Consider the following 242,444-nt stretch of genomic DNA (forward strand, 5'->3'; position numbering starts at 1 on the left):
TATGCATTGCAGTTCATCATGCGTCTGATGAAGTGGACTGTAGCCCATAAAAGCTTATGCCATCATACATAAATAAGTCTTCAAGGTGCCTAAACTCACAGGACTGTTCTGAGGATAAATGGAGGTGGAGGGAAGAACTATGTATGTTTCCTTGAGCTCCTTATAAATGTAGTCAATAAATGAAAATATTTTTATGGCCACTTCATTCCATTTCGATTGCCAGTACAAAAGTACTCAGCAAGGATTTATGTCAAGGATTTACTACAAATACCACCGGTATACTTGCGGTGACTCATATGGAAGAGGGTTACCGCTAGCAGTACGGATAGAAAAAACGACGCGGATTGAGGCTGGTCCTGGCAATTCAGAACCAGAATTCTATGAACTTTCAAGTAAATCATCTCCGCCAATCCACTTGGATTTTAAGGTCCCTCGCCGCCAATCACATACCGCTATTTTCTGCATCGACCGTCTACTGCCCACCCTTCCCCTCAAAACATTCCACTTTGGCCCATCGTTCTATCCAATCAGAAAAGAAGATCCCGCCTCTCTCAGGGCACCTTTAACCAATGAATGCTCAAGCAAGTGGCGATTGGCCCTAGTTGTTACTCCCGCTAGCCGCCGGGTTGGAGCTAAGCCCTGGTCTCTATCGCAGTTTTCACGGGTGAGTCCTTTGTGTCTTTCCTAACGCTCGTGGCGCCAGGCTCGGTGTGCCCTGGTTTCTTCAGGCTACAGAAAATTCTTCCAAAGCGGAAGGACTCAGAGGCCGTAGCGGCATCTGCTCGCTGGGACCTTCACGGGTGGCTCCAAAGGACATCGAGCTGTGCATGCATTAGGCCGGCTGAGGTAGTGACGGCGCAAGCGCCTGGCAGAGCTTGAGGCCGATTAGGAGTAGGCAAGTGGGCGTGCGCATGCGAATTAATTGTGGTCCTGTCCCAGAAACGAAAGCCGAGTTAGTTCCACCCAAGAGGCGGGAGACCAGAAGGCAGGACTCCGCCCCCTGAGTTCAACTCTGCGCACGACTGGCTCTTCATCTCACGTTGTGCTTTTGATTGCCTGAGTGAGTGTAAGCAATGCCCGAATTAAGCAATCTTATTCGCCTCTTCCAGTTGCCTGCTGCAACGTGTGTGGGTTGTGCTAGGCCTCAGGTGGGCACTGGTGGTGGCAGCACGATGGAATGCGTGGGGACTCTCTGTAAAGAACAAGTGGGGGGTGCGCCTAGATCCCGGACTGTCCTAGGAGGATTATGTGGCGGCCCTGGCTGTGAATTGCCTGTGGCCACTTCTATCTCGTTTGTTAGCTCTTGGACCGGGATCGCCTAGTTACAGTTGTCTGTGCTCTGATAACCTCCTGATTGGATTACTGCAATGTGCTCTAGGTGAAGTTTCCCTTGGAAACAGTCAAAAGTTGCAAGCGGTGCAGAATGCTACTGCCCATTTGTTGTCTGGGGTACTGACATGAAATCATATTACATCAATTCTGAAAGCACTGCACTGGCTGCCAGTGTGCTACTGGGTCACATTCAAGGTGTTGGTACTAGCGGACAAAGCCCTTAAATGCTATAGGATTTAAGTACTTGAAGGACTGGGTTCCCCAGTAACAGTAAGCCTGAATTTTCCCATCTGCAGGGGAGGCCCTGCTTATGGTGCTCTTTGGGAAAATTAGGGACACCACAAGAGTCAGTGGTGACGCTCTGGCTTTTGAACTTCCTCCTGGTAGAAATCCAATTGTCCCCTGCATTATGTTCATTTAGGCGTAGCTTAAGGCCTACTTCTTCTGGCAGGCCTTTGGAGGAGAGCAAAACAGATGACGCTATTTGTATAATGTAATGGTTTGATGTATTTTGCACTGTAGTCCTAATTTTGTTTTTAATGCTGTATTTTTATTAGCTGCCCTGGGCTCATGAGAGGAAGGGCAGGATATAAGAAATGAAATAATATTTGAACACCCGCTGACCTTTGTATTTTCAAAGGGTGAATAGCTGTTGTTTCTTTAGCTCAAAAGAAATCTGAAATTTGCTTTTGTCTATTGGCACTGTTTAATCCAGTAACAGTGCAATCATATACATACTTACTCAGAAATAAGTTTCACTGTGCAGTAGGGTAAGTGAATATATAGGATTGTAGCTATGTACTGCAATCCTGCATATATCTACTTACAAGCAACTGCATTCAATATGGTTTATTCCCAGGTAAGCCCTATATCAGCATCAGCTGCCTGCACTCTATTTTAAGATTATTACAAATTGCACATGAAGGCTTCTTCATCATGCCCAGAAATATATTTTTGCTCTCCACACACCATCCTTTAAAAAAAAAACTTTACCTAATATCCAGTTTGTCTAGTCCTGGTGAACTCAGCTTGCTTGCTATTTTGTGATGAAAACTTTTTAGTTGATCTTGTGAAAAGCACCTGTTACTCTTGGGTTAACAAAGTTATGTAATATATCTAACCAGCATGGTTACCTGTACCCTTATATATTTTTTTATTATACATGTTTTTCTGTTTTCTTTTTTCTTGTCCTCTCTGCAGAGGAGTCCTGATCTCAAGTTGAAAATGCTCTGGATGATACGCCAAGTTTCCCGAACAGGTAGGTTGTAGCAAAGAACGATTCTTTGGTTCATTGTTGGCATTTTATCTGTTCTAGGTTCAAAACAGAATTCAAGGACTTGCTTCAAGAGTGGTGGCAAGTCATAATCTGTCAGTTTCATTTCCCATTTGTAAAATGGAAGTACTTCTAAAGGGTTGTCAGGAGGCTTTTAAGTGGAGTTCACACTGAAGGTACTATGCAGAAAGTAATTGTGATACTGTGGACAGAGTATTGAGTTGAAATGTAGGAGAATCAGACTGAAAACTCTCACAAGCCATAAAAAATTGTAGCAACTGACTAATCTCTGTGATGTGTGAATAAATAAGTATTATAAAGCATATTGAATGCCTTTCTGCAGCCTCCCAAAGCCACAGAAATGAGCCTGTGCATGCTTATTTAGAAGGAAGACCCCTTGAATCAAGGAGGACTTACTTCAGAGTATACATGCATAAGATTAGGCTTCATATGGAAGCCACTACAGCACCTCGTTCTGAGCAGGTGGTTTGGTATCTAGCATGGCGGTGATAACATAAAATTATTATTATTTATTTGATTTCTTACCCCACCTCCCTTCACCATAACGTCTCAAGGAGAGTTATAGGAATTTAAAATTCAATATTAAAAACAGTTTAAAATTCCTTACAGTCACAGGAATAGGGTGGGTCCTGAAAATATATATCTGAAATTAGGTGAACTCTATACCAGTGGTTCTGCAGTTGTGAGGCAAGCCTTACTAGCGGTGTCTATGCAGTTAGCAAGGAGGCTTGGATTTCCCAGGGAGCCTACACACAGAGGGCAACTGGTGTACCTTTTTTAATCGGGCCAGAATGTCAAGTGCTAACTCATTGGCATCTGCATCAATACAGTACAAGAAACTGTCACCGCAGTTTATATTGGTTGTATGTGCTGAATATTAGCAATGCAGTTCTGTTTGCAAGCTTTGTGACTCCCATATGTCAGGAAGGGGAAACCTGTGGTCCTCCAGATTATGTTAGACTCCAACTCTCATCAGCTCTAGCCAACATCATCAATGGTAAGAGATTATAGGGGTTGTCATTCAGCAACATCTGGAGGGCCACAGGTTCCCCATCCTTGCCTTATGTGATAAGCAGTCAGGATCCAAGAAGGAATATTGGTTTATGCAGACAGCAAGTCTGTATATATAAAGTTACAGCAGCTGATGCTGTCTAACATCTTCAGAGAAAAAACAAGGGGAAGCCTACCAATGGATGATAAAGGTAGACTACTTGTTGGATTTTGAACAACTTCTTTGAAACCTCTTATGATAGTAGGTTTATATGTTTGAAGTAATATTTTACAGAAGTCCTCTAGTATTCTTGCTGTCTCCTAGTTGGATTCTGTTATAGAAGAGCCTGAGGGGAACAATGATTTCTTTGGGGATGTATCTGCATGCATTGTGGAAACCATTGTTCTTATGCAAATTTGTAAGAATGCGTAGTTGGAGCTTAGTTGTTTCTAATACTTTCCCAGCACCACTCTTATGGTCCTCATCCAAGTGCATTGGCCAATTTTCTGGTCTTGACCTGTTTAAAGGCAGAACATAGATTTGGAAGTGCTTGTAGTAGAATTCTTTGAAAAGATTAATTGCATAGCTTCATTCTAAAACGTACATGTGAATCCCAAGGCTATGGACCTACACCATATTTGGAGTAGAATATGAATGAAACTAGATAATGGTGCCGAGGTTCTGTGCTGTTTTGGACATCAGGGACTAGTGTCTCTACTTCTATCTAGCATGTTTACCAACTTTTCTATTATTTCCCAGGGACTGCAGTGTGCCTAAGTCTTACCCGACATCTCAGCAACACAGCCCCAAGAGCCTCCTACAGTAAGTCAATGACAGAGTCCTATCTGTCTTCTAGAACTATTTGCAAGGATAGTTTGGATCATATGGCCCTCTTTTCCTTCACAGATACAAGAACTGCTCCTAGAGGCTCTTCTTGGGGGCATAGAATTCATTCTGCGAACCATCTGTGTCTCCTAGAAAGTGACACCACACTTCTATAACAAACCAGGGCATAATTCCTATGAAAACTTTTGTAGGAAATATGCCCTTGTGAGTTATAGATGTTATAGAATATTCTGAGGATTATTGCAAAAAAGGGAATTGCCCACCAATATTCTTGGGCATGAACATTTTTCTTTGAAAGAAATCTTTATTTCCAGGAGTATTAATATGTAGTGTTCTTGTCTGTACAGTTCCTGCAGTCATTTTTTTTTAAGTGGCAGGTTCTTCTCTGGAATGGTCCCATATTGTATGATGAAATTTTTATTTATTTTATTTATTTTATTCGATTTATATACCGCCCACAACCCAAGGGCTCTCAGGGCGGTGCACAACATGGATAAAATACAATAAAATCACAAGAGCAGCAAAGTATATATTATTAAACAAGTAAACAACCTGATATAAATTAAAAACGCAAATAGATTAAAATGCCTGGGAGAATAAAAAGGTTTTAACCTGGCGCCGAAAAGATAAAAGTGTAGGCGCCAGGCGCACCTCATCAGGAAGGCTGTTCCATAATTCGGGGGCAACCACCAAAAAGGCCCTAGATCTTGTTACTACCCTCCAAGCTTCTCTGTGAGTCGGAGCTCGGAGGAGGGCCTTAGATGTTGAACGTAGTGAACGGGTAGGTTCATATCGGGAGAGGCGTTCCGCTAGGTATTGTGGTCCCGCGCCGTGTAAGGCTTTATAAGTCAAAACTAGCACTTTGAATTTGGCCCGGAAACAAATAGGTAGCCAGTGCAAACGAGCCAGAACAGGTGTTATATGTGCGGACCGCCTAGTCCTCGTCAGCAGTCTAGCAGCTGCATTTTGCACTAGCTGTAGTTTCCGAACTGTCTTCAAAGGCAGCCCCACATAGAGCGCATTGCAGTAATCCAGTCTAGAGGTTACCAGAGCATGCACAACTGAAGCAAGGTCGTCACTTTCCAGATAGGGACGTAGCTGGGCTACCAACCGAAGGTGGTAGAACGCATTCCGTGCCACCGAGGCCACCTGCACCTCGAGAGACAGGAATGGATCGAAAAGAACCCTCAAGCTACGAACCTGTTCCTTCAGGGGGAGTGTAACCCCATCTAGAACAGGTTGAACATCGACCATCTGGTCAGAGAAGGCGCTCACCAACAGCGTCTCGGTCTTGTCAGGATTGAGCTTCAGTTTATTAGCTCTCATCCAGTCCATTATCGCGGCCAGGCAACGATTCAGCACATTAACAGCCTCACCTGAAGAAGATGAAAAGGAGAAATAGAGTTGCGTGTCATCAGCATACTAATGACAACGCACTCCAAAGCTCCTGATGACCGCACCCAGCGGCTTCATGTAGATGTTAAAAAGCATAGGGGACAGGACCGATCCCTGCGGGACTCCACAATGGAGAGTCCAGGGTGTCGAACAATGTTCCCCAAGCCCTACCCTCTGGAGACGATCCACCAAGTAGGAGCGGAACCACTGCCAAGCAGTACCTCCAACTCCCAACTCCATGAGTCTCCCCAGAAGGATACCATGGTCGATGGTATCAAAAGCAGCTGAGAGATCAAGGACAATCAACAGAGTAACACTCCCTCTGTCCCTCTCCCGACATAGGTCATCATACAGGGCGACCAAGGCTGTTTCAGTGCCAAAACCGGGCCTAAAACCGGATTGAAACGGATCTAGATAATCGGTTTCATCCAAGAGCACCTGGAGCTGGCTGGCGACCACCCGTTCTAAGACCTTGCCCAGGAATGGAACATTCACTACCAATCTATAGTTGTTTAAATTATCTGGGTTCAGGGAAGGTTTCTTCAGGAGTGGTCTCACTACTGCCTCTTTTAAGCAACTAGGGACCACTCCATCTCTCAAGGAGGCATTAATCACTTCCCTGGCCCAGCCGGCTGTTCCAGCCCTGCCAGCTTTCACTAGCCAAGAGGGGCAAGGATCCAGTACAGAGGTGGTTGCACGCACCAGTCCAAGCACCTTGTCAACGTCCTCAAGCTGTACCAACTGAAACTCATCCAATAAATAAGGACAAGACCGTGCTCCGGATACCTCATTGGGTTCAACTGCCATAATACTGGAGTCTAAGTCCCGGCGGATGCATGAGATTTTATCTTGGAAGTGCCCAGCGAACTCGTTACAGCGGATGTCTGAAGGTTCTATAATTTCCTGAGGGCTAGGATGTAAAAGCCCTCGGACAATTTTAAAGAGCTCCGCTGGGCGGTTGAGAGATGATTTAATAGTGGCAGCGAAATATCGCTTTTTCACTGCCCTCACCGCTTCTGTATACAGTTTAGTGGAGGCACTTACCAAGGCGTAATTGCATCCGTCAGGAGTACGGCTCCATCTGCACTCAAGCCTTCTCCTCTCTTGCTTCATCGCTCTCAGCTCCGGGGTATACCACGGGGCTGCATGAGCTCTGCATGGGATAGGGCGCGCAGGAGCGACTGTGTCCACGGCCTGGGTCATTTCCGTATTCCACAGTTCGACCAGGGCTTCGACAGGAGCGCCTGTCTTATCAGCCGGAAAATCCCCCAGAGCCCTTTGGAAACCCAAAGGATCCATTAGTCTCCGAGGTCGGACCCACTTAATAGGTCCTCCACCCTTGCAGAGGGAAAGGGCGGCTGTAAGCCTAAACTTCAGCAAGCGGTGATCTGTCCATGACAATGGGGTCGAAACAAAACTCCCCACCTCCAGATCACCATGTCCAGTGGCAAAGATCAAATCAAGAGTGTGCCCCGACACTTGCGTTGGGCCAGTGGCAAATTGAGACAGCCCCATGAGGTTTTTGGATACCAGCAGCTGATACCTTTTTTTTTTTGTCTGTAGAATATGTAAATCTAAAGGAGGAACCGACAGACTTTAAATCTATTACTGACAAGGCTGCACAGACCGTCCTGTGGACAGAACTTATCCGAGGTGAGGACCAGAATGATGGTTGGAATGGCTGAGTTGAGAGAGAGAAAATAGCTGTGTAGCATTGGGTAGATCGGCTGAGTGGGCATGAAGGGGAAGAGTCTAATATGTGGCCATAGAATGTATTATCCAGAGACAGCTAGCAACCTCCTGTCCATGGTCTCCACAGCAGCTCTGTCTTGAACCATGACATCAGATAGGAATAAGACTCTGTCATTGCTATGGCTGACTGTACGTACTAACTTACCAGAAGCACTGCAAGACTGGGATTAAGGTGATAGAGCAGCCGTGTAAATAATGACACATGTAGCCTACTGCAGGATCCATTGTCTGTGCTGCTTCCCCTCCCTACTGCTGCCAGGAGGGGATGTGCTATAGCTCAATGGCAAAGCACCTGCTTTGCATGGAAAAGGCCCCAGGTTTAATCCCCAACATTCCAGGTAGGGCTGAGAATGTCCCCATTCTGAAACCCTGGAGAGCTGCCGCTAGTCAGTGTAAACCAGATATAGGGAACCTGTGGCCCTCCAGATCAATAACATAATGCCCATCATCTCTGACCATTAACCATGAAAGCTGGGGCTGATGGGACTTGGGAGTCACCTGGAGGGCCACAGGATCCCCATCTCTGGTGTAGACAATACAGTGCCAGTGATGCACTGCTGTTACTCTTCTGAAGAAGATGGAACCTGTGGCCCTCCAGATGTTCTTGGACTATAACACCATCATTTCTAACAATTGGCCATGCTAGCTGGGTCAGCTGTTTCATCACTGCATCAGTATTCTAGGAGCCCAACCCAGCCTTTTAAAACAGACAGGATAATGTTTTAGTGGTCTCTGGAGCAGAGGAAATGCAGCCTAATGTTATAGTGACTGTGTTCATGCCTCTTTCTTTGGCTTCTGCCTAAGATATCCTAAATTGGCAGCTGTCATATAGTAAAAAACTTGTGAGATAGACAGATTTGTAAAGGTAACTGCCATAGTTCAGTATTGTGTGTTCTTCTGGCTTTTGCCAACATCATTGGTGGGTGGGAAGGTGGGTACATGTAGGGTGTTGTTTGCCATTGAGCTAGGCACCTGGTGGTAACTGCAACTTATCCCAGTTGGCATTTTAAGCAGGTGTGTTGTAGCACTGCAGTAAACAGCTGGAATGTTAAATCTAGTTCAGATGTTTTATTTGGATGTTAGCTAGTTGTCTTAAAATTTGCTTTAAGTCTATTGTTGACATGCTCTGAAGTTTGGTATCAAGTGAACTATGCATTTAAATAAATTACACTTTTTTTGTGTTTTGCCCTAATGCCACTCAGGCTTGGCTATGACCCTGAGCTACCTATTTAGGGAACCTGCCACCATCAACTATCCCTTTGAGAAGGGCCCCCTGAGTCCCCGCTTCCGTGGAGAGCATGCTCTGCGCAGATACCCATCTGGAGAGGAGAGGTGCATCGCTTGCAAGCTTTGTGAGGCCGTGTGCCCTGCTCAGGTAAGGCCTTTAATGTCAGCACTTTGCTTCCTTTATGGTATTGTAGACTAAAGCTAAAAGCACATGGAAGCCGGCAAATCCCCTGGGATACATACTGTCACACAGGTCATGTAGATCAGGTAATGGGGCCTAGATATAGTTCTTTTCAGATTCTACTTGTAAGTAGTTCCCATGAGCCCATGAGACTTACCATCTTCATCTGAGCTATGCGAGTGTCTTTTCTCTTCCATTTCCAGGCAGCTAATAGTGAGACGTGAATTGTTTTGTATGCTTGGTTCTAAACTGCTGGGCTAATAGTGACATTGTATAGTATATCACTTGATTGTATCTCTCTCCCACTCCTCCCCCTGTGCTGAGCTGGTGCTTGAAATTAGGTTTTTCCCTTTGGGACAAGGTGGTAGGTGCTTGTTGAACTATTTGCCTTTACTGCCCGAGTTCTGTTGATTGTGACATCTTCATTCAGCTTGAGGCCTTTTTCTGGCATATAGGTTCTTCTCTGCAGTTGTGTTGAATTCACCTACAAATGATTCCACAGGTTGCCTCCATTCCAGCATGGATAAACTCGCTATTGCTCCTTCTCTATTTCAGTATGGATTGTCTAGGCTTCTGGAGTTGTGGTTTGCAGAAGGCTGCATGCTAATGGATCACACTTCTTTTTCCTTGCAGGCAATTACCATTGAGGCAGAAACCCGGGCTGATGGCAGCCGCAGGACTACCCGCTATGACATTGACATGACCAAGTGCATCTATTGTGGATTCTGCCAAGAAGCATGTCCAGTTGATGCTATTGTGGAGGTAAATGAGCTAGGTTGGAATGGGTGTTTTGGGATGGGTGTTTTCAGGGTAAGTTGAAAAGTGCTATTTCATTTGTCTACTCTGGATTTATATTGGGAAGATTGCACTACTTGGGGGGGGGAAACATGTGCGTCTGCATGTAATTTTGATCTGACTACATCCCTCTGTTCTGTGTTCTGCAGGGTCCCAACTTTGAGTTCTCCACTGAGACACATGAAGAGCTTCTTTACAACAAGGAGAAGCTGCTCAACAATGGTGACAAGTGGGAAGCTGAGATTGCTGCTAACATACAAGCTGACTACCTGTACCGGTGATGGAGCACTTACCACAACCCTCACTCATCCTAACCAGCCAGTTCAACCGAAGACAAGCCTGCAATAAAGGGCATGCAACCATTGTTTGTTTACCACTGTCTTAAGTATGAGGAAGATGTTATGGGCAAGCCTTCTGGAGATAATGTAGAATCAGAGTCCTATTTGTAGCAGGGAAGCTACCATCTTGTCTTTTCTTTCAGTGCAGAGTTCTTAGTACTGTACATCGGGGAAGCTAAGTCTTAATGTAAGGATATTGGTCTGGGAACAGGTGACGGAGAGGGTGAGAAAAAAGTAGGAGAACTCAGTTCAGCTTTGTGTCCTCAGCTAAAGAGCCTTTCTTACTGGAAAACTCTTGTGGAACTACTGTGCTTTTGCTATCTTCTATTTCAGGCAGGGGTACTAAGCTTTTTGGACAGGGGGACGCATTTAGAATCTTGAGTGTGTCATGGGGGACATCACAAGATGGCTGCTGAGGGGGTGAGATGTCCATTCACAAAGTGACTATTATGGCGTGTGTGGCCAGTCACAAAACACCGTTTGCACAGAAGGCAGACTGGTGAGGCAAAAATACGTGTAACTTCCCCAAGAAACTACATAAAAGGTAGAAGTGAGGGATGAGCTCCAAAACACACAGCCACTGTGTGGAACCTGTATTAAAAGGAAGATTACAGCAAAATTTTCCCCAAGCACACACTTCCCAGACTTCATGTGTGCTTTGCACACACAATTCCCATCCACACAGACCCCTGCCTCTCTTTTTCTCCCACCCTGTTAGGTTACCCCAGCAGTCTCTGCAACGCTCCTGTCAGCTTCCCCATCTCTCTCTCGCTTCCCCCGCACTCCAAGCTTATCAGACAACAGTGCCACTTTTTAAAACAAGGCAATCAAGAGTGTGCTGTAAAGTGCTGGCCTCCAGCTTCCTGGCATCTTAACTTCCAGAGAATGCATTTGGGCACATGTAGGGGCACAGAGGCATTCTGGAAAGATGAAGATGCCAACTGGAGACCAGCATTTCACTTTGTAGTGTGCCCAGGGGCCTGCTGCATTCAGGACCTCAGGGAATCAATTCAGAGATTCAGGAAACCCTGATAAGGATGCTTCCAGGACTAGTACCATTCAGAAGGTTCCTTCAGGCTAGAATCATAACACAGATGGAAAGCTAGGTTCTAGTTTAGCTCATCTTGGAGAAAGCTTTCTTCCTGACAGAATAATATTCCTCGTAAAGCATGTTTTTCGCATGAGAGATATTTTTTAAGAGGTAACTTCCCTCCCTCCACCCACTTGCATTCAGTTTGGTACAGCTGTAAGACTCCTATACTATATGGTTTTCCCCCCAGAATGTTTGAATGGGTTTTGAATAGAATTGAAAAGGATGTTTTAGTGGTAAGATAAGAATATTATCTTATCAGTTGTTATTCTGCAGTGAAAGCTTTGTAGTTATTCTGCGGTGAAAGCTTTGTCAGGAGCATTTGCATGCATAAGATGGCCCTGAGTGGATCAAAGAGGGACTTGCACTCAGTTTGTGCAAAAATCTTGCTTTGAGAAATGGGCATCGCCCCACCTTCAGCTGTTTATTGTCCATCAGAGGGAGAACTCTTATCTGCCTCTTCAATATTGCACTTTGTTCAGTCCTAGAAACCCTGTTCTTGAGTCAAAAAGTGTGGTTTCCTTTTGTTCATATTAAAGTGCAGTGCTACTGAGCTGAACTGCACTTATGGAGGCTCCAGTAGACCTATGGAGAGATGGGTTGCATTATCTCTGAATTCTGATAATTAAAGCAACCTTAAAAGGACATGTTCTTTTTCTTCCCAACTCATCCCTCTAATTTCTTCTGCTGTTGGAAGATGATCCGAGTGGCTATGTTGAAACCAGTGTGAGCTAGCCTCACCATTCTGATATGTGTCAAGTAGCTTTTCTTTCTGTTGCGGCAGAGCACCCACCCCACATTCTGGAGGCTTGGGATGGTGTTAGGATTCACGGGCACCGTGGAGCAGTAGCCCTTATAACTTTCTCCTTCAGCAGCATCTTTAAAACTATCTGCACTTCGAAAACAAAGAAAAGTGGGCAAGGGGAAGGTCAGAATCAGGCAAAGTAGAAAGAAGACACAAATTATATGCAGATCTTAGTGTACTTTGACTGTAAACCATTATCAATAGCAAGTTGTTATCAGCAGGCTTACAGTGTTTATAGTAGGCATTTCTTTCCACAATACTGGCTCCTGCTGATGGATTTATCACAGCTAGGAGGGACCATGGTCTCCTATCAACATAAATGTTTGCTGGAGTTTTCAGGCAATTCTGCCTTCTAAGGTCTGCATAACCTTATGATTTGTAGTAACCTGCAAATCTCAAGATTCATCCTCTAGACACTTGCTCTTATTAGTATGCACACCCTATCATGTACAGAACAGAAAGCTGGAAATACTCTGGGTATTTGAAGGGTGCTACTATGAGGGTGGGGAGGGAAAAGACAAATGGTGGGGTGAAAAGTTAGTTGCCACCATGTTCCAGGCAGCTAGAAGTAGACAGCAGTTTAAAAGATGATGGTTGAGGATCTCCAGAACTATGAGATGTCTGATCAGCAGCTGATATTACCCATATATTTCCTTCTCCACTGATGTATTTTTAGTGAGGATGAATCAGTATCTATAATCAAACCTACTGAAAAAGGGTTTGAGACACGTTGGGGTTGGGAAAGGGAAGTAAAAGGGAGTCAGATGTTTTTCCATTGGAGACAATGAAACTTTTAAACCATGCAGTTGGTGATGAGTAAGTTCCCTAAGCAAGCTGGTGTTTCCACATGTGTAGCTGTTCAAATCAAAATTGCTATATTGTATATCATTTCTGATATAGTGTGAATTGTATTTAGAGTGAAATTCAAATGAACTATCTTGGGTTTTAATATGTTCCTGTATAAAAGGAGGATAAAAGATTGTAATGATGCAAGAAGACAAGTGTTATTTAAATTTAATTATAGTAATAAATGGAAGGAGGGCTAATTACCACAAAAGCTGCTGCTCAGCTATGGTAGTAATATCCCTACTCAGTGGAACATATTGTTAAGGTGTGCACGCTTCTTAACAGACAGCATGAGGCATGTGATTCTTGTAAAACACTATGGTGGAAAGAGCATTTGTGTATAACTCTTGAATTTTAATTTAATGTGAGCTGTTCACCATGACTCCAGTATTTCCTTTCTGGTTGGTTACTGTTGGTTCAGCTCCCATTAGTGAGCACCAGTGTGCATCCTTTTATGAAGTGCATTTGCCATGTTATTGTCCATTTATCTAGTTTAGATCCTTTTGGAGTTCTTCCCAGTCTTTTTATTTTTCTCCACCCTGAATAATTTGATGTCATCAACAAACTCGTCGTCCTCACCGCTCACTATCATTTAGGAATATTAAGAAGCATCAGTTCCCATATTGATTTTTGAAGAATTCCACTTCTTACCTCCCTCCATTTTTAAAACAGTTCATTTATTCCTGCTCCGCTTCATGTTCTTTAACAAGTTCCCAGTCCATAAGAGGATGTCATTTGTTTATAAGCAGGCCAGAGGTTACTTACCCCTGCTTTACGGTGTTCAAAGCGCTTCACATACATTATCTCAGAAATGCAACAGTTCTGCAAAATGGGTTAATATTATTTTCCCCATCTTAAAGATCATTGCCTAAGGTAACCTAATCTATTCATAGCCGAGGCTACCCTTGAAGTAGGGGAAATGGAAATGGACTGCCTTCAAGTCAATTCTGACCTATGGCAACCCTCTGAATAGGGTTTTTGTGGTAAGCAGTATTCAGAGGGGCTTTACCATTGCCTTCCTCTGAGGCTGAGAGGCAGTGACTGGCCCAAGGTCACCCAGTGAGCTTCATGGCTGTGTGGGGATTAGAACCCTGGTCTCCCAGGTCATAGTCCAACACTCTAACCATTACGCCACACTGGCTGAAGGGGTAGGGTATCTCCAGGTGCAAGGCTGTTTCTCCCAAACCACGCTCACTTGCCCCATGCCTAATGGAACATTGGCTGAATCCTGTGGCTGGAAAGCAGGATTGAACTGGCACATCAGCTGTCCTGCTTAGTTTGGATGTGTCACCTTGTTCCCTGCAGGGAAGTCACTGGCAAAACAGAACCCTTCAGAAAGCAGGACTGAACTGCACATTACCTGATTTACCAGATTACTAGTAAAGGGTTCTAAATAGTTCCTAGAGTTTTAATTAAGTTATGCCATCAGTTTTAATTAAGTTATGTCAGTATGTAGCCCACTGCACTATATGCAGCATTAGATACCAGGCTAGACAGTATCTGTTGATTTTGAGCTGTTCAAATTTACTGACCACTAACAAAAATACAGAATTGCAATGAAGAGGGACAATATCGCTTGAAGCTGGAAAACTACAGGATACCACATTTCAGTGGTCAGTGCACATTCTTAAGTTGTCAGGTCAATGCCTGCTATTTCCACTTAAAAGGATAGTTTTTATATTGTTTAGTTGTGTTCTGATACTGCATTTGTTTTGGTACAATTTTAGCTGCTTTCGGCTTTCTTTTCAAAGGAAAAGGGGATTACAAATAAACAGATTCAGGGTATGAGTTAGTGGCACTCCAGCAGTAACGCAGCTTCCCTCTCTGTACTTTTTGGTTGGTTTTCCTTCTGTCTATAGAGCCTGCTTTAGAGGCGCAGTGCAGCGGGAGAGTTCAGGCCGGCAAGAGCGTAGGCCTCACTCCATGCCACAGGCAGTCCCGTAGGCGCTCCTGCTCTTATCTAGGCTTGTCATACATTCGGCTTTTGCCATTGTTTGGCTCCGGTGCACTGCAAGCTGACCCGTGCACGATAACCAAACCGGTGGTGAGAGATGGTCACTAGAGGATGCGGCAATCCGCGCCATAGCGCCGGTGACCTTGTATTTTCTCAGGCACTGTAACGGCATCCTTTTGCCATTGCTTGTCTAGCCACGGAAATCTCCCGAGCTTCTGAAATGCCACGGACATTTACTTGGGAGGAAATCCCACTGAATAAAGAGGGCCTCACTTCCGAACAAACATACAGAGGCTCGGGGCTGCACGTGGGATTTAATCGAAGGAGGAGACAAGATCAGCCTCCATTCTGTTGAAGCTGAGCAAATGCCTTTTCCTCCTTTCGCAGGAGGCGAAAGAGAACCATGCCCTCAATTCCTTCCTTTCTCTCCCCCATCCCCCGGGGGACTCGATGGAAGAGCAGGAAGTGGCTCCGACCTGCGTGCGGGGAATTCTCGGGGCGGGACAGATCAGCCCTCCTCTCAGCTCAGTTCTTCCTGGCAAAGAGGAAGCAACTACCCGGCACTCATAGCCTGTTCCGAGACACCCCAGTTGCTTCTTCTTTTGCCGCATCGCAAGGTCGGTACGCCTGTGCCCTACTTTCTCCATCGAGCTAAGCCTTTCAGTGGCCTCTTCTCTGGCGCTCAGTAGTTCCTCTACAGCTTTGTCTCTCACTCTCTTTTTGCCGGAGAGCTCGGCAGTCTCTCTACTCCGCTTCGGGGCTCAGCTCTTTCAGTCTTTCTCCTAATTGCAGGCAAGGCGCCCTTCTTCCTTCGTCCCTATACTGCTGCTGCAGTTGCTGCAACGCGCCTTCCAACTAGCCTCAGATCTCCTCTTGTGCTCTTCCAGTGGCACCTCCTTTCCCGGGGATTAATCCCTCCTTCCCTTTGTTGCGGCGAGGGAGGGACGGAGGGAGGCAACAGCTCGGTTTCAGTGGACTCTACGTGGATGAGCTTCAGATCTGGAGGCCGACGATGCAGTCCGCTTCCTAGCTCTGTTTGCGGGTGGGGAGGGTAGGTTACGGGTAGGGGTGAGCGAGGATTGGTTGTTCTTGTGGGGAGAGGGGAGGGTTGCCCGAGAGTGAGGTTATGGAACGGTGCGGTTATTGTGTTCATCGAGGCGGCTGGAGGAGATCTTTTGGCCTCCTCCTGCGTTGCTTTGAACCGGTGCAAAGGATATCATCCCCACTGTTTTCCTTTTGTGCAGCTTTCAGGAGCTTGGTAGTGCCTCCTGTAGGAAGGCGCGTTTCAGACCTGGGCTTTCTCAGCCACCCCACGTGCCTTTACAAGTCTGGAAGGAGGCTTTTTTCCTTCCAAGAATGCCATCTTGCTTTCACAAATGGCTGCACTTGAGCGCTGGTGTTAATGGGGTAGCGGTGGTGGGTGCAGCTCATGTGAAAGGTGAGCGATCTCTTCTCCCGCATCCTTGAAAAATAAAGGGACTGCAGGCAGGCTTTATTTTGTGAGGGGCTCGCAAAGGTAGAGCCGGATTTTGAATCTGGGGAGTAATCTACAGTGACATGCTAATAGATCACCTTGGTCTACCCTAGAAGCACAGCCTGGTGGGGCCAAAGAGCATTTTTTTTCAAATGACTACTATATTCCCCTCACTCCCCCCCCCTTAAAAAAATCCTAGAGAGAACAAGTAGGTGAAATTGTATCTTTTTATTAGGCTATGTGCTCTTGGTGTTAAGAGTGTGTTAACATTCCTTTTGGGAAGTGGTGGTGACCTCACAGGACCTTGCTTAACTTTTTACAAGCCCCTCACTCTGGAGAAAAATACTATGATTAGAAATGGTTGTTGCTCCAGCTTCCCACTCTTCCACACAGCCTTTGGTCCTGCTGGAGCTTTTGATTGAGTTCTGTGCTGCACCGTGGCAGGGGAGACTTGTACTCTTTCATGTTCGTCTAATAAAAATATCATTTAGCTTGTATCTTTTGTTTTCTGGGACTAACACAATGCTAAGCAAAGATGTGGCAAGAAATGTTTGGCTGTGTAATCGTATCTGCTTCAGTAATGTAGTCCACTTTGTCTCCCTCAGACGTGATGACACATGCTATTAAATTGTGGAAAGTGGTCCACGATCAGGGATTTAATGTTAGGATTGTGGCAATCTCATTTGGCTTTCATGGCCCCAAATTCCTAAATATTTTAAATTCTCGTACGTGGCACAATTTTGTGCTTCTCTGACAACTCTGAGGACTCTGTACAAGACCTCCCACAAGGCCTGACCCAGAGCAGGGAGTGCTCAGTTCCTCTGCTGCTAAATTAATAGATTCCCTCTGGGACAGGATTTCTTCCTTTTCAGAGCTCTGAAGCAAGGCAGTGTTCATTGTGTGTGCATATTCTGTCTTGTCACTGCAGAATTGTGATTGGAGAAATTTGCACTTATGGCACTTCTTGGTCAGACCCTTAAAGGGACAGAAGACCTTCATGAAATACAGCAGCCCCTAATAAAGAGGTGGGGAACCTGCAGCCCTCCAAATATTGTTGGGACTCCAACTCCCAACAGCCCAAGCCAGCATGGCTAGTTTGGTGAGTTGTAGTTCAGTAACATCAGGCATGCCACAGGTTTCCCATGCCTGCCTTATTATAAAATGTATTCCCCTTGAGCAGCAAGGATAATTCTGGAGCTGGGGTGATCCTCAAAGTAGCAGCCAGGCACTTGTGGTGGAACTAGGCCTACATATGTTGAAGGTGATGTTTTGATGGGGTGGCAGGGTACATGGGCGTCCACAGGAATTTTTACAGGCAGGGAGTAAAACATTGAAGGTGTAGAGCAGGCAAGTTTCTCGGGGAGGGGAATAATGGCTGTACATTTTGCCTCATCTCGGGTTCTACAAATTATAGAAAATTGATTTTTTAAAAAAGGAAACTGGATTATGGTTCATGTGGGGGGGACAACCCCCCTCCCCATGGATACCCATGGCAAAATGTCCTGCCACTTGTGTGTAGCTTCTACAACAGGAAATGGCTATGCTGACCTGTAAGTCTAGATGTTCTGTTTAAGGGTCACCTTGCAGCAATGTCCGTCTGAACTAGATACATATCTGTGTATGTGTTGTCTCTGGTTCTTGTGACCGTTGATAAGTCTTTCCCCAGACCAGCACAAAGTTGTGGGAGGCTGCTGTCCAGCTACTGCAATTTGGGGAGGAGATTTACTTGCTGCCAGCACAAGTGATCTGCCACTGGGTTGTAATGAAGGTAGCTCTAACATTGTGAGAAAAGTAACTGAAAATGGAAGATTTGAGAAAATTCTGTTCTTTAAAGTGATCATTAGACCTTTGCCTCTATCTCTCCACAAGGGTAACACATCTTGCTTCCTCTTCTTCCCATGCCCAGCTCATGGCTGCAAGGATCTCTTCACTGTTTTGTCCAACCCGAGTACCAGGTCTGCCATCTCAGGACACTTTGATCCCACAGTGAGCACCTCGGGAGCCCTGAGTCAGGCGCATGTTGTGCAAGGGGTAGTCACAGCTCGTTCTAGAAACTGTGTCACAATCCCAGAGCTAAGAAAACCCCATGTGAGTCTGCGGAGTCTGGGTGCCGGTTGCAAGCAGCAAGCCCTTGGAGCTGCAAAGACACGCTTTGGAAGGGTGCTTTTGGGGCAGCACCTGCAGGATAAGCCTCATTTTCCTGCGTCTTTGCTCGTCGTGAAGCACCCAGAGGTAAGTGAGCCCTTTTTTTCTCAAGTAGACTAGCGGGCCTTTGTAGCAACCGAATCTCAGCTGGATGTAGCTTTAATACCAGGCGATGCATAGCATTCCAGTTGTTGGGATGTCCTCTTTCTGATTGCCCTGGGGGCCTTTTTAATGATGATCTCCTGCCGGTTTGCAGGGCCGTCCTTCCAGAGCCCTTTCTGTTGTTTCACTTCCCCCCAATAGGCCAGCCTGTTTCCTGTCCCTGAAGCCTTCTTCTTTTCTTTGCACAATCTTGTTCCCATCTCCACTCTCCTGTCATCAATTCATCGTAGTAGGACAGTTGTCAGAAAAAAGTCCTGAATCCCTCCCCCCATCCCGGTGCAAATGAGTATTGGCCCATTAAGTGAAGTGGTGCATTTTAGCTCTCTTTGGGCCTTGTCAACTCTTTTTCTCTCTTCCAGCAACATGGGCGCCATGTTCCGCAGCGAAGAGATTTGCCTGGCCCAACTCTTCTTGCAGTCAGCTTCAGCATACTCTTGCGTCAGTGAATTGGGCGAGCGGGGACTTGTGGAGTTCCGCGATGTACGTCCAGGGGGGCTGAGGGAACGTCTTGGTGGGGAGAGCAAACATACACGTTTGGGTATTGCAGCTTTCATAGAGCAAAGGCTTCAGGCTTCCCCTGACCTTTAATATTTATTTACTTACTGAAAGAATTTATATACTGCTTCACATTTTTGAAAACAAAATATCCCTAGGCGGTTTACAGAAATTATAAAATGAAAATACAATAAATAAAGCACAAATAAAGATCAGAATGCAATAAATATATTTAAAATCCATCCTTAATTATGATTCCTGGTGCCTTTGGTCATTGTGATCACTTTATACTGCTGCCCTGGGCTCCTTTTGGGAGAAAAGGTGGGATATAAATTTAATAAATGATAATAATAGACAGATATTGATTTTTATTGGATATTGCTATGTTTTTATTATAGCATGAGCCACTTTAGGTTTTTTTTTTGCAAATGAAAAGCAGTATAGAAATCTATTAAATAAATAAAATAATGAATTTGAGCATGGATACACAGAATACACAGTTTTGTCTGTGGTGGTGATTGGTAGGTGGGAAGCTGTACATTCATGGCTGTAGCTACTCTGTTCCTCTTAAGAGTGACATTCTTTTAAAAATTAAGTTATATCTTTTCACAGTGGCCAGGAGGGCTAGCAACTTAGAAGGAGCAAAACAAAGTCACCCTAGCGTATATCGCATAAGGATGGCTAAGGGTCTCATAAGTCTGAGTGCAAATAACATTTCTGGCTGCATACAGATTTTTCCCAAATTTGGGGGTGTGAGGAGGTGGTGAAGCAATTTGCGTGTGGCATAGTGTCTCATTTCTATTAGGGCCACAGTGAAATAGACCGAGAAGCTTGGAGGAGATGACAAAATTGGGGCAGGGCAGAAAAAGTGTTTCATTCCCCAGGGGCGGGTCTTGATGTTTGCAGTCCTTAAGGGAAAAGAGAATGGGTGAGAAAGCAATTGAGATTTGGGCCGCCTGGTGTTCAGTGTTGTTTGCTCCATGCTTGGGAGGCTTATCAGTAGTGATGTGCTTCTTTTCCTTCCAGCTGAACCCCCATGTCAATGCCTTCCAGCGACGCTTTGTCGGGGAGGTGCGGCGGTGTGAAGACATGGAGAAAACCTTCAGTGAGTGGCATTCATTGGGGAAGTGGGAGGGCTGTCCGTCAACCATGCATCCTGGGCAGGGTGACTTGATGATGGGATTCCTGTCAGGGTTGGTGATGAAACCTTCTGAAGACTTCTTGACAGCAGGGTGGCCGCAAACTGCCCTACACACCCAGAGCAGTCAGAGGACCAGGCAAAGCTCCTAGGCTTTGGCTCTTTGAAATTTTGGCTCATGTCGTCCATTATAACAAAATTTGATTAAGAAATCATGAGGTTTCTGTTTTGACGAACAAAGCAACGTTTTAGAGTCTTGATGTAATTTCTGGCCTCTGGCTAAGGGTGGTTGCACTTCCTCTCACGGCCTGTTTTTACTGCCTTTGTTCAAACTGAAGCATCTCCAAAATTGGGGAAGGGATTAAGCAATTGGTGCACTGGCCATCTAAGCTGCTAGCTATGTAAGTGCTATAATTTGCAGTTTCTGTCCTCCACCTGCCTGTTGTAGCTTCTTGTTTTCCTTTCCTTTACCATCAAACTGTAGCATTTGAGGGTACAATCAGTAACGTGCATTTTCCAGATTCCACATTACACATTCCCTCAGAGATAATGGGGGACTCTGTGCTAGAGATGGATGTGGCTAGAACCAAAAGTGGGTGCGGCCATCCCACACTAGCTCATGCACACACCACTTCATCCATTCATTCCCACAAGCACAATCTGTCCATCCTCATTCTCTCTCTCTCTCTCTCTCTCTCTCTCTCTCTCTCTCTCTCTCTGTCTAATACTCATAGGCTGAGAGTGCAGTTTGCATTGGGGAAAACCTCCTGTTTGCACTAAAGGGAACTTTTCCCCTCAATGCAAATAGCGGATACTGGGGCCCAGTCTGGATCAGGACTCTGGCATTTTTTTTTTAATTCTTTGCTCCCCTGTTGTAGTCTTAATCCAGAATGGGAGGCCTGTGCTTGCAGCCTGCTTTGCCTAAGAAGGATCTGTTCATTTGAACAACTCTGTTTTGGCAATGCAGATTGCATGTGTGGGGGTCCCCAATCTGGATCACCACTGCAGCAAGGGGTAAAGGGTTAAAGCCTCTCTGTTCCCTACAGCAAGGCCTGTAGCACCAAGTTGCTGCTTTTCTGTCCTGGCTGGAGAGGAAGAGAAGTCAGCATAGAAGTCAATGAGGAAGGGGCTGGTTGAGACCAAATAGGGAGGTCCCTGGGGGCTGGGTGATGATGGATGATTTAAACTTCTATCCTGCCCTTCCTTCCAAAGTTGCCCAGGGTACCAACATCAAAATATTAACATGATACAATCTAAAATGAAATGAAAAACATATTTAAAAACAATTAAAAACCATATAAAAACATTTAAAAGCAATCATGTATCCTCACAATTGCTAATTTCAAGGTTGCCATGGCCACTGTCTTTCAGCTATCAAATGCCTGGGTAAATAGGAATGTTTAAATTTCTCTGGAAAGTCAATAATAAGAGAGATGGATGCATCTCCCCAGAGGGGGCATTCTTCAAACATGAAATTGTTACCAAGAAGGCCCTGTCATGGGTCAGTGCCAATCGGGCAGCAGCTAGAGGCGGTACCACCAACAGGCCATCCCCTGTTGATCATAGGGCCTGAAATGGTTGATACTGGGGGAGTCACTTAGGTACTTGGGTCCCAAGCCATTTAGGGCTTTGTATGCTAGTACTAACACCTTGAATCTGGCTGGGTACAGTATTAACTCACTGCGCTGTTAATGAGTAGATGTTCTGGCCCCCTGCTATAGTTCCTGGATTCATTTGCAGCAGACAGACATTTATAGTGATTATTTCTGATGTGCCCTGCTCAGTTTGGAAGAGCCAGAAACCCAGTTCTTTCTTGTAAAGGGAAGCTCTCCAATTTCACAATGATGTAATTCTCACAACTGCAGCAGCTAGTGTGTTTAAGAAATTCCAGACTTTCACGAGCCTTGCAAATGCCTGAGAATTACTTAAGAACATCAGAAAACTAGATGGACCAATGGCCCATCTAGTCCAGCATCCTGTTCTCACAATAGCCAACCAGATGCCCAGGGAAGCCCACAAGCAGGACCTGAGTGCAACAGAAATCACCCCACCCCACTTGTGCGTATTCAGTCATACTGTCTCTGATCCTGCAGGTAATACCCAGGCATCATGACTAGTAGCCATTGATAGCCTTGTCTTCTATTAATTTGTCTAATCCGGTGATTCCCAAGCTTTTTTCCCCATGGACCACTTGAAAATTGCCGAGGGTCTTGGTGGACCACTTAATTACTTTTTTTCTGCCTGTTTTAGCAATTGTAATGTGTTGTGCTAGACGCTGTATGATTTTTTAATTGTATTTTAATTGCTTCTTTTTATTTCTTGTATTTTATTCCATGGAATTCAAATTGTAATACAAGATAAGACATAAAAGAAGCAATAAAAATACAATTAAAAATCAATATGAATATTTAATGTGGATAAGCCATGGACCACCTGAAGGATGCTTGCGGACCACCTGGTGGTTTACAGACCACAGTTTGGGAACTCCAGGTCTGTTCCCCTTTTAAAGCCATCCAAGTTGGTGGCCATCACTACTTCATACAGCAGTCAGTTCCATAGTTTACCTATGTGCTGTGTGTCTTGTGTAGGTGTGCCTTTGGCAGGTTTGCACAATTTCTGACCCACCAAGCCAAATGCAGCTATGCCAGGGGTTGCCAAACTTTTTGGGCCAGTGGGCACATTTGGAATTTTGAGAAAGTGCTGTGGTCACCAGTCCCAAAATGGGTTCCGGGGGTGCAGCATAACACAAAATGGCTGCCACATCTAAAAGAGCAAAAAAAAGACAAGATCACAAAATGGTGTGGGCATGCCCCTCTTATCAGCCCCCATCAATGGGAAAAAGATACCTGCATCAGCCACTGTTGCACTCACTCAAGCACAGAGAGAAGCTCTTTGCACCTCTCTGTTCAGAATGGATGGCGGGTGACTGTCCCATTCTGACATCCAGTGAAATGCGGGCATGTCTTAACGGGAAGTGTTCAGTGTAGGAGAGGCCAGGTCAATGCAAACAGAAACTCTACAGGAAAAGCAATAGTCTGTCATGCACTGTGGATTTTAGAAGGAATACTTAACAGAGACCTATCACAGGCACTATAGAAGGTACTGGTAGACACACTGGTGCCCATTGGCAGCCGCTAAGCTACACAGTGTGAGCTGCTAAGTGCTTGACAGCACCCTCCCTCCCCTTTTTGTGCTGTTTGAGGCAACCAGCAGTAAGAGGAGATTTGCAAAACTGTCTTGAACTTGGTGGATTGCAAGTTGTGTAAGGTTGATGTTTTGTGACCTTGGAAGGAGGGGACAATCACAGGTGCTCCTGCTCCTCATGTCTTGCGTCTCCCTCTCCAGCTTTTTTGGCACAGGAAGTATGGAAGGCCGGACTGACATTGTCTCCCCCTGAGGACAATCTGTCGGCTCCACTGTCTCGAGATGCCCTGCAGATCCAGGAGCAGTCAGCAACGCTGGCACAGGAGCTGAGGGAGGTGAGCCACAACCGTGAGAAGCTGGTTGGTCAGCTCCAGGGGCTGCAGGAGCACATTCAGGTGTTGCAGGAGGGACAGCACTTCACTGGTCAACTGGTAAGTGATCCCTCAGTCTCCTCCACTTCCTGTTGTATGCCTGCCTCTCCAGTTGTCAGATGTCATTGTAGCATTTGGAGGACAAAGGGACACAACTGCAGCTTAGGGGAAGGTTACGTTGGGCTTCTTGACTTTACGTATTGCATCCTACAGCAAAAGTCTTGAAGTGGTTTACAAAAGGAATAAAATTCAATAACAGAAATACGTAAGCCTATTACAAACATAGAGTACAAAATCCCATCTTTGCTGCCCTAATGCCTGGGAAAGCAAAAAAGTATTTATCTGGCACCACAATGATAATACGGTGACGCAGAAACATTTTTCTAAGGGTGATACTGACAGCTTGGAGGGTAGGATGCATTCTGTTGCTGGGTGTAGAGAGGAAGAGGTTTTCTGTATGTAATGAAAGAGAGTGTCACAGGGACCGGCAAAGAGGAATGAAAGTGCCAGGGAGAAGCATATTTAGGATTACCAACTATATAGACAAAGTGTGTAGTGCTATCCAGAAGGAGGCCTGCATAATGTCCAGATTTTTAAAAACTTTTCATTTATAATTTTATAACAAGAAAAACAATTAACCAGAGAAACATACAGATAAGTAAGCTGCGTGTGAGGCACAATATGGCTGTCAGGTTGCATATCCTCCCTGTTCACAATCATGGATTACCCAGCAGATAGGTATGCATTATTCAGATATCCCCTCCACAGAGAGGCATGTGCCAGAGGGGGGTGCGGAGTCCCTTTATTCCCATTCACATAACTTAAGAAAGGAAACTATACAGTGTCAAATCAGTCATGTTTAGTTTCATGTCTCAATACCCTATGATGTTGCATAAGGCGTTCAGATAAAGCTAAGTCCCATACCATAGACCACCAATCCTCCTTGGAAGGGCTAGTAAGAGTTTTCCATCTTGTAACGACTGCCATCCTAGCTGCCATCAGCAGAAAAGAAATCCGTTCTTTATGTACCAGAGAGGGTTCAGGCCTCCATCCAACATGAGAAGAGCTGTCCCTGGGTCCAAATTTAAAGGCTGGCCAGTAATAATAGAAATTTCAGCAAAAGCCCATTTCCAAAAGTCTCTTATCTTAGGGCAGCCCTACTATAAATGCAATAGTTTTCCACGTTCCCCCCCCATCCATGCCAGCACTGGGGAGATAGGGACTTATTAATTCAAGAAAGCCAAACCAGGGTCGAGTGCCAACGATGAAGAGTTTTAAGAGTGCACTGTTGTACCCGAGCATAAATTGTTTTTAGGGGAGGCTTGGTCCAAACCCCATCCCACTAAGCCTTGTTAATTAGAGTGCCCAGATTGGTCTCCCATTCAGATTTTTTTAAAAAAAAGATGTTACTCATTGCCCACTGGAACTTACTGCCATTGGTCTTAGCTTAGCTGTAGCAAGAACCTGCTTTACTGACATCTATCTTGGTCTCTCTGGAAATAAATATCCTTGGATGGTTAGTTGGCTTCTAGTGTATTAAGATTAGTTTAAGAGCCAAGCTAAACAGGGCAGGGACAAAGGCATTTTCTTCAAATATCTTCCTAGGTAATTTATAAAGTGAGGTGGATGGAAGTCTCATTCTTGCAACAAAAACAGCTAAGGGGAGCGGTACACTATTTTAAGGTTGGCACACTGATCAGTAGACAGGTCCACATGTTATCAGCTAACCAACTGTTGTTTGACGGCCATCAAATCCTGTTGAATATCACTGTGTGGTATGGTAGATTACCTTTTTCATGTAATTATGGTGTCATTTGCTAGGAAAGGTAGGAGTGGGGTCTGCTTGCCTCCTAGACCTTCAGCATTCCTTGGAGCATAGCAAATCTTCTCCCCTGCCTACCTGTAAAACTGAAGTCACCTCTAAACAGGAACACAAGCCGTAGTCTTTAAATTAGGATGACAGACCTAGATTCAAATGTTCACTCAGCCTTGAAGTTCATTGACAATGGACCAGTCACATACTCGTGGTTTAATGTACCTCAGGGCTATTCTAGAGTACAATTGGAGGGGAGAAATGGGTCATGTATGTCATCCTGAGTTCCTTGGAGCAGTATGCAATAAATATACTAAAAATAAATAACATTTTTTGAAAACGTTGGTGTCATTGTTTTACAATGACAGCTATCTAATTTTTTTAAATAATTGGCATAGGTATCAAGTCCGTTGAGTTACCTTCTTTGCTGTTCACCTAATGCTTAAAAAAATACTTGAGACAATTATTTGAGTAGTCAGTTGACCAAATTTTTTTTTGTCTGTCAAGTACCCAGCCCAGCACTTTCTTCTCCCTCCCTCCACGTGCTCTGTGACTGCCCTGTCACATTTAATTTAGCCCTAGGAAAGAATTTTCCCCTGATTTTTAATTATTGCAAACTATCAACCTTAAGCATGTTATGATATTGAAGGGAGATGGTGGACATGGAATGTATGGGAGGGAACTCATGACTCCTGTGATGATTCCTAGCCCTTCTCTCACAGGGTGTTTTCCTACCAGCAGGTGCCATTAGCATCACCAGCCCACCCACAAACCTTCTCTGACAGAGAACCTCTGCTTGACCCATCCGTGGCACAGCGGCTTGACCTCAAAATAAAGTGAGTTGTGAAAGGATGGCCATTGGAGTTGGCAGGGTAACACTTTGGTGTGAGGGATGAAGCTTGTAAGGCAAACCAAAGCCATTGTCCCTGGAGTGAGAAGTGATGTAGCCTAGTGGTTAAGAACCTGAGGTAGGACATTTCCAGTTCATTTTTTTTTAAACATAATTTAAATCTCTCCTCAATCACAAATCTTCTGGGTAGCCTTGGAAAAGCCACTGTTTAATCATGATAATGATAATAATATTTGAATGATATTAAATAATTACCACATAATTAATAATAAGGAATAATATTAAATAATTACTACAGGATTAATAAAAGCAGTAAACAGAAACACAGTGTCATGAAAAGTATACATTGCATCTAAAATTCAGTGAATTCAAAAATTCACAGATTAAAGGTTCTGGAGAAATATAAAAGGTCTTCTCTGGCACAAAAAAAATCACAAAGAAGGTACTAGGAGGTTCTCCCTAAGGAGTGCATGTTATAACTGGAGTGCCACCGCTGAGAAGGCTCTTTTCCTCAGTAGCTGTCTGTTGCACCTCAGTTGGTGGGGGCACCTGAAGAAGGGCCTCTGAGGGATAATACTTGAGGATAATGCTTGCCTGTCTTTCAGGGTTGTTGTAGGGATTGCTGTGATTATGTTTATGAAGCACTTTGTATACTTGAAATGTGCTATATAGATGCTAAATACGTGTTATGTTGCCATAGGATACTGTATGCCCAGCCTCACATGTGCAGTCTCAATGTGCATTTTGTATTTTCCCCACTTCGCTCTCAAGCTTTGTTGCAGGCGTGATCCACCCATGGCGGGTGAATTCCTTTGAACGGCTGCTGTGGCGCGCGTGCCGTGGCTACCTTGTTGCCAACTTCATTGAGATGCCTGAGCCCATGGAAAACCCAGCCACGGTGAGATGAAAAGAAGAAAGTTAGGTGGTGGTGAGGTTGTAAGATAGCTGCCTGTGAGGAGTGGCAGGCAACACAGAAGGGCCTGGATGTGGGTGAGATCCAGGAGATCCAGCAAGGGCTGTTGCAACTCAGGAGGCTGCAAAGATCTTCTTGGCGTGACTTAGGCCGAAGGCCCTGCTGTGGCTGCTGCTAATCTCAGTGCAGACACTTCTGGGCAACCTATACTCTCTTGTGTAGGGTGAGAGCGTCACTTGGGTCATCTTCCTCATCTCCTTCTGGGGTGAACAGATCGGGCAGAAGATCCGCAAGATCGCCGACTGGTGAGTGCTGTGGGTTCTGCGTGTTCCCTCCAATGTCCACTGATGCCGAATGACCCCTTCATCCCCTACCATGGTCTCATCCTGCCCCACTGTTTATCTTTCTCTGCACAGTGCTTCTCCCACTCTGGTGCTGTTCATCCCAAAGACATATCCGCATCCACCAAACCACAGGCCCTTTCCCCTTGTTTGACACAGGATGCCCTTTCCTCCCTGCTCAAAAGGCCTGCCAGCCCTCATTCTGAATTAATTCCTGTGTGATGTTCCTTGTTCTGCCGGTATCTTGACGGGCTTTGAGGCTAAGGAGGAAGTCAAACACTGACAATATTCCATGTGCCCTAAAGCAGCGCTGTTCATCGTTGCCCAACCAGCCAGACTACCCACCACTCTTCAACAAAATGCCTTCTCTGGCTCCCCTGCCCCCACATCACAGCCACTGTGTGCACACCTGTCTGTGTCTGTGTGTGCTCACTCTGTGTCGTGTCCCTCCCCAGCTTTCACTGCCACCTGTATACCTACGCCGATGATGAGGCCGAGCGCCTGGAGACACTGTGTAGGCTGCGTACCCAGATTGAAGATCTGACCACAGTAAGGGGATAGGGGCTCCTTGGGGTGGTACATGGTGCAGACTTGGAGTAAAGGAAACTGGCAGAGGGCTATTGAGGGGATCCATCCTGGGGAAGGAGATTGCATGGGTGCCGTGGTGGTGTATTACGTCAACCTGTTATTTTCATAAGATGTCTAATTGCTTTTTCACATTTAAAATAGAAAAAAACCCAGTGTTTGCATGTTGATTTGTAATTGTTGTTGTATTTCCTAGTTGTTTACACAAAAAGAAATGTATCAAAGCAACACAAAATAAAATGCAAACAGATAAAATCAATTAAAATTTAAAATGGCGTACAATACAAAATTCCCAAAATGCTTATCCAGTATTACAAGAAAAAGGACACATCCTACCCCACCCCACTAGAAGATGAGCATCATAACAGAGACGCAGTTAGCTTACTTCCCTCCTACCCCTGATCCTAATTTCCCCAAAGTCTGGGCTGGAGAGGCCAGTATCCTACCCCCACAACGCCTTCCTGTTTGAAGCCCTCTCTCCCTGCCCCATAGTATTCAGTGGAGTACATTTCTACCATTGACTTGTAGAGAATATAGTCAACCTTTCTAGGGAGAACAGTTGCTTCACCCAATACTTTGTGCTTTTGACTTTGTGGATGAAGAGGAGGAAGTGTCCGTGAGGGATCTTGGGACCCACACAATCTTGGTGCAAGTGCTGCTCCCAACAATGGTTTTCTCCACTGAGTTCATGCAGAACATCACATTTCAAAGCTGCAACCACACCATGCACGCTCTGTGGCCACCTGTGCAGCCTGACCTCCAGACTAGTTGCTCTAAGCAGCTCATGCCACTGTTAAACTGACTTTTTAAAACAAAAGATGTATTTCCTTTCCTTACAACTCTAAATCCCTTTTTTGCTTGAAGTCCACAGTCTCACTCAGTTCTGCCTCAAACTCTTTCTGCAAACAGGTTTTGGGCCAGACGGAGCAATATCTGGACCAGGTGCTGCAAAAGGTGCTCTTGGAACTGCCTGCTTGGCAAATGCGGATACAAAAGATGAAGGCCATCTACTTCATCCTCAACCAGTGCAGCTACAACATCACTGACAAGTGCCTCATTGGGGAAGTCTGGTGCCCTGTCCGTGATCTTCCTGCGGTGCAGCAGGCCCTGCGGGAGGGATCGGTATGTGCCACAGAATATCGGGCCCCTCCTGCTTGTCTTTAGATGAACCGTTCAGTTTGTGTCCCCACTTTTTGTGTGTGTGCTGTGATTCTGTGGGCATGCAGGAAACCCACAGAAATGTAGCGCTGAACATAAAATTCACCATCCTGGGAATCTCAGCTTTTTATTTTTGTTTTTAAAAAGCATGTGTCTAGCCCTCATGAATATGCTTGAGAGTGTGTGGGCAATGTTTGCTGAAATCTCAGATGCCAGAGGGAGGGCTGAATGGTATTTTTAGTTGAAAATTGGGTGCCCTTCACAGCCCTTTACATTATTTGTTCTGGTTTTTTTAGCTAGTCATCCAAAGGCAGAGAGAGAGAAAAACTATGCATATTTGCATAGTTTTTACAGGTTGCAGAACCCAGCTGTTCTTGGTGTTGAATTTGAATAGTAAGCACAGCCCTGGATAATTAAGAGGCAGCAAATAGTAATAACAAAAGATGCATAAAAAGCTGTGTGAGGCACTGTAACTCCACCTCGACAACTGAAAGCTCTTTGGTTTCTGAGACTTCAGGAAGTGCATCCCACCTATTGCTCTTCCTAATCATGAAGACTAGAAATTTTGCTTTTCAACAAAGGCTGGGCCTAGAGGCTTCTGCAAAAGCTATACTCCCATTCTGATCTGACACTGTACCCTTCCCTTTCCCCAGGCTTGTAATATGTTCCTCATTCACATGCCTGGTTGCCCATAGTCAAGCACCTGAATGGCAAACTACACTGCACTCTGGACACTGAGGTGCTTACGTAGCTTGCCATGCGCTGTCAGAGAGAGAGAGAGAGATGACTAGGGCCACGTTCGTCTGCCTGCATGCCTCTCTCTCCTTTTTAAGAGCTCCTGGACTTATCGGTGTACTTGATCCTCCTAAACTGCCCAGTTTGATCCGCTCTTTCCCATGCAGCACCGCAGTGGTTCTGGGGTGGAGTGCTTTGTCCATCGGATCCCCTGCACTGAGAGCCCCCCCACCCTCATTCGTACCAACAAGTTCACTGCTGGCTTCCAGAATATTGTTGATGCCTACGGGGTCGCCAGCTATCAGGAGGTGAACCCAGGTAAGCAGTTCTGCAACATCCCACTCAGCTGACCCCTCAAGAGGCATGCACGATTGCTCAGTGGCACAGCCTCGTAATAACAAGAGGAGAGCATCAGAGTATTGGCCCCTGGTACTGGAGACATTGCCCCCAAGAAGGGAAGGTAGTGTTTTCCAGGTAGGCTGGCTGTCTTATAAAGAGAGAAGAGAAGCTAGAATGGGTAACACGAGTGGAATTGTATTCACTGTATGTCAGGATAGGGAGCCTGTTTTCCTCCAGATGCCATTGGACTTCAACTCCTAACACCCCTGATCATTGGGCATGCTGGCTGGGGCTGATGGGAGTGGGAGTCCAACAGCATGTGGAGAGCCACAGGTTCCTCACTTCTGCTGTAAGCCAAGCAGAGAGGAGCAGTGGTTGATAATATATATCTATTTTACCCTACCTGGATCATTGTCATTTGAGATGCTTTGCAGGGGATTCCCTGGACTTCCTGTCTGATGCTGAGTCTGCTTTGCAGCTCCCTACACCGTCATCACCTTTCCTTTCCTATTTGCTGTCATGTTTGGGGATGTTGGTCATGGGCTGCTGATGTTCCTCTTTGCCCTTTGGATGGTGCTAGCTGAGAACCACCCCGGCATGAAGAAGGTGCAGAATGAGGTGAGCGCTGCCGCCCCTGCCCCCCAATTGTGGCAGAAGCAGCAGGGGAATGCACGGTGTGTGCGTGGGTGGGTGAGGAAGGATCGCATACAGACTGCAGCCTACCTTGGGATCTGTTTTTATTTTATTTAGTACATTTATCTCCCACCTTTCCTCAAAGGAGCTTAGAGCAACATTTATGGTTCTCCCTCAACCCTTGTGAGTAACCTTGTAAGGTAGATTAGGCTTAGTGACTGGCCCAAGGTCATCTAGTGAGCTTCATGGCTGAGTAAGGATTTTAACCTGGGTGTCCCAGGTCCTAATTGGATATACTACCCACTACACCACACTGCCTTTCTTCCTACTCCCCACCCCCACTTCTCTTCGCTCCTTCCCCCCTTCCTCAGATGTGGCAGACGTTCTTTGAGGGCCGCTATCTCATCCTCCTGATGGGTGCTTTCTCTATCTACACTGGCTTCATCTACAATGAATGCTTCAGCAAGGCCATCACCATCTTCCCATCTGCCTGGAGCATCGCAGCCATGGCAAACCACTCGGAATGGAGGTACTAACCAGCCCATTTCCCAAAGCAGTGCTGGCCTGTGCTTCCTTCAGCCCTTTTCCCATGCCAGGTCTTTCTCATATGCTGAAGCTTGCCTTTTCCTTACAGCAAGGAGTATTTAGATGAACATCCTGTTCTTATTCTGGTCCCCAATGTCACAGGAGTTTTCAGTGGCCCCTACCCTTTCGGGATAGATCCGGTAAGTATTGCAGGAATATATTGGTGATAAACATTTTCTCAGCATTACCCAACATGGTGCCCTCCAGATGTTTGGACTGCAGCACCCATCAGCCCCAGTCAGCATGGCCAATGGTTAGGGATGGGTGTGATCGTCCCAACAACATGTTGAGGGCATCAGGTTGGAGAAGGCTGCTGTAACAGTCAGGGAACCCTGGTAATTACTGATTGATGGATGAGTGTCAGATAAGTGTGAGATTGGGGATGCTGCAGCAGCTTGAATCATTCTGAGCAAAATCACAATTCTTTGGATTTCTTGGAGGAAGCCATCACCTTTCAACTAGCGTAAAAGAACAAATTAAAGTTATTGGGTTTCCCTCTCATTCCCATTTTTATTCTCCCCCTCCTGACCCCCCCTTCCAAAAGTATTGACTACAGCCTTCTCCAGCCTGGTGCCCTCTGGATGTTTTGGACTACAACTCCCATCAGCCCCAGTCAGGGATAATGGGAGCTGTAGTCCAAAATATATGGAGGACACCTCGTTGGGGAAGGCTGGTTTATCATATATGTCTTCTTGATTCTTCCCCTTTCCTCTTTTGAGTCAGATCTGGAGCCTGGCTATCAACCATCTCAGCTTCTTGAATTCCTTCAAGATGAAGATGTCTGTGATCTTGGGCGTTGTGCACATGAGCTTTGGGGTCTGTCTTGGCATCTTCAACCACATGTAAGTGCTTGGCTTGTTCCCCACCTGCTGTTGCTGCTAAGGATCCCTCGGATACCACTTCACCCCAGTTATTCCTGCTGCTGCAATCCTATCTTGCTTTCAGTCAGCAGAGAGGGGTTCAGCAGGGATTAGACAAGATTCTACTATTTTGTAAGTCTCTTTGAATCACTTTTTGTGAAGAAAGTGACTAATAAGTGCAATAATTCATGGAGGATTGGGCTATCATTGGCTACTAGTCATGACGGCTATATGATACATCCAGTATTGCAGGTGGTATGCCTCTGTAGGCCAGTTGCTGGGTGACACAAGTGTGCAAAGTACTGTTACCCGCAGGTCCTGCTTGTGGTCTTTGCATAGGGATCTCTTGGCCACTCTGAGATCAGGATGCTGGTCTAGATAGGCCGCTGGTTTGATCCAGCAAGGCTCTTTGTATGTTCCTGATATTTTTATCTTTATACTCCCCATTGCTTATTCTTTCTGGCTTGCAGCCACTTCAAGCAGACATACAAGATTTTCCTGGTTTTCCTTCCGGAAATCATCTTCCTGCTGGCACTGTTTGGCTACCTTGTAATCCTGATCTTTTACAAATGGGTGATGTATGATGCCGCTAGTTCCCGGTGGGCACCCAGCATCCTCATCCACTTCATTGGCATGTTCCTGTTTGCAGACAATCGTGATAACCGTCTGCTCTTTAAACACCAGGTAACTTCTTGTGGCACTGTACCCTACCTGTTTGACTTCCGACAGGTGTTGACATCGAACTCCTCCAGGTGTTCCTTCCCCTGTTCCCCCTGCCAGATCCGGTTTGGAGAAAAATATATGTTCAGAATTTGTAGGTTGGGTGGGACAGGGTCGATTGGATGATCCGGGGGTGGGGAACCTTTTTCATCCAGAGGGCCACATTCTCTTCTCGGCAACCTTCCAAGGGCCACATGTGGGTAAAGCCAGAGGCAAATGTGGGTGTAGCAATTAATGTAAATGTTACCTTTGTACAGTAGGCTAGTTTCTACACACACTCAAACATCTCTCGCTATCCATCCTCCATCCAGACAAGCAAGAGCCACTGTCAGAGCTTAAGGGCACATTCCAGCCAGGCAAAAACATTTGGGGTGTGAAGAAGAGCAAATGAGGGGTGTGGCTTGGAGAAGCTTCCAAGGGCCTGAAAAAGGGTATCTACGATACACTGTGGCCCAAATAGCATTGGAGTGGAAAATCCTGGTGGGCTCATAAGCGGTGCTAACAGGAAAAATCAATTGAGGTGGCTTAGTTCACTCTGGTTCACTCAGGCATGTCAATCATTTGATTACCTGTCATTTGATGAAATGCTGCTGAATTTGAGAACTGCCTTGAAAAGTGTTATGTTTTAATGTGCAAGTTTTGTCTGTGGTGCCTGTTCTGTGATGGGTGTTTCACAAGTGCAAGTTGTTGTTTGATGTTGTAGCCATTGAATGATTAACATATATGTGTTAATCAGCCCTTGGCCTCTACAAGAAGGCACAAACCTAGACGATCACCAGCCAGTTGGGCCTTGGGATGGTGAATTCCTTTCTGGCCTTGAATTCAGTGATCGGTTGAAATCTTTGTGGCACTGTACCCTATCTGACTTCTGACAGGTGTTGACATTGAACTCCTCCAGGTGTTTCTTTCCCTGTTCCCCCTGCCAGATCCAGTTTGGAGAAGAGAATATGTTCAGAATTTGTAGGTTGCGTGGGACAGGGTAGATTGGGTAATCCTGGGGTGGGGAACTTTTTTCAGCCAGAGGGCCATATTGAAAGTAAAAACCATCCGCTGAGAGCTCTCTGAAAATATCCTTTTCCTAGCTCTGAAAATTTCAAACCTATCCAAAATCCAAAGTCCACTTAAACCATCTGATGGTTTTCTATTATACTTCCCCCCCCATTTGCTCTGCTTTGAATCTGTTGTTTGTCTGCGCAAGTAATTTAAAACTGGACAGTTTTACCCATTGAACACATTCCTGACCTTTCCTGGGTAATGACTCCTTTAAACACAGCCTCAAATTGCCATACGTCTGGTCACATCATCTTGGGACAAACTACCAGGTTTGCCTCCTTTCGTTTCCAGCTGACAAGGCATTGGGACATCCCGTTTTGGTTTGCTCAGTTTTGTTGGCAAGGCTGCATCATAACAACATCCTGATAGGGATGCAGGAAGGATGCTCACCAGCAGAGCCCCAAAGGATAGGAGCTGAGGCCGAGCATGAGAAGGAGGTGGTGGGAGGAAAGGACGCTGTGTTCATGGGTTGTGTTCGAACATTCCGTCAGCGCAAAGGTTTTTCCTTCCGCAACAGAATCTTCTCTCCCTCTCCTCCCCCCACGCACCCCGTAAATCTGCCCTGGGGGTTCCCAGAGGGCGTATGTGGGATGAGTAGGGGGGAAATCCACTTGCACTTGTTGAAGCTAGCACAAGGATTTAGTTGAATACTGCCCCATATCTCTTTCCAGGTGGCCTGTGCCCCAGTTCTCTAAGACTGAGCCTGCAGTCCAGAATATTGTTTTCCTTTCTGGCTTGTGAGATCATGCATGGTCTGTGACATTTTGTGCATTGTGTTGTAGTTGATGATGACGTCTTCGATGTTTGTGTGTAATTATTTAATGATTTGTTGCAAGTGACGGGTGCTTTTCTTGTCACTTCCTGATATGTTGATACTACCTCATTATATGCAGAATGGATTCTTGAATTTTGTTGGGAGTTTTTAGTTGTATTTTGAACTGTGATCTTGTTGTATATTTGTTTTGTCATTTCTAAGGGTTGTAAAATGCTTTGAATGCACGAATATAGAAACTTGGCATACAAATTTAAAAATGAAATGAACATGAAGTTGGTTGGCATTTATCTCCCCTTTCTGCTGCCTGTTCTGAGTCAGAACTCCAGAGATTTGCAAGACCTTTCCCTTTCCTTCCAGGAAGCGGTGCAGACGGCGTTAGTGGTGGTGGCCCTTGCTTGCGTGCCTGTCCTGCTGCTGGGAACTCCCTTGTACCTCTGGTGCCAGCATTCACGGCGGGCCTCTCGGTCCAGGGTAAGACCCCTCTTGTGACTGGGCTTTGGGGCTGCTGTCCAAACCTGCCTTTCTATCCCAGCCACTTTGCCCGGTCAGGGTCAGTGCAGCTCTCTGGATTCCCCGGCATTGAGCTCTCAGCCCCATCAGGAAGGGGGCTCTAAGACTCACGGATTGAGTCTGGGGATTGTCACCAGTGGCCATTTAGGCTCAACAAGTAAAGCTGCATATCATGGAAGAATAGCAGGGCTGTGATTCTTTTCATGACAGCATAGCTGTAATCTGTAGATTCAGCATTTTGACGCTCAAGACAAAGCAATGAGGCGGGTCTGTGTGTGGGATGTCCCTCCTCCCTGCTGACTAATGTGTTCTGGGATTCTTGCAGTGCAATTACTCCAGTGCAGAAGAGCACCAGCCTCTGCTAGACTCGCAGGAGCCGAACAGATCTGTGAACATTGTTGAAGATGATGTAGATCATGCAAACTCCAAACAGGAGCTGGAGGTAACATCCTGGTTGGGAGGTCAGAATTCTGGGACTAACCTCCCATTTTGCCAATAAAGTAAATTATGCAAAGGTGCTACCGAGTTTGAATGTTTCAAGTGAATCATTTGTTAAAAACAGGTATGGGAATCGAAGGAAACATTTGAAATGTATGCAATAAGGGAGACAATGTCTAAGCAAGAGAGATGCAGGGCCTAGAAGCTACACCTTCTCACCTAAAAGCCCTGGTCCCTATTTAAGACCCCTGCTATTGAGAGAGGCCACATAGTGCCTAAGGCCAGATTATTAAGTCCTGGACTGTGAACTGGGACAGCTGGGGGGTGGAGAATAGTCATCTAAGCAAGGTGAGCAGTAGGCCATGTTGTATGGACTCTGCTTAGAAGTGTAGGACCTTTGCTTGGTCTTTTAGGGTGCTGAACAGCTAAACATGACTGAAAAGTTTTTCTGCTTTTTATGACATCTCAGATTCCCATCAAGTGGAAATGACTTGAGTCTAACAGTGTATCTCTTGAGTTGGGAGGCTTCATTGGAATAAAAGGGCAGAATCTCCCATACCGGGATTGTTTAGAGGCTCTTTGAGTGTGTGGAAAAGCCATAGGTTGCTGTTTTAAAATCTAATTTGTTTGTTTTTTCACTGTTTTCTTTAGGAATATGGGCTGAAGACTTTTCCTTTGCAGAAAGTTGTTGAGACAGTCCCCATATGCTCCTCTCCCAACCCTTACCCTTAGACCAGGGATAACAAACCCTGTGGCCCTCCAGATGTTGCTGGACTACGGCTCCCATCGTCCCTGATCATTGACCATGCTGACTCAAAGCTGATGGGAGCTGGAGTCTAACGACACCTGGAGGGCCACAGATTCTCCACCCTTTCTTTTTAGACTCGGGAGGCAGCTTTGGGAGGCTTTCATTTGGGTCCACTCCTATAAGATAGTGGTTCAGAGTGTCAGACTAATCCAGGCCAGCCCCCTCATTCTTGCATTTCTCTCCTTCAGTTTGACTTCTCTGAAGTGTTTATGCATCAGGCAATCCACACCATTGAGTACTGCCTGGGCTGTATCTCAAACACGGCCTCCTACCTACGTCTCTGGGCTCTCAGCTTGGCCCACGCACGTGAGTTTCAGGAGGCGGGCAGTGAGTGGGCAGAGAGTCATGAGGCATGGCAAAAACTCTGGCCATGTAAACATGTGGGAGAATGGTGGGCAAGGCGTTATGTGGAAGGCCTCACTGCATGAGGCCCCATCGCTGTGTTTGAGGCAGCTAGCAAAAAAAGTGGCTGTTGAAAGAGGCTTTTGGCTGACTGTCTCCCCACCCCACCCCCTTTTTTCCTGGTATATTTCTGATGTGGTTTTGAAACTAGCATTGTGGTTTAGATTTTTTCTTTCTCATTTTTTTGGGCTTGCAATGTGGATTGTGATTTTTGTGTGTGTCTTTTTGGATTTGGTAGCCACCGAGTGTCTTTTGAAAATTAGGCACCATATATGTTTTAAAAATACATACATTTTGACTGGTGAATGTCTTTGAGGCCTTTGAGAAAGGGGAGTGGGAGCTATGTGTGTGCACGTGAGAGAGAGAGTGTGTGTGAGGGGGTGGGGCTTTGCATCAGTGCTAGGTCTGCAACTCCCATGGGGTGGGGGAGGGTGGGAAGGCTCTTTGGTTGCTCCACTGATCCCTGACGATCCCTACATCCATCCTTTCCCACAGAGCTCTCAGAGGTCCTATGGACCATGGTGATGAGGAACGGCTTCCACACGATGGGCTACAAAGGTGGGGCATTCCTTGTACCAGTTTTTGCCTTCTTTGCGGTATTGACTGTGGCAATTCTGCTGGTGATGGAGGGGCTGTCAGCTTTCCTGCACGCCCTGCGTCTGCACTGGTGAGATACACGCGCATACATATTTCCCTTGGCTTACATTGCCAGGTGCTTCCATTCTGAGCACTGAGACCAAGGTGGGGTTGGGGACACTAGAGAGCTCCTCCTTTTGAAGTCAGGATAGCTATTCCAAGAGAGAGAGAGGGACCTGGAATGGTAGAGTGCACTCCCTCTCCCCCCCACCCCGTCAGGCTGGGACCTTCTTGTTTCAGGGTTTGTGTAATATTGGGACTAGTGCTGGGCATTGGCCCTGCAAGACCTGGACTTGACCACTTTTGTGTTGTTATTTTTCAGGGTGGAATTCCAGAACAAATTCTATACGGGTGCTGGGTACCGGTTCACCCCGTTTACCTTCACCACTGACATCTGGGACTAAGAGAAAGAGGACTCCTTTCTTCCTAGAAAACAGATGCACTGTGTGCCCTCATGAGCCAATGAGAAAGTTAATTGGCTTATGCTGCATGTTCTTACATGAGCGACTGTCTCTTGCTTCCCTCTTTCCACCAGTTGTGCCTCCTGCCAAACTAGAAGGTGTGGCAGAGCTTCTTTACGCACACACACTTTTCTTTGGGAAGGAACTACCTACTCTGTCTCCATCTGTCTGTTACAATTAAACAGAGATCCTCCAGTGCCTCGCCAGTGGAATATCAGTATTGAGAATATCAGTATTATCAAGCTGTGTTCCTTCCAGCTCCTGATCCTTATGACTTGCACCTGACCCAGCCTGCCTTGTGCACATCTCTGTAGCCATTAAAAGATGCTTCTAGGCAGGAATGGCAAGTGTCCTTCAGGAACACCAGAATATGGATAGCACTCGCTATCTATGTGTTTTTACAGGGCTCCCAAATAGCGCTGTCTGTCTATCGCTTAGTCCCTGTTTGCTGGAGGGACTAAGTAAGAGACGAGTGACCTTGCTTACTCATGTCAGCAGAGACCCAGGCCAGGCACGTGGGCGTTTTGCATTTTGTAAATATACACTAGATTGCAGTGGGTGTTGTCATCCAGGTTTGAGACTCTTAGAGATCTTGTTTTCCTGGTTGGGAGCCTGAACTTGACACTGCATCAGCCAGTGCATGATGTGGAACTGCCCTCAGCACAAGCCTGTTTTGAAGGGTCTGTCTACCTGTGCTAGCAAAGTGACTGATGTGCAGGCAGCTGATATAGGCAAAGGAGTTGATGCAGCAATGCCTGTCCTCCTTTCATGCTCTGTTTTGCTATCTAGCAAAAGTCACCAAGGTTCCAGGATTTGGGGGCGGCATGATAACCACAACAATCCTATGCTGGTCAAACATGCAGGCTTATGTTGCCAAGGGCAAAAGAAGAGCTCCTGCCTTGAATTGCAGAACAGACTTCCTTCATACTGAAGGCAAGGAGAGTCATCGCAGTACTCTGGACTCATCCTGCCAAGTCCTCCATTTAAGAAAAGGACAATGCTTATAAGCAGGCTGCTGAGAACTCTGTGCTTTAAAAACCTTTAAACTCTTTGTTGCCATAGCCGCTAAATTCCGCAATAAAGATAAAACTCTCTTAAAATTAACTTTCTCTGCTTTTTTCCCCTCTCAAGTTTATTTTGGCTCAAAGCTTGTTTAGGATTTCTGCTTTGTAGAATTGGTGTGCGTGCGCCATTTTTCAATGCAATGGATTTGGGAACAGGGAGGAATTAATTTACAATGGAAGTGTTTCAAAGAGACAAGCAGCAGAATTGGTGCCAGCACTTCAGCAAAGTATGTTTCCTGCTTCAGCTTGGGCTCTCGACTACTGTGAAAGGAGAATGGTTCTGCACCCAGGCCCTGTTACAGTGTTTAATAATCCATATACCGGGGACCAATAAGTGAGAAGTTCACAGTTTGCCTTGAGCAGGGAAGAGGACAAACGCCAGGTTGGCTTGAAGGTACTGTCCACAAAGTGCCTTCAGTGGAATGGGCAGACTTCCTTAGCAGGCTGTGCAATTATCAGTAAGAAGGTGGGCCTCAGGTGACTCCTTTGGATAGGTTCAAACTTGGGAAAGGAGAGAATTGCCTGATCTGTCCAGCACATCTCTGTTCTTTCATTGTTCATAGCCACCAGCCGTGTAGATGTTGAGAGCGTGAAAGCTGGTGGCCCGGCTGCTGGGGAGTGCATAGGGCGTTGCCCGTGAGCGGGCTCCCACATAGATGCTGTGATAGGAGAGATGCTTGTAGGGCAGGACCCCTGCTGCTTCACTCAAGGGTCGTCGAGCAAGGCACACATCTGGGAGGGTGGAAGGCGTGACCAGAGGTGGATGCTGCAGCTGGGAGGCTTCTCTGAGAGGGGAAGGAGGAAGATGGTGATTGCTGGCAAACCCTAGAAAGAGAGAAGTAGCTTAAGAGAGCGGAAGATCTTTCCCAATTAGCCCAGATCAATCCCTGAGAATTCTCTATTGAATATACTTAAGTCCCCTGCTCTTACTTTTTTATCCTTCCAGTTCTCTCCTGGAGCACAGTTCTGTTGGTCAAAATGGAGAAGGCTAAGCCACCAGCGCTTGAGAAATCTCCCAACTTTGCACCCTGAGGTTTACATATATCTCATCTCACTAAGATCCAGCTTCTTAGCAGGCTATACCTTGGCTTATACTTTACTACAGTGGCTGCAGAAAATCCTCTTTTGAGCGATTGTGACTCCACAGATGTAGCAGTACTGTACACACGCACTAATTGCTTGGTTTGGCCAGATCGTATGGTTGTTTCTCGTGCCAGTGGCTTCAGGAGAGAAGCAGCAGCATTTGGAATGCTGCGTACAGTTCTGGTCGCCTCACCTCAAAAAGAACATTGTAGAGTTGGAAAAGAATCAGAAAAGGGCAACCAGAATGATCAAGGGGATGGAGCAACTCCTATGATGCAAGGCTGCAGCATTGGCGGCTTTTTAGTTTAGAAAAAAGGAGAGTCAGAACTGACATGATAGAACTGTATAAAATTATGCATGGCACAGAGAAAGCAGATAAGAAAAATTTTTCTTCCTCATAACACTAGAACTCACGGACATTCAATGAAGCTGAATGGTGGAAGATTCAGGACAGACAAAATACATCTTCACACAGTGCATAGTTAAATGATGGAATTCGCTCCCACAAAAGGCAGCGATGGCCACCAACTTGGATGGCTTTAAAAGAGGATGAGACAAAGGCATGGAGGATAAGGCTAACGGTGGCTACTAGCCATAATGGCTGTGCTCTGCCACCATAGTCAGAGGCAGCATGCTTCTGAAAACAAGTTGTTGGAAGCCGCAGGAGGGGAGAGTGTTCTTGCACTCGGGTCCTGCCTGTGGGCTTCCCCCAGGCACCTGGTTGGCCACTGTGAGAACAGGATGTTGGCCTAGATGGGCCACTGGCTTGATCCAGCAGGCTCTTCTTACGTTCTTAAGCGCAAGTGTAGAAGGTAACAGTGCCATCTGACTGAACAACATGATTACTACTTGTATGCTCTACTGTGATGCCGCAGAGCCCTGCATGGACCTCATGGCTTCAACAAGTACTATATTGGCGAGGTAATTTAGCCACACCTTCAGCAGCATCACATGAATAGGGTTGTTGATACACTGCAGTTTGAAAACAAAATCAAATGGCATATCAAGAAAAGCCAATATCATGCCAGTCTACATAAATTGCACTGCTTCTAATCACAGAGTGAGCGAAAGAGATGTAGAGCACAGAGAAAATGCTTCCTAGCCCTTACTCAGTGGCATCCTTTCTCTGGCTTCTGACAATTTACTACCTGTGTATGTACTAACTAATTTTTACACGCATGAGGGGGAGGGAGAAAATAGATTTCAGCTGAATTCTGCATCCAGTGTTTAATTCTCTGCTTGACAAAAGTCTAGAATACAGGTCTGATTATGACCAACCTCAAGCAGACCCTGCAGCCTCTGTGGAGTTCTCTGCCTGCAAGGCTTGCTTGGGTTTTTTTCTGCCTTACCCTTTTCTGGGGTCTCCTGCAGCTGGGCTAAAGGAGCCACACCTCCATTTCGAGATAAGCAGCCTAATAGTTGCCCTGGTGACCCTGGCCTACACACAAACAAAAAAGACAATTAAGACATGCACTTTATAGGTGATAGGCTCTGTGGAGAAAAACCAGGAATTTCTCATTGAAGTAGGACCTGCAGAGCTATAGAGGAAATTGCTAGGAGCATTCCCAGACCTGGCTGCTTGATGTTCTTCTTACCATTGTTTTTCCTGACTACTTTTGCTCTACTTGGTGCTGGTCAGGTGGCCAAGGGGAAAAGAGGACAGGGTTCCTGCACTCTTATTTAATAGTTACGCAGAAGGAGGAGTTACAGCTTGTGCAATTTACTGCACATGCCACACTTCCCTCTTCTGCGCAGGTATTAAAGGTGCAGGAGCCCTGACCTCTTGCATCTGGCTACTGGTGCTTGGGAGTTCCAGCTTTGGGCAGAGCAGCATGTGAGGTGCCCATGCTATCAGGATAAAGCAAAAGAACTCAGGCTTATTGAGATGTGGCTTTACAAGTGCCTTATATAAGGGTTAGGGTGGCCAGATGCAAAAGAGAATAGGGCTCCTATTTCTATGTTGGGTAGAAAAAACCAGCAGGTGTTGCTTTTCATGCAAACTACATGCTGAAATTCCTTGTTCTGTGCAACTATTAAAACTGAAGGAGCCTGTCTCTATCTGCCTCCCCATCATAAATGTTATTAATACTTTTCTATCTCTAGATATAAAGAGGGTGTGTAACTTAAACACACCTGGGAGTGCCAATGAATTCAATGGTGCTTGCCTGTGAGTAGACATGCATAGCAGTCTTCTATTAACCAAACTGCTTGGTAGCCACAGGCAACCAGGAATTCCATGCAGATAAGTGGGCTGATGGAGGAGGGATGGATCTCTCACTTCCACTGCTTGGATTCCATGCTGGCTGTGGAGAAAGGGAAGTCTGTCCCTTAGCTCCACTAGCCTGTTTGGTAGAAGACCACATTTTTACTAGCCTGCTAAGAGGCTAGTTGTATCCTGCATTTCCATCCTGGCTGTGGAGGGGGGGGCTTCCCCTCCTTTGCAGCCAGCTTGGAAACACAGACTGCTAGCCTCTTAGCTGGCTAGAAGCTAGTAATTTTTGTAGGCTTATTTACAAGACTGATGTCTAGGACTGCAGCGTGAGAACGGCAGTTGAGAGGCTTATCCCTCCCCCTGCATTTGAGTGGAGACTTACCAGTCATCTGGCTCGCACTCCCGGAACCCTTTTGCAAAGGGATTGCTAGCAATTTTCAGCTGTGTGATCTGCCAAGAGAGTGAGGGACTTGTCAAGTACACAACATCTTCCCTGCCACTCCCTCCCGCGCTTTCCTGGAGCTGCTGGCTTTCGCTACTCCCTGAGTAATTTGAAAGAAAGACAGGATATACAGTCAATATTTATTTAGCATTCAGTCCCAGTGCATGGTCTGAAGGCACAAGAGAGGGATGAACCTACAACCTGGATGGAAGACCTTCTGGGAACGACACGCATGCTACCTTGGATTCCATGATGAATATAAGTGGGACGTAAATGTAAGAAAACAAAATAAATATATATTCATTTACATACGTACTGTGTTTTCATTGGACAATGTGTGTTCTCCAAGGAGCTTCGGCTAGCACACCTGGATGTGTGATTCCATTTTATCCTTGCAACAATTCTGGGAGGTAGGTTAGGTTGGGGGAGAGTGGCTTAAGGATACCCAATGAACTTCATGGCTGCGGGTTGAGTTGAGGGTTGGACATCCTTGGTCCATAGATATCTTTATCCATTACGCCACATTACAAAATAAATAATAAACCTTGTAGTCATTATTTGACTGCAGCACCATGAAAAATGCATTAGAGCGGGTTCCCAAACTGTGGTCGATGGACCACCAATGGTCTGCAAGCTTGATTCAGGTGGTCTGTGGCATGTCTGTGAATTCTACAATTTGAATTCTATAGAATTCAAATAAGATACAGTATAAGAAATTCTTTAGAATAACACAAAATGTAAGAAATAAAAGCAGCAATAAAAATACAACTAAAATATCACACAGCATCTAGCATAGTGCATTACACTTGCTACAATAGGCAGGAAAAAATCATTAAGTTGTCTGCCAAGACCCTCAGCAATTTTCAAGCGGACTCGGGGGGGGGGGAGGTAAGTTTGGGCACCACTGCAATAGAATCCTGCACAGATTTGATTGCATAGCAGAGGGCAACAGCCTGTGAAACAATCTGCCAGTCTCTACTAGTCACACTTTGTAGTGCACCAACCCTCGCGCTCTCTTACTGATCAGCCCTCCTGTGCAATACTGACCCGTGTTGTTGGAGTGTTTGTGTGTGTGCGTGTGTGCGCGCTCTCTCACCCGGTGGTTCTGATAGGCTGTCACTGCCATGAACTGAGTCTCAGTAAAGATGAAGGACTTGAAATTCTCCTGGGCATAACGCTCACTGTCTGGACGGGGATCCACCACCACCACATGGAAACGTGGCTGGTACCTATGCATAGAGTTCAGGATGATCTATTTGAACAAAAGCAAGAGGAGAGAAATTTCAGATGGATGTTAAATACATAGGCCCACATTTAACAATCACCATATACTTGTCCAGAAGCATTGAATCATCCCCACGCCTTCGCAGTCTCACACGTAGATGTATCCCCTGGTGAGGATTAACAAACCCTGAGTGGTGTACAATCAGTAGGAACTCCCATAAATATACTCACTATTACAAGTTGTTTTCATTTTAAGTACTAGGAACATAGAAAACTGCCTTATGCAGGCGTGTCTCCCAGCCCTACCTGGAGATGCTAGGGACTGAATTTGTATAAATACCGCCAGGCTACATGCATTGCATTACATTACATATGTAAAATGCATGTTTTTATGCTGACTCTATTTCTCTGAGATGTGAGAAATTCCAGGGACACAGTGCTTACCCTCATTTGGTTTCCCTTTGCAAGAGGTCCGTTCTGCTTCCGTTCAAATACAACTAAGTATATTGCCACCTAGTGACTAAACAATATAATGATACTGTTATGAGCATGGGGGGGGGCTGGAATGGATGATTTCTGTGGGTCACCTTTCCAGCCTCTGATTTGGAATCCTATGCCTGGGAGGCTGGCTCTGCTAGCCAGATGAATCTCCTTTGTTAATCAAATAGAGTGGCTAGGTAGTTAATGGTCCTATTTAGTTGCCCCGGCAACTGGTGAAAGGGGCTAGGAAGATCCTTTTTGTCATTTTAAACTCTACTGGAGGAGAGTCTCCCCCCCACTCCTGGGCGGGAAGAAGTGTGTTTGGGGTTGGTAGTGTGTGTTCTGGAGAACTAGGGCTGCAGGCATGCGGAGAGGCTGGCTCCCTGCATCGTGACGATAGGATGCCCCTGCACCTAGATGGAAAAGCTGGATATTAGACTGCTGATGCCTTGAACCCCTCCATCCTAAGCTCAGGTTGGAATGTGTGTACATAAATAAACCATATTTCATAAAGACACCGCAGTCTCCGCTGGCCTTCTTCCCAAAGGAAACTAAACCCTGGATGGGCGCAGGGACCCCCTGAAATCTCACTGCTCGGAGATTGGGGGAGGCGCGCAACAATACCAACCACAAAGAGGGTCCCATGATAACTTACATGGCCATTGTCATCCATCAGGTTGTTGGTGAGCTTGAGCTTGTCAAAGGAGACGATTTGCCTCATCCACTGGCCTCCCTTGGCAGGGGAGTCAGGGTGGAAGTGAACCCGGCCAGGTGTAGCAGGATCTGCCTTGCCAGCTACTAGCCAAGCAGAGCTATGGAATGCATATCTGTAGGGGAAAGGTACTGCGTTAAGGCCCTACCTGATAGAGGACTTGTGAGAACATAGATATGGGGTGGATCCACTACACATGCCTTGGTGTATTGTCTCACATAGTGTGTATATATATATATAGGCCTAAAGCATGCACACACAAAATTGCTACTTTGTATGCCATCAACGGCAAAATAAACTAGGAGGCATGAGCTGCATGACAAACACATTAAAGGGCTTCAAGACTGAAAATTCGTAAAAAAAATGCTGAACTCAAGCATGTTAGAATGGTGAAAAAAGAAAATAAATAGAGGACAGAAGGGAAAGAGGGCATTTCATATGAAATATATAATCGATTGAATTTCATCTTTCAAGTACATCATAAGATCACAGCTTGTCTTGGGTGCCACTAATTCCCTTCCAATTCCCTGTGTTCCCTTAGTGGACAACTGAAGGCCACTTCAGCAAGTAAGGTGGAGGGCAAAGACATATTTCCCTCACCAAAACAACCTGCTGCCAAGTCCCATTGTTTTCACTCTGGGGTTGGCAACTGAGAGCCAGACTTGGCCCAGGGGTTGTCGTATGTTGATCCCCTAATGTATATAGTGATATAATGAACACTGTTTTTAGGAAGACACTTTCTCTGTGCCCTTTATTTCTGATTCCCTTCTATCGTCCTAAGCAGTGCAGAAAAATGCTGTGCTGTTTTTGCGTGTGGTATGTATGTGTGTTGTTAATGGTTTGTTGGGGTTTTGTTTCTGGGTTTTGTTTAAAACAAAATCTTACAATCGACAACAGTTCCCCCTTCTGCTCTCCCTCCCGCTTTTACCCTACCCTCCAATTTCATACATCCTAGCCCATCAACCCGTAAGTTTGCTTCATACCTTCAAACTCCAAACAATACAAGAATAAGAAATAAAAAGAATGTTACCCCCCCCAAAGAATTTAATTGTTTTAACTTATTTGAATCTTTTTCTATTATTGTAGCCCATCCTGGGATTTTATAGTAAAAAGCAGGTAAGAAATCCAAGAAATTAGTGTGTGCGTAATGTTAAATTCCTGCTCCATATCCTGCCTTTAATAATGGCCCCAGATACTATTCAGCAAATAAATCCACTCCAAATCTCTTGGCAGCTCACTTCTTTTTTCTTTTACCAAGCAAGATCTGCTCATGTGCTGCATCAGAACACAAGGGTGGAGTAGATTGTATCCCATTATTTGGCTCCTCTACCCCTTGAAAAGGACCTAATTACCACTTGCTTCCCTTTAGGGATAGTGGTTAATTTGTAAAATTAGAGGTGCTGGAACTTAAAGCCCACCTGGAAGCTATTTCCCATAACTCTGATCCCAGGGCTGTGTGGTTACTCAGTGACAAGAGATGTGCCTTTTAATTTTTTTGTTCGTTTATTACTACATTCCATCTTCCAACACTAAGAACTGAAACTCCACTCTGGCACAGAATCTCAGCTCAGTTTGTCAGTTCAAACAACCCACTGGGCAAAGGACCACAGGTTTTTTTATTTTATTCCATTCGTTTTATTAACCTAAAAACATAAACATATCTGGAATACAACAAAATGATTGGCAGCTCCCTATATTAATTGCAGTAAAAAAACCCAAGTAAAATAAAATCAAAATATGTCTCTTGCAAATATAAAAATCAGGGTGACTTGGTTCAGAATTCCCTGCTATGATCCATGAATGTACAGAAATCTTCCATTGAGCCTAGCTCCTTCTTTGCTGTATGATGCCATGCCATGCTAGCTTGCTCTCATTGGCTGGCTAGCTACCTAACGAAGGGGAGCAGAAACAGCCCCACACTCACTGGCCCAGACCATACCGGTATCTCTTGTCATCCAAAGGCACGAAGTCCATGAGCAGCACATAATCAGCCAAGGGATCCATGCCAGATATCTTCACCTGGAAGGTGGGGAACATCCTCCTGCCACCGGGAGAAAGGAGTTTGCAAGATGATTCTGCTTTCCCACAGCCTCTTAGCCTCCATCATACCCTGGGCAAAGCAGGATAGCCAATGTGTGTCCTCCACATGCTGTTGGACTCCAACTCCCATCAGCCATGGTCAGCATGGCCAGTGGTCAGGGATGATGGGAGTTGGAGTCCAGCAACACATGGCAGAAACCACATTGATTACTTCTGGGGTAGGTGCCTGGGGCCTTTCCCAACAGGCAACAAGCCTGAGGTGATGTGCTGCAGCCTATAGAGCAATGGCTCATGGTCTCTTGCCCATTGCGGTGAGAAGCCCACTGCAGGTCTTGTCATGGGGGCCACAATAAATACCAATGGATTGTAATTTCCCGAAGGTACGCATAGATTTGTGGTACAGTTCATTCCTTAGGAGTTATAATGCAAGGCATAGCTTGGTCCATTTAAACAGCTTTGCTTTCCCCCTCCTATGCAATGCCAACAGAGTTAACAAAGACACGAGTTGTGTCAAGCAGGCACCCATGGACATTTTTTCAGGCGATACTGCCCTCTCCTGGTAGTTGCCTTCCTACCGCAGGTGTGGGAAACCTCAGGCTTACTGCAGGCGTAATATAGCCCTCCAAATCTCTCTATCTGGCCCATGGGACTCTCTCCAGGCCACACCCCTTTCCATGCCACACTCCTCTCTCACCCTGTTCCACCCCTCCCCGGCTTTTGCCTGGCTGGAATGTGTCCTTGAACTGTGATAATGTCTCTTGCTGGCTTGGGTGGAGAGATGTGTGTGTAGAAACCACAGGATTTTGCATCACTTGAATGTAGCCTACTGTACAAAGGCAAGAGTGACTTTTGTTATTCCACCCATTTTTTGACTCTGGCCATGCCCGCCACTGGCATGTGGCCCCCAGAAGGTTGCTACTATGAAGGAATGTGGTCCTCAACCTGAAAAAGGTTCCCCACCCCTGACCTAATGAATGCTTGAATTTTCAGGTATTCCATTATTTATGTAGGGCACATTATGAAGAGCATTGTAATTTGGTGTTAATCCTTAAAGTTTAACAGGGGCCTGTTAGACTAGTAAAGGCTAAGGATTACTGGAGTTCCTGTTTAGTCACTTTATAGATCAAAGCTGTGTTTTTTAATCCTCATTCCCTGATGTCTGTATTATGGACCTAAGAACATGCTACCTACCGCCCAGCCTTGGTGACGATCATCTCGGTGCCAAGGCTATTGAACTCCTCCCAAAGACTCCTCATCTCCAGTTGCACAGTGACATCAGACACACACTGGTTTTTTCTCGCCACCTGGGAGCTACCCCCTTGCTTCACTACTCCCTCAGCTCCATACTGCTCATATTCTGGTGTTGTCCCCAGCAGACACGGTGTTCCCACAGGGCTTGGTGAGAAAGGGCAGTTGTCGGATGTCAGTACGCTCAGGCTCGCCGCAATGAATGCTGAGGGAGGAGAGAAGGAGAACCGGCATCAGTCCAGCCACTCCAGGGACTAGCATTCCTTGGGCAGCATATTTGGAGCTGGGGAGACTGAGTTGCCTTGTCCTAGGCCCCATGGCAGCCTTCTTCAACCATAGGTCTCCAGAGGTTGTTGGACTACAACTCCCAGCATCCCTAACATTGGTTAAGCTGGCTGGGCATGATGGGAGTTGGAGTCCAACAACGTCTGGGGACCCAGGGTTGAGGATCTCTGTCATAGGGGAAGATATCAAAGTCACCATCTGAACATGTTGCCACAACATTGTCTATGCCAGCCACCTCCTTAATTTTGGCTTTTGTTGAACCAGCTACCTGTTCTAGAGTTCCCTGCTCTTTCTAAATAAATAGGAGGTGAGAAAGAGGAATTACAAGAGTGGGAAACCTGTGGCCTTGCAGATGCAAAAGAAGAGCAATAACTGGGTAATACTAAAAACCCCAGGTCTGGAAGTGCCCTGAAGGTCTGGTACAAAATATATGAAGTGATGAGTCTGCATCCCGCTGGCTCAGCTGGGAAAATAACATCTACCCTGTTATAGGCTTCAGTGTTGAATTTTCAAGACAGGCGGAATCTGCTTTAACTCTCATGGTTTTCGTTTTTTGTTTTTGGCAGTAGGCAAGGGGGAGAAATTTGTGAACTGAAACACAGCTATCCTTCAAAATCTGCACTTCTCCAAATTATGTGATGCTGTTCCAAAACAAAAAAATGTGTGCTAAAAAGCATTTGTTAGGAGGAAGTGTGCCAAAAAAACCCAAGTGAAAACATAGAAACATGCATGATATTATGGGAAATGTCTTGCAAAAATGGGAGTATTAAGAGAAATACACACAGAAATGTGTAAGAATTTTCATATGGAATTTTTAACAAAATAATAATAATAATAAAATAAAAATAAAAAGTTCATAAACTGATGCAGATATGGGGTGAACTGAACAATTCAGTTCACCCGTTTCATAAAAAAATAATACACATTTTTGTGTACATTTCTCCTAATACATGCATTTTTGTGCACACCTCCGCCTAATATATCCTCTTTTTTGTACAGATATTCTCTCTACCATCATGCCTGTATGCACTGGAGGATATAACATGAAGCACACACTGGTGGACACAAGCAGAGGTGATAGATTAAGGCCCCAATTCAAAGAAAATAAATTATATTTAAGTCCCATTAGTATAAATGGGCTTCAAGGTTGCATGTGGGGCAATGGGGAGACTCGATCCCTCCTTAGGAGCAGAAGGAGAACCCTGCTGCATCAGACCAAAGGTCCATCTAGTTTTGTTTCCTACAATGGCCAACCAGATGCCAACAGAAACCCTGAAGTAGGACCTGAGCACAAGAGCACTCTCCTGCTGCTGATGTTCAGATGTATCCTGCCACTGATACTGGACATGACATGTAGCCATGATAGGCTAGAAGCCACCGATAGACTTACTCTCTTTAAATAATACGTGAGATGCATTCTTTTCTCCCAGTACCACCACCACCTGCATGATCTCTGTCAGTGAGGGCTGAGCTACCTAGTGCTGAGGAAAGGGAGGATAGAATGCATCACATATTATCTGTGGAGTGGCTTGGTCATCGTGGCTATATATGAACATGGGAAACTGCCTTATACTGACTCAGGCCATTGGTCCACATAGTTCAAAATGGTCAACGCTAACTGGCAGTGGCTCTTCAGGATTTCAGACGGGACATTCCCAGTCCTTGCTGGCAATGCTGGTGATTGAACGTGGGATATTTTGCATGCATAACTGATGCTCTACCACTGAACTCGGTATATTCTTTCAGCTCTGATGCAGTCATTGCTCAGGGATCGTCTACGAAAGGAGAATGAGTCCATTCCCTCCCTCCATCCTGTGTTTGCTTCAGGGATAAAATTAGGGCTCAGGCCCTTGAAACAATGGTTGGGGGAGGGATTGGGTCTCAGAGGGCTGGCACACAAGGGACCAAATGTATGGACTGTCTCTGACCCAGCTCTTTCCTTCTTCCTAGTCTCCACGGTCATACAGAAAGCGGGATTGGACCAAGATGAAGGAGGTGTAAACATTAGAGGGAGAAATATAAATAATTTAAGATATGCAGACGATACCATACTACTAGCAGAAACCAGTAATGATTTGAAATGAATGCTGATGAAAGTTAAAGAGGAAAGCACAAAAGCAGGACTACAGCTGAACGTCAAGAAGACTAAAGTAATGACAACAGAAGATTCATGTAACTTTAAAGTTGACAACAAGGACACTGAACTTGTCAAGGATTATCAATACCTTGGCACAGTCTTTAACCAAAATGGAGACAACAGTCAAGAAATTAGAAGAAGGCTAGGACTGAGGAGGGCAGTTATGAGAGAACTAGAAAAGGTCCTCAAATGCAAAGATGTATCACTGAACACTAAAGTCAGGATCATTCAGACCATGGTATTCCCGATCTCTATGTATGGATGTAAAAGTTGGACAGTGAAAAAAGTGGATAAGAGAAAAATCAACTCATTTGAAATGTGGTGTTGGAGGAGAGCTTTGTGCATACCATGGACTGCGAAAAAGACAAATAATTGGGTGTTAGAACAAATTAAACCAGAACTATCATTAGAAGCTAAAATGATGCAACTGAGGTTATTATACTTTGGACACATAATGAGAAGACACAATTCACAGAAAAGACAATAATGCTGAGGAAAACAGAAGGGAGTAGAAAGAGAGCAAGGCCAAACAAGAGATGGATTGACTCCATAAAAGAAGCCACAGACCGGAACTTACAAGATCTGAACAGGGTGGTTCATGACAGATGCTCTTGGAGGTCACTGATTCATAGGGTTGCCATAAGTCGTAATCAACTTGAAGGCACATAACAACAACAAAGTCTCCATGGCAAGTGGGCTGGTGGGAGATGTGCAACTGGCCTCCATTGAGTAATTCTGCCTGGCTCCCCATTCTCCCACACACTCCCTCTCAGGGCTAGTACCTCCTGCTGAGGATACTTTCCAGTGGCATGAGAGCACATACCATGCATGCTCCAGGCAGTTTAGAGGGAACACCAGAGTACTCTACCATCAGCTGCACCATATTGACCCCACCCCAAACATCTGGTTTGGCCCTGTAAGTCATTGCCAAGGCTGGTCCTCACATACAATCGGGGAGGAACCATTTGGACTCCACCTCAGGCAGCAAAATGTCTTGGGTCAGCACCATTCATGGCTTTATAATTTTGTTACTCAGAGTCCAATTTTTACCCAGGTAAGTGCTTACCTGGGATGGAATGAGGTCACAGGAGGCTTATGGTATTTTGTAATATTTGTATTTGTTTACAAATATACAGCTCACAGTTGAAACTCACAGTTAACACTCCAGCAGACAACCAAAGTCCACTGCTTCCACATCAGGTCTTCAAGAGAACAGCCTGCACACTAAGATGCTCCAGAGCTCAACCTATCTCTGTCCTCAGGTTGCTTCTGAAACTCCCAACTACAGGCTGTCCTTTTCACACAGGCACTTGGATTACCAAGCTCCTTCACTGATTAGGGGTGGATGGGGATAGGTGGGAGGAAGAGGAGGCATCACCTTTTCAGATATTTCCTTAGCCATTCTTAGGTATTGAGAGCCATCAACCCAATCTATATAACAAAGGGAATCTTCCAGACTAAATCTATCCAACCAGCTGCAATCTTCCTTATACAATTACAGAAAAGGAGTTGGAAGGTATCCAGGAGGGTCATCTAGCCCAACCCTCAAATCCCATAATAATATGGAAATAGTTGGACTGGATCTGCTCCATAGTCCATGTGGCTCAGTGTTACAGCCGTGCCATCAGATGCTTCAGAGAAGTGAGCAATATTCCCATACAGTGCAATAAATTCCCTATGAAGCTCTAGAGGAACTTCTGAAAGTTTCCTCAATAATTCCCAGTCATCAGACCCATTATCTCCCTCAAACCTGGTAGTACTCTTATAGCTCTAGATAAGGTGTCTTTCAGTCCAATTCCATGGAAAATACTCCCGGTTATGAGATTTCAGCCCACAAGTCACGCCCACACTAGTCTCTGCAGCATACACCTCCATTTGCCCACTCAGGAGGCCAAAGAGCCACCAGCTTCATCCTCCATGTACTCTGTTGGTGAGCAGCACATGGAAAATTAGCTTGGGAAAGGGGCACCTCAATGGAATTCAACAATGCTTCTTCTCTGAATGGCAAGGCAAATGCAGGAAGTCATGAATGCAAATATCCTAAACCACATTAAGGAATAGTAACCTATAGAGACGAAGTAAAATGCCCAAAGAGAAAAGCAACAGGGTCCAGAGTGCTGAAGGGTGCATGCATACCTGGCTCCTGCAGCGCCCAGCAGGCTTTACCTGACATTGTACGCGGCAACACTGGGATGACTCTGGGTTGTTACGTTTGTCTCCCCTCTCGGTCTTGCTACTTCCTCCTCTGCAGTGTTCTGAATTTAATCTCTGGGATGGTGTGAGTGGTTTTATTTTCCTTCATAGCAGGGGTTGGGGGACAGGAGGTGGGTCCATATCAGCTGAGACTTCCACTCCCTCCAATGGGAAGCAAGACAGGGAATGAGTGAATTAGGGAGAGGCTTGGGTGATATGGTGAGACCAACAGCGCACGCTGCAGGCATTTGGGTATGCACATACATGCAGCAAATAAAATGCACAGCGATTAATGAGTAGGATGAGCAGGTGGCCAGGGGCAGCAGCCCTGGGACCACATCCTGGGCTGAGACAATATTACTAAAGCCAGAGGGCTAAAGCTCCCTTCAAGGGATAGTGGGCACAACAGTGTTAATTTTTTTTTAGTATTTGTCGGTGATCCTCATAAAGACAAGGTGGAGGTCTTGATGGAAGAGTCAAAGTCTGCAGCATATAGACAAGGGAGGACAGGGCTCTAGGTCAAGATCTGAGTACCTTTACATGTTGTACAGAGAAGGGGATTTCGGCAATATAGCTTTTCTCACTGTTGTCGTTTTGATGACACAGTGAGATGCCCTTGCAAAATCCCCCATCTGTGTGAGTAACTATTGAAGGCACAGGACCCCATCACTATCTTTCTCTAGGTACATAGGAAGCTGCCATGTCAGACCATTGGTCCATCTAGCTCAGCACTGTAAACACTGACTAGCAGCACCTCTCCAGGGTTTCAGCCAAGGGTCTCTGTCAGCCCTATCTGGAGATGCTGGGGGGGGGGGGATCCCGGCAGCAGGGTGTTTAAGGCCACTATTTTCTCTAAGTTCATTATCAGAGGAATCTGTGGTGTAGCATCCAGTTTTGTTGCCTGTAACAGCTATGATCCATGTGGTTCCTGGGAATTGACGTGATTCCATAGGAATGTATTGCGCACAGCGTAATTTGAGCAGTGAGAGACTTCCAGCTGTTCCAGCACTTACCCAAGGTTGAGTTTCCTTAGAATGAATGTCACTGAAGACTGTGGTGTTTTGGGATATATGGTTTTATTTACACATATATATAACCTGAGCATAAGGTGGAAGGGCTCACAGCATTAAAACTCCAAGAGATCCTGCTTCCAGCCAGGGAGGCTTCCCAAATCCATAGCTTTGGATTCAGCATAAAGAGCAAGTCAAGCCTCTGTGTCTTCCCAGTTCCAATCTCCAGACCAGACTAGCAAAGGTGAGGGGGAAGACTACCCTCCTGAAAGAGCATCACCAGCCAGTTGTTCCTATGGTAACACATCTGTTCTTGACCAACTCTTTAGACATGTAAATAGGGTGCTTAACAGGCTGGGACTAGGGCCATTAACTTAACAAAGAAGCTGGTTTGACCTCTTCAGCAGTCCTCTATTACAGAGTCCCATCATACCAAACCACAGGCTTGGAGAGGACCCACAGGCAGCATCCGGACCAACCCCCCAATCCTATAACAGTATGGCTCTTTCATTATTCCTAGATAACAAGAACATAAGGCAGCCGATCTGGCATGCATAACCGAGACCTGGGTGGGCGAACAGGGAGGAGTTAGTCTCTCCCAGCTCTGCCCACCGGGGTATCTGGTCCAGCATCATGGTAGATCTGAGGGTCGGGGAGGCGGGGTTGCTGTGGTCTATAAGAGTTCCATCTCACTCACCAAGCACCATGTCCATGCAGTTACTGGTCTGGAGTGTTTGCACCTTGTGTTGGGCCAGAGGGACAGACTGGGAATCCTTTTGGTGTACCGACCACCTTGCTGCCCAATGGCTTCCCTAACTGAGCTGACAGAAGTGGTCTCGGAGGTATTGTTGGGATCCCTCAGACTATTAGTACTGGGGGATGTCAACATCCATGCCGAGGCTACTTTGTCTGGGGCGGCTCAGGACTTCATGGCCACCATGACAACCATGGGGCTGTCTCAATATGTTAGTGGCCCAACACATACATCGGGGCATACTCTTGACCTTATTTTTGCTACTGGACATGGGGATAGTAATCTGGATGTGGGGAGTTTTACATCTCTCCCGTTGTCATGGACAGATCACTGCTTGCTGAAGTTTAGACTTTCAGTGGCCTTTCCCCTCTGCAAGGGTGGGGGACCTATTAAATTGGTCCGCCCCCGGAGACTAATGAATCCTGAAGGTTTTCAAAGGGCTCTGGGGTTTTTTCCGGCTGATAGGACTGGCGCTCCTGTCGAAGCCCAGGCTAATCTGTGGAACGCAGAGATGACCCGGGCCGTTGACACGATTGGTCCTGCGCGCCCTCTCCTCTGTAGAGCTCATACAGCTCCTTGGTATACTCCAGAGCTGAGAGCAATGAAACAAGATAGGAGGCGGCTTGAGCGGAGATGGAGACGAACTCCTGACGAATGCAATTATGAGCTGGTTCGTGCTTCTACCAAGCTGTATGTAGGAGCGGTGAGGGCAGCGAAAAAACAACATTTCGCTGCCACTATTCAGTCATCCCTCTCCCGCCCAGTGGAGCTTTTTAGAGTGGTTCGTGGTCTACTCCATCCAGGCCTACAGGACATGGCAGATACATCTGTGGCCCGCTGTAATGAGTTTGCTGAGCACTTCCAGCATAAGATCTTTTGCATTCGCCGGGACCTAGACTCCCACTTAATAGCAGTTGATCCTAATGAGGTGTCCAGAGCACAGTCTTGTCATGTTTTGTTGGATGAGTTTCAGTTGGTTCAGCTCGAGGACGTGGACAAGGTGCTTGGACAGGTACGTGCAACCACTTTGGTACTGGATCCTTGCCCCTCTTGGCTAATAAAAACTAGCAGGGAGGGAACAGCTGACTGGGCCATGGAAGTGATTAATGCCTCTTTGCGAGAGGGAGTGGTCCCTGGCTGTCTGAAAGAGGCGGCAGTGAGACCACTTCTGAAAAAACCTTCCTTGGACCCTGAGGACCTTAACAGCTACAGACCAGTGGCCAATGTTCCATTCCTGGGCAAGATCTTGGAACGAGTGGTTGCTGACCAGCTCCAGGCGCTATTGGATGAAACCGATTATCTAGATCCATTTCAATCGGGTTTCAGGCCCGGTTTTGGCACTGAGATGGCCTTGGTTGCCCTGTTTGATGACCTATGTCGGGAGAGAGACAGAGGGAGTGTAACTCTGTTGATTCTCCTTGACCTCTCAGCGGCTTTCAATACCATCGACCATGGTATCCTTCTGGAGAGGCTTGCGGAGTTGGGAGTTGGAGGTACTGCTTGGCAGTGGTTCCGCTCCTACTTGGCGGGCCGTCTCCAGAAGATAGTGCTTGGGAACACTGCTCGACACCGTGGGCTCTCCAATGTGGGGTCCCGCAGGGTTCAGTTTTGTCTCCCATGCTTTTTAACATCTATATGAAGCCGTTGGGCGCGGTCATCAGGAGCTTTGGAGTGCGTTGTCATCAGTATGCTGATGACACGCAGCTCTACTTCTCCTTTTCTTCTTCTTCAGGCGAGGCGGTCGATGTGCTGAACCGTTGCCTGGCCGCGACAATGGACTGGATGAGAACTAACAAACTGAGACTCAATCCTGATAAGACTGAGATGCTGTTGGTAGATGGTTTCTCTGATCGGATGGTGGATACATACCCTGTCCTGGATGGGGTTACACTCCCCCTAAAGGAGCAGGTTCATAGTCTGGGAGTCATTCTAGACTCTTCCCTTTCACTTGAGGCTCATGTAGCCTCAGTGGCTCGGAATGCGTTCTACCAACTTCGGTTGGTAGCCCAGCTACGTCCCTATCTGAATAAGGGGGACCTTACATCAGTGGTACATGCTCTGGTAACCTCGCGTCTGGACTACTGCAATGCGCTTTACGTAGGGCTACCTTTGAAGACGGTTCGGAAGCTACAGCTAGTGCAAAATGCGGCAGCCAGACTGCTAACAAGAACTAAGCGGTCGGAACATATAACACCTGTTTTGGCTCGCCTGCACTGGCTTCCAATATGCTTCCGGGCCAGATTCAAAGTGTTGGTATTAACCTATAAAGCCTTATACGGCGCAGGACCACGATACCTGTCGGAACGCCTCTCCCGATATGAACCGGCCCGTACACTACGGTCTACTATGAAGGCCCTTTTCCGGGTCCCGATCCATAGGGAGGCCTGGAGAGTGGTGACAAGATCTAGGGCCTTCTCAGTGGTGGCCCCCGAACTATGGAATAGTCTCCCCGAGGAGGTGCGCTTGGCGCCGACATTATCATCTTTTCGGCACCAAGTTAAAACCTTCCTCTTCTCCGAGGCATTTTAATTTAAATTAATTTAATTTTAAATTGTCGTATCTGATTTTAGATTGTACAGTTTCTATATACTTTGTTCTATTTGATTGTGTAATTTTATTGATTGTGTAATTTTATTGTATTTTTTGATGTTCACCGCCCAGAGAGCTATTGCTAGTCGGGCGGTATATAAGTTCAATTAATAAAATAATAATAATTAATAATAAATAAAAATAAAGGACTGAGCGGAAGAAAGGTGGAGCAGCATGGTTGCCACATAAAGTGAACTGACCATGGGCTGCTTCCATTGCAGGCTCACAGACCTGCAAGCTTTTCTTAAGACCAGGGAGAGCTACAGTTACGCTCACCCTTGGTCTGAAGGTCTGCAAATATATTTCATCACCATCTTCATGCCATTCTGTGTATTACTGAATTAGTACACTGACTTTCCATTATGTTATTAGAATCTCATATTATGATACAAAGTAGATCAGATAAATGAGCTATTTTCATAGTGTCTGATGATATATATCCCACCAAAGTACTGACATTTTCCTGAAATGAAATATATCTTTTATATGCCCATACATGTTTGTTTTGTTCTTGTCCCAAACCATCTCCCCAAATATGAAAATTTCCTTACAAAATTAAGGCTATACAAGGAATATTGTGAAGCTCATTTACCTAGTCCAGAAGTAGCTGCCTTCAGGCTTGCAATATCTACCCTATTTTTTACTAGACTCTCAAGGTCCACCAACAGGAGTAAAATATTCTGTGGAGGGTGGGGTGAGAAAGGACAGAGCCAGATTCAAAATGGTGACACAGGAGGCAGAGCTAGTTGCCTAATGCACCTCATGATGAGCCATACTCTGTGATGGCCTACATGTGCAAGGGTACATACACAACTGCCTTATTACAGAGCAGGAATTCAAACAGCCTGGTTGAGGGGGGGGAGTCTTTTTGCTCTTGCCATTGTTAAACAATTGGGAATCAGAAATCACTGCTGATTGACTGCGTATCATTCATCTATCAGTAAATCCCAATGATGTACCTTCTGCCCATACCTGGCTCATTCCACTCTGTCCTTATTTCCAGCTGAAACAAAGTCTAGAATCATAGAATCACAGAATCATAGAATCGTAGAGTTGGAAGGGGCCTATAAGGCCATCAAGTCCAACCCCCTGCTCAATGCAGGAATCCAACTTAAAATATACCTGACAGATGGCTGTCCAACAGCTTCTTGAATGCCTCCAGTGCTGGAGAGCCCACCACCTCCCTAGGTCATTGGTTCCATTGTTGTACCGCTCTAGCAGTTAGGACATTTTACCTGATGCTCAGTTGAAATCTGGCTTCCTGCAACTTGAGCCCACTATTCCATGTCCTGCATTTTGGGATGACTGAGAAGAGATCCTGGCCCTCCTCTGTGTGGCAACCTTTCAAGTTCTTGAAGAGTGCTATCATATCTCCCTTCAGTCTTCTCTTTTCAAGGCTAAACATGCTCAGTTCTTTCAGTCTCTCCTCATAGGGCTTTGTTTCTAGTCCCCTGATCATTCTTGTTGCCCTCCTCTGAACCTGTTCCAATTTGTCTGCATCCTTCTTAAAGTGTAGTGTCCAAAACTGGACCCAGTACTCAAGATGAGGCCTAACCAGTGCCAAATAGAGGGGAACCAATACTTCACACAATTTGGAAACTATACTTCAGTTAATGCAGCCTAAAAAAGCATTTGCCTTTTTTGCAGCCACATCACACTGTTGGCTCATGTTCAGCTTGTGATCAAGAACAATCCCAAGATCCTTCTCGCATGTAGTACTGCTGAGCCAAGTATCTCCCATCTTATAACTGTGCATTTGGCTTCTTTTGGTTTCCTAGGTATAGGTATGTCTAAATGTACTTCATCATAAGCATTCCTTGTTACCAATTACAGTCCCTAGCATATGACTCACAGGGACAAATGTGGTGGCCCTAGCAGGGTCCACTGCTCCCACCACCACAGCTGAAGTGGCTCAGTTGGGTGACTGTTGGGAATGGCCAGGCTGTGGAGCATGCCTTTCCTTGCTGGTGCTGACACCTGAATTTATTTGCTTACTTGTCTTGAATCCCGCCTTTCCACTAAATGGTGCTGAAGATGGCATACTTCCAAGGCAGGGGCAACATCAGTCAGATGGTAGTGCAAGCAAGTACAGGCATGTGGACCAGGAACTTTGCTTAGCACTTTTGCCACCTCTGGGCTAATCCCATCACCACCATGTCAGGTAGATAGACACTTGTATTGCCAAAAAGAGGACAAAAGAGGGCACTGATTTGCATAACGTGTATACGGTAACTTTTGTGTATAGATGCAAATTTAGAAGTAATTTAAATTACTATAATTTAAACAGGAAAAAACAGTACTTCTTAACACAGGTGGGAAAGACTGTGAGCAGGTAAGCTGTGTGCGAGCTCTGTCTGTTGTCCAGGTGCTAACTGTTGATGGACACCTTCAAGGCCCCTGCACTTCCTTCTTAGAGTTCTTTATCTTTGGACCAGACAGCTCTTCAAACAGAGGACTGTCTTCTGTGTGTCCCCTCTGTAAAGTAGGACACATGACCACCTTGCCAGCAGGGCTGCTTCAACAGGACCGCCACAGCATGGGCTGAGGTTTTAGCCTGGCATCCTCAAGCAGAGCTCCTGTCCCTTTTAACTGCCTTGTATTTGCTGACACCACCAGCAGAATGAGGCCAGCCCCACCTGATGTATGCAAAGGGGGTAGGGTTAATGTCATTAAGATAGTGGGGCAAATGAGTAGAAGGCAAGCACATGTGCTGGAAACTTTGCTCAGCAGCGCTGAATGGGCCACCACTGGCAGGTAAGTAGACAGGTGTACTGTCCATCAACTACTAAGAAGGCCGGGGAGCAGTGCCACTGGAGGACACATCAAGGCCAGTTTGCCCAGGGGCCCCACAAGCTGAAGCCAGGCCTGATTGTTCTATTCCCTCATCCTTTGTCTGCTGCTTGGCCAAAATATAGATGGTAATGTCCTCAGGGCAGAGAACTACCATTTGTTTCTTATGCTGTTATGTCAAGAGCCACATACATGAATGATGCAAAAACACAGTCGTGCCAGCATAATAAGTATAGTAAGATAAAGCATTAAGAGATATTTGGCGTACACACTAGAAGTCATAATAGGAAAATATGCTGTTACTTGACATGTGGAGGTAGATAGCATGTTATCTTTCTCCAGCAAGCTTTGCATCACACCCGCTAACATTTTACAGTTACAGAGGAAAATGTATAAACTTGTATTACATTAAATGAACAAGGGATTAATTGTATGATAGTGAGCAAATCAAATGAGGGAACTATTTCCAGGACATTATGATGGCATCCTTTGTAAAGAATTTTTGAAATAATGGGTGCTTTCAATATTAATGTTGTAAATGCATTGTACGGGAGACCCAGTGTGGTGTAGTAGTTAAGGTGTTGGACAGGGTTCAAATCCCCACATAGCTATGAAGCTCAGGTCACTGCATCTCAGCCTCATGAAAACCCTATTCATAGGATCACCATAAGTCGGAATCGACTTGAAGGCAGTACATTTACATTTTAAATGCATTGTACAGATATTGCAAATGGGACATTGGCAACAGTATTTTAAACAACTTTTTGTATTTTCCCCAGAAAGGGTAAATCTTGATTAAATTGGGGAGGGGAGGAATAAGGGCTGTAATTTTTATGCCAATGATGCTGTGTGGATGCTGTGAAAAAATTGCATACATAAGGAACACCCATCCCTCAGTAAACACTCACCAAGAACCCAGTAACTTCAGTAATGCTTTCCTTTAAAACTCAGAATGCAAACGTCACATTTAGATGTTTTAAATGTATTATACATGCTTCTTTTTGTGACCCTCTAAAAAGTATGTTCAGAATTTCAAAACTTAATACATAATGCCCTCCTTCCTCACCTTTGTGGCCTGTTCATCTGCCCTCTCCCAGCATGCAAATAATGATGCAGGAGCAGACCCCTCCCCTTGTATTGCCTTTTCCTACAGGGCTGTAGCATGGATTGGGCCCAAAGGGAGAGAGCAAGTAGCAAAGAGGTGGGCCTAGGGATGGGGGAGAAATTCAATTCAGTTCACATTTAAAGGTGAACATACCTAATTCACACATTTAAAACAATATGCGTACTGCAGCACATCCAAACTTCAAAATTTGTGCTTCTTCAAATTTTTCAATCCAATTTTCCAGCTAAGTAATGTGCACAAAAAATCATATACTGTGATAGAGTGTACTTAAAAATGCATATATTCGTGAAAATAACAAAAATGTCTTATTTTAGGGGAAATTGTTTTACAAAAATGTGTATAGTTTGAATTGCATTCTAGAGGTTGTATCCACTGTAGCACTAAGAAAGCATCCTGTCAGTGCAAGGATTTCCACTTGTGCAATGGGATCTTCCCTCTCCTCCCTCAATGTGCCCCCTAAATCTGTTCTAGGGGTTCCCCAACACTCTGGAGTAGATTTGGGGAGGGTGCAGGGTACGCATGGGGGTGGGGGATGCATTAGTTGAATATGGCCCAAACATTATATATTAGGAGAAATTTGCACTAAACTACTGATGAATTTTCATGACTTTTTTAAAAAATCACAAACTGATGTGGAAGTGTAGAGAACTGAACAAAATTAGAAGAAAATAGAAACTGAGAGAAACCAAAATGGACAGATTCGTGGGTCACTAGGTGGGCAACTCAAGGATGGGGAGCCCACTGAGGCCCTCCTCTGCCCCAAAATGTGGATCTGACACTGAGCAAGGCCACACATGCATGCATCAGCAAGTGGCAACTTTCATATGTGAAACAGCCATTGCAAATCAAGCACAGCAAGAAGCCCAATGCAAGAGGGTCAGTAGGCTAGTGTGGAAGCCATCTTGCCCCCTTCACTCCTACACACACAGCCCTCAGGCTCAGGGCCACGGTCTTCTCTTTACCCCCATCCATCTTCCTCCTGCCAAGCTGGCGACAGCTGCTCCTTGTGCCTTCTCACACCTCCTCATCTTGCCGCTCAATACCTGCCGAGGAGTTATTAGAGCTGCCACTGTTGGTGACAGAAGGAGATAAATGGGCAGCAGCAGCAGAGAAGGATGCCCCCCCCCGGCAATGAGAATGTGGGGGAGGCCAGATCTGGGATGGGTGTGAGGGGCTGGTGGTGCTGTCAGCAGGAAGAAAAAAGTATGAGCAATGGAGAGCAAGAGGGGAGAGAGGTCTTTGCTGAGGTATTGTGCAGTGAGAGAAAAGAAATGGATTCCATTCATCACAGGCCCAAAAGAGCCAGTGAAAGGAAGGTGGATTGATATATCCTGCAGAAAAATAGGGCATAAGCGCCAATTCTACCTCTTTGTACCACTGTCTGCTATTGTTAGAGTTGATTTACAGCTTTTGAATCTCACCTGCCACCTCTGTTCAGCTTAGGCTGCAATCCTATACACTTACCTGGGCAGGACCAGCCCTACCATTAGGCAGAGTGAGGCAGAAGCCTCAGACAGCAGATGCTGGGAGACAGGGACTGGCAGTGAAGTGATGGAGGACATAGTTGGGTTTGTATGACACATAGCTTGCTCTGCTCCCACTCAGGCACTGTGGAGGATGCTGGCCCATTGCCAGGGTTGAAGAAAAATTTAGCTGCCAGTCTGGTTAGCTCCTATATGTGGAAATGAGGGAAGGCACTATTTTGTCTCTTGTCACCGTGTCCCTGTACCTGGCAGTAAGCCCCATTGAATTCTATGGGGCTCACTCAAAGTAGAGGTCTGCATTGTTAAACTGCTGTTATTTGAACCATCATGTCTACAACTGGGCAATACCTAGTTTCGGAAGGACCGCTCTAGTTTGGAGGAGATGACCCAAAGCTGAGCAGAAAGACTGTTGTATAGTTTGTGCATCTGAGTGCAAGAGAAGGAACAGCCATCATGAGGGAGAGAGAGAGAGAGAGATGAGCTGGCTGAAGGCACTTTGGGGTGCAGGGCTTCCCTCTCTGATGAGCTGATGTGTGTAATTTGCAGCCATGTAGAGGTGTTCGCACTTTGCCTCTGCTTATGCGCTCTGCTTGAATATGTGTAAATAAAGCAAATATTACAAGGGCCCCATTTGACTCCAGTGCCATTTTCTCCAAAGGAAACCAGATCCTGGCAGAGCTGCCCCTGCAACTTCTCATAGACCAGGGAAGAGAGGGAGCATGCACACAGTGTTTAGAAATATCTGTTCATTAATAAGCAGGTAGAGCAGTTAGTAAGCAGTGGAAACTCCAAAGCCACATCCAGCCCCAGAACATCAACCACACCATGGAGCCCCTACACTATAGATGAGAGATATAGCAGCATCGCTTATAACTATGTCTTGTCCTTTATATAGGGGGGATGTACAACTCAGGGTGCTTCCAGACAACCTATTTTATTGAGCATCCATCCTGATTTGTGGACAGGGAAGTTGGACAATGCTGGCTATTGTTGTGCAAGATCTCCCAACTGACTGTAATTGTACAATCTGAATTTGCTGGTATGTGATTGAATCCTGCCTGAAAATAGTAAGTTTGGAAGTGCCCTCAGCTTGAAATGAGAACCCAATCACTGGAGCCAGAAAAACCACAAATGTGCACATAGACTGAGTCTTCTATTACATTAACATCGTGAGTAGCCCGTTGACTTTATGATAGGGTCTATCCATGTCCTCTCCTTAATCCTAGTCATATTAAAGCTCTGTTGGATCCCTGATAAAGCATTATTAATGTTATGGGATTGAGGGATGAGATAGATTATTTCTTTGTGTCCCCTTCAAGCCTGTGATCTTGTATCCGAAGTTGGGATATGCAAGCAAGAAACCTGTCAGACTAGTTTCCTTTGTTAAGCTAGCCTGTGTGTTAAATAGATGTATTAAATGGTCAATCTGTATCTTCAAAGGAAGCTACTGGAACTCTTTTCAGGGGAGAGGCCCTCCTCCCATCCTGGAGCCAAGAAGAGGCTTTTGTTTTTTTAGTCTAGTCGGAGGAAAGGTTGGGAACTGGAAACAGACAGAAAGGCTTGCTTGCTCTCTGTACCCCCAAAGCTATGGGCAATGGGGAGCAAGACCTGATGGACTGATGAACCCCTCCATAAGCTCAGGATGGAACATGTGTAAATAAAAACCATATATCCTATAAGACACCATAGTCTCCGCTGACCTTCTTTCCAAGGAAGCCAAACCCCGGGTAACCACAGGAACCCCTGGAAATCTCGCACTGCTGGGAGATTGGGGCATTGCGCAACATTATTATTATCATCAACATAATTTATAACCCTCCCTTACCCCAAAGCTCCCTAAAGGGCTACAAGTATTTTAAAATATGAAATTAAGGACAATTCAAAAACAACCTGGTAGTATTGCTAATCTGGCATGGCAGTATTTTGGTGCAGGCATAGCATGGTCCATAGGTCACTGGGAACCGTAACAAGAAAATAATTCACTAGGCTCCAAACAGCAAGAGGTAAAGGTTAAAGTTTCACTTTCCAGACTTTTTGCGTCTCTAACCAGCTTGAGTGCCCTGAGTTGACAAGATCCATCCTGAGCTAAGAATGTTCTGGGCACCTTAGAAGGTAGCTGGAGGTTCTCTGACTGGTAAGTCTTCCCAGTTTCTGTTACTTTGCCATTGGACACCATGAGGGCTAAGAGCTTCTTCTGTGTAGCAGAATCGAAAATGTTTCCTTCTCCTCTCATAACCACTTCCTCATATTTTTTGGATTTCCTCCAACTTGCCCTTCCTCCAGCTGCAGATCCCTGGAGTCTTCACAAGATACTTGCAGGACTGTGGGGTCTCCAGGAATCAGAGCTTGGAAAAGTTACTTTTTTAAACTACAAGCCAGCATGGCCACTGGATTGGGCTGATGGGAGTTGTAGTTAAAAAAAAAACTTTTCCAAGCTTTGCCCCAGGTACATAGAGGATTTGTACAGACTAGGAACTGGCAGCCAAGTCATTGGCTGGTCAAGTCAAATGAATATGAACCTTTCAGTGATATATAGCTCTTCTTGCTTGCTTAGAGTTAACCTGATTGCAATGCTGAAGTGACAGTAGAAGTCAACTGGAAGAGTTGCCCTTTTATGCCATAAATTGTAGCAGCACTGTCTCATCTAGACCTGATCCCTAGCACTTCCAGGCCCCTTTGGCTCCTAGGCCTGCAGCTCCAGTCTACAAGCTGTGCTTGCTTTCCCACTTCCTCTCTATCAGTAGTGAACAGCCCCTCCTATTTGTAGGTCTTACAACTCTGCTGCTTTCCCCTTGGCTTCTCCTTTCTCCAACTTCTCCACCTATTGTTTTTCTCAGTCTTTTGTGTTTCAGGTCGCTTCCTACTTCAGGGATGTGGAACTTGTGGCCCTCCAGATGCTTTTGGACTCCAGCTCCTTTCAGCCCCAGTTACCATGGCCAAGGATCAGCTGAGTCGAATTACAGGGCTGCACAGGGCATGTGCTGTTAGGGAGGTGATCTATCAGCCGTTAGCTTCAAAAACATTCTGTTGATCTAACAGGTATCGAGTTGAGTTTGTTCTTTGTCTGCTATCTGCCGTTTTTACCGATTCAATTTTTTTCTCTTCAGAAATATTTTCTGAACAGAATTATCGATAAAATTAGCATTCTTAATGTCAGTATTTTAGAGGTGGATTTTTTTTAAAATCCAGTTTTGAAAATAGTTGTGGGAAATCGTTACATAAAAATCCAATTTGCAACAATAGAGAAAAAGCAAATTAATGGAAAATTCAGTACCAAATCTGAATTAGGCAGAATTCTTGCACATCCCTATGTACAACACACAGTACACTGCCTGAGCTGGGTCACAGTTGCCACTTGCTGTCTTCCCTGTGCTCCTTGCTGCCACCGCCATCTTTCCCTTCCTCCTCCTGCCTGCCACCACCTTGCTGCTGCCTCTGCTGCTTTCAATCCAGTGACATCCTTGCAGCTCAGTGTCATGCTCTGAGGAAAAGGCCCTTCCTCAGAGCAAGGCGTTTTGGTTGAGGTAGCTGTGGAGAATGCCTGCGCCACTGCCACTTTGCTGCAACAGTGGCAAATGAGGTTTAAAGTTTAACAGTCTCTGTTAAACTTTACAGCAGCTTTTTCCAACCTTTGGGTCCCCAGATGTTGCTGGACTACAATTTCCATCATTCCTGACCATTAGCCGTGGTGGCTGGGTTTGATGTGAGCTGGAGTCCAACAACATCTGGGAACCCAAAGGTTGGGAAAGGCTGCAAAAAGTTTAACAGAGACCGTTAAACTTTAAATGGTATTTGCTGCTGTTGTGGCAAAGTGGCAGTAGCGCAGATACTCTCTGCACCCATCTCAACCACAGATCCCTTCCTCAAAGTTGTGAATGGTGGGCCCAGAGAACCCTTTTAAGTATCATGCTTGCAGCTGCAACAGTTATTTATATTATTACATTCATATCCCACCTTTCCTCTAAGGAGCTCAACATGGCATACAAACATGGCATCAAAACCCTGTGAGGTAGAATAGGCTGAGAGACATTGACTGGCCCAAGGTCACCCAGTGAGCTTCATGGCTGAGGGGGATTTGACCCCTAATCTCCTAGGTCCCAGTCTATCCACTATACCACACTAGCATGGTGCGTGGGCAGGGAGTCTATGGTGGAGGAAGCAGCAGCCACAGTGGGTTGGTGATGGACTGACTGCTGTGGTGTCCACTAATGGGCAGCAAAGGGGGGGAACCTACTGCCCCTCGTAATCTGCCACCCGAGTCACATATCTTACCATGGCTCATTATTGGGCTAGCCCCAGTTTCCCCATCTCTGGCCTACATTGTCCCAATTTCTTTAGTCACACTGTCACTTGACCAGGCTCCCTAGTACTACTTTCTTTCCCCAGTTATACTATGCAATCTCTACTGATCCCAAGCACTGTGAAATATCCTCAAAGCCCCAAGTCTGATTAGCCCATTCTTACATTTGTTTCTCATCTCCTCTGTCCTTTTCTTCAAACCACATTCATTTCATAATACTTCAGGTTTTTCTTGCTCAGTTCATTGCCTACTCTGCAGCCTTCCCTCAGGTTCCTTGCCTCTGGGGAGTGCCTTTCCCTTGGTTTCCCTATGCCTTAATCCCAGCCAAATGGAATTACCCTTCCCTCACAGAAGCTGGACAGCAAACAGCTTTGTTCCCTCAACAAGTAGCCATTCCAAGTCATCATATCAGCTCAGCCAATCACTTTCAGAGATTTCACCACCACAAGCACAAAGCAGTATAAATATTTCATTTGTTTGAGGAATCATAGTGCATTTACAAGAGTCTAGTTGGAGGGGATACACACATCTTCCCTCTAGGCCATGTTGCCAGCACTGGGAAACCACAATGGATGCCATAATTGAAGGCTGTTGGTGAAAAGCAATTTCCCCTTTTTTCTACAGCCACCATTGCTATTAAGCTCATGTTATAGCGTGGTTGTGTGACTATAATGGGCATGGGCACCTACTGGACAGTGCCTAAATAATATTACTGCTGGCCAACCTGCCAACACAATAATGTTGGCCTTTTAAAAAAAGCCTTAATTCTCATTTAAATGTTGTTGTGCTTTCCCAGATAAGTACTTATTTCCTCTATGAGCATACATGTACAGTAGCTCTTTAAAAGAAGAGGGAAAGCAGGAGAACATCAGCAAGGCTTGACCTACTCTTCTGAAGAAACCAAGAGCCTGCCATTTTAGAACATCAACTCCTGTCCAACATCTGCACCACCTCATCAGTGGTGATCCTTTTTTGCATTGTGCTGTACTGGCTGTTTACTACACTTCTGTGCCTTAAAAGCAGGAATTCTCACCACCATCTACTCCTCCTTCTCCGACATCCCTGCCCTGTTTCTTTTGGCTCAACTCTGTTAGCTAAAGTGTGCCAAAACAGCCTGCCTGGCTCCCTATAGCTACTACAGGTGAGGTGATATTCTTGGACTTGGAGGAAATTGCTTCATGCTTTCCTTTTTATCTCTATAATAAATTTGCACTGCTGAAACTATGCTTTGCATGATGGGGTGTTGGGTTCAAGGCAGTTTCTTCTGGAAAAGGGCTGTACCTCAGTGACAGAGCACATACTTTAAATGAAAAAGGTCCCAGGTTCAGTCACTGGCATCTCCAGGTACAGCTGGGAAAAGCTTGTCTGAAACTTGTAGAGTTGTCCGCCGCTCTGAGCTTTCCAGGAAGATAGAACGGCATAGAAATGTTTTAAATAAATAAACTCTGGAGAGCCACTTGCACTCAGTATGGACAATACTGAGTAGGTGGAGCAGTGGTCTGTATAATGCAGGTTCCCTCTGAATTGTATTGGGGGTGTTGGTTCCCTCTGTATGGGTAGCAATAAGCCTGTGTTAAGAGAAAGGCTTATGCCAGAAGAAGTAGGACTTTAAGAAAACAGCTGAATGGTTTGGCCTAACTAAATGGTTTGACCTAACAGTGGAGTAAGGGAGGACTACAAACAAATTGGGATCTGAACATGCAGTGACACCCAATAGTTTATATTTTATTGTGTGTCAGTTGGATGTTCATATCCCAATTTGTGATACACAATAAAATATAAACTGGTTTTATGAAACAACTTTATAGTACAGATACAAACAAATTAAAACTAACATGACCTTAAAATACTAATTTGAAGAGGAATATCTAACCTAAATAAAACTAAGCCAAACATGGTGCAACCAATGGTCTCCAGTGGTCTCTAAAGTAAGTATATATACGGTGTCTAACATATGCAAAATATATATCTGTTCAAGATGCTCTGTACAGTTAAAACAAACGGGAAATATCTGAATAACACGTGTAAAAAATGCAGTGTTTAAGTGTTATAAAATAGCTAGAAAATACTGAAACGAAACCATGCTTCTGTGTGTAAAAAAAAAACCCCTCACCTTTGAGATTTGATTCTCCCCTTTTCTCATCTGCATCAATGGCCTTGGACATCAGATTTAGGCTGTGTACATATCATACATTTTAAACACATGGCTTCCCCAAAGAATCCTGGGAATGGTAGTTTACCCATCACAGAGCTACAATTCCCAGCATCCTTAACAAACTACAGTTGCCAGAATTCTTTGGGGGGAAGTTGTGTGCTTTAAATGTATCATGTATTCGCTGCCCACATCACAGTCTTTCTTGCTATGGCAAGATGTATTTCTGTTTAAATTTGGGGAAGGGCCATAGCTCAGTAGTAGAGCGTCTGCTTTGCAAGCAGAAGGTCCCAGGTTCAGTCCTCAGCATTTCCAGGTAGGGCTGGGAGAGAACCCTGCCTGAAACCCTGGAGAGATGCTGCCAGTCAGAGTAGGCAGTACTGAGCTAGATAGACCAATGGACTGACTCATTAAACGGCAACTTCCTATACGCCTATTCCTAAATTGTAGACATTGTTTCAAACTTGCATCTGTACATATAAATTAATGTGTGCAAATTGTATGCAAATAAGTGTCCTCTTTTGTCTTTGTGTGTGTGCGTGTGATGCATTTTCTCCTTTTAGCACTGTGTAAGTGACCACCCTAACTGAAACTTACCTCTTTTCCCCCCTCTTGAACTTGGTGGGAGGGAGGAGAAAGGGGTCTACATTACAGGCCCCTTTGACTTGTCCACTTCTGTGCAACAGCCTGTTAGAAAAGTCTCCGTCTTATCTTGGGTGGGTTCAGGAGAAGCACACATCAGCTGCCAAGCTCCCTCCCATGAAGTCTGCCCTCATGGTTGGAATCAGGCAGGGGCTCGTAACAGACAGACAGGTTAATTACAACAAAACTCATCAGTGCTTTCTCTGTCTGCTCCAGCAGCAGAGACAACAAGCAGCCCATGACATTTTGCTGCCTGAGGCAGAAAATCCGTTGTGTCTACAGCAGTGAGCACAAGCATCAGTGTCATGTTTGAAACGGTAGAGGATGACTTTTCTGAGGCGGTGGGAACGATTGTGAGAATAGCCTTTGTGGCAGACAGCAAATCTATCTCCGCATCAGGTTCCCAAAGAGAACCCCTGCACCTCAAGATACTTTACAACCAGCCAATGCATAGCTCCAGATGCTCCATTTGGGTCTCTTTGAACCAGGAAACTGGTAACAAACAGTTTCTTTGCCTCTCCCCTTAGATATGAGAATGCTACTAATGGGTGTTGCATTCCAAAGGCTGGATGGTTTACAGTAGCTATCAGGAAAATATCTCCATTCATCATAAACGATAACATTTTTTTGTTCAATGTCCCTGGCAATACACCAGTTCGCCATTTCCCATGACCAAGATCGCCAAATTCATATAAAAGATTAAACTGCAAAAATCAGTAGATCTTTAGAACATGTTGTAACCCACTTCTCTCTTTTTTTAATAATAATTTCACCATGCTATCAACACTGGTCGCAATATCAACACCAACACCACTGTGTGTACTTTTTGCGTATATACCAATAACATGAAACCATTTGCTTGTTTATAGCAATAGTTGCTTTAAATGCAAACTTCCTCTGCTGTCTCTAAATGGCACCTGTACTTACAAGTCATGCAGAAAGGGTAGGGATAAGGAAGATTGCCAAGGCCTGATCAGGAAAAATGGAAGCAGCAGAGGGCCAGCTATCGGCCGGCACTGCAGGATATATGAGGTTCTGTTAGTCCATTAAAGTCTTTGCAGAAATGGCTATTGAAGATTTGGAGGGGAGGGTAATGGTTTGGCTAGATACAAATGGGGATACTCTTCTCTCTGGTGTTTTCAAGAGGGCAACAGTCCCAGGTGGCCTTCTTTCTTCTAACAGGAGCCACAACCCTCACCATCATGGCACAACCTCAGCGCCTTCCCTCCTTAAGACGAGTGGCAGTATGTGGCGGCACTCATGGAAATGAGATGACAGGAGTTTATTTGGCCAAACATTGGCTAAGGGATGCCTCCGAGTTGCAACGTGGCACCTTCCATGCCACACCCTTCCTGGGCAACCCACGGGCAACAGAGCAATGTGTGCGCTACATTGGGAGGGATCTTAATCGGACGTTCACTGATGAACTTCTCAAGTGAGTACACGGTCCTATGTGCTGCTCAGCAGAGATTCCACAGGCAGGCAAGAGTTATGCCTCTGCAGCAGCTGCTGGAGAGGGAACACCAGCTTCAGCTTGTATTCCTCTATGCTAGGCTTGAGAATGCTTCATTGTGCTAAACCATCACTCATGGCTTGCTGTTGTTGCACTAAGGCTATAGACCCTTTGTAGACTCGGAGTTGCCCTCGTGGGACAATGCAACCTCATTGTCCCTTGTCCTGGTTGAAATCCCTCTTTTGGCACAGGAATCTGCTCGCTGTGGGACCCTCTGCATCACCTTTGTTTTTGCATGTCTATTTCGTAGTTCCACGGACTTGGCTACGAAGCCCTATGAGGTTCAATGCGCTCAGGAGATCAACAAGGCCTTTGGGCCCAGGGGTTCATCTCAAGCCTATGACTTCATGTTTGACCTGCACAACACCACAGCCAACATGGGCTCCTGCCTTTTTGTGGCCTCTGAGCACTGCCTGTTGCCCATGCACATGTGTGATTACATTCAGGTGAGACCGTGCTCCAGGAATTTCCTGAAAAGCTTTTTCAGAAAAAGCTGGGATTCCCCCTTACAGGCCATTTCCTTTCTTTTTCCCTCCACAGAAGCATTACACACTGGGACGTTGTCCCGTCTTCCTTTATCAACAGCCAGGAGATGAGACTCTTTACCTCACTTCAGTGGCCAAGGCATCACTAGGTAGGGAGTAGTTATCAGCCTGGACATTCCTGATGGCAGAGAACTATCTGGCTGGAGCTCTGCAGGGATCACTGCAAGTGGATTAGCCCAGCTACATAAAGGCATACAAGCTTAGGAAGGTACTGTCTGTAGGAAGCTGCCATATACTGAGCCAGACCAATGATCCATCTAGCTCAGTACTGTCTGCACTGAAACTCCAAGGTTTCAGACATGTAGCGTCTCCCAGCCCTACCTGGAGATGCTGGGATTGGATTTGGGATCTTCTGCAAGCAAAGCAACTGCGATACTGCTGAGCTAGGGCTCTTCTTTTGCTTGAAATGGATGGTGCTGTTACCAGCAATGCCAACAAAACACTGTACAGGCTGACCAGAAGAGGTGCAGCTCAATTTCCTTAACAATCATGTACAGGGGGGGAAAGGAACCTTTTTCAGCCTGAGGGCCGCATTCCTTTCTGGGCAACCTTCCAAGGCCCGCAATGTCTGGCCCAAAGTCACCCAGTAAGCTTTGTGGGTGAGGGGGAACTTGAACACAGGTCTCATCAAATCCAGCTACTACACTGTACCACACTGGCTCTCATATTGGATGGTGGTGTGTGGGATGGAAATGTGGTTCACATAGATTGATTAGCAGCAGGTGGTCAACCCAAATATCTGGGGAAAGCCATGGCAAGACACACTGTACAACAAGAATTCCCCAGGCGAGGGAGTGAAATCAAATGACCAGGTCATTACTGTGCCAGTTGTTCTTTGCAAAAGGCTCGCTGGAAGCTAACGACATTTGAAATATAATTCCAGTAGCGATGTAATCACCATAACCATTTCTTTCTGATCCCCTACTACAGCATTAGAACTGGGCCCACAGCCCCAGGGAGTGGCATGAGCTGACTTGCTTGCTCAGATGAGAGCCATCTTAGCCTGTGCTCTGGACTTCATCGAGCTTTTTAACAAAGGTGACCTATCCCATCACGCCTCATTCTGTACTGATTCTTGGGACTTGGAGTTGGGCTACATCAGAGGCAAGAATCCTGTTTGCTCTGACGGCTGCATTCCCTCATAGGGAGCCCTCCCAGGGGCTACACACCAGTGGTGTGTGAGTAGGGTTGCCAGGTTCAGGGCCTGAGACTGATCCTGTATCTTTAGGAGAAGAGAAGGTCAGCCAAGTGAAGGTGTCCTTGCAACACTGTAATGAGAAAAACCACGAGGTGGAATTCTCCCTTCCCCCTGCACAACTTTTAAAGATACAGAAGACCTCTTGGTTGCCAGGCCCAGCCTCCAAGAGGTCTTCTGTATCTTTAAAAGTTGTGCAGGGGGAAGGGAGAATTCCACCTTATGGTTTTTCCCATTACAGAGTTGCAAGAACACCTGCACTTGGCTCACTTTCTCTTCTCCTAAAGATACAGGATCAGTCTCAGGCCCTGAACCTGGCAACCCTGTGTGTGAGCCCAGAGGCAAGTGGATGGAACAATGGATATTACTTTTAGCTTTGTACAGGAGGCTACATTCCAGCCATGCAAAAGTTGGGGGGGGTTCTACATTCACGCCCCTCTCTCCATCCCACAACCAACAAACAGGAGGCATTATCATAGTGCAAGGACAAATTCCAGCCAGGCAAAAGCACTTGAGGAAGTTGCAGAGCAAGGCCCATGAGGGGGGTAGCCTTGGGAGAGCCTGAGAACCTGATAGAGAGGCCTAGAGGGCCTCCAGCCCCTGAGGTTCCCCACCCTTGAACTAAATGAGTGTGATCTAGATAGATTAGCAGAAGAAACATAGGGGATTGTTGGCATTGCCTTGATAGCTTTAGTGGTGAATGTTGCCAGTCTCCCTGCCCCTTTATTTTTATATTCACAGCAGAGAGAGACAGACAGATGGAGAGTGTGTCTGACCTACCAATCAAACAACCCATCATATATTAGAAAGTATTTTGGGGATATAATCAAGTCTTATCATATATGCTTATGTAATGGGGAGGCAATGGTAAACCCCCTCTGAATACCGCTTACCATGAAAACCCTATTCATAGGGTCGCCATTAGTCGGAATCAACTTGAAGGCAGTCCATTTCCATTTTTTCAATGGTCCATGGCGTGATTTATTATATTCCACCAATTAGCTCTGGGTTTTGTATAAACTTTGGTAGGAAGCCTTCACCAATACTCAGATGAGCTACTTGGCATGCATAGCCCCATTGTGATTGCTGAATGTGAGAGGGTAGATTGCATTTTCTTCTGCCCTAATGGACCTTTGGCCATTAAGCCTGAGAATAAACTGAGAAGCTATCCTTTTTTTGGTCTGGTTGTCCATCCATCCATCCACCTCCCTTTGTCAGGCACGTTGTTCCCAGCCTTCGAGATTGAAGCATACAAGGTGGTTGAGCGTGTGGACTTTCCCCGCTACTCCGATGGCAAGATCTCTGCTGTGGTACATCCAAATCTGCAGGTGAGCATGGAGACAAAGAAGGGAGGGGCAGACTATGTGTGTGTAAAAACTATAATCTGGTATGCATCTTTGTAGCTGCTGTTGCACCATGCAATAGGCAACTGGTTTCCTGTACCTTTAAGAAGCGTGTAGAAATGATAATTATGGTTGGTGCATCTTGTAGTGTTGTAAGGGAGAGAAAAGCTGAACCTGTCAAAATTCAGACCAGAACATAATTATTCAAGGTACATCAGCTGTCAGACTCTGCTACATTTAATCACCCAACACCCTGCTGACTGCTGTGTTAGAAAACTCTTGTTACATCAGTTCCCACTTTTGTGAGGGTTGCTCTCACCACTCAGGTCTAATCAGAGGATGTTGCAGATAAAGTATCAGAATGCTTGCTCTGGGTGGGGCTTCTGGCTATTCTGTATTTAGTTTATAATAAAATAATCTCTCTTAGGATAAAGATTTCCAGCCTCTGAAGCCTGGGGACCCCATTTTCCAGACACTCAATGGGGAGGATGTTCTGTATGAGGGTCCCGACATCAGCTACCCAGCTTTCATCAATGAAGCAGCCTACTACGAGAAGAAAGTGGCCTTTATTAAGATGGAGAAACACACATTCTTCCAACCTGCACTGCAGAAGTTTTAAACAAGTCATGTTTAATCATGGGAACAAACCATACATTACAAGAAGACATTTAAAATCCATACATTTTATATGATCTGAGAAGCTATTGTAGCGTACCTTGTCTAGGCATCCTACATTTGCACAAAAAATAAAGACTCTTCTTCGCATCAGTCCATGGTCTATTACTGGAGATCGCTTTATCTCATGTGTATATGATAAGATACACCATTCTCTAAAACAGTGATCCATGGCCTTTTCATCCAAAGAATTTGCACTGGGCTGGTCCTCAGCAAGTTTTCTCTGTTTGCCTTCTAATACCTGTTCTTTTTGATGAGCCACTGTGTTCTGATAGCATGAATGCTAGGTGTGGACTTAGATTTAAATCCTGCAATCCAGTCATGGGCTGCCTGAACCCATTTTAGCTCAGCCTTAGTCCCCACCACCACCACCAAAAACAATTTATCTCACTAGGATGGCAACTTATACATCACAAAAAAAGTAAAAAAGATACATTTATGTAAAATTTACATATGCTAATTTATATGTATACATGCCAGTTTTAAACATGTCTATAATTTAAATAAAAATGCAATGTATCTCATCCTGGTAGGAAAGACTGGCTGCATACACACCATATTCTTAAAGTGCATTTAAAGCATACTATCCCCCCCCAAAAAATTGGGAACTGTAGTTTACCCCTTACAGAGCTACAATTCCCAACACTCTTATTGCACTATAGTTCCCATTATTCTTTGGGGAAAATAATGTGTTTCAAATGTATGGTGCTGTGTATGCAGCTCAGGTGACTTGTATGCTAGCTCAGCCAGCAATCCGGTGCTGTTGATGGGCAACTTCAAGGCTCCTTGGACTTAGATGAAGTAAAATGGACTTGAGCTGGACTGCCTTTCAAATAGACCCAAGGTGACAGATGGCCACCCTGTCCCTCTCAGGGGCAGGGCTGTTGGAAATGACCAATTATATAATGACCATGTTATCTGGTGTGTGCGAGAGAGAAAGGGAAGGGAGGATTCACTCTCAGTTCTAAAACATAAATATTATTCTGTCCGAGTGGAAGGTTCCGGCCCAGACCTCACTGTCTTATGATTCTGGGCACTCCCTCACTTATGTCACAGCTTTAGAATAAGCCGTCTTGAGGCCATGTGAACTTTATTTGCTAATTAATCTCTTCCTGTTTGTTGAGTGAACAGGAAGAATAAACACACCAGCCCTATAATTAGACAAAGTGAGGCAGCTACCTCAAGTAGTGGACTGCAAGGAGTGGAGAGAACTGTGTTTGCTCTGAGGCAGGATAATTCCCCTTGGACATAGCTGACTATGTGAAGGTGGACTTCAGCTTGTCATTAGGTAAGTGCTAGTTTTCAGTGAAGCCTGTGAAGGATTGGAAGAGAGACTCCAGTCATCTGTGCATGATGCCCCACTATTTCCAGGAGGTGAAGAGTCCTCAAAGGGCAGCCAGCTCCCTCTGGCTACCTGGGGTGGGGGTAGTAATGCAAAGTCCCCTTCCTCTTTGGCTCTTGTTACCTGGTTGACAGCATCATCACAAATTCTGAAAGAGGTGGGAAGAGGAGAATCAGCCCCAAGCTGGATGCTTTTATTCATCTCACTGTATACTATTTAATGTAACTTACATAAGTTACATCATAACTTACATAGCTGTTTACACAACTTACATTCATTTCAATGAAAAGGAAATGTCAAAACAATTTTTAAAAAGCCATTATTTACATAGCGTTTGCAGACTGAAAAACAACAATGACATGAATTAATACTGATCGCATTCGCTCGACTGATTTCAATTACTGACCACAGAGGAACAGGTGGACTGCAGCAATTTCTGCATCCTTTCCCATTTTCATTGGAATTGTCCAGCATCCCTAGTCCTGACCCTGATTCTTCAAGCAGGCATATGCAGGCAGACACAGGGAGATACTGTACACAGGAAGTTGCTTCACACCGAATCAGATCATCGGTCCATCTAGCTCAATATTGTCTGTGCTGGCTTCTGTGGTTCTCCAGGGTTTCAGACGGGGGACATTCCCAGTCTCATTCCCTGGGCAGATGCTGGGGATTGAACCTGGGACCTTCTGCATGCAAAGAAGATGTTCTACCACTGAGCTACAGCCCTTCCCTATCTACCTGTTGACACAAGTAACAGCATAGTCCTCTGCGAGGACCAGGGAGCAAACTTTTAGGCTGTGTATGGGGATTGCACAATGGGGACAGTGTTCTGAACAGTCATCAGACACAGACTGAAGTGGAGGGTGATGGAAAGGAAGAAATATCATTTTTTTTCCTGACAGAGGCATACTGCATGAGGAACTAATCCCTCATTCTTGTATTGCTTGCAGCAGGACCCTCTAAACTGGAGTAGACACAGGGTTTAGGGAAGAGGGTTATCAAGGAACATGCTGAGTTCTCTCACCATCCAAGTCGACTCTTCCATCTCCATTGAGGTCCACATCCTGCAAGATCTCATCCACCTCCTGGGCCTTGAGCTGCTCGCCTAGTAGGGCAGTCACAGCCTGGCACAGCTCTGCCCCGCTGATCGCTCCATCCCCATCTGTGTCAAACTTCAGAAAGGACATGTTTGAGAGCCCAACTATACAGCTTTACCTCCAGCTTAAAGGCCTTAATTTCCCTTCCCTTCCTTCTTCTCATGCACAATCCTGCTCACCCCACTCCACCTCTGCTTCTCTGTTTTAAGCTGGCAAGCATTTGACACTAACTTTGGTCCCCATTACACCTCCATCTGCAACCAGCAAGGGAGCCATTTCCCTGTAGTGTAATACCATGCCCTGCAGGAGCATGTTTGTGGTGTTTGTGTTTGCGAAGGAAAAAGTACCCACGTGGCCAGGGACAATCACAGGGGTAATTCTCACTCATTTGCTATTCTTCCTCCTAGGGTGGTGCCAATTACTTTGGAAAGACCCAGGCAGTTGGCTCCACTCACATTGCTGCTTCATGCACACAAAGGGAAGGAGTTCCATCACTCTACTGTGGGTATGTGGTTGTGAAGGGAGCCCGTATCTCACTTTCATGTGCCAGGCCTGTCACAGCTGCTTGGAGTCCTACCAAGGTAAAGTTCTTTTCCCTTATTTTAAAAGTTGCTCCTCATTCCATAACATCAACATTCTATGAAACATAGCAGACACCTCTTATTTTAGAACATCATATCCGCACACAGAAGATCAAAGAAGGGATATCACAGACGCCAGCACTAAGACAGAAGGTATGCTTTTGAACATGTGTTTGCTACCTCTGAGCAGAGCTTGGAAAAGTTCCTTTTTTTGAACTACAACTCCCATCAGCCCCAGCTAGCATAGCCACTGGATTGGGCTGATAGGAGTTGTAGTTCAAAAAAGTAACTTTTCCAAGCTCTGCCTCTGAGCCATCTGACTGAATGTAAACAGTCACCTAGGAGCCTACATAAAGGATGATCAGGGGACTGGAAACAAAGCCCTATGAGGAGAAACGGAAAGGACTGGCTATGTTTACCTTTGAGAAGAGAAGACTGAGGGGAAATATGACAGCACTGTTCAAGAACTTGAAAGGCTGCCACCACACAGAGGAGGGCCAGGATCTCTTATTGAACATCTCAGAGTGCAGGACACAGAATAATGGGCTCAAGTTACAGGAAGCCAGATTTTAGCTGAACATCAGGAAAAACCTTCTGTTAGAGCAGTCTGACAATGGAACCAATGACCTAGGGAGGTGGTGGGCTCTCCAGCGCTGGAGGCATTCAAGGAGCAGCTGGACAGCCACCTGTCAGATATGCTTTAAGATGGATTCCTGCATTGAGCAGGGGGCTGGACTCCATGGCCTTATAGGCCCCTTCCAACTCTACTATTCTATATTCTGTGATTATACAGAAACACTTTTTTCCCAGAGCTTGGAAGTAATTAGTTAGGAAAAACAAATTTCTTGTAATTTATTACTTTTTTGGGGAATGAGTGGGTAATTTCTTTACATTTTGATTGTAATAGTAGTAATTTCATTACTTTTGAGCTGTCATTGTAATGTTTCCAGTGTTACTTTTGGGCATTACTTGGGGGGGGAGCAGGGGAAACACTCTGCCCCTTTGCTTCATGGATAAAAATAATGTTTCGTGCAGCGTCACTCTTCCCTCGTGCTCTATGGGTGTTAGGAGGTGATGAGGAAGGAGGTGGAGAGCGAGATGGGGGTGGAGTGGAGAAAAAATGGTTTAAAAATGGATGGTGGTGGAGAAGAATGGAGTGGAAGGAGAAAGGAGCTGGAGGGCAATGAGGCAGCAGCAGAATAGACATGAAGAACTGTGGAGGTGAGAGACGACAACGACGTGTGTGTGTGTGTTTGCACTTGGTGCCAGAGAGAAGCCCTCCCTGGCTGCTTTGCTGCATTTGCAGTTTTACCTTTTTTGCATCCCAGGGAAAATGTTTGCTTTGTGTCAGGGCAGGGCCCGGGAAGCGGTTGAGTGAGGGAGACTATGCTTGCTGTCTGAGAGAGAGAGAGAGAGAGAGTGTGTGTGTGTGTGGGGGGGGGTTGCACATGGTTTGGTGCGCAAAGCTCTAAGCAGTGGCCTCTGCCTCCCTCCCCACCTCCCCTCTCTTACCAGGGGAGAGACAAGAGCCGAGCCAAAAGCCTCCTCACAGCTGCAGCTTCGGAGTGAGCGTAAACATTTAAAATGTGAAAATGCTCATGCTCAGAGTATTTTTGTTGCTGTTTGTCAAGGCTTTGTGTGTGTGTTTTTATGTCTACTGTCTCATAACTTCTTTGTGCCTGAGAATGTTGTGTTTCATACAGTTACAGATGTTCTTTTTTAAAAAAAAATTGCCCAAATTCTAGTGGTGTTTTTTTGTTGTCGTTTTTAACTTGAGTTCTTTGCATGGTTTAGGGTTGGCATTGCAGGAGATCAGGCTCTTGTACATTTAATAGCTGTGGGGCAGGTAAAAATTAAATGGTGTAAGCCTTTTCTACTATGGATATACAATTATGGGGAAAGCTTCACCTCTTAACATTCTGTTTGTCAGACATCTTATTACTTGTGTGTGCCCCCCTCCTCAGATTTACTTTTGATTTGTGAATGCCATGACCATGGCCATTCCCTCCCCCTGTTTTTCTTTGCAGCAACCTTGTGAGGTAGCTTAGGCTGAGACAATATATGTACATAAGGAGCAGTTGGTAGTTGTAGTTGGTACAGCATTAACAAAGTATAGCCCCTGAAATGCTGAAATGTATTCTGGTGGAGTCCAGTCTTATATACGTCTACTCTGAATTAAGCCTCATTGAGTTAAATGGATTAGCATATAGGATTGCAGATTAATTTTTACCTCTGAAAGTAACACCCTGTCAGACATAGAATTTAAGAGACATACTTTTCTGGACATGTTTGAAACAGGTGGGTAGGTGAGAAGGGAATTGTGTTAATTTAATTGGGTCTTCAACATAGTACCCTCCAGATATTGTTGGACTACAATTCCCATCAATCTCAGACAACATAACCAATTATCAGGGATGATGGAAATTGTAGTTCTACAACATTTGGAGGGCACCAAGTTGGCTATCCCAGGTCTGTAAGGCCCCACAAGTAATTTTTGTTGTTTATTGCAATACATACAAGAACATCAGAAGAGCCCTGCTGGATCCAACCAGTGGCCCATCTAGTCCAGCATCCTGTTCTCACAGCGGCCAATCAGATGCCCTAAAGGGAAGCCCACAAGCAGGCCCGGAGTGCACAAGCAGCACTCTCCTATTCCCAGCAACTGATATTCAGAAGCATACTGTCTCTGACAGTGGAAGTAGAACATAGCCATCATTGCTAGGTGCCGCTGATAGCTTTATGCTCCATGAATTTGTCTAATCCTCTTTTAAAGCCATCCAAGTTGGTGCCCATCATGGCTTCTTGTGGTAGCAAATTCCATAGTTTCACTATATGCTGTGCAAGACTACATTTTTAATTGCAGGAGAAGGGATAATGTTTATTTTGGTGGATTACTTTTGATGTGTGCATTTTCTGTTTACCTACGTTATGTCTTTTAAATTCTGCCTCTGACAGTTCAGTCGTGCATACGTGTTTACCCAATGAATTCAGTGGGACTTACTCCCAGGTAAGTATGTACAGGATTAAGTTACTTCTAAGTTATACTGTTGAGAAAAATAATTACAAAGGCAACTAGTAAAGTACTAAACTTTGCATTTTTCTTTGATGATAGGGGATTGCCATATTGATAAAAATGTGTTTTAGATGAAAAGAGTGCTGCGGTGTTTTTTGCAGCCTGTTCCCTACTGATGGCAATGTGACGACTGTAAAAAGGCATTCCTTGTCTGACGTGCTTGTTGAGCAAAGATGAGACGTAACAGAAATGTATTGTAAAAGCAGCATTTCAAGTGTAAAATCTGATTTCGAGTGAAAAAGTATATGTGTGTTGGGGTATCACCAATCCTGGGGTGGGGGGTGGATGTGAGATTCTGTTAATCTTATGGATGAAAAAAATTCTACTGCCCTCTGTGTGTATGTGTTTACTTTTAATGTTGTTTTAAGCTACTTAAATGTGCAGCAGCCAAGGCCTGCACCTTGTAGGCACTCCATTTTTTTTTAAAGTAACAAGTGTAATTGTAGTGATTACTTTTGTGTAACAGTAATCAGTTACTTTCAGAGCAATTGTAATGGTAATTTATTACTTTTGGGGGCCATGAAACAGGAATTTAATTTATTACTTTTTAAAAGTAATCTCCCAAGCTCTGCTTTATCCAACCTCCCCTGAGCCAGGCCAAAATATGCCTCCTGAACCAGCCAAGCTGCCAAGAGGGATTGCAATTCACAATGGAAGCTGCCAGAGAGTAATGTATTAAAACTTCATCTAATTGAAAATGAAATGGACTGCCTTCCACTCGATTCCAGCTTATGGCAACCCTATGAATAGGGTTTTCATGGTAAGCGGCATTCAGAGGTGGTTTACCATTGCCTTCTTCTGAGGATGAGAGGCAGTGACTGGCCCAAGGTCACCCAGTGAGCTTCATGGCTGTGTGGGGATTTGAACCCTCGTCTCCCAGGTTGTAGTCCAACACTCTAACCATTATGCCACACTGGCTCTAATTAGTTCATTTTATTTAGCCATAGCAAGCTCCATCTCTGGCAGCAAACCATTTTGTCAACTGTAATCTCTAATTCTGTGGAGTCAGTAGAGCTACAAGCATTGTGGCCAAAATTGGGCAAGATAACGCTTGATAAGGTTTGCATTCTAATATGGCAAACACAGAGCAAGGTCCAAGAAAGTGAAGTGACTGGGAAAAAATTCAAATTTATTTTTGAAATGTATATGTCACTCTGCTAGCCGTGCAGGATCTTGAAACAACTTGCAGTTTAAAAACAATGGAAAATATATTATTTTGTGTTAGTAAGTTACCCTGTTTTGAGAATGACTGAGAATCAGTTACGTTTTTGACCCATAATATGCAACATACCTCTATTCTGGCAGCAAAAAAACGGCAACCATGTCTTAGACCACGTGTGGGGAACCTTTGGCCCTCTAGATGTTGCTGAACTACAACTCCCATCTGTCCCAGCCAGCATGGCCAATGGCTAGGGATGATGGGAGTTGTAGTTTAGCAATGTATGGTGGGCCAAAGGTTCCCCTCACCTGTCTTAGATCTATTCCACTGGGATGCCTGATTAGTTGCCACCCATATTTGTAGCCCAAGCCTCCATCTCTGTGTCTTAGCATCAGGGATTATGGAAATATACTGTGCCGATATATTTAAAGCATTGCATAAAGTATTGTTTGAGGAATATCACCATTCCCTGCTTCCCTCCCACTCATTGTCTCCCCAGCATACCTCATGGAAGGCAATCTTCAGCTCCCTCACGCCCACCATGTGAGCAGTCTCCTCACGCAGCTTTGGACCCATCATCTCTACAAAGTCCTCAAAGTCTACACGCCCACCCACTATGAGGAAAGAGAAGAAGGAAAAGTCAGCTTCCCAAGAAATAGGCAGAGAAGCTAGTTAAACTTACAGCACAATCCTATATATCTAATCAAATGTAAGCCCAAATGAGTTCATAAGAACATAAGAAGAGCCTGCTGGATCAGGCCAATGGCCCATCTAGTCCAGCACCCTGTTCTCATAGTGGCCAACCAGATGCCCAGGGGAAGCCCACAAGCAGGACCTGAGCGCAAGAGAACTCTCCTCTCCTGCGGCTTCCAGCAACTGGTTTTCAGAAGCATGCTGCCTCTGACTATGGAGGCAGAGCACAGCCTTATGGCTAGTAGCCACTGATAGCCCTATCTTCCATGCATTTGTCTAATCCCCTTTTAAAGCCAAGTTGGTGGCCATCACTGCGTCTTGCAAGACCAAATGCCATGGTTTAACTATGCAGTTCAAAGTTGCAGGAAGCCAGATTGCGGCTGAACATTAGGAAAAATTTCCTAATGGTTAGAGTGGTACAACAGTGGAACCAATTACCTAGGGAGGCTGTGAGCTCTTCAACACTGGAGGCATTGAAGAGGCAGTTGGACAGCGACCTGTCAGGTATGCTTTAATTTGGATTCCTGCATTGAGCAGGGGGTTGCACTTGATGGCCTTATAGAGTCCAACTCTACTGTTCTATGTGCTGCATGAAGAAGTATTTCCTTTGGTCTGTCCTGAATCTTCCAACATTCAACTTCATTTTTTAAAAAAATATATATTTTTTTACCTTTTTTTAAAGATGTCTTCAAAGCTTTAAAAATGTAAAGTTGTTTTGTTTCAATGTATTTTAAAGTCTGCTTTTATGATGTTTTAAAGTGTTTTTAGTGCTTTTGCTTGCCGCCCTGGGCTCATGCTGGGAGGAAGGGCGGGATATAAATCAAATAATAAATAAATAAATAATAGAATGTCCATGAGTTCTACTGTTATGAGGGGAGAGAGGAGAAAACATTTTCTCTATCATTTTTTTCCATGCCATGAATAATTTTAAACACTTCTATCATATCGCCTCTGGCTCTCCTTTTCTCTAAACTAAAAAGTCCCAAATACTGCAGTCTTTCCTCATAGGGGAGTCCTCATGGTTGCCCTTTTCTGAACCTTTCCCAAATCTACAATAACCTCTTTGAGGTGAGGCGACCAGAACTTACACAGTATTCCAAATGTGGCCGCACTACAGATTTATACAATGGCATTATGATATCAGCAGTTCAATGGGGCTTGCTTCCAAGCAATTGGGCTGCAGCCTATTGGGTTGGATCCAGATTAAGTTAGTCATGCTTTAGTCCAGCCTTGACCAACCTGGTGCCCTCCATATGTTTTTGGACTATATCCACACTGTACATTTAAGCATGTCTATACCACTTTAACAGTCATGGCTTCCCCCAAAGAATCCTGGGAAGTAATTTACCCCTCCCAGCGCTACAATTCCCAGCCTCCCTTAACGAACAACAAACTAGGGAGAACACCCCTGTCTCACATCAAATGTTACTGCCTGCTGTACACTGTATTAATATACTGTGAAATAGCTTGTCCTTCTGAAACGCGGGTAGTAAAGTGACCATCATATTTTCCTTTGAACAAAGATTTAAGGTAAGTTAACAGAACTTTTACAGTAGGTTTGGTTGCACTTTTTATAGAACAACTGTACCTCAAAACACAGTCAATAACAAATGAGGCCTGCAACAAAATGTTGCAGCATGGAGAGTTCCTGCTCACTGTTCCAGTCAGTCTGCCACACCCTTTCCCCCCACAATACTCCATCCCATTCCCATCTGGTTTTCTGTACCTCTACCTAACAGTTAGTCATCATTCTATGGCCACTGAGCATGCTCAGTCCTCATCGTGTTGTTTTGGGATTTAGGAATTTTTTGTACTTCTTCAGACTTTGGGATTCTACCAGGTCTGCTAATACCTCCCTCTTGTAGGTGGATACTGCTATTGGCTACATAAGCAACAGCACTCACAAATGAACATTGGAAATAGAGGGAACTGTTTTCTGTCTGGGGAATAAGAGATTATTGTGGTAATGAACAAGAAGCAGAGGTCTGGCATTTTGCATTTAGACAACCAACAGCCCGAGTCTGGTCATACTATTCAAAAGTAAGGAGGTTCCTTGTGCTTTTGGTTAAATATATATTACAGAACCATAATTGTTCTATAAAATGTTAGCTGCTCAGCTGCAGTTTGTGAAATGTTAAACAGTTCACTACATGTCAATTTAGTGTTCACCAATGGACATTTATACCATGCGCGATGGAGAAGATGCATCCATTCTCCATCCCACAATCAGAACATCTAGAGACTCTGGGGTGGGGGCTGAAACATGTAAAATGGGTACATTAAAACAAAAAAGCTGTCCCTAAGGACAAAATAAATATCAGAAAATAAGGACTATCCCTGGTAAATAGAGACTGTGGAACCTGTGCCATTCTCGTATGAGGAAGCAGCATTAAGTCAGTGGTCTTCAGGCTATAAGGGACTGGGTAGCCCTTCCTGAGACTGGTTTTGGACATGAGTTTAGGAGGGAAAGGAGAACATAAACCCCCACCCAACTCACTGCGCATTTTGATGTGTTGTGAGATCTCAATCAGTTCCATCTCAGTGGGCATATAGCCCATGGTTCGCATGCACTCTCCCAAGTCCTTGTACCTGATGTAGCCATCCTGGTCAGTGTCAAACTCCTTGAAGGCATCTAGCAGTTCTGCCGGGAAAGGTCCAAAGACATTTCATAGAAGGGAGACCAAGATTCCTGCCTTAACATCCTCCCTCCTCACATTGCAGACACAGGAAGGCCATGCACTACTGCAAGGGACAAAGGACAAACATGCCCCTGGGGGCTGATCTAGTAGTTCCTCTTCAAAGGGTTGCCAGACATCCAGCATGCTAATAAAGACTTTGTGAAGAGATTTAATGTGTACCTTATGTGTTTGTCACTGAAAAATAAAATTGCAGTGGAGGATAACAAGGTACTATAATAGCCATGTAGGCACTGTTGTCCTCTTTTCCAACACTTTGTTATTTTAATTATGAAATGTGACTAGATACCAGTGATTATGCTGTGGTCTTCGTAAGCCCCTTGATGATATTACTTAGTTTGTCCAACTGATAGACAAGGCCATAATTGTTGGAAGTGGGGCAAGAGCAACTCCTGTTTTGTTCTTTTGTTTAAGCTCCAGAAGGAAGATAGGCTAGGGTCCTCCAGATGGATAGGCTTTGTTTACCTTTTACCTGTGATGCTCTGACTGACTTCCTTCTGTCGCTAGACTGACACGCCTTTAGGGAAGGTTACTTGCCCCTCCTCCTTCTGCCCTTTCCATTCCTTTGTCCTCCGGCTGACCAGGAGAGAGGAGACATCCCTTTGTCTCTGCTCTCTCCAAGCATGGGGCTAACTCCTTCACCTAGGTGTTATGCCTCCAACTTAGCTAGTTAGAACTAGGTATGCCTTTTCTATCTACTATGTATTTCTATAAATAAAGTAGCTTTTCTTATTTTACTAAGTCTCAGTGATGCTGATGCAGGGTAAAAGCCTGCTTTCTTACGCAAACGCATGCACACGCTGGCACACTTGCATTTCAACATCTGCTGTTACTCTCTGCTGCTGTGGTGCTGCTTTTAAATGAAATTAAGCAACACAACTACACAGAGCGCAACAATAATTAGCCAGGATAAAGGGCAAACCTAAATTAAATTGCCACGTTGGTTTGCCCACATCTTTTTCTGCCAACCTAGAGTTGTTGTATCTTGCATTAGCCACTGGTACCAGAAGCAGGTCAGCTAGGATAGGGGTGCTACCAGCCACGTGTGGTAGTAGAAAAACTGTGATTTCTTTGGCCACCCCACCTGAGATAATCATTAAGGTACAAAGGCATGAGGCAAGACTGAGCAGCTGGAAACCAAACCAAACTTTAGAGAAACAAGCCGTGGTTTGTTTGATTGTCCGTACGACAACTTGGGAACTCATGTTTTGTAGTATTATTTGCAAACGAGAAGAGAAATGAAGGAATAGGAAGGAAATAATTGTGTGAGATGCCTCTTGCTCCTAAGTGTTATCCTTTTCCCCATAACAAGCAGAAAGCCAGTAATAAATCAGTGATAATACAAATGATTCATAACAGATTTAATTTCATAGGTTTATGTTGTGCATGTGGTGTTTTTCCTCCCCACCAAACAAACAATAATTTGACTGAATCACAAAGGTAGAAAATTGCTATTTGTTTTGTTCTGATAAAAAAAATCATCTGGAGCTTCTTCCAAAATGGATGCTGCAATGCCATCCTAGGGATATTGGGGGGGGGGAGGTAAGGGAGATGTGCAAAGCCCTTTTACTGCATCTTCCTCTCCCATGCCTCATGAGACCAGGACCCAAATTCCCCACCACCTTCCCCCAGCAGTGCCAACTCACCATCCAGCTCCACTGGGGAAAGCTCCCTCTCCTGGTAACAAGGAGACAAAAATAACAAGAGCAGGGAGTTAGAGCCCAGGGCTCCTGCATATGGCCTGTTTACTAGAACTACCTCATGAGCAAAATTAAGAAGACGATGAAGCCTCAGAGGAGAGGCATTCTTTTCCATCTCTAAGCTATCTTATATCTATAGCTATGGAGATGCGTTAGGAGAATGTACCTCTTATAGCCTATAGGAAACGATTTGTTGCCCAGATATGCTAGACACTGCTCTAGCTCAGACACTGGTATCTGCAATTTACAATGAAATCCTAACCGTGCTACTCAGGCATAAGAGCTATTGAATTCAAAGGGGCTTACTCCCAGGTAAGTGGGGGTTAGGACTGCATTTGCAACCTAACTTTTGTGTTGACTCCATCAGCCTGTTCCAAACCCAACTCTCTCTTCCTCATTGTACCATCAGTGGCATGATCCAGGCCATGTTTCCAGCTGACTTTTATTTTCATTTCCTATTTTTTTCAACATTTGTAAAAACTGCATGAATTTGCCCTTGCAGTTTCCCTTTTGAGAATTCCAAGAAATACTCAAGGGTTTCTAAACATCCCCAAAATACACTTTTATGGCTTAACCATCTAATACATCTGGTTATTAATATGCACAATGTCCCATTTTTAATGACCCAATGTGTTGTTCTGGAATCTGTTTGCTTTTTGTATTTCAGAAAGTAAGTTCCAGACTGAAACTGTGCAGCCCAGTCTTCCACATGTTTTCTTAGAACTGAAGTAAGACTTACTAAGTTCAGTGGGTCTTACTTCCAGGTAAGCGCACATAGGATGTCCAAGCAAAATTACCTCTGTCTCAAAGAGAATAATGTACAACAATAATTAGTTGTATATTCCCAGTTTCTTTCTTGCACTTTATCTTCATGTGTTTACAGTTCCATCAGATATGTAGGGAATGGGGGTAATTCACAATACAACAGCAACATGTCTTTAGGCAGATACACATTTTATGTAGTCTAACAAAGGTTTTAAAAACCTTTCAGATTAACACAGACAGGTGTTTTGCTGTATTTTACAAATATGCAACCATCTTCTTTGCTAAGTATCTTTTTGAAATCTCTACCTCCTTCCAATTTTTTATTTTCACTTTCTTCCATCTCAAGATTTTATAAATGTTTAGCTATTAACTCTTTCTGTCTTACTGGCCCATTTAAGATTTGTTCAGATAAAATTCCCTTCTTAAAGCTCACTATTATTATTACACATTTTATCACATACAAAGGATTTAATTTGTAGCTACTGAAATGTAGGCCTTTTTCTTGCTGCCTCAACAATTTATTAGAAAAAAATCATACAGCCGTGTGAAATTAAGGCTCCAATCCTAGTATATGTAGTCGCCTGGGAATAACAAAAACAAGAAAAAAGATGACAATACTGTTTAAAATAAAGAAGCTCTGTACTATATCTAAATCGATGGGTTAAAAGCAGGGCTGCTGCTGGTTCCTGTTGAGCCAACCAGTCTCTGCCAGTCAGTATCTATTCTTAGCGTCTTTATCCCTGAAATAGCAAACTCAGGTGGTGAGCACCATCAGGAATGGAGCCAAACAGAGCTAGAGGTTTGATTTGGGGAGCCCCAAGATTTGCAGAATAAAAAAATAAAAATATAAAAAGGCAAAGAATCTTAAAAACAGCACAATGAGAACTGATCATGTTCAGTACAGAATACTTGGGAAATCAAACTAGAAAAAAACGGGAGAATGGAATAAGAGTATTCTGGAGAAGGACCTGGCTGAAATCTTGAACAGGAACGCTCTAAGAGAAGGTGAAGATACCCTGCAACATTTTGTTGCAAGTCCTACTTACTTGTCTTTATTAGTAAAGACATATTTCCTTGGCAATGCCTTCTGAGAAGTCTCATCTCTCTCTGAAGGAAGCTGATTAACATAGAGGGAAGCTTGCATAATGAACTGAGTACTCAGAATAACAATCCTCCCCACTTCCACCCTACTGAGAAATCACTTCCCAAATTAACCTGCTGAAGGTTAGAATAAACAGATTGGAAGTCAAGCACAGCTGGGCAGACCCTTTCTCTCCCATCCCTGCATGAACAGGAGCAGGCTACCCCCAGAGTGTTTAACTAAAAGCTGAAGGTGCTGCAGCTCCTGTTGGTAGGGACTCCTGGAGAACCCCTTCTGAGCCAGAAGAGAGCTTTGGGAAACCCCCAAGGGCTAGGTTACAGTTCCTTCGCTCCTTCTTCCCAACTATTGCTCTGGCTAATGGGATTTCCTGGCCTCCTAGCAGGGCATTATCAGACCTGGGCTATTTATATAAGTTAATCAAGCCGGGGTAAGGATGTTGTAGAGGACTGATGATAATCTTCATGGGCACTGTGCCATCCCTCTGCTGATTAAAGTCCAAGTAGATCCATCTCGTTCTGGTTCCTGAAGCCCATTCAGCCTCTGCGCTATAGATTGTGACAAGCTGTTGCCTCTGCACGGAAACCTTTGTCACAGGCATGCTGGAGCTACATAGAGATGTACAAATCAGGGGAGAGTAATGTTAAGGAATAAAACAGTCTTCACCAAACGGGTACCTTCCAGATGTTTGGGACTGCAACTCCCACCAGCCTCAGCCAGCATGGCTGTGCTCCAATCGGCCCCAGCATCGTATGGCCTTGCTGGTTGGGGCTGATAGTCGTTGTAGTCCAAAACATCTGGAGGGCACCAATTTGGCAACGGTTGGAATAAGGCATAAGGTCTTGTCAAAGATGGAGGGAAGGGAACTGCCAGGTGTAGCACAGATGAAAGAGGGAAGAGCTACAGAGTTGTCATCCAATACACAGTGCTACCTTACATCAGATTAGGCAATATTTCTCCAGCTAACCTATTGTCTGCTGTGAATGGCAGGGTCCATTTCCCAATCCTTGTAACTAGAGATGCCAAGGATTTGATTGAGAGCCGTCTGCAGGTGAAACAGGTGCTCTGCCATTGAGCTGCAGTCCCTTCCTGAAGGACCATATGCTCCCCAAACATCACTGCATAGTGATGTTTTCTCAATATATGAATGGAAGGGGAAAAACCCACCCCAATTGCCCAGTAGCAATACACTTCTTTGAAAAATGCAATGTACTGCAATCCCTGCAAGCTACAATCCCTGTTCTCTGGGCATTCCATCCATATCTTATTGCCAGGAATGCAGCCCTTCCTCAGCAAAGATAATCCTACCACCCAACAAAATTCCATTAATACTATGCTGGTTCTCTGTGGCTGTGTACAGCAGATGTAATGTTACTTGACTGGAAGCACGTCACATTATGATATTCCACTCCAGCAAACAATATTCTCTCATGGGTCACAGCTGAGAGAAAACTGGCTCTGCAACTTTGCAGCAAAAGCCAGCTGTGCACAGCAACTATTGGCTGGTGCTTGCGATGTCACAAAGCCAGCTTGCCCACTATTCCTAGAGCAGTTTTTCAATTCTCTTTAAAACGTTTTTTTAAAAGTTGACAATACAGTTACATGAATGAACATATGGTGCTCTAAAACAAAAACAAAACAGGACAACACATCTGAAACATAACGGGGGAGGCAGCAAAACTGACCATTGTACCAGAGTTCAGATCACTAGCATGTACGCCTGTCATTGACGCTATGAAGATGAGAAGAAGCCATGCCTCCCCTCCACTCCACAAGACAAATCTGTTGCAACTCATGGTCTAATGTTATGTGCAAACACAGCCTCAAAGTAGAAATGACAGTGAATGACCTGATACCCCCACCCTTAGGATTCTATATAATATATTGCTTGTACTCCACAGCCATTTATTTGTGATCACTTTCATTACTGTCCCTCCTGAGCCCACTGAGTCACTCACTTCCCCACTCTCCTGATTTCCTTTCCTGCATTCCACAAGTGGGACCTGCAACAAAATACTGCATCATAGTGTGCTCCTGTTCATTGGGTCCAGGCAGCCAGCCATACTCTCTTTCATCACCCCCACCCCATTTTTCCATTTCAAAAATCAGTATTCTGTGCCCACTGAATATGCTCAGTAATCCTTGGACTGTTACAGGGTTTCCCCTACCTTTATAATTTTCCCTATATAATTATTTTTTAACTTCTGCAAATGTTGGGTTTTCCCTGCTGATGCCACCTGCTTGTGCATGGCTGGTACCATTTAGCTTAGTTTGCTGTTGATATACAGAAATCCCACTGCTCCCTCCCTCCTTCTCTTGACATGGACTTACCTTGCCAAAAACAGTATTGAGGAAAGGTGAGTAGGCCTTAATGGCAGCTGCATGGGGGTCAGCATGATGCTTCCTGCTGTGCTTGCGCCCCTGGCCACACTGGGAACGTTGCCATGATTCAGAGCCAGGGCTTTTACTGCCCTTGTGCCCGCCTTCTTCCTTGGGGAGCTGCTCTCCTTCCCCTGCTTTGCCCTTGGCTGGGCCCTCTGCCTCCCTGGAATGCTTGCGTGGCATGGGATAGGTGTGTGCCTCAGAGAAGGGCACCCTTTGAAGACTCAGAATGTGGGGGCTTAAGAAGAAGGCAGGCAATCCTCTTATGCCCCACTCCCAGGGAGGAGCAGGAGGGTGGGAAGCCAATTAGTGGGGATTATTGTGGAGATCCTAGTGCTGGCTTTCAGGCCCTTAGAATGACTGTAGTGGGTGGCTCCTCCTACCACAGAAAAGCCACCTCAGAGCTCTCCCATCTTTAGTTGTCATGCAAGAGGAGCTGGAGCCAATGGGCAGAGCATGTGTTTTTTCCAGGCACATTGCCTCAGGCATGAGCCAGCCATCCCTAGTTGAGCTCTCTCAAGCAGCAGAACTGAGGATACCTGTGACCAAGATGGGAGGAAGGATTAGGTTCAAGAGATGCTACCTGGCAGGTGTAGCAATGGCAAGACAGACACACCATAGGGCAGCCAGTGTAACATGGCTACTTAATCAGGCCTACAGCACTTCTTTCCTTTCCCATGCTCTGTTTCTTTAATATGTTATCAATCAATTTATTATTGACAAAATCTGTTAACTGCTTTTTTAAACCTTCCATTTATTAATATTTATTTGTTAGCTTTTTATTTATTTTCAGTGAGCTATGCACAGGGAAGTCACTGATATCCAGTGCAGGTAACTAATCCAATGAGCATTCAGAGGTAAATGATGCAACAATGATAATCCAACATCTATAAACAAAAAATAACAATAGTAACAACATTTAACACAAACATACACCGCTGTCCTAGAATTCACCTGGATAGATAGGGAAAACATTCACCATTAAAATTATTAAACCCTGCTTCTCATTATAAAATAATCCCAAAGCACAATTAAATTGCACAATCAGTCAGTCACAACAATAAAGTTAAAAATGGTTGAGAACACATGTACAATTAAGCTATTGTGATGCCAGACTCGGCCAAAAGCCTGGATGAATAAGACGGTCTTCAGCTGGTGCCAAAAATGTCTTGGGGCCAATCTAAAGGGGGAGAGAATTCTACAATCAGGGTGCCTGTATCGAACATGCCTCTCTCATCCCACAGGTGATGAGGGTTCTCTTCCTTCCCACACAACCCATTTTTATTTTTAAAACCCTTTATGAACCTCCCTATACAGTACTTTTTTTCTAACTAATTTTAAAATGTTTAAATTAGATTTAGTTTTAGTGTAAGGCTGAGCTGTAAGTGCACCTTAAACATGAAAGGCTGACAGTAGCTTGTGAATTTTGGAACATGTACAAGCCAGCGGTGAGCACAAGAGCAAACATTTTATGTGCAGTATACTCACACGTCAATATTATCGGTTTTATGTATACATGATATCTTTATTATGTCAACTTGTTTTTAAAGTCTGCTGATTTTATCAGAATTTTTTAATGAACATTTTATATTATTGTATGTAAGCTGTTTTCATTAAGCAGTATATAAATCTTGTTCAATAAATATATGACTCTTTGAAGCTGGTCCTAGATCTTCTGCTCTCCCTCAATGTCCTGCAGGTCTGATGTTTCCTAAAGCCATCACGAACCACCTTGGCCATTGCAGCTGTTGTCAGTTCCTGCACTGCCCTTATAAGCCATTTACTACAAGCACACCTGGTCTGGCAATAGTGGGCCAGAAACAAAATGGCTCAGGTTATGTTCAGGTACAAATCAACCAGAAGTGAGGAGGTGTGGTGTTGGAACACAACTCTCTCCTGCCAAATATGGGAAAGTCGGACTAAGGAATACCGAACCCTGCAGACTTTGTGCTATTGCTCTATTCCCCCACTTCAAAGTCAGGTTTTCCACAGTAGGGACCCTGCAGCAGAAATGCTAAGAAACATGAGCTGATTAATTACACAAAGATGGCAACATCTGGACACTCCCCCATGAAAGTGAATGAATTATCACAAATGAGTGATAAACAGTCTGTCTGGAAGTACCCATCATACCATATTAGGCTAATCACTATCCTAAAATTCCTAACATAGTTGGCTAGATATTTTTTAGGGGAGGTTCATAACACAATGGTAGGCTAATAACTATCTTAAAATTGCTAACATAGTTGGGCAGATTTTTTTTTTTAAGGAGGTTGCTGTCTGGATTTTCAGGTCATTCTCATTTGAAACATTATCTCAGGCAGGAGGCTCCATGTATCATCGTTAGATGTACAGGAAACTGAGCTGTATATACCTTGCAGAAATGCCTAAAGAATACTGCCCATGAGGTAGTAGCCCATGCCCGACATCAGTCCTTCTCCATGTTTCTGTGCCTCTAGCGCCACACAGTGGCTGATTTCCCAACCCTGTATATAGAACATAGGGTCCTATACATGTTGACTTAGTGGTAAGTCCCACTGAATTCAGCATAACTCATTCCCTAGTAAGGGTATATAGAAAAACAGCCAAAATCTGTGAGGGATGGAAGTCAAGATAGTCTCATAAGGAAAACAAAAGTATAATGTATCTAAAAGGAGATGCCTCCTCATGCTGCATTGCAATTGCAAGTGGCTCTCAGCCATTGAAGTGACAGCTCATACCCCTTTACAATAGCTGGACTCAACAGGAGACTCTGGCTATATGAAAACAAAATTGGGAATACCTTCTATCTAGTTGGATTATATTATCTAGTTGATATAGCAGTATGCAGGCTTTCAATTTACACACAATTAAGTCTCAGATATATTGCTTTATTGTTAAATGAACAAGGTCATCTGAAAACTCACAAAGGACAGAAGATAAAACAGGCAAAATCAAAAGAAGCACTTTCAGTAGGGTCAAGATAATGATAGTGCATATGAATGCCTGTATGCTCAACAAAGCAAATGTCCTACATTTCTGAGCAGTCACTGAGAAATTTGCAGCTCTCTCAGCGTAACTTTTTTCTCTTGGTTAGATAGACAGATTTTTTTAAAATAGGTCATTTGTATTTGGTACCCTCATTGTCTCATTAAAGTTTTATTGGAAAAGCATATTTAGCACAGTATGAAACATGATGACATACATTTTAATTGACCATGCTCCACAAATATGAAATAGCTGATCTATTGGAATTTTATGGTATTAGCTCTGAAGAAATTGGGAAAGCTTCATATTGCTAGGATGGCTTTATGTAAAAAAATGTGAAATGTTTAATAAAATAAATATAGTTGCAATCCTATGCATGCTTCCTTGGAAGTAAGCCCAGCTAAAGACAGTGGGACTTAATTCTAAGTAAACATGCGAACAATTGTGCTGCATCACTCTTGCATGTGTGTTACCCCACTTCTTGAATTTGAGCTTCATATTGGAGTGTCTAGCTGTTGCAATTTTTGAAAACCTACTAGAAATAATATTGTCATAAAAATACATAGCTCAATGGACATGAATCCTACTAGTGTTCTAATTCATGCTACAGAGGTTCCAGTGGGTTCTTTAAAACTCTTTTGTGGTATTTATTTATAACTGACCCATCTCAGATAACATATGGGACTTTGATTTGGAGGTTGAGGAAGCATTTTCCAAGCATACATCCCAATGCCTGGGGAGATAAAGTCCTCTCCCCCATCTTTAATTCTTGAAAGATCCAGACTATTTGCAAAGACACTGAAGCTTTCATCTCAGTTGCAGATTGGATAGTTGCATGTCCCTCTTTCAGAGAAGCCCCTAGGTGAGTTCATCTGTGGCACTGGAGTGGACTCCAAAGACTTGTTTTGGTACAGTTGGAATTTACTTAACTGTTCTGTACATCATAACTTATTAGGCAATGTACCATTTTGCCCATCACAACAGCTAGAGACTGTTCTTAGGGTTTAGCCCTGGTGACATCTGACACTATCTTCTACCGCATCAAATCATTGTCAGCCCATCACCGCGAATGCAATGCTATACCCACTTACCTGGGAGTAAGTCCAACTGTACTCAGTGGGGCTTACTTTTGAGTAGAGAGATATATGACTGCAGCCTTAAGCAGGTTTCTTAAAGATTCAGATTTTAGCCCACCCCATAAAGCATATCAAAAGTGTGACTGTTGCCCTCTTTTGATACTAATTTGACACATTTATAAAAATCCCATATTAAGCCATGCTACTTATTGCAGATTAATTAATAACCAAGAGTATTATAAGCCACTGCTGCCTTCATTGTGCAGGGGCATTACTAGATCATGACATAGGCACGTAACAGAAAGGTATATAGAATGTGCATGTGCTGATTTATATGTATAGATGCAAATTTAGGCTGTTTTTCAGAGGGAAAGCTGCCCTAGAACCAAAGTTGTTTTAAAAACATTAAGTTTAAAGGAATGGGGGAAAGGGCAGGAAATATGGGCCCTAGTGCAAAAGCCCCAGGGCCTGGGGCCCCTAAACCACTACTGAACAACAGGCAGTATGCAGTAGTAACTTTTCCTTTGTGCCCCTCACTCATGTTGAGTGCTGTGCAAAATTCATCTCTTCAGTTTCCTTCTCTTCCACTTTATAGCACAGTCCTGTCTACTCAGAAGTAAGTTCCACTAAGTTTAGTGGGACTTACTCCCAGGCAATTGTGCATCAGAATACAGCTTCAATCTCTCTTTCCTGCCTCCCTCAATCCCTTTCAAATTGGAATCTAAGCTCTTTAAGTCATGGAACTTTTTCTTGTTTCTTTGTATTGTATTTCTTGAATGCTTTATATACATTGATAGGGCTACATAAAGAACTGTAATATATTCCCATCAAACCCATCCTCGCTGAAGCAGCTTGTTTCAGGACAGTTCAGGGCAGCCCACACCAGTGTGCTCAGAAGAGATGTACCGGGCAATGAGAAATTAGTCCCACATAGACCAAAGGAAAAGGCACTCTTTGGCACCAAAGCGAGCGGTCAGAAGTATTATTTATTTATTATATAAATTTTATTTTAATTATTATCCACATTACAATCAAAATAACATAGACAGCAAGTATATCTTACAAATCAAAATAATTTACACCAATATTACATTAAATTCATTATGAAAACCAAATGATTCTGGCAGCAACTGATAGTTGTCCATGTAAATCATTTTCATTTATGTACATCATGAATTTCCACCAAATGGCATCAAAAGCTTTTGCTTTTACCCTAGCAGGTACCAAAGATCATGTGTAATTTTATTTAACACTTCTATACTCCATATATTTCTATACCACACATCTGAGTCTAATCCTTCCAGCATTTTCCACCTCTGTACTGTTTGGCATACTGCTATTAAGTCTGAAATTAAAGGTTTTGCTTTTAAAGCAACATTTTCACCCATAAATAAAGATAATAAAAACAGTTCTGGAGTCTGGTCAATTTTTTCCCTTTAATTAAATTAGACATTTCTCTATGTACCATATTCCAGAACCCTGCTATCTTTACACAAGTCCACAATAAATGAAAATAATTGCCTTTAACTGGACATCCTCACCAGCATAATGGACGTATCATATATAAGATATTTGACATACAAATTGGCATCATATGCCATCTGTGGAGTATTTTTAATTCTATTTCTCTATTATTTGCAGACACAGTCTCAGAATGTTTAAATGTATGTAAACTAATCTATTCTGGCCTTTTGATTTCTATCTGCGAGTCTTCTTCCCTTTGTTGTTCTAATCCCATTCGTTGACCTATCATTTTATCTGTGAAACTTGTATACAACGCCGAGACTATCCCTTTACCTTCCTTTCCCCTATCCAGCATTGCCCTCCCAAAACTAGTACAGTGTGCGGCCTATTGGCATGTGCTTTAACCTGAGGACTCAGTGCCAAATAAAATCTGGAATATCTATCCTAAATTGGGCTAGCAGGACAGGAGAACCATTACAATAGAAATCCCTTAACTGAAAATAACCGTATCTTTCCCATTTAACCATAGATTGCTTAAGTGCATTATTCATCAATCCCGTATATTTTTGTATTGGAGTTAAAGGTGAACATACTGGAGATAGTTTCGATTTTTATATTTATTAAGCGCGGACCATGCTGACTGGTTTTTCTACAATGAAGGAGAGGATCCATCTCTGCCCTGACAGCTTCAGTCTCACTTGAATTCCATTCACAAGCCTACTCGTCTAGGGTAACCTCTTGGTTTCTCATGCCACGCTAACGGCCAGGGCTTTTTATGGATACGAAGTCCTGACACCCACGATTTCTCCACATGAGACCGTCTCTCTCCTCCCGAAAATCCATGCCTCTCCCTTAACAGACTGGTTAATTATTATCACGCAGCGGAGAGGAGCACGAGCTCTCTTCCTTGATGATGACCGCCCACTGCTCATGTCCAGGGATGTCACGCCATTGAAAACCAGACTTCGGGCTAGCTGAACTCTGATCAGGGTCTCTCGCCCCCACCATTGTGGCCAATATGGAGTAATTTATACGGCAACCCAAACGACCTCCTCCTCCCTAGGGAGGCAATTCCTTGCCCCGGCTAGCCCAGCTTCATTCCGCCTTCTTATTGGACTTGCCCAGGCAGGCGGCCCGTAGCGTGCCTGGGTCACCATGGCCCGCTCCTGAGCTAAAATCGGCGCAGGAAGGGAGGCAAGGAACTTCCTCCTTCTCCGCCTGCCTCTGTCACTTCCGGGAGTCGCCGGGAGCCCAGCCCGGGTCCGCCTTCTCTCCTCCCTCCCGCCGCCTAGGCAGCGCGCAAGGGAGAGGCTGCCGCCGCCACTGCTGCATTCCCCTCCTTCCTCCCAAGCCGGTGAGTGGAGGTGGGCGACTGAGTCCCGGTGGGGATGGGATGGAGCAGCCCTACCCTGCCCCGCTTTGCGGGCGGGAAGGCTGCAGGATCGATTTCCCTAGACCCAGTTCCGTCTCTCTTACTCTGCTCTCTCTACCGGACAAGAGGTCCCGCCCTGCCGATGTCTCCTGCCCCGCCGTGCCTTTTCCTCTCCGGTGCCGGGAACCGGCAGGGAGCGGCAAACTTGTTTTTTAGGCTTCGAGTCGGTACTTTCTGAACCGAGAGGGTGCTTCTGAGTCCTCATCTTCGCACCAAATGCACGCATAAGGGCGTGTGCGGTTCCTCTATGGCAAGGGAAGGGAAAGCACTTAGGACGTGCCCAGAGGCTCCTTTTTGCTGTCTCTGTGTCAACGGGGTCGATGCCTAGCATTCAAGAGCTGCTGGGGTTGAGCTCCAGCAGCATGTTTCTTCCCCGTTAAAAAACACCACACACGCCCCACACACAAGGCTTGTACAACTCCTTGTCCCCCTAAAATAGGAAAGGTTTGTAGTTTGGAGAAAGGTGGAAGAAACTCCAGGACCTCTGTTCTGGCGGGCCAGGCCTGCCTTGCCCCAAGTTCTCCCGGCACCGTTTGGTCGAACGGGAGCTGCTTGGTTTTGATTGCAAAATGTTCCGTCTTACATCCGGTAGAGGCTCCAGTAGAGTAACTGTGCTGTGATTTATCCGTTTCCCTAAGGGGCTGTGTCTTGCAGGAAAACACTTCCTTTCCAAAAGAAACGAGCGGGAGGAGGAGTGACAACACCTCACCCCCCACCCCAGTTTTGCATAGGTTCTTCTTATATTTAGTTTTCCATCTACTTTTGCTCCCGGACTCCAAAACAGGGAGGGTTCTGGGTTTGAAGGCCTGGTTCGCTGACATGGTGTAGCACTGGGCCAGTTCTTCTATATCTTCCTGCCCCCCTCCCAAGTTTTCTTGGTTGTGCAGAAGGATAAATAAGGCTTGCCCATTCTTGAGCCCTTCTCTGTCATCTGCTGGGCGTTCCAACAGGAACTACCCAAAGGCAACTTTCTCCTCTGGCTTCAAGTCACACCTGGTTGCAGCTCTGAGGAGGGGCGGGGCTGCCACTGGAACCAAGCAAGAGGCTGAAGGGGGAAGCAGCCCGGCGCTGTTGCTGATTCCTACCCCGTCTCCCCACAAGGCTAGTGATGATGTGCTGAAACAGAATTTGTATTGAAATTGATTGATTGCCATTGTACAAGAGCAGTGTGTGCTGTGATGTAGAGCTTTTCAAATGCTTCTTTCTAGCCTGAAATGTTTCCATTTGGGTTTTTGCTTGACCTCACTCTGAACAGATGACTCTTGTGGGTTGGGTACAGTCTCCCTGTTGAAGCAACCGGCTGCATTTTGCTTTGCGTGGGCATTTGCTTCAATGAAAAACTAGTCTATGTAAGGCTAGGGGCAGTTCAGTGTGTTTTTCTTCAGTGCTGAAGCTCCTCTGTCAATCAGTCATAGACCTTGATGAACCCCTACACCTGATTAATGACACACATGGTTTTTACTTCAGTTATTTTGGCATGCTGTTTTTTAGGGGTGACATGGGGGGCTTGGTCTGTGGTCTTGTGAGTTTCAGTTCTGGCATTACACATGTTCTCTAAAGAAATGGATAATTGAATCGGTGTACCAGATTGTGTTGAACACCGTGTCTTTTGATTGATTTGATCTGATTGATTGTGTGTATCTGTTGATAGGGTGAGTGTTTGGAATGAAGCTGGGATTGTGCTGTAGGACTTGCAAAGGAGAAGGGTGCTTGTTCCCTCTTCTGCTGTGTTGCTCCCCCTACCCCTACAGAGCAAAATTGAGTTAGAAAGACCCCCATAATAAAGGAGGTCACATATTGGTTGATAGGCTGGCAGCAGCAGAGATGGGACAGCTCTTGAAGTGGCAAAACATCTAACGACAGAAGCAAAACACAGAGAAGGTGTGCAAAATTGTGCATACAGGCCAAAAACGTAGAGCCGCTCAGAGCTGTACTGCAGAGAGGCATTTGACTACAGTAGGGCCCCACTCATATGGCAGGTTAGGTTCCAGACCCCCACCAGAAAGTGAAAACTGCCAAAAAGCGGATCAGCTATAGCATGGGGGTCTGGAACCTAACCCGCTGATCGAGCCGCAGGAGGAGAAGATCAGCTGTAGAGCGCTACAGCTGATCTTCGCCTCCTCTGGTGCGATCAGCTGGAGTGGGAGTCTGATTGCCCCAAGGAGGAGAAGATCAGCTGTAGCGTGCTACAGCTGATCTTCCCCTCCTGCGGTGATCAGTTCGAGCACGGGAGTCTGGTTGTGCCAGAAGAGGAGGAGATCAGCTGTAGCGCTCTACAGCTGATCTTCCCCTCCGCCGGCGAGATCAGCTGGAGAGTGGGGAGCTCCAGCCCCCCTCCAGCTGATCACCCCGCTGGTGCCATATTAGCGGAACGCTGAAAAGCAGGGGGCCGAGAAGCGGGGCCCTACTGTTTATACGGAGGAGATCTGTCTGGCAGTTCTAGGGAATTACTTTGATTCCTGTTCCACACTTCTGAACAACTTTTATTACAATCATGCTATAAATTATATTGCAACATTGCCAGTGGGGAAGCACATCATATATAAGCCAGCCTGCAAATGATAAAGGTGCGTTACTTTGATGTTCTTCTGTGTCTCCTCAGTCATGTCATTCCGGAAGGTTGTGCGCCAGAGCAAATTCCGCCATGTCTTTGGGCAGCCCGTCAAGAATGACCAGTGCTACGATGACATCCGGGTGTCACGGGTCACTTGGGACAGCACCTTTTGTGCTGTCAACCCCAAGTTTGTGGCTGTGATCGTAGAGGCCAGTGGAGGAGGGGCTTTCATGGTGCTCCCACTACCCAAGGTGAGGGAACAGTCCGGCCTAGGCAGCGGTGGACTCTCGAAGCCAGTGGCCATCAGAGATGCTGTAGCAGTGGGTTTCCTGCATGGGAGGGAGGTTAGACTAGATGACCTGTGCGATGCTTTCCAACTCTAATCATTCTAAGTACTGGAGGTGCAACTAGAGATGGGAGTAGGAATAAGGAAGACAGTTAACTGACCCTGAGAATTTCTAATCTCCTGTCAAACTATATTATGTCTTCTTTCTCTTCCTCTTCTAGTGTCTTATGTTATGTGTTGCCATACATATCATCTTTTATGGATACTTGGGGATGGGACAGGAGGGTTGCATTGGGAGTGATAATAGTCTTATGGGGCAAATGGGAAAGGCTAGGATGGGGCTTTGTCTTGGGAGGGGTTTTAACTGTCTGTTGACTCTTATTCCCTTTTGTTATTTTTCCAGACAGGGCGCATTGATAAGTCCTACCCTACAGTGTGTGGACACACAGGACCTGTTTTGGACATTGACTGGTGCCCGCACAACGATCACATCGTTGCTAGTGGCTCTGAGGATTGCACTGTTATGGTGAGGGACGGGTGGAAAAAGGGATCTGTCTGTGCGTATATGAGATGGGCTTATCGGTAGTTATGCTCTCAGCTAGATATATACAGAAGAATGGAGCTGTCCATCTTAATGGATCAAGCAATCAAGATTGAGTGCCAAATTCAGCATGCTGAGATTTTCAAATTTTTATTTTTAAAGCAAGTTTCTAGTCCTTGAGGTTGTGAAGGTTTGAAAGCATGAAATCTATGAAGTTTGGTGGGTGTGTATTGGAAGGAGAGATGAGCAGGATTGTCAGTAGTGTGTGTGGATTCACTGTGCCAGATACTGATGGGTTTCTTCTCCTGATTAATTAGCAGAGGCAGAATAAATTATGCAAAGTAAGCAGGCATATGCAAACATTTACTTTTATATAATGCATAGGGCATAGAATTTAGCTTTTGGAGTGCATTATTTTGATTAATCCCACCATCCCTAGTTCCATTGTGTACAAAACCCTGTGTAAGATTAATTGAAGGCAATGGATAATAGTGGTGATGTTGCCGTATTAAAAAGTGGTGGAACTGTTAGCTGGGATGCTCTGCTATGATGAAGATATGGAAGGTAGGATGCTATCTATACAATGCAGGAATGGTGGACTAAGTTCAGGAGAAAGACCCCTCAGTATGGTGCAGGCTAAAGTCAGAGTGTAACCCCATTGATGGCTGAATGTTGTTTGGTGTTTGGGGCAGGATGATGAGAGAGTGGGGGTTTGTGGTAGGATGTGCCGCTTGAGGAAGGATAAGAGGAGATGAAGGCGGTTGGCACCTCTATAATTTTGCTCCCATCTTTCTCTTCAGGTATGGCAGATCCCAGAGAATGGATTGACGCTGCCTCTGACTGAGCCAGTCGTTGTCCTAGAAGGGCATTCCAAGCGTGTGGGTATCATCACTTGGCATCCAACTGCCCGCAACGTCCTCCTCAGTGCAGGTACCATCTCTGGCAGTGGTGGTGGAGGAGGAAGAATAAGAGTTGAGAAGCTTTGGCTGCAAGTTTGTGTGTTGGGATGGTGATGTGGAGACGTAGAGTTAGGAACAGACAGATCTATTCTAGTGCAAACTTTCTCTTTCCAGGCTGTGATAATGTGATTATTGTGTGGAATGTGGGCACAACTGAAGAGCTTTACCGTCTTGACGACCTGCATCCTGACCTCATTTATAATGTCTGTTGGAACCGTGACGGCAGCCTCTTCTGCTCAGCCTGCAAGGATAAGAGCGTGCGCATCATTGACCCCCGCCGTGGGCAGGTTGTCGCGGTATGTTTCCCCTCCCTGAGCCTTTTTGGTACGTGTCCGTCTGTCTGCCATTGTAGATCTGGTGGGTGTACACATAAGCGTTCCCTCTCTGTTACAATTATTACTTCTTGGCATTTCGTCAAGGCCATTCTGCCCTCTGCAAGTCAAAGGGACTCTTCTTTGTGTTTTAGGATGTTGCAATGTGATGTGTTTGGGCCTCAGTCGGTCCTTCCTATCCTGTTATCCGAGCAGTGGTATCTCTCTATGCTTTGTGCCTCCCTGTTCCCCGTTTTTAGCTTGGTGAGTAGGGTACTGATCATGCCTGAGATCTAACTTGCATTGCTTTAACTTTTCAGTAACTTGGTGATTGCAACCTCATGCCTTGCCTTCTGGGTGAACTAGCTCTCAGTAGTACTGGTCTTTATATAGTTGACATGTTGGTGGTTATCTATAAGATTGGCTTTGATCCATGGCAGTGCTTGCTTGGCTTGTCGTACAGTGCTTAGTGAAGCCTATTTTTAATTGAAATTGGAAGAATGCATGTGGAATGTGCTATAGGCAGAGGTGCAGGCTTATGATGAATCTAAATTTCACAACCAGCAAAATCAGATGCTGCACATTCATTTGAGCACAAAAAGTTATGGATGTGTTCAAATCAATTAAATGGATTTACGTGTGTGTGTGTGTGTGTGTGTGTGTGTGTGTGTGTGCATCAGCAATATGCGTGTATCAGCACAAGGCAGTGCCATCTATGATATACTGAGTACTTAATGGCAAAACTTATAGGAGGGTATAAAATTTATGATAATGTTAAATAGTGGAGTAGAGATGGGGATCTATGCAGAGTGATATAGAGCTGTGATGTATCTCCTCCTAGAACAAGGATTGGGTACCTGTGGCCCTCCAGATATTGTTGGATTCCAACTCCCATCAGCCCCAGCCAGCTTGGCCAATTGTCAGGGATGATGGAAGCTGTAATCCAGCAACATTTGGAGGGCCACCGGTTCCCCACCCCTGTTCTAGAAGCCTCACCAGATTCCTCTGAGCCTTTAGTAATACTGCCTCTGCCCACTTCTCTCTCTCTCCCTCCCCCAAGGTCTTTTTGAGAATTAATAAGGGCTTTTAATTAGGTATCTCGGGAATCTGACTATGCTGTTAATGGTAATGCTGAAGCATTTTCCAGGTGGGTTTGTGTAATATTATTGGGAAATTGGTTCTTGGATGTTTCCAGCTAAGCCACCCGTTTTCATATGTGATTATAAATTATGTTGCACCATTTTATAGGATTGGAGAATGGTTTCAATTAAATTGATGCTATCTATGTCAGTAAGGTTGATTGGCCTTCCCCAGATCTACTCTTGAGCTCTGTGTCTTGAGACCTAGGCTGGTATATCTCAGTGTGTTTTGATCTCTGAGGCCAAACCTCTTCCTTCTCACCTCCATTTTGCTGAATATGTTGACTGGGAACCTGAAGAAAGAGGGATGAGAATGGGTTGATTTTGAGTGTGATTTTTGGGGTGGTGATAATTATCAGTGGTAATGGGACAAGCATTGGCTTTTCAGTTTATAACCCTTTTGGGGTGAGATTCCTGTGTCAGGAATAAGCATTACATAAGCACTAAGTTTAATAAATTTTATTTATTTAACAAAATTTATATACTGCTTGAGTGTAGTAAAATCTCAAAGCAGATTTATTATTAGTAGTAGTAATAGTATCAATAAAAGACAGTAAAACAGTTATTTAAAAACATCCAAAGCCTAATTAAAAACAGCAATAAACTAAAAACATTAAAACAAGCACAACTTCTACATGTCTAGGTGGCAGGCTTGTCTAAACATGGAGATGGAAGAGAAGCATGTGCACCTCCTTGAGCTCCTTGGAGGAAAGGTGGGATATAAATATAGTAATAAAGCAGGCACCAGAAAGCATACACTGAAAGCACCTGCCTGATGTCAGTAGGCAGGGAGCTGCCAAGTGTAGGTGTTGCCACACGAAAAGATTGATTTCTTACAAGTGTGGAACAAATGTGATGTGGCACCTGTAACAGTGTCCATTTCACAGATTGTAGCAGTTGAGTGGGCGCATATGTGGTAAGGTGATCCCGCAAGTAAACTGGTCCCAAGCTGTTAAGGGCTTTATATACTAATAGTAACACCTTGAATTTCACCCAGTAGCAAATCAGCAGCCAGTGCAGATCTCTGAGCCAGAGGTGTAATATGCTGACAGAGTTTCACACCTGTCAGCAGCTGTGCTGCAGCATTCTGCATTGACTGCAGCTTCCAGATTAACCACAAGGGAAACTCCATATAGAGGGCATTGCAGTAATACAATCTGGAAGTCACCATTGCCTGAACTGCTGGTGTCAAGCTCTCCAGGTCCAGGAACAGCAGTAGCTGTTGTATCAGTCACAGCTGTAAAAGGCACTTCTAGTCACTGAGGCTACCTGAACCTCCAGTGATAAAACTGAATCCAGAAGCACCGCTGGACTAAGTACCTTCACCTTCAGGGGGAGTGCAACCCATCCAGGGCACCCACCCACTGCCTCCATTTTGCCAGGATTCAAACTCAGCTTATCGTCCTTCATCTGTCTCACCATTGTGTCCAGAAACTGGTTCAGGCCCCACATGGCCTCTCCTGATTTAAATGGGGAAATGGAGCTGAGTATCATCAGCGTACTAATGGCACCTTGCCCCAAAACTCTTAATGATTGCTCCCAGCAGCTTCATATAGATATTAAATAGCATTGGGGATAAAACAGTGTTCTGTGGCACCCCATAATGTAGAATCATAGAATAGCAGAGTTGGAAGGGGCCTATAAGGCCATCATGTCCAACCCCCTGCTCAATGCAGGAATCCAAATCAAAGCATTCCCGACAGATGGCTGTCCAGCTGCCTCTTGAATGCCTCCAGTGTTGGAGAGCCCACTACCTCTCTAGGTAATTGATTCCATTGTCGTATGGCTCTAACAGTTAGGAAGTTTTTCCTGATGTCCAGTCGAAATCTGGCTTCCTGCAACTTGAGCCCATTATTCCGTGTCCTGCACTCTGGGATGATCGAGAAGAGATCTTGGTCCTCCTCTGTGTGACAACCTTTCATGTACTTGAAGAGTGCTGGTATATCTCCCCTCAAGTGCCAGGGGGCCAAAAAGGCACTCTCCCAATGCTACTCTCTGGACTCAGTAGGTAGGACCAGAACCACTGTGACGCATTGCCCCTAATTCCCATTCTACGGAGCCAGTCCAGGGGGATACCAAAGAGATCAAGAAGCAGGAACAAGGTCGCACACTCCTTGTACCACCCTCTGTAAAAGTCATCTGTCAGGGCAACCAAGGCTGTCTCAGTCCTGTGGCCAGGCCTGAACCCAGATTGGAATGGATCTAAATAATGTAGATTCTTCCATTGTAGCGCCACAATGAATGGAAGATGTTGCACCTACCAGACTTCTCAGTTCGCGACACCTGTTGAAAGGTACACGGACCCCCTTCAGACTGGGTATATGAAAAGTGGCTCTGGGTGTTTGTGGCCATGTTCTCAAATTGTCCTATAGGCCTGGCCTGCACCCCTTTCCTTCTGCCTCCTGACAGTCACCAGTGTCCCGTCTGCAGCTCCCATGTTGCTTGCAATATGAGAACCATGGTGTCCTGGAGAGAGACTCCAAGAGCAGCGCAATAACCGGTGGAGGCCAAGTGGAAAAGGCAGGGGCTCAGCAGGCTCTGATGTGGTTCAGGATCTGCTTTCTGAGAACCAAAGATCTAAGTATTAAAGACTGCTGCTTATTCCAACAGTGATCCCACTCTTGCTGCTGCTACAGTAGGGCCCCGCTCATACGGCGGGTTCCATTCCAGACCGCTGCTGTAAAGCGAAGTTCGCTGTAAAGCAGAACGCATTGATTAACATTGACAAAAATGGTGCCAGATGCCCGAAAAGCGCCGTAAAACCAGCAGGGCCTTTCTGCAATTGACAACCGCTGTATCGGTGGAACGCTGTAAAGTGGGCGCCGCAAAGCGGGGCCCTACTGTATTGCTAAAGGAAAATGCAGCTATATTAAATGTGTTTACACATCTAACATGTCTGTTTTGGCCTTGTGTCAACGCCATTTGTCAGTCTAGCCCCATATTGTCTATGCTGACTGTAGCAATGGCTCTCAGATGAGTCTGTCAGCCGTGCAACTGGAGACTTTTGAATGGAGAAGCCTGTGATTGAATCTTACACCCTTCTATGTATAAACTGCCTCCCCTTACTTAGCACTAGGGTATTGCTTCTTTTTAAGAGTGTTCTGGGTTGGAAAGAGGGCCAGGCGCAATCTGTCAGTCTGGTCATGGGCAAAGACATCTGGGATTTTAGGGATATGGAAAAATCAGATGAGTAAGACTTCTACTCCAGTTTGGATCCAGCATGACAGATATCTGAGCAAAGCTGGAGAATCTGTGCTGGCTTAAAAAGTTCTGTGGAGCCTGCCTGCCTCCCTGCCACGTCACCTGTTGTCTCCTCCTTGCCCTTGTCCTCCACAGGAGAAAGAGAAAGCCCATGAGGGTGCACGTCCCATGCGGGCCATCTTCTTGGCTGATGGGAAGTTCTTTACAACAGGCTTCAGCCGTATGAGTGAACGGCAGCTGGCGCTCTGGGACCCGGTGAGTGGGAAGGTGGCTCTGGGAGCAAAAGCTGCTTTATTCTGCCAGGGAGGGGGAGTATAGGAGAGGCGTGTTTCCTCTCTACTCGAAGTCTCTTGTCCTGAGCAAAGTACTCCTTCTGACAAGGAAGTGGTATGGCTTACCTCTTCTTTTGCTCCTCTGAGTGGGGAATGGTTCAAGTACTTGAACAAAACAGGCTTGGATTAAAGCAGGGTAGCCAATATGGCACCCTCCAGATGTTGGACTACAACTCCCGTCGGCCCCAGCTAGCATAACCAGTGATCAGGTTTGATGGGAACGGTAGTCTTAACAACATCTGGAGGGTACTACGTTGGCTTCCCTTGGCTTAAAGAGCAATTCCATGTGATTCATCATCACTTAGAGGAAGAGAGCAGATCCGTACCCACTTACCCTATCCCCATATTACTGCCCTTCCTCCTCTGTATGTGGCGGGTGACCCTGCTTTTGCATGTAGGGGGTGTGCCCCCCCCAATTTAGAATCCTCACCATGCAGGGTTTTAAATAACAGGGAGATACTGTTTGTGTAGAGCAGGCTTCCCTCTTCAGACATATTTCCTCTCCCCATATGTAGATGATGTTGGCAAGGATGGTTGGTGTGGCCCTGCTGTCTTCATTCACATGATTACGATTTCTTGAAGGGTAATGTTTGAAGGAGGAGGGCTATAATTTGTGTATATCTGCTTTACATATTCTTTGCTGTGTGTTTTATATATGTTTCAGGAGAATCTGGAGGAGCCCATGGCATTGCAGGAGCTGGACTCAAGCAATGGGGCCCTTCTGCCCTTTTATGACCCTGACACCAACGTTGTCTATGTCTGTGGCAAGGTATGATTTCCTCTTGGGGATGGGTGGTGATTAGAGATGGTGCCCCCATATCTCTATCCCATCTGATGGTGATTCCTACTCACTTCCACTGGCATCTTTCCTAAGCAGAAATTGGTGACATTGAGATAATGGTTCATTAGTATATTGGAGGCTACATTCTGTAGCTTGTGGTGTAATGGCCAACATCTAAGGGAACTAGCGCTCCATTCTGTGTCTTGTGCAACCGTACCCTTTCGACAGCTGCTATGAAGCCCACCTTCTCAAACCATCCAAACAACCCACCTTCCCACTTCTTTTCTGTTGTCTTACTATTGCTACAGTACCTCTTGGTACTATTGCTACAGTACCTCTTGGCTTCTTGTTTCATTAACAGATGCGATGATTCTTAAAACACCATTACAATAGTCTTGCCAAAACTGACACAGTTTCACAGTTCAGTTTACATGGGATCTGTCTTTGCAGTGTTGGGTACCTCTTAAGGCCCCTTTCTATAGTAGCCTGCATGGTAACTCAGTGCTCGTATTGGACAGGAAAGTGGAGCTTCCAATTCTTGTCAAACAAAACTGGGCTCCTGTACTTGTGTTGTTCTGTGACATCTTGGAGTTTTCTGCCTAACTTCCATTAGCTGAATTACATCCTTATGTCTAAATGTAGGGTCAGAAATGAAAAACATGTTGGTGTTCTTGATACGGTCTGGGGCCAGATTTGTCTACAAATAACCATTGCAATTCCACACACCCCTTGGCCTTAAGGACAGGTTTGCAGTTGCCCCGTGCCTTAAGTGCTTCACATTTACATGTCCATCACTCACTGACTTCAGCACCAAGTAGTGGCTTGCATGCGTGACTGAGCTATTGCTGATTAAACTCCACAGACAAAAACATTCATATTGCCTCAAACACAATGCTGTTCTGTGGTGTGAATTCACACACACAGCTTCAAGTTATTAAGTATATTGAATGATGCATCGGGAAGGGCTTAGTGGCAGAGCGCATGTTTTACATGCAAAAGGTCCAGTTTTCAATCCCTGGCATGTCCATGTAGGGCAAGGAAAGATTCCTGCTTGAAAACAGTGGAGAACCTCTGTCAGTCATTGTAGACCAGACTTCCCCAGCCTGGTGCTCTTCAGATGTTTTGGACTACAATTCCCATAGTCCTTGATCATACCCCATTTTTGCTGGGGCTGATGGGGCGTTGAAGTCTAACATCTGAAGGACACCAGATTGGAGAAAAGGCTCCATCTCCTCTTCCCCAATCAGTCTGTCCCATTGTGCTCAGCAGGACAATGGAAACCTACAGGGGTTGATAAGAAGGGGCATCCATCGCAATGTCCTTGATAGGCACAACATTGTGTGTCCTTTTGTTCTGACCCTGCCATCTCCCATTCCATTCCAGGGAGACTCGAGCATCCGGTACTTTGAGATCACAGCAGAAGCTCCCTACATCCACTTTCTGAACACATTTACTAGCAAAGAACCACAGCGTGGCATGGGGTGGATGACCAAGCGGGGGCTGGATGTCAACAAGTGTGAAATTGCCAGGTATTCTGAATAATACTGGGGTGCGGCAAAAGGGCTGGCAATCTTGATAGCTCATGGGACCAAGCATGAGTTGATCCACAAGCTCCTATCCACTAAAGTGGCTGCCTGTGCCTCAGCCATTCTCTCCCTCTCTTTGTGTGCTTCTGCAGGTTTTATAAACTCCACGAGCGCAAATGTGAGCCCATTATCATGACCGTGCCAAGGAAGGTGAGCACTTGATAAGAAGGGTTAGCCTACTTTCCTAAGGAACTCCTGTTTCAGCTTTATTTTTATTTTTGTCCCTTGTTGCTGTGTTGGGGCCATGGGCATCTGTACATACAAGTGGCTGCAGAGGAGCTCTGGCCTATTTTTGGCTGGCCTGCTGGTTCTGTGTTAGAATCTGGAGACACTAATCCATTGAGCCATTGTCCTAGCTGTGTTCATCCAACACCTTGGCAGGATGAATGGTGGAGATACCACAATACATGAGGTATGTGTGTACCTCCATCATTCATCCTGCCAAGGTGCTGGATGAACACAGCTGGAGCAATGGCTCCATGGATTAGCATCCCCAAATTCTTGTGTTTAGGTTGGCAGAGGGGGCCCTCTTACTTGTCCTGCCACTTTCAGAGGTTCAAGGGGTGGTGGCTCAGGAAAGGGAATTTTCTGTGATGGCTCCTAAGTTGTGGAATTCCCTCCCCACAGAGGTGTGTCTGGCACCTTCATTATTGTATATAGTTTCTGCTGTTTGCTTGCTTGCTTGCTTACCTACTTACTAAATTTCTATCTCACCCCTCCTCCCAGAAGGAGCCCAGGGCAGCAAACAAGAGACAAAACACTAAAAACATCTTTAAAATAAACATCTTAAAAACATAGTTTTTAAATATATATTTTAAAAAACATCTTGAAAAACAATTCCAAAACAAATGCAGACTGGAATAAATTCTTTACGTAAAAGGCTTGTTGAAAGAGGAAGGTCTTCAGTAGGGGCTGAAAAAATAACAGAGATGGTGCCTGTCTTAATATTTAAAGGGAGGGAATTCCAAAGGGTAGGTGCCACAACACTAAAGGTCTGCTTCAAGGTATGCTGAAGACACACCTCTTTACCTTGGCCTTTGACACCTGAGATATGTGTTTTCAGGACCCTCCCTATTCCAGTGACTGTAATTTAACCGTTTTTAATACTGAATTTTAAATTGTAATAACCTGCCTTGGGACCTGCTGGTGAAGGGCAGGTATGAAATCAATTTAATAATATTAATACATAACATACCATGAAAGACTGTGAACATTCAGCTCCTAGCTATCAGGACAGGTTGTTGTGCCTCTCTTAGGTTGTAGCTTGGTGCTTCCATCCAGTGTCTTTCCTTTGGTTTCCAAATGGCCAGCAGGACCCTCTTAATTTACATGCAAGAAGCCTTGACACCCTGCCCCTTCTATGATTAGAAGCATTTTTTTTATTTGAGGTGTGTGTGTGTGCTTTTGGCTTTTAAATAAAACAGAGCTTTATATAAACAAAATTCCTCCCTTTTAGTGTTCAGCTACAAGCTTTATACATAATGTTTGTCACACAAAAATCAGAAACTCTCCATGGTTTTTAACTATATGGATTCAGTAATAATATGTGGCAGTTAAATGTGCTGTTAGTCTGTTTAATGTATGTTATCTCTGTTCTTTAAAACTGCTCTGTAAGATAGGCCAATATATTTATCCCTATATTTCAGAAGGGATACTAGGCCTTGGAAGTCCACAGTTCAGATCTTAAACATGGCAAATTTGTTCGTGGTTTACTTTTTTCTGTTTCATGGGGAAAAGAATAGCATTGGCTTGAGTGGCACCAGAATCTAATGCTGTCATCTCTCTGCAGTCAGATTTGTTCCAAGATGACTTGTACCCAGACACGGCTGGGCCGGAAGCTGCCATGGAGGCAGAGGATTGGGTGGCAGGAAAGACGGCAGCACCCATCCTGATCTCGCTGCGTGAAGCCTATGTGCCCACCAAGCAGCGTGACTTCAAAGTCAGCCGGAGGAGTTTGTTGCAAGAGAGCCGCCCTGCTGTTGCCCCCAGCAGCGGGCTGAGTGCCACACACCCCAGTGCCATGTCTCAGTCTGCTGCCACCCCTGCCATTAGCATCAGTGCTGCCACTGGGGTAGGTCCAATGCTGGTGGCTGCACCAGAATGGGGGATCCCAAGAGTTGGGTAGTGCTTCTCTGTCTTCTCTCCCAGGGCTGCAGAGTGGTTGAGTGGGGGGGGGGGAGATGTGGGTTAGAACCAAGTGCAAGGAGTCGAATAGGATTCTGAAGTAATGTTGTGGATCCTGTATGTCTGATGTTTGCTGCCTCTTGAGACTCTCCAGCCCACTTTCCTTTTAGGAAAAGCAAAGCCTTCATGGCTTTGGAGAAGTGATCCAATTCCAGTTGTCAGAGAAAGGCTGGGCAGGGCTTCATTGGTTAGAGTTTGGGCCTTTGGTGCCTTACCACAAAGAGTAAGATAATTTTGAAAGCTTTAATCCAGCCTTGCAAATAAGACTACTGAGATTAACAACTTGGATGGGTTTAAAAGAGGATTTGAGAACCTCATGGCTATGTTCTGCCTCCCCTGTTGGAGACAGTATGCCTCTGATGGTTAGTTGCTGGGAATCACAGTTGGGGAGAGTGCTGTTCTGGGCTTCCCCATGGCATCTGGTTGGCCACTGTGAAAACAGGATGCTCGACAAGATGAGTCGTTAGCCTGATCCAGCAGGGCTCCAATTCTGTTCTTACTAGCTTCTAAGTAGCTAGTCGTCCGCATTTCTATGCTGACTGCAGAGGAAAGGAAGCCCCCTTGCCAATGGCTACCAGGCAGATTGTTAAATACGAGGCTGCTTTAGTTCTTTGACACAAATTTCTAAATGCTCTTTATAGCAGATCCTATGAAGTAGGCCAGTCTGCTGAGGATTTATTTCTTTGAAAGTATTATAATAGCCTGCATCTTTCTAATGGTTTCCATAAAATTGTGGTAGAATACTCTTGTGTGTGGGTGTGTTGATGCAGCTTGGAAGAACTTGCTAGCATTGCTTTATCCAGTTCCTTCCCTCCTCCCCAACATGTTTGTGCATGCAGATGTGCATATACACAACACACCCAGGGGAAGGGGGAAGAGGCGCAAGTAATACTGTCAATATAAAAATTTGGCCTGCTTGATTCCGGAAGCACACGTCATCAGGTTGTTCTGAGCTGAAGAGCTGGGATCATGGGTGTGTTGGGGAAGAGCAGTGTGACACCATTTTCCTTTTTGCAGGAAGGTGGACAGATTATTGAAGAAGTGCTGCGTGAGGTGGCGTCACTGCGAGCACTTGTGGCTGCTCAAGGTGAGCGCATTGTGCGGCTAGAGGAGCAGCTGAGCCGCCTTGAGAACGGCGATGTCTAGCAGGGGGGGCTTACCCCATTGAGGAGACCTCACCAACATGGATCTTCTTAAATGCTTCACCCTTTTTACACTGCCTCATCCTGCCCTGTGGCGTGAGACAGGGACTTGCCCCCTCTTGCTGCTACTGGGAATATTTCTTGGGTTTTGTCTTGGACCAAATCTCCTCTTCCTCCCACACCCCATATAATCCTAGGGGCGATGTGCTGGTCTCCCCACATCTGTCCCTTTGCTTTATTCTGGTCTGTGTCCCTCTGACGCTATCTGCATTCCCATGGCTGGGGTTGGCCTGTATGTCCCCCTGTGGGGATCAGGACTGGCTAACTGCTCAGTCTGACATACCCATGCGTTCCACTGGAGAGAAGGCTGGGATTCCCCTTCCCAATCTCTTGTGGCAGGTAGATTTGTGGTTTATTAGAAGCCAGTGCCTCCTATGGCCCACGCCTCTTCTCTCCATTTTCCCTGCTAGCGCCACTGAGATCCTGTTGAGGATTCTTCTGCTTCCTTGCCTGGATTTTTTTTCTTTTTGCAAAGAGACCATGCAGGAGACCAGTGGGGCCTGACTATGAAAGAATCTGCCATCCAGTCACAGTCCCCAAGTCTGTTGTCTCTGGGAGCGCTCCTCTCTCTCTCTCTCTCTAGCCCACATAAGCAAAGCAGGTTCTGATTACTTATGTGAGGGGGGAGGGGAAAGAAATTATTCAGGGTCAATAATCTATATTTTCATTCCAAATAAAAGTCTTTATAAAGCCACAGCTGTGTGCGCAAGTCTGTTGTTGCCCCCTCTTCCCACAGACATGGAGATGAACTCAAGGTAAGTGCAGGCTCTTTCCGGGAACATTTGCTTCCTTCCGGAACATTTCTGGTGGTCCCACCTGCATTATGATAGGAAAACCCAACACACCAGGCAATAACTCTTGAGTTTCAACTTAGTTGCAGCTGCCACTGACTAAAGAATCTAGGAAGGACACCGGTGTGTTGGATGTCTGCAGGAAAAACTCCTCTTGAAATTCTAATCTTTAGTCTTTTTCAATAAATATTAGGAAATGATTGGAGTGTGCATATGCACAAATCTTTTGGGTTGGGGAACCAAACTGTAAATGGACAGGGGAGAGAGAGAGAGAGTCTAATATATAACATGGCTTTCTCACCAGAACTTTTAACAATTCTTAATTGGAAGATTGCTTGGCTAGTTTTATGTGTATACTGGATTTCAAAGTGGCTTGCATTTCCTGAAAACTTACAACTATTCAGACTTTTCCCAATGGTTGCTCCATTTTTATTTTGAACGGTAAAAAGGTCATTTTCTGTTACTTTTAATCTGTATTTTTAAACAAGCTACAATGCATGCTTGCTTGCTACTTTTGAAAGAAATGAGAGCAAGCGTACTACTTTGTTTTAAAAGGGAACAAGGTTGGAGGTTTATGTACTAGAGACAATGGATGAAATAAAGCTGTCCTTTTCTGGAAGAAAGTGAAATGTTAGGAAAAAGTCTGCCCTCTTGGACAAAGCATAAACAGCAAGCTCTTGTCTACTAAATACCAGCTTAGATATTAAACCGGTGAAATCCCTGCTTAAAGGAGGAACAGGTGGTTCTCCAGATGGGAAACAGGCTTGCTTAATAGTTGCCCTTTGACTGTTCATGTCAGGCTTCTCCATGTTTCCTCCACTTTCCATTATGCTGGTTGCTGGAACAAATACAATCTGGGTTTTAGTTTGCCAGTATCCGGATAGTCTATAGAGATTTATATATCCTTGTATTCCAGATTCTTTCTATACCTCACTGAAAATGGAAATGGACTGCCTTCAAGTCAATTTTGACTTATGGCGACCCTGTGAATAGGGTTTTCAGGGTAAGCTTTATTCAGAGGTGGTTTTACCATTGCCTTCCCTAGAGGCTGAGAGGCAGTGAATGGCCCAAGGTCACCCAGTGAGCTTCATGGCTGTGTAGGGATTCGAACCCTGGTCTCCCAGGTCGTAGTCCAACACTCTAACCACTACACCACACTGGCTCCTGTACCTCACTACTCAGAATCTAAAACAACTAGGTCCCTAAAGAAAGGTATGCTGTCACTGTCCATTAGGGGGCTCTTCTGCCTATTGGACCTTGGCTTTCAAGCTTCATGTTGTCTCTTGACACATTGCCTCTCAATTTCTCACCAAGACCTTTTTTTATTTGGTATTTGCCTTATCCGGTCCAGTGCTTGCATTTGTTTTAGGAAACCCTCGTTGGAGGTGAAAGAATTGTGCTTTCTTCACTTTCAGTACTGCATCCCTCGTTAAGTTCTCCTGAACGTGGACCATCCAGGCGTGGGCATGTGCAAGTGAAGAGTGTGCTCTGCAGCTGTCTCACACGGGCATGTGCCTAACATGGATAAATAGGAACATGTACTTCTGAATGCAGCCTACATGTTAAGTTTTGTACTGGTTTGGTATGGAACTGTGAGCGATTCAATGGCAGGGGTGATGACGTGACAGCAGGGGTGGGGAACCTTTTTCAGCCCAAGGCTGCTTTCTCGGCAACCTTCCAAGGGGCATATGCTTGTGATGGAAGGGGCAGGAGCAAAATTGGCTGGAGTATATAAGATTAATTTACTCACACATCCTCTCCTTCATCAAAGCAAGCAAGGTCAGACACCGTACATTTGAAGCATGCTTATACCACTTTAACAGTCTTGCCTCTCCCCGCAAAATCCTGGGAACTGAAGTTTGCTAAAGGTGCTGGGAATTGTGGCTCTGTGAGGGGACCCTCTCAGCACTCTTAACAAACTGGTTCCCAGGATCCTTTTGGGGGGGGTAGCAGGGGACACATGGTGGTTAAAAGTAGTAGAGTAGAAGAGGGCTTTAAATATATGACCTAATGAAATGTTACCAGAGTTCAAAGACGCATTTAGTGAGGCAAAAACCGTTGATGCAAAGCAGGGCTGGTGAGTATGGGCTGAAGAGGTGTGCCCTGGAGAAATTTGGCCCTTGGGCTGTAGCCTGCTCCATGGTGGTGGTGGTGGTGAACTCGTACAGCTTTGCTACCAGTGCATCTTCCAGCAGAAGTTTTCTGAGTGGTAAGGAAACTTGTTACCATCTTCGTCCTTGTGAAGGAGGTGATGAACTTTCAGAAGCCTGATGTGTCCAGTGTGCAAAATACTTGGCCGATAACATGGCTTGGATCTGTTCCAGCTTGACTCCAAGTTGATTGTGAAGTCTGGGAACATGCCAGAGGTTCCAGCTTGTCCTGTTTTTTGTTTTTAAATGAATACCCTCTGTGTTAGATGCCCCAAGGATGCGGAAAATATTCTTAAAACAGCTGGAGGTCGCATGGCGCAAATGATTGGAAGAAATGTAGAAATACTTAATAGGAAGTTGTCTTGCCCTACTAGGTCAGTCAGTCTGTTTATCTAGTGCAAGAGACTCTGACAGGCAATGACTCTCCAGAGCAGCCTTTCCCAACCAGTCTGCCTCCAGATGTTGTTGGACCACAACTCCCATCAGCCTCAGCCAGCATTGCCAATGGCTGAGGCAGATGGGAGTTGTGGTCCAACAACATCTGGCGGCACACCGGTTGGGAAAGGCTGCCCCAGAGCCTTTCCTGTCATCAGGGCAATATTCCAGTGGCTCTAAAGGGAGCTGTAGCGAGATCATAAGTTAAGTCCCCTCTGCACTCCTCCATTCCAGCCAGTTTAATACCCCTTTCTGAGGTTTTTTCCATGTCTGATGGTGGACCATGTCCAGGTGTTCTTGGAATTAAACTGATTTATCTTGGTCTGCTTAAGTCCAGCCTCCTGCCTGTATGGGACTGCCTTGGTCATCTTGGTGAATGCCCTACAGTGGGAATGAGATGAGGGAGTGCATCCCTGTTTGGTTCCGCTGGACCTTTCAGTGGCTTTCTGTGTAACATTGGGCATGGTATTCTAGACTGGCTGGCTAGTTTGGTCATAGGCAGGGGCATTGCTTTGTGCTAGCTCTAGATCTACTTCAAGAAGATCCTGGGGAGTGGATGGGGGGGAAACTACTCTTCTCCTTGCCCTTTGAGAAGTTTGAGTATTCCATCTTGTCCTCTGCCCGGTTTAGCTTCTGGAGGGTGACTGGCCCTCTAGATCAGCCTTTCCCAACCAGTGTGCCTCCAGATATTGTTGGACCACAACTCCCATCAGCCTCAGCCAGCATTGCCAATGGTCAGGAAAGATGGGAATTGTGGTCCAACAACATCTGGAGGCACACTGGTTGGGAAAGGCTGCTCTAATGTTGTTGGGCTGTGACTCCCATTCACCCCAGCCAGTGAAGGGTCAGGGATGATGGGAGTTGTAGTCTTAACATCTGAAGGGTCCCTGGTTCCCCATCCATGATATGCAGGAAACTATTGGGAGAGGTCATCTGGAAATGTATCACCAGTATGTGGACAATGCTCAGTTCTTTCTCTTTCATCAGATTGGAGGGAGGCTGGAAGTATCTGGATTCTTTGGCTGGCTAGATGTGGTCTAACAGACACTTAACCCAGACAAGGCACAAATGTTTTTGGTTTGTAGGTAAGCAGAACAGGGTTTAGTGACAACAGCTGCTTTTAGATTGGGTAGCATGAGCTCTGCAGAAAGAGGTTTGTATCTTAAGAGTACTCCTGGACCTCTTATATGGCCAGATGGCAGTTTTTGCAAGGGGTGCCCTTCTTACAGCTCATGTTGATGTGCCAGCTGCAGCCTTCCCCAGAGAAGGCAGGTCTAGCCACTGTTGCACATGCCTTGGTCACATCTTGCTTTGGACTATTGCAATGTGTCTGAGTGACACTCCCTTTAATGAGCATTTGGAATTTGTGGCTAATGGCAGGATGATCACCCCAGGCCATTGGCCATGCTTGTTGGGGCTGATAGGAGTCATAATTCAGCAACACCTGGAGGGCCAAAGATTCCTCCTGCTGTAGGGAGACAAGTATAGAGCATACGTAGAGAATGCTAAGAAAACTTTGCAAACTTCTGACATTATCTTCCTGCCATTAGCTGCAAGTTCCAAACTCTCATTAAGGAGGGTGGTATATCTCTAGCTTCCTCCAACATTTTGAAATTTGCTGAAAGACCATATTGTTATGGGTTTGGGGGTTGAGATAGATGATTTCTATGAGTCCCCTTCAGCCTCTGATTTGGAACCCTGCACCTGGAGATGAGAAATCTGCTCTGCTGGCCAGATCGTTAATGGGCCTATTAGCTGGCGAATGAGTCAGGGAGATCCTATTGTTATTGAAACATTTCAGGAGAGCCCCCCCCCCTTCCTGAGGGCAAGGAGAGGTTTGTGGTTTTTTGGAGTGAGTCTGAGGAAGGGCTGATGACTGGAGGCAGGCAGAGAGACTGGCTCTCTGCACCATGGCTTTGGGGTGCCTCCTGTAAGCCTGATGGAAAATACAAGATCTGCTGGACTGCTGATGCCTTGAACCCCTCCATCCTAAGCTCAGGTTGGAATGTGTGTAAATAAATAAACCATATTTCTTAAAGACATTACAGACTCTGCTGACCTTCTTTCCAAGGAAACCAAACCCTGGGCAAGCACAGGGACCCCTGGAAATCTCTCACAGCTTAGAGATTGGGGTGGCATGCAACAATATCATTTGCTATATATTAATTACACTGCTTTGTTGTTTCCACCATTTAAAAATACAACAATGAATTGTATGCTCTCAGCTTTTGCTGAAAAGAAGCCTATGTTTTAAAAGTACAATAATTTGGAAAGCTTCCAACTACCCTCCATGCACTCAATGGCTAACAGGCAGAGAAGGTGCTAGTCATGTGAGTTACCCAGCTCCCAACATCTTTTGTACCTTCTGGAAAAGCTAGTTTGATTTCTACCAAAATGTATGTATGCTGCAGGCACCAGCTGTGCTTTAACTTTCCCCAGAAGAGTGTAGGTGTGCAGGTGTGCTGCTCTTCCTGTCCTGGACCAAGCAGCATGAGATCTTCTGGGGCTGGCAGGAAGCTTGCGGTTGGTACTGTTGAACGGAGGCATCTCTGTTGCCTGAGCCTGCAGGAAATAGCACTGTAGGGAGAATGCAAACAATGTACGCAAAGTGTCACTGCTGCACTAAAGCCTCAGGTTCCTGGGACCGATACCAGTTTGTGATCTATGCTCACTGTGGAGACGTGAAAGGCTGATGGGATATAGAAATGGCCAACCACTATCTGTTTATCCTCTGGTGTGTGGGTAAGGGCCATGGAGCGGGGAAAGTGAAGAGATTACTTCCTGCCCAGGTCCTAAAACTATGGTGATAAGGTGGGTGGGGCAGGTATTGACTGCTGTCCAAAGTACTTGATTTGGTACATTTCATATCTCCCTCCTTTTTCTATTTAAGCAGAATGAATACCTCTTACCATGAAAACCCTATTAACATATCCAAAAGATTCATAAGGTCACCATCAGTAGTAATTGACTTGAAAGCATATAACAACATGGAAGACAAATTTGCTTAATAGATTTTGACCCAATTCTGGTTTTCTTCTCCCCATGTTGCCTTTTGTACTAAGCCCATAGCCTTTGTCATTTGGTAAAACAAAATGAGAAATGTTTATAAATGACAATGGGGAAATTCCACTTAAGCCCTATAGTAGTTGAACTTCTCAAAATAGGTAGAGGGTTGACTTTTTTGCATCTGTCACTGAGCAAAGCTTTGCAGTGACTTCTTGGCACAGGATGATAGACAGAGACAGGAAACACTTCCCTCCCCCAGTCCACACACAGGGCCACTGCTTGCAAAGATTCATTTTTTCTCAAGGCTCCATGCAGCACAGCAGAGCAAAGAGTACGCCACTCCCGATGATGGTAAGAAAGGAAGCAGATCCAGCAGGGCTGGAGATCGATTTTGAAAGGGTGGGGGTAGCGATGGTGATGCCAAAGTTGCTTGCCCCTACTGGACAGGACAACAGTGGCTGCCGCTTTTAGAAACCAGAATGAGTCCTTCTCAAGAGTAGCTATGAGCCAGAATTGGCAGCTGGCTAAGGCTTGAACTTGTCCTCTCTTCTTCTGCAACCTGGCCTGCTTAATTTGTGAGTCTTCAGCTTCAGCAAGGAGGCACCGGGCTCTCCAAGAAAGGTTAGGAAGTGCTATGATGGTGGAAAAGAAAGGATAAGGGAGCTGCTATTTGCACAGGCTGCTTTAATGCTCCTAACAAGGTGCAGGTATGCCCATCCTTGGTCGGCCAGGGAGCTTATTTTATCTTGCTCTCTCTTCTGACGCTAGGGGAAAAATGCAGTGGACTTCGTCCTGTTGCTCCAGAACAGGGGCTCCCAAACTGTGGAGCTTCATTCTGGTGGTCCATGACATGTCTGGATTGTTTGTGTTTTATTGCTGCCTTTTATTTCTTATCCTGTATTTTATTTATTGCAATTTGGATTGTAGAGAATATATAGAATAAAGGAAGCAGTAAGAATACAAGCAGAAAAATAATTAAATGGCCCATGGCAGGGAGGGCAAGAAGTTTGGCAACTGCTGCTTGTTTCGTGCAAGTGGGGAGAAAGGGCTGCCTCTGGCACATTCTTAAGTGAAACGGCTGCATAGAAAGTTTTAAAATAATTCTAGAACAGCCTTCAAGTGCCACATTCTCTTCATGCCAGCATTTGAGACTACTCAGAAGCAGCAAAAGCTCTTAAAGGTAGCTCCTGCTGCTGTGGGAAAACCAAGCATTGCAGCATTAGAAGGGTTTCCCCCCCTCCCACACTGCTTATAGGCCTTTATGCTGCGTTCTCTCCTTATTCTACTGACCAATTTTTATGACACATGGCTGTCTGGCTGTCCTTGTTGCCAGTCCTGTTTCCTTTGATTGTGTTTTGCCTGCTCTAAGTGCCATGGCTCCATCCGGTGCCATTTCTGTTTCTAGGCTAGAGAACCTCCTGCTGCAACCTGATACCAATGAAACTCTTCTCATGCTGACCTCTTTTGGGCCCTTTGTTAGTAATGGCAGGGTTAGTGAACCTTTGGCCTTCAGAAGCTGTTGGGCTACAAGTCCCAGCAGCCCCAGCCAGCATAGAAAGCCAAAGGTTTGCTAGCCAGGAGCTATGGTGCGTAGCAAGACCACCTGTCCTTATGGCTAGATACCATTTGTTAAGGAATATGAGAACTAGATGTTTTCTCACCTTCAGTTCTTAGTTGGTAAAGCTGTTCCCTTGAATAGGGGGTGGAATAAGAGCTCGTTACTTACTTTCCCTCGTTTTTCTCTAGAAATGTCTCTTCTACTGCAGTCTCCTGCTTTACACCAATGATAGGGAATGCAGAACCAGCCAGCCGTCCCTGGATTTTAACTGTCATGAGCTCTAGCCAGCAGTACTGGTCAGGGATTACACAAGCTATAGTTTACCAACTGCTGGAGGCCCGCAGGTTCCCAGTCTTTGCTTTGTAGTGTTACTCAGAAATAGCCATTACAGTGGAAGGGAGTAGTATCTGCTGTATAGATTCTACAGCAAAATGGCAGAAATAACTGTGTCCCCTAATAATGCTCAGTAATAAAGAACAGTAGCCCACCAAAGCTGGTACTCCTTGAAAATGCTTAAAAGGTGTGATGAAAGGCTAACATTAAGGCCCACCCATAATACATATGGACATAGCTCTCTAACATATTGATATCTTGCTTTGGGTGGGGGGGGGGAGAAGCCCCTAGCAGTACAATGCCGTAAATTTACCAGAGATTGCACATGTGCAACAAATGACTATTAACAATGACTTTTCTATATTTTTGTAGTTGTCACCATTCTATTCAGCAAGGTGTCTTCACAGAGCTTCTAGTCCATAGACAGGATTTTTGGGAGGCAGGGTGAGGAGGGAGAGAATAGTTTATTTCCTAGCCTAAATTCAGGTAATCATTGGTACTTAACATAGCTAACAGCAGGTTCCTCATATTTTGAAGCTATTGTTGAGCGAATTTGCTTGCTGAATTCAAATCTGTATTTAAGTCAAGGATTGCCAATGAGCACATTTGAAATTTTAAGGAAGTGCGGTGGGCATCACTCACAAAATGGTTGCTCTGGGGCATGACATAACAAAATGGTTGCTACGCCTAAAAAACCCACAAAACAAGTCAGGACCACAAAACAGTGCAGGTGTGGCTGCCACCACCATACTACATCAGAGAGAGAAGCCCTTTGCACCTCTCCTCTGTTCAGAACAGAAGAAAGGGTGGGTGTTTAGTCCCAGCATCCAATAAAATGTGGGCATGTTTAGTGTAGGAGAGACTAAGCCAATACAAACAGGCAATGAGCAGGAAGAGCAAACAGTCTCTTGTGCGTTGTGGATGTTTACTGAGATCTTTTGAGGGCACAATGGCATTGACGACCCCTGACCTAGGCAGTACACTTCAGTTTTCACCCCAAAATTAAAGTGACAGCCAACTTGCCCTTGCAGCCTCGTGTTAATGTTGATAACAAACTGATATTGGGCCTAACTTACTTCAAGGTTTTTAGAAGCCAAAGCTAATGGCCAGTTGAAATATATTTTGGGCAACAATGCAAAATCAGCGTAAAATATATAGTTTCATATCGTATGTAATATCTGAGTATTAAAATTTGTTGGCATTTGAAAATTTGTTAAGCATTTAAATTGGCTGCTAAAATACATCCTAGTATGCAACATGTCGTGGTAAGAACAATGAAAGGTTTATAGCTATGGAAACAGTAATATAGTAGAGGCAAAACAAGACTCCATGTCCATTTTACAGAGTCTTAACAGCTGCTTATTTCCCTGAAGTTTGACGGAATCTAAATGGGCAAAAGCAGAGGTATATTATGAGTGCACACAAATGGATACTGTACAATAAAATGTCTTCAAAACTGGTTGTGGGTGTATGGGCAGATTATACTTGTAAGGCGTTAGTGTCAGTCACCTTGGTTGCTATCTTTGGTTTTAGGGTCAAAGCTAAACTCTATTGTTCAGGTACAGACCAATTTGAATTTGAACACAAAACAGTCAAAATGAAGAAATTCCCCTCAAATAGCCTCACCTTGGGAAATCTCAGTGAACAAAAGGGGAATAATCAGTTTGTTAATGCAGGGCATCTTGCTCAAACAGTCACATTTTGTCTCAATGGATTTCATCCATGAAAAATCCTACACATTGGCGACCATTTTATCTCCTCGAGTACAAAAAGCAACTCTTCAAGGGGAAGTAAGATTTCCTCCGAAGAATTGCTCAGAACACCCTTTGCCGCATCAAGGAAGGGCATGTGTGTGCATATAAGTGGGGAGGGGGGGAAGGAGTCAATTGGATATAGTTCTCCAAGGCTGAGGTTAGTTAAAGCTTGCATTAGAAGCTATGCAGGCTGCTTCCCAAGATAGATTTGGAGTGTCTCTCTAACCCTAATACTCTCCCCTATCTTATTCTTCAATTGATAGTATTAAACCTTTCCTTCACTGCTGTAATTACATTCAGTGGCTTTACTTAGGGGAAAGAGATAGAAAAGGAACAGAGGCTAAATTCAAAGGAGACCTGTCCCTCAGCCTGTATTCCATTGGTGCCAGTGTACCAACACAGCTTAAACTCCAAAGACAGAGGCGTGACTATGTAGCAGCTGACCAAACCAAGACAGTCTACACTCCTTGCAGTCTGCTTCAGCAAACCACTTCCTTCCACGCTTCTAACAGGACATTTACCATTGCAAAAAAATTTCCCATGGCATAACCTGGACCTTCCCAAGTCCAACCAAATGGACCCGGTATTTCATGTTAACTACAAAATGTGATATCTGGCACTGTTTTCCTTCCTACCTCACAAGATAGAATGGGGAAGGTCACAAGGAAGAGAAGATACCCTCTTCCCCTACCCAACATACTGACCATCTGGACAGGATAGTACATTCCTTTTCAGGCATTGTCCTTGCTATAGTCTGGTAGATACCAGCAAAGGCTGAAACACTGAACCAACAGAGCTCCTGCCTCCTGAAGCAAAGGTTGGGGCTAAATGCCATGACAGAAGATTGAGTGTGGCTTTGGAGGGAACTCCACTTTTAAAATATATGCCTTAGCATATATCTTCATACTCATAAGGATGAGAAAACATGGAGGTAGCACCTGCTAAACTCTCAAAGCCACAGTAGTTGCTGAAGACAACTTCCAGTTGCCAGAGACCATACATCGTTCCTTGTCCCTCCCTAATACATTAAATAAGTTATGCAAAAACAGGAAGAACAGCAAGGAAAATATGCAAAAAACCCAAGTGTACATTTTCTTAAAGGAGCCCAATTTATAGCCACAGAATTAAGCTTTTCTTGGCTATAAATTCTTTTCTATGGTGGGATATATGACTATATGGATGGAGTTACTGGGCTGTAGTCAACTAACTCATAGTGCTAGCAGAAGCCAGTGTAACAATTCCCACTAAGGCAATGGGACCTCCCCTGCTCTCCCCAAATCTCTGGAGGGCCAGAAAAAAACCTGGAACAGTGTGGCGGTGGGGAGGAGGGGAAATTGTTCCGTCAGGCACGAACAAAACAATCTCCTTAATGCTACCTTGAATACAACGCTAAATCAGGAAACGATCGTAGCTTTTTTCTCTCGTTACTATTAAATTATAGCAAGTAAACAAAATAGTGGCTGGTGAGTCTTCGCTGATGCTGCAAATCAATTGGATCATTCAATAAAATCCCAAAGTTCACAAAGGCCAGGAGCCCCTTTTGTTTTTCTTTAATTACAAGCCCTCCTAGCCACAACAGGTAGCGGCAGTTGCTGGTGAACATCTTAAAAACTACACAGCTTTCGAAGAATCGCATTGCCCTGCTATCTCACCTTTATCCATGTGCCCTCCTTGACATCTACATCAGAGTACAATTAACACTGTGCAACTGGGAGCTTTTAGGGCAGAATTCCACAGTCCACACAGCTCAGGGAACAGCATCACCACTGAAGAGAGCACACCAACAGTCAGGATTGTCATTCTAGAATTAGAGACTCATCCTGGCTCTTTTTTTTCCTGCAGAGGCCCAGGTTCACCCATGCACTCTCTATCATGCTCCTACTGTTTCCGGTGAAAACCCTGCAAGCGACTTCAGAAAGAGGCGGCAGCGGTGGCAAGAGCAGTGATGATGTTACTGTGAGTTTGTTAGTCTGTCTGCTGCTGCTCCTTCTCGTCTTGCTGTTCCTTGCGTGGCGTCGGCTGAGCCAGAAGTCAGAAGGGAGGTACCATCCCCAGCGCCTGCTGCAGGGCATGATCCTCCAATGGCGAGAGCTTAGGGGGGAGGCACTCCCTGAGGAGCTGTCCCATGGATACCAGGATGAGAAGCACAGAGACGAAGAGCTTGGAGAGAAGCAGCAAGTTGATATGGGCGAAGAGGGGATGCAGCTGCTCCTCCAGCAGGAAGACAATGAGAATGAGGAGGAGGAGGAGGAAGCATTCCAGGAGATGGATGCTCCTGAGCCAGCAGAAGAGGCAGGGCTGCAGGAGGCCTCGGAGAAAGACGGGGCAACAAGGGCAGCAGAGGGCAGTGCAGAAGCCCTGCTTAGTGATCTGCATTCTTTTTCTGGAACAGCAGCCTGGGAGGACTCCAGCAAACATTTGCACGTCACCGCTCTCTAGAAGCAGGACAGAAGGCACCGTCGGGCTCACCGCAAAGACAACTATGGCCTGAAGGCAGTGCTCAGCCGCAGCCTCCCAGGTGACAGGCCCCCCACAGATCCAAGGCCCCCCTCTTCCCCCACAGACATGGCCAAGGCTTCTCCTCGCCCATGATGCCTATTTTCCCGTTCTTGCTTGTACCACTGCATTTGCTTGCTCGTAGCCTGTGTTTTTTGGTTTTTTAAAAGTACCTTACTTATGATCTTATTACCTGGCTCTCCCACTCTAATTGTATCACGTGCATCATAGCAATAGTCCTTACAGATAACTATGTCAATCCTTGCAATTGCCAGCCCATTTTCTGGCCAATCATGATTCTGTTGGCAACATCTGGGATTCACTCGCATCCAAGGGTGTCAAAAGAGGAGACGCTTGATAGGGAGAAGACCTTGCCACAGCCATTTGGGGAGATGTTGGGAGGAGGGAGCTGCAGTTTTTAGCACTTGGTGTGCACTGGGAAAGGCAGACAGGGGAGGAAATTTCCCTGGAGAAGGTACAACTCCATCCAGGAGGATTAGCTTGATCCTTTCCACCCTGCCAAAGTTGCTCCCTTGGACTGCATGTCCTAAGCCATAAACTGTGACAGATCTGGCAGCAGCGAAGAAAGCCAGACTGTATGTTTTTACTGTGCCCACTACAGCAATGCCTATTCTGCCTCAGTTCACACTCATGCAAAACACACTGCTAGTAAGATGACAACATATCCAGCTCAAGGCAGGCACCTTCTGACCGATCCTTTAGACATCCCAACCTCCCTCCTCTTCAATCATGATTCATTATATATTCAACTGAAAGCACCTCGCGTAGGGATTATCCCCTACAGTAGAAAAGCACCAACACCAGGCAGCCCCTGGCAGCTGGGAGGGACGGTGGCCCCTTGCAGCAGGAGAGAAAATATGCTCCCCAATCAGGGCTTGATGTTCCTGTGGCACAGCTCTATCCATTTCCGAACCCCCACACCCCCTACGGCAGCCAGAGAGCTCCACTCTGCCACAGCAGACAGTCCAATGATCTTGTTGTCTTGACTACCGTGCCCGCCCTCTGCGTTTTTTCTTCTTGGTGCCTGATGGTGTTTTGATGGGCAGCGGGGCAGTGACTTCTGGCACAGGCGTGAGTGGGGGTGGCGACAACTCCATCAGTTCTGTGGTTGCGCTTGGCTTGAAGGCCTCAAAGGGTGAGAACTTTAATGGGCTGCAAAACATGAGCTGGAGTTAAACCAATTACTTACTTAATCACTTGCTTGTCTCCCTGTCTTTTCTATATCTCTCCCCCGCCCCCTTCCAAATATGATACTGAGGGCTCCAAGCCCCAGACAGAACAGCAAGTAGCACAGGAGGTTCTCTGGAGATGGGATACCAAAGACAGCATTTCTTTTGATAAGCAAAGAGCCCAGCCCATTCTGCTCTCACTCTCCCAGGAGCTAATCCCATGAGGAATGCGCCCTAGAGTCTAGGCCCCCTCTTGGCTCTCCCTCACTCCAGCATTACCTGATAGGTGTGCGGGGGCTGCTGTTGAGACGCCGAGGAGATCGCAGCTTGGGCTGGAAGGAAAAGCCTTCCCTGATGCTCTCCAACACTGATGGGGCTACGTAGGTGAATCCCTGCAGGGGAAACAGCTCGTCAACACTGCTATGATCCTAGCCAAACTCAGGACTTGACTCAAATTTCCCCCTGCAACCCTTTCTTTGGGGTGAGGAGGACTCTGCCACCAACACCTGCCCATTGTGGTATCTCCTGCTGGGCGTCCCTTACCAGGAAGGCCTGGTTGGCGCTCTCACTGAGGGAGACATCGTCAGGGCTATCCACAGGCGTCTGGCGGGTGAAGCGGGTGTCAAACTGGCTGACATCATCTTCCGATTGCTATGGGTGGGAAGAGGAGAAAGGGGATTGGTATGCAGAAAGAGGCCCTGCAGGAGTTCCAGGGAGAGGGGTCGACACCATACCTTCCTCCTCTCTGATTATTAGCAAGGATAAGTTGGTAAGTGGATACATGAGGAATCCAGAGGTACTATATCCACTCTTGGCGACAACTCAGGGGATCATCTTGAGTAAAATATTCAAGATCACAGTGTGGATTAATTACCCCATACTACCCTTTAACCATCATTTTTTCCTCACAGTCCACATCCTAGACTTTCCCCACCATTTCAATGTATGGTTAGGAGGAAACTGAGAATTCTAGTCCATCCTTTCCCAATCTTTGGCTCCTCAGATGTTGCTGGGCTACAGTTCCCATCAACCCAGGCAGTAGGGCCAATGGTCAGGTGTTATGGGAGCTGTAGGCCAGTAACATCTCAAGACCTAACGGTTTGGAAAAGCTGTCCTAGTCCATTTTAGCAACGATCTACACAACCAAAGGTGTTCTTTTGGTCAGGTAACACAAAACATGTCGTGGTGGTTCTAGTATAGCCTTCCCCAGCCTGGTGCCCTTCAGACATTTTGGACTACAACTCCCATCGTCACTGAACACTGACCATACTGACTGTGGCTGATGGAAGGTTGCAGCATTTGGGGCTTGTTAACATAGAGAAAAGGTGAGTAAGAGGTGACATGATAGAAGTGTGTAAAATTATGCATGGCATGGAAAAAATGGATAGAGAAGTTTTTCTCTCTCACACACAACACTAGAACTCATGACCATCCAATGAAGCCGATTGTTGGAAGATCCAGGGCAGACAAAAGGAAGTTTTCACACAGTGCATAGTTCAACTATGGAATTCGCTCCCACAGGAGGCAGTGATGGCCACCAACTTGGATGGCTTTGAAGAGGCTTAGACAAATACACAGAGAATAAGGTGATCAATGGCTATGAGCCATGATGGCTATGCTCTGCCTCCATGGTTGGAGTCAGTATGCTTCTGAAAACCAGTTGCTGGAAACTGCAGAAGGGGAGAGTGCTCTTGCACTCAGGTCCTGCTTATGGGCTTCCCATTGGCTCCTGGTTGGTCACTTGGAGAATGGAACACTGGACTAGATGGGCCATTGATTGGACTGATCTAGCAGAGTGTTCTTATGAATTACAGTCCAAAACACATGGAGGTTACCAGGTTGAGGCAGGGCTGTTCTAGTACATATAGTAACAGGAGCCACATAGTTCATTTAGCAACTGCATTTGAATTACCTAAGGGGGTTAAACAAAGATGGCCAGAGTAAAATTATCTGGTAATTTATCTACACAGCACCTAACAATGTCCATGTGCAGTGGAGGAGAAGCTATAAAGCACATGACTTAAAATGTATCTGCATAATGGCTTAAAGATAACCAAAGGAATACAAGTATGTGTACGGTGCCAAATGCAATTACTGTTTCAGCTTCAGAAACCAGCACTATCAGAGCTACAATGCAGGATTAAAGTGCTGAGGATTAAGAAGAGCAAATGTTGTTAGGAGCAGGGCTGAAACGTGGGCTAGTGGATAGAAAGGAGGGAGGGAAAATGAGAATGGTGGCCATACCAGGGGTGGCCGGAAGGGTGGGTCGACTCTCCTGGCTAGCAAGTCATCCCAGTTAATGTGCCGGAAGAACAGGTGTCTCTGAAAGATAAGACAGAGAAGTTACTGCTACCCAGAACGTACTAAGGTTCCTAAAACGTATAATCCTCAGGCTCCTAAAGTTTGAGTCTGTCCTCTAATGCCTCAAAAGATTGTGGATCCAGGTGGAAAACTGCACTCCAGAGATTTATAGTAGTGGTGCCAGGAGGAGAGCACAGTAGCCAGACAAACATGAAGGCTGCAGTGCTCACAGACACCACCAGGCTTACACACCAGACATCGGAACACTGAGCAGAAAGTGGGCTTGCTCCAGAATAACTCCATTTCCGGTCATTTCAACTTGGCAACAAGTGGAAACCTTTTCAAAGACAAATTCAGGGCCAATCTGCACATTTCAGAAAATGAATGTGAGCGCCAACCTTCTGCAGACAGTGCTACTTCTGAATGTGGGTGGTGGATCAGCTATCTGAGTGTTTTCTCCAAGTACAAAACCTACCGACCTACAGAAGCTAGCATATGTCAGGGAGAAGATTCCTAGTGCCTCAGTCCACAGAGAGCTGTATTGTGTGCTCTTCCCTCCTGAATGTATAGCTCAACCCTGACTGACCTCAGATTAAAATGCAAGACCTGAACAGCAGAATACCATATACCGGTATAAGAGATCAGCTGTCGTGAAATTCTCAACAACTGGCACTGAAAAGGCTAAGTACACCTCCCAAAAATCACACTAAATATATCAGATTTTCTTTTTCTGAAAGTGTACTGCTTACACAGACAGTTGGGAATGTAAAGTTGGTGGGCGACAAGGCTCCTCCAACAAGCTTTTCAATTGCTACAACTGGCATACACGCGAGTCACCAGATAGCAGCAGTGCAAGATTTTATGAGCTGGGGAGAAAAAGCCCTGGGAAGAGGAAAGGTGGTGGGAGACGGCAGGAGCCATTTGTCTTGCCTGTACATGGTCTATCCTATCTGGAGAGCTCAGGACAGATGCACTGAAGAAATGAAAATGCTGCACCAATGTAACTTAAATCCTAGGCCATGAAAAATTGAATTCTGCAATCTATGTTATTTAATTTAAGCACATTTGCAGAAATTTCTTTTGCTTTTAATCATTATTGGGAAAGACAAAAAACTATGTAAGGCACTAAACTACTCCTACCCTTTGGAAAGCCTGTCCAGAGGACAGTCACATCTCCCAGCACCTGAAGTTTCACCAGGCAGCGCCCATGCATTTTAAAAGGATAGAAAATTGCTTTTAATATAGATACATATTAAAAAACTTTCTCAGGATTCTGAATTCATTGGTCCATTTCTGCACCAGCAGAACACATGCAGGCCTGTGTCCTATTTCATTAGCACAAGATCTATCAGGAGCACAGCTTGCCACTGTCCCATTGTCTAGCTTACCTGTACATCTGCAGCATCTCCTGAACCGCCCCCAATTCTCTGGGTGGGATGCCTTTTGAGGAACTGGGGAAGGGAGAGGACACATTGAGGAAATGTTTGCCTTACATCAGTCCAAAGTCCAGAATCAAATTTTTCAAGCAGATTCAAGTCACAGTCAGAAAACTTCTCAAACACGACAACTTTCATAAGCACCTCCATTTAATCCTACTCAGGGCTGCTGAATGCAGGATGAGCTTGCATTCCACTATTACTGTAACCCTTTTCATATAAACAGGAGTCTACGAATCTACTCACCGCACAAACTATGGCAGCCTTCCTCAAGCTGGTGCCTCCAAAATGTTACAATTCCCATAATCCCCAATGACTGGCTGGGGCTGCACTATGGCAAGCCCCTCCCCGGACTGGCAAAAGAGACAAGTCACTGCCAATAGCCACTGAGTCGCCAGCTTCCACCTCCTTCCCTCCCCAACACTATCCAGTGCCGAGCACATGAGCTGCCTCCTCCTCCCTGCCCACTTCTCAGTGCAAAGGAGTGCTCAGTGTGACTCCTGCTGTGGGGCCTCCTCCACAGCATCCCAGTGGATTTTGGCCCGAGTCAATTGGAGCAGGGGCAGGCAGGCATGCTATGGCCATGGCTAGTACTTCCTAAAGCTGAGAAAAGCTGGAAAGGCAGCTTGCCTCTCACTGTAACTAGCAAGCTGGAAACAGCAGCCAGAGACAAATGGATGGAGGGGAAAGGAATGGCAAGCCGTCCCCCCCGTCCCATTTCCAAGCTAAGAAACAAGATGGAGACCATCTGCATGGTAGTATGTGAACGATGCACACTCCAGTCCAAGCAGAGAGGAAGAAAATGGCAGGTTGTGCACTGAAAAGTACTGGAAGGAAGATGAGGCAGTTCAGGCTGATGTTTGCTCTGGAGAACCCTTCTGAGCTTGGAACTGGGAGGGGAGCAATCACTGATCTGGTGTTGAACTTCAGAGGCTCTTGGCTTCGGATACAGACCCCCCCCCGAATTGGAATCGCAACAGCCACACTTTTTGGGTTGGCTACAAAAATGTGTTGGCCCTGCACAGCTACACAAATATTGTTCATTTGTAAAACGCCAGGGCAGTGGCGGGTGCAGGTGGTGAGACAGAAATATAACAAACAAGGCAGTCAAAAGCCAATCTGCAGGGCCCTGTCAAATGACAGGCGGCTTGTACCTTCTTGATCAGGTCTCGGGCATCGGGTGTCAAGTAGGGTGGGAGCACCAACTTCCCCTTCAGGATTTTGTCCATTGTCTTCTTGCGGTTTTCGGCTGTAAATGGAGGCTGCAAGGCATGGGCATAGAGAGCTCAGCATAGGAGAAGGAAGAATCTGCTTGGAAGCGCCAGCAGTTGCAGGCGGCTGGGGGTGGGGGTCAGGGGAGAAGGAAAACAGTGAAGGAAAGGGCGCAGCAAGGAAACTGGTAGCAAGCCATCACCATAAACCCCTTGAGAGTAGAACCAATGAGCTGTGCTGCACCCAGGGACAGGCACATTAAGACACACAATCAAGGAAGCAACAGCCCAAGGAGCAGAGAGCCACTTCTACAGTACCTCCTCCTCCTCTGTCCTACAAGTGTCTGTCCTCACAGCACTAGCAGCAAGATGCTGCCCTTTCCTGCCGCCCCCCCCCGAGCTTGTACACTTTGTTGTTTAGGATGCTAAGAGCGCATTATTCCTGCTACCCTGGTAGTTGCCAGCTGACCCAGCCACCAGGCTCTCTGCAACACCTAACCCATCATCCAATGAGAATTGCTGATCTACAATCCCTCCCTCTCCTACTTCCATTCCTGTGTGGCTTCACTTCTCTGACACCCTGTGCTCTGTTGCTTCCACCTCTGCCTTCAAACACAGCACGAGCAAGACTTGCCGATCCAGTGAGCATGTCGTACATCAGAGCACCGAGGCTCCACCAATCCACAGCCCGATTGTGGCCACTGCGCAGCAATATCTCTGGGGCCCTAGAATGTAAGGGAGGTGTGGGGAAAGAGACAGAGTGTGAATATATTGTGGTGGTAATGGGGAATAACTATTAATCTACAGATATTTGCCACCCAACTCGAACCAGGACAAAGCCTGTTTGGATGTGCTGGAGTCCATGTCACCTACATGTATTCTATGGTGCCACAAAAAGTGTGGGTGACAGTGCCTTCATGGATCGACTCCTTACAGAGCCCAAAGTCAGTCAGCTTAATGTGCCCTGCAGTAGAGGAGAACAGGAAGATGAGATCCTGTGACTGCCCTGGCTAGGAACTTATAGTAGAAAGGAGCACATTTAATGCAAGGTACCCGCCCCCATACACTCCTTTTACAAACTTGGATACGGCTCCATACCCTGGTTGTTTAACATTATGTTCTCAGGCTTGAGATCTCGGTAGATGATGCCACTAGAGTGCAGGTGGCCAAGGGCCAGAGTGATCTCACTCAGGTAGAAACTAGAAAAAGAGGAGGGGAAAACTCTGTCAACAACATGAGCACAAGCTACCCAACTGGTTCAGAATGTGCTTGACATGCCAATATTGGAGGAACCACCACTCAAAGATCCCAACAACAGATAATGCAAACAGATGGTGGAAAGCCTGGTGTTCATATCAAAAGGGGATGGCAATCTGCAAGTTTAATCCATTTATGGGAATGAGGGACCCAACTGCCAAGAGAGGAGCTGGACAGATGGGACGTTGCATCTTCAGGTACAGCTGGGAATGCCTATTTGGTGCAGGTAAGTCAAGGTTACTTTCTGCTCAGGGACAAGGAAAGGATGTGATGATTTCCGGAATTTTAATCAGCAGGGGCAAGGCAACCAATATTTACTCTTAATAAGAGACCTACAGTTTCTAAGAATTCCTTCTGAATGTTATCCAGTTGATTGCTCCAACGTGCCTCAAGAACATGGTTTCGCAATCCAATATTTTAAGCTAGCGTTTATTGCATTACCTCATGCCCTCCCACTTCCAGCACCAGTTAAAACTCTGGGTGAGCTGCAGAAGAATAATCAGGATTGAGAACAGTTACATGCATTGGTGGGGTTTGGCATTCCTTCCTGTCAGGCAGGAGTGGCAACACGCCACTACAGGCCAATACAATGACGCTCTTTCATTGGTCAACAATGGGGAGTGCTGCCTTATTTGAGAACACTGGCTCTGTTCCTCCTCCCTATCTGGTAATTGCTTTTGAATTTCTGTTGCATATATAAGCTGCATTTATCTCACCATGTGCATTATAGATTTTTAAAACAGCAGCTTGTTAAATGTCACAGTGCAGCAGAGAGGTATGTAAATGCCACAGCTTCAGGAGGAACCATTTCAAATGAAATTACCTCTGAAAATGTTATAGGTGTACCATGCAAACCTCTGTGGGTTTATCTTATGGTGCAGCGGTATGTTCAAAGGCCCACAACAATGTGGGCAGGAATAATCAGATGGATTGTTAGCTCAAAATCATTGCCCTGGACGGGTGACAATTTTGTGTTAAGGACTGATGTGCCTGGCCCTTCCCACAGTGCTGCAGGTCCTTGAATGTTATGGCTGCTTTGGGATGAAACCACAAAGAAACAGTTCCCACACTGCAGCTCTGATTTTTAATAGGTATCTGAGGGAGATTATTTGTGCCTTAAAATTCTATGTAGCAAGCAAAGTCTCTGTGGATGTATTGAGAGTGCTCCTTGAAAGGGCCAATATAATCTATTTTAGACTGTATTCTTACAGGACAACACAAGAAAAACTCCCAAGAGGGAGTAGTATATTGATTAAAGAGGCAAACCTAAACACACAACAGCGACGCCCACTGAACAGAGTGGAATTTTTTTCAAAATAAACACACAGAGGGTTGTGCTGCACATAGGCAACGGGAAAAAAGCAAGGCCTACGAGGTTTGCCTTCAGCAGACAAACTGCAGAATAATTTTTTCCACAGATCAAGTAAAACCAAGACTGCTCTTATAGTAGGTTAGATCAGCGATGCCACCCAAATAGTTCAAACGAGTCACATCAGAAGAAAAGATCAAAAAATCACAGCAGGGTCACTTGCCTATCTGATCTGGAATTGGGGTGGGGTGAGGAGATAAGCCAGATGACCAGAGTTCCATGCTTTTGTTCAATGAGCACAGAGCTACTGAATTGCCTTCATTAAGGATTTTGGCCAACTTACCATTCCATAGTCAAACAATAGATTGTCAGAATTTTCAAACAGTGTTACCTTTGGCTTTTTTAAAAAAAGCATATCCATTAAACCAGTTTGTTCAAACTCTGCCTACTCAACTGCTGCAAGTGATACAGGTGGGCCACCTATCTCCACATGTTGCTGGACAACAACTCCCACCACCCCTGATCACTGGCCATCCTGGTTGGGGGGTGATGGGAGTAAGAGCCCAACGACATTTGAAGGCCACAGATTCCCCATCCCTGACATAAAAGATCTGACTGCAAGGAAAATGCCTCAGTTACTGTCCTCTATCAAATGGAGCACTCTTAACAGTTCCCAGCTCCTTCTATTACAACCTCTCCCAGCTATGGGCCATGTAAGAAACAAGAGAGAAAGCCTGCAGGTAACTCCAGTCCTCCTGACTACCCCAATTCAGACTATGGCAGTGCTTGCACTGACCAAGCTGTGTCCTCCAGGAAGATGCCTTCTCGCTCCAGCTGCATGAAGAGCTCCCCTCCTAGAAAGCACAGGAGAAAGAGAAACCATCAGCCCACACGCATAAATCTACACAGAATTAAAAGGGTCGGCTTCCAGTCTCCTTCCCGGTGGATGAGGTCGATCTTGATTTCCATACCACTGAGGCATTCCAGGATGAGGTAGAGCTTGCCACCAGTCTGGAAGGCGTAGATGAGATCCACAATGAATGGGTGCTTGATGGCCTCCAGGATACTTCTCTCAGCCTTCGTGTGGGCTGTGTCTTTGGCATTACAGGCAATCTTGGCCTGCAGGAAATACCAAGAGAGAATTAAGGTCTCGCTAAAGTATGAAACGGGGCACACAAACTGCAAAGAGACACGGAGCTTACCTTCTTTAGGACTTTCATGGCAAAGATTTTCCCAGCGTTTGTGCCCTGAACCTTCCGTACCTGGAACACCTATAATGGAAACATAGGTAGTAAGCAAACTGAGCACTCCATGGCAGATTTAGGGGAAAGGCCACACGAGGTTCCACCCACAGAGATCCATTTTCTAGCAACTTCAGAATCAACAGCATGATACAGCAGCATCCACTTCATTATCATTTTCACAGGAGGGTGTGAAAAAATCTAACAATCAAAGCACAAATATCACTGCTGATTTTTAGGCAGACATCATTGACGAAGATCACAAGCACAGTCTCAGTGTTACATCCAGGTTGAAATCTAGATTGGCCTCTGGGTCTCTGCCAGATTGTATCCCAGGCTCACCAGAACTGCAGGGCAACTACTTTCTCTAAAAGAGAAGCCTGGAAACAGGCCAATAACTTGATGCAGAAACTCACATCCATGCTTGTTTTCCTGAAGTAGGGATTGAATGATTGCAACTCTGAGCCACCTGCCACTTCACCCTTCCTTAGTTATGCATACATAATACCATTCCGTTAAAAGCTCAGCTTTTTCTGACTGGCTTGCACAAGTTCTAAGCTGCAAGTGGTTCCTAAGCACACTTTGAACACTGAAACTGAGCTAAATAAAACCAGACACCTCTGAGCCCTTTTAATACCTCAAATTTGGACTTGAAGCTTAAATTGGGACACACCCACACCCCTCTGGATAAACCAAAATCATGTGATTTTATATGCTGCACAGGTGAAAAAATCATCTTAGTGGGCATAGGATGACTTCCCAGTTCATTTGCTTTACCAGATTTAATGAAAACAGAAGAAAGTCTTCATCAGTGTGGCATGATCTTATAAATAACCTGCCTCAGCTTTGGCGCAAGTCAAATGCTCCCAGCCCCCTACATATCGCTTTTCCAGTTTCACCCATCCCACTTTCTCCATAAACCAGGAAAACCTGTGCCAGCAAACCAGAAGGGAATGCCATGGAGCCACTGTGCTGATAGTCCTGGTCAACCTGCTATGTTAATGAAGTGGTAAATGTTCCAGGGCTGGACCTCTTCAGAGTGCAGGTTGGAGGTCACACCAGTGAATGTTACTTATTTATAAAAGTTTAATTCCAGTTAATAAAAATTTCCAAGCAGCTCACAATTAAAAACAATTTTAAAAAATTCAATAAAGTTTCCTAAAAAACAGATTAAAAAACAAAACAAAACTGCATCACCACACATTAAGCAGTACACACAATAAAAACAAAAACATTCCGGATCCAGGAAAGCATATAAATTGTTAAGAGGCAGTGAAAGGTCATAGTTACTGTATCTGCCTCACATATTACCCAAGGGAGGACAATCCAGAGGGTGACTCACTTTGGTGTTGTCACCAAGTGACCATTTGCTGGTCGTGGAGTGACAAGCAGGGTCTTTTTGGAAGATTTTAAAGATTGGCTTGGACAGTAAGGAGGAAGCAGCCTGCAAGGTATCCTGGTCCCAAGTTGAATAGGGTTTAAGCATAAGCACCAAAACCTTGAACTTGGCTCGGTTAAAAGGGTGCTAGTGCAGATATTTCAACTCTGGTGTGTTAAAGCTGGGTGTCCCACTAAGCACCCTAGCAGCTGCATTTTGCAATAATTGCAGCTTCCAAACTAGCCACAATGGTAGCCCACATACAACACATTACAGTCAACTAATCATTGGATTGCCAACATTTTAATCATAAAGACAAAGCTACCTCTGTCCAAAACTGGTCATATTTGGCACACCAACTTAAGTTGCTGATGGCTGCTTCGACCCACAGAGGCCACCTGGACCTCCAGTGACAATGACTGATATAAGAAAACTCTGAAATTGCACATGTGCTCCTTCAGAGGGAGTGCAGCCCCATCCAGATCTGGCTGGTACACAACCAAGTTCCTGGACCTTGGAACTACCCATCCATAGACTCTCCATCTTGGTCAGAATTTAGATTGTTAGCTTTCAGCCAGCCCATGACTGCATCCAGATACCGGTTTAGGATGTGCATGGCTTCTCCCGATTCAGATGTTACAGAGAACTAGAGCATACTGATGACACTTTGCCCCAAATCTCCTAAAGATTGCCCCCAGCAGCTTTATATAGATATTATTATATAGCACAGGGGACAAAATCATGCCATGAAGAACCCTGCAGATCAGCTACCAGAGGGCTGAGGCACAGTCGCGTAATACTACTCTCTAGAAATACATCCATGCATACTCATAACATTCCCTTTACATAAAAAATTAGAGATCAGAGTGAAGGGTTCTCGAGTCCTCTTCTACTTGACATGCTAGTTTTCTATGCAGAGTAACCCTTTCTTCATTTAGGCGCATTCTATCACATGACCCCCACCCCCCAGCTGCATTCTGAGGCAATATTGCCAAGGCACAGGTTTACTACCTCAGCAAGAACTAGGACTCTGTAAGGAAAGCCTCCAGAGATTCTGGAATCTGAATTAGTCTCCAACTAATCCATTACCCTAGCAAGGCTTTAAGGGAGCAGGGATATGTACATCCACAAGGATAACCATCTCTCCAGCACTATGGACATCTTCAGTGGGATAGATGTTAACAATCTTGCCCCCCCCCACTGCCCCAAACACAAGCATTGCTCCCAAGGCATCGCTCACCTTGCCATAGCCACCCTTGCCCAAAACACGCAGCAGTTCAAAGCAGTGGGGCCCAATACGCTCTGGGCCATTGTTGACAATGCTCTCGGAGATTTCAATTTCTTCATAATATCCTGGCACCAGTCTAAGGGAGGAAAAGGAGGACAAGAAAATAAAGGAGCAGGGCACAAGTTAAAGCACAGAAGCTTCCCAGAAGGAAAGATTGTCAGTTTAAAAAAAAACAGAAAGAGAAGCACTGAAACCAGAGTTGTGATAAGTGTTCTATAAAGGCATAGGTTTGGACTCTGAAATAAATTAACTTAAGGAGGTTCATGGAAAGGAAATTTCCTGACCCTCTCATCCCCCTGTGGCCCTCCCCCAAATCCTTTCTAGATAATCAGGAAAAAATAATAATCAGAGAGCTATCCTGAAGAACACGGGTTGGGGTGTGGGAGGTACTGTGGAGAAGCAGGAACAAGAAAATTTCCTTCTATGATCTTCCTTAAGTTATCTTAGAATGCAAGCCATAGTGTTTAGAAATGAAGGAAACCCTCTATTCCTATGGCAATCTAATGGTCTAGAGCTGGGGATGGAGAACTGGATCTGACTGGCAGACTGGATCCTTACCTACCTTGTCCTCTGCAGACCACTCTGACAGATAATCAGCTAAGAAAGTGTGCCTTCAAGGATCTTGCTATAACCACAAATTGGTGGTTACAACAAATCCATTTGCAGACACAGTTTGGATTCAAACTGCACTTAAGAGGTTTTTTTCTCTGCAGACTGGCAGAGGGAAAGTGTCTATTTGCTGGCACAGTTTGAATCCAAATCATGCGTGCAAACATAAAACTTTAACGGGGCTTGCTCTCAGTACCAAACTTAAAAGGGGCTCAATCTTATCACTAATCAGATGATAGGAAATTCTCTAGTGCAGCTGATCCTTTGCAGAAAGCCCTGTTTGCCAAGGAATATACTTTTAGCTCTTGATTTGGTCCTGTGCAGCTGTATCGTTGTGCCCCACGCCTGACATCACATATAACATCAGGTGTGGAGTGGGTGGCTGGGGAAAATGCCCAGGAGTCTACATTGAATGTGACCCTCCTGATGGGGGTGGGGGTAGGAGGGAAACAGCACTTTCATGTTGGGTATGAAAAGCAGAAAAGCCATGTTCTCACTAATTTATACAGCAACTACTGTTTGTTCATCTGAACAGAACTAAAGATAAAAAAGTAAGGCAAATGAGGTAGATAAGGCTTAACTGGTAGCAGACACTGCCTAAGAGTGTGGCTACACTGGTCTAGACATTCATGAAGTCTTGTTACAGTAGCTACAGACACAAGATTAAGTTCACATATTCAAGATCTTGTAACATTCCTAGAGACTCTGGTACACCAAAAGGCTGATTTGTCAGTCCTGAACCTGCTGCCAAAGGAAGTAAGTTCATCACAGAACATGCAATGAATATGCTGATCACTACAACATGTAGTGTGGTCTACTGACTTAGCTGACTTTTTAAAAGGGCATGGCTATACACTATGTTGGCTAAATGGGACCTCCTTATTCTATTAAATACCAAATGCTGATGCCACCACTTTCATGCCCTACTTTGTGAATCTCCAGAGGCATCTGATCTAGCTGGCTGTTTTTGGAAATATTATGCTGAACCGCATAGGCCTTAGTCTCTGATTCAGCAAGGCAATCATGTTAACTCTGATGCATTCCCTACAAGGTGGCAAAGGAACAGGGGAATCTTATAAATACTAGCATTGCTGTTGGACATCTAGCAGCAGCAGTTTGGAAGAAATTAAATGCAGAAGGCATTTAACATCCCTGGTTAGCTTTTCCTCTCCCATTCCATCCCTTTGTTGCCACTCCTCCATCAAACTGCTGACAGTAAGCTCCTTAGGACAGGGACTGGTAATTTTGCTTATGAAGTATTTTGAAGTGCCATCATTTGAAGTGCACTGTACAACAAAACAACATGTATTTGCAGTAAGAAGAATGGAGGGGGAGCCTCTGAGTACAGTACTAGATGCCAAGGCCGTCTGACTAGTTGGGACTACAGATGGCCTGACTCACGAAGGCAATTCTTGCCAATCTGCATTTTTCTCGGGGAGGGGGGAGGGCTTTGCATCATACTCACTCCGGTCCACTGCTGCGAAGCTCTGGGTCCACCTCCTGAAAAGGAGGGGGGAGGGGGGAGAGAAATAAAGCGGAGGTCAGCCAGTACGAGGAAAAAAAGGGATCGTTCGCACTCAAGGGAGGGATGGAACGACCCAGCCAGCGTGCGAGCGAGAAGCATTAGGCACTAAGGCTGGAAATAAGCCCCACTGAACGAAGAGGAGGTTACTTCTCAGTAGACATGTATAAGAATACACTCTTAGGCTACAATCCTATACCAACATCCCTGGAAATAAGCCCCACTGAATTCAGCGGGGTTCACTTCCGAGTAAAGACGTATAGGATTGCTCTCTTGCTTAACTTGCTCCTTCCCTCCCCTCCCCTTTCCCTCCCTCCCTCGTGGGCCCACCCCCTTTTCCTTCTATCATTCTCTACCCCGCCTCACCAAGGCCCCCAGTTCTGGCTCCTCCCCGTCGCTCCCCTCCTCCGTTTCCAGGTCGATGTCGAAGACGCCGGCCATAACAGGGACTCCCCGATCATCCCCGGAGCATTCCGAACTCCGCCTCTTTCCGTTTCGTCGTGCCTCCAGCGACGCGGGTGTTATTGTCGTCATGGGACCGATACTTCCGCCATTTCTACACAGCGCATCATAAAAAGGGAAAGAAGAGTAGCTAGATTCACGGCGCGACTCCTAGTTTCCTGTTTAATGGGGCGGGGACGTTATCGTCTCCATTTTAAGAGAGTGAGGACGGTGAGAAGCTCAGCGCGTCTGCGTGAAAGTGTCTGCACCTGTAGCTGGGTTGAGGAGGTGGCAGTTTTAACTAGAATTAACCTTTGCTGTAACCTCAGGTCTGTTTTATATGGGATATTCCTTCTCTCCCCGAAATCCGAAACAGCCGCCGACAGAAAGTGATCAGGTTGGGGAGGTATAAAAAGGAGTGTGGCGCTATTAAGGTCTATTTAATAAAAGAGTGGTTACAGTGTATTATGTATAATAACACGACTACACTACAGGATTGTTGTAAACCACGCTTTCTCAACGTCCTCCCCTGCCCTGCAATATGTGGGAAATAACACGGCTATATTGCAGGGTAGTTATGAGATACGCTCGTAGCTCCTTTCGTAGATATATTAACAGTGGACTACACTGCAGGACTGCTGTAACCAGTGTCTCCCAAACTACTTTGTTACCTTTCACAATATAAAGATAATAATAATAATGGGCTGTATTTGCATTGACAGGCTAGTTTTTAAAAATGTTTTAAAACTAAGAATGCCCATGTTTCACATGACATAAGAAACAGCAACAATTCAAACATGAATTGGTGCTGTTTCTACTTCTCTTTTTTGCAAGGCAGAGTACTCATACGGCAGGCTGACCACTCACAACTGTCCTGGGGTCTTGAATTTTTTCATTGTTACCCTATGGGCAGCTTTCACATTTATCCCATAGGAAGAAAAAAGAGGAATCAAAACCAAATCTGTAGACTAAGCATCCAGTCCTTTTGAGAACTGCCAATCTAAAATTGTATTGGTTTTCTCTATCATCCAGTGTGCCTGTAAATACCTGAAGGCTGCAATTCTGTACAGAGTTTGAATTCTACTAGGACTACAGTGTTTGAAGAGAGGGACACCCATTGAATATTACATGCAATACCTATCCCTTTTGTTATAGATTATGGCAGTGTGATACAGTGGTTAGACAAGAGGTTGCCAATTTTTTTGGCCTGTGGGACATTTGAAAACCTAAGAAACTGTTAGACTACATACACACACGTACACATACACACATGTGCTGCAAGAGGGTGCTTAATTGTTTTTGTATCGCTTCCTCCCAACTGCAATACCATACTATTGCTGTGTCTATTTTACCCCCATTTATATTGGGTTCCAAAGCAACTTGTTGGCAAGGCTCCTCTGTAGACACATTTCACATTCACACATTCTAGGAATCTTGTAAATTATGATCTTTAGACATTGGCAACGGTGTGTCTTGGTAGATCTACCCAGTAACTTATACTCACACGTCTAAAGTAGGGGAATATTTATTGAGCATACACACACAATCAAAATATACACATTCAACACTAAAATGGAAAACAGCTCAGCAACAATACATATCGATCCATGGGGATAGCTCAGTAACAATATGAATTTATTTGGTGTGAAAAAATTAGCTAAATCTTAACCATCACTAAACACACACAGGAGCAATCACATCAGGCATAAGAGGAGATAGAAGGGAGGCACTAAGTTCATCACAACTGCAGAAAGCACAGTTGTAGGGAAAGGACCTCCGGAAGACAGGATAGAGAAAGATATACCTTTCCCGGTCCTGGTGGACACTCCTGAAGAAGCAGAAACGGAGCATCCTGAAACTTTTGGGTCAGGCAGGGAAACAGCAAATGCAGCAGGCAGGCCCTGCTTTGGCTAGCAAAGGTCCAGGAGAAAGCAGGCAAAGTAGTGGAGCCCTGAAAAGAGCTTTTGAAGCAGCTGGAGCAAGGCGGGACCTCTATTTCTGCAGGCAGGGGGCCACAGATAGTGAAGAAAAAGCAGGGGAATCAGACCCTTGGGTTCTGATTCAGTAAATGGCTTCAGGCACAGTGATATTCAACTGATTGGATCAATCCAGCATTGATTGGATCAAGGAGGTGTCATTCCCCAATTTCTCTGCCTGGTATGAGTGGTCAGGATGATAGGATTTTCTTTTGTGGAGACCTGTAGTGACCCTTCAGCTAGTTTGATTAGATCTAGATTTCAACAATGGGCTCCTCTCCTGAGGGCCAAACTAGTACAATTATTTCTGGATCCCATTGATTGGATTGCCAAAAGTCATGTCCTGTGCATATGTCTGGCAAGTGGCAACATCATCTCAGTTAAGATGAAACACTTAACTCGTTCATCTACTTTTCCCATCAGTCTCATACAGCCTTTTTGCCATTTTAAAGTAATATGGGCAATATTGGGATGTCTCCCAGGTTTGTAAGTTAGTAGGCAGCCTGCCAACAAATCCCAGATGTCTTGCAGCATTGGTCATGTTATAGTTCCAAATCCAGAATAAGAAACTTGAACTCTTTATGTTGTTCAGTCTTAATGACAGTGCTATACAAGAACCTCCTCTGTGATGAAGGGTGCTAAAAGGGGCCCCCTCCCTTTATTTAATCTCCCAGTTGCTGGAGTAAGCAACAAACAGGCATGAGGCAACTCATGCGATGGTTTTTCTAGCACAAGGGCAAGGAACTTCAGACCTGGGGGCCAAATACAGCCCTCCAGGTCTCTCTGGCTCTTGGGACTCTTCCTAGGCCATGTGCCCTCCTCTGGCCCCAAATCCTCTCCCTAGACTGCCCCCTGCCCCCCCCCCCGGCGCTGCTCAGTGTTCTTATGCCTTTGGCTGGCTGGAATGTGTCCTTGAACTGCAGATAATTTCTTTCCTTTGGATGGATGGAGTGGTGTGTTCTGTGTGGCTGGAATGTAAGACTTGCGCATCTATTGTTAAACCAGAAGATTTTTTGATCACTGAATTGCACTGTAAACCCATGGCGCCCACAAGAGAATCATGGCTGGTGACAATCTTCTATTTTTACTAGACGTTTATGCTGTATGTGTGTTTTTTTTCTGGCTCTGCACAGAAATTTCTAATTTCTTTTTAGTATTCCACCTTCTCTTCTGTGGAGTGAGGTGGTTCAACAGTGGCCTCTTGTGATAGTTGTAAGTACTGCCATTGTAAGTAAATAAGTATTCCCCTCTATATGGCTTGGAAATTGGTCTTGCTAAACCAGCAGCAAGACTATTTTTTCCCCAGAATCCATCTTTACCCAAACCCACGCATGCACTTGGGGATCAATTTCTTAATTTTTTACTGTATATTTGTATGGTGGTAATGTAGATGCTGCTATTCGCCTTCGATCAGGCTGCAACCCAGTAGCAGTTCTGTGCCACCAGTTGAAGACCAGTGTCCTAATACACCACAACTATGGCCTGCTTTTGACAGTTTAGCAAATCTTGCAGTGCAATCATATTTAGGAAATGAGAGACGCTTTACATATCTGCTTGCAGTAGTCTATTTGAATAAACATGTGGCAAATCTTGGGAGTGAGGAGCTGCAGTACCAAGAATACAAAAGACATTCCATCTTTCCATTCCATCTGCCTATTTTCCATTTTATGTGTGGCACTCCTGCCTAACATATCTGTTTGGCTTGCAAAATACCTTTCCTGCCCATATTGAATACCACCTCAGCATTTTGTGAATGTGTCTTGAGTTTTTAACATCCAAGTTATAGCCAAGAAAAAACTAACTGATTTTTCTGATTGTGTACTATAAACCATCCCCAAGATGAATGAATTTAACTAGATCTGAAAGTCTTTCGTTGTTAGTTTGGCACCACAATTGTTTCTAGTAGCCATTGCAGGAGATACAAACAAGCAGGAACTAGGGTTGCTAACTAAGGAGGAGGGAGAAACAGTCTGGCTTGGCCTGCTTCTGGTCCTTAAGACACAGGTTTGATCGGCAGCAATGAGCAGGCAAAGCTTTTTGAGGCATGGAGACATGATCACCTGCTCATTGATGCAGATCAAGCTGCTATTGAAACTTTGCCCACTGGTTGCAGATCGGGATCCCCACCACTGCATTAAAGGAACTTCTACAGGGGCTAGATGAAAAGTTGCCTAATCTAGCAGGGACACATGGTAAAAATCAGGGATATTACAAGGGTGATGAAGGATACTTTACAAATTATGTTCAAATCAGTGGTATTTACAGTCAAGTGTGCTTGGGAGATGAAAGCAGGAAAGTGGTAGAAACATAACCATATAGTTATGATATTGTGTAGATGGTGAATAAGACATGCATGAAATACCAGCTATTATTCTAGTATAAACTGCCACCTGAAAGAACCTGTACTGAACTTGACAACTTGGAAATTGGGAACAGCATATTTCATATAAGAGGAGTGACAATGAACTGTTGTAACCAGTAATAAAGCTGGTACACAAAATCACAGGAAAGAGGCAGTACTCTAGAAAAGTGGGAGATCATCTGTTAGAAGAGAATCCTGGAATCATTTCCTCCAGTAGAAGTGCAACATTCAGTTTCAAATTAAAGAGACTTTATTTGAATTAAGAGTAACAATAGTTCCCAAAATTAAAAAGGAAGATGACCAACTCATGGGTTACTTGTCTGAGTCTGGAGGCATAGCATAGTTAGGAGCCCTCCACAGATGGAAATGAACTGGTTTTCTAAATATGAAAGAGATTAGATAGACACACAACATGCTTAACAGCTGTCACAGAACTACTTTGCGTGTAACACTAAGCCAAACCTTGGCTTAGCACGAACATGTGGGCTCCCAGAAAGGAAATTTTAGTTGTTTTACTCCTTCTCTGGTCTTGGTGCTAATGCATTGTTATGAGCTAAGCCATGGTTTGGGTTAGCATGTTGTCCAAACGTAGGCTTGTGGTTTGTCTTGCTCCAAACCATAAGCTATAACTGACGTTTGTTTTGGGGTTTACAGCTCACAATTTGTTTGGGGGAGAGAAACGACATGTGAAGCCAGATAGCTTAGGACACAGCAGGACCAGGGGAAGGAGTACAATGGCTGCAATCTCTCTGGGAACCCTTGCACTAAGCCATGGTTCTCTCTAGAAATATTACCTGGCTTTGCTACCTGTCTTGAGTTCTCTCTAGAAATGAGTTCTCTCTAGAAATATTACCTGGCTTTGCCACTTGTCTTATGGGTGTACACATATGCAAGTCAGATGCTGGCTCAGTCTTGGCTGTTCCCTAATGCTTCACATTTTATTAATTAATTAATTTATTATTTGATTTATATCCCACCCTTCCTCCCAGCAGGAGCCCAGGGTGGCAAACAGAAGTGCTGAAAACACATCAAAACATCATAAAAACAGACCTTAAAATACACCAAAACAAAACTTTAAAAACATCTTTTAACAAGGGTTAAAAAAACATACTGTTTTTTTTAAAAGCAGTTCCAACAGAGACACAGACTGGGATAAGTCTCAACTTAAAAGGCTTGTTGAAAGAGGAAAGTCTTCAAAAGGCACCAAAAAGATAACAGAGATGGCGCCTCCCTAATATTTAAGGGGAGGGAATTCCACAGGGTAGGTGCCACTACACTAAAGCTCCATTTCAACAGGCAGAGCAACCTTATACTCGCAGTAGACCAGGACCAGAGATGTGACACTTATCACATCTGCAGAACAACTGCAGGATCCAATTTGTGCTGAGCCCAGGGAGGTGGGAGGGAAGGGTTTGCTCACCTAATCCTGTCATGCATTACATCATGCTGTTAGCTCCCTTCTCCTTTTATTCAGTGGCTATTAATCTGCCATTCCTGCTGCCATGTTTGAGCTGCTGGCACTGCAAATAAACAGCATGCATGTAGTGCTCATGATATTGCAGTGAGCCTAGCTCTCAAGGCTTAACTTTGCTGGATAGTTGGTTTGGATGCTCAGATTTCATGGCAGAAACTGGGTCGTAGTGGCTGAGGCAGGCAGCTGGTGAGGGGGGCTGAGGGGGAAGTTGCAGCAACATAAGCAGTTATGTGGAAAGCTTTATAAAGAGGTGTCCATAAATATATGTTACTAATTTTTATAGCAGTGTCTTTGTCCCCTTAATTCTTCACCATATTCATGGAACACTATTCTTACAGTGCTGGCATTTCAAATAACATTCTGTAAGGTTCCTGTTGGGAGGAAGGGCAGGATATAAATCAAATAATAAATAAATAAGGGGGAATTTAGTAGCAGATTATAACAGTAGGAAGTAGTGGTGAGAAGGGGTTGCTTTGAGGACAGATTTGGTTAACTTGGTCTGAGATCTGAATTTACCTGAATAAAAGTCATTGTCTTAACTGAATGGAGATTAAAGGTTCTTGAAAGTAACCATAGCTACCTAGGCTCATCCATAGAAATAGAAAAAGCAGAACTGTTATACACAGCCTGGATGTCTGGTATAAAAATTCCCATTGGGCATTCTCCATGGATACAGAGTGGCATTGCTTATTTCTTGGCATCTTCATGGTGGGACCTATATGCTTTGCGCTGGAAAACCAGTTCATTTTTATACCAGAAGGACAGGACAGTGACTGTACTTTTAACTGTTAGAAAGTAGTAAATCTCACCCCAGCAAGTGAAACTATCACATGCAGTTTTCAGCCAAGGGACGGCAGTTGTCCTGGCATCACTAGTAACACCTGTTGGATGGTGCCTAGCATGACATCATTGCCAAGTACATCACTAGTCTTCTGTCTACCTGCACCATTTTGAAATTTCTACCAAGCTGAACTTTTTCCTTCCCCACTTTATGCTTACTGTCACGGTCACTTGAGTGCATCACTCCCTTTTAAAAGGCTAGTTCTTCTGAGCAAGTACCCTTGTCTAGTATGCAGGGACTAGGAACATCATGTGATGAGGCTTGTGCTAGTACAGCACTAAGACAGAGCACAAATGCACACACTTGAGCATATGGAAAGGCTCTGAAAGTTGGTAGACTTGAGGTGTTCTGGAGAAGGGTACTTTGCTCCAATTCCCCCCCCCCCCAATGTCTAAAAGACAAGCTTTATTGTTTTGGGGATTGGGATGTAATTGTCCACCACATATTTATCAACCACCATAGAGGAAGAATGAAGGGAAGTAAAAATAGCTTGGAATGTGGATGGCACACCTGGAAGGTCTTCACTCAGATTATGAGGTCTTTACTTCATCCTGCACTGGGGCCAGAGAGAGAGATATAAATTCTTTGGACAAAAAGAAACAACAAAGGGACAAAATTTACATTTTCAAGTGTAACTAAGTACAGAGAAAGGAAAGAAAGATCCAGTGGGTTAAGAACTTGTTTTGTGGGACTTCCGGGAAGGATTGCTTAGCTTGTGGCTGTCTCTGAGGCGAGCTCTCGTCTCAGAGGAAGCTTTTTCAGTTTTAAAACCAGCCAAAAGGTTTTTTTTTGACTGGTAAAACTTTCTCCCAGGCAAGGGAGAAACAGATTATCCACAAGCTTCGTTGTGCTTGTTGGGGGACTTGAATTCATTAGGAACGAAGGACCTGCCAGCAACATCGGACGGAGCCAGGGAACTTCAAGCAAGCTCAAACTGATTAAGCAAGACTTTTTTTTTCTTTAAAGAAAAACGTATTTAACAGGCAAGCATCCTTCTATCTACTCTTATCATTTTGTTATCGTTACAGTAAAAGAGATTTGTTATAGGATCAGCAACAAAGAATCCCTGGGTGAGTTATAACTTTCTCTCATATACACGGAATTAAGGAGGAAGAAAATCGAAATAGCCTATCTTTGTTTTTTATTGCAAAAAGCTGGCATGGAATTGAGCATTTTAAAGATATAAACGGATGAGGGGCAACTAATCTAAAGAGGAAATCTGATTTTATGACATTTGAGACTATTTTTTCTGGTTTACTTTTTTTTTTTTGACGAATCTGCTTACATTTTTATGCCACTAATTTTTTGGATGCTGTGAACCAAATTTATTTTGCACTTTTGGACACATAAGAGATAAGGCGGTTTGTGCTGTCTAGAGGGTGATGTCTGCAGGCTTGGAGGATTAACTCCTTTGTGACTGGAAAAAGAAATAAACTGTTCTTTGCTTGGGAATAGTTAAGAATGACAATCAAGAAGGTGGCTGAGACCCTGGATGTACAGGAATGGGTTCTCTATCTAGATATGTTTCAGAAAATAATGAATGAGATTAAGCTGGTGAGACAGGAGCTGAGACAGAGTAAACAAGAGATGAAAAGTGAATTTGGCAAAATGAGACAGGAGCTGAAGGAAATTCAGGATTCTGTGAGAGGGGAGGTGGATGAGACCAAAGATATGGCTGGACAAATAAAAGAAGATGAAAGAAAAATTAAAGGAAAGGTTCAAGCCCTGGAGATTGCAATAGATATATCAACTATGGACTTGGAAAAAGATTTGATTTTTATGGCTGTGATGGATCCTGGAGATAAATATTACTGTTTGGAATTCAGCGCTGTCCTTGAAGGAATTGGTGAAGAGATTAGAGATAAAGATATCAACGGTTCAAAAAAATTCCTGGACTGGAAGGATTTGATGGAACTTGAAATGGAGAAAGTTTACAGAATTAATTCCAGATGTGTGACAATGGAAAAACTCTCGGGAGATGTGATGGTGCATTCTGTGGAAAGGAGGAGCAGAGATGCAGCTTTACAACAACATTTCAGTGGTACATTCGGAATTGATGGCAAGGAAATATTTATGATGAAAGAAATTCCTATCAGACTTTTATTATATGACTATGACTATGACAGCAAGATTATTATGGGTGCAAAGATGGAGATGGAAGATGGAATTAACACTGAGAATGGCTATTGAAACTACTGGACCTAGCAGACTTGATGAGATGGATTAATTGACATGTTTATTTGGAGAAAAATCGATGGATATATTTCTCAAGGAGTGGAAGCCTCTCTTTGACTTTTTGTGGAAAGAATAAAGTAATGTTAATGAGATTTGATGATTAATTAAGATAACTACTGGAGGAAAGTGATTTTGTAATATATTAAGAGACAGGTTTGTTATATATTATAGATCTATAACTGATCTGCGACAAATCAGAAGTCAACATTTTATTTTATTGTACTAGTTATTAATTTGTTTTTTTTGTTGTTGTTTTGTTTTGTTCTGTTTTGTTTTTTGAAACTTTGAATAAAAATTATTGATACAAAAAAAGAACTTGTTTTGTGAAAAACTGATTTTTGAAAACTAATTGTTCTAATCTCAGCATGTCTGACACGTGGCTGATTTTGGGGTTGGTTTGTTTTTAAATTCCCAGGCTCTATTAATTGTATAACCTGATCCCATGCATGTTTACCCGGATGTAAGTGTGCTTATATTTATTTATTTATTTATTTGTTGAATTTCTATACCGCCCGACTAGCATAGCTCTCTGGGCGGTGTACAACAGAGGAATATAAATATACACAATAAAATCCAATAATTCGGTGCAAGGAACACGTATGTAGGCATCCACAAATCTAAAATCAGTTAAACATATTTAAAAGACTAAAATAGACTAAAATGCCTGAGAAAAGAGGAAGGGATTCCTCTGGAGTCGCTATGTATTGTGCAACGTCTTTACAGGTCATCTACATGACATCATCCAAACATTGTGTTTTCCCCATGCTGCTTCCGTCTTCGACTGTAAAAAACCCCAACCTTTTTGAAAAGAACGTAACGGGATAGTCTCTATATGCATAGATTGCCTCAGTGCTACTTTTCCATCTTGTTCAAAAAAGGTGTGGTTTTGAAGCGTGCTGTTATGTATTGTGAGCCTATCACCACACATCTGGTTGGGCACATCTTCACTACTACCTTTTCCAGTGGCACCATTTTCTTAGCATGTTTTAATTTTTACACCATATTTTAATTTGTGCTAAAGCACCTTGTCACCGACACACACACAAGCTTACATTTGAAATATTTATGCAATTGCACTGAAATGAAAAAGCATTTTAGCACATTTTAAAAACAAATTAAAAACAGGGATGCCCCTGCGAGCACCATTTTAGTGCCGTGCCTCTCTCACACCTCATCTTCTAATTAGACCTAAAACACTTCAAAACATTTTATAAATAATTGAAGTAATTGTGCAATACCACGTATAATTTTTTTTAAATTACATGCTCAGGAGGGAGTATTATCCATTCCTTGATACACAAGAATATACACAAGAAAAAAGCATATAGAATAGGGCCCCACTTTACAGCGCTTCGCTAATACAGCGGTCTCAATTAGACGCAATTAGACTAAAGCCCCACTCATACAGTACTTGTGCCGCTTTTATGGCGGTTTTCAGGCAACGCGCGCCATTCTATTCAATGAGTTCCGCTTTACAGTGGGGGTCCGGAACATAACCTGCCATATGAGTGGGGCCCTGCTGTACTTCTGAAATGTGAAAACTGTGGTTGCAATGCCACTTGTAGCTTACACTGGAAGGGCAGTGTTTGTGTAGTGCTAGGAACTGCCAGTCTTAGATGTGCCAAGTCCCTCTGAGTTCAATGAAAACAATTGTCAAGTAAGTGCATTTAAGATTATAGCCTAGTAAGAGTATGCTTAAGATTAGCAAATTGTTGGATTTGTTTGTTTGTAGTAAAGTAAATCTTCTAGGGTAGAAATTTAGAGTGATTTATGTTTGTTTTCAGAAACACTGGTGTTGCTTTGGTCTTCTAAATTAGGCCAGTGTGGAACGGGAATAATTGCTTGTTCAGGTTATGTTGATGTTTGAGTTGGCTACATGACTAGGTCTAAATTTTTTTTGGAAATGCGTGTTACATTTGTACCTCTCCTTTCTTCCATCCGAGCTCAAGGCATAACGTACTTGGGGTTCTTGGCCAGTCTCCCACCCAATTACTGACTAGACCCAGATTGGCCGAGTTTCAGCAAGGTTCCATACCATGTTCCCTTCAGAGCATGTCCAGGAAGCATACTGCCTTCAGATTCTCAACCTTACTATTTGTCTTATAGAGATCTTCCACTTACTACTGGCCTCCTTTCTGTAGTCTGCATTGGTTTTGTGGGGATTCACATCACCACTTTGGATTCTGGATTTAATCTACCATGGTTACGATCCCCCAAAAACCAGTAGTGTGTACACTATACACAGACTGGGTTATTATTACTGCAGTGACTCACAATACTGAATCATAAACTCCTCCCAAGTATACAAAACAATTTGGGCTGGGAGCTGCTATTGCAAAAACAGTGGATAAACTTGGTGTTTGCATTAAAATGGTGCCTGTGGATTTGGAGATTGCAACAAGGTGTGGTGACATTTATTTGGAGTATGTGTAATCAATGGGAATGGGAGAGTAATTCACAGAATTCAGATTCTAAAGCAGACTTCCCTGATCTGGGAACCCGTACCCAGATTGAATCACAAGCCCACTTTAGCATCATCAGCCTGGTGGTTTCCTTTATGAGGTGGTCTGAGAGCTGCAGTGCTTCCTCTGCCGTCCCCCCCTTTAATCCTTTTCAAAAGCTCCAGAGAAGCATTCCAGCCACATATAGCTTGGAGAGTCTAGCATGCAGGGACTTATTGCCACCGCATGCTTTGAACAGAGTAAAAGAGCAAGTGCCCCTGGGAGTAATGAAAATTGTGTGGCAAAACCATGGCTACCCCCATGCAAACTCTTTAAAATCCATACCAAAACGGGACTGGATGGACTTGCTCCTGTCCTCATGTAGAACTGAGACAGACTGGGCTTTGATCAGCCCATCTATCCCTCATGATCAAGTAAGTTTAGAAGGTATTTGAATTTGGTATTTTGAGCCATGTTGCAGTGGAGGAAAGTTCATTATGCTAGAGAAGTGGAATTAAGAACTAACTGCTTTCTGGTAGCCCATATATGCAGCCAAAAGCCTTCAGTTTTGATGGACTAGAGCCAGTGATATTTGTAATGTTAACATGAATGATGTAAGATGATGATGTAACCAACATAACATGATGAGATACTGATTTGTCACCTGCTTTCACAGATGGTAATAGACATTATGAGGAGTTATAACATTGCTTGAATTCCACACGGGAGCCACTTTTTCTGATGCAATCTCACATGGCTAGGACTGCATGCAAATGATGCAACTATGTGGGTGAGGCAGATTGCTTGGGTTCAGTGTGCTGATTGCAGGGGGGAAACCCACATAATCTGCCCTGACTACATAGTTGCACAATTCATATACAGGCCTTAGCCATGTGGGATTGTATAACAGAAAAGTGGGTTCCATGTGGCTGCATGTGAAAAGCACATCTAGTAGGAATTCCATCAGTTGTGTCAACCAGGGCCGGTTCTAAAGGGTCGCCAGGTGGGGCACTGGCCCGAGGCCCCCTGGAGCTACAGGGTAACAGAGGCCCTCAGCGGCCCCTCTGCTCCCCTTCCGCGATCCACGCCCCCCCTTACTTACCTGTCTCCTGCCTTTTAGTATTGCCCTTAATGAAGATGACGGCCAAGGTTTCCCTAAAGTACTGAAGCCCCTGCCGCCATCTTAGTTGATGGCAGAGATGTGCGCGCGTAGCACGCACGCGTGCCATCAACAAAGATGGCGGCAGAGGCTTCATCCCCTTAGGGAAACCACGGCCGCCATCTTGGTTAATGGCAATAGTAAAAGACAGGAGACAGGTAGGTGGGGGGCCGCACGTGCGCAAGCACACACCCCGGAGCCCAGGGCAAGCTGATGCCCAAGGGCCCCAGCATGCATGGAGCCGGCCCTGTGTGGCAGCAGTTTACTTTGACTGTCTGTTGGGGTGTTTAAGCAGTATCCACCTATGCCTGTTTATTCAAGGTAACTTTCTCTGAAATGCTACCTGTTCCACATGCAGGACCAGATGGAAAGGCAGAGCTGAGGAATCTCAATGTATGGTTGAGACAATGGAGGGCACCACATTGGGGAAGGCTGGCTTAGGATAAGGTGGTTCAACCTTTCATTTTTGCTCCCCAACCTTACAATTGCAGTCTAAAAGTGGTAATCAGAGTAGAACGTTGGGGATACCTCATGTGACATTTCCCAAAGTCATACCTTAATTATGGCTGCCTTTGTTGTTATGTGCCTTCAAGTCGATTACGACTTATGGCGACCCTATAAATCAGCGACCTCCAACAGCATCTGTCATGAACCACCCTGTTCAGATCTTGTAAATTCAGGTCTGTGGGTTCCTTTATGGAATCAATACATCTCTTGTTTGGCCTTCCTCTTTTTCTACTCCCTTCTGTTTTTCCCAGCATCAGGGCTGGCTCCAGATAGGCGGGGCCCTGGCTGAGGGCCCCGCAGCCCACAGGGGTCTCTGAAGGGCCCCTCATTGTAGTGGGGGAACAGCACTTTACTTCCACGGCAGGCTTCCTGCCGTGGATTGCAAGAAGGGAACTGCCCATCCGCTCGCCAGCCCACCCATGCCTGCTCTCCCCCAGCCCGGCACTCCACCCCCTGCTCTCCTCCTCCCTCGCTCGCCCTCTGCCCCTGCTGGCTCCCTCCCTTGCTCGCTCACCTGCCCACCATCCAACGACCCCTCGTTGTTGTGGGGGAGTAGCGCTCCCCTTCCACGGCAGGCTCCCTGCCACGGGAGCTGCTCCCCCCACCCTCTCACCCTCCCAAGGGCCCCTCGTGATGGTGAGGGAGTAGCACTCCCCTTCGCAGCAGGCTCTCTGCTGTGGATCGCAGGGAGGGAGCTGCCCACCCACTCGCAGGCCCACCTGCGCCCGCTCTCCCCATGCCCCCACCTCCGCCAGCTCACTTGCCCGACCTCCCGCTCATCCGCCTGCCTGGTAGGTAGATAGGTAGGTGGGGCATGCGTGCATGTGCCAGGGCCCAGGGCAGGCTGGTGCCTCCTGGCATGCCTGGGGCCAGCCCTGGTGTTAACTGTGGCTCTTTGTGAGAGATGGCAACAATCTCTACCTAATCAGCAAGGGGGGAAAGTATGTAAACTTTACATGATCAGCAAGGGAAAAAATGCTATTCTCCAGCAGTCAATACACATCAGAAAAACTGTCCTATGTACTTCATGAGTTATTGCCATTGCACTGATTACAGCTGCTCTAGTATAGATGAGACATTAAGACTCTCCAAGAACCCAAGAAAAGCCCTGCTGGATCAGGCGAAAGGCCTGTCTCAGCTAGCATCCTGCTGTCACAGTGGGTGGCTATGAGAAGCCCAGAAACAGGACCTGAGAGGGCAACAGCAACTTGTATCCAGTGGCACACTAGAGACAGTGCATAGCCATGATGGGTGGTAGCCATTGCCCACTGATAGACTGATTTGGGGGAAGAGCTGTAGATCAGTGGTAGAGCATCTGCCTTGCATGCAGAAGGTCCCAGGTTCAGTCCCTGGCATCACCCAGCCTAAACCCCTGGAGAGCTGCTGCCAATCAGTGTAGACTAGACTGAGCTAGATGGACCAACAGTCTGACTTACTATAAGGCAGCTTCCTATGTCCTATGTTGATAGATATCCTCCATTAATTTGCCCACTCTTTTTAAAACCATGCAAGTAAGTCTATCAATAGGCAATGCCATCCTGCAATAGCAAATTCAGTAGTTTTAAGTATGTGCAGTGTGAAGAAGTACTTTCTCTTGTCTGTCCTGCATCTTCCAGCATTCAGCTTCATTGGATGGGCCCAAGTTCTTAGTATTAAGAGGGAGAAAAATGTCTCCCTTTCCATTTTCTCAATGGAAATAACAAGGGTATTTTAAATTTCTGTAACCTGCCCTAGAACCTAATAGTGAAGGGGGGTTGGTTAAAAATAACAGTAATGATGATGATGTTGCCCCCCCTTACTCACATTTTCTCTAAATTAAAAAGTCCCAGATGCAACCTTTCCTCACAGAGGAGTTGCTCTAATTCCTTGATCATTTTGGTTAACATAAGGACATATGAACCTGCTGTATCCAAAGGTCTGTCTAGTCCAGATTTTGTTCTCAGAGTGGCCAGCCAAATGTCCAGGGTAAGCCCATAAGCAGAACGTGAGCACAGCATTCTCCCCACCAGTGATTCCCAGCCATTGGTATATAGAGGCATATTGTCTCTGACATTGGATGATCATAGCCATCGTGGCTAGCAGATGTTGATAGCCTTCTCCTCCATGAGTTTGTCTATACATTTAATAAATAACCACTCTTTTTTTAAAAAAGCCATCCCAACTTGTGATCATCACTACCCCTTGGGGGTTGCCCCTTTCTGAATTTTTCATAACTCTACTATACCCTTTTTGAGGTGCGATGAGCAGAAGTGTACGCAATATTCCAAATGAAGTTGCACCATAGATTTGTATAACGGCATTGATACTGGCAGCTATATTTTCAAGCCTTTTCCTCAAAACCCCTACAATAGAATTTGCCTTTTCATAGCTGCTGTTGACTGGGTCAACATTTTCATCTAGTTTTTTTTTCACTGAGCTACAAGTGCAAGGCCAGATAGCATGTTAAGCATGACCTTCAATGCAGGCTGCTAGAAAGGGGGTTGGGTGGGTGTCGATAAAGCAAACACTGCCAGAACAAGCAGCTAAATGCACTGCAGATACACAGTTTGTGGTGAATGCCTGGATACCCCACTATTACCCCAATTGTTATTTTTATTTTAAAAGGGGCCTAGTGGTCCCATGGCAACTACCTCAGTAAGTGTGCTTAGAGTTGCCATTTAAAGCTCAGATTTGGATTGGTCTGCATCCACGTACATACTGAAAAAGTGCACATATTAAAAATAACCACAGGAGAAACTGGAGACACATCATAAACACCATTCACTAGATTCAAATCGTACTCGATAGATGCACTTCATGTCTCTTCTTAAATACCTCCAGAGATGGAGCTCTACAGCTTTCCTGGGCAACTTGTTCTCCTTCTTACAATTAGGAGTATTTGTCAATTGCCATCTAAATCTGCCTTGTGATGCAAACCCACTGCTTCTCGTACTACCTTCAAGGCTCTGATATCCAACCTTCTTTAAGGAAGCTTTTACACTATATGAGAGCGACATCCAGTTGTGTTTTTTTGGCCCAGTCGGGAAGAGTGGTAGCTTTAGCAACCATTGTGGGTTACTTTACCTGGGGATCAACAGAATACCACCCCATTGATCTTGTTGGAGCTCTCAGTGGCTTTTGATACTGTGGATCACATCATTCTTTTGAAACAATGTGAATGGCTGTTCTTTTCAATAGATTTGCTTTTTGTTTGCCCACACTCAAAGAGTGATCACTGGGGCTGCTAGTTGGCATGTGGAGCTCCAGAGGACTTTGTGTTCTTGATGCTGTTAAACATCTGCCTCATCTATGAAGCCAATAGGGACAGTTTTGTAGTTTGGTACCATCACAAGCTAAACAGACAGGAGTGACAGGCTGCCTTAAACCAGTGACTAGAAGCTATGGCTCAGTGGACTAGAGGGAGCAAGTTAAAGCTGAATCCAGACAAGATGCTGCTGGTGGAGGAACCCCCAGCCTTGTTATTAATGTGCCTGTGATATATGTGGTGGAGGTATCCACATCTGAATAAATTTGGGATCTAGGTGTACCCCTGGGTCCAAAACTACTGCTGGATAAGGAAGTAGTGGTGGTGGCAGTGAGGGGAACATTTTACCAGCTGCAACTGTTGCACAGACTTAGCAACTTTTTGGAGAGGAAGGACCTCCCAACACTTATCCATACTTTTATAGCCTCTGAGGGTTGACTTCTACAATGCACTCTGTGGTGCTTCCCTTGAAGATGACTCAGAAGCTGGAGCAAAATGCTGCTGCTCAACCCTGAGGTATGAGCATATTCAAGGCAAGGTGGTGTGGCCACTGCACTGCCCTCGTTTTAGCTTCCAGGCTCAGTTGAAGGGACTTACCTTTAAAGCCTTTCAGGGCCTGAGACTCGCATGCCTTTGGAGCCACCTCCCCAAGTTATCAGTCTGTGTCTTTCTTCAGCAAATCAGGCCCTGATCCGTGTGCCAAACATCAACTGTTAAGAGAAGGGCCTTTACTGTATTTGCCCCAAGGCTACAGTATGCAGAGTATTTTTTTGTGCTTTTCCTTGACCTATATTCTCATGTTTCCTTTGTTTTTGCTACTCTTGCACTTAAAAAAAGATGTCAGAAAGTATTCCTTTCTTTTTGCAAGAGCTGTGAGACCTGTTTGTTTTAGCTAGCATTTTGTGATTAACTAGCTGCTTATTTATTAGCAGGCTGTAATTTATTTAACTAGTGTCTGTTGTTTTGAATTGTCTAATTATTTTTTAGCAGCAGGAGGGCAATTTACACCCACAAACCTCAGCTGTTCCTGGGAGGTCGGGTGGGCTATATTTCTGTAAAGATAGGTTCTCACCACTGTTGGTAGAGAACCTCTTCTACCTTGCAAAACCCCTCTACTTGTGACCTTCAAAATGGACACTGAGATTTACTAATATGGGGGTTGTGTGCCTGTTACCTTATTCTATTAATAAACTTAATTTTTGGTTTGGTACTCCAGATATTTTGTCCAGTTCTAAACATTTTGGTGGTTTATAACATACTGTTAGTCCATCTGGTCTTACGTTGTTGTTGTTAATGTGCCTTCAAGTCGGTTACAACTTATGGTGACCCTATGAATCAGCAACCTCCAATAGCATCTGTCATGAACCACCCTGTTCAGATCTTGTAAGTTCAGGTCTGTAGCTTCCATTATGGAATCAATCCATCTTTTGTTTGGCCTTCCTCTTTTTCTACTCCCTTCTGTTTCTTACGTTACCAGGTGACTTTATAGGAAAAGTTAGCAACTATAGGCTCCTGGGCCAAATCTTGCCTCTTGAGAGGTGGCACCCACTCCCTTCAATTACCAACTGAGATCTCAGTGCATGCATCTGTAATTAATAGAAGTTGCTTTAGAGGTGGGGCACTGGCCACCATTAAAGTAGCCCTTCAAGAAAATAACTACATTGTGACCTGAGAGACATAAGAACATAAGAAGAGCCTGCTGGATCAGGCCAGTGGCCCATCTAGTCCAGCATCCTGTTCTCAGTGTCCAACCAGGTGCCTGGGGGAAGCCCGCAAGCAGGACCCAAGTGCAAGAACACTCTCCCCTCCTGAGGCTTCCGGCAACTGGTTTTCAGAAGCATGCTGCCTCTGACTAGGGTGGCAGAGCACAGCCATCATGGCTAGTAGCCATTGATAGCCCTGTCCTCCATGAATTTGTCTAAACTTCTTTTAAAGCCATCCAAGCTGGTGGCCATTACTGCATCTTGTGGGAGCATATTCCATAGTTTAACTACGCACTGAGTAAAGAAGTACTTCCTTTTGTCTGTCCTGAATCTTCCAACATTCAGCTTCTTTGAATGTCCACGAGTTCTAGTATTATGAGAGGGAGAAGAACGTTTCTCTATCCACTTTCTCAGTGCCATGCATAATTTTATACACTTCTATCATGTCTCCTCTGACCTGCCTTTTCTCTAAACTAAAAAGCCCCAAATGCTGCAACCTTTCCTCGGGAGTCACTCCATCCCCTTGATCATTCTGGTTGCCCTCTTCTGAACCTTTTCTAACTCTATAATATCCTTTTTGAGATGAGGCGACCAGAACTGTACACAGTATTCCAAATGCAGCCGCACCATAGATTTATACAACGGCATTATATCGGCTGTTTTATTTTCAATACCTTTCCTAATTATCCCTCGCATGGAATTTGCCTTTTTCACAGCTGCCACACACTGGGTCGACATTTTCATCGTGCTGTCCACTGCAACCCCGAGGTCTCTCTCCTGGTCAGTCACCGCCAGTTCAGACCCCATGAGCGTATATGTGAAATTCAGATTTTTTGCTCCAATATGCATAATTTTACACTTGTTTATATTGAATTGCATTTGCCATTTTTCTGCCCATTCACTCAGTTTGGAGAGGTCTTTTTGGAGCTCTTCGCAATCCCTTTTCGTTTTAACAACCCTGAACAATTTAGTGTTGTCAGCAAACTTGGCCACTTCACTGCTCACTCCTAATTCTAGGTCATTAATGAACAAGTTGAAAAGTATAGGTCCCAATACTGATCCTTGAGGGACTCCACTTTCTACAGCCCTCCATTGGGAGAACTGTCCGTTTATTCCTACTCTCTGCTTCTTAACCAATTTCTTATCCACAACAGGACCTCTTCTCTTATTCCACGAATGCTAAGCTTCCTCAGAAGTCTTTGGTGAGGTACCTTGTCAAACACTTTTTGAAAGTCTAAGTACACTATGTCCACTGGATCACCTCTATCTATATGCTTGTTGACACTCTCAAAGAATTCTAATAGGTTACTGAGACAGGACTTTCCCTTGCAGAAGCCATGCTGGCTCTGCTTCAGCAAGGCTTGTTCTTCTATGTGCTTAGTTAATCTACCTTTAATAATACTTTCTACCAGTTTTCCAGGGACAGAAGTTAAGCTAACTGGCCTGTAATTTCCGGGATTCCCCCCTTGATCCCTTTTTGAAGATTGGTGTTACATTTGCCACTTTCCAGTCCTCAGGGACGGAGGAGGACCCAAGGGACAAGTTACATATTTTAGTTAGCAGATCAGCAATTTCACATTTGAGTTCTTTGAGAACTCTCGGGTGGATGCCATCCGGGCCTGGTGATTTGTCAGTTTTTATATTGTCCATTAAGCCTAGAACTTCCTCTCTCGTTACCACTATTTGTCTCAATTCCTCAGAATCCCTTCCTGCAAATGTTAGTTCAGGTTCAGGGATTTGCCCTGTATCTTCCACTGTGAAGACAGATGCAAAGAATTCATTTAGCTTCTCTGCAATCTCCTTTTCGTTCTTTAGTACACCTTTGACTCCCTTATCATCCAAGGGTCCAGTCGCCTCCCTAGATGGTCTCCTGCTTTGAATGTATTTATAGGATTTTTTGTTGTTGGTTTTTATGTTCTTAGCAATGTGCTCCTCAAATTCTTTTTTAGCATCCCTTATTGTCTTCTTGCATTTCTTTTGCAGCCTCCGAGCTCAGGGGCCCATTGAAGCTTAAGATTTTTCTAACCAGGGTAATTATCTCATTGGAATACATTAAAACTTTACCTAACTCCCTGTAAACAAATAAAAAGGGCAAGGTCTTGGAACGGGTGGTTGCTGGCCAGCTCCAGGCGCTATTGGATGAAACTGATTATCTAGATCCATTTCAATCGGGTTTTAGGCCCGGTTTTGGCACTGAGACAGCCTTGGTCGCCCTGTACGATGACCTATGTCGGGAAAGAGACAGAGGGAGTGTAACTCTGTTGATTCTCCTTGATCTCTCAGCGGCTTTTGATACCATCGACCATGGTATCCTTCTGGAGAGGCTCGCGGAGTTGGGAGTTGGAGGTACTGCTTGGCAGTGGTTCCGCTCCTACTTGGCGGGTCGTCTCCAGAAGGTAGTGCTTGGGGAACATTGCTTGACACCGTGGGCTCTCCAATATGGGGTCCCGCAGGGGTCAGTTTTGTCCCCCCTGCTTTTTAATATCTACATGAAGCCGTTGGGAGAGGTCATCAGGAGTTTTGGAGTGCGTTGTCATCAGTATGCTGATGACACGCAGCTCTACTTCTCCTTTTCATCTTCTTCAGGTGAGGCTGTCGATTTGCTGAACCGTTGCCTGGCCTCGACAATGGACTGGATGAGAGTTAACAAACTGAAGCTCAATCCAGACAAGACTGAGATGCTGTTGGTGGACGGGTTCTCTGATCGGATGGTGGATATATACCCTGTCCTGGACGGGGTTACACTCCCCCTAAAGGACCGGGTTTGTAGTCTGGGAGTCTTTTTAGACTCTTCCCTCTCACTTGAGGCTCAAGTAGCCCGGTGGTTAGGAATGCGTTTTACCAACTTCGGTTGGTAGCCCAGCTACGTCCCTATTTGAGTAAAGAGGACCTTACATCAGTGGTACATGCTCTGGTAACCTCACGTTTGGATTACTGTAATGCGCTTTACGTAGGGCTACCTTTGAAGACAGTTCGGAAGCTACAACTAGTGCAAAATGCGGCGGCCAGATTGCTGACAAGGACCAAGCGGTCCGAGCATATAACACCTGTTCTGGCCAGCTTGCACTGGTTGCCAATATGTTTCCGGGCTAGATTCAAAGTGTTGGTATTAACCTATAAAGCCTTATACGGTGCGGGACCACGATACCTTGCGGAACGCCTCTTCCGATATGAACCGGCCCGTGCACTACGTTCTGCTACGAAGGCCCTCCTCCGGGTTCCAACTCACAGGGAGGCCCAGAGGGTGATGACAAGATCTAGGGCCTTCTCAGTGGTGGCCCCCGAACTATGGAACAGTCTCCCTGAGGAAGTACGCCTGGCGCCGACTCTGCTTTCCTTCCGGCGCCAGGTCAAAACCTTCCTATTCTCTGAAGCATTTTAAGTTACATTGATCTAATTTTAAAAATGTTTATTGTATTGTTGATTGTATTTTAATATTATTTTGTTATTCATTGTATTTTTATACTATTTTATGTTCACCGCCCAGAGAGCTATCGCTAGTCGGGCGGTATATAAATTTAATAAATAAACAAATAAATAAATAAAAAGCAAAGCTCCCACAAAAGAGAGATCACTTTAAGTTTCCTCTTATTCCTCTCATATGCAGGTTAACATGCAACTTGATCAGCCCTCCATATTTTGCAGTTGAAGCCCTGTATGGTGTAGAGTTACACATGTTAAAGGACACCCAGATTATGAACAATGTTCCTACCCACATGGTCAGCAAATGACCTTCAGGCTGGCACTCCCGTTGAGAAACTAAAGGAGGTGAAGGCTCCAATATAGGAGAGAAAGGTGTGCATGTGTGTGTTTTGAAGATTCACAAAAACATGTAAGATTTTAGTGGCCCAACACATTTTGAAGTGCATTTTTTCCAGAGCCATTAAAATGCTCCCCACTGTGTTCTCTAATGTGTTCTGTAACCAAAAGAACAGTGGCACACTTTTTCAGTACCCCTGAAGAAGTGCACTTTGAAGTGCATTGGGCCAATAAAATATTTCTTGCACCTTTGAGATTCTTCCTCTTCCCCCAGCTTTTCCCCCTTGGCCATTGTTTGAAGCACAGGACTTACATGGATTGGATCTCAGAGGCCAGGGCTCCCTGAGTTCTGAGATATCTCAGTACTCCTGGTGGAAATGGTTATATTATGGCTACAGAACGTCAAATGCCTGGGACTCGTGCATCCTCCACGGATGAACAGAAGTAGCTTGGCAGTTACTTCCTCTCCCTTTCTCCACTGGCCATTCCCTCTGCCAACAGCACCCCCAACCCCACTTTTAACTCTCCAGCAGTTTCCTGCTGAAGTACTCTTCTCACGCTACATCACTGCCAAAGAATTGCAAATTCCATGACATTATGGAACTGCTTCATGAACAGAAGTTAATGCAAATTAAGAGTTTGCCTGATTTTCTCTCTCCAGGATGCATACTGCATTCTGGTCACGTAATTAGGTTTCTTCATGGTACCTTTTATATCTTTAGAATTCACAAGAATTCTGGTCTTAGTACAAAGATCATTTTGTGAAGCGAAGACAGGAAATGTGTGGTTCTGATGGCAAGGCCTGAAAACTGTCAGGCTCCATTCCAAAGAAGCTGAGAAGACTCATTCTTCCCAGGAGGCCATTCATTACTATGTAGGCAGGGGGTTGGTTAAAGCAGAACCAAGGTAAGCCCCAGAAAATGACAGCTGCTCCTACCTTACCCTCAATCTTGGAGAAAGTTGAACCCCCAGTCATTTGGGTTAAAGATAGTAGCTGAAGTGAGTAGATCTGCCTGAGCCTGCAAAGTGCTAAAGACAAAGGGAGCTGCTCTTTCCCTTCAGGAATTGGAGGAAGTTTAAATTCCAGTCCAACTGCTCTGAACACCTTAGGCTGGAGGGAAAAGTATCCTAGGAAGGCTGATGCCCAGAGCAGTACAGTGCGGAAAAGAACTTCTGATACAGGGCCTGGATGGAAGCCAGTCTTTGTTCTTCAAGTAAGATGATGGACAGCCAAACTCTGGAACACTACTTACACACCTATCCCTCTTTCAGGAACAATGCTACTTGTGGAAGCACCTGGAAGCCTCGCCTCCCTGAAGTGAAGAGATCCTCAGCAGACTGGGAAGCATCTTCTCCATTCAGTGAAGTCCTCCAAAATCCATTTGCTTCTCAGTGAGTCTTCATTCTCCATCAGGTTTTCTTTCGCCCAGCAGTAAGCACTGGGGTGCTGAGCTGTGGAGCAGGTGTAAATAACACCTCTGCAGTCTGGATGTTTTTACATGGCATTTTATTGTGGGGAGGAACTACTATGCCTGCCTGGTTACAGACGTGGTGGAAGGATAGGCAGGCAGGGTCACCAACCCATGTTAGGAGGGCACACTTAACTAATGGTCCTGCTGTTAGTCACCCAATCATGGGCGTCCTAAAGCTCCCAATTCCTGCTTCCCCTCTCCCCCATTGGGATCAAGATGCCTGCCATTTTAAGCCTCACATGCTCTGGAATGTCATCCCAGACCCTTCAGGTGCTCCATCCTGCAACTTTCCTTTTTTTCCACAGAAGCAGTAGGACGCCTGTGAGCTATTAAACAAGTCAGGCAGACCTGTGGCCCTTCAGATGTTGTTGGACTACAACTCCCATCTTCCCTGACCACTGGCCATGTTGGCTGGGGCTGATGGAAGTTGTAATCCAACAACATCCAAAGGGTCACAATTCCCCACCAGTGTATTAAACAGACAGATGCTTTTGCACCATGCCAGTTGAAACTGTTTTTGCTTTTTCTTTATGCTGGTTTTAGACTTCAGGGATGCTGGTAGGATTTTGGTATTACTTATTTGGGGATACTAACTATGCACAAAGCAATATTACTTCATCATAATTCAGAGTGGTGGAAGGTTGTGGCTTGCAATTGCAGAAACACTCAGGAATGCTGGCACTATGGTTTCTTAGTAGTATAGGGTCTTCAGGGGCACTGGAAGGGGTTCCACTGGCAGGCTGATTATTTTAAGGTAAGTCAAAACTGCTGGTGCTGTGATCTTTCACTGGAGAGACTCAAATGCTGATGGATTACTGTTGAGTTCCTGGAAGTGCTATCACAGTAATATCCTACTATATGGTTTCTTGGTACACTGTAGGGATAGGGAGATTGTTACAGCAGGTTCTCTTGAAAGCACTGAGAACTTGGTTGGTGGCTTCTCTCGGCTTTAGGCAGACATGTCAGAGATTGCCACCAAGCTGCTCTATTTGCCGCCTTCTTATTTTTTTATGGTCATTTTATGAGCACAGAGTTGTGCATGCTCATTAGTTCCCAAAAAGATCACGCGGCGCTAGGATGTTATGGCAGGGGTTTGCAGGGGCTGAGCCAGCAAAACTAGCTTGTTAATCTCTTACATTCTACTGCTCTGTAAACATGTTACTGTAGGCTTGCACATGGTCCTTTTGTTACAGTAGGCTTGGCAGAGGTGTTTGGGGGACTTTCCTGTAACTGGATGAAGTCTGCATACAGGGGTTTCAGTAGGAAAAAACTGGTGCTCACGGTAAGATTACTGGTGAAGTATCGGCTGATGGAGACTGCAAAAATCTGACCCAATCCCTTTTCTTCCCGACTCTGGAAGCATGAGATAGGTTCTCTCCAAGGGACGCCCCGGCCAGGAACCTACAGCTTTTTCCCCAGTGGAAAGAAGGGAAGATGAAGAGGCCTCTGTTTATGATGGTGGGGAGGAACAATGCAGGAACCAAGGTGTGGGTGGGAGAATTAATCAGAACTGCTAATCAAGGGAAAGAGAGATGACTTCACATAAAGGGGCAAAGAAGGGCAGGACTCTGCTGTTAATAGGATCCCCCCCACCAAAGGAGGCCGTGAGCCCATTCAAGAGTGTGGGTGGTGTGGGCGTGGCACTTACCAGAGATGGCACCAGATGGTGCCACACTCCTTCCTGAGGGAGACGGCAGCCACTTGAAAAAGACTGTAGGAAACAGGGTGTCAATGTGTCATAATGCAAACCCCAGTGGTGAGTTGGGAGCAAGGGAAGGATAATTTAGGAGGGGGGGCTGCAAGGTTCCCTCTCTGGAGTGGGCCCAAGCTCAGCTCCAGATGGAGGGAGCCATATCTCCGAGGCTATTTGAAGTGCGAGAGGAAGTGGGCAACGGGGTAGTGCTGCGAGTCGATGCCCAGCACCTGGCAGATGCCTAGCAGCTTGAGGCAGGCCTCGCGGCGGCTACAGCTAGCACAAGCCACGTTGCAGTAGGGCTCCTCATACTCGCTGGACACGAGCTCGTCATCAAGCAGGTTGAGGCGGATGACGCCACGCTCGTGCAGGGCCTGGAGCGTCTCCAGGCTGGCCGTAGACTTGAGGGCCTGCAAGTGCTGCGACACCAAGCACATCACTCCCACCAGGTGCGTGCGAGGACGAGAGCGAGCAGGCAACAGCGGGGCCACCCCACAGGCAACCATGACAGAGGCCAGCATGATGTCTACCCCATAGATCTCCTGGATCCAGTCGCGGAGGTAGAACCCACCCATGCGGGGGTTGATCTCAATGAGCTTGGGGCCAGCCGCTGTCAGCTTGAGCTCCACGTTGAAGACACCGTCGGTGAGGCCACAGCCTAAGCAGCACTGGTAAGCAGCGCGGATGAGTTGTGCCTCACGGTCAGGGGGCAGACATGTGGGCATGCAGGCTGCCGTCTCGGTGAAGTTGGGCACCCGGGTGGGCCCGTTATCAGACACAAATGCCCCCAGCATCCGCCCTTCGTACATCACCAGATCCACGTCATGTTCTGTGCCAGAGACGTACTCCATCAACAGCATGGTGTTGCCCCAGCCCAGCCCGATGCCTGGATGGTCCGAGTCATCCTGCAGGTCCCTGGAGATCTTGTCAAAGTGCAGGTGGCACTGCTGGGCATCCTCCACCAGCTTTACCCCCACAGCCCCTGCCCCATACTCTAGCTTCATGACCCCTGGAAAGCTGATGTGGCTCGCGGCTCGCTCCACATCCGCATGGCTCTCCAGGTGGCAGCAGGGCACGGCATAGAGGGCTGCTGAGGGCCAGCGAGCCCCCTCCTTGCGCCGCCGCAGCAAGTGCAGGTGAGTGCGGCTCTTCTGCTTGGCCACCCGCATGGCCGTTGGGGAGCTGCAGCGCAAGCCCAGCCCTTCGCACACCAGTGCCGTCAGGACCATGCAGTCATCCCAGTAGGACAGACAGCCATCCAGGTGCAGGCCCCGCTCCTGCACAAGCCCCAGCAGGCGCTGGGCATGCTCTTCATCCTTCTTGTGGTCTGTGGTGTCATAGTGGATGAAGGTCTGCACCAGCTGGGAGGCAAAGTGGTTGGGGTCGGATTCCACCAGGTGGATCTGGGGATGGGAAAGATCGGGAGGGGGAGGGGAGAAAGAAGAAAAGAAAGAAAGAAAGAGGGAGGAGAGGGAGGGATGGTAGGAACGGAAGCAGGGATGGGTAGGGGGGAAGGGCAGACACAGAAGGGCAGAGATGCAGAGGAGATGGGAGAAAAATCAGAGATGCATCACTACTGACAGTACCAGAGAGAGGCCAGCTCCTTGGGACCAGGCACGGCACAGTGGCCCCCTGGGAAAGAGGCACAGTCCATGGCCAGTTGCTCCCCACTTTACAGGCATCCCATTTGTGCTCTTAGTGGGACAAATGGCTGGTCCATCAGCACCCACAGATTTGGGTGGGGGAGGAGGGAGACAGGATCTGAGTTTTCTCTAGATGCCTGTTTTTGCAGCCAAAAAATTCAGAATGAGGAAACACTGTCCTCCAGGTTTGAGAGGAGGAGAGTGAGGTGTCAGGCCAAGACCCAGCCTGGCAAGGGGAGGGGGAACAGAAACAAAAAGATGAGCCAGGTGGTTGCGTGGAGGGCGTAAAGGGGAGTCACTCTTTTGCTTTGCCTCTCTTCTGTGCCTCCATAAACTGGATTCAGATTACATCAGGGAGGTGCCTCCATTTAACTCACTGGGCTTTGGGAGCCATAAGCGTATTCGTTGTGTGTTTTTCATTCTTATGTACATCACTTAGAGACATCAAGTAATTAAGTGGTATATAAACAGCTTAAACAAATAAATAAGCAGAGAGTGGATGGGTGGGGCAGCCTTGACAGATTAATTGCTGATGGTCTTTAGCAGGGACATCCAGCAACTCCAGAGCCAGGGAGACTATCAAGTAGACTCTCCACCACCCCTTTTTAACGTGCCCTTTCCTTTAAGCCATTTTCCAAGAGGGTAAAGCATACAGACTGTCCCAGTGTGAAGTCTGCAGCTGTTGACGCAGAGACTCTGGCATGTGTAGCCAATGTGCTCAGTTCAGGGTCTGCGCTGGAGAATGGAGGTAAGAATCCAGCAGGGGCAAATTCAACCCTCAGTCTTGGAGGAACAAGCTGACTTCAAGGCCCTTGGGTCCTTTAAAGACAATGGGATGTGCTGCTGCTGGCTGAAACCACCAGCTGCCGCCTCCTCCTCCCGATGTAGTATTCATTTCATTCCAACAGCACCCCTGCTGCCCTTCCCCCCCATGCTTTCCCCCCATCTGTTCTCCATGCCTACTGAGAGGGGGGCCCTTTCAGGTTCTAAGGGAGAGGAGCCGGATGGATGTGTGGGTCCCAGAAATGGCAGACCCAAGACAGCTACTTCTTGAAACTGCAGAAAATAATCAGCACAGAAGTGCCCTGGCACTGAGAAGGAAACAGGGTTCCTCTCCTATGTTTGGAGAAGCCAGAGAACGTATTGAACAAGCTGTCTGCATATATATCTCTGCTGCCTTGCCGGCTCCTGTGCCTTTAAACAGCTGCACGGCATGCTGGAGATACAGTAACAGAATAAGGTTCGGCCTCTGCCACTCCTGCTGGTATTGAAGGCCAGGAACCATCTCAGAACAAGGAAGCAACGTTACTCGGCAGTGGGCGTGTTGCATCCCACAATGGCCGGTTCTTGAGCAGGATGGGGATCCAGAACCTACACAGTCAGCTCATCAGTTGTGCCGCGTGTTTGCTTCCTAGCGCTAGCAAATGGAAGCAAGATGTGGTTAAGACAGAAGCAGACCTGGCTACACCTGAAATCCGCAAGAGCTGGCCAGAACTCATTTCCATCCCCTGTGACTCTTCCAACTTAAAACTTGCTTCCAGACTGGGCAGTCCAATGCCCTGCTCGAAGTAATCCTGATCAGATGGCCAGCCTTAAGAGCAGCTGCAATACATGACTGGGGAGGAGCCAAAGCCAGCAATGGAGCAAGCAGGACGGCTCTGATCAGTGCATGCTGCAATGGTGAGCCCTTTTGATTGGTGGGGATAAAAGGGAGGTCTGTGGTTTTCTCCCCTCTCTGTACTTAGATGGCACTCATAAAGTTTATGTAATATGGATGGGGGCTTTGGGGGGGGTGCTGCTCTAGCTAGTCCATCCTGCAGCCTGTGGGGGCTGCATGGCTCCGGTTTCCGCATCTTACTTTTAGCCCGTAGTCCCTGGCTGCCTCCCAGACGAACTTTTTGCTGACTCCGCCGGCCCCAATGACCAACACGTGTTTGCCCTCCATCAGGTGGCACTGTGCACGACGCATCATCGTCTCCACCAGGGGCCGTGCTGCCTCGCCCGCTGGAGCCCCCACCACTCGGCCCATGGACTCAAAGACAGAGCAGGTCTCCAGGCACAGCTGTGAGTTCATCTCCAGGGCCACCAGCTGTAGCACATGCTCCTCTGAGCTTAGGAGAAAATCCACACCTGTAGAAGTCAGAAGCAAAAGATGCACTATCAATCAACAGTGCATTGCTGAAGATCACAGAACTCAGTTGAATCCCAACAAGTGGATGAAACAAATAACCCCTCTGAAGAAAGAACCGCGTGGTGTTTATTAAAAGAGAAGCCCTGGTAGGATCAGACCCAAAGGTCCATCAAATCCTGCATCCCTTTTATCTGGGAGGCATCAACTGTGCTGTGTTTTAGACACTTGCTGGAAACTTGTCTTTTTACCCAGATGTTTCCCTACTGCTAATTCTGGATTGTACTGCTCAGCAATTTGATATTTATGGATATATTTTGTTTTGTTTTAGAAACCATTGGCCCACGAGGACGTTTTTCTCCCACCAAGTATAGGGCAAGTAAAACTGGGTCTGCAAAGGAACAATCGGGAGCCTTAAATTGAGTTCCCAATTGTTTCTCTGCAAGTGGACCTTGCATTTGGCACCATTTAATTTAGCCCCAAATGCAACCCCTCTGGGAGGTTCCGAACCCCTGCTTGCTTTGCCTGCACAGTTTCAAATCAAACTGTGCATGTGACAGACCGTCGTTCCTTTGCAGTCTGGCTTGAATTTGGTTCACCTGGCATGATGATGATGTCAGGCGATTGGCAGGTGGGTGGTTACAATTGCCATAGGAATCTATTGCTCAAGAATTGTATTGAGGCAAAAAAGAAGAGCAGAGATATGACTTTACAACAATATTTCAGCAACATATTCAGAATTGATGGCAAGAAAATATTTGTGATAAAGGAGATTCCCATCAGACTCTTATTATATGACTATGGCTATGACAGCAAGATTAATATGGGATACTGATAATGGAAGAATGGATACTGAAAATACTGGACTGAACAGGACTATTGAAGATGGAATTAATATTGATAATGGAAGAATGGCTATTGAAATTATTGGATCTAACAGGTTTGATGAGATGGATTAATCTATATGTTTATTTGGACTATGGCTATGACAACAAGATTATTATGGGATACTGATAATGGAAGAATGGCTACTGAAATTATTGGACTCAACAGGATTATTGAAGATGGAATTAACATTGATAATGGAAGAATGGCTATTGAAATTATTGGACCTAACAGATTTGAACGAGATGGATTAATCGACATGTTTATTTGGAGAAAAATTGAAAAATATATCTCTCAAGGAATTGAAACCTCTCTTTGACTTTTTGTGGAAAGAATAAAGTTATGTTTATGAGATTTGATGATTAATTAAGATAACTACTGGAGGAAAGTGATTTTATAACATAATTTAGGAGACAGGATTGTTATATATTGTAGACTTATAACTGATCTGCGACAAATCGGAAGTCAATATTTTATTTTATTGTTTAATTATTTTTGTTTTGTTTTGTTTTTTGTCTTTGAAAATTTGAATAAAAATTAATGATTAAAAAAAAAAAAGAATTGTATTGAGGCAAGAAGTTCACATAAGGCATTACAGCAGAAATAGCAAGTGAGACTCCATCAGAAGACTATAGAAACTTAATGGATAAGTCATTGCACGACCAGAAGACAGTGGAGAAACATTATTTAAGAGAGTTTTATGTCCATATCGGGCTGGAATCAAAAGGTGCGTGCAATGGTGGTGGTGGTGGTTTGAGGGTCCCAGCTTGCCAATGATTCAAAGAGGGCAGGGTGCAATGTTCAATGTATGATGCAAGAGGCAGCCATGCAGGATCAATTCTCATGGGAGCAGTTTCTAACACAAGACAAATATGAAACAGGACACCATGTGAGCCTGTTCCTAGAACGTAGAGCTTGGCAAGGGCTTCTCCAAAGCTGATTAAAATTGTGTTTTGTCTAATTAAAGCTGATTAAAGTTGTGCTTTGCCTGCTAATGTATAGTTAGTGTAGCTGCTGCACATTGCTGGCCAACAGCCTACGGAGACCAGGGTTGAGATATCCTAACAGCCCCATGTTCATCTGGGCCTCAAAAGTTGAGTATCCTCAGTGTCTTACAAGCATCCTCCGCAATGACTTGACAGGATAACTCACCAATGATGTCAGTTTGTGCTCGGCGACCACCTCTTTGCTCAGCTGACAGTCCAGCTTCCATATCCATGAAGGCCTTCATGGCTGCCTCTGCCTTCTGCTTTATCTGGGCATGGATGGCTGCAATCTGGGCCTCATCCTTTAGCCCCCACTGTCGTAAGCTGCTCTCCAGAGTCTGGGGTACAGTGGCCTGGTGCTTCAGGGGCTTGTCTGTCCGGCCCACACCACACACTACCTGAAGAAGAAACAGAAAGCATGCAGTCTTTCTGGGCTGCTGTCATCCAACTCCATTCCTCCAATCAGTCTTTAACATCATCATTCCAACAGTCCCAATTGGAGGAAACGGTTCACTTTCTTCTGCCCTTATAGTGGGTTATAGGTTATAGCTGAGGGGATTCAGAAAGATTTTCTGTTCTGATTTATGATTAAGGTTAGTGGGGCAGCTGATGAAATAACCTAGCCCAGTCCCAAACAAGAAACCATTATAGAGGCAAAAGATCACCTGAATCTGCAAGTACCAACCAGTGTTTATTTGTATCTCTTCCCACAAAACAGTTTAAAATTGGGAGAAAAAGCCATATATTTCCTCACTGGCAACCCAACAATTCCTTCCCCCAAAGGCAAGCAAGAGGAAAAAGACTACAGGGCTATAGGTCTTCTGCCAGGGAGAGTTCCTTGGGCTTTCTTCCCCTAATATCCAATGAAGTTTGGGGCTCCTATTACCTTGCTCAGTAAAGGCTGGTCCTTTCGCGATCTGCAGACAACGGCACATATTCGGACTGCTAGATTGGGCTGTGATGAATTGCCTGGAATTGGAGATGTAGGATGGGAGGGCAGGGAGGTAAGAGGGAGACAGAATATATTAGAGAGGCAAATTGATAGGATTAAGGCACATGGAGAAGAGTGAAAAGAAAAAAGTGTGCCTCCAGACTGTCATCATTTTACCTGCGGGATTCAAGCGCACATTTGCACATTTAAGGGGTATCAAAACACACTATCACCCTAATGCGACAAATCCACTTTTTGTAAAAAAAACAAACCCCAGACTTTGTGACAGCAAAATGCCCTGAAAAGCGTGGGATGAACAAATGACTAGTGGAAAGCCGTGCAAACATCCCAAAAGCAAATCAGGATGAATGCAGGACAAATGCTCATTGTGGTATAACCACCCTATAAACAAATCAAAGGAAATGTTCAATAAAGACTGGATATCATCTAACCTCTGCATATACTCTATGCAAGCAAATCAGGATGAATGCTTAATAGGTTGTCTGTAGGTGCCTGAAATAATAGTCTAGAGTGCAATCTGCAATGCAAAATTACCCTGGAGGATTATGGGATTCCAACATGGTAGCCTCCCTGCTCAAAAAGCAAAGGAGAGGTTCCCAATGAAACAGCAAAAACACAAGACAAAAATGCTGAAACCAAAGATAAGGAGAATGAGCATAAAAGCCACAATTTACAAATGCAAAACACTCAGAGAATTCACAAGTACAAAAATACAAAACACTGATAAATGTGAACAGACCAGTATGTAAATACAAAACAAATAAATGACAAGTGAAGCAAGATTCCGAAGAATATTAGTAACATGCTCTCCAAGACTGCCAACTTGTTTTGCGCTTTCTCAAGCACTGGAGGATATAAGTAAATAGAATATATCAAATGGCAGCTATCAGCCCCTCATTGCCTCAGCTGCATTATGTCCTTGTGAACAGCCTGAGCATTTTGAATTTATAAACTGTGGCTTTCACACTCATTCTCTTTATCTTTGGTTCCAGCGTTATTGTCTTGTGTTTTTTGCAACCTCTCTGCTCTGCCAGAGCCATCCATTGCCCAGTTTTACCCATTCAACAAATTGTTAGCGCAAAGCAACTCAACGCCAAGAATGGACAAGGGATGTAATGAGATGGGAGCACGGCAAACAGAAGAGACAATTGCTTATGGAAAACTATCAGGAGGATGGTTCATTATGTGGATCAACCTCAGGAGGAAGAGACTAAAATATATCCCGTACATGGAGAGCCATTGGTGTCAGAAGGCCCAGGTCGGATAACACGAGCAGTGGGAATGAAGGCCTCCAGCAAAATGCTCTCCTCCTCTTCCAGGGTCTCCAGCAGTGTAAGGACAGCTTGAAGGACACATCCCTGTTCTGACTTAGCATGGAATGACACAGCTTGGGCTCCGTTCCAACGCCAGCCTGATGGTTTCACTACCACCTGTAAGAAGCACAAAAGAGACAAGGCTTAGGCTCAGAAAATGATCTTGCATCTAACTCTTTATTCCAGGGGTGGCCATATCAGTGGCCCTCCAGGGGCTACAACTCCCATCATCCCTAACCATGGGCCATACTAACTGGGCCTGATGGGAGTTGGAGTCAACAACATCTGGGAGGGCCACTCTGCCCTCTAGCTTGTATATCCAACTGTCCTGTTTAGAGCTCAACACAGGAAGTGCACAGCTCTTACCCTGTAATGATCTGCCTTTCCAAACCTCCTGCCCTCTGTAGCTCTCCTATCTCAGGTTCAGGGCTTCTCACCTGGCTGTAGGTCTCCATGGTGCCACTCTGCAAGAAGGCAGTGATTTCCTCCTGAAGCAGGTTGTCTTGCCCCTCGCGGCCACTCAGCTCTACCATGCGGACCCGCTGCTCCTCTGTCACACTTCGCAGAGGCAGCGGGCGCTTGAAGGTGAAGGCCAGGGTGGGGGGCACAGCCACCTGTGCCTGCTGGTCCATGAGCTGCCGCGTCAGCAGCTTGTCCTCCAGCAGGCGAGCCAGCTCTCCTGAGCCCCCCGTGGGGCAGTCAAGGTCTCGGGCTAGTTCGGCCGCCGACTGGCCCTGCACCTTACAGGGCCCAAAGCAACCTGTGAAGTAGGTGACGCGGCGTGGGGGTGCAAATTCTTCCAGGGTTGTGCGGCCACCAACTTCAAAAGTCACAGCCTTGAAGACCAGCAAGGATGACTCTCCCGGGTGGGATTCTGATGGCGACTTGGAGAGCCAGGCTGGAGACAGGCACAGCAGCATGTTACCTGGGGAGGAGAAGGCAGAGCAGAAACCCAGCCCATGAGCGTGCACGAGATAGACTCATGCAACAGAGAAACGTGCCCAGAGCTGGGCTAGGGTGGCAAAAATGTTCCCTTTGTCAAAAGGCTTTGGGAGGGGTTGCCAAAATCTGGCAGCCTGTGAAACAGTCACATCAGAGTAATCATTAGCAGCTGGGAGACTTGGCACCCTACACGCTCTTAGTGCTGTCAACACCCAACTGACCCAACAACTGCCTTGGAGCCAGCAAAGTATAGGAGCTCATCCTTTTCTTGCTTACTGGAAAGTGTCATGCTTTCCTATAAAACACCAATAAACTGGGAGAGGTTGAACAGGGAAAAGGAAATAGAATCATCTGTTATGACATCATAAGCACCTCTACAACATTTTCCCCCTCAATGTCATTAGGAAGACTGGACTGTTCATAGTCTGGGTGGGATGCTCTTGGGGTTTAACCAGCTAAGAAGTCAAATTTTACCCTCTAGACCATTAGCTATACAGGCTGAAGTTGATGGGATTTGGAGTCCCAACTACAACTGGAGGGCCACAAGTTCCCCATCCATGCTCTAAAATCACAGACTTGGGGGATAACTTGGAGATCATCTAGTCCAATCCGCAACTCTATGCAGGTTCTGCAGTGCAAGATACAACTACAGCATTCTTAACAGATGGCGGCCAGCCTCAGTTTAAATACCCTCAGTGAAGGAAGAGCCCACCACCTCCTGAGGCAGACTGTTCCACTGTTGAACAGCTCTTACAGTTCAGAGGTTTCTCCTAATGTTTAGCTGAAATCTTCTTCCTGCAATTTCCACCCTCTGGAGCAACATAAAACATGTCTGTTCCATCTTCTGTGTGACAGCCTTTCAGATATCTGAAGACTGCTGTCAGCAATGCCATATCCAGTCCATAGTGCAAACCAAAGAAAACGTACACCCAAAATATAGAAGATATTCTTACACAGACAAAATTATCAACTATAAATGCATTAGTTCAAAACAAACATATTTATAGTTGAGGATTATTGTCTCTGTGTCCATATATTTATGCTTCTTTATTTTAGTTTTTCTTTTTATACTTTGGGGGTCTGAAACTGCCCCCTTCTTTTTAACTCAAATCCCAAGGAAACAGATGCAGGGGTGAAGAGTTATCCATGATGCACAAAAATCATATTTGTCATGCAAAGCAAAAGAAAATGAAGAGCTCTTTAGTCTACCCCTGCTTCCTCTCCAGCATCACACTCTCCTTACTGGGATACAAATATGTGCGTACTGACCCACAAATACTATGGGGAGGGGGAAGAAAACACTTCTCATTCTCTAAGGCAGCCATAACTGAACAATGCCATCAGATTATCCATATAAAATTCTCATGATAGAGCTTCAAAATTCTCAGTTTTTGGAATAAAATTCTCATACGTTGGCAGGGAAGGCAGAGGAAAAAATATTTTCTCACATAGCAGCAGAAAGTGCCCTGCAGTAACACAGCTGCTCTGTCCCTCATAAATGTCTCACCTCAGGCAGTGGTGACCTTAGTCTCACCTCAGCTTACCCACCGTCCCTCATACCAAACCAAATTTAAAGGGATGCAGAGTTCTCTCTTCTTGACTCTCTTACAAAAACTTTTACCTCTTTCCACTTTACTTTCCCAACAGTGCTGTGAGAGGGACACAGCCCACACAGTGTACTTCTAGGCACCAGTCTTTTCCATGTTACATCGTAGAGATGGAGCACTGGAAGTGGCCATATACCATCCGGCCATGGTTCCATCTAGCATAGTATTGTCACTACACTGACTGGCAGCAGTTCAGGGTCTCAGACAGGGAGCATCTCCTAGCCTACCTAGAGATGCCAAGGATTGAACCTGGGACTTTCTACATGCAAAGGAAGTGCTCTGCTCACTGAGCTAGAGCCCTCCAAAGAGTGTCCTCGCTCCCAATCTCCATGGGCTCACAGCTGACCACCTGGAATATCAGGAAAGTGGAGGCAGAGATGAGAGAGCCCTATGTATGTTCAGCACACATAGATTCTGCACAGTCAACGTCTTAACACATGGTGGCTGACAGTGAGGGCAGTACACCCAATCCTACTTTTGCTGAATGTGCAACGTAGTATCTATAAAGAGCTACAACAGAGAAGGAAGCCCTTTCTTCATACTCTACTGCTGTAGTGGAAGGGGACATACAGAACCCTCCCTCGCCTAACTCCTAGGGCACCAACCACACTAAAAAAGATGCACCCCCATCCCAGCACACTCTCACACTTGAGCTTTACCCACCATGTTAGGAAATGTTATTTTAGCTGGTACCCAAATCAGTGTGGCGCTGGGCAAATCTAATTCTGCACATATATGCATCAGATAGCACAAAATATATGGTTGCTGTAGAGGTCCCCAAATTCTCATACTAAGAATACTTGCACACCAGACAACACTTGAATTTAGACACAAGGAAGATGTGGAGGTAAGTTGGAAGGATGGGCTCTCCGCATACTGAGGGCTCTGGTTATTGAGCAACAGTCTTTCAGCTGCAAACCTTTCCACTACGCAGGCTGTAAACACACTAGTTGCCAGATCAAAGCATTTCCATTGGCCACACCTGGAGGGGGAATGGGTTGATCTGCCGATCAGCTGTGAAATCTCTTTGAAACTGAATTAAAAACACACACACACTCAAGCTGCTCCCACCAGGTTTTACAGTAAAAAAAAAAAGGGCAGGGTTTGACTAGCGTTGTGTGCCCGTTTTCAGAAGAGAGGGGTGGAGACACACTGGAACAGGCAGAACAGCAAGTGTGTTTGTACCCTCAAACTCCCTTCCACCGTAGCGGTTTCCCCCCTACTCTAAAAGCTTTTGTACCTGTTTCTTTGTAGATAGATTATTGAAAGCCTTGAGGCTGAGGAAGCCATCCATGTATTTGTTAGCAGGGAAAGTGACCTGAATAAGCTTAATTCTGAAAATGCTCTTGGGCTAGGCTAGGTATTATCTCTAGGAAACCACAGCACTTTCAGATGTTAAAAAAGAAAAAAATATATTATTTGCATACACCCTGCTCTAAAACCACACCTTTTCCCTCCAGCTGGAAGAAGTCCAAACTCCCTGACCTGCCTCACAACACAGAGTTTACCTTTGCACAAAAAGTATCCCGGTTTAAATGGCAACATAAAAACATAATGCTGTCAAACTGTGAACAGCCTGTGTGCATTTGAGAGGCTGGGGTTCCCTGCCCTCAGCACAGAAATAGGGCCCAATCTCTCCTCAACAGCATCGACACTTGACAGAGTCGCTTGTGTATTCTGCCACTGAAAATCAGGCCCTTTTAAAGGGTGAAGTAGCCCTCGGAATCCCAGCAGAAACGCTGCCAGAGCATTCACTGATTTGAACAAAGAACTTCAGAGTCCTGTGGGAGGCTGTTGGATGGAGGATTGTGCCTTGGTGTGGGAGGCTGGAGAGAGCTGACCTTCTGGTTCATTCCAGCTCTGCTCTTCTATAGGCACCTTAGCCAGAGGGAAATCTGAGCAGCTCAGCTGCCACCAGAGCTCTGGTTACCACCAGCCCCATCTCTGCCTCTGAGAAGAGACAGGGAGAATGCCAGGAATACAGGACAGCAGCTGCCTAAGAGGATCTCCGGGAAGCATGCACAGCCAGATAGCTTGACTGAAATGGGACTGCAGCTAGAGAGAATGTACTAATGAATTTCAGGCTTTATAATGCAGTGATTTGTTATTATGTGCTTTTAAATGCAGCAACTATATGGTTAGTTCAGTTATATAAATCAAATTGTGTCACAACTAAGTCCAGTTAGACTGGATTGGAGACAAAAATGCAATCTAATGTACATGTCACTACAGTAAGGCTGACAGGGCAATAGTGTGTTCATTTGTATCGATCAAGTCCCCTGTTTATTTGTTTATACAGGAATTGCAATAGCGAATTACCTATCTTCTAGGACTGCTCCGACACTGAGAATTTACTGTGTATTCACTTACTTTTTACAGGGCATCTACATGACAGTGATCAAAACATCCGTTCAGCTTCCATGGCTTTTTTCAGAGCTCAGAAAATCTGACTTACTTTTTTTTTACACAAGGAAACAGCCTCACATTTTTCTCACATGTAGATGACCCATCGTGCAGCTCTTCTGGCCTATACAGTTCGGTAATGGCCTCTACAGATTGTGCTCTAACCATTTCCTTCTCTATAATCTATCTCTCATCTCTAGGAACCCACTCTATCAGTTTAATTAACACTTCCATTTCCAAATATGTTACCTTTATAACCATTTCTTTTATTTTCCACCCCAAATTGCATTGAGGAGGGGCACCCATGATTGGGGATGCAGCCAGGGTGGATGGGTGAGGGAATATTGAACCATTTTCCCCATACCATGGTTCCAATGAAAATTGCCCACTTGCAACATTTGGGACTGCAAAAAGGTGGGACTGATCACTTGGCTACTGAATGTTATTTGCACTTGAGGAAACAGTCTGTGTGGTTTAAACACACACATTTTGGCAAGGTTAAGGGCCTACCATGTATTATTAGATAGATAATCCTTTGTACAGTAGGGTCCCACTCATATGGCGGGTTACATTCCAGACCCCTGCCTAAAAGTGAACTCGCCAAAAAGCAGAACTCATTCAATAAAATGGAGCTCGACGCCTGAAAAAAGCAGAACAAGCGCCGTATGAGTGGGGCTTTACTCTAATTGAAAGCCACTGTATTAGCGGAACACCGCAAAGCGGGCCACCGAAAAGCAGGGCCCTACTGTATAGTCTCACCTGTCCTTTATTTGTACAACTAAGAACATAACAAGAGCCTGCTGAATCAGGCCAGTGGACAATCTAGTCCAGCAGCCTGTTTTCACAGTGGCCAACCAGATGCCTATGGGAAGCCTTGAGTATAAGCAGGGTTTGGCAAACAGTAATTAATTAGGATGGAACTCACCAGGACACTGGTTGCCACCTTCCAGAAGCACAGACAGGTATGAAGTGGGGGAGCCCAAGACGCAGATGGTTATGTCTGATGGCCCAAACCCTGAAAAAAATAATAGAATCAGTGACTTCTTTCTCATACTGGATCTGGGAATCCCAATGCCCCTGCTCCGTAAACTCCAATTCTGGGGTTTGAAGAGAGAATCACTGTAATGAATTCTTCCCTTCTAGCCACATCCCATAGTTCTACAGATGGATTCAGATGAAGCGCTGAGATGGAAGTACTGAAGATGCTACCATGAGGTGATTTATTTCTCACAGTAACCATTAGTGTGGATGCTCTGACACACTGCAGGTTAAAGGAGAGAAAATGCAGCTCATACCTGCCCCAGATTTCTTTTGGAGGGGGTAAGCCAAGAGGTGGCCCTGAGTCAGCTTTGCTACTTTACCCACTGCCTCAGCTATTTCTCTGAAATTGTACAAGGGCTCATCTACACAGTGGTTTAGTGTGTGTTTGCAGCTACTCACATCCTCTCTTAATTCTCATGGTTCACATGCCATTACTGGCAAACAGAAGCTATCACACAGTTTTACCCCTGTAGATCCATACTAACCCAATCCTCTGATAATCCGAAAAGGGAAGGAAAAAACATCTTCACTCCGTATCTCTAGTGCTTGCAGATGCTTTGCTCTGATGCTATTAGGTGGTTGTGTCAATTGTTCCCCTCTCCATGACCACTCCCTCCTCCTCCCTTCTTTAATTTTATTTCCTGTGGGCTGACAAACAACTTCTAGCTGCTCTCCTCCATTCTGCAAGCCTTTTTATGTTGCTGCAAACGGTGCCTTATTTTTCTTTTCCCTCTAACTTGTGTGGAAAAGCATAACACTGCTCAAAGATTTGTATTTCAACTGTATTGTACCAGTGAAAATAGAAATAATTACATTGCCAGGTTTTTTAAAAAAAATTAAACTGGTAGAACAAACTGAACATGCTCAGTTGCCAAGTGCTAAATAAAGTGTTTCATATACATCAACTTGTTAAAACCCTTCAGACAACCCTGTAACAATAGGCCAGTGTTATGATTCCCATATTCCAGACAAGGGGTTGAGGATGAGCAGGAGAGGAGCGGCTTGATTAAGGTCTCTTAGTGGATTCATGGGAGAAGCAAGATGAAAATCAGAGACTTGCTGATTTGTAGCTCAGCCATTATATTACACCAGTTCTTCCTATCCATCACAAGGTATGCTAGTGAGTAAAAGGTTTCAGAGCTCTTTCCCCAATAGGTTGGTCATTTCACAAAGTCACAAAAGAGAGTGATCCCATCAAGGACCACTTGTGCAAAAGAAGACTGTAAGCCAGGGATTAAACCACAAAGTAGTGGGTGCTTCTCCAATATATTTCCGGCTACCCCACTCACACTATCAGCTTTCCATCACAGTATAGTTGTGTTGAATGTGTATAGCAAAAGCCTTGCTCCCCTAGCTCTTGACTACCACATTGCTCTTACAAACTGGTTTTTCTCACATTGCCCCTGCAAGAGAGTGCAGAAATGTTTCTTCCAAAACTGTTTTTTTAAATCCTTGCATATTTTGGGAAACACAGCCCTTATTCAGGGGAATATCTTGAATTAGAGATGGGAAACCTGTGGCCCTCCAGATGTTGTTGGACTACAACTCTCATTGTCTCTGACCACTGACTAAGTTGGATGGGACTGATGGAGTTGTAGTCCAACAACATCTGGAGGGTCACAGTTTTCCCACCCCTGTCTTAAATGAATAACCACTATGTAAAAGTAAAACAGCTTAGCAGGTTAATAGAGGGGAGCCGCATATGAGCCACGGAGCCTTCCAGCCAAAGAAGCACTCACCTGTTCGAGGCTCCTTGGTGTGGTCAATTGTCTCTGGTAGCCCCTCCTGCTGCAAGGTGCACTGCAACAGATCATAGTAGTAAGCAGTCCAGGCTCGTGCCTGTGCATCCTCAGGACTGATCTTGCAGTCCAGGGGCACATCCCGGCGCCAGGCACAGCGCAGGGGGCTCAATGGAGGTAGAAACCCCTGTTCTGCCCAGTCCAGTTCCTTGGGTGTTGTAGGAAGCTCTGTGTGGATCTGGTCCAAAGACAACTGTAGACAGGGAAAGGCAAGGGATTGGTAAGTATGCCCCAAAAAGAAGAAGGAACTCAGATGAAGTGTAGATCCCACTGAAGGAATGAGGAGAAGGTAATTCCTGCCTACTGGCAGTGGAGTTCTAATGAGAAAAAGGTCCATTGGTGCCATGTGGCAGTGGGTGGTTGCGAGCTTGAGCCTTGGTGTCATAGAGGGCTAAGGAGGCTGGGAACCTACCTGAAAGGACCAAAGAATTTTCAGATAGAAAGGGAAGATGATACTAGCCAAGTTCTGATGTTGCTTAGCCTACACAACTTAACTGTTTTATTTTTGTTGTTGTTGTTACTTAGCCATTAGCAAATCAATTTAAAAACAGAATCACCCAACAATTTGCTTTAAGAACATTACAACACCTGTGACACAATCCAATATATTTGTCTTAATGAATTCTGATTGTGCCTCAACTCCACAAGGATTTAGAAGTGGCAGCTCTATCCAGGGGCAGCTGCCGCAGACTGGAGCTGGGTGGGGTGAAGGGCAGGGCAGCCAACAGCAGGTGGAGCTCAGCTAGACGGAGCCAGAGGTCACAAATCATTAATACAGCTGCTCTCAACCTGGTGGCCTCCCAGTGCTGTTGGACTACCACTCCCATCAGGTCCAGCTAGCATGGCTAATGGCCAGGGATAATGATATTGTAGTCCAAAACATCAGGAGGTTGATGGAAGAAGGCTGCAGGTTAATACATGCCCAAGGATCATGGGAGACAGGAAGTTAAAGGAAGCATCAGCATGCCAGACCTTCTGAAGCCACAACTGATTAGGTGGAACTTTGATCCTGTAGCTGCACATGCGGTATTTTGATGCAGCGCAGGCAGCTGTGTATGTGCCCTCTGGTTATATACAGTACAAGAACTCAATTATTACCTCTTCAATGGAAAGGACCCATAGTAGTGGGGTCTAGAGAAGGTGATTCATCACATCATCACATTGTTGAGATGCTGTTGCTCTTACAGTGCAATCTTCTAGACATCTAGCAAATCATGTATTTGTTCCACTGGTCTTGAAGCTGCCTTTTAAAACATCAAGTTTTCCCAAGGCAGTATATAATTGTTATAAGACCATGTTAAAATAACATCAGCATCTAAAATATTAAAACTTAAGAGAGCCATACTATAAGACTTTAGACCAGCCATCCCATCAAACTTCTAAGAAACTGTTTTATACAAAGGCGAACAACAATTTGCAATTCAGCCTACCTCATTAATTAAAACCAGATTAAAATAATTTTTAAAAAGAATATAAAACCCCCTTAAAGAAAACAGGGAGGGGACCAAATGTATCTCATTAAGTTGAACAGGGCATTTCCTCCCAGGTAAAGTGTCCATAGGACTGTCATGTTAATTGCTTTATTTATTTATTTATTTAAAAGCATTTGTATCCTGCTTAATATTTCAAAAATCTCTAAGCAGTTTTTCAGGGTCCCTTTCCATTTTTATAAGGGCTTTGGCAATCTCAGATAAGATATAGGGGTTCTTAAATGTTGCAAACTGATAAATGTGCATCTCAGTGAGAGACAAAAAAATTGGGTATGTTGGACAGAACAAGGGGAGTTCAACAAAAACTTGACCCCCCCCCAAAAAAAGCATCTGGAAACAAAAACAAAAAACAACAGGGTAGAGAAGAAAAAGGTTTATTGAACCAATCTGTTCTAGATCCTCCTAGTTCTTCTTCAGGGAACTTCAGAGAAAAGTAATTTAAAATTCAGATCTGCTGAATTTTGTATTGCTGTTTTTTTGAATTTCCCTGAAGAAGGACCAGTAGAGCCTGAAACTTGTCAGAACAAGGAGTACAATATAAGACATGAGAAGGACTGGACTCACCATAATTCAGGTTGAAGATGCTGCAAGGGAAGAAGAAAAAACAAATAAATGATTATCTATTTATTTATTTATTTACCGCTTGTGACCCAGGGCCATCCCATCTCCAATCCCAGCAAGTTCCTTGATAAACACTTAGGCTGCAATCGTATACCCAATTACTGGGGAGTAAGCCTCACTGAAATCAATGGGTCTTACTTCTGTGTAGGATTACACTGTGAATGGTGAAATGGCATACTTTATTCTGCTAGGCTGTAAAGGCTAGGGATAGGGGAGAAATTTGGTTCAGTTCACATTTAAAACCTTAATTTATCAAATCTGCACTTTCCAAAACAATGAGAACCGAAACACAGCCAACCTCAGAAATTCACATTTATCCTAATTTTGCGATGTAGCTCTCCAATCAAGCAGTGTTTACCAAAATGCATATATTAGGGGATAGTGTGTACAAAATGAATGTATTGGTGAAAATATACAAAAATGCATTATATTCTGATAAACTGCTTTCAGAAAATGTGTACATTAGTCAAATGTGCGGACAAAAACGTACTATTAAAAGAAAAAAATCACCAACTGTTACAGAAATGTGGAGATTAGAAAAATGAGAAACTGAGATAACTGAAACTGACAGATGATTCCACCCCTAGTGAAGGCACACGACAGCCAGTGTGGCACAGTGGTTAAAGGGTTAGACTACGACCTGAGAGACCAGGGTTCGAATCCCACACAACCTGAAGCTCACTGGGTGACCTTGGGCCAGTTGCCTCTCAGCCTCAGAGGGAGGCAATGGTAAACCCCCTCTGAATACCGCTTACCATGAAAACCCTATTCATAGTGTCGCCATAAGTTGGGGTCGACTTGAAGGCAGTCCATTTTCAGTGAAGGCCCAAGGGCCAATGAGCAGCTACCCTCACTATGCCCATGAGCAAGAGAATATCCGGATTTTAATCTGCCATCTTAATTATTATTATTATTATTATTGTCTTTATTTATACCCCGTCATTTTTCCAAAACTGGAACTCATGGCGGCTTCCAGATAAAAAAATACATATAATTAAAAACATACAAAGTCTACATTAAAATAAGATTAAACTATTTCCAATATTAAAACCATACACACATATAGCTAAAAGAGTTCAAACTAGTTTAAAAATAATATAATAGACATCAGCAATGCAGCACCCTTCACACCCTATCCTTAGCCTTCAATTCCAAAGGCTTGTTGGAATAAGAAGGTCTTTGCTAGTCTGCGGAAGGACTGCAAGGAGGGGGTCATTCTTACCTCCCTAGGAAGGGAATTCCAAAGCCTAGGGGCAGCCACCAAGAAGGCCCTCTCACACGTCCCCACTAGTCGTACTTGAGAAGATGTGGGTATTGAGAGAAGGGCCTCTCCTGAGGATCTCAGGGCCCGGGCAGGCTCATACAGGGAGATACAGTCTGATAAATAGCCTGGACCTAAGCCGTATAGGGCTTTATAGGTCAGCACCAGCACTTTGAATTGTGTCCGGAAACAGACTGGCAACCAGTGGAGCTTTTTTAACAGGGGGGTAGAATGGTCCCTGTAACCAGCCCCAGTTAGCATTCTGGCTGCAGCACATTGTACCAACTGAAGTTTCCGAACAGTCTTCAGAGGCAGCCCCACATAGAGCGTGTTACAGTAATCTAAACGGGATGTAACTAAGGCATGTGTCACTGTGACCAGATCTTAAAACCATGCTTAGTTAGTTTGTACTAAAAAGATAACATTACATGGCTTAACATTACCTCTTACGAACTGCCAATCTATTACATGATCTTCAGTACCCATTTTGCACCTATGTCCAGGTTGTACATAGGTCAACCTATCGCCCACATGCTGCTGAAAGAGGTCTTGAAGAAATGGGATTGGGAAGTGCCTTATGTGTGTACGCACACATGCCAAAGTACCAGGACTGTGGATAAGTTTTAAGCAATGCAAGCCCATGCATGTTTACTTGGAAATAAGTGCCACTAGTAAACATATTACTGTAGCCTACCAGCACTGACAGCAGTTAAACAGTGCCATACTCATCTCCATTCCACAATGAAGGATGGCACAGAGAGGGTAGTTAGAAAATACCTGCAGTTAGCATGTGCCTGGGGCTCTGTGCTGCCTTTTGAGTGTGTTTTAGTGCCCTGCTTTGTGTATTCAGGCTGGGATGTGTGCTGAGCAGTTCCCTGGGGAATCAGTGAACTGTGAAATTCCCAGTTATTCAAAAAGATTAAGATTTTTAAAATGAGGTTCAGATTAAACTAACATGCTTACCCACCCTTCCCCATCAGTCTAGTAACATTGGCTCAGAAGTTCATGCAAGGCCCCCACTTATCTGCTCAGTCAACGGCTTTCCTGTCCCTCTAGATAACAGTTGCCCTGGGCCCCAAGGGATTGCTGGAGAGATGCCAGCGAGGACAAACAGGCAGAAATGCAAACATGCCAAAAGCAAAGTTGTAACACCTTGGAGCCTTTCAGATGGTATGACAGAGCCATCCTAGCCCATGAGTTGGGCATGCATTCCATTACCATCTCTGACCACAGGCATGTGTTTTTTAATACCATTCCCAAATCTGCAAATCCTGTTTGACCAGAGATGACAGCGAGACAAAAGAAATGAGAGTGTACACCATGAGGAATGTCTTCGTCACACAAACTGCATCTCTTTGATTAAAAAAAAAAAAAAGATTGTGCATCTTCAGTATAAAACCTTATGAATTCAGTTCTGCTCTCTTGTCAACTGTCGGTGCCCCTGAAATGCTGAGAAATGCTATGGCACAGAGCACAGAACACAGCTGAAGGTTCACAATCCGGTAGCCTTTGCCAAATCCTCAGAATGTATATTTTTAGTTAGGCAGCAAGTTTCTAATCTACATAGCTGCAGTTAAATGTCTGAAATAAAAGCGGCCATTTTTTTACTATTTGCAAACTAGTACAGAGATTCTGGGTGAGGATTCCACTAGTAATAGAACTAGCAGCTTCCCATGTCCCACAGTCTCATCCACCCATCACTACATACCTGCTGAGCATAAATGTTGTGTAAATGCCAATTATCCTGTCCTAATCTGTGACAGAAATGGAAATAAAATGCAAATTCTGCCAACCCTCACCCCCTAACCCAAATCTATTGTTCAACCACAATAAAGTGTGTAAATGAAAGTTACTCTGTGCAAGTGACTCCATTTCCCTAATGTATAGCAGTAGCAAAATACATTATTATAGAACTGCAATCTTCATCTTGGTCTCTGGCCCCCTACCTCCTTGGCAGGATGCTATCCTGCAAGATTGCACCATGATGCCGTTTTGTTGCTGTTATGTGGCTTCACGTCGATCACGACTTATGGCAAATCAGTGACCTCCAAGAGTGCATTCTGGATACTCTGTTCATACAGTTTTCATGGTAAGAGGGATTTAGAGGTGGTTTACCATTGCCTTCCTCTGAGTTTGGATGCATCTTAGTCTGGTGTCTCAGCTTTGACCATTCCGCCTTGGGTGCCCCTGCTAGGAGTCTAGCTTCTTGGACTCCTGACAGCACTGCTCTCACCTTCTTCTGCACTCTCAAACCCCCTCACCACATTAAGGTGTGCATCCTAAAGGGGTCATGATGCCAGGTCATCCAGTATTTTTCCTGGGACAACACAGTCCTCTCCTCCTTTACACTTGCTGGTATATGGCACTGGTACCAACCCAGAGGGACCACATAACATTAAATATGTTACAGGATTCCAGGGCCTTTAATAATGTTGTAGAAGAGAGTATTTGAGCAGGTTGCAGCTTCTCCTACTCCAGTACTACTTTTGCCAATGTTCTGCTTTATACAGACAGACACAGAACAACTAAGGGCACAGGAGCCTTAACCAGTCTCATGGAGCTGTTGTGCAACTACATATTGTTTGCTTGTTTGTTTCAGAAACGTATATCCCCCATTATCTTCAAAGAAAAACCAAAACTGCTAACAATAAGAAAGTGATAAACATGATAACACATATAACTTTAATTTATTTTTAGTTAAGTGCAGTCTTTCTTGAATCCTCAGGAGTAATAGCTTAGTTATTGCTATGCAGATCAATGTTCTCAGTCTGATCCATAGGGAGGAATGAGGAAGGATTCATTAACAGTTATTTATATTGGTATGGGCTAAGCAACAAGAATATCTGAGAACAGAAGTTCTGCGTTTGTTTCCTGGTTCTAGATAAGGTAACCATAACCCGGAGCTCCTTTGACACACCCTTTTGAGGCAACATGGTCATTTAATTAAAAAAAAAAAGCCCAGCTACTATATGTGATATGAACTGCATTGACTATTCCAGGATCCACCCTGAAATGATCTGATGAAGTCTTTCTTTCTTCAATATTAGTTCAATATTTTCTAAATACAAAACTCTCCAAAAGCATCTGATCTCCCTATTCCAAATAAAAGTGATTCAAATATAAGCACCCTCAGGCAATCCCCTTGGCACCCATCAAGGCCCCTTATCCCTACTACATTTTGTTGTTTTTCCTGTTCTCTGGAGAGTTACCTACTCTTTGGGGGGATTGCCTGCTTTATTTTTCTGTTTTATTTGTTTCTGGGGGGTGGTATAGGCATTTTGCCTGTTTTTTGGAGGGGGTTCTGACCATCTTCAATAGAGCCCACAACAGCTCCTGAGATTTCCAAATGTGCACCCCCAGGCCACAAAACACTGAGGAGCCCTGATTTAAATAACCATTAAATATTCAAACCACCACTCCCTAACAGATGTATTTTTCCAGGATCAAGCAAAACAAACTCTTGCTATCATCAAGAGGTTTTAACAATCACTTTCACTTTCTTTGTTGGACACATTCTGTCTATGAAACTATATTCTTCTTAGGCACATGGAGCCTAGTGATCTCCATTCCCTTTCTGGGCGACCTTAAGTAACATGAGAGCAGCTGAAGGTGTGAGCTGAAAGAGCATACAGTAGAAGTATCTCCTGGCTCTCAGCCCACTGCATTTCCCTAGACTGCAAAGCATCACTTTCTCTCTTCACCCCATCTATTATTGGTTGCTTCTCCCATATATCTGGGTAAGTTAAGTACCTGGGAAATGGTCAGAATCTGGAATAATGTTACAAATATGTAGGGTTATTGTAGCTCTAGCCACGAGGTCTCTTAAAAGCCAGAGGCAGTTGTACCTCAGCAATGATGATGCATCCCATTCAAGTATAAAAGTACTGGCTGCAGTCCTGTACACAGTTAGGCTACTTAAATTCCACTAACTTTAATGGAATTGTGCTAGCTGAAGATGTCTAGGAGTCATAGTACAAAACATCTGGAGAGCACCAGGTTGGGGATGCATACAGTAATGCAGCCATGCCCTTCTACAGATTGGCTACATTTCCACATTTGGAAACAATTATAGGTTGCACTATTTTACAGCAGGGTCCATACCTTGGAATGTATTGAACAAAAGGTACTAATGTGCTCATCATCAAATCAATAAATATGGAATTCTCACAAGTCAGAGTATAACAACTTTTAAATGGACAAGGTGAAAACCTGCAAAAGATCTAGATAGGAACACAGGAAGATGCTTTACACTGTCAGATATTTGTTATGTTGACCTCAGTAATGTTGACAGTGAGCAGCTGCACCATTCCAGGGTTTCAGTCTTTCAGACAGGAATATTTTTCATGTACGCAGATGCTAGGGTTTGAATCAGGGACCTTTTAGATGTACTAGATATAAGAAACATATTTACACTGATTTCAGTTTACCACTGTTTGGCTCAGTTGCCTGTCATTCAAGAAACAAATTATACACTAGCTTTAGGTACACATTCAAAGGAAAGGTCATCTTCAGGTTTCTTTTTCATTACATCTTTTGAAATGAGAAGGGCAATGGCACCCCAATACAAGTTTTTTTAAATCCTAAATCCCTGAGTCTTCACTTGCTGTGAGTCCCACTGATTAATCAGGGATCAAACCTTAATCTGCTATTAAAGCTTTAATTGATTAATCTAATCAAATTAAAGCTTGAAACTTTTACTAAGCGCTGTAAATTTGACAAAATCTTGTTTTAGTCTAGCTAAGGTAGAAAGGATTACTTGAGTCATCAGTAATTCACATAATTAATTCATTAGTACATTCATCAATAAGTTTTAAAAACTGGGATTTTAATCTAAATTGACCTATATGAAACACATACTTGGTGGCAAAAACACAGTTGTAATCAACGTACACATATTGATGTTAATCTTCTAAACAAGAAGTAACTCTGACTACAATTCTTGTCAAGAAATCCTGTCATCTATTACAAGAAAATGATCAAGCCTGCACTGGGAAAGTATAATATGTATTGGACTGGCTACTAAATAATTACTGAAAACCCAGGGCTTAATTCCCAGTTCACTAGGTACCCGTATCAGTACATAGGAGAGATGAGGCAAGGGAGCATACAGTCGGGTTTCATTTTGTTTTAAAAGAAAGATCCTCTTGATGACATTTGGGGAAATGTTGCCTGCATTCTGCCAGCACTTTACAGCTGTTTTGCTGCTCCAGGATTTACTAGCAGAGGTGCTCTACAGATTTCACATTATCTGGCAGGAGTTTGGTGTTAACCCCAGTTTATTTTCCCCTCCAAGTTCCTATAGCAGTTCAAATATCCCTATGTTAAAATGGATGGTGCGGGGTGCTTTTGGGACTGTGCTATTACTTGCTTCCCTCTGAACAGAAACAGTTGAATAGTGAATACAGCATGGCTCTGCCTGATCTCAGCCTGTCATTTTGGGCTGCTCACTGTCTCCAGTCCTACATCATATCCAGCTGGAAAAGTCAGTCTCCCCATTCAGTACCCAAGTCTGTCATTTTGCAGTGGAGTGGGCAAATCTGGCAGCAGTTAACACTGTGGCAACCAACCTCCCAAATTGCCCAGAGATATTAAGTTCCCCTCTCTGAAGTACATGCCCACTCTGTGATAGGCTGGCCTTAGTGATCTATCACTCAAAGCCACCTGGCCATAAACAACCATAAATGTTGTAGTCTGTGTATTCTGTTGCGCCTCTTGACTTTTCAGCCTGCAACCAATGGCAGAAACTACCAACATCAGACCACTGAGAGTAAGTTTTGCTATGTTCGTTTTGCCTAGTGTAGGATCAGCTAACCAATATTCTTGTGTAATGTTTTTTTCATTTTTATTGTGTGCACTGTTTCTCCACTCCCCCCTTTTGAAATAATCCTCTTAAATAAACTGCTGGATTGGATTTCTAGGATGTACTGTTGGTTTCTGGACACACTCACACACTGGTTGTCCTCCCACATTGCTTAGACCTTCTGGGAATTCTATGGAATTTGTTCCCACAGAAGGCAGAGATGGCCACCAACTTGGATAAAAGAGGATTTGACAAATTCATGGAGGATAAAGCTATCAGGGGCTAGCCATGATGGCTGTGCTCTGCCTCTACAGTCAGAGGCAGCATGCTTCTGAAAACCAGCTGCCGGAAGTCACAGGAGGGGAGAGTGCTCTTGCACTCAGGTCCTGTTTTTAGTCCCAAACTGTCCTAATCTATTTTAATGCTATCATACCAAGTAAAATTTAAATGACCTTCAGGAGACCAGTTTCTCAAATAACCAGCATCTCTATCTCCCCTTAACATTTAGAACATTCACATTAGATATTTTTGCAGATATGCCTGCAGTTTCATTGTTATGAAAACCCAATTCATAAGCTGTTTTGGGAATCTAGGATTGTGTAATTGTTTATGTAACTTGGTGGTTGGCAGATTATATTGTCACATCTGCAAGTCAGTAGGAAACAAAGGTTTGCTTCAAGCCGAATGAATACCAAGCAAAAACTGGATAAAGAAACTGAGGTTAACACCTGACTCCACAAAGCAGCCTCCGCTCCTGTACTTATGCAGCTGGAGCCTATTCATCAGACATGGGCAACTTTTTTTCTTGTCCACGGCTGCATTCTCTCAGGGTAATCTGACCGCCTGCCCCCGCATGCTAGCAGTGGGCAGGGCCAAAGTCAAAGTGGATGGGGCCACCCCTTTTTCCTCCTTGTCACTACATAAAACTAGGCCATAACGCATGTAGCTTGAGATCAATGGGACTTAATCCCAGGTAAATGGGTTTAACTGAGTCTTAAAAAGAATTACACAGCAAGACGTTCTGCATATATCCCAATGCCATGTGTAGGAGGCTTATCTATTACATTTCTGTGCTGACATTCCTTCCCTCCCCCCGCCTCATTTTATTCTCACAATAATCCTGTGACGTAGATTTGACTGAGACAGTGACTGCTCCAAAGCCATCTAGTGAACTTCATGATTGAGGGGGGATCTGAATCCTAATCTGATACTCTACTACACTGGCTTTTGAAAGAGTTGTTTTTGATCATGGATCTCTCACATATGTCTTGTTTGAACCTCACTTTCAGCCATTTTTGTTCAAGAGGAAGCTAGTAATTCCTCAGAACTGCCTGGCACCTACAGCATTATAACAGGAACTGCCAGATCCTATACATCTCCCCCCTGGGACAACTCTTAAAAGGTACAAAAATTCTCTACTGGGAAGGAACTAACTAGTAAATTTGAAAGCAAGGGCCCACAAATCAACATGTGTGACAACCTTGCAATTAAGTCTGCAAAAGTTACCAGACCATCAACATTTTTACTAGCCCTCCTACTCAGATGTAGTTCAGTAGAAAGGACCAGTTGCCCAGTGGTAGAGGCTTTGCATCCATAAAGTCTCAGGTTTGATCCCTAGAATCTCCAGTTAACTCAGAGCCTGCATGAGACCTTGAGAGCTACTGCTAGTCAGAGTAGAGCCAGCCTTTCCCAATCTGGTGCCCTCCAGATGTTTTGGACTACAACTCCCATTAGCCTCAGCCACTGTAGCTGTGCTAACTGGGGTTGAGGGGAATTGTAGTCTAAAACATCTGGAGGGCACCAGGTGGCACATTGATCGCCTGAACAGAAAACAACAGCCTTGTAGCACCTTAAAGACTAACGAATTTATTTATGGCATAAGCTTTCATGGACCACAGTCCATTTCAACAGATGCATCTGCTGAAGTGGACTCTAGTCCATGAAAGCTTATGCCATAATACGTTAATCTTTAAGGCGCCGCAGGACTCTGTTGTTTTTGTTCCAACAGACTAATCCAGTTTCCCCTCTGGAAATTGTCTGAATGAAAACGAGAAGCAACCTTTTCCCCATTTCCAAAATGGGAACTTTACCTGGAGATGATTCTTACTTGCTACAAGCAAGAGGTAAGTTGCTGTTTGCAATCACAGGCTTATTGGCTCTTTTAACTTTCTCAATTGTTTGGCTGTTATCTAAAGTGGTAGCAGGAAATTATCTGCAGTCATTTAACATGTTCATATAAAGTGCTGGTTGCAGTTATCAAGTGATAAATAATGTAGATTCACTCAAAATCTTAGTATTTATCAAAGGAAAAGAACATTTGATACAATGATTTGAAAGAACAATTCTTTATTCTAGCTCCGCTTGCAAGGTTGCTCACGCTTCAAGCCTGCATTTAGGACTGGCATGCCCATGAGTTGAGCATCTATTTTTTGACCACAGTCAAATATTCCATGAATCCAAGAATGCCACTGTGTAGGTGACTGCTTCTCTTTTTAATTTCATTAGGGTGTCATTTCTTAGCAAGGGCAGGAGTGAGGATCACTTGCTTCCGACCCCACAGAGGTTCAGGGACAATCCCAGGGCCAGCATCAGGTGTTGGCATTATCAAGCTCTTACAGAGAGGTTCATGCCTTTGTATGAGCCCTCTGCCAGTCCCTGGAGCTTTCTGGTCTAGCTGCTCTTCCTCCTTGCTGCTGCCACCTGTTCACCTGCCATATCGAAGCAAGCAGTGAGCAGAGAGGAGCAGAAACCTCTGCTTTGTCCTCCCCCTCTATGTGAAGGACCCAGAGACAAGCTAATGGGTACCAGCAATAGTGGAGAGGAGGCAGGTGCATGGAGGGATCCCAGTAACCGCATCATGCCTAACCCCCACCCACCGACCCCCCAAATACCTGGAAGTAGTATTGGACAGACCTTGCCGCACCACAAAACTTCTCCTGTTGGCCACCAGCTATAACTGCAGGCTTTTCCAAACAGTGGCAACAGTTGTTGCTTAGGATTGCCCATGACTCCATCTTGTTTGCTGCTGAAATCAGGGAGTTGATGCTGGAAGAACTGGTCTCCTGTCTTCTTAGCACAACTTCCTTTAGAAATTGACTTCTGGCAAGTTTTTTTTTTATAAATGGCTACTTTATTTTATTTCAGTTCTTTTAAAAGGTGTAACTGTAAGCTGATTCTGATGTTGCAAGAGTATCGCCAAAGAGAATGTGAATTGTTCACTTTTATAGAACCTTCAGCTTTCTTAAAAGTTACAACAATTAGTTACATTTTTAAAAGTTAATTTAATTGATTATAAAGTATTTAGAAACAACTAAAGTATTTTTAGTAGGCAACTAAAGTATTTTTTAGTAGTTCTAATAAAAGTTAATGCTTTAAAAATGCTTTGCCATCATTTGACAATATTTGACTGGTTAATTGACCAAATCTGTTTTGACCATTTAAAGGCCCAACCTTCCCTGTATACCTTTCTCTTTTTTGAGCCTAACACATCCCTTGGACTGAGAGACTATTTACACATTATGAAGAATAAGATTCTAGACTCAGTATGCTTGTCAACATTGCCTTTCCAGGATGGGAAAGTTCCACCACTTTAAGATTATATTTTCTTTATGGTGTGCAACCCACAGGGTAGCATTTCATGTGCCTCCAAGATAACATCAGAAAGGCACTGTGTAGTGGAATCAGAAAGGCATCAGTGCTGGAGGATTTCAGACTGCAGTAGTGATATCATGTTTATCCAATAAAAGAACTTGTATATTGTGATTTTTTTACTATTTTTAATCTGTGTAGTAATGTGCATTGTTGTTCTGTGCTTTGGTTTTATTTGAACCTGCCCTAAGACCATGTAGTGAAGTGCAGGATATATAAACACCCAGAGCTTGGAAAAGTTACTTTTTTAAACTAGAGCTCCCATCAGCCCCAGCCAGCATGGCCACTGGATTGAGCTGATGGGAGTTGTAGTTCAAAAAAGTAACTTTTCCAAGCTCTGTAAAACACCCTAAATAAATAAACTGTGTGCCACTTCAGACTGCAGGGTCCAATTAAAAAGCTTCCTGGATATTGTAAACAAGCACATCAGGGAGAAAAGCACAGCTTTCTCCCTATTATGCTAGTTTATTACATTCAGGATGCTTTATATGCCAATGGTTTACATATAAACATAGAATGGCTTCCCCACAGTTCGCAGCAGTGAGGTAGTATAATTAATCAATCATTACCACAAACCCAACGGTTTTACTGAGAGAAACCCATGGAATGCTTCTGTTTCTTAGGACTTGTATATAGGTGCCACACCTAGGAACATAGGATGTTGCCTTTTACCAAGTCAGACTCTTGGCCCATCTAGCTCCGAATTGCCTACACTGATTGGCAGCAACTCACCAAGGTTTCAGACAGGGACCTCTCACAGACCTCCCTGGAAATGCCAGGGATTGGACCTTCTACTCTACCACTGAGTTAATCGGTTCCCAGCCCTCTCTCCAAGTTCACCACACTCTTAACTTCTTGTGCCACACTACTCCTAACATCCATTGCCAGAAGCCTGGTGACTGAAAGGTAAGAGCTCCCTTGGTTGGTCCTTGACCCATCAGTCGGAAGTGAAAAGATGTCTAACAATTACTTGACCCGGGGAAAGTCAAGCAATAGGTATGCAAAGAGCTATTAATAGAAATATCTGTACGTTCTCAAATTCACTGAGGATTAGGGCAAAGGTGTGTCTTCATGGAGCTTGGACTGGGGCAGAACATATCTTCAGAGTGCTGATCTCAAGGATCAAACTGGCTCATGCAAGCATGCCCCGGTACCCCAAGTCCATGACAGAACAGGACTGTGGGACCCTTGTCTGCACAACCAGTTTCCTGTTATGGGTACAGGGGAAGAATTTAGGGTTTTGTTTTATTAAATGTAAATTAATGTTACATCAATACTTAATGCCAACTAGACTTCTTTTCAAATAAGGCTTTATGATGCCTTATTTGCTTGGGGAATGCAAAAGTGGCCTGCCAAACATACTCTAAATCAGGTCTTCAGCACACAAAGGAGGGGGAAGTAGGGCGATTTTGAATGTGTATCTCCCCCCCCCCTTTCTGTGTCTGTTTATGTGCAGGAGGAATGGTGAGTCCAATGGGTAAGAAATTGTGAGTAAACAATGCTCTCTCTTAGTGTGGTTGTTCCAAAATGCTTAATCAAGGAAAAATGCAGATAATGATTTTGTGTGGTGATATTGCTACACCACTATAAGCATCAGAAGTCTGGAGGTTCACCAGTTGCATCAACTGGGGATCCTAGCCTTACCCAGCCTTTTTTGTCCATAGGAACTTGATGCTTGCATTCCCCAGCCAATTTAAAAGAAAAAAGAAAGGGGGGATGCCCAGAGCTGAAGGATTGGCAGAAATCGCCCATGTAGGTCAAGCAGGGCCCCCATAAACAGCTCTAGAAGTCCCTTTCCCTGCCCCCACACCACGCACAGCAGCCTTCCCGCACGTCTCAGAGCTTTGTGCTCCCTCCCCCCCCCCGACCTGATCAATGCCAGGATGATCAGAGCGGGCCCCCACAGAATTCTCTTACGACGACAACTTGCCGCCGCGCACATAAAACAGGTTGCAAAATCCACGTAGTCCGTTATAATCAATGGGAGTCTGGGACTAAAATGAAAGGGAAATTGCAAGCCTTCCGCCCTGTCCTCACCCAGCAAAAACACAATTCTTCGAAACGCGCCGCGCACACACGTGGTCCCGCGCCCTCCCGAGGCTTTCTCTGCCGTCCTCTCGAGCAACAGGCTGCCCTCGCGACCCCCAGCCTTCAACGCCGCCCCCTCCCCCAACTCGGGCCTCACCCCGGCGGGAAAAAGATCCGAGATCCAGTCGGTGGCGGGGCGGGGAAAGAACATAACGTCCCCCAGCCTGACCGGTTTCTCTCTCTCTCTCTGTCTCACACACACACACAAAGACAGTCACCCCATTACCTTGTTGCAGCACGGCAGCAACAGCTCTAGGACAGATGGCGATGGTAAGGCCAAGCGAGCAGCGCAATCCGCTACAATCCGATGACAAGGGCGGGGTGGAAGGAGCCGGGGAATGTCCACGGATTAACTCTGACGGGTTTTATATAGAAACGGAGTGGGCATGCCCAGTGAGGCGAGGCAGCTTATCAACCATCGGGGCAAGGCAGGCAGGCGCTCACCAGCGCCACAGATACCCACAGCCATTAACCAAAGGAGATACGCGCTCCTAGGGGCTGGGAGCGAGAGCGCGTGGAAGTGTGCGGGAGCGTAATGGGCAAGAGGGGGCTGGGAGGATGGCTGTTGAAGGATGGGGAACCGGCATGCAAAGAGGAGGTGGGAGGGATTCCACCCTAGTTGCTGTGAGAGATGGGAGGGCGGAAGGGAAATGCGAGAGATAGGGACGCCCTATTGAAAGAATCCATCCGCTTCCATTATATGCTGCCTATATATGGGGCGATTGTTAACCATTTTGTAGCGCTCTGGACGAGAGCAAAGTGCTTTCTGGCGATGATTATTCAGTCTCGCTGGGTTAGATGTCCTTATAGTGCCCATTTTACAGATGGGGAACCAAAGCAGAAAATGACTTTGCCAAGGGTTGAACAAAAAGATCCTTCGTGGCGCAGAGTGGTAAGCAGCGGTAATGCAGCCGAAGCTCTGCTCACGGCCGGAGTTCGATTCTAATGAAAGGAGGAAGTCAAATCTCCGGTAAAAGGGGTCGAGGTCCACTCAACCTTCCATCCATCCGTGGTCGGTAAAATGAGTATGCTGGGGGAGTAAAGAAAGGCCGGGGACAGAACTGGCAATCCCACCCCATATATATGGTCTGCCTAGTAAACATCGCAAGACGTCACCTTAAGAGTCGGAAACGACTCACACTACAAGTGCGGGGACACCTTTACCTTTTGAAGGTTGAACTCAGTGGCCCCTGTTCCAAGACCTATATAAGACTTCATTAAAAAGAAAACCTATGTACAGTAGGGCCCCGCTCATACAGCAGGTTACGTTCCGGACCCCTGCTGTAAAGCAGATCCCATTGACTCAGAATGGCACCCGGCGGCAAAAAAAACACCGTAAAAGCGGAACAAGTGCTGTAAAGCGGAGCCTTTCTACAATTCACAACCGCTGTATTAGCGGAATGCTGTAAAGTGAAGCGCTGTAAAGTGAGGCCCTACTGTATACCTTTCTTTCAAGAAGCATGTTAGCCTCACAGCAATCCTGTGGGGTGATGGGTGTGGCCTAGTGATTTACCCATGGTTCACTCAGGAGATTAAAAACGGGAATTCCCTAAAGTCTAACCAAACTAGGGTTGCCAGGTTCAATCCCTGAGACTGATCCTGTATCTTTAGGAGAAGAGAAAGTCAGCCAAGGGCAGGTGTTCTTGCAACCCTGTAATAGGAAAAACCACAAGGTGGAATGCTCCCTTCCCCCTGCACAACTCTTAAATATACAAAAGACCTCTTGGAGGCTGGGCCTGGCAACCAAGAGGTCTTTTGTATCTTTAAAAATTGTGCAGGAGGAAGGGAGGATTCCACCTTGTGGTTTTTCCTATTACAGGGTTCCAAGAACACCTGCACTTGGCTGACTTTCTCTTCTCCTAAAGATACAGGATGAATCTCAGGGATTGAACCTGGCAACCCTAGTCTGCACTATGTTAGATACATACAGGCAAAGCTGATGTTACACAGTTTGACTGTGTTAAGAATCCCCGAAACTGAAAGGACTGACATTTTAAACTAGGTATGAGGAACCAGTGGCCCTCCGTATATTGTTGGGTTCCAACACCCATCAGCCCCAGCCAGCCTCCCCAATTACTTGGTATGTACATAGCTAAGAATGGCTGCCTGAAGTATCCATAAACTGCATGTATTCCCTCACACAGTAACTAGGTGACCTTGATCATGGTTACTTGTGACAAGGAATGGATGCTTCAAGTTGCATGATAATTTAAGTTCCACAGATTCCATGTGTCTTTTCCAGTGAACAGAAAAATCTGGGATTTAGGCCCATCCCTCTGCCATTCACAGCTACCCACATTGAAGCTAGTGGTGAAGCTTGAACTAACTGCAACACAGGATATCATATACATATTGCCTAACTAACGTATCTGTTAAGGGTGTGGTCCTTAATAGCTGCAATTTCCTGGCATTTTGAAGCTTGTGTAAACATGGAAAACAGTTAACACAACATGTTAAATTGAAATAATTTTTAAATTGAATTATACAATATTGCGGTGATTATGATAGTGATAAATCATTAAGTTACATAGCACTTCAGAGTGTTTAAAGTGCTCCACATACATTTCTTAGAAATTCTCACCACAATTCTATATTGTATGTTGTGGGCAGCTGAAAGTGCTTTTATAAGACCACCTCCTGAGTGCATGTCAGAGGCATCAGCATCATGTACTGGTAATGATGAAGTACTTTCTTTTCTTTCTGTTTTTCAAAGTTTGTTTGTATACTGCCAAATCTGCAATTCTACCCACATTGGCTTAGGAGTAAGGATGGGCAATTCTTTCAGTCTTGATTTTTCTCAGTTTCTCATTTTTCTAATCTTAAATCCAGTTCTTCACATCAGTCTGATTTAAAACAAATCTCATGAAATTCATTGGTATTTTAGTACAAAGCTGCCCTACTACATATTTTTGTATGCAATGTTGCCCAATATAGACATTTTTGCAAAGCAATTTCCTCTAAGATAATGCATTTTTGTATGTTATTTTCACCAATATATGCATTTATATGCACACTTGATATATGCATTTTTGTACTCATTACTTGGCTGGAGAACTGCATTGCAAAATTTGGAGAATTTCAAAGAATGGCTGAGTTTTATTTAGCATCTTGTGAACTGAATCAAATTCAAACTGAATCAAATTTCTCCCCCATCCCTGCTTGGGAGTAACTTCCACTGAATTCAGTGGGCCTTACTTCTGAGTAGATAGTCATAGGATTAGGCTGCATGACATCATAAGTTCTCATATGCATCCATGTGCAAGCATAACAAGTTAGATTTCTGCAAAAAGACTGACAACATTTCTGTGCTAGAGCGTAAATCACTTTAACTGTTACAACACCCACTAAGGAGCCCAAGGAACTGCACTTTCTCCAAAAGTGCTAGGGTTCTTTTAACAAATCTCAGCATTCAGATAAAATTGCAAATCCAAGAATTCTTCAGGGGGAGCCTGCCTCCTCCTTTTAATGTGTTTAGTATCAAATGTAACTGTACCCAATACAAGTGGTAGAGAGAATAAGCAGTAGCTTTAATCATTGCCATGTATGGGAATTTGTGACTGCTTTTGTTTAGTAAAAGCAGTTACCCACAATAAGTACAGGCAATTAGTGCTACTGTTTCTGTTTAATAAGGTGATTATATGACCTCAGATACAAACATGTTTATGATTGGGAACTTGCTACTTACATAATTTTGCAAAATGTTCTGAAGTATTTTTATCTTCCATATTTAAAAATGATTAGTCTATGCTTGTACATACAGTGGCAATAGTTATATTAAAACAGATGAATAGTTCTACTGTTGTGCATGCACTGGTAACCTCCAGGCTGCATTACTGTAATGCGCTCTATGTGGGGGCTGCCCTTGAGGTTGGTCCAGAAGCTGCAGCTGGTGCAAAATGTGGTGGCGAGACTGCTCACTGGGGCAGGGTATCACCAACATGTCACCCCACTGCTGAAAGAATTGCACTGGCTGCCCATTTGCTATAGGGCCAAGTTCAAGGTTCTAGTCTTGGTGTACAAAGTCCTATACAGCTTGGGACCAGGATACCTGAAAGACCGTCTTATCCCTTATATACCCAGTTGATCACTGCGCTCTGCAGGTGAGAGCCTTCTGCAGATACCATCTTATCAGGAGGTCCATTCCGCACAACATAAGAAATGGACCTTTAGTGTAGTGGCACCTACCCTTTGGAATTTATTTATTTATTTTATTTATTTATTTTGTTACAGTTATATACCGCCCATAGCAAGTAGCTCTCAGGGCGGTAAACAGAATAGGATAAAATACATACATCATAATAATAAAATCACAGAACATATAAGACACAATGAAAACAAAATACAATTAAACAAAATATAAGATGATAAAAAGGATTAGTATTACAAGATTAAAAAGATTAAAATGATTAAAATGCCTGGGAGCATAAGGTGGTCTTTACCTGGCGCCGGAAAGATAATAATGTAGGCGCCAGGCGTACCTCTTCGGGGAGGCTATGCCACAACTCGGGGGCCACCACAGAAAAGGCCCTAGATCTAGTAACCACCCTCCGGGCTTCACGATGGATTGGTACCCGGAGGAGGGCCTTAGATGCTGAACGAAGTGAGCGGGTAGGTTCATAGCGGGAGAGGCGTTCCACCAGGTATTGCGGTCCCACGCCATGTAAGGCTTTATAGGTCATAACCAGCACCTTGAATCTCACCCGGAAGCAAATAGGTAGCCAGTGCAGGCGAGCCAGAACAGGAGTTATGTGCGAAGACTGACTGGTCCTCGTCAGTAGTCTAGCTGCCGCATTCTGCACTAGCTGAAGCTTCCGAACTGTCTTCAAGGGCAGCCCTATGTAGAGCGCATTACAGTAATCCAATCTCGAAGTTACCAGAGCATGAACAACTGAGGCGAGGTCGTTGCCATCCAGATAGGGGCGTAGTTGGGCTACCAAACGGAGATGGTAAAACGCGTTCCGTGCCACCGAGGCCACTTGAGCCTCAAGAGACAAGGAAGGGTCAAAAAGGACCCCCAAACTACGGACCTGTTCTTTCAGGGGGAGTGTAACCCCATCCAGAACAGGATGCACATCCACCATCTGAGCAGGGAAGGCGTTCACCAACAGTGTCTCAGTCTTGTCTGGATTGAGTCTCAGTTTATTAGCTCTCATCCAGTCCCTCCTCTTAAATATTTTGGCGCCTATTGAAGACCTTCCTCTTTCAACAAGCCTTTTAAGTTGAGACCGTATCCCAATCTGCATCTGTGTTGGAATTGCATTTAATATGTTTTTTAACCTTTTTTAAGATGTCTTGAAAGCTTTTTTAAAAAAATGTTTTTAAAGATTTTTTGTTTTAATGTATTTTAAAGTCTGTTTTTATGATGTTTTAAAGTGTTTTTAGTGCTTTTGTTTGCAGCCCTGGGCTCCTGCTGGGAGGAAGGGTGGGATATAAATCAAATAATAAACAAACAAACAAAAAATGAGGCCATTTCCATGACCATGGCTAACAAACCACCAGTAGTAAAAGGATAACACTATATAAATAACTACTTGCCCTGGTACAACTTCAGCTTTCGCAAGTGAATGTGTCTGCAAGCAGTATCTCTGATTTATCACCACCTGTATCTTTATGTTTCAGGTAGAATGATAACATCTCATTTCTCACCCAAAAAACATGCCTGTTAAGAAAACTATTCTCTACATGATGTTTGGTCATATACATGAACCAATACTCTGCCACATGCATGTTTTGTACTGTATGTCTATGCCCATCTTGCACATTTCAACGCTGCATACATGAGCCAATTTCCAGTGTTTTTGGATTCTTGCATATCATATTTTTTCTGTCTGTAAACTTACCAGCGGGATGGGACAGTGTTAATTAACTGTTGGACTGGCTGGACCCCACCCATTCTGAGGGTGTGTTTCCAGACAGGGAGAGATAAAGCCAGGCATGCTGCAGGCAGTGACACAGAAATATCTTGGCAGCAATGACAGAGGTGCTGGCAGCTTGGTTATCAAGAAAAGAAAAGGGAAATGATCTTCAAACATCTTACCCCTCTGAACTTTAGTGTAACTAGCAATTTGGCGCATGGAACAGTGTTAAATAGCAGCTGCTACGCAGAGGAAGGCAAAGTGGACTCTACCAACCATAAGGAAGTGTTTGAGGATGGAGAGAGAGAACCCGGGCATTGCGCAGGTAGTGGCCTGCCCAGCAATGGGCCAGTGCTAGTGGGGGGTCACCTCATGGGGGAGGGGGAGACACAATAGGAAATTATCCCTTTGGTATATCCCCTTCTGGAGCACCATCAGGTGGCAAGGACTGCATCCCCATCAAAGTGGCAAATAGATGGTAAAAGGACCTTGAGTGAGAGGCAGGGAAGTGGAAATCTCCCAGGGAAAGAGATTGGGAGAGGAAAGGAAAGCTCCCTGGGGAGAGCTGGGAGGGTCTGTCATGGGGACAGGGGATTAATAGCTGGCTTTGGCTAGAGAGAAGTACACACACTTGTACAGTGTTTCTACACTTTAGATATCCTGCTGCTCATTTTCCTCTCCCTTTTTTTCAGGAGTCTGTTCATGTTAGATATGTATTATGTTTTATAGTTGCACCTCAGATTAGCAGGTTGGAAACCTTTTAGAAGTCATTCTGGCATGCAAACAGACAAACTAGTCATGAGACTCTGTACAGTAATACCTCAGTTAACAAATTATCCAGGAAAGAAGCTCCTTTTAATAAACTATTTTCTGGGTGTGAGGGCGGTGCACATACTGACATAGAATGTGGCTCCTTGTCTGCTGGATTGTGGCTGCTTTAGGCAGCTCTCTCACATGAGGCTGGAATGGCGCTCCTTGCCAGGTGGTGCAGGCGCCTCCGCAGTAAACAGTGCTTTGGGTGCCCGGAAGCACTGTTTACTGCAGACGTGTCTGCTCGAGTGTAGGGAAGGATGACAGAGAGGGGGGGGAGAGACCAAGCACAGGATGGTGGTGGTGGCTGCCCCTTGCCTGTCAGCTCGAGTGTACAGAGAGGAGAACTGTGCTCAGAGCTTTAGATAGCGATAGCAAGATGCTACACGATAAAAGAAAAAAGGCAAGACAGGCATCCCTGGATGCATTTTGGAAGAAGTCTTCAAGTGGCTTACCTGACCTGGTTGTTTCATTTCAGATGTGTGTATTGTTAGTTCTGAATGAAACGTTTGCTGAAATATGTTGAGCTGCTCTTCTTTATTGTGATGTAGGAACCTATCCCTATACTTTCCATGTTATTCCTACTGTTGGTACCAAAGTTTCTGTTAAAGAAGTAATGTCCAGGAACACATGTACTTTGTTTACTGAGGTATTACCATATTTTACAGGGGTTTTAGAGTTTATTTCTGGGATTATATTGTGTATAATTTTACAGTGTTGCTGAATATGTATTAATTATGTTCATTTTATGCAGTTATGTATTATTTATTGCTAAGTATGGTTTATTATTATGAATATATTTATATAACTGTTTTTTGTAATGAATTGATATATTATATTATGAATTGACATATATTGTTTATTATATTCTGTGTGCTAAACCACTCTGGTCTTTCGACAAAGGTGACATATACAATTTAAAAATAATAAATAAATGCTCACTGTCATACTGAAGACTGCAAAAACTGAGTTATGACTCAGCTTCTGTTTGGTGAAGATGAAGACATTTGGAACTTCCCCTGTTTTAACAGATCAGGTGCGGGGAACTTTTGGTCCTCAAAGGTTGCTGCATTACAAATTCAATCAGCCCCAGCAAGCACGGCCAATGGACGGGGTGATGTGAACTGTAGTTCAACAACATAGACTAACGTTCCCACACTTGTAGCAGATGAGTAAAAGGGATCATGGATTGTAAATTGTATGAGAAAAGGGAACTGATATGTGAAAAGAACGGAGAGATACACTCTATTGAATCTGTTCAGATAAGAACCAGGGAGGATACATAGTGCAAATAACAGGTTTGAAATACCAGAATTTATTGTCCCATGTAAATCACCATGAAGACCAATATATTATAAGGGTATATAATCATATATTTAAATCTAGGGGGTTAACTAATTACTCCTGTATTCTGATGCACAACTCATGCAGTCTGCCATCACCTCCCAGGATGGTTGAATGTGTGGGTCCTGAATTGCACACAAAGCATAGCTGTCATTAATACCAACCCAGGGCATGTGATGTCTTGTGACACCGTTCATAGTTAGGGATGATTTTTCTTCAGGCATTTCCTCCTGGTTTCTGCCGTCTTGGCAGTGGAAGTTGCAGCTATAGCCTAACAGGGTGGGGGTAGGAAAGAATATTATTTGTTTAAATTAATTGATTGATTGATTAATCAATCATGGCAAATAGATCCAGGACTCAGATACCACTTATTTATTAGGTTCTCCATATCTGGCTGTGTTGCCCCGAAATGTGAATTGCCAAAGAAGTCGCCAATATTTGCATTAATCCAGTATTTTTTTAAAAAAAAAATCAGACCACTAACAAACCAACCCAAGCTAATAAAAGCCTGCACATCAACAGGCAAAGTTGACATCTGCATCAGGTCATAAAATGTGTTTCATCAGAGCGTGAGAGACCTATGTGGAGGTGGTTTAGCATAGGACTCACTTTTGTGACATTTCCAACAAATAGGCAAAGAGATCCCTGTTGCTAATCCAGAATAATGGGCTAGGACATTTGGCCAAAGATTGATTAGAGAAAATCTGAAGAGCTCACTCAACTGAGGCATGTGCTTTGGTGGTGATCACCTTTATTATAACAGAGGGACCCTCATATTCTGGAAGATAACAATGGTACCCTCAACAGGAGTCTAGAAATTACACTTACATTTGTTTTGTTGTACTGTACTGCTTTCCCTTCACTCCAACTGCATTCTGTACCCCAGTAAACATCTTTGGTTTACTATAACAGGACAGAAAGTGTTTGTGTTTTTCAATTAGGAAACTGTAGTGAACTGGTAAATCATGGAGGTTCTGAGTCCAGAAACAGTGATCCATGCCTGGGGCTGATGGGAGTTGTAGTCCAAAATATTAATTGGCAAAGGATGACCAACACCCTGGGTACCAAAGTGATATATAAACAATTGGATTGAATTGCAATTGACTTGCGCTGTTGTACACTTCTATTGTAATATGAATTATAGACCAAGACCCAAGGTGGGATATTCAGTAGGTGTGCCAGTATGGCAGCTCTCAAAGTTCAAAGTATTACTGGTAGAAGTGACAGTTATATAACCCCCTGGCCACTTTGGCCATGGGAATAAGGTTTACAGTTTTGCAAACTGCACTCTGCCTTTGCACAAAGTTGCACCCTCTTCAATCCAACCAGCATATTTATCCACAGTGGCTTTAGGGCTCATTCACAACAAAAGAGTCTGAACACACAATATACAGTGATCACAAGAGACTCTTTGTGAAGAATGGAAAATTTGGGGGTCAGTCTTTTTTCAAGGCAAGAGATAATCCAAATTAAGACACACACACTCAAAGCCTTGAGACAATCAGCTTCAGAAATGGTCTACTTGTGTAAACCACACAGAGGTGGTCAGGCACAAATAGCTTTGGGAAGCAAATGGGAATTGCTAAGCTGTACCAGGGACATAATAAAGGCAGTCTGGCCAAAACTGAGAGGAGCTGTACTGATTTTCAGTTTGAATAGAAAAGACTGATTCCCTTTGAAAACAGAGAATGGATGGTTTCACATTGTACTGGCCCAGAAATGTTTGACCCCAGGAAGGAAAGACAATCCAACTCCCAACTTGTGTTGGGAAATCCTCAACCTCTGGGACTTTATCTTGCTAGAGATAAAAAAAACAATTTCTCAGGGAGGAGAGAGGCATGCACAGCTGGAAATGTTTTCACTGCAGTAAGGCTGCTATCACCCAGCTGAACAAGCAAGCTGGCTTTAAATAAGCCATTCTGGTGAAGTAGACAGAGTGTAGATTGGATCAGGGAAGAAGTTAAGTCAAATCCTTGTTCAGCCATGAAGCTCACTGGGTGATCGTGGGCTGGTCACCATCTCTCTCACTCTAACCTGCCTCATAGACTTGTTTATGAGAGTAAAATGGGATCACCCTCATGAATGTCCGCCAAACTCCTTACAGGGAGACAAATTTGATTGATAAATGATAAGGAAAAGTGGCCTATCCAATTAGCTGTAGTGAATGCCTTCATACCTTAGGCTTCATTCAAGCCTGCCTCTCCCTAGCCTTGCATATAGCTATATGGGATTGTGCTCAAAGCTGCCTGTATTTAAGGATCAAGTGTGTTATGCACAATTCCTTTCCTGACCAGTTCTAATTTGTGTCAAGTTATGGAGAAGGCAAAAAATGTTGAAGAATGGAGGCCATCATTATGCAAAGAGCAAGTGTCCCCAAATCTGTCATAAAGCTGGCCTCCTGCCTCAGTTGCAACTGAATACAACAGACACACATAAGTAGTGAATTATTATTTCAATTTTGGCACATTTTCTTCCTGTATTCAATAGTTGTCAGACAGATCCTCTGACAGGTCCTCTAGGGAAAGTTGCCAGCATCCATAAAAGTCAGCATGTTGGCAAGATATACCCAACTAGGCTCTCTGGTGCACTGGGAAACTTGGAATATAACTGGGCTGGATATCAGGTGGCAGCCGTCAAAAAAAACTTATTGCCATCAGAAGCACATCATCTTCCCATCATAAATCTGGATGTTCCAGTATCGTCAGTGCTGCAAGTGATACTGCTGGAGACCAAACAGGACTCACTGATTGGAGAGGGGTCATAGGGGTGAAGAGGAAGGGCACAAGGTTCCACTTTCAGACTCATAATATCAGAGGTGTTACGTGCCAAGCATCCTTCACTCCAATCCTGGCATAAGGGGAGATTGGCTCTATTACAGATGGTCTAAAAGGAATTCAAATCTCAGTTTAAGGATATGGCTCAGGAGATTAGACTCTTTTTCTGTCTCCATGTGCAGCAACCTTTAAAAAATCTTCTGCCCAGCTCTTATAAACACAAACTAAGGATCATGAAACATTGTGTTTGCTAGTCAGATCCTTCATGTCAAAAGGTTCCAGCACAACCTGTTGCTTCTAATGAGATCTAAACAAATAAGTCATTTGCCAAAGCAGAGAAATCAAAGACGAAAGGATCCCTTAAGGCAGGGCTAACCAATGTGGTGCCTTCCAGATGTAGTAGGCTCCATCTCCCATGAATCCCAGGTAGTATAGCCAATGGTCAGGAATTAAGGGAATTGTCATCTATAACATCTGGAGGGCACCTTGTTGGCTACCCTGCCTTAACTAAACTGACCTATATTCAGCAGGCCCTGATATGCATACAGAAGCAGCTTCTTTTGGCCGTTTCCAACAGATGTAGAAAATCAGTTCAGGAAAGATGTGACTGTGATGTCACATGGTTACCACATCTGCCTTTCCTGCCTGCAGGGATCCTGTGCCTTTAAGAGTTGCATGACAGGCAGAAATTCAACAGGTGCAATTTCCTTCAGTATGGAGATAGTGTTGCCGAATATTCACACAACCATATAGCTTTCTGTGGGAAAGTTATTGGAAGGGGTTCTGCCCCCTTTACAGAGCTGCAATTCACAGAGTTTCTTGGCTGGCAGCCATGGCATTTAAACAAGCTCAATACCGATTCAGATTTATGGTACAAATTTCATTCACTCATTCCTTTTAAACTCTGTCTTTCTCCAGTGACTTCAAGTCAGCATACAGGGTTCTTCCTCCACATTTTATCTTCACAACAATCCTGTGGGGAAGATTAGGCTGAGAGATGGTGACTGGCCCAAGGTCACTCATGTAAGCTTCATGGCTGAGTGAGGATTTGAACTTGGGTGTCCCCAACCCTAGTCCAACACTCTGACCACTACACCACGTTAGCTCCACCACACATACATCACATATATGCCCAGGTTAGTTTAACTGAAGACTTGAAGCAACCTTCATTCAGTTAAGGCTGTGTAAATGAGTTATCATCATCAAGCACCTCAACAACTAGGCACTATACGGTAATTATATTCAAAGGAATGGGCCCTGCGTGCAAGTGTATAATCTATGAAGATGAGATCTTAAGAAGGAAAAGGAGGAGAAGAGGCAGAACTCAGAGGCTGAGAAAAGAGGTAGGTTTTCAAGCACTCTTTCAACAACTGCAAAGAGGGAAGGCTGCGTTTGTCAGGAAACAGCAAGTTCCAGAGAAAAGGGGAAGCAGGAGGGAAAAGACGGAGGCCTGAAATAGGGGAAGCAACTCGAGCCGGACTCTCAGCTAAGAAGAAAAATTCAGCAGAGCAGCCAAGAAGGTAAATAAAAAAAAGATGGATAAGGGCCCAAAGAGTGAAGATACTTAAAAACAAGAAATAGAAGCAGCATGCAATGCCGCTTGCTTTCACTCTCAAGGTGGCAATAGTTGGGAAGTTAATGATTCCTGCTAAAAATAAAGGGGGGAGGGAGCTCTGAAAACACAAGCCTCAAAGGCAAGATTCCAGAAGAGCAACAGGGTCCATTCATTGCAGCAAAGACCACAAAAGGCATACCTACATATCAGACTTGTACATCAACTTTGCACCAGTTTAAATGTCATGGCTTTCCTCAAACAATCCTGGGCAGGGCTGGCATATGTGGCTGGAAAAGCTGGGAACCTGCCAATGCCCAAGTACCTGCAGGGGTCCCACTGCTGACTCCCTGGAGTCCCCTGACCTTGCTGCCTCCCCATGCCTGTTCACCTGCTCTCCCTGAGCATGGAAGCCGTGACCAGGGGGAGCAGATGGAGAAGCATCATCATCAACCTGTGCTCTCCCTTTGGGCATTGTGCAGTTTCCGTCCCAAGGGAACGCCAAGCAAAAGGACAGCAGAGCAAGAAGCAAGAAGGAGGTGGACCCACTCAGAGAGGGAGGCCCACTGAAAACTTCTTGCTCAAAACCTGGAACTGACACTGATATGAAAATATTCTTGCAATAACTCTTAAAAGTTTCTGACGACTGGGGAGGGGGTGATTTGCATCTTCATCAGCATGCTAGACAGACAGGTTTAAACACTCCAGTGCTGTAAATACTTTAATCTTTTTTTCTTTTGCTGCCACTGCTAAAATGTGTGGGGTCTTGGAAGACCAGAAAAAAATTGCTCAAGGGACTGGATCATAGGGGTTAGTGCAAATTTAAATATGATTTTTTTTAATGATTTGCTTCTAAAATTATATGCTTAGGTGCATTGTTGCTCACTACACACCCCCATGACTATGTCATGCTCACTAGTGTAGATTGAACATAGCAGGTTGTACACACACAAAAACTATGGAAAGTCAGCTGCAATTCCACATGTAGTTCACAGCAGACGAGCCATTACTGAGTGTGCTAAACGTTACCAGTCTGGAAGCACCCCTAAACAACAACACAAATGGAGACATGAGGTGGTATTCAGTGCTAGTCCTACTCGGAGTAGATCCATTTCAGTTAATAGATATGAATAACTTAGACTCATTAATTTCAATGGGTCTGCTCCAAGTGGGACTTAGCTGAATACAACCAATACCCACCCACGGGTTCAAACTGTTGCCATTCACCTTTTGCAGGCTGGCAGTGGCAGCTGCAGGACCCTGGGGCTAATGGGACAAAGGACAGGGCAGAGCAGCCAACAGCAAGTAGAGCTGGGGCAGGAGGAGCCAGAGATCACAATGGGCAGAGCACACACTGACACACAGAGATAAAGGGGAGGGAGTAGAAAAAGCAACACAAGGGGCTGGAAGTGGACAAAATAGAGAGGTTAAGGGGCAGAAAGAACAAGGCAAGGGGTTGAGAGGGGGCAGAAATAAAGAGGCTGAGGGGTGGAGAGAAAGCTTTCCTGTGCTGCAAGAAAGGACATCCTTTTCTCTCAGTGCAGCAGAACAAAATCATATAGTCTTGTTATGGTTCTCTGCTCCCACTTTCAACCAAAGCAACGCAACCTGCCTGCTGCCCCTTCTGCTGTTTCCCACCCATTCTCCAGTCCAAAGAGGTGTGTTAGCTAAGCTTCTCTCAGAGCAGAACTGCAGCAGCAATATGATCAGCTGAAAGCTTCCTGGAAAAAATCTGATTGGTTCAGAAGAGTAAAACTGGTGGGGAAATTTTGAAGTGTTTGCAAAGGATTGGTTCTGGGTGCTGGTCTGCAACAAACCACTTTATACAAAGTGCAGCAAATAGTTGTGTCCTCCTGATTGGCTAGGTGTTTTCAATTTCAAAGAAAGAAGGCTATTTGGAGGATCAGTGAGTCTCATTGCCCTGCCTGAACACTATTTTCTATGGCAATTGTGGATGGAATTGTGTCATGGGATTCCTGAAAGTTGTGAACTGATCTTTCCTTTGTTTGCATTACTTTAAAATGGGATAGAGCCATTCAGGAACAGGGGTTCTAGAGCACATCTTTCTTTAAACTCATTCCCACAATGGTGAGAAAGCATTTGAAAAACACACAACTGTATCAAGATTACAACGCCATCATACCATCTCTCCTTATTTGAGGCGAAGGGATGATTATTAAGAACAATTAGACCAGCACTATCTTCTAAGTTGTGCACAAACATCATGCTAATGAGCCATCACAAAGGTCCATGGGGTAATGACGTTTCATTCCAGTTTCCTGAAAGGCATTGCAAGCATGTGAAATAGCACAGAGTAATTTACTCAAGGGCAACAACGTCCAAATGGTTTCTTTCTAATTATGCTTTAATTTGGATTCCTGCACTGAGCAGAGGGTTGTACTCGATGGCCTTATAGGCCCCTTCCAATTCCACAATTCTATAATTCTGTGATTCTGCAACCGAAGGAGTTCTCTTGTGGTAAGCATCAGGCTGCTATCCTGTATACACTTACCTGGAAGTCCCACTGAACCTACTTTACATGCAGAGGATCAGGCTGCAAGGGCTTTTTGTTGACATGTTTTTCTGTGGCAGGGCTCCTGTGCCTTTAAAAGCTGCAAAGGCAAAAATTCAGCAAGTGCAGCATCACCTCCATGCCAGAAAGATCGCTGAAACTCTGCCTGCCCCACAACTATTTTTTTAAATTGTATACCACCGTTCATTATCAAATCTTAGGGCTGTTTACAGCATTAAAACAATACCCTTAACATCATAAATTCAAGAACTCAGTTAAAGGCACCAGAAAAACATGGTAACCCTAGAGATGCTGCAGCCATAGAAACAGTGTCAGGGCAAGCAGCAACAGCCACTAGCAACCTTATCACCATTACTTGCCTACAAGTGTAATGAGCTCCCATAGGCATTTCTGTGCTGGAGCCTGGGAAGAATCGTTGTCAGAGAGCAATAGAGGTTGTGCCAAACACAGTATTCTCCATGTGCCTAGTGGGTTTTCTTGCTCCCCAGGAAGTTAGACTAATCAGTCTGGGAAAGATAAGTGCTTTCCCATCAGCCTTGGCAGAACTATGGGGAGTCAATCGTGTCTGAAAATCATATTTGGTCCTCTTACATTGAAGGTCTTCCACTGTCCATAGATGTGCAGAGAATTGATGACAGAAGTGTGTAAAAGTATGCAGGGTTTGGAGAAAGTGGATAGAGAAAGTTTTTCTTTCTCTCTCATGTCACTAGAACCTGGAGACATCTAATGAAGCTGTATGTTGGAAGAATCAGGACAGACAAAAGAAAGTATTTCTTCACACAGCACAGTTAAACTATGGAATTCACTCCCACAAGGTAGTGATGGCCCCCAACTTGGATGGCTTTAAAAGAGGGTTAGTCAAATTCTTGGAGAATAAGGCTATAAAGCACTACTAGGTACAATGGCTATGTTCTACCTTTACTTTTGGAAGCAGTATGACTCTGAATGCCAGTTGCTGAGAATCACAAGTGAGGAGAATGCTGTTGTGCTCAGGTCCTGCTTGTGGGCTTCCCATGGGCATCTGGCTGGCAGCTGTGAGAACAGCATACTGGACTAGATGGGCCACTGGACTGATCCAGTTGGGCAGCTCATATGCTCTTATGACGATGATGCTCCTCCTCCCCACACTCAAGTCTGAGGTTGGAGTCTAGGAGTCAAGCAGATACAACTGAATTAGTCTAACTAGGTGCAAGACAGATTGCAGGATGTTTCCAAGGCTATTGAGACATCAACATCCCCAGTCATAAAAGCAACAGTGACAGTTCTCCCATTTCTGAAAATATAAAATGTACTTGGGTCTTGTCTCAGCATGAGTATGCTGTGGCCCAATGCAGGGGCCTTCCTAAAAAGCCAGTGAGATGTATTGTGTAGAATGTCAGACATAAATAAGGGAAACCTGGATTTAAATCCCCATTACTACTAGAGGGTTGTTTTAAGCATAAAATAGGGAAATCCTATATATATGTTGCTCTGAAGATACTAAAGAAATAAAGGAGCATGAAGTGGAGTTCAGTGCTTAGGTGACACACATGGGTCCATCTCCGAGTCTCCTCCTATTTTGTACTTTGGTAGCAGGATGCATACTTTGACCACCTGTCAACCATGAGATCCTTTCAGTAGCTGGAGATTGTGGGGACTGATCTCAGGTTGCAAAACTAGGGATGAATTTTATCTTGAGATCCTGCAGAGTTGCTGCCCCCATGGTTGGCAGGTAGTCTGATTCAGTACAAGGAAGGTCCTGTAATCTTCATCCTGTTTTTCTTCATATTCACCACAGCCACCAATTCCCTGGTGCTGATTGCTTTCAGCATTTATATAAGCAAGAGAACAAACTGGGCTGATGAAACAGTGATAGGGAGGGCACAGGGAGACTTGGTAACAAGATTTCCTAGGGTTGAGGTATGTGTACCTGATGAATAATAATAATCCCCCACCTAGGGGTGGAATTACCTTAGTATACATCAAAGAACCCATGTGGTTGATTTAGATGGGCAAGGATAAAGTCAATCTCTGTTGGAAATTGTGCCAGTAGGAAATTGCCTCCTATCACTTGCCAGATGAGAATTTCGTTCTCAAAAATCAAGGCAGTCTACCTCACAAGACATTGGTGGGAATGTGATCTTTCTGGCTTGACTGACTGTCCAGTGGTAGTTCACTGGTGGCCCTCCAAATATTGTTAGACATCAATTCCTATCAGTCCCAGCCAGCACGGTCAGTGGCCAAAGATGATGGGAGTTATAGCTCAGCAACATCTGAAGGACCAAAGGTTAACCATCCCTGGCCTACGGTTTCCATGTCTATTTGTAAAATAGAGGTGGGAAACCGTTGTTGTTGTTGTTGTTATTTAGGGATACATTTCCTTGAAGGTAATCTTTTGGGGGCCACATGCCCATGCAGGTGGGGCTGGAGTTACTGGTGGACAGGAGCAGAGCCAAAAGAATGCAGGGCACCTCTTTTATCTCACATCTTCTGTCACCCACTTATCCCCATTTTCCCTCTCCTTGCTAAACACAAGAAATTAGGCCAAGGGCTAAAATGCCCTCACCCCTACTGTAGAAGCCATGGGCAACTGGAGAGGCATTAAGGGCTGTCACAATCATGCCTGCATTGGGGACTGTAGATGACACAACCAAAGGATGACTGCCACGCAGTAAAACAACTGCAGAGATGCAAACTGGAGCACAGAATCTTTAAACCAGGGTGATATGTTATATATTAGCCATTCATTTTATTTCCTGTTGGTTTACTTTCTGCAAATTGCCCGGGGCCTGCAGAGCAGAAAGGCGCACACTCTGGCTTCCACCACCAGCTAGGGAACCAAGGGCCACAGGGAAGCTACACCTTCTGCAACACAGGAAGACCAGCCTGACCTCATCCACTGGCCAGAAAATGAGCAGTTTCCCCCTTCCCTGCCTGAAAGAATTCCACTCCAGTGCTTGATTTCCTCTTCCCATTCCTTTTTCATTGTGTATCAGATTGCAAGCTTGCACGTGGGGATGGCCTTATCTTTTGATATCTGCACAGTGCTTTGAAAAATCCACTTTATGTACATGGATAACAATGGCAATCCAAGTAGTAACGTGTTGTGGAAATGGATTTCTCTCTCTCTCTGAACAGTTTGTAGCTAATCTATTCCCTTTAATAAGCAATAGTTACCGTTAAACATCTCAAACATTCCAGGGCTTGAAAAACTAACCATTCCAGCTGATCTTACACTAGTCATCCCTGCTTCTGCTCCTCCCAGTTGAACTATTTACCTAAATATTCTCAGGACCCTTATAGGCCAGACTCCTCCTGGACCACTGCCACCCCCATCCCCATCTTCCTCTTGCCTTTAGTTCTTAGCATGCAGGCGCTGCCACTTGCAGCAGCCTGTGTGGTGCGGGGGCACCTGAGGCCCTGCAGACAAAGGCAGCTCTGTGGGCCCCATTGGCTGGGAATTGCCTTTATCCTTTGTTTGAAGAAACACTTGTCATTTGTTTCTTTACGCACCAGGCCCTGCTCTGGCTTGTGTTCCTTTCTTTCTTTTGTGTGCTCTCTCTCCCCTCTCACTTTGTAAACAAGTAAATGGATTAGAAAACCCTTACTGGGGATGGCCCCACTGTCTTCCCTGCACACATACCCAATGACATAGAACTGTTTCTCCCCCATCCACATGACAACTGGCATAATCCCACTGGAGACAACAGGCCAAATCTTCAAACAATAACAATTCATACTTGGCATTTATACAGATGTTTAGCATGTTCAGCAATATAATCTCAGTAATTCTTGCAACAAGTTTCTAAGGAAAGCATTCCCCTAGAAGTGTGCCAGAATAAAAAGACCCTTTCCAGCAGCTGACATCTGCCCAACTTCAGAAGGCAGGAGCACCTGAAGAAAGGTCTCCAGTCAGGGTGGCTACTTATGTGTCTTCAAGAGAAAATGCATCACTGAAATGTGGGTCAAAAAAAGGACACGGATTTGCATAATAATCTCCCTATGCTCATGTATATGCAGAGTTGTAAATTTAGAAATAATTACTATCATTTAATTAGAAATACATCTCATCATGAGAGCCAGTGTGGCGTAGTGGTTAGAGTGTTAGACTATGACCTGGCAGACCAGGGTTCGAATCCCCACACAGCCATGAAGCTCACTGGGTGACCTTGGGCCAGTCACTGCCTCTCATCCTCAGAGGAAGGCAATGGTAAACCTCCTCTGAATACCGCTTACCATGAAAAACCCTATTCATAGGGTCGCCATAAGTCAGAATTGACTTGGAGGCAGTACATTTCCATTTCAAATCTCATCACATGCATCCTGACATAATCTCCTAACGATTATGCACACATACACACATATAGACTCCGAAACACACACACAGAGCCCACAGACACACCCACCCCGGGACTCACAAACACACACAGAGCCAGGGGCTCCAAACCCCCACCCCATACATTCACACACACAGAGACACATACACATCCAAGACACCCCCTCAAACACCCCAGGCATTTCCAAACACATACACAGGGACTTCTGAATACACACACAATCCCAAACAGAGGCAACTCCCAAAACATCCCACACACACCCGCAGACAACTTACAAAATATCCCACCCACCTTCAGGCAACTCCCCAAATGCCCCACCCACCCATAGGCAGTTCCCAAAATGGCCCACGAGGCACTTGTTGCCACCCAGTTTAGGCTGGCTGCCGCCTGGCCAAGTTGCTGTGTAGCCCTGCCTCAACCACTTACCCTGCCTCCCATGTTGTTGTCGCTGCTGCCAGCTTACTTGCCCTCCAATGCTCGTTTGCCTGCTCCTGATGCTCAGTCGCCTGCCTGCTCGCTTGTCTGCCCCTGACGCTGGCCCACCTGCTCATTCACTCACCCACTTGCTGCCTGCTTGCCCCCCAACCCTCGCTCACTCGCCTGTCTGTCATCCTTGTTTCACTAGTTCATCCCCCCCACCAAGCCCCTGTCCCCTCACCACCCCACAGGAACCCACAATTCCCAACCCAACCCACTTGCCTCCACTGTTGAGTCAGTCATCCTTGTGTTTTGCCTTCCCTGCCGCACCCCCAACTTTACACTGTGTGATGTCATGACAGTGTGACAGCGTAACAGCTTACCTTTCCATTATAAAGATATATCTTTAGTAACATTTATTTATCTTATAAGCAAAACCCTGTTTATTTTCACGTCCAATGCATAGTATATATTACGTATTAATTTTAATTGCGGGTACTGCACTTTTAGTGAAAGTTTGGATATCTTGTTTTATCCTGTTATAGTTTATGGACTAACACAATAAATGCTATTCCATCCTATTCCATCTCATGATAGTGGGGAAAACTGTAGCCAGATGACCCGTCTAAATCGCCTGTCCAGGTGCTAACTGTTGATGGGCAGTGTCAAGGCCCCTGTTCTTCCTTCTTATCAATCTTTATCTTTAAACCAGACTTGGACCAGACAACCCTTCAAATAGAGATCTGCCTCTGTACAGTAGGACATATGACGACCCTGCTTCCAATGATCTTGGAGGTATATGTGGAAAAATGTGATCCTGCAGATACACAGATCACACATTGTTGAGGCTTTAAACAGAAACACCTGCACTGTAAACTGTACTTGGAAATGGACTGGAAGCCAATGAAAATGTTTCAAAACTGGTATGATGTGGGTAACTTCTCTACACAGAGTGCACATAATAAGAATGGAACCACACATCTAAGAGATACCAAGAGCTGATCAAGTTCAACTCCACCACAGAGAACACACTGGGTCACAGAGAGGTGTTTGAGAGCAGATGAGGCTATTACCTTGTGAGGCAAGACACAACCTGGTCACATGTTGTCAGCAAGGCACAACTACACAAGGTCATCATTAGCCAGCCCTTATCCAAAGACAAGTGGCACAGCAGGTGCACATTAAAATTTCTCCACTCATATGCCAGCCATCTCAAATTAACTTAAATTGTACATGTCAAACAGCCACAAGCTTGTCCTGGCACTTATTTATCCTCCATTGTTTGATGTTAAAGAGAAATGCTCTGGCTTCTTTTCTTTTCAGTGTGAATAATCAAGTCAAAAAGCAAATGAAAAAGCCCAAAGAAAGTAGCTTTGTTTATAAGCCACAATCTGATTCTTCTGATCTGATTTCAGGCATTTCAATAGAGCTAATGAAACCTAAACTGGTTGTGTAACTTGCAATTCCCCCTACCTGCCCTGCCTTTACTTCTGCCTCAGCAAATACAGTATAAAAGGTTTAACAACACAGGGCTTGATTTCCTCTCCACCTGGTTAACCTCTGAAGTTAAGAAAGATTCTTGCCTTCTCCCCTGTAATCAGGCTGTGTGGTCCTTTTCTTTCCAAACAACTTGAAAAAACAAAGACATGCTCAAAGTTAATAGACTCTCAAGTCTAGAATAATACTTCTATGCAGAAAAAATAATTATCAGTGTGGTGAAATCACAGCATATTAATACAGCATATTAATGTCCCTCCAACAAAGCTAGGTCAAGGTTTGAGGGGCCCTGGGAAAGTATCCTGTTATGAGGCCTCTCCTCTGTCAAGGGGCTTACCTGGCTCTGATGACAGAATTTTAAGCAGAATTAGGTGGCTAGGTATAGCCATCCCCCACATTTCCCACAATTTCTCAGAGAGACACTGGTTATGGGAAATTTAAATAGTGGCCGTCAGATCTTAAAATAATTAAACACGCATTCACCAAAAGAAAAACATAGGGTTTTGGTTACTGTAGCACTATACAGATTTCCCTGTGCCTGTTTTCACCTGAAAGCAGTGGTCTGGAACTCTGCCAGCACTAACTCAAGCATAATTACATAAGCAGAAATTCTGTCGTTTCCTACATTCTGTATTTTCACATTCATTTGAGGAGCACGGGGCTTTTAGGCAGTGGGAAATTCTCCTTATAATTTGCTCGTACAAACTTTTTAAAAGGATGCAACAGAAGACTGAAATCTGGAAGAAACAAACTTTACCTTACTTATACTGCAAGTGGAGTCAAAACAGTTTCTGCCATAGGTTTCCGTTTTCTGCTGGTGTTCCTCAGAAATGCTTCCCTCTATCAACCCACGCCTAGAATACTTGGTTCCTACTATCATCACACTCTCTATCCCTTCATATCAGGTCTTTCTCATTCTGCATACACATGTTTACTAGGAAGTAAATGCCACTGAGTTCAATGGGGCTTACCTCAAGTATGTGTGTACTGTCTTTTTGGGGCGTGGAGGAAGGACTATTGCAGTCAGCCTGGTAGATAATTGGAAATGGTTAGACAGATGAAGTTCTAATTTTAGTCCTCTTTGTTTTTTCCTGGGTTTCACTTTGCATGACATTTGTTTTTAAATCCTGCATTGAATGGGGTTGGTGCTTGCATTTTGAGGTCACACGTTTCCCCTCTGTTCCACTTTGTACCTATTTAAAGGCAACTGCTGTGTGCCAGATAGAGTCAAATGCTTTTTTGGAGTCAATGCAAGCAATGATGCAAGCAATGAAGCAAGCAACGAAGCAAGCAACCATTTTGCCCTGGGGTGCAAGTATTTTTAAAACTTTTTATAATGTACAGATGTGGCCATGACTAGTTTGCAAGTGTGTAAGCCAATACTGTATGGTTGTATTAAGTAACTTGTACATGCTGGGTCTAGGATCAACAGCAGCAGGTAAACACCCCTTCCACAACAGAAAATAATTAAAACACCAGTCCGGAGGTGCCCATAAATGCCCCATAAACAAATCAGGATGAATGCTCAGTAAAGTTGGGACTTAGGGCACCTGTGGGTGGGTGGCTGGGTACGGGTGTTTTGCAGATATATTCGGTAACATGTCATTGACACAGTAACACTGCATTAGTGGTGCATTTATACTGGACTGTCCACACATCATTCCACTTTCTTTGTTGTTCTGAGATGCTTCCCCAGTGCATCTGGAGGGGCATTCTTGCGCTATAGCACCACAAAAGTGGGCCAAAACTCCAACAACGATACAGAACATTTGTGATATGACAAATTACAGGATTTCAGCAGAAAGTTACAGGACATGTACCAATTGGAAACGAAACAGTAGTCTGCCCCAAAACTTTTGCAGGTGCAAACAGTATTGAAAGCTGGATTGTGTAAATACCATTATAAGCACAAATCATCATGAATGCACATTAAAAAGTACATCTGGGGGGGCTTCTAGTCTAATCACCACCTAAGCTTTATGCAAGCAAATCAAGATAAATACAGGATAAACAGGTCCTCTGGAGGAGCCCTGAAGCTCAGCATGACTGACAGATGAAAAGGGTCCTACATCCTACCCACCCAGCCACCCCAGCATTTCAGCCAAGTGATTTAAAAGGACTTCTGGGACAAAGAGATTCTCAACACTCCTCTGCAGTTGCTGTGTTCTCTCACAACAACACCCATACTCTGACCTTTCTCAGGAGTGATTTATCCTGCATAAGTAAAAAAGGGAGCGGCACAGATATGAGAATATATTCCATGCCTGTGATGCAATACATACTACCACCACCAATATGTAAAAAAAAAAGTATCACACAGACATGAGCTGTGCTTTATGCAGTGCTAGCTTTCCTAGCCCAGTTCTCAGGTTATAACCTCATCAGCTGGACAGATGGGCTGATACTTTAGCCACTGTCATTGCCTCCCACCCCAGCTTCCTTATTCTGACTGCTTCCCTTTTCAAAACCTGGCTCAGTTGGCCTCCCTGGAATTGGAACAGCCCTCCTTTCTCCCACACCCCAACATCTATCACCATGACATCTGGTTCTCTTTACCTATCTCTGCTGACTCCACAAGCACTTCCAGTTTGGGGGCTGGTAAATGTCAGTTCTGACTATCCACTTTCGTTTTGGAAATGGAGAAGATTTTCCAAAGAGGCTGCCAAATGTGGATGGGGGTAGGTGAGAGGGTATAGAGGATTCCTAACAGTTATTATGTCCAAAAAGTGCATCTCTTTCATTCTTTTATAATGCTTTATGGATGATGTCACCTGAACAGACTCTTGGATTGCTACTCCAATAAAAACTGACATTTAGCCTTGCTAAATTTACCACTACATTTATTACAATATCTTGTGCTCATACTATGAGCATGAAATACTGAGTCATTTTCATCTGTCCTTTCCACTCTGTTGGTAGAATATGCTCAAGAATCAGTGTAATCTCCAAGGTTCATTATGCCTGTCCTGTAAGAACCACGGCTTAATTAATGCCTCAAGGAGTGGTTGGGGAGAAATATGATTCAGTTCGCATTTGAATTAGAAACACAGCCATCCTTCAAATGAATTCCACCTTGTGGTTTTTCCCATTACAGGGTTGCAAGAACACCTGCACTTGGCTGACTTTCTCTTCTCCTAAAGATACAGGATGAATCTCAGGGATTGAACCTGGCAACCCTATCAGGACAGCAGGCTAGTCTGAGGATTACAAAGCAGGCTTTGTGGCACCCATATGGCTATGTCCTCCAACTCAGGGGAACTGACTAGGGAGCTCAGGAGGAATGGCAGTGGCTGCTGCCATTGGTACCACACACCCCAGCATTTGTTATCTGAGGCAGCTGACTCACTCTGACTAATGGTAGGGCAAACCCAGCTTTTAAATGTTTGTGGGAAAAGAAACATCTGCAAAGAGTCCCCCAAAGCAGATGGTTCTTCTCATTCAAGTGCATCATGCACAGGGTCAGCAGAGATCCCTCAGGTCAACAATGGCCACATCCACACAGTACATTAAAAGCACTATTATACCACTTTAGCAGTCTGGAGTTTCCCTACCCAGAACTATTGCTGGGTAGGTAAACTCCAGATGTAGGTAGGAGAAAAGTTGGGGAGGGCAGCAGTTGGCGGGGAACATCATATGGATGAGGGTGAATTAAGGAGACACAAGGGGCTTACATTACAGATTAAACAGAAGTATGAATGAGCCCATGGCTTCTCCCAAAGGGCTACCACTCCCAGAGTGGTTTAACAATCAATCCCTCCTCCCAGGGAACTCTGGGAATTGTAGCTCTGTGAGGAGAATAGTGCTCTCCTAACAACTCTCAGCACCCTGAACCAGGGTGGTGCCAAGGGGTGGGTGGGGGGCAAGTGCCCCCCAAACCAGGAGCTTCCCCCCCAAACCAGGAGCTTCCCCCCCACACACACCTGGTATATTTCATCCACCTAGAAATATACTTTACACTTCTGTGCCCCCACTTTTTTCTCGTGCCATAACTGCCCTAAACAAACTAGAGTTCCCAGGATTATTTGGGGGAAGCCATGACTGCTAAAGAGGTATAATAGTGCTTTAGATATATGTTGTGGATGTGGCCAATGATTTACCAGCCGAGAGCCTTTTAGCTCACACCTCTGTGGAATAAGCTTCAGCTAAGTACCTGAAGGGTAAACACAAACTCAGTTGCAGGCTGCAGTCTCCCATGTGTTTCTACTCCAGTCCTCCTTCACCACCCTCATACTATGGTGTGTGGGTAGGGAATCCCTGATGCAGAAGAGATGGGGGGGATAGCCTGCTTGTTATTTTTTCCTCCCTTAACAGAAAGATCCAGAGCTCAGTGCTGGAGAGGGGAGCAGCCAGCCTAGAAGCAAAGAGAAAAAATATTCACAAAATGGTAGAGCATTGCTATAGGGAGGGGGAAAGACTTGCTAGTGACTGCCAGTTGTGTGTTTCATTTTTAAAGCCCACGTGAATTCTCCTGTGCCAGAATTGTTCAGTACAGAGGCTTATCCTATAAAGAAGTTTAATGGGGAAGAAATACACATTTATTAAAGTTTACAAAATAGTATGGGAGGGCAAGAGAGTTGTGTCACTCACTCACTGTAGACCCAACACTGTCCAAAAGGTGCTTGTGGTGTTATCACATTCTATAAGATAGAGTCAACGCAAAATGCACACTAGTGGGTATTTTCCTAGAGGTGGGAAAATGTGACTCCCCCAAAAAATATAAAGTTGAAGGGTGAAGTGTTTGGGTCCCTGCAAAAAATAATTTAAGACTGTGCATTTATTGCAAAATAAAACCACTGCGGGGGGGGAATGAAGACACCCCTCCGCATAGGAATAGAGATGAAGTCCAGCATCAGCAAAGGGCCCACTGCCCAAACAGCAATGCCTTTCTCACTTTTCAAAGAGCACCCAAGGTCAGAGGCTGGGTGAGGTAAGTCTCAATTTCACACCCACCTCTTCTAAATTAAAGGAGCCATGCCCAAGGGATCCCAATATTACTGCCCCAAGACCACTAGTCATTGCCATGTTCTGAGTGCAGACCACTCCTCAGGATGGGAAAAAAGAACTCAGAAGCCCTGGTTTCTTGCAACCTTAAAATCCAGTCCTGCCATTCAGATTTAATTTCCCTCTCAAAATGTTTGATGCCCCAGACTGGTTACACTGCTAGCAACTTCCTGAGAGAACAACAGCAGTTCTCATTAGTTGGGGAACAACAAAAAATAAATGTTGGACTTGTTTCCTATCAGATTTCTGTGAAAATTAGTATCACCGTGGGTTTCTCTGAGGCAATCAACAGGGCCAAGAAGATGCCAGCATGGTTAACGAGCAAAGTCAAGGAAGCTCTTAGAGGCAAAAAGTCTTCCTTCAGAAAATGGAAGTCTTGTCCGAATGAAGAAAATAAAAAAGAACACAAACTCTGGCAAAAGAAATGCAAGAAGACAATAAGGGATGCTAAAAAAGAATTTGAGGAGCACATTGCTAAGAACATAAAAACCAACAACAAAAAATCCTATAAATACATTCAAAGCAGGAGACCATCTAGGGAGACAATTGGACCCTTGGATGATAAGGGAGTCAAAGGTGTACTAAAGAACGATAAGGAGATTGCAGAGAAGCTAAATGAATTCTTTGCATCTGTCTTCACAGTGGAAGATATAGGGCAGATCCCTGAACCTGAACTAACATTTGCAGGAAGGGATTCTGAGGAACTGAGACAAATAGTGGTAACGAGAGAGGAAGCTCTAAGCTTAATGGACAATATAAAAACTGACAAATCACCGGGCCCGGATGGCATCCACCCGAGAGTTCTCAAAGAACTCAAAGGTGAAATTGCTGATCTGCTAACTAAAATATGTAACTTGTCCCTCGGGTCCTCCTCCGTCCCTGAGGACTGGAAAGTGGCAAATGTAACGCCAATATTCAAAAAGGGATCCAGAGGGGATCCCGGAAATTGCAGGCCAGTTAGCTTAACTTCTGTCCCTGGAAAACTGGTAGAAAGTATTATTAAAGCTAGATTAACTAAGCACATAGAAGAACAAGCCTTGCTGAAGCAGAGCCAGCATGGCTTCTGCAAGGGAAAGTCCTGTCTCAGTAACCTATTAGAATTCTTTGAGAGTGTCAACAAGCATATGGATAGAGGTGATCCAGTGGACATAGTGTACTTAGACTTTCAAAAAGCATTTGACAAGGTACCTCACCAAAGGCTTCTGAGGAAGCTTAGCAGTCATGGAATAAGAGGAGAGGTCCTCTTGTGGATAAGAAATTGGTTAAGAAGCAGAAAGCAGAGAGTAGGAATAAACAGACAGTTCTCCCAATGGAGGGCTGTAGAAAGTGGAGTCCCTCAAGGATCGGTATTGGGACCTGTACTTTTCAACTTGTTCATTAATGACCTAGAATTAGGAGTGAGCAGTGAAGTGGCCAACGTTACTGACGACACTAAATTGTTCAGGGTTGTTAAAACAAAAAGGGATTGCGAAGAGCTCCAAAAAGACCTCTCCAAACTGAGTGAATGGGCAGAAAAATGGCAAATGCAATTCAATATAAACAAGTGTAAAATTATGCATATTGGAGCAAAAAATCTTAATTTCACATATACGCTCATGTGGTCTGAACTGGCGGTGACTGACCAGGAGAGAGACCTCGGGGTTGTAGTGGACAGCACGATGAAAATGTCGACCCAGTGTGCGGCAGCTGTGAAAAAGGCAAATTCCATGCTAGCGATAATTAGGAAAGGTACTGAAAATAAAACAGCCGATATCATAATGCCGTTGTATAAATCTATGGTGCGGTCGCATTTGGAATACTGTGTACAGTTCTGGTCGCCTCATCTCAAAAAGGATATTATAGAGTTGGAAAAGGTTCAGAAGAGGGCAACCAGAATGATCAAGGGGATGGAGCGACTCCCTTACGAGGAAAGGTTGCAGCATTTGGGGCTTTTTAGTTTAGAGAAAAGGCGGGTCAGAGGAGACATGATAGAAGTGTATAAAATTATGCATGGCATTGAGAAAGTGGATAGAGAAAAGTTCTTCTCCCTCTCTCATAATACTAGAACTCGTGGACATTCAAAGAAGCTGAATGTTGGAAGATTCAGGACAGACAAAAGGAAGTATTTCTTTACTCAGCGCATAGTTAAACTATGGAATTTGCTCCCACAAGATGCAGTAATGGCCACCAGCTTGGACGGCTTTAAAAGAAGATTAGACAAATTCATGGAGGACAGGGCTATCAATGGCTACTACCCATGATGGCTGTGCTCTGCCACCCTAGTCAGAGGCAGCATGCTTCTGAAAACCAGTTGCCGGAAGCCTCAGGAGGGGAGAGTGTTCTTGCACTTGGGTCCTGCTTGCGGGCTTCCCCCAGGCACCTGGTTGGCCACTGTGACAACAGGAGGCTGGACTAGATGGGCCACTGGCCTGATCCAGCAGGCTCTTCTTATGTTCTTATGTTCTTATATCTATGGATCACAGTTTGGAAACCCTTCACCTAGAGTTAAGGGTGAGCAGTGAGGCATCTAAGTTTGCTGATGATATCAAATTGTTAAGGGTGTTTAAAACAAAAAAGGATTGTGAGGAGTTCCAAAAGGACATCTCCAAATTGCATGAATGGGCATTAAAATGGCAAATGTAATTCAATGGAAGCAAATGCAAAGTGATACACATGGGAGATTTATGTGTGTGTGTGTGTGTAATTTCACATACATGGTAATGAGGTCTGAATGGACAGTGACCGGCCAGGAGTGAGACCTTAGGGCCTTAGTACAGGCACCATTTTAAACATTTTTGTGAGAAATTAGTCTGTTCCTGCCTTTAAGTGTTTTTAGTCAATAAGTGAAGTCCCAGCTGTGTGATTAACATTAGGGAAACAACCTTGCTAGAGATAAAATCTGGAGTGACACATGTACCCATGGTTCTGAAAACGGACTTCTTGGTTCATTCTGAACTTAGTTATTTTCTGGTCTTTTCTGGAAAAGAATTTATAGAGAAGCCCACTGGCTAGATTCTGAGGTGTTATTTTTAAAGCAAGTCTCTAGCCATTGTATAACTAGAGACACAAAGCAAAATGTGCAGGCACCATTCTAACCATTCACTTTATTAAAAAAATAATAAAAAATAGCTTGACCAGGGTACAAATCCCCACACAGCCATGAAGCTCACTGGGTGACCTTGGGCCAGTCACTGCCTCTCAGCCTCAGAAGAAGGCAATGGTAAACCACCTCTGAATACCACTTACCATGAAAACCCTATTCATAGGGTTGCCGTAAGTCGTGATCCACTTGCAGGCAGTCCATTTCCATTTCCACCTTGACTTGACAAAAGAGTGTTGATAGGCCATGATGTTCCAGTGATGTGTCTCCACAGGAGCTAAGAAGGCTAGATGATGATCAGAAGAAATGACTCATCCACAATTCCTTCCTCCCTCTAGCTAGGGGGAGGGTAAGGTGTCTCTGTGTGTAAAAAAATAAAGACTGCAATTTCAAAGGGTGATAGAGAAATACAGAAACAGGGAGAGTGCTGGCTTTGGGCTTTGTAAGCATCTTTGGGTGCTGGCTGTTTCCCCAGAGATTTTATGTGGGAGCAGTGTACTTTGACTGTCTGTTGGGGTGTTTAAACTGTATCCACCTATGCTCAACCTGTTTATTCAAGGTAACTTTCTCTGAAATGCTACCTGTTCCACATGCAGGACCAGATGGAAAGGCAGAGCTGAGGAATCTCAATGTATGGTTGAGACAATGGAGGGCACCACATTGGAGAAGGCTGGCTTAGGATAAGGTGGTTCAACCTTTCATTTTTGCTCCCCAACCTTACAATTGCAGTCTAAAAGTGGTAATCAGAGTAGAACGTTGGGGATACCTCATGTAACATTTCCCAAAGTCATACCTTAATTATGGCTGCCTTTGTTGTTATGTGCCCTCAAGTCGATTACGACTTATGGTGACCCTATGAATCAGTGACCTCCAGTAGCATCTGTCGTGAAACACCCTGTTCAGATCTTGTAAATTCAGGTCTGTGGCTTCCTTTATGGAATCAATCCATCTCTTGTTTGGCCTTCCTCTTTTCCTGCTCCCTTCTGTTTTTCCCAGCATCAGGGCCGGCTCCAAAGGGCAACCAGGTGGGTCCCTGGCTGAGGGCCCCGCAGCCACAGAGATCTCTGAAGGGCCCCTCATTCTAGTGGGGAAGCAGCACTCCCCTTCCGTGGCAGGCTTCCTGCCGCAGATCGCAAGGAGGGAACTGCCCATCCACTTGCTGGCCTGCCCATGCCCGCTCTCCCCCAGGGTGGCCCTCTACTCCCCCGCTCTGCTCGCTCCCTTGCTCGCCCTCTGCCCCCGCCAGATCCCTCACTCGCCCTCTCCCCCCACTTGCTCGCTCCCTCGCTCTTCCTCTGCCCCTGCCTGTTCCCTCGCTCGCTCCCCTGCCCGCCATCCCAATGGCCCCTCGTTGTTGTGGGGGAGTAGTGCTCCACATCCATGGCAGGCTCCCTGCTGCAGATCACAGGGAGGGAGCTGCCCCCCCGCTCACCCTCCCCCCCAGCTGCCTGCCTGCCATCCTGAGGGTCCCTCATTATGGTGAGGGATTAGCGCTCCCCTTCGCAGCAGGCTCTCTGCTGCGGATCATAGTCAGGGAGCTGCCCACCCACTCGCAGGGCCACCTGCTCCCACTCTCCCCTTGCCCCCACCTCCAACAGCTCGCTCACCTGACCTCCCGCTCATCCACCTGCCTGGTAGGTAGGTAGGTAGTTGGGGCATGTGTGCATGTGCCAGGGGAGGCTAGTGCCCAAGGGCCCTGCATGCCTGGGGCCGGCCCTGCCCAGCATTATTGTCTTTTCTAGTGAATCATGTCTTCTCATTATGTGTCCGAAGTATGATAACCTCAGTTTCATCATGTTAGCTTCTAGTGACAGTTCTGGTTTAATTTGTTCTAACACCCAATTATTTGTCTTTTTCGCAGTCCATGGCATCTGCAAAGCTCTCCTCTAACACCACATTTTGAATGAGTTGATTTTTCTCTTATCCACTTTTTTCACTGTCCAACTTTCACATCCATACATTGAGATCAGGAATACCATGGTCTGAATGATCCTGACTTTAGTGTTCAGAGATACATCTTTGCATTTGAGGACCTTTTCTAGTTCTCTCACAGCTGCCCTACCCAGTCCTAGCCTTTTTCTGATTTCTTGACTATTGTCTCCATTTTGGTTAATGACTGTGCCAAGGTATTGATAATCCTTGACAAGTTCAATGTCATTGTTGTCAACTTTAAAGTGACATAAATCTTCTGTTGTCATTACTTTAGTCTTCTTGATTTTCAGCTGTAGTCCTGCTTTTGTGCTTTCCTCTTTAACTTTCATCAGCATTTGTTTTGAATCATTACCGGTTTCTGCCAAGAATATGGTATCGTCTGCATATCTTAAATTATTGATATTTATTCCTCCAGTTTTCACACCTTCTTCATCGTGATCCAATCCCACCTTCCGTAGAATATGTTCTGCATATAAATTAAACAGGTAGGATGATAAAATACACCCCTGGCTCACACCCTTTCCGATTGGGAACCAATTGGTTTCTCCATATTCTGCCCTTATAGTAGCCTCTTGTCCATGGTATAGGCTGCGCATCAGGACAATCAGATGCTGTGAAACTCCCATTTCTTTTAAAGCATTCCATAGTTTCTCATGATCTACACAATCAAAGGCTTTGCTGTAATCTATAAAACACAGGGTGATTTCCTTCTGAAATTCCTTGGTCCCTTCCATTATCCAAAGTATGTTTGTGATATGATCTCTGGTGTCTCTTCCCTTTCTAAATCCGGCCTGGATAGGGTTGCCATATTCCAGTTCCACAAATCCAGGCAGGTTAATTTGCATATAATGTAAAGTATTTGCATATTATGTAAAGTATTTGCATATTAATACTTGGATTGTCCAGTTGTTTTGTTTTTGTGCCTAGGAATTACCACCAAAAACTGGGGAAAGCAACATTTTTACCCTTAAATGCCTAGACTCTAGTTTCCAACACTATGGAGTATTTATTGATTGATTAAGAGAATTTATATCCTGCCCTTTTGCTGTTAAAAACAGAGCTCAGCACAGCTTACAAATATAATAAAAACAATAAAAATACACAATCAATATAAAAACATAATAAAAACACAAAATAGCAACAAACATAAAGTAAGTCAGGGCAACAGTATAGTTAACCATATACGATATATTTCAAAGATGTGGTGGGTGGAGAAAAACAAGAAGCCAAAATGTTAGGAAAAGGAGTCTTTCACACCACATGCTCAGTTGTAAATACTGTTGCAGCAAGCTTTACAAGTTCCTCCAGTATTCCACTGGTGCAGGCACTCAGACATTCAAAGTATCTGTATGTTTCTTTAGGTTTTATAAAAGCAGAGCTTTGCTTAACTCAAAATTTCTTCTCCCTTTGATCAACCACATCTACACAGGTTCCACCTCCATACTCAAAATGAATCTGGGCCTGGAAGTGTGCAACAACCCCACACATACCTTACTAATTAGATTACCAATGCCAGGATGTCTGTCTTATCGACTACTCTCCTGCTCCCCCCCCACCTGGGCATCATGAAAGACCCAGTCCTGGGCTCAGAAAGAAAATAAATATCTGGTCCTCTTCAAAGTATTGATAAGCCTCTTGTTTTAATTGAAATAATAATTATAAATTCTTATTCTTATCACTAATGGGAGTTAATTATCTTGCATATGCTGCTGTTGCTTCTGTGGTTGTAATGGAGTGAGGTTAAAGATAAGTGAAATGCAAATAGGAAAAAACCAACACAAAAGGCAGTAACACTTTCCTAAATGTAATACCATACCAACCACAACAAGATTCCTATGAGTAAGGCAGAAAACTAAGCATCTCACAACCAAAAATATGATAAATGAAGAAATATTTATATAAAAGCATGACTATCAAATATATTTATTATTTACACAAACTGTAAATATATTTATAGTGCAATCCTAGGTTTATTTATTCAGAAGCAAGTCCCAGCGTATTCAGTGGGGCTTACTCAAACAGGGACAGAAATGCAACTTCAAGTGATAAGCAACTTCATTCACACAACCCAAAATTCCGAATCATGCCACTTTACGCTGTTTTGCAACTGTTTATACTTGTTTTTATGGTCATTGGATTTTAAATGGCTTTATTTCTTGTTGTGAGCTGCCTTGGTTTCCAACCCTACCTCACAGGGGTGTTGGAAAGACTCCATACACGCACACGCACACACTGCAGATGTATAAATACATACAGCCCATATAATAGTTTATTGTCAAACCAGTTGGTCATTGCAGAAAAATCAGTATTAGTTTTAAAAAAATCAGTATTACTTTCCTACAGAATAAAAACTGTAATACCTAAGTAAGCCCTGCCTACTTGCTTTAAAATAGGACTGGAGGGCACAAACACAATTCTTTTTTACATTCACTCCAAAGTCCCATTGATTTTCAGCACATTCATAACCATGTCTACTCAAAAGTAAGTCCTATTGAATTCAATGGGATTTACTCTGGGCATATGGGATTAGCATTGCTTTTACAAAAAGCAAGCATTGGGAAGGTTTTCAAAACACTGCCCAAGATCTGACTCCTGCACACAAGAGGGAAAAAAACTTAAATATATATACTTACCCAATTTATGAGATTTTCAGATAAACAGGGGGTGAAACCACCATTTTGTTTTCTAGACACTGCCTAAGGTCAATTAAACTGAAACACAATCCCTGATTGGCTGCAATCCTGAACGGGTGGGGTTAAAGCTACGAAGTGCTATACAGTACTGTTTAAAGAAAGATTTAACAGTCGGGGGGGCGGCTGACGTTTTTATGTATATCTCGAGAACCGGACCACCTAGAAACTTAATTTTTTTTTTAAATTAAAGCTGAGAATCTGGGCCACCTAAAGGGCTAGCCGGGCGCCGGGTGGCATGCACAGAATCCGGGTAAAACCCGGCTAACCGGGCAATATGGCAACCCTAGGCCTGGACATCTGGCTTTTCTCGCTCCATATATGGAGTATTGTTGTAGAATCCTGAGCATTACTTTACTTGCATGGGATATTAAGGCAATAGTTTGATAATTACTGCATTCCCTGGAATCCCCTTTCTTTGGAATTGGGATGTATATTGAACGCTTCCAGTCTGTGGGCCATTGTTTAGTTTTCCATATTTGTTGACACATTTTTGTCAAAATTTAGACAGATTCAGTCTCAGTAGCTTATAGCAACTCTATTGGTATGCCGTCTGTTCCTGGTGATTTGTTTCTTCCAAGAATTTTAAGAGCAGCTTTCACCTCACATTCTAAAATTCCTGATTCTTCATCATACGGTTCCTCCGTGAATGAATCTGTCATTCTTGCATCTATTTTATAGAGTTCTTCAATGTATTGCTTCCATCTTCCTTTTATTTCATCACAGTCAGTCAGTGTGTTCTCCTGGTGATTATTCAACATCCCTACCTTTGGTTTAAATTTCCCTTTGATTTCTCTAATATTTTGGAATAGGGCTCTTGTTCTTCCCTTTTTGTTGTCCTCTTCTATTTCTATACAATAACTATTGTAATAGTTCTCTTTGTCCCTACGTACTAGTCACTGTATTGTTGCATTTAGGGTTCTAACCGTGTTTCTATCTCCTTTTGCTTTTGCTTTCCTTCTCTCTTTAACCATTTTAAGAGTTTCATCAGTCATCCATTGAGGTCTTTCTCTCTTTTTAACTAGAGGTATTGTCTTTTTGCGTTCTTCCCTGATAATGTCTCTGACTTCACCCCACAGTTCTTCTGGTTCTATGTCAGCCTCAAATCTGTTCCTTATTTGATCTTTATATTCTTCTGGGATGTTATTTAAATTGTATTTTGGCATTATGATTGCTTTGTTGTTGTTCTTTAGCTTTACTCTGATTTTCGATATGACCAGTTCATGATCTGTACCACAGTCTGCTCCTGGTCTTGTTTTCACAGAAAGTATGGAACTTCTCCATCTTCTGCTACCAGAAGATTTGCTTCACCAGAAAACTCATCCCTGAACCCCTGGAGGCAGCTCTAAGCCCCTCCCACCACAGTCAGAAATGCCAAGCCCTTGTGACAGAATTTCCATGCTGTCCTAGGATTGCGTGTGCAGGTGGAGCCTCCACTTATCAGAAAAGGATGTGCTGGTGGAAATTGTGCCTTATTATAAACCTTCATGTGTAGGACTATTCAGTGGTCAGCATGAAGTCAGTCCTGGGCCTGAAGGTACTTTGCTGAGAAGATGCCACCTGCAAATAAAGGTTCATCACACGAGGGGGATCCATACAGATCTAGCAGTTACATCTGCTACACAAGAGTGTGATTTCTCCCCCTAAACAGCTGGCCTTTGGTGGAGCACAGCCACATATTGCTTCATGTGGGGTGATGCACATCTAATGTAACTAGTGCAAAACAACTTACTGGCTTTGAATGTTCTTGGTTGAAATACTCTTTCACAACCAATGCTCTGTTTGGGAGATCTCATTGGCTCCTAGTGACATCCTACCCACTCATGTGTCCTGCCCCCTCACTGTCTGGGGAACTGTAGTGAGCAGAGAGTGGGGTTGTTGTAGGAACATAGGAGCTGCCTTATACTGAGTCAGACCCTTGATCCATCTAGCTCAGTATTGTCTCCACTAACTGGCAGTGGCTGTCCAGGATTTGAAACAGGGTATCTCCCAGCCCTGCCTGGAAATGCTGGGTATTGAACCTGGGACTTTGTGCATATAAAGCAGATGTTCTCCCACCACTGAGCTACAGTCCTTCCCATATCAAGAGCCTGTGTGGTGTAGTGGTTAGAGTGTGGGATTGGGAACGTGGGATGCCACTCAGCCATGAAGCTCACTTGGTGACCTTGGGCCAGTTGCAGTCTCTCAGCCTAACCTACTTCACGTGGTTGTTGTGAGGATAAAATCAGAGGGGGAGAACCGTGTTTGCATGCCACCTTGAGCTCCTGATGAAAGATGGGATATAAATGTAATAATACATCATAAAATAAATAAGCTCCTTGCCCACTGTCGCTCAGAGTCCATCCTGAGGCTAGCTAAAACTGGATTATCCTCGGGTAAGGGACGAGGATGCTTATCTGCCACTCCCTAGCAAAATATAATCTATATATGTGGCAAAATCATAACTTTTATTGAACATAATCTGGTATGGAGGAGATTTTAAAAGGAAAAGACGCATGTCTGGAGTTGCCAGCAGTGACCCCAGCAGGGCTCCTGTGCCCAGGATAGTTGCTGTACAGATAGCAGGAGAAATGTCCCCCACGGCACGAGCTCTGTGTTGTACCTGCCATTCATGGAGCTTGTAAAGGTGCAACAGAACAGCTGGGAGCATCTTAGTCCCTATTGCTGGTCCTTGGGCTAATATTAGATAATTAGAAACACATCTGAAATATTTATACAGCATGTAAAATTAATGTGGGTGCACTTTTCAAAGTTAGTGTAAGTCAAGTAAGCATGCCAAATCAGGTCCCACTTCATTTAGGCCGTTGGAACATGTTCTGGAAAACTTTCCAGTTCAAAATTTTCCACCCCCACCCCCACATCATTGCTGAAGTATAGCATCTCCCATCAGAGCAGCACTGAGCATTTCAAACATTTACGGCTGATGTTTAGACAAGGGATTATCCTCACTCAACAGATAAAAATCTAACCTGATACCCATTGACATGAATGTGAACTCTCCAAGGTTGCATGAGGAATTTGTGACACAGTCAGGAAGAACAGTTGAGCCACCAAGGTTTCAGTCCACTCTAAGGACTCCTGTTCTCAGAATTCAGACATGTCTGGAGGCTACATAGCCACATATTCCCTTGGAATTAGACATAATAAATAAATTAGACATGTGGTTAGGACAACCTAGGGGACACAAAAAGGGACAATGAACGTGATCCACAAGTTTCCATGTTCATCACTGAGAAACAGCATGGTGCAAGAGTGTTGGACTAGAGAGGCCCAGGTTCAAATCCCCACTTTGCCACAATGCTCACGGGTGACCTTGGGCCAATCACTCTTCCTCAGTCTAACCTACTTCATAGGGTTGTTATGAGGACAACCATGTACACTGCCCTGTGATCCTTGCAGAACATGCAGGATATAAATGTAAACAGATCACACATCTGCATGTCTCGAGTTTCAAATGAAATGTCACTGCTGCAGGAATTCTTAAATGGATGTCCATGGAACCCTAGGATGGATTATGTGCACATTCTCCATGAGGCCAGGGGAATGTGCACAATGACCGATCATTATGCACATTAACCGCTCAACCTACATTCCCCTTAACACCTATATGTGTAAATAAAACCATATATCCTAAAGACACTATAGGCTCCAGTGACCTTCATTCCAAGGAAATCAAATCTAATTTTTAAAAATATTTTGTAACTTATGTATTTTTATGTTATAAACTGCCTTGAGCATACATACAAATAAACGATGATGATACAAACTTAGTGGATCAGAACTCCAGACTACCCAGTAATTCTCCCCTGCCCCCCACTTCCCCAGAAAAAAATCTGGTGTAAGATGATGGCAGCTGCATTTTTACAGGGCATTGGTAAACATGTATGAAGTTCCTCCTCACACAAAAATCAGTGATCTGTTCACAGGAAGGCTTCATTCCTTGAATGTAATGTGAGAGAGTTTATCTCAGTTTAAATGGGTTCCCCAATAGGCAACAGTGCGAGCTACAAGCTGGGATTATAAGTATATACTTTTCAGTTTTGGCAGCACAATACCATACCATCGCCACTGAGAATAGGGGAGAGTGGAGAGCACACAGCAAGGTGCAGAAAGTCCTTGTAAGGAAAAGCGCTGGAGACTGGAATCAAACAAGTTCTAACAACTTGCTCCATTTCTACACAGCACAGAGACATCTTGTGGTTGATTTATATATTGCAATATTAATAATGCTTATTTCCCTGGCTGGCAATTAATAGGTTTTGTTGCACAAAACTCTTTGTTGTTGTTTTTGCTGCATCAAACTAACACAGCTGCCCCTATGGAATTTGTCATACTCGATGTAGGATAATGAGCCAAGCTTTACCATCCACACTTCTCCCTCCTCCCCCTTCCATCAACCATTCCAGCCACCAAAACAGAGAGGTTGTGCTTTGAAGGATTTCATTAAAAGTGCAGTGATTGTGAGAAAGTTTTAGCAGTGTAGTGTGATGAACTGATCAGAGTGTTGGACTAGGATCAGGAAGATCCAGGTTCAAATCTACATTGGCCACAAGGTTCAGTCACCAACACTCTCAGCTTAACTTACCTCACAGAGTTGTTGTGAGGACAATATGGCAGAGAACCATGCATCCTGCCTTGAGCTCCTTGCAGGGCAGGTAGCATAAAAATGTAGCTAGGAGATGATGATGATGATGATGATGATGATGATTAGTTTATTTATACCCTGCCTTTTGGCCAAAGGCCCTCAAGGCAGCTTACAAAAAACACAAATATAAAATACAATATAAAAATGTATCAATAAAACAATACAAAATACAATCTGCAAAAGTTAAATAACAATACATATAATAGCTCTTAATGGTGGCTTTATCCATAGTACAGTAACTGCATTTTCTGTGTTAAATTCCAGTCTTCTCAAAGCCAGCTGAATTGCATTTGCAACCCGGTCTATAGTTTCATATATTTGTTGTTGGGAGGGGAATGTTCTGATTTTCTTGGGCGTCCAGCTGCCCCGGCGAGGCGACAGAGGGCAACCCCAGGGGTGCTTTGCGTGGAACCTCCTCCTCCGCTGCCACCACCACCCACATCCTCCCCCTGCTTCGGGCAGCATCCGAGTCTAGCTGGGCAGAGTGAAGTCGGCGAACTCGGACCTCGGACTCAGAGCCCTGGGTGTTGATGCCCAGCAACTCAGCCTCCTCTGTGTCCCAGAAAGTCAGCGCCCGAGGGCTGGGCCCGCATGCCTCCATGCCCATGATGGTAATAATGGCAGCGGCGACTCAGCCTTCTTCCAAGGAAGGACTGGCATCTTGCAGTGCAGCTCCCAGCTGGTGTTGATGTCCAGCGCCCTAGAAATGTGTTCCCGATGACGGGGGGGGGTCGGCCGGTCCAGTAGGGGCTCCTCTTCTCCATGGGGCCAGCCGGCGCAGGGCAGCAGCAGTAGCGGCAGCGACAGCCTCCGCCCACAGATAAAACTAATGAATTTTACGGAATTCGCTGCCACAAGATATGGAGATGTCCGCTGGCTTACATGGCGGAGATAAAGAAAGAAACAATCTGCAAAGGAAAGCTCATTTGCAGCAATTCCTTTCCACAAGAGTATCTCCTGTGAACTTCTGCTGCCCTGTGCCTGCAGCAGAAATAGGGCACTTCAGGTCTGGGGGCCAAATGCGGCCCTCCATGTCTCTCTATGGTCCTCAGGACTCTCCCCAGGCAACACTGGCACTGCTTCACACCCCAGTGTTTTTGCCTGGCTTGAATGTGCCCTTGAACTATAATACCTCTTGCTTGTCTGGATGGACAGAAAGAGTTGTGTGAGGATGTATGGAAACTAGCCTACTGTACAAAGGTAACATTTACGTTTGTTGCTCTGACCACTTTTGCTTCTGGCCTTACGCACCACTGGCATGTGGTCCTCAGAAAGGAATGTGGCCCTCAGGTTGAAAAAGATCCTTGGTCCATGGCCTATAGGGTTACCAGACAGCTTCTTCTTCTCAGAGTACAATGGTGTTTCAAGGCCAGAGGAAAGGACCTGTTACCACAACCTATTGATGTTAGACAGTTTTCTGCTCATTTCACCATTAAGCAAGCCAGCTGATTCTCAGCTAGTTCCTGATTGCCCTCTTCCTCTATAAAAAAAACAGCCGCCACACCTCCTGGGGCTATGCTGGCAATAGCTTCCCAGTCAACCAAGCTGAAATCAGCATCTGGAGCTGTGCCTTGCCTTTGGCCTTACACTCTTAGGTTTAGCAACTGTGTACTTAATTCACTGAGCTGTCCACAGCAGAGTGCGGCATTCTGAAGACAAGACATATACTGTGATATCAAGAACCAGGGAAGAACTCAAACCATGTATGATAGCAGCAGATCCATTTGTTTAAACTTGGGCTGCCCCAATCATATATGTGTATAGATGAGAGAAAATAACTGTCCCATCGCCTCTTTCCCAAAGTACTTTTCCCCCATGACAACTCACTTCCACTTCGGGCATTGAGCTGAGGAGAAAATCACCTGGGCAGTAGATGTTGGGGAAGTAAGCTATGGACTGGGGAAGTTTTAGTACATACCATACCCAACATACCACACACCCAGTTAGCAATATGAATTGGGCCTCCATCCCTGCTTTATATGTGATTAGGGCAGATCCAGGTTTAAATAAATGGATCTTCTGCCAACATGAGAATCAGAGAGAACTTATTTTTTCATCTCTCTTGACTAAACTACTATTTTTGTTTCATGCCTGTCCTTTCCCTTTTCATTGCTGATATCCACGCATCTTCCTCCTGGCAACTGTTTAAGTAGTTTTTCAAAACATTTCTCTTCTTGCACACTTTTGATTGCTTATCTCCACTTCTCCTTTTCTCTTTCCTCATATCATCATAATCATCATCATTGTTCTTATTCTGAAGACAGATGGTTTAACAATGCCATAAACCGGCTTGTTTTAACTGTTCTCTGAAATGTCAATTTCTATTAATATTCCATTGTGGCTTTCTCATAATTCCCATGTTTAATTTTCACCTGGTACACTTGTGATTTCTTGCCAAAAGTGGACTTGGCCAGACAGCACAGAATCACATACCCTTAACTCTCTCTCTCTCTCTCTCTCTCTCTCTCTCTCTCTCTCTCTCTCTCTCTCTCTCTCTCTCTCACACACACACACACACACACACACACACACACACACACACACATTTATATTATAAATGTAATAAATAAATACATAATTCTAGTAAGTACATAATTTTCTTGGTTGTCAATGTTTCCCAATATAACAATAAAGAGCATATATTAAAATGCCAAACTTCCTCATATAATAACCATTACTTACAAGATCTGAACAGGGTGGTTCATGACAGATGCTCTTGGAGGTCGCTGATTCATAGGGTCGCCATAAGTCATAATTGACTTGAAGGCACATAACAACAACAACAATAGATAACAGGAAAGCTATTTTATTCTTTCCACAAACTCCCTGCAAAGTTCAGGAATTCATGTACACAACTTCCTTCAGGGAATGTTGTGGGCATAGTTTGAACCCTCAAAGAGGGAAGTACCTCTCTCAAGAACTGGTGTGACAGAACAGACATATAATTTTCTTCAGAATTTATGGCCTTCAATCATAGTCATAGAGAGAAGTAAGATATTGTTAATACTGCCATCAGGCTGAATTTCAATATCCAATTGGTGCCTTTGAAAATGGCATAAACACTTCTACACAGCAAACACAGTAGCAGCTGATGTACTGTTCTGGAGGATGTACTGCAAATTACCAGTTATAACATGTCATGTTTTGAGTGATTGAAAAATATTATATCTTTGCAACAAAATTGCATTCTTGATGGAAGACACGAGGACAATGAGTGACCTAGTAAAACCAATACACATTTCTCGTGCAATGAACTGATAATTATTAAAGCCTCTGAATTTATCCACCACTCAGAAGGCAGAGATCATTAATTTTCTTGCAGAAATAATATTCTCCAAGCTGGGACTGCAGGCTGCAAGTCAAAATTTAATTTTCCCCTATTATGGAACTGCCCCTTTCTAACAGAATTAGAAAGGAAATAAGTATTAACTAGGTTGAATCATTCGCTAATGACTTGACGTGGCAGAGTAACTAATAGGAATTTTGTAACACAGTAGCCTCCGCCTTGAACCAATTCAGAAGTCTAATCTTATCACTGGGCAGAGTGATGTCAAGGAACTTGTTAAGAATGGGAGGACAGGCTGGAGCTAAGGAACTTGACTTGTCTGCACTTGACTTGTTTTCACTTTTGTTCAAACAGGTTTTTCAAACACTACAAAAACCTGCAAAATTTGTTCACTGAACACATGCAAAAATGAGATGCATGTGTACACACCAACAGCAGGGACCCCCCCTTTCATCTGGTAACACCACCACAACCACTTTGGAGGAAAAAGCTCATGCAGCCTTATTCTGTAGAGGCAGTCATCCTTGTTCTAATTCCTCTTATCACTATGAACAGTTCCAAGTTCAGAACAAGCCCTTTTGTTGTTTCCGAAAAAGAGGAAGACCAAACAAGAGCTGGATTAATTCCATAAAGGAAGCCACAGACCTGAACTTACAAGATTTGAACAGGGTGGTTCATGACAGATGCTGTTGGAGGTTGCTGATTCATAGGGTCACCATAAGTCATAATTGACTCGAAGGCATGTAACAACAGAGAGCAGAAGAAAGAACGAGATGAGCTGGTTTGCAAACCAAGGGTGGCTGAGGTAAAAAGTCCTGGAGAGGGGGTGAGAGCAAGCGGCAATTCGCTTGAGGTGATTCTGGGGAGCAGTAGGGTCAATCTGCATCTGGAGTTAGTTAACATGGTGCATTATTTCTGTGATTTGACTCCACACTTGGGGTCTTGTCTGCCAAATGTGGCTCTTATTTACACACAAAAGAACATAAGAAGAGCCCTGCTGGATTAGGCCAAAGGATTATCTGTTCTCTCAGTGGCCAACTAGATGCTGTGGGAAGCCCACAAGCAGGACTTGAGCAAAACAGCACTGTCCTGTCCCACGGTTTCCAGAAACTGGCATTCAGAAGCATACTGCCTCCTACAGTGGAGACAAGAGCATAGCCATCTTGGCTAGTACCCACTGAAAGCCTTATCCTCCATGAATTTGATGAATCCCCTTTTAAAGCCATCCATGTTGGTAGTCATCACTATCTCTTGTGGAGTGAATTTAACTATGCATTTTGTGAAGAAGTACTTCCGTTTGTCTGTCCTGAATCTCCCAACATTCACCTTCATTTCATGTCCCTGAGTTCTAACATTATGAGAGGGAGAAAAACATCTCCCTATCCACTTTGTTCACTCCATGCACAATTTTATGTACCTCTATTGTGTCTCCTCTTGCTTGCCTCTTCTGTAAACAAAAAAGCCCCACCAGAGTGGCATGAGACTGGGCCACATCTATGATTCATCTGATATGTGGCTCTGATCAGACCTGTGCCTTGGCATAAGCAGAGACTTCCAAACCTCACACAATTTGCAGGATGAACTTAAACCTGTTTGCGTGCTAATGCTGTCTGGGGGAGCCGAACAGGTGCAGGTGTCAGGCCAGGATGAGTAGGGGATTAGTCGAGAAGGTATCTCTGCAGGTGCTCTGCTGTCTCTCTCTGTGTAATCAGACAAGGGGATAAGCCAGTTACCACTGCCGAGGACAATATCATTTATTGGGGTGGGGAGGAATCACCCACTGCCTCACAATTTTCTCCTTTGTGGTGTTATTATGGGGGTGTGGGTGTACTGCTGCTTGCAGGAGGAAATAAATAATTCTGCCCCTACCCCTATTGGGGGCTACATCTTTTTTAAAAAATGGAGACTCTCTTAATGTTTTGGATGAATGAATGCATCTTTATTGCTCAGAGCCATAGGCTACCACAATTCATCACATGTAAGAGGAAAATGCAAAATGCATATTAAAAAATACAAGTCAAAATGTTTTGGATGTGATAAACCTTACACTGCTCGTCCAGAACCTACACACCAACTTTTATGTCTGATGCATGAGTGGAAAAAGTCTTGTGTGCAGTGATGCGTATCTTAATGGTGTGAGAAACCATGGATCAGGGCAAATGCATTGCTCACTTTTATAGCTGTAATACTACCACCTTCCTCTTTCTCCCTTGCCTAACAACTGGGACCATCTGGCAGCAATACTCTGAAGGATGTGCATATATATGCACTTCCACACCAGGCCTTTTGTCTGATAAGGCCATTTGCCCACTCAGTTCTTCTTGAGAATGCAGATGATGATTGTCCCAAAGCATTTTCATAGTTGGCATTCTTGGCTCTTGATATTTCCAGCTGTCCTCTTTTCCGCACCTGCTGGTTTTTATGAACTTTTGGAGCCCTCTGTCACAGTGGTATCACAATCGTTTGAGGTCTGAACTGATGAGGTGCTGTTGTCTCATGTGGCCTGGATTGTTTATGACATGGTTAGAGACAATATGGAATCCTGCCCTCCCCACAACAACCTGATTACCCTTCCACTCCTAACTATTTTACTAAGCCATACCATTGTCTGTCTGGAAACCACATCCTTCTGCAAACTCCACCATTTCTCCTCTAGTTGTAATATTTATTTATTAGATTTTTATCCTGCCCTTCCTCCCACTAGGAGCCCAGGGTGGCAAACAAAAGCACTAAAAACACTCCAAATCATAACAGATTTTAAAATATATTACAACAAAACATCCTTAAAAACATCAAAACAAAACAATTATGAAAATCCACATACTTTATGTAAAGCAGACAACATATTAACTGAACCAGAGGACTACCTCGTGCATCGTGGGCTTTTTAGTTTAGGAGGAAAAGGCAAGTAAGAAGGGGCATGATAGAGGTACATAAAATTATGCATGATGTGGAGACATTGGATAGAGAGAATCTTTCCTCCCTTTCTCAAAATATTAGAACCTGGAGTCATCCAATGAAGTTGAGTGGTGGGAGATTCAGGACAGGCAAAAGAAAGTACATCTGCACACACTATATAGAATTGGCTACCATAAGATGTAGTGATGGCCATCAACTTAAACAGCTTTAAGAGGATTAGATAAATTCATAAGGGTATTATTATTTATTAATTACATTTCTATCCCACCCTTCCTCCCATACGGAGCTCAGGGCAGCAAGTGAATAAAGCTATCAGTAACTACTGGTCAGTATGGTTATATATTACCTCCAGATTACCTATCAGAGGAGTATGTCTCTGAATACG

At 44.7% G+C, this 242,444-nt stretch overlaps 9 protein-coding genes across 24 annotated transcripts; 5 read left to right on the plus strand and 4 right to left on the minus strand.

Moving 5' to 3' along the window:
* The first annotated feature begins 232 nt into the window (after nucleotides 1-232).
* Nucleotides 233-13,149, plus strand: NDUFS8 (NADH:ubiquinone oxidoreductase core subunit S8). 4 transcript variants are annotated; one of them, XM_061609512.1, is made up of 7 exons: nucleotides 233-664; nucleotides 2,533-2,590; nucleotides 4,377-4,439; nucleotides 7,422-7,511; nucleotides 8,813-8,985; nucleotides 9,652-9,780; nucleotides 9,963-13,149. In XM_061609512.1, exons 1-7 carry the CDS (start codon nucleotides 248-250, stop codon nucleotides 10,092-10,094), a joined length of 1,062 nt encoding a protein of 353 aa, XP_061465496.1. In that variant the 5' UTR covers nucleotides 233-247; the 3' UTR covers nucleotides 10,095-13,149. The 4 variants fall into 4 exon arrangements, with proteins under 4 accessions (XP_061465496.1, XP_061465500.1, XP_061465499.1 ...); XM_061609516.1 differs by lacking the exon at nucleotides 233-664 and adding an exon at nucleotides 853-1,066; XM_061609515.1 differs by lacking the exon at nucleotides 233-664 and adding an exon at nucleotides 853-1,060.
* A 1,676-nt stretch (nucleotides 13,150-14,825) lies between these two features.
* On the plus strand, nucleotides 14,826-39,490 carry TCIRG1 (T cell immune regulator 1, ATPase H+ transporting V0 subunit a3). 8 transcript variants are annotated; one of them, XM_061609501.1, is made up of 21 exons: nucleotides 14,837-15,463; nucleotides 18,227-18,552; nucleotides 18,987-19,107; nucleotides 20,149-20,227; nucleotides 23,606-23,835; nucleotides 26,327-26,424; nucleotides 27,210-27,336; nucleotides 27,574-27,656; nucleotides 28,148-28,241; nucleotides 29,187-29,399; nucleotides 30,338-30,488; nucleotides 30,988-31,127; nucleotides 31,514-31,671; nucleotides 31,777-31,867; nucleotides 32,451-32,569; nucleotides 33,058-33,271; nucleotides 35,493-35,606; nucleotides 35,971-36,087; nucleotides 37,080-37,197; nucleotides 37,789-37,851; nucleotides 38,252-39,490. In XM_061609501.1, exons 3-21 carry the CDS (start codon nucleotides 18,991-18,993, stop codon nucleotides 38,569-38,571), a joined length of 2,646 nt encoding a protein of 881 aa, XP_061465485.1. In that variant the 5' UTR covers nucleotides 14,837-15,463; nucleotides 18,227-18,552; nucleotides 18,987-18,990; the 3' UTR covers nucleotides 38,572-39,490. The 8 variants fall into 8 exon arrangements, with proteins under 8 accessions (XP_061465492.1, XP_061465491.1, XP_061465485.1 ...); XM_061609504.1 differs by having other exon boundaries at nucleotides 14,839-15,463; nucleotides 26,330-26,424; XM_061609505.1 differs by having other exon boundaries at nucleotides 14,840-15,463; nucleotides 37,789-37,960; nucleotides 38,252-38,417.
* On the minus strand, nucleotides 39,491-53,490 carry TBX10 (T-box transcription factor 10). The gene is made up of 8 exons (XM_061612717.1): nucleotides 53,454-53,490; nucleotides 48,839-49,100; nucleotides 47,547-47,648; nucleotides 45,551-45,722; nucleotides 44,288-44,443; nucleotides 43,132-43,199; nucleotides 41,887-41,975; nucleotides 39,491-40,279 (listed from the first exon to the last, which is right to left on the minus strand). The coding sequence occupies exons 1-8, from the start codon at nucleotides 53,488-53,490 to the stop codon at nucleotides 40,005-40,007; spliced, it is 1,161 nt and encodes a 386-aa protein (XP_061468701.1). The 3' UTR covers nucleotides 39,491-40,004.
* Nucleotides 53,491-65,283: 11,793 nt separating this feature from the next.
* On the plus strand, nucleotides 65,284-75,714 carry ACY3 (aminoacylase 3). Its single transcript, XM_061609517.1, has 8 exons — nucleotides 65,284-65,397; nucleotides 66,101-66,302; nucleotides 68,360-68,704; nucleotides 71,540-71,792; nucleotides 72,121-72,316; nucleotides 72,411-72,504; nucleotides 74,829-74,938; nucleotides 75,381-75,714. The coding sequence occupies exons 4-8, from the start codon at nucleotides 71,560-71,562 to the stop codon at nucleotides 75,570-75,572; spliced, it is 825 nt and encodes a 274-aa protein (XP_061465501.1). The 5' UTR covers nucleotides 65,284-65,397; nucleotides 66,101-66,302; nucleotides 68,360-68,704; nucleotides 71,540-71,559; the 3' UTR covers nucleotides 75,573-75,714.
* On the minus strand, nucleotides 75,520-92,503 carry CABP4 (calcium binding protein 4). Its single transcript, XM_061609518.1, has 6 exons — nucleotides 92,165-92,503; nucleotides 87,916-87,946; nucleotides 86,071-86,214; nucleotides 83,385-83,494; nucleotides 77,995-78,142; nucleotides 75,520-77,118 (listed from the first exon to the last, which is right to left on the minus strand). The coding sequence occupies exons 1-6, from the start codon at nucleotides 92,396-92,398 to the stop codon at nucleotides 77,090-77,092; spliced, it is 696 nt and encodes a 231-aa protein (XP_061465502.1). The 5' UTR covers nucleotides 92,399-92,503; the 3' UTR covers nucleotides 75,520-77,089.
* A 6,360-nt stretch (nucleotides 92,504-98,863) lies between these two features.
* On the plus strand, nucleotides 98,864-114,924 carry CORO1B (coronin 1B). Of its 3 annotated transcripts, none has more exons than XM_061609519.1 (11): nucleotides 98,865-99,076; nucleotides 101,757-101,959; nucleotides 102,398-102,520; nucleotides 103,336-103,465; nucleotides 103,609-103,790; nucleotides 108,281-108,400; nucleotides 109,142-109,246; nucleotides 110,642-110,787; nucleotides 110,937-110,994; nucleotides 112,634-112,915; nucleotides 114,046-114,924. In XM_061609519.1, exons 2-11 carry the CDS (start codon nucleotides 101,759-101,761, stop codon nucleotides 114,172-114,174), a joined length of 1,476 nt encoding a protein of 491 aa, XP_061465503.1. In that variant the 5' UTR covers nucleotides 98,865-99,076; nucleotides 101,757-101,758; the 3' UTR covers nucleotides 114,175-114,924. The 3 variants fall into 3 exon arrangements, with proteins under 3 accessions (XP_061465505.1, XP_061465503.1, XP_061465504.1); XM_061609520.1 differs by lacking the exon at nucleotides 98,865-99,076 and adding an exon at nucleotides 100,233-100,255; XM_061609521.1 differs by lacking the exon at nucleotides 108,281-108,400 and having other exon boundaries at nucleotides 98,864-99,076.
* Nucleotides 114,212-126,942, plus strand: PTPRCAP (protein tyrosine phosphatase receptor type C associated protein). The gene is made up of 3 exons (XM_061612718.1): nucleotides 114,212-114,266; nucleotides 114,967-114,985; nucleotides 126,030-126,942. Exons 1-3 carry the CDS (start codon nucleotides 114,212-114,214, stop codon nucleotides 126,694-126,696), a joined length of 741 nt encoding a protein of 246 aa, XP_061468702.1. The 3' UTR covers nucleotides 126,697-126,942.
* RPS6KB2 (ribosomal protein S6 kinase B2) lies at nucleotides 123,659-143,755 on the minus strand. Of its 2 annotated transcripts, XM_061609526.1 has the most exons (16): nucleotides 143,741-143,755; nucleotides 141,862-142,051; nucleotides 141,439-141,473; nucleotides 139,317-139,440; nucleotides 136,660-136,728; nucleotides 136,429-136,576; nucleotides 136,254-136,311; nucleotides 133,990-134,090; nucleotides 133,765-133,855; nucleotides 133,526-133,616; nucleotides 132,835-132,942; nucleotides 131,633-131,695; nucleotides 130,188-130,265; nucleotides 128,487-128,594; nucleotides 128,223-128,335; nucleotides 127,833-127,940 (listed from the first exon to the last, which is right to left on the minus strand). In XM_061609526.1, the coding sequence occupies exons 2-16, from the start codon at nucleotides 142,027-142,029 to the stop codon at nucleotides 127,919-127,921; spliced, it is 1,377 nt and encodes a 458-aa protein (XP_061465510.1). In that variant the 5' UTR covers nucleotides 142,030-142,051; nucleotides 143,741-143,755; the 3' UTR covers nucleotides 127,833-127,918. The 2 variants fall into 2 exon arrangements, with proteins under 2 accessions (XP_061465509.1, XP_061465510.1); XM_061609525.1 differs by lacking the exon at nucleotides 143,741-143,755 and having other exon boundaries at nucleotides 123,659-127,926; nucleotides 141,862-142,146.
* A 21,372-nt stretch (nucleotides 143,756-165,127) lies between these two features.
* On the minus strand, nucleotides 165,128-219,347 carry CARNS1 (carnosine synthase 1). 3 transcript variants are annotated; one of them, XM_061609524.1, is made up of 11 exons: nucleotides 219,265-219,329; nucleotides 213,194-213,424; nucleotides 184,556-184,575; nucleotides 182,442-182,694; nucleotides 180,587-180,676; nucleotides 175,147-175,634; nucleotides 174,625-174,826; nucleotides 173,331-173,413; nucleotides 172,611-172,842; nucleotides 170,304-170,575; nucleotides 165,128-168,205 (listed from the first exon to the last, which is right to left on the minus strand). In XM_061609524.1, exons 3-11 carry the CDS (start codon nucleotides 184,556-184,558, stop codon nucleotides 166,973-166,975), a joined length of 2,856 nt encoding a protein of 951 aa, XP_061465508.1. In that variant the 5' UTR covers nucleotides 184,559-184,575; nucleotides 213,194-213,424; nucleotides 219,265-219,329; the 3' UTR covers nucleotides 165,128-166,972. The 3 variants fall into 3 exon arrangements, with proteins under 3 accessions (XP_061465508.1, XP_061465507.1, XP_061465506.1); XM_061609523.1 differs by lacking the exon at nucleotides 213,194-213,424 and having other exon boundaries at nucleotides 219,265-219,347; XM_061609522.1 differs by lacking the exons at nucleotides 213,194-213,424; nucleotides 219,265-219,329 and adding an exon at nucleotides 197,636-198,012.
* Nucleotides 219,348-242,444: the final 23,097 nt, after the last annotated feature.

The sequence above is a fragment of the Rhineura floridana genome, chromosome 2 (assembly GCF_030035675.1).
Source record: "Rhineura floridana isolate rRhiFlo1 chromosome 2, rRhiFlo1.hap2, whole genome shotgun sequence".
Taxonomy (NCBI): domain Eukaryota; kingdom Metazoa; phylum Chordata; class Lepidosauria; order Squamata; family Rhineuridae; genus Rhineura; species Rhineura floridana.

Bases quoted from the DNA above. Each gene is read 5' to 3' on its own strand.
- ACY3 (XM_061609517.1), top strand. From the start codon at position 71,560: ATGGCACAACCTCAGCGCCTTCCCTCCTTAAGACGAGTGGCAGTATGT. The intron at 71,793-72,120 runs GTGAGTACACGG...TCTATTTCGTAG, and splicing joins TTCACTGATGAACTTCTCAA to TTCCACGGACTTGGCTACGA. The intron at 74,939-75,380 runs GTGAGCATGGAG...AATCTCTCTTAG, and splicing joins TGGTACATCCAAATCTGCAG to GATAAAGATTTCCAGCCTCT.
- CARNS1 (XM_061609523.1), bottom strand. The intron at 172,843-173,330 runs GTAATAGGAGCC...TTTCTTCTTCAG, and splicing joins ACCAGCCTTTACTGAGCAAG to GTAGTGTGTGGTGTGGGCCG. The intron at 170,576-172,610 runs GTGAGTTATCCT...TGACTTCTACAG, and splicing joins AGCACAAACTGACATCATTG to GTGTGGATTTTCTCCTAAGC.
- CORO1B (XM_061609519.1), top strand. From the start codon at position 101,759: ATGTCATTCCGGAAGGTTGTGCGCCAGAGCAAATTCCGCCATGTCTTT. The intron at 101,960-102,397 runs GTGAGGGAACAG...TTATTTTTCCAG, and splicing joins TGGTGCTCCCACTACCCAAG to ACAGGGCGCATTGATAAGTC. The intron at 108,401-109,141 runs GTGAGTGGGAAG...TATATGTTTCAG, and splicing joins AGCTGGCGCTCTGGGACCCG to GAGAATCTGGAGGAGCCCAT.
- RPS6KB2 (XM_061609525.1), bottom strand. From the start codon at position 142,029: ATGACGACAATAACACCCGCGTCGCTGGAGGCACGACGAAACGGAAAG. The intron at 134,091-136,253 runs GTCAGTGCAAGC...CTCTTTTTCTAG, and splicing joins TTCCTGGAGGACACAGCTTG to TTTCTACCTGAGTGAGATCA. The intron at 132,943-133,525 runs GCAAGTCTTGCT...CATGCCTTGCAG, and splicing joins ACGACATGCTCACTGGATCG to CCTCCATTTACAGCCGAAAA.
- TBX10 (XM_061612717.1), bottom strand. From the start codon at position 53,490: ATGTCAGGTAAAGCCTGCTGGGCGCTGCAGGAGCCAG. The intron at 43,200-44,287 runs GTGAGAGAGCGC...CTCTCTTGGCAG, and splicing joins CAGCCTATCAGAACCACCGG to ATCACACAGCTGAAAATTGC. The intron at 41,976-43,131 runs GTAAGTCTCCAC...GTTTGTGTGTAG, and splicing joins GAGTGCGAGCCAGATGACTG to GCCAGGGTCACCAGGGCAAC.
- PTPRCAP (XM_061612718.1), top strand. From the start codon at position 114,212: ATGGATCTTCTTAAATGCTTCACCCTTTTTACACTGCCTCATCCTGCC.
- TCIRG1 (XM_061609501.1), top strand. From the start codon at position 18,991: ATGGGCGCCATGTTCCGCAGCGAAGAGATTTGCCTGGCCCAACTCTTC. The intron at 31,672-31,776 runs GTACTAACCAGC...TTTTCCTTACAG, and splicing joins GCAAACCACTCGGAATGGAG to CAAGGAGTATTTAGATGAAC. The intron at 37,852-38,251 runs GTGGGGCATTCC...GTTATTTTTCAG, and splicing joins CCACACGATGGGCTACAAAG to GGTGGAATTCCAGAACAAAT.
- CABP4 (XM_061609518.1), bottom strand. From the start codon at position 92,398: ATGCCACGCAAGCATTCCAGGGAGGCAGAGGGCCCAGCCAAGGGCAAA. The intron at 86,215-87,915 runs GTGAGTTGGCAC...CTTTCCCGGCAG, and splicing joins TTCCCCAGTGGAGCTGGATG to AACTGCTAGATGCCTTCAAG. The intron at 83,495-86,070 runs GTGAGTTGGGTG...CTTTCCTCATAG, and splicing joins ACAACACATCAAAATGCGCA to TGGGTGGGCGTGTAGACTTT.
- NDUFS8 (XM_061609512.1), top strand. From the start codon at position 248: ATGTCAAGGATTTACTACAAATACCACCGGTATACTTGCGGTGACTCA. The intron at 2,591-4,376 runs GTAGGTTGTAGC...ATTATTTCCCAG, and splicing joins ACGCCAAGTTTCCCGAACAG to GGACTGCAGTGTGCCTAAGT. The intron at 4,440-7,421 runs GTAAGTCAATGA...TTTTGTCTGTAG, and splicing joins AGCCCCAAGAGCCTCCTACA to AATATGTAAATCTAAAGGAG.